This window comes from Chanos chanos, chromosome 10 (assembly GCF_902362185.1).
Source record: "Chanos chanos chromosome 10, fChaCha1.1, whole genome shotgun sequence".
Taxonomy (NCBI): Eukaryota; Metazoa; Chordata; class Actinopteri; order Gonorynchiformes; family Chanidae; genus Chanos; species Chanos chanos.
The window spans coordinates 19,469,450-19,681,442 of NC_044504.1; the positions used below are offsets into that span (position 1 = coordinate 19,469,450).

Sequence of the window (211,993 nt, forward strand, 5' to 3'; positions counted from 1 at the left end):
CCCCTGTTGAAGGGAAAGCATGGGGAACACATCTGCAATTTACAGAGTGGTTACACAAGTTTGATTTGCTTATAATCCAAGTCACATGAAAAGCTTATAAACTTAGTCTTATGTAAAGCAGTTAAAGGTGTGTCTCCCATGGCCCACAGTCACACCTAGATTAACAAACAAGGATATCAGTTCTATAGTGAAACGTGATCTTAGTCCCGGAGGGAATAACACACAAAGGGGGACAGAGAGTCAAATGACACAAGTACAATACCTTCATCAGTACCATCCATGATGGACACACTATCCTTTCTATGGAGAAATGGAGACTCATCAAACACCTCTCTGACCTGGAGAAGAACAAATGTTTCAGAGAGTTTAAAAAAAAAAAAATCTCTCAACTACTTTGGGTTAAGAAAGATTGCTTTCTGATATTTGACTTTTCCAACTTTTCTAATCGTATGTAGAACTTCTAAATGGCAAACAAATATTTAATGCCCTAGCTAATGTATCATGTTATTGACAAAAGTGGGGAGTGTCAATACAGGGCTATAACAGTCACCTCTGTTAACAAACTCAGCACGCTGAGCATGCAAACTCAGCACGTACCTTAAGGTGTTCTTTTCAATGACTGTGTAGCTGAACCAGTTATCAGTGGTTGATAAGCAAACAGATACCAAATTCAGTTACCTGCATCTGCTTACTACATAACACTGAAATGTGGAATTGTTTGCCAGCTCCAGGCTCGATGAAATATATCATCTCACCCAATATAACAGCAGTCAACATGAGGCATGGTGATTACAACTGCGCAGGTGGAAATTTCAAAGCATTTGCGTCTATTTTTAGGAGCTTGCTCCACAGCTTTAAAGAACAATATGCAGTGGCTGACAGATCTAGTTCTGCTACAGTCTGACACATAACATTCACAGTAGTTTGACCTTGTTCAGCAGGTGAGTGGCCTTCTCTCCAGGCAGTAGGCGGAGCCCAGCTGTGGCTCTGAGGACCAGGGGTGTGCTGCCCCACTGTGGGGCAGGAATAGCATTCTTAGCCACTTCCAGCAGATTCTTGACCCCTGCTTTACTCTACACACAACACAGCACAGACCCAGTAAGATACAGCTCATTCCACCCTCAACCAAATAAGGTTAACACATATGCAGAAAAAACTCAAAACATAAAACATAAAAAATGGTTGGAAAAATATTCAAACTAACTCATTCTCTGGGACTCTGAAAAACGCTGTGAGATAATAAAAAGCTGGGTTGGTTACGTTACCCTCTCAGGTTCATCAGCGTATGCCGAGAGCCCAGGTTTTATAGCTTCGAATGTTTCATGTGCTAATTTAGGAGCCTCTGTAAAGAAGAAAATAAAACTCATTGTCACAGAAGCAATACAATATCAAGCAAACGTATGAGGAGATAAGGCAAGGTTTAGATGTTTAATATGAGATAAATCATAGCTGAATAATACGAAAACAAACTGTAAAAACTGTAAATGTGACAGTACTCTAGTGTTCTGAAAGTTGAAACTACCACAAACTGTGGTATAGGGGATAAGTCCAAGTTTATCGTAATCATATTATAACAGATGCAAACAAACACTTTGGCCAAAAATACATTAAAACCATATTCTTTAGTGACCTCTCTTTCTTTCATCAGGCTTAGCTGTAGTATACACGTGTGTGCCAAATAGCAAAAGGCTTAGAGAAATATTAACATAAATGGCAGGTGCTTGACGTCCATTATAATATGACAATCATAGGTTTAACAATAAAGCCAAAGCAGCACTTAAGTGATTTAGCTTAATGGTCCTAACTGAACCACTGGCTAAAGCTATAGCAGAACTTTCTGCTCTGCTGCTTTGGATAATGTAAGTCTGTTCAGAACTACTGAAATTTCATTGTGCTGTAACTTAATCATCGGCTAAATAATTGCTTCCCAACAAGCTCACGTAATTCTGGTCCTCAGATGATTGCCAGCGAAGCGTTGAAGAACCACTAAACACGATAGAACAAACCACTGACAAAATTCTGTTTGTTACTGAATGTTGCCGCGAGCAGTCAAAACTGTGAAAAGACAATGTGCAGGACTATGTGCTGTTCTGAATGACAAAGAACATGATTACCTCATTTGACTCATCAAATAAGTCAAATTAAACCCAACAGATGAATTTCAGTTGAAACCATCCTAAAAGGCAATGAACTGAAACCAACTGAACATGGCAAAAATAGCAAGCTATATCTTTATGAACTTCCTTAAGTCTCTTTCCTTTTAGCATTAACCTGACACCAGCCAAACGACGGTACATACATACCCTTGGGATCATGCTGAAACTGGAAGATATGGACCCTGGTCCCAGTACTCCCAGCATCAAACATAATGCCATATCGAAAATGTTCCTCGCTGACATGAGCTGAGGTCTTGCTCCTGTCTGCTTGGTAGTGATAATGGTTTGTAGACTTGGCCGTTGCTGTCCTCTTGTCATCAAAGTGTTGTTTCACATAAGTCAAGTAAACAACAAGGCAACCCACAAACAAGAAGATGATGGCTAGCTTTGGCACCCTCATAGCTGCAGACATGAGAGCACTATGTGGGTATGTTCACGTTTTAAAGACACTCTTCCCTGTGGTCGGACTTTTACCTGCCAAAACAAACAGATGGTGGCCAGAGGCAATGAGAATTTCAAGCAGAGCTAAAAGAGATCTTTTGATACATTGGATACTTGTACTCTCCAGAGTGAAGTACCACATGTACAGAATGAATTAACAATCTTTTGTATAATCTTCAGTAATTTTAGGACTAACAAGGGTTGATGCTGGCAGATAGGACAGACACATTTTTTCTTTTTTTTTCCCCCTTGTTAATCTATGCAGTCTCTAAGGTAAATACAGCAATGTTATGTCAGTTACTTTCAAGAACTCCGTCCTACAGATCTTATAGAAACTAACAACAACAGGTTATTTCATTCCCTCTTTTGTCAAGACAAAATAACAAGCTTCACATACATAAAGAATACATAAAGGAACCCATTCGGTAACATACTGACTAATGGCTAATCGGAAGCTGTTGGCTGCTCAGGTCAGCGGCAGGTAAACTGGCTATGCTTATGCGACGAGCTTAACTATAATGTGTAGACAACTGAACGTGTTAATAGGAATAATATACCTATGTTTATTAAGATCATGTCCCTTGTTTGGATTCCACTCGTTATTCCTATATCCTAGATTTACTTCGAAGGATGTCCATGGCAAATTATTTCCTTTAAGAATCCGCCTCTTTCCGAGTGAAAAGTCTATACGTGTCTCTGTTTGATTACGTCGGTAGACGGAGGTACAACAGTGATGACGCACAAAGAGGACGTACACGCCCGAGTCAAAAATTCTGGCTAATTATGTTGGTTTGAGATTAACAACTCCCTGAAATTTGAAATACATGATGATTATGATGCTGCTGCTGCTGCTGCTGCTGCTGCTGCTGATGATGATTATTATTATTATTATAGTAATGAAAAATAATGTTCAACACCTACTATGTCCATGTTAATCAGTCTAGTTAAGGTTAGTTAGACTATGTCTATGTTAATCAGTCTACTGAGGGTTAGTTAGACGATGCAGATATACCAAAGCTAAGCATACTTGAGCATACCACCCACTTAACATAGACATGTACTACACACACAACTACAAATATCATAGTCACTACACACAACATTTATATACACTAAGCATATGTAGGCTATGCACAATCACCTCTATCAACACCATGACTAATGCAAGTAGTATCCAAAGCTATCTCCCTAAATAAGCCTATTGATAGCAACACCCTGAAGCCAGCTGAAACATGCCCATCCAGTATTATGGCATTCTTTAACTTTTTGTTCACGAATTAAAACTTTTCTTCTCGAATGCTTGTTAATCTCTGATGCAAGACACCACCTACGCCTCCTTTAGAATTTGAATTTAAAAAAAGTCAAATTTATATTATTTGTTATGTATTTTAAGCATTATAATTATAAACTCAGAGTGATAGTATAAAGTGAAAAGTTGCTGTTCACAAAGACAGTTAAAAAATGAACCTCAATTGGAGAAACCTTGTTAAATTACACTTCATTAATAGTGAATGTAACAGACTATACCAGCTGTGTTTAGGAGGAAGGATATTGCTGTACTCTGAAGACCACACACATATTTTAAGTGCTTGTTATGTAAGTATAGTGTTCCTTTTACTGTAAATACCTATACAAACATCTATTAAGCATCTTTGCTCTCCTTTCCATATTTTATACAACACACACACACACACACACACACCAAATGTGCCGTACAATGCATTCTAAACTCTGAAATCAACAGGTCCTAATTTCATTTGGGGAAGTTTTGAGGTTCAGTAGTCCATGATTTTCGAACATCTTTCCCTCTCTTTTTCAAAGAATGAAGAGCCAATTACAAACACATTGTCCGGTCAATATGGCAGCAGCTGCTCTGTCTCCACTCAACTCGTGTCAGAAGTGTTTTACCTCCCTTTCCAACAGCTCCCAGTTTTGTTAAAGATTACCAGGCTGAGGCAGCAGGCCCCTTGTGGCTCTCTGCTCATTACCTCAATTAACGATCATTAGGCGTGATATATGGGGCAATCTGTTTTCTTATGGATGGCTTTCTCATACAAGACGTGACGCCGAGTGCACACCCCATTTACCCACACAAGTAAACATATATCAGCCAAATGAATGACCCATATTGAGGGGCCCTAGTGGCACAAAAAAAGGGGAGGGAATGGAGATGGTTGTGCAGATATCCAATTAAAGTTCCTTATGCACTCTGTCTGCCAGCACACAGTGCATTTTGAAAGGACCATATGCTCACAGTTGGGTTTTGTGTGTGTGTGCATGTGTGTGCGTGTGTGTGTGTGTGTTTGTGCCTGTGTGTGCATGTGTGTGTGTGTGTGTGCGTGTGTGTGTGTGTCCACGCGTGCCTATGTGTGTGTTTGTGTATTTCAGTGCGTATGTTTGTGTGTATGTGTCTATCTGGGGCAAAGAGCTCAAAAGGGCAGACTACCCACCATGGAGACCTTTCTCTGTTATCAAAGATCAATGTGGCAGCGTGGAGGAGGGGCAGAGGGAGCCATCCCATCAAACTGTTGCACTCTTGGGGAAGGGATCACATCTCTGACCCCCTCCACAAATGCATGCACACATGAATAAGTCCATTGTAGCACTACCAGTCATTACAGATGCACATCAACAGTTGCAGCCCAAAAAAACCACACCCCCAATACAAGTCTGAATATGTGACCCACAACAAGCATTGTTCAGCACATTAATTAGGTAAGTGGCAGTTTGCAGGTTGCAAAGTGATTTTAAGAGAGCAGGAGAATAGAGAAAATAATAAAAAATAAACAGTGGTGTTTGTAGTTGCTGTAAAAGGTCAAGGTTTGCTTTGATGCAAACATGGACGTTATTTTTTTAATGGAACAATACAACAGTATGCAAATGTTATCTTTGTGCTTATTTTTGTGCTTTTCATTTATATTTTAGAGATATTGCACCCTTGTTGATGATTAAAATCACATTCAAAATTATAGTTTAAGCAAGGCTATTTCCTGCTGTTCCATATTCTAGTCTATATGAGTAGTTTAATCTGTAAACCCTTAATAGCTTTTTACTAGTTAATGGGTCAGACAACACGCTTAATGGTCCCATAATCTTTCTCTTCCAAAGCAAACACTTTAACAATTGCAGTGATGCCAACAAAAGAACACTGAGTGGATCTTACGCCGTGTAGAGATTTACATACCAATGACATTTAGAGCAATTACATCAGATTATTAAAAAACACTTTCCACAGCAAGATTACAATCCAACTAAACTATGAAGTGAGGCAGAAATAACTATAGAAAGATACTGATAAACCCTCTCTGGCCTGTATTCATTGGCTTTGTACTTACATTCACATACATCATGCTTAAGAGATGAGAATGCTTTTGAAAATAGTTTAGTTACTGGGAATTTGTCCATAGATGTACTTAAGATGGTAGCCTATCTGCATTTCTTAAGCATGAACAGCTGTGTCATTGTATGCGATTACATGTTGCAAAGAATGGAATTCTGAGAATTTTAGACAGATCAGAATCACATTTTTAGATTTATAAAATTAATTTCTTGGACTCCCACCAGAACAAAATAGAACTGTATTAAACTCAGTGTTGGGGTCATGAGACCTCAGGCCTTTTCTCTGGCTTTTCATGCCAGTCATTGTAATAAGCGTGAAGTTCAGTACTGGTAGGCCTGATTTTATTGTTTTTTGTTGTTGTTGTTGTTGTTGTTGTTGTTGGTTTTGGTTTTTAAATCAAACCATATCATTAATCTCTAGCTATGTCTAAATTCTAAATTTGGTCACTCTGGTGTTGTTCATTTCCAGGATTATGGGTAATGTGCTTGACTTTTTACTAAACCTAAACACAAGTTATTCAATCATGGGAAGCACTTAAACTAAATAGGTGAGGGTTCTTGGTTTTCTATCACGAGAACATGCTATCTGACCATTCCTGTTTTCTTTAATAGCTTGTTTCCTATGTGCTGTCAGATTAAACCCTACATGTACTATACACCCTAAATAATAAGAAAAAACTCTCTAAGCTCTTCCAAAGCACAAAACAATTGCTTAATCCTGGTTTTATTGGTTATTCTAAATATACAGAACCTCAGAAAACATCCAGACCCGCATAGCCGTATTTCATGGGGACAGTAGATGAAATGACATTAGATTGACTCTGGGAGAATTAGTTATTGTTCCTTATTATCACAGTGTTTTTTCAAGTAACATCACAGGAATTTCCCAGAAAATCCCATTGAACACGCATTTTAATTTCATTTCAGCAGCTTAATCGTGTAGAAGGCAACATAAATAATCCAATGAGATTAAGCAGTTTATTTTTCTTTGCAGTGACTTTTGGATGAGCCAGAAGAAAGACTCTGACTGTGCTCTGTTTGACTGTTGGCTGCAGGTCCAGGTGCATATATATGCTCAAAGAACATAAATGAGAAAAAAAACCTAAAGAATTTATAGACAAAGTGTGTCTGCATATTCTCATTTCCCGCTTAATAATTTTGTGTATGATTTATTCTCATATATGTACAAGGTATTGTGCGAATCTAAGCAGTAGATAATAACTTACTTTGAGAAATTAGAGGTAGTTCTGTCCAGATGTCTATCTCTCTTCTAATCCATAGGGAAACCCTGACTTAAGAGATGAAAGTGGAATCTTCTATTAATTATTATTCTAATGTACTTAGACTGAATTATATCCCTTTAAATCTCTCAAATTATTTCTTATTAATCCTTCTTAAAGAATCACGTGGATCAGATATGTGCGTGTGTGTATATGTATACAAACACACACACACACACACACTCACACACACAGACATATATACATTTTCTCTGACTGACACTGTAGAATACTCTACATACTGTCCGACACACAGACTTGTACATTTGCTTTTCTCTACATACAACTACCAGTGCTTAAATGATTACCATTTTGTCTAGTAGGTATTATCTGATATAATATTTTACAGCTGCCAGATGCTGATATAAAAACACTCAGTCATAGATCATAGAAAATTATAGCATGGCTCATGTTCATGCGAGTGGTGTTAGGGTAAACTTCAAAGTGATGGCTTTCAAAAAAAGCTTATTTGTAAGCCATGTTGGGCCCCAAAATACAAGAATTAGCTATACACATAAACACAATTAACTAAACAAACATTTTCACCCTGATATATATTTTGTTCTATTTAAACTGTATCTGGAACAGGGTCAGATTTTTACTACAGAAAAAAAGGCAAAAAAACAAATAAGCAACTAAATTTATTTCTGCAGAGCCACTGCATTTTAAACAGGGAGAGATCCTTAACTGACCTTTGTCGGTACAGCCATCAGATTTAAAATCACCCTGTCTGGACTATAGAACACTGTTTCTTTTATGATCAATTGCATTAGCTGGTTTCAATCCTATTTTCATTTAATACATGGTACCTTTTTTAGATGGAAAATGAAAGGATAAGAGGGTAATACCTAGCTGATTCATTATATAATGTTTTAAAGGAGGGCAGATGAGGGAAAATATAATAATATTAATGGAATAATTTAATGCAATTTACTTTACTTAATGTGCTCTGCTTGGTCAAGCTAATCTGGAAGAATTGTTAGGCAAATAAAAATGAGGAGGAATCCCAGCTAGAGCTAATCCCTCTGGTCATTGTTCTTTCCGAATCATTTTATCTGATGTGTAGATTACGATGTTTTCTGTGTTCATTGGAGGATGTTTGTGCGTGTCCGAACACTTGGAGTATCACAAAAATTTCACTGCATCAGTAGGCTACAAACTGAATGAAAAGGATACAGAGAAACCAACAGCAACTTGTTAAATTATTGCAACAGAGCAATCTAAATCATTTCTGAAATAAAATAATTTCACACTATACATGTTATAAAATGAATATATCTCAGAGCCTCCACTACAGTCTCTGCCACAGTACCGTAGGTACACAGGTACATGTTCTGGGATTATTTTACCAGAGTTAAACTCTGGGAATATGTCATCAAAATGCTGTCTAAGTTTATTAGAACTGATTTAAAGTTGGATCCACACATCTGTTCATGTTAAATGATTATTCTTCATTTCAGCTCACTCTATACAACAAAGCATAGCTTTACTGCTACCAAATAAAGCTATCCTCCAAGCAGATAAACTAGATACCAAACCCGATACCAACTTCAGTGGTTTCTGGATTGGATCCTTACAGAACCTTGCTATTGTATAAGATTTTTATTCAATTAATTTTATTCCTTGTTGATAAATAATATGACTTACCAATATTATATACTTGCATGATTTCTGTGAAAACACTATGCTCTGCCTACTTTATTTTTTTTCATTTTTTAATATTTATTTTTCTCCCATATGCCTTGTATATTTAGTTATATATCTTCACATTCTTTGTTTAAAAAACAACAGTAAAATATAATAATGGTATAGCGGCAACAACAACAACAATAATGATAGTCATTATCATCATCATTTCATCCAAATTCTTTGCAGTGTGACCTGTGTGTGGTTGCCCAGACTGATTTTTGGTAGTCTCTAGTCTGTGCCTTCACTCTCCAGTCTTCTGGTAATGTTCCAAATGGCGTTACTGCTTCACCATTTGCAGGTTTTCCATGAAACTGTTCGCCACGTTCGATTTATTGTTTGGCTCCGATTGGGCACAACGTGAATGAAGTAGCAAGAATTTATGAAATCGAACCACTAGAACTGCTGCTTTTGTTACTTGTCGGGAGTGCACACTGAATATGAAGCCTGGTTTCGATGTGTCGGAATAGAAATCCACATCTGGATAACAGATGATATTCTATTAATGGAACAACACGGAAGGGAAAATTACGTCCGGAATTGTTTCAGATTCTATGTTATTACAAGTGTTATTACACCAGTCAAACTCTTTGATTTCAGTACCTTGCTCGTTTTGTTTATTAATTACTTGCTACTACGCCTTGCAATAGTGTCGTACAACGAATATTTTAATGGAATTTACACATGTAGCAGCTATGATTATCAGCGGTTTACGCGTGTTGCGTCGTAGGCTATATCAATTTAAACTACGTTTGTTCATTCCATTTTAACGTGTACCCATGGAACTCTGAAAGCTGGGGATTTGCCGTCGTGTAAGCCCATACAACAAGAAGGAAAATGAAAACAAATTATGGTGTGGTATTAGCAATAAAATTATGAGGATTACCGTTTCTTTGTCATAGAATTAAAGGGCAACGGCAGGGCGGATGACTGATGCTCTGTTTTCACAATCCCCCTCACACGCGCTGCGAAACTCCTACCGAAACAAATCAAGGATGCTTGGCAGCGTAAAGGCCAACGCAAGCGCATCAATCAGAACTCCCCAAGTTTAATCACAAGTATTAAAAAACATATTTCAGGATTATCGTGATCACCCTTTAAATAAAATATCCCAACTTAGATTAAGCCTGTCACAATTTCACCATCCTTTTCATATCAGGGGATGGACAATACTTTTAATATAGCTTTCACTGGAAAAGCTGTTTCAATCAGATTTGAGAGAGATGGGCTCTGAATTTGTCGAGCACGTTTTCAGATATAAATGTCTCGTTGTAGTGAATCATAGGTCTTCTGGAGGGGCCTGGGAGGAGGGGGGGGGCGGCAAACTGTGAGGCTTGCAAGGAATTTTTCTTGACAGTTTTCGACCTTAAAGCATTAATGTGCCTCACTCTTAAGATTTTGTCACCATAGGGAGTCATCATTCATGATTGCTCTTCAAATTTGGAGGCATTTAATATCCGGATAACCTGTTAATTTCATTGGTTTTTTTTTTTTGTTTTTTGTTTTTTTGTTTTTGCTAACATTACATGATTAGAGTAACAACAGAGGAAATCAAATCACTTAATGTATTACTGCAGATAAATGAATTGGGCCAGTCACTCACCCATCCCACCTCCTAAACAAATGACTCTTGATATTTGCTTTTAATTCAAGCAATCTAGTACAAGACTCATTAACATGGCCATAGATTAACTCATTGGAGGTTATCTGCCTCTTAATGCTTTTTCAATGAGAGTTAATCTGTTTTAACTCTGATTTTAGGCCTATATTGAGATAAGCAGCAAAATTAAGGGATGGCTTCATAAATAAGATTCCTCCTCAATATGGATGTTTCTGTTATTTTTCAAATATCTATGTTGGCAAAATAATTTTAGACACGGCTATTTAATAGCAGTGTTGCTTTCTCTTTATGCACTTCACTCTTTTTGTCTGTTACCTGATGTCCTTAAATACGACCACTAGGATTCCAGCACCTTTTAATAAACATCACTGCTTCACTCAAATCCCTTCTCTCTGGTACTACGCTGCCTCCAGTTACAAGTACACCTTAACAATCTCCCAGACACTACTGGAAAGGTTGTTTATTCATACACAGAGTATAGCTAAACTGATCATTCTTTTTAAATATGAAGCAACTCATGGACCTCATTTCACTCACTGACTCTGCATTTAACCCATCCTAACACCAGTGAGTACACACACACACTAGAGCAGTGAGCACACATACACACAATGAGCTAGGAGCACTGGGCAGCCACCAGTGCCCACATGTTATGCAGAGCAACAGGCTCAGATTAACCCCTATAGGAATGTTCAACTCAAATCCATATCGTTGAACAGGGTTGTGGAGATCAGCACCAGGGCTTGTGTTTTGTCACATTGTCTATGACAATGTATAACCTTGTTTTATACGTCAGTGTGTTGTCTGGAAAGTAGTGAAACATCTGTTAAAAAGAAATCCGGACTCACTGTCTAACCTAGCATCCAATTACTCTACCCCTGTTACAGTGTAGCCAGATATTGCATCTGCAACTCTCAGTCATTCTTTGAATATACTATTTGTCATTTCTTTGACTGTTCTATTTTGCACCACTACATTTATCAATTCAGTATGTAACAGTTCAAATTCTGACACCAGATAATTGTAGATGCCAAAATCCAAAATCCCCCGCCACTTTCAAATTTAGCATCTGTGTATCATAGCAACAGCCAGCGTAATGCGGAACTTTCCTGTCACCATTCCTTTAATACCCTTTACATCTTCGACTTCAGATTCAGCGTGGGGTCATGCCACCTCCGGAAGTTTCAGATGACACCATGAGAGTGGGATACATCAGAGAAGGAAAGGAGGAGGGGTATAGGATACTGGTAGATGGCATCATTGAATTTTGCCTGGAGAACCTGCAGCTTAATGTCAACAGATAGAAGGACCTTCTGGTGGACTGGCAGAAGGGCAACATCATCATTATTTCACCACCATTACCAGAACCTGTTTCCATACAGGGAGGGGATGTGGAGATAGTGCACCCTTACAAGTACCTGGGGGTCCACATCAATGACAGGCTGGCCTGGGTGGACAACATTTATGGACACAGGACAAAGTAGACTGTTCTAACTGAGGAGACTCGGGTCCTTTGGCAAGTGCAGCAAATTGTTTTCACATGTTCTAACAGTCCACTGTGGCCAGTGTGAGCTTCTTTGCTGCAGTGTGTTGGGCAGGCAGCATCAAAGCAAATGAGCTTATGAAGAAGCTCTATGGTTGGCATGAGCCTTGACTCTGTGGAGGTCAACTCCTGGAACAACTCCTGGACAATGGCTCCCACCCTCTTAACAGGGGAGCTGGTACACCTGAGGAAATTTAAACTAAGACCAGACTAAGACCAGACTAAGACCCAGACTTACCAATTGACTGTACAACACAGAATGTATCTGACACTCCTTTGTGCAAGCTGCCATCCACCTCTACAACACCCTCCACAATGATCTGAAACTCACCCTGCAGTGTGGGTGATGGGAACTGTCCACCACTGCTCCACAAACTCTTGTAGTATTTTATAACATACACTCACAGCAGTTTGCAGTATGTTTTCCTCTCTGATTCTCATACTGTTCCCTGTAGCCTAAACATATTCATTTTCTATAGACTGCTTTTCTTCATTACTGTGAGTATTGCAGACCACATCAGCAATCACTCTACAAATTTTATGTTATTGGCACCACTAGTCTACACATCCATGTACATTTAGTTCCGCTTTAGTTCCAGCTTGTATAGCTGGACTGTTTTCCAACAACTAGTGGTTATTTTATTGTTATTGTACTATTATTTATTTTGTATCTTTTATTTTTTCCCCTTATCTATAAAAAAGTTTTCTGTTGGCCAATTAAAGAGAACAAATCTAGAATCACAACAGATTGTTCTTTAGGGGGGTAAATACAGAAATGGCCTTATCACCATCACCCCCACCCGGGCATCTGCTGATGAGCAGACCTGCTTGTCATTGAGCATATGCATGAAATTAGCTGCAGAGCAACTGTTTCACCCCAGGGCAGAGAGAGGGCAGAGGAGAGGACCTGGCCTCTCCTGGTTGGCCTGTCTCAGCATTGCACGCACCATTGCATTCTCACATGCTCAGTGTCCACTGTACAGCTGCCAGCAAAGACAAACTGGGAACAATCATTAGTGTTAGTCTACAGAAACAAGCCGAACATGAACATCTGTGATATCTTCTGAAGTTGACAAAGTGCAGGTACCAATCTGCTAGAGATGTTGATGAATCATGTCTTCCACTTGTGTGTAGTACCAATGTTCCTTCCAGAGGTGAGATATTATTATGTTTGCAAACAAGATCACTGGACTCATTTTAACATCATGTCACAACATTTTACAACAGAGGGTTTTGTCTCAAATGTTTCTGTTATGCTTGAGCTTTGTCTTGTGTACAGATTTCAGAAAGACAGTCACACTTCAAAAAACTCATAAGAAGCAACAGGCACCAATGAAGTCAGCCTTCAGCACACAGTTCGCAAAATGTTAAATTTGGCTCTTATTACGAGAGAGTTAAATTCATTGTCTTTTACTGTGAATTAATGTTTGCATTTTTAAACCGATTTTCTTCTTATTTTCCTTTTCCCCCTCTTTTCCAATCTGTTCTTAGCCTCATTTGCTCTAATCCTGCCGTAACAGTTGGCAGGGCTGGGTGAGGCAGGCACACGCCCATAAGACATCTCTTGGGTGGTAATGGGGAACATTAGTGCTCTTTGCACTTTACCCTCCTTGTCACTGGTAGCTGGTTTGATGGGCCACAATGAATGGATTATATTTAGTAGCGTTCATGTGCAAAAATTAACCACCAGTGTTGTATCAACTGTTTTTATCATTATTACAAAAAACAATGATCATTCATTCTAGGAGCAGCAAGCACAACATTTTTGAATCACAAATAGTTACAGTTTAAAGAACATGATATATGGCTTCTTTGCACTATTTACTGCTTTACTCTGATTAAATTAAATTAAATTAAATTAAATTAATTAAATTAACTGTTTAACATTGCAAAAAACAAAGAGGAGCATCCAAAAGCTCTTTCAGATAGACGGCTATGATGTGGCTCCCGCTGACCTCGAGGTAACAATTACTTTACGGTCCTGTGGTGGTAGAGCTGGGAAGTCTGGTTCTCTGGCCTTGGGGAGAGTGGTGGTTTCCACAGCCTGTCTACCTACTGTCTCTGTCCCTGCCCCTGTATTAACAGATTGGGGCCAGATTGCACATGAGGGGAATGAGTCTTCAGTCGTGGAGGGGGTCAGTGGAGAATGGGGGCTCCACACGGCAAGTTTAATCATCAGATGTTAACACATGACATCTACTGGCAGGGTACATGCGCCACGGGGCCTGTGCCAGGCTGCCAAGCACTGTATTCCTCCAAATTATACCAAGGAATCGTTTTATTCCTTGATATTCCTCACTGTTTCTTACCACTAATTGTGACCACCACAGTCACTCCCTATAAGCCCTTTGGCAGTCTTGACCATATCCTTCAGTAGATACAGGTATGAGTGGGGGGAAAAGTTAATGAATCCTGCAGTGAACCATGGGGCTAAATCATCATGACCTCATCACTCAAATGAGCTCCATACTTGTTTTAGGACCAGTCAGAAGATCTTTGCATGATAACAGTAAGCATGAGGCTATATGGTTTGAGGGTTTCGCTCTAACTTGATGAAGCCTGAGCAAAAGTTAAAAAAAAATGTAATAATCCATCAGATTGCACTTTCTGCTCCTCTCCACCCCAGACATGGACCATATGCCTGATACCATATGTGATTTTTTTTATATCAGGAAAAAAGGGGCAATAGTCTTTTTCTTATTAATCCCCAGAGCAGTTTAATATCACAGTTATTGTTCAAATCAAAGACAGATTTTGTTTTCATTTTTTCTCTGTAATACTCTTATGATTTTTCCCTATCACTTTCATCAAAGTCCTTCCCTGGTTAAAACAAGACTTCACAGTGAAGGGGGAGGGGTTAGAGGTATTTCTGAACATTTCTGCATTGTGTCCTTCCAGTGTGAACAACTATCTGTCTTTTCTTCATTTTCCTTTAAATAAACCTCAAGTCTCGGAAAAATATTAAATTTTAAATAAGTGAAATATTTTGTTAATATATCTAAAATATTGCAAGTTAATATTTTGGTAATATGTGTATGTTGTTTTGTTGTCTTTGTTGTCCATCTCCTCTACCCATGAGTAATTTTTTAAATATTTATCAGCTAAATGTTCTCACTTATTGTTGTTGGGAAGATTCTGTCTGATCTTGTGTTAGACTGTAAGACTAAGCTGTGCAGCTGCAAGGGGCAATATCTTAAACTGTGCTGTTTACACCCACAAATAGGCTTTTCATGCAGCCTCTGAGTGAGCAGTGTATTGGCACACACAGTTCAGTGAGTGTGCCTTTTATGCTTGTGTTGGCTCATGTTGGCTGGTGACGGTTGGCAGTCTGGCCAAGTTTGAACATTCCCCGGCTGGAGTCTCCTTAATGAGTCTCCCCATTACTGACTTGATGATTCCTGACTAATTAGCACACTTTGAGGATATAGGGGAGTGAAAGAGAGAGAGAGCAATCACTTTTTAACAATTTAAGTCATTCAGACAGGCCTGTGGTGAAGGGAAGAATAGTGGTATTGTGAGGTGAGTTAAGTGGAGTGGACAGACCCAATTCTTATGTCAGGGGAGGTTGGAGTTGGTGGACCTCCTGACTGGAGCCTAAGAATAATCAAGCCAGCGAGTAGCTGGTTAACTGCTCCCTCTCTCTGTCTTTCTCTCTGTCTTTCTCTCTCTCTCTCTCTCTCTCTCTCTCTCTCTCTCTCTCTCTCTCTCTCCCTCTCCCTCTCTCTCTCTCTCTCCCTCTCTCTCTCTCTCGTGCTCCAACACACCAGTCAGATAACGTGAAACAGGTGGATTACAACTGTTGATTCAAGCTGAAGTAGCCTGAAATAACATAGAGTGTGATGAGTCCATCATCTGTTCAGGCGTGATTAATGTCCATGACTGTCACTGTTATGAATCACAATAACAGTGCCTTGTCCTCCCTCCACACTGGACACACCACTAGAAAGACCTGTAGTCAGAGAGATTGAAAAGGATCTTGCTTTATATCTGCAGGAGAGAGTGTGAGTGAAAGTTCAGTGACCTTGGAACCTAAGGAGGCCAAGGGTCAGAGGATTAAGAATGTGATCAATACAATCTATTTTGCCCCTATGTGAAACGGATAGTCCACCAAAAATGATCTCAGATGTATTTGGTGCCATGATGAGATCAACTCCAACAATATCCTTAGATATTGAAGACTAACAGTCTTAAATCGTTTGTTAATATTACTTGGTAACTATGTGGGTACAATGTTTTTATTTTGTCTTTGCCTTGCTAGTGTTTATGGTTTCATGAGTAACTCACAATACAGTCAATTAATATACAAAGAGAGAAATTATATAACAAATCTCAGTGCAATCATATCTTAATGTTATCAGTGACACTGCATGTGGCTCAGCTGAATTAAAACATTTAACTACCATTAGGAATGAATTGGAGATTTTAACACAATGTGTCAATAAAACGGACACGGTTTGCTTCACCCAGAGTATTAACATTTAATTGTAAACTTTCATGCCTAATGCAGTCTGACAGTGCTTGTCGTTATGTGGTTAATGTTTGTGACAGATTTCCAAGTGTGTCTTGCTGTGGGTTGGCCTCACTTCATGATGAGAAAGTCTTTCTCCCCCTTTTAGGAGACAGTACTCAGACTTCAGGAGATCATTAGTGGCCTTGCCTAATTTACAAAACTTTAATCCCAGTCCATAGAGTTGTTTACATGGGTGAATTAGGTTAATCTACCAGGGTGGGACGGGGAGCTATTTGCATAAATGTGCATTTTTGAATAATTAGTGGGACAGAGTGTGGCGCTTGATTTACAGAAGGGCGACGCGTGGCCAGACTATTGTTGTCCTTATCTTACATAAACAATAGACCAGCACAACAATTAACAACAAACCCAACAGGGTCTGGTGTTTAGAAGTCTTTGTTGGAGCTGACCCTGGGCATAATCGGTGTCTGGGTTTAGAATTATATGGGTGCAATTACTGCTATCGCTTACATTGCTTTTCTGCTCCAAACTGTAATGCAGAGTGTGTAAATTACAAAACAGTTGCGGCACCATCTGCCAAACTGCAATTGCCACTTTTTATGCTAGCGTTCGTGACCCATTGAAATTTTGCTCAGCATCGAAGGTTTTGATTTGAAGATTGTTCAGACAAAGTACAAGCAACAACCCCAAAACCAGGAGAAAATCTATTGTATTTAGAGATATTGCCTGAACACTGGAGCAAATGGTTAGAAAACTTGCAATGTCTCAGATTTTCACTGAGCTACGTACAGACATGATATACTGGCACTGCAAAGGATGAGACTTCCCTCTCTCCCTCTAAAGCTTAAACAGCTCAAAAGCTGCACATAAATGGAACCAACTGGTTGCCTCAGTGATGTCCTCTAATATGGAATAAAAGAGTTTAATTAATGCTGGATTCTGGGGGCCAGGCGGGCTCTTGAGTGGCTTTGTCTGTATTCTCAGGAGAGCCAGTAACTGACCATGTCCTAACGTCTCACACACACTCTTTGACTCCTCCATGTGTCATCACACAGCTTTGAATGTTTAGAGCTGTGAAAATGATTACAGGAGTTTATAGCTCAGCAGGGTGTCATTTGATTTCCAGCGGGTTGTTCACAAAACCCTGAGCTGAGCAAATGCAAAAACTCTTCATGTGCTCACAAAAAGACAGAGCCACAGCTAAGGGATTCCATGTGACATCACAGCAGCGGCCACATGATTTTGGCAGGGCATCTTGCTGTAAAAATAAAAAAGTAAATAAATAAATAAAAAGCAACAAAACATTAGCTTCTGAACTGATCTCCTTTTTTTCTGCTTTTTTAAACTAAAGACGTTTCGAATTACTGCAAATAAATGATACAGGGAGCTGATAAGTCATAAACAGAATCAGTTCTGAGAAAAACATAACATAAATATCAGTCTCGGAGAACATTTTTAGCTAGTTACCTTATTTGATTTGATCAATGCAACCACCATTCAGCTGGTTTAATATGAATGATATTGTCTTTCTTCAATTCCACTCAGCGTTGCTTCTTCCCAGAGGATATGAAACGTTCACAGAATTTTTGAGTGGCTTTGGTGCTGGGTTAAGAAGTGACATTGTGAGATAATGAGTATAATCAGAAGGTCTGAAAATCCCTGCACTTCATTTGCTCCTGTAAGCTTCCATTTTCTATTTTATTTATTAATTTCATTGACATTCAAGCACTGAGTGGAATTAAATATCCCGGTCCAAAGCAGGGACAATTCATTATGACAGTGAAATAGACAAAACAAAACAAAGGGGAAAAAAGTAGAGATGAAAAGATCATAGTGAATAACTAAACCCTGACAGACATCTGTGCCTTAGGATAAGCAGTCAGTTGAACTAAGAATCCAAAACCTAATCTCAACATACATTATTTACCTCCCCGGTCAACGAATCCTTTGCGTTGTATAATTGCAGTCCACAACATTATAACATAAGTTCCAAAAGCGATCAGCAGCTTACTGTTTACCCCCATTCTGACCCCAATAACAAAATCAGAACATTGAATAAGTTGAGATTTTAGCACACAAATGATGTTAAGCCTGTTCCTCTTTAATATTGCAAACTGATTATTTGATTTTCTTTCCCGCTGAAGAGCCGCAAGCTCACAAGAATTTGCATAACTGCCTCAGTGTTCCCATGAGATTATATAAAAGATTGCATTTGAACGCGAATGGGCAAAAATCAGATTATCACTATAAAGGGACAATTCATTTTACACAAATGTAATGTGAACAAGATTTGGTTGGAATTTGGGTTAGCTACTGTTGAAAAGTTATCTGTTGGTTGTATTTTATGGAATAAGGGATTGGCCAACAGAGAGAAATTTAAGTGCTTTTCTTGTTATCTCCATGTTGATTCTTATCGACTTTGTTTCCTAGACATTAAGAGCGTCCTGCTGTTCCTGGCCATGGAATTGTGGAAGACAAGTAAAGAGTGTTCAGGAAAGACATGTCTCAGCATGGCTCCAGAGGTCCCACTGACAGAACAAGGAGATGATGTTGGGTGTGAGGAAACAGTGGTGGCTGAGCCTTAGATCTCTCTGTTTGTGCTGGGTGTTAAGTGGTGGCGTGTCACGTTCTCTACGATTACAAATCTGCTTCAGTCTTAGTAGATAGGATAAAACATCTGGATAGTGGTGGGTACAGCTGTTTTCCCAACACATGCAAGTACCCTCAGACCCCAGTGGTATTTTACATGCACAGGCATACACAGATGCAAGTACGCACACACTCCCGTTTGGCAAGGCATTCAGTCTTGAAAATCTGCCAGATGCCTGCCAAGTATTAACTTGAGGTACCACTCCATGAGGAGTGAAAGAAAAATATGACACCAGGATCTTCAGTGATGCTTTTCCAGGACTCAGGGCCTTGGGCATTTATTAGATTTACCCTGGGAATACATTTTGAGTAATGTTTTCAATACTGCGGTTATTCCTTGACTTAATTCTGGATTTGACTTTAGTTCTGGGGTGAAAAGAGCTGCAGAGCACAATACCAGAGAACACACATATGAGTGTGAGTTACCAGTCAGGTGAATAATTATCGTTGCTGACCCTGTTTCAGTTTTATAGCAATGTTTTGTGAGCAGAAAGCTTAGGAATATAGTTAGTTATGTTTGGATGTGTACTGAGGCTATTGTATAATGTATAATGTAAAACTAATCTCTTTTTTGTATTACTTCATCCCAATAAATGTTCTGGTAACGACTGCAGCATTTTGTTGCTGCTGTTGCTGCTGTTGTTGTTGTTGTTGTTGTTGTTGTTGTTTTACCCAGTTCCCTTTGCAACATCACCCACAAGGTTACGTATGGTTCCTGTGGCTTTTTATAGGCCAGAATTGTCACAAGCAGGAAAGCAGGTTTTTTTGTAGTCTTTTTCAATGACTGCAGCCTGGGGCGACACATCAGGGAGTGCTCCAATGCCCAGTGGCTGGATCCTGTACAGAATTAGGGCACGTGGCCTGTCTATTAGTCAAACAACCACCATGTGCCTGGGGATCGGCAGAGAAAATTAGAGCAAAAAGTGATTTTTTGATGTTACGCTCTTTAAGAGATTAATAGTCTTGGCAGTGGAGAATCAGATGGAAATCTTCTCGGGGAAAATAATGAGCAGAGAAACATTTACTGATTAGTTTAATCCCAGATAATCCTATCTGATGACACCATGAAACCCAGCCTTGTAATCTGGCCTTTAAAATAATATTTTCTTCACTGAGTGTAGAGGAAGCACACTTTGCAGGGAAATCGTGTGTTCTTCATCCATCCCAAATGACAGAGTTTATCAAAATTTAGAGACGCTTCATTAGTGTTAATGTTCTTGCTAATCTTGTTGACGCTCAACTGTTCAAGCAAAGTGACACTGCTGAAGAAATGACAAGCTGTGATTAACTCATCCTGGTTTTGAAAGTAAATGTCTAGATTAAAAAACATACAGGACACAATAAAAATGGTTGTTTATTTAGCAACAGATGTAAACAGTCTATTTTGTTTTTAAAGAAATAGTTGTCATTTGACCTTTGAGTCTAAAAGTAAACACATTGTAGATCACACAACATCATTAGATAATGATAAGTAAGAGGTGAAGGAACAACATGATGATGATGATTGTTGTTGTTATTATTAGTAGTAGTAGATGTATCAGTATTAGTATAAATGTCTCAGCTGCCATAAATAAAACATGACATTTTAGGTTTGGATTCTAATGATCTTCCTTCATAGTGTTTGTATGAATGGGACATCTGTGGCATACTATGTTGGAGGGACTGGGGCAGACTAATATCTCACACATAGAACGTGCTTCGTGACCATTCTCTTCTCTTGTAAGGATATTTTTAATTCAAGGGATATTATCAAATGTTGAGGCTATTCCTATACCTTTAAATTATTTAAAATGTTTAAAAACTCTTTTTTCTTTGGCTGCACTTTTTAGACTGAACACTGCAAAATTTTCCTGTGAGTTCAAATTTGTTGCAGTGTGTACATTCTGTATAGAGATGCGTAAAATACACATTGAAATAGTAGAACATGTATTTTCATAGTTCATTGCTTGATATTTTTTCTATCACACTTATAGTCGTGGCATTCATATTTTTCTGAGTATTTATGAGCTGGCTATGAATAACTATTTAAAGAACCCACTTAACAACTTGGAATCAGCCCTAATGGACGCTTGCCCTAAAAGCAGATTTCAGAGAGCTCTTTAGTGAAGTGATAGATTATTGAGAGGGTAAACGAATTTAATGTAGGCTATTTCGTTTAATTATCTTGTGTAAGACGATTTCTCAAATTGCTTTTTATATTAGAGGTCAAGATGATACCTTCGTTTTTAATCAAAACTTATTTGGAACGTGTTTAATATGTCCATTTTCCTTCCATTTGTGCACCTGTGGTGACACCCCCCATTCAAATCTGGCGAGATTATCGAACGTTGCTTTTAATTTTACGAATTACTGTAACGCACAGGCGCTTCATGGTGCACCGGTATTAAATTTAGCTGGGGAACTAAAGCTGCTTCTATGATCACGCCAAACAATTACGGTTTTACCCTAATATCTTTTCAGTCAGAAACTGTGTGGAAGGTCGGATTACGAACTCTTATTACTACAGATTTTTCCTAGGTTAGTTTGGTTTGAGCGAAAGTGTACGGGAAGAAGTGAAGAAGTGCCAGTCGCATAATTATGTGATAGATAGATACATAGATCTACATAGAAAGACAGATAGATGCATGCACGCGCATGTGTGTATGTGTGTGTCTGTATGCAACAGGCTACTTATGAAGATGACTATTCAAATGCCAGACATTTCCAATGAAAACGTAAAAATGTAATTATTCTATTTTTTCTTTTGGGTGGCCTACCGATAATACAATGACAAATATTTCTAAAGCAAAGGACACGCACTCCAGTTCCTCGAACATGTAGCAAGTAACATTTTCACAGCATGAATGCTTTATTATTATTTGCTTTAAATGAGAAGTTTTGGTTACTAACGCATTTTGCGCATAATTACCGGCCTTTTTCCAATTTAAATAAATTTGACTCAGTAAGAAGAAAAGCACAGAGGCCATGTAATTTTATTTACTGTTAACGAAAGTTACTGTTTTGTTAATCCTGAAGAGATTTAGCCCTTTCTTTAATAACGTAACGTCCCTCTTGTAATTATCTTTATCAAGCGCTGTGTCTAATCCTGAAGTGGACCAGAGAAGGGTGGAATCAGTCTACAGTTGTATAAGATGATGGTTAATCGTTTGGGTAAACAGATGAAGAGGACAGAAATGACGTGTTTTCTTTGCTTGCGGATAAGGAGAGATCGTAATGTCGCAACGCTGTTCTAGTCGTGTTGACAAATTAAGTTATACCCTTGTAATATAAGGAAGCCTGTCTGTCTAGGATTTTTTGTTCACTCTTCACTTAGTTATTTTTCACATAGATAATTTATAGATATTTTTACTGATGGGAACTTCAGTCCCTTTGTTTGTGCATCTATCTATCTATCTATCTATCTATCTATCTATCTATCTATCTATCTATCTATCTATCTATCTATCTATAGGCATATATATATAAATATTTATATATATATATATATATAATGAAATTCAAATGATTTTATACTGTGAACACCTTAGCACTTAGAACAATCCATTTCCGTGCCATAATATCACATGCCAGTGTGAGATCTGCACAAGTAGAATAAAATATCGGGACATAATTTTTTAGCAGCGAGATTGTAATACTCCAGGTTTTACAGAGAATTTCGAAGCATATTTTTTTCTTCTCAGCTTTGTTAGCACATTCTGATAGCAAGTGCCCATTTAGTAACATATTTTTCTTGGAATTCCTTAAAATAATTACTGTCTTAAATGAAGGTCGTCCATTAAGTGACCTCTACTTTCTTACTTTTAAAGACACGAAACTGTCGACAGGCAGTATCTCCACGTTCAGTCAATATAGCCTACAGTAAGTGAAATCTGTCATCAAGGGGAAAAAACTACTTAGGACCAATTCAGACAGGGGAAAATCCTCATCGGATTTAAAGCAAAATTGGTGGCAATTAATCCCTTGGAATTGAAAACGGGAAACGCCTCCTCCAGGTTGACTTATCTGCCGTTGTATCTGATTGGACCCTCATGTTATCTGGGGATATGACAGGGGGATAAATTGCCCTGCTGGCTCGCGCTCCCGCCTTATCCGTTATTCGAGAGAAAGAGAAAGTACAGGGTTGACAGATGACGAGTATGACGGGACGAGACGAGGCAGCCGACGAGAAGCCTAAAGTCAAGCTTTTAACCCCATCTTTTGGAATCGACAAATCACGCCTGAATGGCTCTGGATTCCGATCCAAAGGTTTCGCCATTACAGACCTACTGGGTCTGGAAACGGATCTTCAGCCTCATCAGTCCGGATCTGGAGTTGGTGGCAACAGTGATGGACAGAGTGCGGGGATTGGGGGATTCTCTTTTGCTGGGGGGTCTTTACCTCTCGGTTTGGGTTTTCTGTGCAGTTTAGCGGCACAACAACCTCCTGGAGCCCCGTGTTTTCTACCAAGCCACATTCCTCTTCTCCAGTCCAGGACAGAGAATCATTTTATGCAGAATTTGGAGCAGCAACGAGACGCCTATTCGGGTACATATAATTTTGTTTTGCGTATCCATCGGTTTCTTGCACTACCCGAAACATAACGGAGTTGTCCACGGGAGCCACTTTTACTGAGTGCTGAACTCACTGGCAGCGCAGTCTTTTCAGTAGGCTATATAAAGACAAGATTTATAAATCGTTAACTTCATCCCAATGAGTTGGATAAGGGGTGGTTACATTTAGGACATAAAATTTAGGGATTGACAACTACTGAAATTTCGATTTACCCAAATGACTCTGAAGATCGTCTATAACCCAGAGCATCTCAGTTCCACTGCGCTCTAAACATGGGATTTAGAACTGGTTTTCGGCTGTTATTGTTATTGATATTATTACTGTCTTGTACTTGAGTTGGTAATGTCCTTTGACCCACATAATTACGCGGAGATTTTGATATTTTATTTTAAAATATCTATTATTTTTTATAACTAACAAAGATGTGCGTAATAATAACTAATACCAGTTCAAATCTTAAATTCATTGATAATTTCTTTCAGATGATGACTGTCTCTCCGGAGACCGTAACGATGGAAAAAACTCAGGGAACTCACAGAAGAGGAAGAAAAGAAGACACAGGTATTGCAATTACGCAAATACTTCATTTCCTTTGGGTTCAGCAATGAGTAAAAAGAAACTAGTTAGCCAATATTTTAATCGCGGCCAAAATATATTACCTTCAATTTCCAGGACTGTGTTCACCTCCCATCAGTTGGAGGAGCTCGAGAAAGCCTTTCAAGAAGCGCACTATCCAGATGTGTATGCCAGGGAAATGTTGGCGATGAAGACGGAATTACCCGAGGATAGAATACAGGTGAGTGGACCATCGCCTCTGCATCCACACACACACAGTAAAACGTGGCAAACTTACACATCTGAATGATTCTGAGACAATGAGTAGAATTTAGTTGTTTTCTGTTTTATTGGAATTTATGTTATGCACATATAAAATCCACTTATCAAATTTGCATTTTATCCAGGTTTGGTTCCAGAATCGTCGAGCCAAATGGAGGAAGCGGGAGAAATGCTGGGGACGCAGCACCGTGATGGCAGAATACGGACTGTACGGTGCCATGGTTCGACACTCCATCCCGCTGCCCGAATCCATCATCAACTCGGCAAAGAACGGCATGATGGGCTCCTGTGCTCCCTGGCTTCTAGGTGAGCCAGCAGGTTGTGTGAATTTATTAATTATAAATAACTCAGTTATGTTTTTCATCACTTGAAAACATAACTGGGATGTTTTGTGCATCATTTTTTATTATTCGTTATAGACTCGATATTCGTATCTAAATAGGACATTACATGTATTACCATGAAAATTTCTTTCATTTTAATTATCTGCTTAAATTTGTTAGAGGGAGATTTAGACATAATAAACATTTTACTATACTTCTTTCACAACCTAATAGCATTTTCTTCTCGCATGTCTTTTGTACAGGAATGCACAAAAAATCAGTAGAAATAGCGAAGAAGTCCTCAGGCACGCCCGAATCCGTGCAATCAGATTCATATCCCGAGGACTATAATAAAGGGAAGGATAGCGACATTGTCTGGCCAAACCGTGCTAGCGCTGTGGACGACTCAGAAGAAATGGCGATCGATCTGTCCAGCACATCAAAACAAGAGAACAGAAGCACTTTGAAGTCCTCATTAGCCCGTAATGACATTAACAGTGATTCTGACAATGACAGCTAGATGCTGGAGTTTTTTTGTTTTTTTTTCTTGTCGAGTGATGGACAGTATTACGGAGTTTTTGCATACAAAGACAGGGATTTTTCATTTATGTAAACTCTGTACAACCGTCCAATCAACTTGTCAAAGGTGTATTTGTCCCACAACCTTCGATTGTTATTATTTTAAGTTTTATAAGTTGATTTGTTTGAGTATTGTAAACTATTTATGTGATGCGTGAAAAATACACAAAAAGCTTACCTAAGCTTAACCTTTGTGATTGGTTTTGAAAAAGCAACTTAAGTTCCCTGGAGAGATACATGTTATTTTGAAAGTTATTTTGTAAATGATAGGAAATACTCTCTATTTCGTGAGGATAAACTGAACTCTGAATACCACTCTCGTCTACTTCAGTCCACTACAGTGTGTAGCAGGAAGAAAAAAGCCATGTATCAACCCACTTTTGGAGATTCTTATATTTCTTCTATTTGAATCAGAGAGAGGTGACATATTGGACTTCGGTCCGAGATTTGCTCTGTCTTGAAGCACTTTACTTGTGTTGATGCTGAATGTCATAAGAGGTCAATGTCTTCAAGAGAACAATGTGAACAGCAAGGTCAACTACTCCATATCGTAACAAATAAAAGATATTTTATGATATTAATAAAGTGTTTCACCTGATTTATTTTTCACCATTATCGCATCATTTTTGCAGAGAGCGACATGCCAAGCAATGCAAATTTTACCTCTTAAGCAATAGCAGCCCTTTGATAGACAGACAGATAGATAAATAGATAGATAGATAGATAGATAGGTAGATAGATAGATAGATAGATAGATAGATAGATAGATAGATAGATAGATAGATAGATAGATAGATAGATAGATAGATAGATAGATTGTTTGACAGGTGTGGGAGGGTTGTGTGTACATATATCTACACATAGATATACATATACATATACATATAGACATACATAGATATAGATCACTGACTACACAATTTCCTTCGCTATCCTGAAAATCGAAAAATCAGCATGGACCTGCGACCGTTTTCCCTATGCTGCATTATTTAAATAGACAATGAAGTTTGGCACGATGTCATACAGTGAACATTTTAAAACAAAAATGCGATCGATAATCAATAAGTTTGTAAACTCAGCTGTGTCGAAAATAGGCAAAATAATTTAATCTCATTGCACTTCACGACAGTATTAAAGCAGGTATGGTGTTATTTACAAATGGTGAGTTATTGCCTAAAGCTGTCATTTTGTAACCAAAATACAATTATTTGACACTTCAGCAAATAATTATCATGATGCTTACATTCACTCTCCATGAAAGTCAAATATCAGTCACCTTAAAAGTCAGATAGTGATGTTACAAATTTGCACCTCTGAATCGTACCAGATAAAGGCAGATGCAACCAAGTTGAAATAGGCCTACACACACACACACACACACATATTTATATGTGTGTGTGTGTGAGAGAGAGAGAGAGAGAGAGAGAGAGAGAGTGTGTGTGTGTGTGTGTGTGGACCCCACCACAATAATCCATCACCATGTTAGGAGGCAGTCCATAGACAAGTAGGTGAATGCCTATTAGACAGGTAGGTGAATTCCTATTAAACTCTAATAATGGGAAATTGCCATTGTGTTAAATTTTACTGTCTTTTTCTTAATAGTAACTGATGTTGAATGTGTTTTAAATGTGAGAGATGCTGTGGCCCCTGGGGAAGCATAGGTAATATTTTATTGCACAATGTCATATGATGACTTTCAGAGAGAGAGAGCAGGAGAGCCAGGACTAAGTCCAGAGAGGCAGCGTACCACAGACTGATGTCTTGTTTAATGGGGTCAGGTTTTAAAATCTGTCAGTAGCCTAAATTTGTATTGTTCCCTAATGCTTGGTGAGATTTATTTCCATCAAGCTCTGCTTAAGCTAACTAACCACAGCAGAACTAACTTTTCTCCTAATTTTCTAAATTAAGTGAATATTTAGAGAAAAATTCTTTTGTCTGAGCTAAAAACCTGTAGCAAGTCAACCCATTGTGTGCTCTGCAAGGGACAGACTTGTTTAGCCAAAACATTGCAGGTAAAATAGGGGATGATTTCCTCTTTATACCACTATATACCACTATTTGAAAGCCACACATCATAGAAAATGTGCCCTCAACAAGAAACATTGAGTGTTTCATGGTGTGATCTTGTGGTTGTGCATTTGTTTGCTGTATTGTCTGTGAGGTTGGTTGATGATTAATGTAATGAACAGTAGTTGTAATCTATCCAGTGTTTTGAACATGAAAATTTAGTCATCACTAATAAAAACTAAAGCACAAGTGCTGGGGGCCCTTTTACTGAAGACTTGACAAGTCTCATTTGATAAGCTTTGATCATTTTTGGGGCTTAAATAGCTTTAAAATTCCATCACAAATCACCTTACTTTTCTCACATGTGCACAAATTACTTACTAACTTCACTAATATTCTGCCATTTTCATACACTGTAGAGGCACCAAAGCCAGTTCGTTTTATTGCTGAAACAGAATCCTGTAAATACAGACTCTGAATAAAGCTTATCCCTGAGGACGCAGGTGTCCTTTTCTCTACACCAGGCCATACATGCTTAGACACAACAGGGCAGGATAGTAACAGAAGAGAAAGGACAGATAAAACAGATGGAGACAACTTGGATCTGTTGAAGGACGGGATGTTTAACTTACATATTCTGTGGAGTAAACTTTGCTAACCGTAATCGCCTAATGTCGCACAAGCAAATTCATGCAGGGCAGAAACCACACAGCTACGGTTTCATGCGGTTGGCTCACCTGACCAGACGCAGGTAGACTCATCTAGGAAAGAAGCCGTTCGTCTGCACCACATGCAGAAAATGTTTCTGACAGACTTGCATAGGTTCATACACAGGGGAGAGAGAACCATTCTCTGTGTTGTCTGTGGAAAGACTTTTGTGTATGAAAAAGTGCATGTGTACACCCACAGTGTGCCAAGACCTGATGGAGACATAAGCCTGAGAGCTGTGAGGACTGTGGGACACAGTTTCAGTTTGTAATCTACCTGAACATTCACAGAGCTGTGCAGACCGGAGAGAAACCCTCCAGCTGTAGGGTACATGGGAAAAGATTCTGGCTTTTATGTTATGTGAATAACCGCCAGACAGTCCATACAGGAGAGAAACTGTGCATCTGTGAAAAATGTGGAAAGAGATTTGGCATCAGAGCAAACCTGGGCAGACATATGGAACTACGCACAGGTATCAAATTCTCTAACTGCACTACATATGGGAAGTGATTTCAGCATCACTCCAACCTGAAAAGTCATCAGAGAATTCATAAAAAAAGGCAGTTATTGGGGGACAGTAGCCTTGAAAGGTTAGCTGATATCTAATCAATACATTGCCAATAGTGATGATCAGTAACAGATGGTTCTTCAGCATGGGCTGCTGCTTCACTGTGACTCAGCTGAAACTTCTAAATAATTACACTGACCTGAGAACAGACAAATTACACTATATTCTCACAGTAGTTTTTTTTTTTTACTATTTGGAGGATTCTTGTGTCCCACTCATGTCCAGTAAAGGAACGATCGAATTTATATTTTAATAAAATTTAAGAATTAAACAGTCTTTGCATGATTTATGTTGTGTTGACAATAGTTTTATTAATGTATATACTGTACCCTGCTGTATTTAACAATGTCTTTACACTACCCTCCTGCAGATTCCACTGGAATCTACCAAAATGCAGCCAGTTGAAATGTCCATTGCTGACAAGGAAAAAAATGTGTTTTTAATAGGTCACTGGGAGGCATTAGACACACTGTCTTGTTTACTATAGGCACTTTTGATGGCTTTATGGGCTATTAAATGTACAAAACACAATGACCATTGCCCTACATGGTTCCTGGCTCTTGTAATGCTTGCTAATGTCTCGCTATTTTTATTGTTTAGATGATTCTGTAAACCCTGTGGAATTATCATATATAATTCCCACTTAATAAGAACTCAAATCATGTAATTGCTCTCTGGCATTTCCATGTTTTTCTTTAGTGCCCCCATTGCCCTTTGTGCTTAATCTAATTTTATTTAGAGATTATAGTGTTTACAATTTCAACTGATATTTCAGTTTAAGTCCACTAAGTCACTGTGGGTACCTAGATACCTTGTTTTCCTTTCAGATCACAATTGAACATCAGTAATGATAATTGTCCTTCTAACACTGATCATCGCAGTATTCATATTTCATATGTACTGTGTTTTTTTTAAATATCTGTGCTTATGGATTTGTACACACATACACATATCAGTTGCCAAAAATCATAAACTATTCATTCATTTATTTTTCAAATAGCACATAAAATGCATTCATTTGCTTCTATACTGCACATGAATAGAATAATTAATTCAGTCATTTTCAGTTAATTTTGAAAAGGAACACATTGATACCTAGATCACATTATGTTAGTAATTGTTTTTGTCATAAGCAGGAGTTTTAAGAAAAAGCGATTAGCATGAAAGAGGAGAGGAAAACAGGGATTAACAACACTACGGTCCGAGACACTGCTCCAAACGAGACACATTAAATCTATTAAAACATCATCAATCACAATTCAGCTCACAAATCCTGTTCAGACTTACAAACCCCTTTGCAAAATAACAATTATATGATGGCCCTATTTTAAGGTATTATACAGTAGATGAAAGAACAAGTAATCCTGTCTATTGTTGGAATTGTCCATTAACAGGAAGCAATATTAAGTAACCTTATTTTTTGTGTGATTGAAAATAGTATTAAGTGATAGTTGCCCAGTGTTTTTTTCTGCACAGCAGGTAGCTTGGTAGTCACTGTTGTCACTAATTACTTTATGTCTCTGCACAAAAAAAAATGTAACAATAAAGCAGATAATTTTGGAAGAAATAATTTAATATTGTTATATGATGTACCGCCAAATGTTATGTTAGCGCAGTGTTTTATACATATATCAGAAGCATAGCAATATTGCCATTTTGTACCATTATGAACACAACAATAATAACTGTATTGTTATTATTGAAACAGTTAATTGATAAGTTATATGCTTGGACTTCTAAAAGATACCTCTTATGGCTTAACTTCTAATACTCAGTTCTTCTGTTATTCAGTAAGGTACCACGATGGTACTCAATCAATCCTGTAGGGTAAAAATGAACAATGCTACATGTTTTGTTGAATGTTGTTTTACTGTGTAAAAGATATACATCTCTTTTCCTTTGTATTCTTCATGTTTCTACATTCTACGGTGAAACATTGGACACAGTAATGATTTAAACTGTCATGTCGATCTAATGGAGTATTTCTCTGTGCCTCTACCAATTTCTCATCCATCATTTTTTTTAAGAAAATCGAGTGCAGCGTTTAAGTTAAATTAAATATTGTGGCATTGGATCGAAACATTTGAGCCTTCATAGGAAATATTAGTGAAATGATTCATGAAAACATGTTCAGACACGAAGAAATGTAACTACATAATACCAGTATCTCTGGCCCTTTCCCAATTATCCTTACATAACCTACCTAAGCAATTTTTCTATCTCTGTATCGAATCCCGTTTTTGCTTTAGCGTCCACTAGTCGTCAGCACTACTCTAATTGTGTCACAAGAGCCACAAGAGGGAACTCGAACGTGGCAAAGGTATTTTAACCCTCGAGTGGCGCAATTGATCTCCCAGGTTTGGGGAAGCATGGAAGGAGAAGCTACCAGTCTTAGTCTTAGTAAAGACAAATTCAATCAGTTTTGCAAATTAATGTTATATTAGTGAATAATAATTACTCAAAACTGTTAGCTCTAAACTTGTGGCTTACATCAAAAGTTTACCAACAGTGACAGAACGGCAATTACTTTTTTCTCGATCTGTTCAGAAAAGGGGGAGAGGGTGTCGATGTGCTATGCTCGCAATCAGCTAGACCACTAAAGTGAAATTGATTGTAGCGCATTGGATGGACTGTCAAACTACGAAAAACAGCTGTTGCGCAAAATGTGAAGCAAGACCCACTTACACATCACTAGCGAAGACAAATGACGAACTTTTGTCTGAGTCACTTTTATCCTCAGTTTGTTCCCACCCTCTGCCTGTACCACCTGGGGAAACTTGAGAGTAGGCGAATGTATTGCAGATTGTATGGGGACTCAACATGGCTGCGCGTCGAAATAAATGTTTGCTGAATTTGTTGAGCAGAGGGACGATATCCTTTCGACATGACAAAATCCAGCAAAAGAACCTCTTGTACACTCAACAGAAAAGCGCTCAGTGTAGACGCACAGCAGCCAGCATCAGTACGGCGAAAACAGTTTTAACGCCTCACTTGAGCTCTCATCTCGCTGGACGGTCTTACAAAGACTTGTATGATACATCAGTGAATGATCCCGACACATTTTGGGGCTCGATAGCGAAAGAAAGGTTGACGTGGACCCGACAATTTGATCAAGTGAAGGACTGTAATCTTTCAAGCGGAAAAATTAACTGGTTCCTCGGAGGACAGCTAAATGTGTCTGGTAAAAAAGTTATACACTATTCAGTCGACTGGAGTTCTACGTTAGTTACGTAACTTACATTTGAAACAACCTCGCCTTGCAAACCCCATTTACAATAGTTAGTGTCTCTGAAGTATTTTCTTTGTGCTTTTTACAAGGGGAATATTAATAATAGTCTATCCCTTATTGCGTATTTGAGTGAGCTGTTTAACATTGACATAAGACTCTTTTTGAAGATGTGCACTGTGGCAAACAATAGCTTAATGCTAAAATATAGTCTTGATGTAATTAACAGTTAACTGTTTGGATGTCCACGTCGCGAGGCACCCGGAGAGAGTTGCTCTAATTTGGGAGCGGGATGAACCTGCCACAGAAGTGAAGGTCACCTACAGGTATGTGCATGCAAAACCTTATGCAGTTTCATTACCTCTGTCATCTATGAAACGTGGAGTGTCTAGTCTATCAAATAAAATCGCGTGTAATCATGCTCGTAGCAGCGTTTGCAAAGCATATGGTTTAAGTTGACACATTTAGATAAACTTAAAAAAGTGAGGAATTCAGTTGTCCTTTATAGTTGGCTGTGTACTGTTAAGTTTATGAGGAGAGCAGATGTTTTGACTTGACATGTTACAAAGTTACACTGTTCATATGGCCTAAACAATGTGCAACTCAAAAGAGGTGTGGTGGCCATTTGACGAAAACATTAATATGCAGTGTGGCTGCTTTGTGTGTTTGTAAGTCTGTATCTGTTTAGTCAGTTTTGTGCTTTGAATCATACATTGTTATGGTTGTTACAGTTCCATTGTTAAAGAGAGAACACCTAAGGTCTGGTGTCTTTTGCTGAGAAAGGTGCTTACGCTTTACAGCAAGTCACCAAAACTGCTCATTAACTTTTGATGGTGGGAGCTGTAAGATACTTCCTGAAGCGTACTGTGTAAACAGGAAAAGATGTGCTGTCGCTTTAAAGAAGTGAGAAACCGAAAGCTCTCCCTGGTGTCTGCAGTGGTTCTGCACTGGGCTTCAGCTACATTTTTAATTGTATCAAGACTATACAGTTGGTCTATTGTTAATGTTTGTGTCAGGGGTTTTCAGTGTCAGTTACTTTCTCTCACACCCAAAACTGTGCAAAAGCGTCTGTGTAATGTCAATAGAAACCTCACAGACTTCCAAATCTGTGTCACAAATGTACTCTGATGGGCTGACTTTAACATCTGTGAACATTGTATCTCAGTCTTACATGATACCATAAATAGTATTAACACCCATATTTGCAGGGAAACAGACAACATATGTACATACATGTGTCCAGGAGAAATTATTTCCATATGCATGGTTCTTGATGTAGACCAATTATTCTTATTACTAATATTCTTACAGAGTTCCTTTTGTCTTTCAGAACAGTCTGTGAGTGTTTTAAATATGTAAGATCATATGAGGATCTATCACATATAAGAACCTGATCAATCAAACTGGTCTTTAGGGAGCTGCTTGAGACTACTTGTCGCCTTGCCAATACCTTGAAGAGCCATGGCATTCAGAAGGGCGATAGAGTGGCCATCTACATGCCAGTTTCACCCATTGCGGTGGCTGCTATGCTGGCGTGTGCCCGCATTGGTGCTGTGCACACAGTCGTCTTTGCTGGCTTCAGCTCTGAGGCTTTGGCAGGGAGGATCCAAGATGGTGAGTTAAGAGTTACCCTACAGAACTTGCAAGTAAATTTGGTACTGCTGAGTAATATTGGCTGATTTGGGTGAGCATATTTACAGTAACATTTTCAGTTGTAGTATGAGTGAGTGTAGACATTAATATAGTCATTAGTTTGTTCATTAATGCATTTGCCTAGTATGACTCAGCTCATGTATTTGCCTGCAGTAAATAAACTGACCATGGGATAAAAGTTGTTACACTACTTTTGAGACCACTAGACAATGATGTAGATTTAAAAAACCCACTAAAACAAGTTATACAAGGGTTGGTACATCCCAGAAATATGTTAAAAAGTTTTTCTCCTTGCTTGGAAGAAAGATCGGCATTGAAGTAGAAGAGCCCTCTCTGTTTTTCTCTGAATATGGTCACTGTTACGAAACAACGCAGTGTCTAGATTACATCACAACTTCCCAGAAGTGAGTTGGCCTAAGTGTAGGACAGTACTCCTCTGATCATATATTTCAAAATGATTTTTCTGGTCTTGATCTGCAATTCCTCCCTAACATATGGTGATATTATGACTACTTGTGTCGTGTTGTGTAGACAGTTTAGATTTGATCAGTAGGAACATTGAAAAATAAGACCTTCCCCAATTTTTCTGTATTACTCTGAACAGGAGAGTTTTAAATTTTACTGGGGAAATCTTAAGGGGACAAAGGTGTAAATAAACTAAAAGGAAAGCAGCGCAGGGAAATGGGCCTTCTTTTTACATCTGCCTCTAGAATTTCTGTGTGTAGACTGGTGCTTCTAGGTACTCAAAGTTCTGAGGAATAATAAAGGAAGAAATGGAACCATTACGTTTTTTAAACATTACATTTTTATGAATGTTTTGGGAATTGTCTTTGGAACTGGCTTGAGACTACCAGAACTGCTTCCTTCCTCCTGCTCCAATCGCTTTCCATGTAATGTCCAACTACTCCACCCCCTTGGCCCCACCACATAATGGCTTTGGGTATTTCCAGGATTTTCACGTGCCCCTTGATTTTCCAGTGTGTTGATATTTTGTACACACTGACTTCTGCTGAACCGTAAACATTGTACTTAGAGTTCTTATCCAAACAGCGGAGAAGAAGCTGTAATAGAGCCACTGTAGTATCATTTGACCTTCAGACCAAATTTTACCAGGCCTGATAAAATGAAATATGTAAATTATAAGACAGAAATTTTATCCTGATGAAGTAAAATATTAAGTATTAAATGGTAGGTGTGCCTGATTCAAACATTATAGAGAGGAATCATGTATTGTGTTGCAAAATTCTCGGTGACAGCTCTGCTGGAGAAATTCTGTGGTCTTCCTTTGTGATTACGTAAAACTGTGCTTTCCATGACTCCTGTCTGGAACCAAACAGAACAGATGTTGCACATTAAACAGCACATGCTATTTGTATTTGGCATAATACAGTATGATAAGAACCAGTGCACTGAAGAAGATCAAAAAGAACTGAGCAAAAAAGGAACTGCAGAGGATAAAGGAAGTAGAAGTATTAAAGGCACAGTAAGCAAAATACTGAACCGTAAAAACACTACTTTGCTGACAAGGAAGTGGAGCAGTTTTTTTGCTATTCACAGGTTTTTTTATGCTCAAAGAAATAGCAATATTTTTAAAAAATGGCTTAATTGTTTTTTTTGCCGAGTATCAGTAATGAATGTAGTAAATAGTGAAATGCTCTTTTAAGTGGTTTGAAAGACAGTAGCTGTTATCTGTCAGAAAAAATAGCCATATTAACCCATATAAAACATATCTCCTTTTGTCTAAATGATGCATTTTAAATCATACTCTAAAACATAATGTAATGTATCAACAGGCAGATTCCTCTTTGGCTGAGGTCCATGTGAAACAGTGTTAAATTTAGCATACACTGTCACACTGTGCACATGTGCCAAACAATTCAGAGTGTTTCAGCTATGCTGAAATGTGTCTCTGGATGATATGTTCTCTCTGTCTGTGGTCTTCCCCGTTTAAATCTTTCACCTTGTTCTGCAGCTCAATGCAAGGCTGTAATTACATGCAACCAGGGTGTGAGAGGCGGTCGGCTCATTAATCTGAAGTCTACAGTGGACACGGCAGTGCAGAGTTGTCCATCTGTTCAGCATGTGTTTGTCGCACAGAGGACCAATAACAGTGTGCCAATGGGCAAACATGACATTCCACTTGAAGAGGTGATTCTATGACTCCAGTTCAAGCTTCTTAGAAACTGGTTACACTAGTATGTTTCAGTTGCATTTATTTATAATAAGAATGTCAAAAGTCATTTTTACTCTTTTACATTTTTACATTCTTACTTTACATTCGTACAGTCACTCAATACAAACACTGAGTCTTGCAATCAGTGTATGTATCAAGGTCTCTATTGTTGAAACAGTTATATTTACCAGAGCTCCATTCAGTTAAACCCTCCTGTCTCTCTCTCTCTTTCTCTGGCGTAGGCTATGGAAAAGGAAAGTGCAGAGTGTGCCCCAGAGCCTATGGGTAGTGAGGAGATGTTGTTTTTGCTCTACACGTCTGGTAGTACAGGCAAACCCAAAGGCGTCGTCCACACCCAGGCTGGATACCTGCTGTATGCATCCCTCACACACCAGGTACTGCTGGCTTACTCTCAGACTCTCTCTGCTTACTCAGTATCATGGATTGTTGATATTGGGTATCAAACATAACAAAATAAACCACTTTGGCTGTGGTTGAAGTTCTGGACAAAAACAATTATCTGTTCCCTGTATCAGGGGGCTTTAGGTTAATACAGATCTGGCCTCAGTTTGGAAAACCCCAAAGTGTACAGTAATCTGATTAAGGCATGGAACGATTCGAAAATTGCTCTTATAGCAGAGATGTGTAATTGGTGTCATGGAAGTATAAAATTACCTTGAGCATATGCTGACAAGGTGGGTGAATAACTTAGATTATACAGTAAAAGATTAGAGTGCACAATCACGACCTATTGATCTATGCAGTTGCCGTGGAAAAGAAAGCCCTGAAACGTTCCCTGCTGTACACTAGCAATGTCTGATCAATTATGATGTAACTGCCTAGGCAACCACAGCCAGATTGATTTCTGGCTTAAAAGGGAAGCATCCCATAGTCAGTACAAACCTGTTTGTGTCGGGCACATGTTGTCCTTGGCTGTTATTTCAGGGCAGATGGAGAGTTTGGGCATGGGTTTGGTGAGGACAAGGCAACAATGATGGTAACAATCAATGGTAAAATATGGCTTTGAGTTTGTATGAGATAGAGAGCTAATTTTTAAGCAGCTTAGCAGTTCAGAGATGCCTAAACAGATGCTGGCTTGGTTCCCCATCGGCGCTCTGCTTGTTTGGAATCAAATAACAAACAAAGCTGCTTTAATTCAACACACCGCCCCCCTGAAAACACTCTGGGCTTCCTGGTCCAGTGCCAGAGAGACCTGTAGCTTATTTTAACACACAGCGTAACAGTTTCGCTCCGTGTGGAACATGAAGGCATTATGGTAGTATAATGTTGGTTCAAAATGTGGCTGGAGGAAAGCGAGAGAGAAAGAAAGGTAATTAATTATTGAATTTCCTGGGCATAGCATACAATTGTAAAAAGTTTTTGGTTTTGTTTCTGTATTTCATAGTGTGGTCAAGGTTACATATCAGTAGTCTCTAATCTGTCTGTCTCCTGAGTTTTATTTGAGAAACTGACTTACAACTTTTTGTGTTTACTTTGAATAACTTTGAAATTCTGTGAAACCTGTTATTCATTCCCTTGCACAACCTTTCTCCTCTCTCTCCCATTCTTTTCTTTCAGTATGTGTTTGACTACAGAGCAGGAGACGTATTTGGCTGTGTGGCTGATATCGGCTGGATAACTGGACACAGTTACGTAGTTTATGGCCCTCTGGCCAATGGAGCAACCACGGTGCTGTTTGAGAGCATGCCTGTATACCCTGACCCAGGTGAGATATTGCTGTAGAGGAGAAAAAGACTAGAACGCCCAATAAAAAGGTTTTACAATTCATACCTGAGTCTTAAAACCCTGCTCAGTACAGACCATTTGATAACACAAAGTTAGCAGCCTTTGCCAATGTGTTCCTTTAAATTTAATAAATGTGTTCCTCATTTATAACACAGTAACATAGAGTTATACTTTATTTATTGTATTAAATATTTATTTAACCAGGGAAGACTCAAAGCAAACCACTTTCTCTTTTACAAGGACGTCCTGTCAGAGAGAGGATGTGGGGGTACTGACAGGGCACTGTTTTATAAATTATCCAGAAAAGCTTATTCGGTTAAATGTCTTTTGGGGAGATTTTGACTAGGAAATGAAGAGCATCAGAGCATTAGCATTAGAAATGAAAGGCATTACAGCATTAGTATTTTGCTGTAGTTGCTGGAGGTCATTGAATGTCTCTTGCCTTATCCAGCTGGAGATATTATATACCCCTTTATCAGTTTGCTGGATCCCCATCTTATCCAATGCTGATAGCTGTAAACCTTGATGTTCTGTTGGTCTCTGGTCAGCTGAGTAAATATGCTTGTAATAGCAGTGTTTCAGAAGTGTGTATGAAGCACTTTTTAATCTCTGTTTGAGGTACAGTTTAAGTTTTGATTCAGCTCAATAGCGTTACGTCACAGCAGGATATAGCTGTGTATTAAAGCGAATGTCAATTGTGACTCAACCAAAGGAAATAAAAAAAATGCTTAAACTACACCAAGTATTATCAAAGTTGTTAAAAGTTGTGATCACAATATCTGTTGACATATTAACTTAGATTATTAATGTAATCAGGTTTTATTAGCATAATGAAACAGGGAATGTTCCACTGGGTGGAAGAGTTTCCACTCCTTTGTCCTGCCACAAATTCATGAAATTTCTTTTGAGTGGAGCAGTATAGCAGAACACCACTCATTGTCTGTCAAAAACTGAACTCAAACTGAACTTGGTACACCTATCCTAAGACAGGATGGGTTGCATGTCTCCAGAAAATGTCTAGGACCTTTTCTAATTTAATTTTCGTCATGGTAGATTTTAAGGACTTGTTTAAAGTGAAAAACCTAAAGTACATGGTTTATCACTGTTGCTGCTGACATCAAAATAAAACAAATTCAACATTCAGCATCTTTTTATCATTACCATTTGTTTGTGTGTGTTTGTGTCTGTGCAGGCCGGTACTGGGAAACAGTAGAGAGACTGAGGATAAACCAGTTCTATGGGGCACCAACTGCCATCCGCCTGTTACTAAAATATGATGAAAACTGGGTAAAGAAATATGACAGGTCTTCCCTCAAGACCTTGGGCTCAGGTACCAAAGTTATCCAGTTTGTACCAGTTAAACAAAATGTGGAGTTCCATAAAACAGAATTTTACCAAGACTGTCAAGCTGTAAGAGTACTCACTGAAGCTATCGTTTTCTGCCCTGTTTTTTATTCTCAGTTGAATTTGTTCCTGGCTGCTGGAGCTTGGATTTAAATTGAATGAAAGCCACACTTGTGTGTAGTTATTCAGTCAGATGATGAGAGCCCATTGAGTCCACCTTTGTGTGGCAACTGAGAAACTTTTAAGGGCTTTTAATGAGGCTGAACCTCAGAGATTAGGGTGTAAAAACAAAACAAATCAAAAGCAGTGAAAAGCCTGACCTTATGCCAGGGCAACTGGGACTCTCAATTAGCAATGCCTTTGTAAGCCTCTAAACAGAGAGGAAGAAAGAAAGAGAGAGGGGGAGAGAGAGAGAGAGAGAGAGAGAGAGAGAGTGAAAGAAAGAGAGAGAGAGAAAGAGAGGCCTCATTGAGACAGCCCATGAGTGCCCATCACCCTCTTCCAAAATATAGTGTGTCAGTATCTGACTAAATGTATTCAAGCAGTATTGTATTTTTTTTAAACCCTATGATTTGCTCACTGTTTGTGTCTAAATTGAGGTAATATGCACTTACAGTACTCTGTGTGGTTTTGGCTTTACAGTGGGAGAGCCCATCAATCATGAGGCGTGGGAGTGGTTTCACAATGTCGTGGGAGATGGGCGGTGCCCTCTGGTGGATACTTGGTGGCAAACAGGTAAAGAACATGTTCTTTTGAAACACTTTCATCGGCACCGATCATAATCCCTAGATAAGTGGGACTTGAGAAATGCATCAGATACAATTTATCTTGAAAGAGTATGACTACCTTAAGACTTGAATCTGATTTTCAAACTATTAATGGTATTTGCTAAACTGTTGAATTATACCATGTGTTCAGTGAAATAACAGAAAAACAAATTTGTTCTGAGTAAAACCATACAAGCAAATGAGATAATACATGCCTTAGTAGTTGGTGTGTTACTGTAAAATCACAAAAACAAGCACACAAACAAACAAGTTGATTACTCCAAGTAAACACCAGTCTAAACAAACATCACATAAAAGGACATATGTGGGAAAACGTGGCATTTTCATGCCTCTGCCTTTTAGACCTTGTTATAGTTGCTTTGTCAGATGATCTGTGCAATAATTCTGTCTGATTCTCTGTTTATCAGTGGATTAGCTCTAATTTGAGATTAGTACTCAGAACATCTGCATCCTCTAGTGCAAATAAATTAAAATAATCCCGGCACCCAACACTCCTGCTGGGCGTAGACTCTTGAAGATGGTTTGGGCATTAGGGAATTTGGATTTGGGTGGCCTAATTCCTCAGTAAAAACACTTTCTGGGGGTTTCTCCTTCAGCATATGCTCAAAGGAGTCAGGGTGGGGGAGGGGCATGATGGTTGACACGCTTGTGATTTGAGAATCAACCTGATATGTAGGGACCAGCATTTTCTGACTGCTCACAACAGTGTTTGATTTGCATCACTTACATTTAGGGCATTTTGACGACAAAACAAGTGCTCTTGTTTAGTTTTTTCATATTTTTTTGTTCTTTTGTATTTATTAGGAAAGCATTGTTGTCAGTGGAAAAGACTTTATTCTGGTAGAATCTAAATTAATTTTGTTTGATCGTTTTACTGAAATACTCATCACATTTTATTTATCTTCATATTCATATTCACAGAGACCGGGGGTGTGTGCATTGCCCCTCGTCCAGCCGAGGAGGGGGCGGAAATTCGGCCTGCCATGGCCATGAGACCCTTCTTTGGTATCCAGCCTGCTTTACTGGGGGAGAAGGTAACTTTCCAAATCCCCCTCTCCAAGCACCAGTATCTCACTAAATACTGACCCAATGAATTACTGACAGCCACTGGATGGTCATTATGTCACCTGTACATATAAAATAGGTTCTGGTGATCCCTTAAATCAGATTGGGTAGAAACATAATCTAGAGACTTATGAGCACAGTAGTTTTCACATTCAAGTAAAAAGAGAGATGCCAAGGTGAGGTGAAACTGTTTTGCAGTGTTTTCACGTTATGAAAACGTATCTCTCCGCCTGAGATGAAGCCAATGATTTGTCATCCCTCACCTGTGTTTGGACTGTGCCAAAGAGCACAGATTATCTTTGATATCTTGATTGGGCCATGAACTATTAACCTAGAGTTCTTATGGGGTCTTTACGGATAAAGGGGCAAGGGTGCTAAATTGGTTTAACACTGTATGTGTTTAGAGGGTAGGTGGGTGGTAAGGGAATCAAGGAGACTTTATTAAACTAGGACAGATAATCAGTTGCCGAGAGGAATGCCATCCATATGTCAGCTCGTGCCAACTGTCAAAGGCCCCCCTGTCGTTGAGTCTGACCTTGTCTTTGGCTGGGAGGAGATTAGTGTACAATGAGGCACTGGATCAGACGTCTCATCCCTCAGTTTGTGATTACTCACGCAGCTCACTGCTGGAGATGAAAGAAATGAAATTTTCCTGTTAAAATTTTTAAGTAGCTTTGTCCAAAACCCTGACGTTGATTTTAAATTAAATGCTCACCTGGTGGTATTAAGATTTTTTTAGTAGTCCGTGTGGCCCATTTATTTATTTATATGAACAGACATGGCTCTTATCTCCATTATAGAATATGCATAGTTTGAATGAGGTTAGAAGTTGGTTTCTCACTGTCCAGTTAGTTAGTGAATCTATGTTCTTTATTTCTTAAATGTTTAACATTTTTATCTTAAAAGCAGCAGTGCTCTGGTTTGCTTTTGCTGCAAAACTCTGTTGCAAAAAGTGGTATTTGTCACTGACTGTAGGTGTAGAATTACAGACTTTTTTGTGACACGTAATGATAACACTGTTTATGACTGTCAAACAGTACTCTTGTCCTGAGTGACTCTGGGTTTCATGAGGTCACCAGGTCATTAGATACAGGGCAATGCCTTGTCGCTGTTTATCAAGACAATAATTCCTTGAACATCTGAGAGGTACCTACAGACTAATCTCATTGATTGAGTTTAAGGTGGTATGTTGTGCAAACCTTCCCTGTGAGTTGGACCTAGTTTATGTGAATGAAAGTCTTCTATAGTGAGCACCCACCATTTATCAGAAGGAAGTTTCTTGTTCATAACCATAGTACTTTGAACCCTTACTTCGGCCATTAAACGCCATAAAAGCTGTTAAACGTCACAAAAATGCAATTTGGACTCTGTCCAGTTCATCCAAGAAAATCTTTACAACCCCCCCCTCCCTGAACCGATCAACTGTGTTACTAAATACATGAACCACCAGCAGTAGCAGAGAGAAATATGGGAATTCAGGCGAAGAGTTCAGTGTGTTCTGTCAGAGCGTAGTCAGTCTTAATCTCAGCTTCTTGGAAGTACCATTCAATTCACAGTTTGTTTGTTTTTTCAGGCTTGACCTGAATTGACCCCAAACTGAATCTCCCCATCCCCCCAGTGTCCTCAGCTATGTGGTTAAAACTAGCCTGACCTCTGCTTAACAGATTTAGCAGGCTTTTGAGAGTGAGGTGACTACTCAGCCCAATCCTTGGGCCCCTTTCTCCTGTCAGCTTTCTCAGCTCTTTGGAATAATTTTTGTGAATATCTCCAACATGGTTCTTTACACTAGTTTTATACTGTTTAATGTATATGTGGGAAACAGTTAGTTTAGCTAAGACAAGGCGCTCAGGTATTCCTTACATGCTCATAATGATCTGAATTTTCTTTCTCATGTCTTCAATGACACTACATTTCACTTATTTCACTTACTACACTTAAAGAAGAGTTGCCACTTAAGAATGAATAAACTAAGCAACTTCTTTGGCAGCTTTATAAACCTTGCCTTTGCTGCCAACAGGGGCAGATCATAACTGGAAACGATGCAAGTGGAGCTCTGTGTATCAGTCAGCCGTGGCCTGGCATGGCCAGGACTATATTTGGAGATCATGAGAGATTTGTGGATGCATACTTCAAACCTTATCCTGGTGAGCCCTGGAATGTTTTTGGTTTCACTCTCTCTCTTTTTCTGGTAGTTAGAATAGTTCTTGTTGAGTTCTCTCTAAAAACTCACAACAGCAGCTAACATAGAGGTGCAGTTAGTAAGATGATCAACAGTAAACTATAGTCAGATGTTGTTTTTTTGTGTTTGAGCAATGCCAAGTGAAACGTGTGCAGAGGAATCTGCAGACTGTCTACAAATAAATGCTATAAATACTATGAGACCACTTATTTGCATCAAACTACAGGGCTTTTACTCTCTCCATGTAGTCCCACCCAGTCTCTGACCAAAGACATGGACTAAAGGAGAGTGCAAAGGTATTCCAAACCTTGATGCTGCTATTAACATTTAAAAGTAATTAACACCTGCTTTGTCTGTGTGTGACCTTATCTCAAAATTGTTAATAAATCTGCTGTAAAAATTAAGTAAATTAAATGAAGAAATGCAAAGTTTAATAGTACATGCAAAACCGCAAAATCCAGTGAAATGAGACTTTCACTTGAAGATGAGCTTCTATCACCCAAGAAATTCCATTGGTTGCTTTGACACTGAGTCAATAGAACTCTGTAATTATTTTAAGATAAAACAAAAGATACCAAATAAAGACAAAAGACTAAAATATTTACCGGTATGTGTGAACAGCACATGACATTCACAAGCTTCAGGGGTAAACAGAACACACTAAAACAATACATTCTGCCCCCTGATGGTTAAATGTGTGACAAACTCTTCCCTCATGCATCTCTGTCTCTCCATGTGACTCACTGTCTGAATATACTGTACACGCATTGTTTTTTATTCGTGGTAAAGAATCAAATTCTGCATATCAAATAATAGTGGCTGTTAACAATCAGGTACTTCATCTTTTTTGCTGGAATAATACTGTATGATGCGCATTTCATTATACTGTGTCATCAAAGTTTAATGTTTTAATTCTATTTTGATTGCAGGAATTAATGCATTGTGAGTAGTTAACACACATCCTTGCTTTCTAGGTTATTATTTCACTGGGGATGGGGCGTACCGTTCTCCTGAGGGTTATTACCAGATTACTGGCAGGATGGATGATGTCATCAATATCAGCGGGCACCGTCTGGGCACTGCTGAGATTGAGGATGCCCTGGTTCGTATCACACATGTGTATACATGGATGCATAGCTAAGTATTGACACTGCATTGTGAATTTGTGTATTTTTACTGCTTGTCCTCTCAACTGCAGGATGAACATCCAAGTGTTCCAGAAACTGCTGTGATTGGCATTCCACATGATATCAAAGGGGAGGGTAAGAACAAACATATACTCACCTCTCTCTGTCCATCTGCATGTCTAGTCTAGTTGTCTACTTGTCTTATCTCTTGTATCTGATTATTTATGAAGTATGTATTTATATCGCTTTTGCTTTATTTCTTTGTGAGAAAAGACTAGATTCACTATGCCTGAATCTGGATGACTGTCAATAAAAATCAAATGGATGCCTCTTTTTCCATATGTAGCAGATAATAAGCTCATACTAATCAGTATCAGTGAAGGAGCTGTGAGTTGTTTCTGCATTAGCATTGTTACTGTAACTCAGAACATGAATGGGAAAAAGACACTCTGTTATGTTGCATTACAAATTAAACTTGTCATTTGGCTTCGTTTTTAACATCTTTACTCTGATGACATAACATTATTGTCACAATAAAACAGGTTTTAGATGGCCTTTCGGCCTTGGGTTTATGCACCTGGATCATAATCTCTGAGTCTTTTTAGCGCTCAGTCTTTGCCCTAACTACGTTCGTGACCTTCTTCCTAAACGGGGGCAATAGTTTTCCCAAGAATGTTTTATTTGACTGAGTTAATGATTCATTTCACAAAGAAATGATCTGGATGCTTTTTCCACAAATAATTTACGCATGATAAAGAGGCTGGCAGGATAAGAAGAAGACGTAAATAGCCTTAGACTGAAATTATCCAACACAGTGGCCAACTTTGGTCAAACAGCACCACCGTGTGACAGTAGTGTGAATAACAGAACAAAATCGCTCTGAAGTCACAGGGACAGGGGATTTTTTATTATTTACTTAAAACTGACTATGATCAACTTGCACAACAAGAAAGCAAGCATCTTTTCAAGTTATTAGGTGCACAAGTAATATGCTTAAAGGGTACTTATTTGATTATTTTGTTGTTTTGTTTTCATTCTGAAGCTTCTATTGTTAATTTTTATTGTATCTTTTCCTCAACAGTTCCATTTGCCTTTGTGGTTTTGAAAGACAGTGGTGCTGAGAAGCAGCAAGTCATTCTTGAAGAGCTGCAAAAGCTAGTGGCTTCAAAGATAGCCAAATATGCTGTTCCTGATCACTTCTTGGTAAGACGCTGAAGGATTAATTGGGACAGTGATATTGCAGAGACAACTCTGGAATCCCAATTTAAAATGAAAATAGTGGAGTTATTGTTCTCCTCTGAATGACAGAATGTGCTTACGTATTTGTGGCTGTTTAAATATTCATTTTCATTTTTGCATTTGTGAATATCTGATCTGCATAATTGCCAGTGTGATTACCTGAGGTAAAATTGACTCACTAAAAACATGAAAGATGAGTTAATAACCTTATTCTGGGGAAAAGATGAACAGATGAAACAGGTGTTGCTGTTAAGATTGTAGTTTTCTTCGAGTGTTAGTGTGTGAACTGGAGCACCTAAGTTTTGTTTCTCTTCTTTCTCTGAGATTGTAAAGCGACTACCCAAGACAAGGTCAGGAAAGATCATGAGACGTATCCTGCGCAAAATTGCAATGGAGCAGACAGAGAACCTGGGAGATGTGTCCACTCTGGATGACCCCAGTGTCGTCACAGAGGTCATTCAGGCCTACAAACAACAGAAGGTCCAGGCATCAAAGTAAAAGACTGTGATGGTAGAGGGAAGAAGTGCCCAGTGGTCACATGACCAGGATCAGGCTGAAGTGTACTTACCCTCTGTATACTGAGATTTTGACTGTAATAATTTTGTAACATAATGTGTTCAGTTTGACCACTCTTAAGAACCTTTTGTTTTTATAAGGGAGAAAATTCCGTTAATATGCTACAATATGAGATATGCTTATCTTAACAAATGACTTTACCTTGATCTGTGCCCTTGGAGGACCTGCTTTATGAATCTTGCCTTCAAAAATCAGTAAATGTCTACCAGGGAAGTGTTAGCAAAAGATGTTAATTGTTAGCTATCACTGCCACACTCGGCAGTAAACTGAAGTTCTCTCTCTCTCTGATGAGATTTCAATCTGTTATGCACATTACAATGGTCATTATGATGTGTAATGAATCACAAACATATGGAAGGTTTCTGTATTTACAATAGTACATGCCATTTGTTAACATGGTGACCATTGTTTAGCTGTCTAATGACGATCCACTTTATATGAGAAGTGCCATTTATCTTTGAGCAGATTTATTTTTTGCTAAAGAAAAAAACCAGTTTGTTCAAGCATTGATTGGAACACCTGTGTGAAATGATAAGTAGGTGTTGAGAAGTGTTTGAACATGCTGACATTTAATGTGAAAGAAAAATTTGTCAGTATTCAAATATTTTTTTCAGTTTTAGAGCCATTTGTGCCCGTATGTACTCAGTATGACAGACTACATGTAAGTTATACAAATGCCATTATTATTGCACAGAGAGGTGAAGACTAGAAAATGTAGCCATAAACTAATTTTGAATAAAAGTGCAATCTAATTTTAATTAGCAAAGCTAATCTGCTGTGAACAGTGTAATTGTCCTATACAAATCAGTTTACTTCTTGACAAACTGCTATACTTACATGTTTATATGAATCCATATTCTCATGTGCACCTGTGCAACTGAAATGATTTGAATAAAAACACAAATGTATATATATATGGATGTTTCAATTTCCTGGGGGGCGGGCAGTAAATGAATATATAAGTAAAACCACATATCTCTGATTTTAAATCAGATGTGTAATAGATATATTAATATGTAATATCAAATGTATCCAACATGCCAAGAATATATGTTACATACTTGATTGTGATAATATGCTTAAAAATAACCCTTGTGAGTATTTCAAGTGTTGTAAAGACGGGGTTTTGGTATTTTTAGATCCTGTCCTGTAGGCGGCGGTGTATGTGCCATTACCAAATCGTCGACCTCCCAAGGAACAAAAAAGCAGAAACGCTTCTGGTTATTTACGGAAGTATCAGGTGGCTTACAGATTGACTGAGCAAACTCCTGAATTTCTATCAAATTTCACGTTGTCACTTGGGCACCTGGAGAGAATGTCCAACAGTGAATCATTTCAGAGTCAGATTGCTTCAATTATGGAGATGCTCGTGCACTCGGCAGTTATAGAGATTAACACGTTTATCGGCGAGCGCACAGCTGCTCCAGATGGAGCATCATGTAACGACGATAATACAGTAAGTACCTAACGAGAGGTTGTTTTTCTGTGTTGGATTGATTATCAAGGGAAGTCGTTATATTTGGTGTATATTTTTAAACTCCATGATACCCGCGACAAAATCGTTTTGGAATTAACAGCATTCTGCAATGGAAAGGACTGCACTGTTATAAAACTTAGCCAATGATGTGACATAAAGAAAACTTGGAACGTATACAATAGTTCTTAAATTTTCAGTCCGTGAATCAACATACCTCAAGAATGAGAGATGCAGTGAAATTAAATAAACTGGTTAAATGCACAGTGAGAAAGGCTGAAGTCGATGAAAACTCGCTAATGTGACCATGTGTTTTTGAACAGCAACCACTGTCTTCAATTCTTGAGAGATTATCGAAGCAGGCTGCAGATAAGATTCTCATCCTTATGGAGGAGGGAACAGCATTGCTGAGTATGGAAATTACAGACTGTAAGAAAGAGATTCATACTCTAAGAAAAAGTTTGCTGCCAGTGGAGAATGACCAGATGACAATGAGACAAATATCAAAGAAAGGAAGACAAGAGAGCTCTGTGCAGAAGTTGTGCCTCTCTCAAGTAGAGGAACTCAGTGGAACACAGCCTGGTAGGAAGTCAAAGTTTTGCAGTGTTCACTTGAAGTTCTCATGTGTGTACCTTGATTGCTGTCTGTGTTCCATGTTACTGACAGTTGAGTGAACATTTTTTTACTGATCCCACTTGTCATTTGTACAGTTAAGGAGCCAATTGGCTGTGTATATGAAGAACATAAAGACAGGGACTTTGTTTCGATCTTTGAGGACTGGAACAGTAAGGTGAGCTTCCACTACAGTTATGGTAACTTATAATAAAGAATGTATGACCCTATAATTTTCCCAAGAATTACTTTTGTAGAAAAAGAAATTATATGGAATATTCTTTGATATTCTCTCTATGCACCTGTATTTATTCTTGAAGTTTGAAACATGAAATGGATCATGTTCTGATTTTCCCTGCTATTGATAGTGTGCAGATGTGAAGGAATCGACGTGTGAACTGATCACTGTGGGACAGGACCCTCCTCAGGCTTATGGTATTGTTTGTGGTACAACACTGAAACACTTGTCCAAACATAAACTTTACATGCAAACGAAAGAAGTTGTCAGTTGTGCTCTGTGACCTTAGAATGTTGGCTTTGTGTTGTTGAAATTTCTTCTGTTTCTTTTTCTAGGCACAAATTTTAGTTCTGATGTTGTTCATTTGGATTCTGTAGGACTGGACACAGTTAGTGAGGAGTGTGATGCACTCAACACCACTGCCCAAGAACAAGAGGAAGAGGCCTCAGAAGTCTCTACCACAGATTCAACCTCAGACACTGGAGTGAAGTCCAATGTCCAAACCCGGAGGAGATCCCGCTCAATTGCTATATCTTGGAACAAGAGAAAAGGAGCAGTAAAAGGCAAAAAACCCTTCATTTGCTCTGTCTGTGGGAAAAATTTTGGGCGACAAAGCAATCTAAAAGCGCACCAGTTGGTTCATTCTGGTGAAAAGCCATTTAAATGCTCCCAGTGTGGGAAAGGCTTCACAGCAAAATGTAGCCTCAATGTGCACCAGTTGGTCGTGCACAAGGGTGAAAAACGGTTTAAATGCACGTACTGTGGGAAGATTTTTGGCACCCTAAGCCATCTCAGAGAGCATCAGGTGGTTTACAAAGGACAGGTTATACCAAAATGTACTATATGTGGGAAGAGCTTCCCTGCAAAGTGTAGCCTTAAATCACACAGAATGACTGTACACAAAGGTGAGAAAAGATTCTCTTGTGCAGAGTGTGGGAAAGTGTTTTCAAAGCCAAAAGACTTAAAAACACATCAGGTTGTTCATACTGGGGAAAGACCTTTCAGCTGTAACACTTGTGGAAAATCTTTCACTGCAAGACGTAGTCTAAACGTACATATGCTGACGGTCCACAAAGGAGAGAGACCGTTCAGGTGTGATATCTGTGGCAATACCTTTAGTCAGAAGAGTGGACTAAAGACTCATCAGAGAGTTCACACAGGAGAGAGACCCTACACATGTGACAAGTGTGACAAAAGCTTCAGCATGAAAAGTGCACTAAATATGCACCAAATCGTTCACACTGGTGAAAAAGCGTTTAGCTGCGAGATTTGCGGCAAGTGTTTCAGTCTTGCCCCTAACCTACACAGGCACCAGAGAATTCACATTGGGCTCAAAGCCTTTAACTGTGAGGTTTGTCAGAAGAGTTTCTCACAAGCCAGTCATCTAAAGGTCCACCAGCACATCCACACGGGTGAGAAAGCCTGCATCTGTGACACCTGTGGGAAAAGCTTCAACCAGAAGAATGCTCTGAAGATTCATCAGAGAATACACAGCGGAGAAAGGCCGTTCCACTGCTCTATTTGTGGGAAAAGTTTCCGATCCCCACACTACCTCAAAAGACACAACATGATTCACACTGGAGAGAAACCATATTCCTGTGAAGAATGTGGTAAAAATTTCCTCACTGCTAATAATCTCAAATGTCATAAGCAGGTACACAAAGGTACAAAGCCTTTCACTTGTGAAATATGTGGTCAGAGTTATAGCTCCCTGAGTTATTTCAACGTCCATCGACTCATTCACATAGAAGGGAAGAAATTTACCTGTGCTCTGTGCAGCAAAACTTTCACCAAGCAAAGCAGCCTGGACCTCCACCAGCGTACACACACTGGGGAGAAACCTCACTGCTGTGATGTGTGTGGAAAGAGTTTTAGCTTTCTTCAGAACCTCACTAGGCATTTGCGAGTCCACACTGGGGAAAAACCATTTTCCTGTACTGTGTGCGGAAAGAGTTTCAGCCAACCCAACAACCTTAAAGCTCACTTGCATGTGCACTCGGGAGTGAAGCTGCATAGCTGTGGTTAATGTGGAGAGACTTTCTCCTATCTGAGAAGTATGAAGGAACACGAATGTGTCACTGGTTGACCACTGGTCTGCACTCAGCCAAAACGGTGTCATCATCTTAAAATTCCTGCTCCTGTACTTCCTTATCTAATCCATCATGCAAGGTTTTTTTTTTGCTTATCATTTCACTGATTGTGTAAACAAATAAATAAACTTCTCTGATGCACTTAGTTACAGGTGCCTACATGTGAAACAGTTTTTAATTTGTATAAGAGGTTTCAGCTCTCCCTTTCATCTTTGTCTAATGATGAACGTTCACTTCAGAAAATACACCAGTGAGCCAAAACACTATGACCACCTACCTAATATGCTGTTGGTCCTCTGTGTGCTGCCAAAACAGCGCCGAACCGCCGAGGCATGGCCTCTACAAGACCCCTGAAGGAATCCTGTGGTATCTGGCATCAAAACATTAGCAGTAGATCCTTCAGGTCCTGTTCATGGCAGTGGTACTCCCTGATGGCAGCGGCCTCTTTCAACAGGATAATGCGCCCTGCCGCACTGCACACTTTGTTCGGGAATGGTTTGAGGAACATGATGAAGTGTTCAAGGTATTGCCCTGGCCTCCAGATTCTCCAGATCTCAATCCAATTGAGCGTCTGTGAGATATGCTGGACCGACAAGTCTTAACTGTGGCGGCTCCACCTTACAACCTACAGGGCTTGAAGGATCTGCTGTTAAAGTTGTGGTGCCAGATACCATGGTCTTGTAGGGTCCATGCCTCCGCAGTTCGGCCCTGTTTTGGCAGCACACAGAGGACCAACAGCTTATTAGGCAGGTGGTCATAGTGTTTTGGCTCATTAGTGTGTACTTTTGTATGATAAAATGTGTACCAAAGACATGTAGAAGATTAGCAGGAAAATATCCTGATAAATAAAATGAAGTGATGATTAGAGGTGGTTATGCAAGGGAAATGTCAAGTTTTGGGTCTTGTTATTAGCTGCTGTCATGAAATAAACTTGAGCTTTGAGCTTGGATTACATGTGGCCTACACATATACATCTTCTCACTAATTTTGTTCCAGATAAGCAAAGTTAATTGTGCTGTCTGCATCACCTGATAAACATTGTCTGAAAGTCTGAAATTTGACAAAAATGAGTGCATATTACTTTGCTAAGACTAGATTCTACTTTTGGTAGAGGTTAACAAATAAGATGCATATGGATTATATATACATATATATGCTTAAATTACATTAGATGGTTTATAATTTATATTTATCCCCATTTTAATATGTTTGTTCATTTTCAAGCCATTTGTGATGGTTATGATAATCGAGGAGACTTTTCTTGTGAAATTCTGTAATGATGAAGGCGGAAGTGTGGTGGCGTAGCAGTGGTTGCATGCTAGGTTCGGTATGATGACCATTCTTCACGGGGAAAAGACACAGCGGTGGAAATAAATACCGGCTCTTTAACCCAACGATAGTTACCTGTCGAGGGTAGTGGTAACATAACTAACAGAACGATCCATTTCTCACGAGATATCTCACCGAGACATTTTCTTACTATGATACTTAACACCGGATAATGGAGGTAAGAGTATGAAATTTTGTAAGGTGTTGTCTAGATGCGGTAAAGCTGACCGGTAATATCTAACTAAATGGGGAAGCTACCGACTGAATGATCGGTGTTAGCTGGATGTCTGTTTTCAGTTGTGGATAGGTAATTGGCTAACAGTGTGTATGATACAGGTAAGCTAACATCACTGTGTCGCAGGATCTGGGTAACCGTTTTCGTTTTGTATCGCCTGTGAGCAGAAATCGCGTGTAAATGAGATTAGGCACGTAGATCTCGACAGTCTTATTTACGTTCTGGATCAAGGCTTTGTGTGGTTTGTTGACGGCAGAGGTCTTCCTCTTCTCGAACGTTATCGTGATTGAAGAATTTTATATTGGGAGATTTTTACCTTGCCTGCTGAGGTCATCCTTACCCAAACTTTTGACAGCTTGATGTCAGTTTTATTTGTTGACAGACACAGTCTTGCTCATTTGTCACAACCTTTCGCATTATGGCATACCGCTGGACCTTTCAGTCTTGTGATTTCTCTGCGGTTGGTTCAAGACAGTAGTTGAATAATAGTTAATTATTGCCTAAAATAGTCCTTACAGGAAAACTCGTTTCTGTCAACAACGTGACAAAAACTTTTTTTTTTATTTCCACACAGAAGCTCAAAGTGTGTAGAGCTCTGCGTGAGTGTAACAGATACTGACTTCACTTCAGGCAGTGTGCAGTCTATAGAGACATCTCGCATTACTGTTTGTCTGCTCATGATGGAGCGCAGCTATGTCTGTCTGGACAGTCGTTGAATTTATAGCGGCTATGATAACCAAACTTAATATGTTTCGGTGTTGAGTAGTCTGTAAATGCATTATAGGCTACAGGTTTTATTTGTTTTATGTTAAATCTTACGAGACTCCTTGGTGGAAGCTGGTCTGCTGTGATGTGTTGGAGTTTCAACGTCATGTTTATCAGTGAGTACAAAGAGGCTGGATTAGATTCCTGGATCGGTTTACTCTCACCAACGGGCGACTCCCAGCAAAGCTTAGAGGAGGAAGTTATTTCAACTCATTTTCCCAGTTGTTGAAAGCAATACATATCGTTTTTTTCGATTACGGACCAGCCGTTATTGCTTATCCCCTCTCAGTAAATCGCACAGGATTCTCAGTACGCGATTTTAAGGCAACCACAGGAGACATTGCGATTATAAGGTGTATTTCAACATGTAGAGCTGTTGCATGTAGTCACTTGTTTTGCATGTGAGCTGTGTCATTGGGAAGTGATTCATACTCAGGAAAATGTGCAACTCAAACCTTAATCTCACAATCTAAAGTTGTTTTTTTGCTTGCTTGTTTTTTTTATTTTGTTTCCATCTTTACGTGGTAGAAATTTAGGGGCTGGTTGGGATGTGACCTAATTACTTACCGCATCTCTCAGTCCTTACGGTGAAGGTGCCTATGGTGTCACCTCCATCCATCTGAGTTCACTTTTATCCAGCCATGATCAATGCTGGGTTTTGCTTAACTATGTCCTCCTCAACAAATAGGAATCCTTGCCTCTGTCACTCTTTGTAATACGATATGTGCAGATGCTACATCTCTTTTGTCAGCTTTATTTGCTATGAAGCCAAAATAAATGATTGCAGTAATGATATCATTTCTCATTTGCTAAAAATATATCTGCATTTACCTCATTAGGCCTGTGGTCAACCATTTACTACCCTTCAAACTCGGGTATCTCAGCGGGACTATGATATAACTGTTGGGATTTGCCTATAGTTCTTTTCCTACTTGACCACTACGCTCTGAGAGATTGACATAATGTTGTTCCTCATGATTCTCTATCTCTTTACAGTAGGGAAGAGAAAATGACTCTTAGATTGAGAGAGGCACACTCATTTCAGACAGCAGTGTGATACAGTCCAGAACCGCTATTAAACACTGTCAGCCTTACAAAGCATATCCCGTTGTGCCTTTTGAAACGACACACTTGTCCTGTGGGGCCAGAGTGATCTGAATGATGTTACATATTCCAGCAGTTGTCATAATAATTATTATGATTGTCATGGCTGTTGTCAAATGTTTGAGAGCGGTTTGGCCTGACCTTTTCCATGTGTGGGCAGAGATTTTCTGTTGGGTTGTCATATGGTGTTAATGTCATCTTATTATAGAGCAAATGGGTAAATGAACCACGTCTCTCTGACATGTCCTATCTTAGGTGCTTAATTTGGAAATGGCCATTGATTGTAAATAATAAAGGTGCAAACTTTTCTCATCAGATTGCTTACTAATCTCATCCTGTGCCAAGGAGTTATGGACTTAGTGTTCCTGTTTTGATAGTGTCGAGTCAGTCATACTCAAAAGCTCTGTAAGGACTTGCAGCCTGCAGGAACTCAATGGATTATTAAAGCAGATGAGGAGGCTACGCAAGTTCAGTATGCCGCTTCTCATGCGCTGCCCTAAAATAAACTAGAAAAGCTAAAATACCATATCTGTAGGAAATTTTTGATTGAAATCAGTATTGATGATAGGTCTGTGTAGGCTTGACCCTAATAATTATTATCACTGATATTTATCAGGGTTAAATCTTTTAATGTGACAAAGGATTTTATAAATCTGAGTTTGACAAATGAAGAGCTCATCGGTCAAACTTACTGAAAAATGTTTTGCAGTTTGATCTTGTGTTGAGCTTCTGACACATTTAGCATTCACTCTCTCTCTCTCTCTCTCTCTCTCTCTCAATTTTCCCTTAGGTGTGTGTGTATGAGGCTTCCAGTGAGAGTTAACACCATGGAGCCTGACATCATCCACTTGTACTCCTCCACGCCACCTCCCTTGGATGAGGGCACAGAGGAAGACGACGATGAGTTTGGGGAGTTTGGGGGTTTTGGGGAGGAGATGTCGTCCAGCTTTAGCTTTGCTGAGTTTGAAGCCCCCATTGATTGCAGCCAGTCCCGAACTGCAAACGTCTCACCCCCAGACCTTTATACTATATCTGAGACCCCATGCTGCGTCTCTTTACCAGGGAAATCAGTCAGTGCTGAAGATGGGCGAGAGCCACCAGATGAGTCCTTGTCCAGTGATCTCTTTGTAGGTTCTGGGACTTTGGCTGTTCAACCTGAGGTTAGCAGCAGCTGTGTAAATGGAGATTTGGCAGTTGCCGAGGTCATTGCAAATGGTTTCACACTAACAGGCCCAGAAGAGGGCCCCTCTAGGCTTGTGTCTGACCACACCTGTGTCTGTGAACATCCAAGGATTGTGGATTCCTCTGTGCTCCATGATACACAGCTCAGAGACACATCTGAGCACATGGGTGACACAGATGAAGATAAAGGCCTGAGCAATGGGTTCAGTGATCCGCATATAGACTCAGAGCAGGAAGGAGATAGTATAACACAGTCCCACTGCACAGAGACTGTGAACTCAGGGTCTAGAAAAGTGGCAACAGGAGTGGACCAGAAGTCCACTTTACAGCAAAGAGACTCTGAGGTCTTCCTTGGATATCAGGATGTTCACTCTAAGCCTGAAACCCACACAGACCTTCCAAAGGCCCCAGCTTCTGAGGAGGTTGGGACAGGAGAACTGGGAATTCTGGATGATAGAGTGCCAACTCCTGCCTGTAGCCCTCCAGGAGGGAGAGAGTCTCCTGATCCCAACAGGTCGTCCATCAGTGAAGAGTTTGCTTCTTTTTGTGAGGCCGTGTCCCCAAACAGATTAGAGAGTTTGGCGGACTACGGAGAGCTTGGTGGACTCTCAGAGGGATTCGTGGCTGTAGTGTCTGTAGTCTCTCAAGCAGAGCCTGATGAGGACTTTGGGGAATTCGGAGAGCCAGTCTCATCCTCAGGTCAGGGGTTTGCAGACTTCAGCCAGACTGAGTCCGTCACACAGGAGGGATTTGCCGACTTTGTCACAGCACCTTCTGGAATCTCCACGTCCTCAGATGAGGGAGAGTTTGTGGACACTGACACCTTGAAGGACTGCAAGGAGAGAGAACTGGAGGAAGAGGAAGTGGAGCAACTTGCAGAGGAACCTGTGGATGAAGTGGACGAGTTTTCAGACTTTCCAGCTAGTGATAGTTTTGCAGACTTTAGGTCAGCTCCATTCGGAGGGGTTACTGATGAGGGTGCTGAGGAGAGGTGGGCTGCATTTGAGGTTGATGGGCAAGAGTTAGCAGCGCAAGACTCCTGGGCCACGTTTGGAGAGGAACAGAGCATGAGCCTGTCAGTGGAGGAACAAGAGAGATGGCAGGCGGGCATGTCAGTTATGGCCCCTCCCAGCGAGAGCCCCCAGTCTGCCAGAAGAGACAGTGTGACAGTAAGTCATGTTCTTAACCCCAACTTTCTTCCTGAGTTGTTGTTTGCTCTATATTCATGAAATGCATAAACACTGACATTGCATGGAGAGATTCTCTTCATCTTCTTCAACGGTATTCAAACTACCAGTATATACGTCTATATTTGTTTCCTAGAAACTTCTGTGTATCAGTTTGTCATTGTCAAATGCTAGACTGTTTTGTTCTCTCTTTGTATGCCATTTATTTTTGTGATGTGTGTGTGTGTGGGGGCGTGTGTTTATATGGGCATGGTTTGTGTGGGCACAGTTTGTTGAATAAACCTTTGCTATCTCATCATGTCAGTGAGATGTTGTCCTGGTCTCTCTCCCTCTCTCTCTCTTTTTCTCTTCTCCTTGCCCTTCCTCTTTGAGCTGCTCTTCTCTGCTTATCACAGCACTCCAACTCTGTGCAGAGCAAATGATTCCTCAGTGCTGTCTGAAATATTATACAGAGATAATGTTGTTTGCTGTACAGTGTAATATAAATTACAGTTGAATGGAAGACCGAGAGTGAATGAGTGTTGAGAAACAATGTGTTAGAGAAACAGTGATAAGACCAAGTTCCTTCCCACTGTTAGAGGTAATTATTAAAAACCAAGCTGTAAATGGTGTGAATGCTTCCGCTTCTGTTATCCAGATATAGTTCCCCTCTTCATGCTCAACATGCAGTACTTAGCCTGTGAAATCATATTTTTAGTGTAAGCTGTTGAAATGCCTCCTATTAGATTGTTCAGGCTAAACTAGTTCACAGGAAACACTGACAGGAGGCTGTGTATACTGTATCCATGACATTGACCTAAAGGGTAGTGAATAGAGTGCGTTTATTCTCTGCAAAGATTATTTTGTATGTTTCTGTGTTCAGCAGGAGGGTGGCAACAACACACAGCATAGTGGTTATATCGTGTAAGCTGTCTTTTGTTTGGTAATGTAAAATGATAAATTAATATCCATGAATTACATTTACATTTACTTTTCTCCAAAATGACTTACAAAAGAGCTCAGCAAATAGGCTTAAATTAATGTCTCGGTACACAAAAACTAGTGCCAAGAGCTTCTCCAAGGGTCATGTAGAGCTCTTAAGTGCTTTAAGTCGTAATTTTTTTTACTAAGGAGTACACTTTTTTAAATGCACTCATTGCACCTAAAATACAGACAAGTAAAGTAAAGTTAGTAGTTAAGAGGTCAGAAAGATTTTAAAGAAATGACTTTTAGGTGTTGAATGTGCTCAGTGTATCTGAGTATCTGAGGAAGAGAGGCAGCTTATTCCACTATTTTGGAGCTGGGTGTGAAAGTTTGTAACCCTAGGCATTGAAGCAGACCTGAGCGGGTGCACCAGGGTGCAAAGTTTGATTGTAGATTGGATGTAAACAGGTAGAAATCCACTGGTCGCTCTCAAGGCATAAGTGAAGGTCTTAAGCCTAATACAGGCAGCAGAAGGCACCCATTGGAAGGGGAGGAAGAGAGGAGTAATGTGAACATTTTGGCAGGTGAAAAACTAGAGAGCTTTGTGTAGTAGTTCTGTGTGAGTAATGACCAATGCCTGGACTAGGAGCTGTGCTGCATGTGCTGACAAGAATGGCCTGATCTTCTCAATGTTATAGCGAGCGTATCTGCATGACTGCAGTGATGTGGTTAGTGAACACCAGATTGACATCTACCATGACTCCAAGGTTGTTTGGGGGAGGGTCTCACTGTCAATGAATGTATCTAGATAGAGATACTGGGAGCATGAATACTGGTCGCCAGGTTTTTTTTTTTTTTTTTACAAATGCGAGGACAAGAGATGGCTTTTTTAGTAGTGGAGTCACCCTGGGCTGTTTAAAAGCTGATGGGAGTGTTCCAGGTAGAAATGATGAGGTGATGATGTGTCGTAATGAAGTAAGAGTTCAGGGGAAGAGGAGAGGAGGAGAATGGGTGAGGGGGACAGCTGGCGAAGTCATCAGCTGTCAGGAATGATGGAGGGGGAGGGAGAAGAGGGTTAAGAAGAGTGGATGTATTAAATTATTTGTTTTAGTGGATGCTATATTAGGTTACTTCTTTGACTGACCCCTGTATATGTTGATGTGCCATAATAGAGGCTTTTATTCTGAATATGAAGGCCTGTTGTGTTTTATTTGGCTTGTCCTGTGATGTGGTTCAGTGTCATTTCCGTGCCCAGAGCTTTCACTGTTTTGGGTTTCATGTTTCCGCTCTCTGTCATACCTCTGTTTTTAACACTGTTACTGAAAAAGAAGATGACGGTGTAATTTCCCTGTTTTATTCAGTGTCAGAACAGGATTGTTAAGACATCTTAGAGATGATTTACAGAAGTATGACTGTAGAATACTCAAATGTATAACTGAATAAAATGTTGTGTCCACTATCCTGTGCTGACTCTTATGGCTGCTTTGCTGATTAAATCTCCCTTTCTCCTTCTCCCACTATCTCTCTCAGGCAACACTGAGTGACGGGCTGCGGCGGCTTTTCCTTGCCAGTTTCCCTGAGGTCATCACAGTCCCGGCAGTCAGTGAGATGAAAGAGGAGATTGGCTCTCTCAGGACTCTACTGGACACACAGCAGTTGCAGCTCGAGCAAAGGGACCAGGGCTGCTCCACTGCCCACTGGTCAGATTCTCCTCTGTACATACTGTTGATACCGTTGTAGTCTGGTCAGTCATTCGATTTTTTAAAACTAAAGGGTGAATACAAAGGGAATGAGGACAAAGCTGAACAAACACAGTGTTACTTGTTAATGAGCAATATGCTCATAAAAAGATGAGCAGTCATCTACAGGACTAGACATATACGCTGTAGAGATAATCAGTGATGGAAGAATTAGGGGATAGGTGAAGAAAAGATGCAGAGGAAAAGGGAGAAAATAGAAAATGGAAGAAGGAGAGGTGGATAGCAGAGGAAAAGCAAGAAAGGAACAACAGGGAGAGAGAACGGATATAGCGTGGAGATGAGGAGTGTATCTTTGTGTGTGGCTGACTGAGCATTGAGGCCACGGGCAGACAGGGGCTGTGATGAGCACTTACTCGTGTCATAGCGTGCTTGGTCCTCCGGAGTCACGGGAGCATGGTCTTGACACTTGCATTGATGGACCCGAATGTTCAGCGCTGTGCTTAAAAACTTCTGACTATGGCTGAACAGTGACAGTGTTACAAACAAACAAGAATAGTGCTTTTCTCTGGCCAGGTCTCATGGATGTGGGTGGGATACAATTTCAGTGAGAGGGATTTCTTTGAAACTTCTTTTTTTTTTTTTTTTTTTTTTTAACTGTGTTGATTAAACAGTCAGCTGTATAATCTCTGCAGTTTGGGATTCTCAAATGGAAAGGTTTACTGGGGGGAAAAGTGCAGAAATTTACCATTTTCAGGGCAAAAGAATGACCTGTTACCAACATGTATGTATGTACAAGCTAAGGCTCAAATACCGGTATCTTTGTGACATAGTTGTTTTTAGCTGACAGTATTGACGAAGTAGTTTGCTTTATGCAGGGACAGATCTGCAAAGGAACTTGCTCTGCAGGCAGGGGATTGGCTGCGTCAAATCAGCCTTAAACCAGACTGTATTTTGTCAATTTGACATTTTCATGCATCGTTTCAGGGAGCCACAGGAGATGTGGTGGCACCTGCAGGACATCCACAGTGCTTTTGGCCTGAAGTTTCAGTGGGGTGGTTCCCATAGTAACAGGGCACTGCTGAACTGCCTGGGTGTAGACACAAGGAATATTGTGAGTTCATCTTTCTCTTCTCTTCTGATGCAAGTTGTGCGGCGGGTAGGTGGGTTCTCTTGTCACCTTACAGCCAGTGTGAAAAGCACTTAGTGACTCAGGATTTGTTTGTCCTCCACAGCTGTTCACCGGACAGAAGAAACAGCCTGTAATAGTCCCCATGTTTGCTTCTGGCCTAGTGAGTGAACTGTTCGAAATGTTTACTTAATCAGTACTTTTATTCTACAGAGGTTTAAAATGAACGCACAGCTTTTTCACTTTCTCAGCTTTTTCAACTCAGAGTTAAGCTGTGCTCCAGATTTTTTTCTTTTGTCTTATGTGTTTTCTCTGTCTCTCAGGGTATGCTACAGCCCACCAAAGAAACTGTGAAACTCTCACAAGCACAGATATCATCTGTACCAGCATTTAGTAGCACTTCACAATCTACACAGGTAACGTGACCTTAGATTTGTACACATTTTGAATTTTACAGTATGCTTGGGCAGCCAGTGGTTTGATACTTAGAAATAAAAACAGAAACACTGGTATTGGGCCTTATTAATGAGAAACTGTTATGTTCGGAAAAAAGTGCCAATAAGGAAAATTCTGCTTGTAATGCCATCTCCTGGCCCTTTGCTCCTCAACCAAGTGGAGCTCCTGTTTCACCTGTATTTACTCCTCTTCTCCGGCAGGGGGAGCCATCGGCCATTCAGTTAGACTGTATTAGCAGTGGCCTTATGAACCCATTGGATGGTACGTCCCTGCGGCGCACTGCCTCTGCCAGGACTGGAGCTAAGAGCACTCGCCACTCCAGACAAAGCTCATACTCCTAGTGCCCTCGTTCTCTTCTTTCTCTCAATCAGTCGACAGTAGCCCTCTGTATATCTTTTTCTCTTCCTCCTTTTTTGGTATCCTTTTTCCCTTTTTCTGCTTCATTGTCACTTCTTTTCATTAATTTAGTTCACCTCTCCTCATAAATTGCTGCTCTATATGTGGGGAGTCATCAGTCTCTTTTATAGTGTCTGTTTCTCTCACCTTCTCTTCTACTTTCTCTTTCATATTTCTTTCCTGTTATTTCAGCTTCATTTCATCCATGTATTTGCACTGTGATAGAGCCAGGCTCTCTCTATCTCTCTCTTTTGCTGTCTATATGCCATTTCCTCATACGAGGACAAAGATGCACTACCTCATTTGACAAATATGCAGTCAGAGCAGTTAATTTCCCATATATTTTTTATGCAAAATTTCAAACAACCGCAACAGCACAACTACTCAGACTAGGCAAAGAGCCTGACCTGCAAACTCACTAACCTACTCCCACAAGTCCCTAGGCAGTTTCCTTTTTGGTCTTACCTCAGGTTCTAACAAAAAAAAAAAATTTCAATCTTTTCCACTTTCATCGGTGGTCTAACAAAGGCAGTTGTGGTAAAGCCAATGAGGGGTTTGATCCACTTATAAGGGAAAGCCTGGGTTCTCTCTCTTTATTGATTCTTTTGTTCAACTGCTCTTCTGTCTATGTAATACGTCTGTGTGTTAATCAGTCTTGTTCTAAATGAAGGACAGGTGTCCTATTCTAAAAAAAAAAACAAAAAAACCTGTCACCAAAAAAAAAAAGAAACATCACTGTGTCCAATCTCTTCGTAACATTCAAACGTTCAATTTCATTTTGTGGCAGTTTATTTTCTGAAATGTTTACCCAATCAAGTGCATCTCAATTGGATTGCAATAAGTATGTTGTTACTAAAGACCTTTGTAAATATATGAATAAATGTATTATTATATTCTGTCCATACCGAACAATTATGACTTTTTCACTCTTTTCCCCCTGAAATTGACTGACACAATCCTGCTGCTGAAAAAAAAAAAAAGCTCTCCTTTTCCCCTTCTGCATCTCTGCACTGTCTTCTGTCACATTACAAGGGCATCCTGTATTTCCTCAGCTTGTTTTTTTTAATGGCTGTATAGTTTTTCTAGACTATATAGTTGCGCCTCCCCAGTCACTGATGTTGATCATCTCAATACCACTAATTAAGCACTAGTGATATCTGCATAGATTGTCTTGTGTTCAGCTCCAGTCTGATTCTTTAGAACCACTAACAACGTCCACACTTCTGAAAGGTTTTATCGGCATATATAGGAAGTGTGTGGAAAGTGCATCCCTAATTGATGCTTGTTAATCCCTTTGTTGCCCTTTCCTGTTCCCTCTGCTTCTGCTCTGATTCACAAGCACTCGACACTGTCTGTCAGCTCAACCTTGATTTTTTTGGGCCAGTGGAGGATTTTGGTGTAGATATCACCATTCCACTACCAGGTCAGCGTGCATATGCACACATACACACACACACATGCACACACATGCTTATCCTTCCTAACACAGAGCAACTATGGTTCAGTTCAGAGTTTGGCATTCTCAACTTTGACCCTCAGAACGTTCTCAACTAGTCTTAAGCTCAAGATGTCTTTGGTCTATTCAAACAGTAAACAGAATCCCAGCTGGCTACAGAACTCAAACAGTCCAGAAATCTGGTGGGGATCAGGTGGTTACCTGGTTATCCCTGAAAGCCCATCATAGCTTTTGGTGTGCATCAGTGAGATTTTCCCCACCTGATCTCAGAAATGTCTAGTTAGATTTTGAAAATGGGATAAATCGGAATACAAACAATGTTTAGTGTAATTAAACAGATACATTGTGGTTAATATCATTCTGAAAGAATTAAAATACTTCTTTGAATATAGGAAGAGACAACAACTACACATTTGACCTCGTAAAGATGGTGTTTCTACATGTTGGAGGCATTGCAGTCTGTCATCTCACAGAATTCAAATAAGACAAATATTGACACATAAGAGTCTATTAAGTTTAATCCTGTTGACTGTAAATGATACAGTCTAAATTTTACTCCCAAGGTAGAAACTGTAGAGCCACAAAACTACATCACGGTCCCACTGCCAGTGCCATAGAGGAGTGGAGTGGAGTGGAGTGGTTGTGGTGCTGTGAAGCATGCCTTGATTTGCTGTGTGTTTTGCACTCATCCTCTCTGGAAGCTAATCCTATACCTCTACATCTGACACTCTCTACCTTCAGGTGCATAGCAAAGTTTACGGTTTTCTTGGAGAGCCTTAGTTTCTACTTTCTACTACTAGAAGGAGAAAAAATCCACCCTGGTCATATCATACCTAGGAGGCCATTTATTTGAAGCTCAAAAGTCACCTTCTGTTTTTCCTCCTGTGTTTTTGTCCCTGTGTTGCTTGCTCTAAACCTCTTCTTTTGACCTTTTTCAAATCCTTATGGAATACAGTGTCACAATACTGGAAGTAATAACATGTGCTGGTTTTGTTACATCTATGCCAAAACAATTCAAAGCTGACTGACACATGATTTGAAGGAATCTGTTTGTCTTAAATGAGGCTGCAGTCCCTTGCTTGCTTTCTTCACTTCTTCTCTGGACATTCTCTTCTTGCTTTGTAAGTATTTCTCGCCTTCTCTTTATCCATCTGCTCTGGGAAAGAGAGAACAAAGTGCTTTGAAGATCTTAAGTCTAGGGTGGGTTTACCTGACCTGTTTTCATCTCTAAGGTCAAGTAACACACAGGAGTGTATGACACAGTTTTGTCTTGTAAATAATGCATTCTGTGTGAAGGTTTGATCGTGTTAAATTGTGTTATCATACTTGCAATATCTTGAATAATCTTTGCCAATGATTTCATACGGGTGGTAACTTCTGATTGTGTGTGTGTGTGTGTGTGTGTGTGTGTGTGTGTTTGTGACCTGATCTTCCAGTTTTTAAATGTTTCACACTCTTGCTTGAGAGAGTTTTGATGTTGTTTTATTTTTCTGTAGTATCCCACAACTGAAGACTCACAGTCTCCCTCTCTCTGTCTCTCACTCTGTCTCTTCTTAGGTGTAGATCCAGAGTTGTATGAACTGACCACTGCTAAAATAGAAAGCAGCAACACTGGCAGCAACATAGCCAGTGCCTTCACACGCCTTATGGCCTCCATGGAGAAATCCAGTACAGCAACCAAGTCAGTAACGTAAACAGGGTTCCTACACATTTTCCTTTTCGAAATTCCATACTTTTTCAGACTCAAATTTCCAGACTTCTCAGTAGATTTTTTAGACCATATCTGACATCCGAGTACAAATGGCTAGATGTTTATTATGTTAATAAATGGTTTTAAAATCCAACTCTTAACATTTATGTTACATCCTGACTATGTATGCTATTACTGTATGTTGCCATACGATTGTAGCTAGGTACTGTAGCTCATACAAATCAATTAACACCAAACCCAGACAAGTTCAATGCACAGCATTTTATTCAAGCTGCAATACTAAAACAGTGCAATTTTATTCAGTTTTTATCATGTAAATTTAAAGAACTGTATACCAGGGGGTATGACACACCAATTTATGCCCAAATGTTCAGAGAGAGGACCAGGGAGGTGTCCTGAGCTCCATAGCCTGGTATAGTAAATAAGAGAGAAATTCATGTTTTAGGTTACCAGGGGACCGGAGGCCGAAATTTAGATTTTTGTATTTACTTCTCCATAGCAGGGGCTATGAGAGATTAATTTACCCCTAGGCAATGAGGGAGAAGCCCAGGGAGCTCCCCTGAGCTCCAGAGCCTGAAATGTTGGTTTATTTCTGATTTAGGAGTATCTTAGTAATTTGGATTACCAGGGGGCCAGAGAAATTTGTCTAATACCTCTTTTCCACCAGGACAATGCCTGTGCCAAGCCAGTTCTGTCTTGGTGCCTTTTGAGAACTGGTCTGCATTTCCACAGGTTTGAGAACTGAATGTTACATAGCGAAAGGGTAATTTCCGTGGGGAAAAAATCGTGGGGGACAGAACGCATCTGCTTTGCTTACTTTTTATAAATTTATTTTTACACTAGGCTTCCACATAGCAAAACACCTCTAGACAGCAAATTTCGCCCCCAGAGTGAAAAGTGGTAGGGCGAAATTCACGAAAAAAGGAAGCCTGTCACCTAGCTCAAAAGTTCGAGTCCTTAAATGAAGCTGCAGTGGTCTATTTGCCCCAACCAGAACCGTTTAACAAATGGTTGCCCATACATCTCTTAATTATACATGTTTTCATCATAAATGTAGCTTTATCCTCCACCATCTTGGTCAGACCTTTTTGTTACTCCCGCATCTCTAGAGAATGTCACATACCAAACACATCACACGCTGAACTGATTGGTTCTCACATAATTCCCATTTGCATAGCCACTGACGTCAGTGGTTCCAACTTTTGGACAAGCAATTTTGAGGAGCCGTCTTTTTTCGCTGAAAATGCGTGGAACCGGTTCTAGATTAGGCACCAGAACTGGCACCACGTCGGTGGAAAAGGGCTATAGGTCCCTTTTGCTGGGCTTTTGGCTGTGCTGGCTGCCTGCTCCAAATGCCATGAAAACATTATTTTTAGAAATTTTCTATTTTAGAGACAGAATAGGGGCAATAGTCTGGAAACACAAATATTTTTCCGAACTCCCCTCCCTTTTTTTCCATACTTATCCAGACCTGGAAATTATTAAAATCAAATTCCGTACTTTTCCATACTGTGTAGGAACCCTGTGTAAACCTGGAGACACTCACATGTGGGGGAGCCAGAGCTTCTCCTAAAGTCAGTGTCTCTAACCTGTGAGTGAGTGAGTGAGAGAGAGAGGGACCGTTACCATCGTTCATTTTTTTTTTTTTATCTAGAACAGTTTTTGCAAATAAACCACACTTACCTTCTAAACTGCTTTTATTGCCTCCTGGCATTTAAGCTGTTGTTATCGTTTGTTTAAAGCAGGTGATTAATTTCCTTTTGTATTCTCTTCATAGGAAACCCAGCAGTGATGAACACTTAAGTGAAGAAGCGTCGAAAGTGATATCTCACCTGCCAGACCTGTCATTCATGCGGGCCAAAGTCCTCATGTTTCCCAGCACGCTCACTCCTCTCACTGCCCCCGGCACCACACAGGAGTGACCTCTGAGCTCGTCATAACAATCTCGACCTCTGAACTTGTCATAACAATCTCGACCTCTGTCTCTGCATCTCTCTGTTCATTTGTCCTTCTCCTTCTTCTTTGTTCTGTCTTGTTTGATTTGATTTTGTGTTGCCTGCTTGTATTGTAAATAGGTTTGTATAGGTTTCTTTCCTTTTGCACTCAAGCAGAGATTCAAACAAGCACTATAGCTGATTGCTTGGATTGCTTAACTGTGATAGCAGCAGTGTCTTTCTAAGGTACTGCGTTTGAACAATTTGAATTTTTTTAATTCATCAGCGTTCACATTCTGTAAAGAAAATGAAGGAGCAAACTGCTTGAACCAGGTATGCTTTCAAATATAAAAGAGACAAAAGGAAGCCCACATGCTGGCCCCAGCTAGTATAGTGATAGGCTAAAATGGACAATGGTTTTACAGGGAAATTTTCTTACATACCTACCTAAAAATTGTTAAAGTGATGTTCTTCAGTTTGTACATCAGTTCACAAAAGGTTTTCAGTACATTCCATGATTTCTGTTTTCAATTCATTCAAGGATTTCCAGACAATTCCAACCTGAGTCCCGTCATGTCTTTTTCACTGACTTGCCACCACTGTGTCACAAATCATTAGACAGTTTTTGTCAGTGGAGGTTCTTTAAAACTTTACCAGCTGACTTTCATACACTTATTTTGCCCTTAACTAAGAATTAACATGTTTTTCACATTCACTCTCAGTCACCAACATGTGGCTATTAGCACAACACAGCTTTTCAATTTGAATTAAATAGTTGTGAAAATCTAATCCAGTAAAAGTCTTCCTATTTTTGATTTTCTTTGAGCGTTGGGACATTAGGATCATGTATATTCAAATGAGGTGCTGTGTGAGTTAAGAAAATCCTTACATTCACTCTCAGAATATTATTCTGTGTTTGTCTGATGGTTTGTTTTTGTTTTGTTTGTTGAGTGCATTTCCCTCAAACACCACAATATTTAATATCTGCCTAGTATAATGGCTTATTATTCATCCGAGGAGTTAGGAAGTGAGAATTTGCACAAATAATTTACTACTTGAAACCATGTGAACTGTGAAATCCTATTCGGTTTCCCAGTTTTTCTTAATTGCCTTGCTGGATTTTAGTGGAGTGTTGTTGTTGTTTTTTTTTTTATTTTACAGTAAAGATGTTTTATTGTGAGACTTTTTTTGCATTCTATTTTTCAGTTTGGTCTGGACCCTACTTAATCTTTGTTTAAGAAGAAACTCATTGTAGTTAGCATATTCAGTAACATATTCCATATTTTTTCTTTATTAATTTCTTTATTAATTTGCTCATACCACTGACAGACTAGGTAGAAATTCAGCTGCAAATGATTTAGGGACCAAAATTTTCTTGATGTCTTAACCCTGAAATCTGTTGTTTAAACCTTGTTATTTTGTTCTTTTATGTTGTCATATCACTGTTTAATATTTTAAAGAGGCTTTTGCACAGTGTAACGATGAAATGGATGTAAACATTATTCACTGAAGCAATAGAAATGTGCCTTGTAAAATGTCTAGGAGAATTCCTATGGAAAAAATATAGTCCTGAAGAACCTTTGATAAGGTTTTTATTCTTTGACTGTGCTTTCTTTGTGTGTAAATTCTTTTTGTTTTCTTAGAATGAAAAAATATATTCAAAAATGTACAAATACCTGTTCTTCTTCTTTTTCATTTTTTGCATAAATCCTCCTGTGGAATGCTGACGTATCAGTGCTAATCCACGTCGCCTTATCTGCTATCCTATTGCCACTGCCTGTGGTTGTCCCTTTATCATTATAATGAATAAGGCGTGATGGGCAAGTATAACTGTGTTCACCTCACAGCATCCCCCCCCCCCCCCCCTCCGTGCCTTCAGGCAATCACTGATGTCATAGTTCCTTCATTCTTCCTTTACTGTGTAACCTGTTGGCATTATTATAGATCCCACTGGAATTCTGTGCAGCATACCACAGCCAGCATAGCCACCTGTCTCCATTTCCTGTTCTGTTCATTTGTATGCATAATTTAGCCTCCCATTTCCCACCCCATAGCCTTATAAGACTTCAAAGATAAATTCAGTCTCCTCCTGCCATAGCTTACCTTGGAACTTGCTATAGTTTTTGTGCTCGACCAGGATGTGGGGGTGTGGAGACACTAAAGAAGATTGTGAAAAATGCAGACAAATGACATCTAATTTAATGTACTCTTGGGGCAGATTACAGAAGCACTCGTCAGGTGAAATGAGCAACCCATCCTCATTGCAGGTGCAAATCTTGGGGAAAATTGTACTTACTACAGCGGCTCATTTTTAATGGACTAGATTAGTACAAACAATAAAGTGCGTTTCAGAGTAAGGATATAATGTATTTGGAATTTCATTTCACGATAAATTTCAATGCTTTGAAAGATGATGACAACCGCTCAAATTGATGAACTTGCTGCTACCTTGCTTAAGAGTACCAGAAGTGTAGAATGCAACCTTAAAATGAGAACAGGCCTTTAAGTGAAGGCTGACACTCGATACTGTGAGTGAAGTGGCCGGCGCGAGATGATACCACATTGAAACGCACATTGTAACATTAAAATGAGGCAGGCAATTTGACGAGCACGTTTTTGTTTTGTTTTTGTTGTTGTTGTTGTTGTTTTTTAACAAAAACAAAACCTATTGACTAGCCGTACTACTAAGCTAGTCAGTGGGTTTTACCGGAGGAATAAGAGTGGTGATCAGCTCATTAACAATGTGTAATGAATAGGCCTAATGTATAAACTCTGCGCTCCTGCGACCAGCGTCAGTGGTTCGGTACTGAATGTGTTAATATGCGCCTTGCTTGTACCGACGGGTTGCAGGGCACTTCGCCGGTCTTTCATCCCGCGACCATGGCAGCGGACAATGTCGAGGAGTGTACTCTTCACGCACCACTCGAGAGCACGGAGATGCACGAGCGGGTAAGCTTGTCTTTAGTGCTTTTAATAATTCGCAAACGAAATACAAACTGCGTTGGTGTACTTCTGTAATGCAGCATCGCAAGAGGTACTGCAGTTTAATTTGCATAGGTAATGAGAGATGCCAGTTCATCTTTGAAGGTGGTTCATTTGCACAAGATTAGAGACTGTCCATAAACGGTTAAGATTACAATCGTACATTGCTTACTTTGTGACACAGAGGTTAGACGCAGGAGGCGGATTGGCAGGGCACTGCGGCGTTTCCCATGACGCAGTAGGTTTTGAAAATGTCGACATAAAGCATCTGGCGCATGGGGGCTGGCTCCTATAAAGGCTGTGTGTTTCTGCAGCCGACGTGTGACAGGCGAGTCGCTTTAGGCGCTAGTGTTTTGGCCAGAACGTATTGTCACTGAACAGCTGGTCTGTTCAAAAATTTTGCCCGTTTCTGAAAACATCCTCGGACACAAGAGTTGTCAGCCTCGCAGGTAATTTTTCTTTTTACTTTACTGCATCTTACTGACTGCACGAGAGGTGATTTACTAGACATGCAGCAATATCTAACGTAAAGCAGACATCTGTAATGCAGGGGTATTACTGTATCAATAGTTTGTAAGTCCTCATTAGGTTAATGTTGCATATGAAGCGAGCCCAGTCGGGTCAGCGCAAAGGTACGACTGAAATCAAAATAAGACTGTTCTGTGGACCAACTGAGTCTTCTCTGAAAGAAATCAGAGCTCAGTGAAAAGACTCAGTTGATGCCGAACCAGTTTTTCGACTCAAAAGCACGCTTTTGAAACGGAACGGCCAGCTGATTGTTCACATGTTGTTTGTGTCTATTGTACTGTTTCATTAATGTAAACTTCTTTGTCATTTTTGGCACAGGTTGACTTTTTGCCTTGTTTTACAGAGAATACCTGTGATTTGTTTTATCAAACGAATGAGACATGATGCCCTCATAGAAGTAGGAACTGATATTCATCCAGACCTTAAAATACGCAATCCTTATAGCCTATATATATATATATATATATATATATATAGGCTATAAGCATGTATATATATATATATAGCATATATATATATATATATATATATATATATATATATATATATATATATATATATATATATATGCTATATATTTTTTTCTCGAAGACTCCTGAGATCTAAACCTCTCCATTTCCAATCATCTAACCAACAAATACAAACGATATGAATGTCTAAATGATATGTTGTTGATAGATTGGAATTTTGCCATCCACAGTATAATTTGTAAGACGTTGATGTCACTTTTAATCTTACGGGTTCGTGGATCCTGGATTAAGTTAGTGAATCTGAAAGGAGGCAGTGAAAATCGACAAGGATTAGGGATTATGCTCCATATGACCTAGATAATAGTTTGTCGGACGTCAGTTGTACGCGAGACTTTTTACTTTGCGATACATGGGCAAATAAATGTTTCACTGATTGCGAGATTGAAAATTGCCGACTTTTTGCAGACTGTGCATCATTATAAAACAATTTAGAAGAAAGTAACTGTAACTGCGTTGCGTGGCTTTGTAATGAGCGGACGACCAGTTAACACAGTTAGGCTTGTGTTATGAGATTACTTCTGTCTCATCATTGGTAACCCTCTGATAGCTCCGGTCTCACACACCCTGTCGTGGCTGTGCTGGGTCTACTCTTCTGTTTCCTTTCCTCCTCTTCCCTCAACACCATTACTGTAACTTCACTAAAACATCGCTTAGATAGCTTCTCTTGGATAAGTTGTGTCTCTTTGTAAGTAATAATTCATACTCAAGTAAGAATGTATCATTCAAGTATAAGCCTACTGAAGTTAGCAAGGATATTGTCACTGCCTGTCATTAGTTTGTGTCTAGCCTAGAAGTTGTATTTTTGTGTTCCCTCTAAGACCCAAGTTATTTAGCAATAGATTTGGCCTGTAAACGCACTTCTGCCATAAGATGATAAGATCTTGTGCCTTAAGAGAATTTATTTGCCATAGACTTTGACAGGATCCCACTGAAGCTATGTTTAAAATGCAGTTAGTATTTTTGAAACTGATCCTTTTGGCTAGTTTATGATGTTATTGCTAATTGTTGAATGCCAGCCAAGTAGATCAAGATCCTTAGGTAGCGCATCAGCTGTAGGAACAAATATGTTCTATGAGGACAACACATTCTATTCTATTCTATTCTGTTCTATTCTATTCTATTCTATTCTATTCTATTCTACCCTTAATTTGAACTGCTCTCTCTCTCTCTTTCTTTGTCATTCTTAGTTGGCAGAGGGCAAAATGATGAAGAGTGACTTAGAGGCACCCTCTTCCCCCGGAGCAGCAATCAGATGCAGGGATGTGTGTCGGTCATATGGGAAACTGAAGGTGCTGAGTAACCTCAACTTGACTGTGCCTCAGGGCCAGATGTGAGTTGTTCTTTTTCTCTCTGTCTTAACCCGAGGCTGCGTCTGCAAAACCAGCCACGGACTCTGTCTATCTCGCCTTCACATAAGCAACTGAAGAAAACAACATGCACACACACTTACTCACCTGTCATGTATGTAACACAGCTTGCACACACAGTACTCACATTTTTCTCATCGCATTCCAGCCTACTGCTTAGCTGGGCTCGGTATCAGCTACGTGCCGATACTCACCGTGAGTGGAGGACTTGACAGTTTGAGAGATTTTTAGCACTGACAAAAAAAAGTAATGGTTAAGCAAAACTGATGTGACTTGTGTGTGTTAAAATTATGTTTTGAGTAGGCGGATCATTTTTTTCTCATTACTAACAAGAGAGATCACTGTCAGGTCAAATGCTCTTTGTCCAGAAAGTAGCACAATGTTTGCTTTATACTGAACACTTTGAGCATGTGCAAGATGTTGTGGCACAGCTGTCCTTGGTTACAACTTTCATTCATTTCAGTTTTCAAGACCAGCTTTTACAATAGCTTATCTGTGTTTACCTCTGATCTCTCATTAACTGTCTACACTATTTACAAAAAAACACATTCATTATATCATAGCTGATATTGCTAAGTATTGTTTCTGTGTTGTTAAATGTCAATTTGGGTCATTGTGTTTCCTTGTCTTTTAGTTATGGACTATTGGGACCAAGTGGTTGTGGGAAGACCACACTTTTGAAATGCATCGTGGGTACACTGAAGATCTCTCGCGGGCACATCACAGTGTTGGGCAAGCCCCCGGCCTTTCCAGGTCACGAGGTTCCAGGAAGAATGGTGGGCTACATGCCACAGGTAAGCAGAGATGTCATCACACACACACACACACACACACACACACACACACAAACACTCACACACACAGAGTCTTTGACTAATATCTGAGCAGCCTCTTAAGATATCAGGTTCATATATAAATATGAACCAAATCACATTCATGTCAAGTAAAACAGGAAGCCCTGGAGCACAGGAGGAGGTGAGTTATTCAGTGCCTGGTCTTTTAGCATCAGCTAGCTCCCTTAAAGGGAGTAAAGTCCCCATGTTCTACAGTCAAGTGTTTGAAGTTTAACCCACGACGCCAGTGTTGTATCATTGGGTTTCCTTTACTTAAGCATGATTTATGAGGTGCCTCTCACTGATACTGAAAAACAAACAATTTTTGTGTGTCCAAATGGGGACATAACATACAGTGTGAAAAAACAGGTAACTCCAGCATAAAGTTTTAAGGCTACCTGTGACAGAGACAAATTTATTAATTTAGAGTTCCCCTTTTAATAGTATTTTTCATGGAACGTTTATATTGCTCTAGTCCAACTGAACTTTTTAAATGGGTTATTGAAAAACTAAGATATTTTTCTGTGAATCCAGTTCCTCTTTGTACATAAATGTCACTATCCTAGTGACTGATTGAAATGAAAAGCTAGTAACTGAATGAGTCTAATCTTGACATCTCAGGACCTGGCGCTGTACAACGAGTTCACCATCAGTGATACCATGTGGTTTTTTGGCCGGATCCATGGGCTGTCATCTAAAGAGACACAGGACAGGATGAACTTTCTCATTGATTTCCTAGACCTGCCGCAAAAAACCAGCCTCGTCCGAAATCTGAGGTGAGGCGTTCATTTTCACGCGTGCCAAGTCGTTGGTCAGCCCTACTGTACGTGCAGCTTTTTCAGAAAAATGATGACATTGCATCATCATCTGTATGACAAAGGAATCCTGTGCACTTCTGTTTACCATTGTTGTCATTTGTCAAATGCTACTTGGTATTGAAAGTGATAATAAGTTCAGCCTGTTTTTCTAGGGGCTTGATTTTGTAATATCTCAGTTGACGTGATGGTGATTTTCTGATGAAGCGATAGTGAGATTGCAGTAATTTTCCCCATACTGCCGGTGACATATTCGCATTCTTTCACTATGATCACTTCAGCAAAACCTTATACAGACTTATAAATAGGGAGAGAGAGGAAAACGAACAAAGAGAGCAACACAAGTGACCTAGTTTGCTGGGAAAGTTAATTGTGCTGTGATATGGCAGAGTTTCATTAAGAACCCGTGCCAACTGACACAACAAATCTGGCAATGTTCAGCTCTCCTCATTCTTCCAGTGCCTACCATGTACCAAGGGGCCTCCTCATGTGTATGCCTCAATGTAAGCCACGATAGAACATCATCACTTGGGTTTGGAACCCTGTTTAGAGTAGAGGAGAATGGGCCAGTGTTTTCATGACAAAAACAGTCCACTCATCCACTGCACCCTACTTTTTTTTTGTTTTGTTGTTTGATGATCCAGTGATGTCACTGGCTACCTTGGTGACTGTTTTGTAACCATCTGCTAACACTTAGTTTGTTTCCCCAGAGACGTCAAATGCTTAGATGCCCAGCAAGTTTTGAACAAAGAAGTCCTGTCATTATACTGTGTCATTTTGGTGGCAGAGGTGTCTCAATAGTTTTTCCAGAAAACTTGAGAAGTTCAAAGCTGCTTAATTTCAGCACTAAATACACTTATTATGATAAGGAATTTTGGTCTGTAAACTATAAGTAGACTTGGTTCTCGATTGGATTTCAGCTGTCATTCGAGTTCTGCAGCACATAAAACTCAACCAATGAAGCCAGGGATGGGTTATATTTATTAATACACATAAGCATAAATGGCAGCTTAGTTCTCATTATGCATGTGAGTAAAAACCCAGACTATCAGAGTAGTATGCAAACAAAAATATATACGCAACAAGCAACAGACTTTATCGTTAGCTACAATACGCTTCTCCTACCAAATACGTGAACAGAAAAAAGTGTTGTAAATCCACCAGTTCCCAGTACATTTATCTGGGACACATTTAGTATGAGTGTGTCAGATCAGCTAGGTGAGTAGTTTGTCTTTCACATAGTGTAAAAAATGTCAGGCATGAAGGCCTCAGTCAGGCAGGGGGAGCGTGGCTTGTTGTCTCAGTGCTGGCAAGGTGTAGTCTGTCAGGTTCTTTTCTTTTCTTAACTGCTCAGAACATGTGAATGGGTGAATGTGAAGTGGATGGGATTGAACTTTAGTCAGAAGTAAACCCTAGTTGATTGTTGTTGGTAAATTGATGGGTTTTTTTTTATCTTTTTCAGTGGGGGCCAAAAGCGGAGGGTGTCGCTAGGGGCTGCTCTGCTCCAGAACCCACGCCTGCTGATTTTAGATGAGCCCACTGTGGGGGTGGACCCTGTCCTGCGAGCAAAGTATGAATCTCCTCTTTCTTTCTTTTTCTTTCTTTCTTTCTTTCTTTCTTTCTTTCTTTCTTTCTTTCTTCCTGTCTCTCCTCCATTCTTTCTTTCTCTCCCTCTCACCCCTCCTACCTCTCTCTCTCTTTACCTTTTTTGAACTTGTGTTACATTGGGTAAACTGAGTGCGAATACCGGCACTACCAGTCTCTATCCTTACTGACACATGAACCCTGCTCCACATTTTGGAGGCATTACATAGAGGAACTTTCCAGACATCTTTTCAACTTCTGCTTGACCTCTGTCAAGTCCCATCAGTTCCAGCCCTACAACTACGGTGCACACTGAACCTGTTTTCTGTATGCAGCCGATCTAAGTAAATGCTCCTTTAAACAGTACACTTTCACCGAATTTCTCTATCCTCCTGCTGAATTCTCAACCATTAGTTTTTAATCCTCTTGTGTTAGTTGACTGCTTGATTACAAAACAGACTATTCAGACAAGGCTCACAAACACACAACCTACAGTTAAATAATATTTCTATATTCTGCAGCTTTGCCGTTGTTTTCACACTTAAACTTTCAATTTTTCGCAGGATATGGCAACATCTGGTAGATATAGTGAGAGGTGGCCAAGTGTCTGTTATTATCACTACACATTACATTGAAGAGGCCAGGCAAGCCAATATGGTAAGGTTCCATATCCCACAATTAGCTTGCTTCTGACTGATATTGCTGTGTTTCATGTGAAAAAAGGAACTCCAAAGTTGCCACATCAGCTTTATCTTGAGGTTCAGCCACGGTCTCTCTCAGAAACAGAGAACAATACCTCCTTTGATTGGTCAAATGCTTTGTGACATTTGAGAGGGGGTTGGGGGGGATTTGTTCTGTGAATACTGTGATATGAACCTGTATCAGACCAGTCTAGACCAAGCACTTTAGACAGGAATGCCCAAAATCTTAGAAAGTGAGAGTTGACCAGGTTAACTTAACTACAAAACTAATATGATACCTATTTATTATATATGTATTTATATTATAAATAACATACATATATGTGATGAATAGATGTCATATTAGATCATTAGTTTGGAGATTGGTGTCTTCAGCCATCTGTCTTCTGTTTCATCTGTATTCAAGCCAGTGGTGCTATTTTAACCACATTCTCTTATTCACTCCACCCTGATTAGAGGTTCCAGTAATTAGCCTTGAGGCTGAAAAAGGCTTTTCCAGTGACTACTCATTTACAGATTAGTAAAAAGCCTTTTACTGGCTCCTGGATTGTGGTTCAAAAGAGGCTTTGTTTATTATGATTACATAATTGGCTGGAAGCAGGTTTTGATAAAGATACATTGAAAGTTTGTGTACAGAGCTGATAATGTTCTGTCGTAAGTATCGTCATGTAGTTTAACTTATTTCACTGAATGACACGCAGTTGTTTTCATAATTGTTCTCAAGGCCACATGATCAGCATTGTTTACTCCCCTACCATGTCCCTAAACATGTGATTGAACTAAGTAACTTACCTTCTAGGTAAACATCACTTGCCTAGACATGCACATTACTGTACATGCACATATGACAAACTCTCTATACATGACATCTTTCTATGTTTTCTAGCAAATGTTTAGGGGGCAGGTGTGTTTTCAAAGGTGTACGAAATGATCATTGACTCACATGTCTGTTTGTACAGACTACATTTTTGACTGTTCCAACACCCACGGATCACTATCTTGTATCTTACAAACGTGAACAGAAACGTGAACATCATCATTTGTCTCTCTCTCTGACTCTCTGACCATGAAAAATGAACATTGTTACAGATGTTTTTATTGCAGTGAGTCAAACCTCACGTGGTTCACGTGCAATGTTAGCCCACAGCTAGAGAGATTCCATACAACACAGGTGATGACCTAAATTCCACATTTGTACGTGAAGACATGAAGCAGAGGCATTTGAAAGATGTATTGGCTGACAGTATGTCCAAAAATGATGTGTTTGTTATGGTTGTACTTGCACTGTTGACATCTGTTTTTAATTGCAAATGCAATGTAACTACACACTAAACTTCTGAATGCTAGCTATGCATTGGTGTTTCTTTATCTGGAGATTATGGCTGCAGTATGAAAGGTGTAAAGCTGAACTACCCAAGCTAAGTATTGCTTGTGTATGCATTGTATGTAGTGCTTAGTAGTAGTGTGTGTATGTATATTGCGCTGATCCTGATGATGGACACCCCTCCCTCTCTCTCTCTCCCCTCCCTCTCCCCTTCCCTCTCTCTCTCTCTCTCTCTCTGTCTCTCTGTCTGTCTGCAGGTTGGCCTGATGAGAAATGGCAGGCTGTTGGCTGAGGCCCCCCCAGAGGCTGTGATGAAGCAGCACAATGCAGCGGTATGCATAGCACACTCTAAAACCTCACACACAACACACTGAAACATACATACTGCACATACAGAACTGCATCAGACCTGGAGTTTCTCTTCACTAGGACTGTAACCATGACTCAGATTGACTCAGGATGCAAGAGCAGGGCAGACTTTGATTCAAGACATGAAGCAGAACCAAATCACAGAGGAAGGCAAAGTTTGGTGCATGAGTGTCGGACTAACATAAACAAGACAGGAAATCAAAAACAATAAACAGACTGAGATCAGAACACAGGAACCAGAATATTACCAGATAGGAGTAACACAGCACAGAAGACGCAATGGAAAATGAGAGACTACGCAGAGAAATCACAGAACAAGGGAGTATTTCTGTGTATCAGTAATGAGTTCATGAGTGAGTCCACGAGTAAAACCGATTATCTGAACATGGGCATGAGGAACCAGTGGTTAGTAAGTTGGTGAAGCTAAACACTGATAAACCCAATCAGAGGGAGATAGAGGCGAGGGTGTGACGAGGACAAGGACAATTTCACAAGCTTTACTTGTGTTGGAGTCATTCACGAGGAGAATTAGAATGTAAGGGAGTAACTGCCTGAATTAAGTCACCATTCAAAGATTGAAAACCATAATGATCTTGTTCTCAATGGAAGATAAATGGTGTGGTTATTCTCTATATACACAGTTAGTTAATTGATTGGCCTCTGCCCTCAGAAGCATAGTGGAATCACGCAGAGCCTACGCCAGACCTACAGCATAGATTCGACGCAGAAGTATAATTTAGCCTAGGCTCCACGTAGAGCCTACGCAGAAGTATAAATGCCTCAAGGCTTCTTATCATAAAACATAAACAGAGTAGTTTTTTAAAGATGTCTTTAGTGCAACATTGCCAGACTACCAAAACCGAATATTGGATTTTCTTATCAAATTTCCAGAAGGTGGTGTCTTGTGTTTGAATTTAACAGTTCTGTTCGCATGTGTTTCAGACTCTGGAAGCTGCGTTCCTGCAGCTGTGTGAGGACTGGGATCAGGGGACATCCAAAAATGGTGGCAGCCCAAAGGGTCATCTGATGGATAGCAGCCCCTCTCCGGACAGGTGGAGAGATGAGAGCCAAGAGCCCATACTGCCAATAGCAAAAAGCTCTCCAGCCACAGAGGAAGTGCCAAAGTACAAAGGTTACAATGCTAATGGATTTAACGCATTTTACACACTACACTGCACTTTGGATTCATACTACTGTTAACTGATGTTAAATGAACAGTGTAGAGTGTGCTGATTTTGTGTGTTAATGTGCGTGTGTGTGTGTATGTGTGTGTGTATGTGTGTGTGTGTGTGTGTGTGTGTGTATGTGTGTGTGTGTGTGTGTGTGTGTGTGTGTGTGTATGTGTGTGTGTGTGTGTGTGTGTGTGTGTTTGTGTGTTTAATGTGTGTGCATCTTTTTGTGACTCTGCAGTGGACTGGAAGGTGAGAGCAAGACATATTGTGCCAAAATGGAGGAATATCATGGCCCTTATGATAAAGACAATGGTGCGGATGAGGAGAATGCCTGGGTGAGGATGATGATGCTGTTCCTAAAGAGACTAATGTAACCTTTTGAATATCTTTTGAGTCTTTACAGTAAAACCCCATTTTCTCTCTCTCTTTCTCTCTCTCTCTCTCTCTCTCTCTCTCTCTCTCTCTATGTCTCTCTCTCTCACTTTCTCACTCACTCTCTCTCTCTGTGTGTCTCTGTACAGGTCACTCTGTTTCCAGTTTCTTTTGCCTGTGATCCAGATTTGTCTGATGTGTCTGTGTATTGGTGGGGACCCAAAGGGGGTTGAGGTGGCTATCGTCAACAATGAGACCAGCCCAACCTCCTACAGCCACTCCCTCCTCTCCTTCCTGGACAACTCCAGCATCCGTCAGGTATTTGGCTTTCTGTCTCACTCTGCCTTTTAATCTTTCACCTTCTCTTTTCCTCTCTCTCTTGCCTGCTCTCTCAGGCGAAACAGAGTCCTTTTACTGGGGCTGTATGGTGCATTATGATAAACACAGAGACAGCGTGTTTCTAGGGTAACTTAGGGTATCCATTTGTTGCCTGCAAATTTGTAATTTTAGATGTTACTTCTTGCTAGGTTCAAGTTTAACTGACTGTTAAGACTGTTTGAAAGTAGGCTACGTCTAAATAGGATGTCACATACGCACATATCTGACTTTTAGTTAGAGATCTACTTTTATCTCTAGTGTCTGAGAGTCTGAGAGCAAACCATGAAGGTTTCACTTCTGCCCTCTAAAAAGAGGTGTTGCTATTTTAACAGTTTAAGCAGATTTTTAGAAACTCATAAGAGGAAGCGAGTTTTGTTTGCTACATGCAGGTGGTGGTCAGAGTAAAACGTGAAAAACATTTTCAGTTTGCCTCTGAACAAAGCCAGCATTATTGCTAGATATTTTCATAGTTAAATATTCAGACTAAATAATGCCACAGTGTACACTGATTACAATGGTTCCATTGTTGCTGGATTATTATGTATATTCCATGGATTTCATACAACTCCACCGTATACATTTTTAGATGAGCAGCAAGTGTTGAAAGAGTCATGATTATAATGTGAGTCATGATAATAATTTATTACATATGTTGAAATAGAGAATAAGAAAGATTTTTGGTCTTAATTTTTGTCTTAGGTCAATTTGTCTCACGCAGAAGCATTTACAGGGATCCACAATGGAGACTATTGGGGTGTCGTTGGGTTCGGCCAAAACTTTACCAGCTACCTAACCAAACGGTGAGCCCAAATGCATCATCACCTCAGAGCCTATATAAACCTTTAACTTGTAAACGAAACACTCAAATTCATCAAAATTCATTCCCCATTATCCAACACAAATAGCCTAGTTTAGTCAAACTGTTATGTGACAGTGAAATGTTTGACGTTGTGCCACTGCAAGGAAAAAATGATGGTGCATCTTTTTTTTTTCTATGTCACAATGCAGTCTTACCAAAACATGAATCATTTCTTTTTACTGTAATAACTTTCATGGGTAAAAGTGGCTTTCCTCTGACTCCAGGGTTAAGTTCACGGCAGTGTTTATTGCTCGAAATAACATTACTAAACAAGTTCATTGTCAAACTTTTTTTTGTTGTTGTTTGTTTGGGGTTTTTTTTTTTTTTGTTTTTTTGTTATGGGGAATGTCCCTTTCAGATACTTTTGCTCCACCTCATAGTTACAGTCTGAGGACATATCTGACGTCATAGGGTATACCTCAGCCTGTCATTACCTTGGCCTGTCTTCACCGCCTAGAGTTTTCCCACCGCACTAAAATAATTGAGGAGTGTTGTAAACAGGAGAGCCCATCATGTGGTGGTGACTGTAGCATAGGGTGGAGAAGGTGAGAAGTGTCATAGCTCTAGGTGTGATTCACCACTCTGCAGGAGTGGAAAGTCTGGTCTGGCTTGTCATTATTCAGAATGGTGCTGGGGCAGCTAGCCCAGTTCATTAGCACACCCATTAAAGGAACATCAAACACTGCTTTATACTGGACCTCCCCAATACCTATGGTCTTCACAAAATTCACACAAAGGTTTTGTAATGATATTATTGGTAAAACATTGTGCCGTTGTATTTCTGCTTGCATAGAAGTATGGCTGGATGTTGTACTATTTAGTACATTACAGCTATGTTGGCCTACACATTAACATGTAGTTATATAAAAACAAATATCAGAGCCCTCTTACCAAAAGTGTGCCTTAAACATTTCTAGAGCTGTATGGTATGTTTCAACACATTCTGAGGGCAGTGTTTTTACCTAAGATGTAAACTATAAGACTAATCTTGGATCAGAAACACTGTGGTTCATCACATCCCAAAACAAGTAAACTAAGATCATGAAATATGTATAGGTTGTAGTCTTGAAAAAACAGTGGTTATGTTTCATTGGATAAGATCCTGAGGAACAGGTACTCAGACTGTAGCTTTCTCAGGGTGAGGAGAGTATGATGTTCATGTAACACTGTCATTTCTGCTCTAATACAGAATGCTACAGCCCAGAGTGTCCAGGGACGTGGTGGAAGGTGGTTCTGTCCATGTCTGGCTGGACCTGACAAGTAAGTTAAGTTCAATTACCAAATGAAATACACTGCAGTGTCAGTACCTTTTCCACCCCGTTCTTCTCCAGAAAGGGCCACAGAGAAGACATCCTGTTGTTCCATCTCTAGACAAACATTCCTGATTCAGCGAATAATAGTAATGAAGAGCCTCTTAAAAGAAGGGCTCAGTAGGTTGGAGTAAGACTGGATCCTATGGGAGTGTAGCATTCTGAGAGAGTAATTGACTCCACTGTTACTCGTGCATGAAAGTCACCAAAAGGTGGCACTGTATCACTCCTCTTGATTATGGAACATGATGTTTTTTGATCTGCTGAAAATGTAGTTTTCATATTTTGAAAATGTGTTATGTTTCTTTTCAGATCGACAGATTGCAATAATGCTGCAGAAAAAGCTTCATGAAGCTTTTGAGGTACGAACTTTTACCTCCTTTATCTGTTTTCATATTAGCACAGTCATCACTGTAATGAAATTCCAAGTACATTACCAAAATATCTAAAGCATCTCATATCATAGTACAGTGGCTAACGCCAGATTAATGAGAAAGATAATACATTAAAACCCTTTTGCCATTTTGGTACATTCTGTAATGAAATTCCAATGTTTCCGTTTTAGGCTTTTGTTCAGAACAAAATGGGAACTCTGTCTTATATGGTCTCCCTGCCTATCAAGGTAAGTGTATTGCTGCCTATCCTGAAGCCTGCAAGTCAGTCACGTTGACCTCTAGTGTTAACCTAGCTTTAACTAAGCCTAGCCTGATCTGATCAAAACAAGTCTGTGTGTGTTAATGTCAGTGAAAGCTTTTCATATGAGCTGTAATAAGGCAATGTAAACATATAAGCAGAATGTCATTTATTTAATGTTGGCACTATAGGTTCGAACTGTCATGTCGGTGGTTTAAAAAAAACTTGTGAAGTTTGAAGTTTGCCTCGCCTTCTGTTTATTTTTTTTTTTTTCACTGCCCACTCTATGGACTGTTCCACTCTCTTGTAGTTTGAGGATCCCATTTACGGCAGTAAGAACACAGATTTCACCACGTTTGTGACACCGGGGGCTGTTTTAAGGTACAGTTTTATTCACGGTCCCAATGAAATCCTGAAATAACCAGTTATCCAGTGCTAAATTAATTACTTCTCTCCCTCATTCCTTCTGTCTCTCTCTCTCTTTCAGCATCACATTCTACCTGGCTGTAGGCCTGACTGCTCTGTCCTTTGTGCTGGAGAGAAAAGAGGGACTGCTGGACAGATGCTGGGTAGCAGGTGAAAGAGAGAGAGCTTAGCATACATTATTATAAAAACTTAATTAAGAACAGTATACTAAGTGCAAGCAACACTTGTCCACTGTATCTCAGTATATGCCATTTTGTACTTAAGACATATAATTGATATTATAAAGAAATTAGGTCAGAGTTCTCCTGTACAAGAGATGTAAATGGATGAGTGGAGTGTCCATAATACACCACTAGAGGGAGTGTGTAACTCACATTGCACTAATGAGCAATTACAATGCAACTCTGGCTAAAAACAGTAATGAAAAAAAATAAAATTTTCTATTGCTAACATGCTTGGCTTTGATGCCAAAATTCCTTGAAAGCAGACATTTGACATTTCATCTAACTCAAAGTTCTTTTTTCTAATTCTTTATGATTTATGGTGGAAATGGCCCTTGTTCGAGAAGAATAAAATAAGTTTAAGCATGTTATAAAAGTGTTATAGAGGACTTAAGATGGAAAACAAAGCTAATCTGCTTGTCGTTTGGTGTGTCCTGCAGGGGTCAGCTCTCTGGAGACCATGCTAGCCCATCTCTTCTCTCAACTGTTTGTCATCAGTGTTCAAATCATCCTCCTACTACTGTTCATCCTGCTTGTTTTCAAAGTATGCCCACTTCTCTTTCACACACACACACACACACCCTGACACACTCCAAAAAAAGCTACAGATCGAACAAGCTGTGGGGAATATTTATTTGTGTGTGTGTGTGTGTGTGTGTGTGTGTGTGTGGGAGGGTAGGTGGGTCAATGGGTGGGTGGATGTTGGGGGGAGGGGGGTTTAAGACAACTACTCCCCTGCACAACATGGTTACTGTGGCAGCCATGGCATTCTCTGTAGTTCTCTCTGTAACGAGCTTAAAAGAGTACAGAGCCCATTCGTCATAAATCATTCAGCTTTCTCATCTCATGTTCATGGCTGGCCTATCAATCTCTTCGTCTGTCTCCCTTTCTCTGATTGGTTAAAGTGTAGTGACTGACAGGTAGAGTTTAGTCTCTTTGCCAGCCAGGTTTTGGCCTGATGGTGGTTTATCCATAGCAGAGGTCAATATGAGGACAAACAAGCTGAGTGGAAATTTTGGGAATCAAATTGCATTGATTCTCAATAAACACGTGGCACTGGTCAGAACAGAGAGGTGGCATTTGTCTCACATCGATTTGTCACAGAAGGTGAAAGCAGAACATTATTCAGCTGGTTATCCCAAAGAGAGGAGCACCCAAAGCTAATAAATCTCTTGCTCTTTTCTGGGTTGATGGTATCCAAGGACCTGTGTGTATTCACCACAGCGACCAACTGATTGCTGTGGTAACAGTGCTGGGCCACTAAGTCTATTTTTAAGCAGTGTCCGTGGCAATAGTGAAACAAACGGGAATGCTATCCTGTGGAATATCTCTTAACTGAATGGGGTCATCGATGGCATCCTAGTATGGGTACATGGGGGCACAAACACATACCCAAACACTTATGCACAGCACTTGTACACATGCTTGTAATGCTTTTGTTTTTTCTCAGCAAGAAAGATACATGTGGCCAGTTCCCACTCTGCACTCAATAAGTGAAAGAAAATCAATAATACATGAATAAATTATTAGTATTATTATCGTTATTGTTGTTGCTAGTGTTGTTATACTTTTTTATGAATAACAAATTAAATGAAAGTCTTTTTTATCCCCTACCCTTTATTCCCTCTCTCTCTCTCTCTCTGTCCCTCTCTTTCTCTCTCACACACACACACACACACACACACACACACACACACACTTTGTATATCTCTCTCTCCTTCTCACAGGTACCTAATGAAGGCTCTCTAGCACTGGTCATATCTCTGATAGTTCTTCAGGGCATCACTGGCATCTCTTTTGGTCTGGTCATCTCTTCGGCCATTGACGATGAGCAGTCTGCCAATCAGGCTGCCCTTGGCATCTTCTACCCTAACCTCATCATTAGTGGTGCGTTTTCTGTACTTACAGAGGAATCACAAGCATTAAGAGTTGTTAACATTACCTTATACACCCCTGTTTCTTCATGAGAATGGTATAGCCCAGAAAGCTTGATAAGAAAAATATATCTAGTGGGTCCATTCATTTGATGGAGCACATAGAGAGAGATTATTGAGATTGGGCCAGAGGAGGAAATGCACTAAAAGAGTGGTAATTAGGAGAAATAGAAAAGGAAGTTATGAAGTTTTGAAGAATCTGCTCTAATGAGGCTCTGAACAAACTCACTCAGTGGATTAGTCATATGGATACCTTTTAGGTGTCATTGACGCACATGCTCGGTTCTACTCACATTCACTTACTCTCGCACTCAGCACACACGGCCACACAAATACACACACACACAGTTTATTTTTCCTATTTTGACACACACACACTCTCTCTCCACATCCTCACAGGTGTCATCTGGCCCGTGGAGTGTATCCCATACCCACTGCGCTACCTAAGCCTGGTCCTGCCCCAGACCTATGCCTCAGAGGCCCTCCGCTGCATCATGTACAGAGGTATATTTACACACACACACACACACACACACACACACACACACACACACACACACACAAGCCTTTATTCATATCCTGCTGGGGACTTCCCATTGACTCCCATTATCCTGTAACTAAAGAATACTAACCTATCCCTAACCCTAGCCCTAACCTTAAGCAAAGAAATGTTTTGACACTTTTTGTTTTATCAATAACAACAATATAGTTTAGAAAAATGTTGTTCACCTAGTGGGGACTAGCATTTTGGTCCCCACAAGGCAATTTGATCAGATGCATGCTATCTTACTAGGGACTTTTGGTCCTCAGAAAGGTACAAATACATGATATACACACATATGCACATGCGCACACACACACACACACACACACACACCCTTATTCAACCCAGACTCCCTAAACTGATCAATACATACACAGACAGACTTTTTCACACACAGTCATGTTCATGAGGTTATATAAGCCCAGCCACCGATCAGATAACAAAGATGTTGTCATCGTTGATGGCATGGCAGCGTGCAGTTGGCTGCCATTGTCAGCAGTTATACAATTCAGCGAACCAGACACAATGTCCAGATCACTGTGCTATTGCACATCCTCCGTAAGTCTTCTCGCATTACTGCAGACTCAGGATATCCAACTCGAGTGGGATCAACAGCCAGTAGCTCTCTCCTTTCAATTATTCACAGGTCCATCTCAGCAGACTGCCGTTCCTAAATTAATCAGATATTTTAGGCTGTTTTATCTGCAGGATACTATAATCAGTAACAGGTGCATGAACGAGACTCACTGTCTCCAAGACAAGAGTCACAAGGCTGGCAAGAGGTCTTCTGAAAGTCTCCAGAGGATGTGTACGTTAGGGTGAATGTGCATGTGATACAAATAGCATTAAAGATGACCTGGTAACCTGAGCTTAGAGGATCATTGAGTTAAGGACAAAAGCCATAGTGGTGGTAAGCTGGATGGGTTTTGGACTTGCTCAGAACTGTGTTTCTCACTAATGACTTCACTGGAGACTTCAATCTTTAATTTAAGAGTCAGATTAGTCTTCTAGCTCTTTTACTGGGGTGTGTTTGTTTAGCTTAGGTATCATGCTTTTGTAATTTTATGTAATCTCTTTCGTTATAAAAGATTCCCTGTTGAAGATGTTAACTGGTGATGGTGCTTCTGTTTGTTTGTTTGTTTTTTTAATAGGATGGGACCTCTCTCGAATGATGGTGTGGAGAGGCTTTGCTGTCACTCTGGGATGGAACACATTCTTCCTCATCCTGGCCACGGTCATCCTCAAACTGAGGACGTGAGAGTATTCAGTGAGGGAAGATACCTCTGGTCGGGGCAAGGGGCACCAGGCAAGACTCAGGCTCAGCTGAAGGGCCTAGGCCTCTCTCTCTCACTCTTTGTGTCACAGCCCTCTCACTTTTTGTGATAGATTGTGTCTCTGAAATGGAAGAAAGATTCTTGTGTTTGCCAATGGAAGCCCCATTCTCGTCTACCTCCCTTTTTGCGAGCCGACAGTGGCTGGGCAGTGAAGAAGTCCCTTTTCCAGGGACCAAAAAAACCAACATCAACTCAGGGTTTGTCATGACCAGCCAAGAAAACTCTCTTTGTCTTTTACCATAACCATTCTATAAGTGCTCTTGTCATGTTGTTGTGTAATGTTATAAAACATATGCAGTGAATGATCTTTTATGACTTCAGCCAGAGCAAGACATATGATTTTAAAGAATGAGAAGAAAATGAGAAAATATGTGTTTTCTTTTGTGTTTTCCATGAGCACAGGGAGTTCATGTTGTTTATGTGCTGTGCTCTTCACCAGAAGTCGTGACCTTTCTATGGCCAATGGGTGCTCTGAACTCTTGGTGTGGTTTGTTTACGTGCTGAGTAAGTTAAGGGTGCTTTCTATCTGTGTCATAGTTATCTATAAGCCTGCTATATCCCATTATAAAGGAGAATTGTTGGTTACATTTGCATTGCAAGAGGACACCATGGGGCTTTGCTATGATCCATTTTCATAGCGTCTTCCTCATGCTGGACAGAGGAAGCATTGCACAAAGCTGTTACCCAAGATGCCCTTCAAATGGACTGTCCTCTGCACTCTGCTGTTAATCATTATTATAATTAATTGGAGTCATTGTGTCTGTGTGGTGGTCTTCACTGGGGTGAGCAGTACTTCTCCTTTAGGACTGCAACATTCTTTTGCTTCAGACTAATATAAACAAACTTTAGCTGAACAAGGTCCAGAGGCACAATGGAATAATATATTCAGATGTGTCAGATTATCATTGGAATAAAATCCTAGATTGTGGTCTCCCAGGAGAGTTCCTTGGCCAGTCCAGATGTTTATTTAGAAGTTGCTGCTTATGTTGCTCTTATAATGATCTGCTGTTGAAAGCTGGAGTGCCATGAAGAAATTCAGAAGAATTGAAGGAGCTGTGTTTACATTAATCTGGCCTCATTTAGGTTAGATCCTGAGATTATTTTGAGCCAAAATGACAAACATGCATTTTGTGTTGATTTGTTTAAATATTACCATTTTGTTGAGTTGAAGTATGAAATCACGCCAAGCAAAATAACAATAGCAGAAAATTAGTTTTCAGTTTCAATATATATCAAAACGCAAAATATATTCCAGCACATTTTTTAAATATTTGCTGCTATGGAAGGTAGAAGTAGCTACAGAACTTTTACAGTGCTGTGTATGATGAAGGAATTATACTGAAAATAAAAAAAGAGACAAAATGTTTTAAACCATGTCAACAATCCTTGTTATATTTTAACAGTTGGACAATTAGGAAAGACTTGTAAGGAACTTTGGGTGTATTCTAAAAAAAAAAATGGACTTGATTCATTCTTATTTTTCCATGTTTACTGTACCTTTACCTCCTGATTCAGACAGCCCTTGCGTTTTTTAATCTCTTTTCAGTTGCATTCGCCAATTCTTTTTCATAAGGGACAACTACATCTGTTTCTGTTTTCTTAAGTTCGTTTCACAATACAATATAGTATTACTGTAACACCACCATGTCTGTTCTTTTCATACTTTTTTCCTGAAACTTCCTGTATCTCAGCTTTGATCGTATTCTGTGTAATATTATCCATAATGTCTGATTTCTCCTCAGCCTTCCAGTACCCAAGAAAAGTGGTTGGTGGATGTCCTTTTAATACGTTATAGGGAGTTGGATGGTATTTGGGTTGATTATTACAGCAGCTTGTAATGTATGTCATTTTGGGGTTATTTTGTCAGCTTTGACTGTGGTCAGGATCCCCATCTACTACCTCTTGGAATGTTCCTAAAATGGTCTGTTCTTCCTTGTTAATGACAAGTCTGCTCTATGTAAACAGATATACAGTGAAATATATGTCTTTTTTTAAAGCAATAAATCATTTTGAATAATATATCTATATGTGGATTTACATATTTCATATTAGAACATTGATCTACAAACTATGACTCCAGAGCTCATAGTATTATATCAACAACATGTTTTGTTATGACAAACTTGACAGTGCCATGCATGCTTGTTCTCAGTATCGTTCTCAAATGACATTCAGTCATTTACCTTATGTTCTCATTTAGAGCAACTTACAATTTTTTCTACATCAGACATTGTTACTATGGTACCATATCCTCTATCTTGCATCATGTAATACTTTTTGTCTCTGCTTTGTGAATGTTCCAGGATAACCAAATTCCCCTTTGCCTACAACAACTTGCCGATTTCTCCATACATTAATTGTTGTCACAGTGTCTCCTCTCTGGCACAACCTAGCTCTCTGTCTCTCCAATGTTCTCCCTGCTCTCTCATCTTCAACCCATTAGTGCTGCCATTTACATATCAAACATCAGTGTTTTCAGAGAGAGAGAGAATGCTTTTCAAATACAATGTTTACTTTAGGGTGCTCAAACACGGGTCCAACCTCAGCCACTGTGATAATACATTTGGCAGAAATTATTTAAGCGGTAAGCAGCTCATTGTGGGCCCGAGCTCATCATGTTTGATGTGCTGTAAATGACCATAGGCCATGAGCTGTTTACCAGAGGGCCACCAATTAGGCCTTATGATATGGAGATCAAGAAGATGTTGACTGCTGAGAGGAGAGCACCTCTCAAAATCTGTATTTAGAAAATAACTAAATGTAGATTATCACTTCTAACAGTATACATGTAGCCAGAAAGTTTGACAAATTATTAGTTGTTGTCCATTATTTAAGCGTGACATTCAGTTTGTTTCAGAAAGACATTTATCCTAACAACTGGAAATCTACGCACTCTGATGCATTAGCCTTGTTCTTTAATGAAGTAGCAGTGTAATTGCACCCAGAGTAATCCCATTTAGTCATTTCTTCAGATCACACTGAGTTGGGCAAATGTTTTAGTCATTTACATCATGTAGTCTGTGAACGACACTGGTAAATTAATCCCTGTACTGAATTTGTAACATTTAACATTTACATGTCATGTAACTTTTTTTTTCACAATATTGCCAGTTATTACACAATACATATATGGTGATTGTCCTAATAATTAAATACACCTGTGCATTTGCATTTAAGGTGCAAGTGAAGTTCAAAAATCAAAGGGATTCACATTTAACACACTTACACTTATTAATGAATAATCCACATAATTATAATTTGGCACCACTTCCTATAGCTTTGGCCATGTAAACCCACTGTTTAGATCTAACAGCCTCAGGTTTTCTGGAGCAAGGGCAAAGATGTTGAGACAGAGAAATTAAGTTAGATTTAGTATAGAGAGTACCAGAAACCTCAGAACTTCTCCTCAGATAGCTTATGTTCTCCACTGCTGTAAGCTGGAGAGGTACTTGATGACAGCTATGAATTACAGTATCTGCCCACACAATTACATGCAACAAGTCTGTGAATACTAAGCTGTCTTACACTTTTATGAAAGCCAGAGCCAGAGCAGAGGTGGAAAAAGATAGGCTAGCAATGCCAGAAGAGGACATTTCACAACATCTTGTGAGAAAATTTGATTTGTGTGCTATATTTCCCACTCTGATCTTCCCTGTTTCACCTTTGAACTAAGCCACAAAAAAGAAGTAAAAGTCAAATAAAGTTTACTAAAACTGAGGTTATTTTTTGCCTGGTTTATCTGACATTACACTTGGTTTGCAAGGCTGACCAGAGACTGGAGTCAGAGTTTGGACAAGGCAACAGGTTGAACAAAATACACTTGTGCTACGGGTAAAGAATAAACCACACTGCAAACATAGTGACCTTACATAAGCAGACACTCAGCATGCACACATGCATATAAAACATGTATGAACTTTTGCCCTTTGTCATCTCTTATGCTCTGTTCAGGGGGGTATTCCAAGTATGTGATTTAGTGACTAACCTGGATAAGTTAACTCAGAGTAAGTAGTAAACCTCCTAACAGAAGAGCCCTACTGCTTTGTTTTGCTAGGAGAATGAAGCCATAGGGCTCTTCTGTTAGGAGGCTTACTACTTACTCTGAGTTAACTTATCTACGTTAGTCACATACTTGGAATACCCCCCGGGTTTATCATACTCTAAACATTCTGTAAACATATCTGTGCACATGGCTACAGTGACCATGACAGTGTGACAACAGTGTATTGCCTGGCCCCCAAATACAAGACAGTTTGAGAATGAAATGTAATATTTGTTACAGCATGAAAAAAAATACCCATTTCTTTACCTCATAATTCCATGATTCTGTTTCTTTTCCTTGGTCCTCCTTGGCCTCACTAGCCTGAACACATGATGGCAGTTGCTATATTATGAGGTTTTATACAACAACAACATAAACTCTTAATTGCATCCCTTAAAAGAACAACTGTCCCTCTGTGAAACAGAATCATTATATTACAGAAAATAAGAGAGCTCTCCTTCTCTATTTGGTTAAAGAGCAGATATAAGTATATAGAATGAATTAGACTGCAAGACTGTTGCAAAACAAATACCGGGGAGTGAAACCCTTAAGAATTCAATATGATGAAACAGAGTGTCTCTAGATTCCATTTCCTATTGTGAAGAATAGATCATTATATTGGTGTGTTCTCACAGACGTGTGAGGGAGAAGGGATCATCCGTCTTAACCAGAATTACATGCTAGTGTTTGTGATCTCAAAGAGAGGTGTGTCTGTTCTAGTGAGGGCAGCTGAACTTTGGTAATGTCACTTGGAGGTGTTGAGGCTATGGCAACATAAACAGATGCAGGATACTTGATAAGAAAGGTCAAGGTTTGACTCATGGGTGAGTGTGTGTGTGTGTGTGTGTGTGTGTGTGTGTGTGTGTGTGTGTGTGTGTGTGTGTGTGTGTTTGCGTCTTGCGTGAGAGAGACAGAGAGACAAAGATCTCTGCACTGACCCATACGAACAACACATTTCTGTTTGTCAGTATACTGTTTTGTTTGTCATATATCCTAATATATGAATATGACAACTCACATAAACAAATAAACAAAACTAACTAAACCCCTATGAATACCAATTAGTCTACTGAAAATCTCCATTTGTTTTATGTCCTCGAAAATATAGGAGATTACGTGAGCCATGCACTAAGGCATTCTGCAAGGCTGTGAACCACAGCTCCCTGTTCTAATAACAGTAACGGTAGCAAAAATTCACATCTCTCTGTCTGACACATTCTACAACTGAGTCATCTCATAAGAGTGCTAACAGTCATACCAATGTTGTGATCTCCTGTTTTCGAGTAAAACCTGAGTGATTGAGAGTCAAAGCTTAAAGGAGGTATTATATAAGCTGTTGTTGGACACATTTTAGGTTGTTTTGTAGGTGTGAGGAGATTGTGTGTGTGTGTGTGTGTGTGTGTGTGTGTGTGTGTGTGTGTGTGTGTGTGTGTGTGTGTGTGCGTTTGCGCCCACGCTCCAATGGGATTAGAAGATCTCTTAACTGACCCCTCAGTCTGTGTTTGATCACCCTGACCAATAACTGTAATTAAAGTTTTACTTGATTAGTAAATGACCCTTTTGATGTTTTCAGGTTTATGCAAAGAAAGTTGTATTACACTTAGGGGATCTACACCAATGAGCTTGTCACAGAACTGAAGGAAAGGACATGCAGCTGCAAACATGACGATTACCTCCTGAGCTTTGCATTTTTCCCTTTGAGATAAAACCAACAAGTCACATTGAACATTCTCAACAGTTCAGTCCTACAGTGGGTGCCATGGTGAAGGGGAATCCCTGAACATTATTGCCTACTTTGCAGCTCTGTGTCACATGTGTTCTGATTATCAATAAAGGTACAACTCTACACAGTAGGCCTATATCTGAAAGGTGCAACTCTACACAGTAGGCCTATATTTGGTTTTAAGTCCTAATAATATCAGAAGCTAATCATACTATGAACAAAAACTAATCGAAACTAATGTGATTTGCGCATTGAGAATCAGCCGCAAGATTTGAAGCGAATGGGATGTGACCAGAAAAACAGATGACTTGTGCTAAAAGCCATTATGTATCTTAGTCTAGCTCACAGTCTCATTTCAAAACTTAAAGATTTAGAGGCTCATCACTTTAAAAACTTTCATTCAGTTTAAAGGAATACCAGGCAATACCATGCAAAACATTTGTCACTGCTTTAATCAGCCTGTCGTTCGCTTGACATATATAAACCTGTTCAGTTCTAATCCGCCACTCTCTTAAACTACATTGTCCATGATGCCTTTCGCAGTGATTTATGACGCGGCAGTTTTTTTTCTTTCTCCAGCCACTACAACACAAGACTACACATTCTGTTTATATTCAGACTGCTGGTGAAGATACAGACAACCACACGTCTAAAAATTTAGTTCTACAGTAGAAATTGTTAACTCCAAGGAATCCAAATATAGCTGAAAGAGCTATACAATTTTACGCGTTTTTTTACTGTTTATAGTGCAAAACGTTTTAAGAAGTCTCCAGACCTGCCTTTGTTAGCAAGTTAGCCAGTTAACGACATTCACCAGCCCGCAAGCTTGCTGGGTTAGCAAAAGAGTGAGCTAACACCAGTCTTACTGAATAGTTTATTGTTTTCAACAGCTAACTCCGCTAACTGGGTTGCCCAGCCAGCTCGCTGAATACTCACAGTTCCGTTTCCAGAAGGAGGTCAGACAAGAGAAAGAAGAATCACGACACAGTATAAGAAGGTAATAAACCATTGGTTTTGTTTAGAACTGAATCACCTGTATTGCTTGTCTTACCTACGAATTTCCCTCAGAGTAGCTTGGCAGTATTATCACTCCATTGTTTCACTCTCGATTTCACTCTCGGTATGTACCTTTATATGTTGACAGTATTTATCCTGTGTTATGATATGTTGGTCAAGTATTCGTACATGTCAAGTTTAAAATGTATCGATCACAAACCAGCGGGCTGACATTGTGTCGCTAGGATAGTTTTAGAACCAAGCTGGCTAGTTAGCAGTCAAGAGTGACCTGGCTGCACCCCATCTAGTGTTTTACATTATGTACATTTATTTTAATTGTTTGTACATGTTTGTCATCACACTAGCTCACTTTATGTGTATAAATTTAGATGCGTTTGTTATCGTCTGTGGTTTGTAATCTGAACAGGGCTTTTATGCTACACAGTGAACTCCCTCAAGACAAAGACAGCACTGTTGTGTTGTCTTTGAAACGACAATTTGAGTGCTTGTATGTTGTCATAAAACAAACACTATTTTTGCAAATATCATTCTGTTCGCCAGTTCGCTGGGCACTTTGCCATAGACACGAGCACTGGTAACAACCCCTTTTGTTCTTCAGTAACTAAAAATTTTATGCGAGTTGGGCATAGAGTTTGTTGATATAATGGTAATACGCCTTACAATGAAGCTTGCTCCAGGTCATGTTGTTTGATTGCTTTGTAGTAGACCGTTCCGTAGTTGTTCCGTTGATTTAAAAAGCATAAAGTAATTTGCATAGTCAGAACGCGTCATCCGGGCTGAGCATCTGGCTAGGCAAGTATTGCCTTTGTCCTTTGGTGACATGATGATTTGAATCACTTTTGTTGACACCCCAACCGCCGGCTATTAACCGCCCAGTGAATTTCGCTTTGTGAACAGCACTATAATGCCTAGAATCTTTGTATTAACGCTTATTTTCTACTGTAGATTCATACTTACCTTTTTCCAATCTATCCAGTGGCCATGAAAGTCACTCCCTGATAGCCTATGCTCAAACACCTTTGTCATCACTGGAGTCTCCATGTGATTTGATTGCGTTTTAGGAAGTTATTTACAATTTCCCCTCCTAACCGGGGTTTTCGTCTCACATTGTTTTTGAGTTATACAGAATCTGTGATAATTGTCTCCTGAATAAGATAGGCTACTGCTTCTCATAATTTTTCCTTTTTATTTTTTTTTCCAGTTTGACTGGTTCTTGTTATTGGTTTAAATTTGGCAGAGTTCTAATGTTCCAGACATCTTGCTGACGTCCTCAGTAAAAGTCAAAGCTTTTTCTATGTGGCTTTTCTTCCCTTTTGACACACAGAACAATTCAGGTGTTATCACGATCTTTAAGTCGCTATGACAGTATTCTTGGGGCCATACAATAGATTTTGGCTTTTCATTTTAGTATTTTTAAGTAGCCATATCCATTTATCTATCTGCCAACTTTTGTTGTTCACACTTTGCTCAAAGGTTTAAGGCAAGAGAATGTGTAGTTTAATATCGGTGTCATCTTCTCTTTCAGTGCTATTAGAAAATCAGGGTGAATAGTGTTAAATAGAGATGTGGTTGATGTAGCTGAGAGCCAAACTACTGTTGGTGTATCAAAGCTCTCGCCACAGGCAAACCCAACGAAGCAGCACTCAGCAGTTCACCATCAGCACAGAAACCAGACACTTACACAATCCAGTATGATATCAGATAACTGCAAGTTTATCTGCTGGTTTAATGGATGGACTTGGTTGAGTTATCTCTCTTCCTCCACTCTGGGCCAAGCCTTCCTGCTCTCACAGTGTTCATTAGTGCTTCATCACAGGCATGATCTATGTACCCCCCCCCCCCCCCCCCCCTTAATTGTTGTCTCTATGCTCTTTTTATGCTGGACCTTAGTGATTGAGTCTACCATTTTCTGTATGCTCACAGCCTGTGTCCTGCCTTGTGGTCCACCGCAGCTGAGGAAAACAAACAGAAAGGGTGCATGAGAGGTGTGTAATGTTCTTCACCTTTGCTTGTCACTATTCAAGCATGATATAGGCCTAGCCATTAAAAGGTAACAGATGGTGAAATATATGGTGCTGTGGAAGTCCGGGAAGGTACTGTTGTGGGTTGGGTTGTTGTTCAGGAGCCGTTGAGGGGAAGCCCTGTGTTCTATGTTGGTGAACATGATGAAAATTTGGAGGATTTTGTTTATTTTGAAAGTAGGTCAGACGCTGGGTACATCAGCTGCCGTTTTTACTGGTGCAGGAAAAAGAGGCGTTTAAAACAAGCTTTTTTTTTTCCAATGCTGGTTCAGTTTAGGTCTGATAGTAGTTCTCTCTTTCTCTGTCTCTTTCGTTGTCTCTCTCGGTCTCTTTGCCACATACATTTAGTCACATAAATGTATGAAGTGATTTTGTTTTCAGTACAGACAAAAGTCGAGGTGGGAGACATACTTTTTTTTACAAGTTATAAGAAACTTTGAGACTAGCTATGTGATCAATATCTGTAGCCAGTGTCGTTTCATCTCGGTGTCAAAAAGCTCTTTGTATCGTGTTTATAGTTCCTTCACTTTCAGTAAACTACAGTCACTTGTGACCTGAAGGTAGTGTACAGTGTAGGTGATTATGAGCTTGTCTGAATATTTTTAAATCTGAACATGATGGTGGGAAAAATCCAGTGCTTGGGAAATAGAAGTCACAGCACTTTGCTGGATTGTGATATCTTTGTCCCTGAGCTTGTAGCAGCTCTGCACACTAAAGGTCATCCTTTTCACCAGAAGTTTAATGTGTAGGCTCAGGTATTTACACCTAAAAGTAACTTAACCACTTTGCAAATAACATCCCTCTGTGGATTTTCCTTCCTGCCACCTCGTGGAGAGAACTTTTCAACTTTAAGGCACTAACAGCCTTTTTCTTAATAGCTGTCAGGCTCATTGTTGGAAAAGGTTTTGTGTGTGTGTGTGTGTGTGTGTGTGTTTCTGTAGATAACGTGTGGGGCCAACTTACTTCTGCTTGCGGTGCACTTTCTCTCAGCATGGGTAGCTTAGAAAAAAAGACGGGTCTCTGAAACATGAAACCAGTCATGTGAACGAAAGGGCACCACAGCCCTTGCTCTGCTTCAGTGCGATCCATATCCTGGTCCACATTTCCTTTTCCTGTGTGGACCGATCTGGCATCCCCTTTATCCCCTGGCTGCGGTCAGCAGGAGCAAGTGTTGTCTGATTGTGTGCAAATCCACAGTTCACATAATTAGCCTTTGCCCTGAGAACACTTGACCCTAGTTTTGGAATCAGACCTTTGTCTGGGCTGATCCAAGCTTTGTCATTGAGCCTTCTCTGCTCTTCCACCCAGTCATCCAGTATATATTCTCCTCTTGTTGTTCATTACCACATTATACAGCATAGCCCACACCCCCCACCCAAAAAAAACACACAGCAAAACAAAAAAGTACACACACACATATGCGCGCCCACACACACACACACACACACACACACACACACACACGCACGCACCATCACCTCCTGTAGCCTGAGGAGATACAGACATTACATCATGTGACAGTCTGCCTGGTTTGTGGGTCAGTGTGGTAGTTTTAGGGAAAGCTGCCATTGTACACTCTTTCCGGAAGTTGTGTGCGAGTACAGGGTTTGGGGGTCCGTACTGAAAGCATGAATGCAGACTGTGGCTGTTTGTTTCTCTCCCCTACTGCTGTTCTGTGTTCATGTCACTGAATAATTAAACAGCTTCGGAAATTCAAGCCCCACCCCACCTCTTTTTTTTCACCATCTGTCAGCCGTTCATACCCAGTAATAGAGCTGAATGCTTTAGCTCTCGGAGGTAGCAGTGGCTATGGCTTACTAGGCCTGTTTTGTCTGAATTGCAATGGTATGGTGAAATTACATGCTCAAAAATGTCATTTTAATTTTGAATTTAAGCCCTCTGTCAATGGTAAGCTATTTTCTATGTATCATTGATGGTACTGTTCATTCATTCATGTTCATGACTCAGTACATTTTTTCTGTTACATAGTCAAACACAATGTCATCATTTAGCATTCATTCTCTGTAGTCCATACCACTCCCCTCTCAACTATTGTGTTGTGAAGGTTTCTGTTTTTTTGCAGATTTAAACTTGGTTCCCTGTGGGACATTTCGGCGCTAAATTGGCTTACCTTGTGACATTAATTTACTGTTAGTGGAGAACCAGCTGTGGGACTGTTTCAGCCCCTCTACTCCACAGTGAGAATCACTCCCTCTTTAGGGTGGAGGACTCATGTGTAATCAGAGCCAGATGGACGGGTTGTGTCTGCGTGTGTGTGTGTGTGTGTGTGTGTGTGTTCATGTGTGTGTGTCTCCGTCTGTGTGTGCGCTCTCATGCTTTGATACACAACCCACCTTCCCTCTCCTCACACACACACACACATGCACACACACACACAGACACACACACACACACACACACATATATATATATATATATATATATATATATATATATATCAGACCAGAAATGGGCTGACTTAGAGTGTCTAAAGGGTGTGGCGAGATAGGAATCAGGCCAGATTCAAACGTGTATCGCAAAGTCAGCTGATTCCTTGTAGCCTGACATATAGAGTATCTAACATCACTATGGTTCTCTATAGTTCTGTGCCTAAGGGTTAGCCTTGCACCCTGAATTGAATAGTTATATCGTTAATTCCCTCTCTTTCTCTTAAACAAACACTCCAGAGTTCAACGCTGGCTCAATAAATGGAGACTGAGTTCGGTTCCAGAAAGCTTTTGTTCCTCAAAGAGTGCCTAGAGCTAATTAGTGGTGGCTGGGAGCCCTGTGTGAACGTCTAGGCCTGAGCCTGTGTGTTTAGGCTGTCCAGGCTATGTTTTTCCTGAAGGACCCAAACAGGGCCCACGGGGATTAAACAGCCAAAGGGAGCAAAGGAGGGGCAATAAAACTACCCCCAGAAATCTTAAGAGTGTATAAGCGTGCCATCCCCCTCCTCACCTCATGCTGTGGTCAGAGAGGGCGTGTGGAGGGTAACTGTGCCCTAAAGATATGACCAGATGAGAGCAGACCAAGCTTATTGCCCTGGGAAGAGTGCCATTTGTCTCTGGGCTCACAGTTGTTCTTGCATTTTGTTTGTTTGTTTTTAACTTTTTTTTTTTTTACTTTGCCTTTTCTCTTTTCTCACAGGAACGGAACATCATTCCATTACTTTTAAAGAGACATTTAGGTAAATAAATAAAAAGTTTATAAATTCAAGTGGAGGCTTTTTTCTGGAACACTGGTTAGTTCAGAATGATTTGTTTAACTCGAAATGACTGATGTTTACCTCTAATCTGATCTCTCATGCGCCCCCCCCTCTTTCTTAACATCCTGTGAAAAATGATTGCTCATTTCTGTATATCTTACTTGTTGCATAAGCTGAATACTGTGACAGGTTGAAAGTTGTGGGATATTAGACGCAGTGTGAGTTTCACTTGTGATCTCTGAGGCCAGCACAATTTGCATTCGCCCTCTCAATACAGGCCAGTGCCTGGTTTGACTGAGCTTCATGACAATTTTGCATCAAACCCCTGAGCTCTTGGTATTTTCACCTACTGGTATATCCATCTTGGTTCAGCTTCTCCTCTTGCTTGCTTTCCTGGGGAGGCCTCGGTGAGCCTAGAGTTTCTGACTGGGTGACAAGAACATGTGATCTGGGCTCTCTGTAGTCACAGATTAGCCCTGGAAGTACGAATTGCTGAGGAGGAATCTAAGAGAAAGTTTTGACACCGTGTCGTAGATTATATCAGGTTTTTTTTTTATTAGACATAAGACTTTCGTGTAAATTCAGACTTCAAGGGTTATGCACCTCCGAGGAACACGGTGGTTAGTGAAAGACGCAGTTAAAGGGTACTCGTTCTGCCCAGCTGATGTGATACTTAGATAAACAGGAAATAGGCTGGCTGCTCCTTTTCTTGTGTAACTGTTCTCCTCTTGTTAGCAGTACAAGTATTTTGTTGACACGCACTTTTGAATTCTCATATTATGTTAAGCTGAGAGCCATAAAGAAGCAAAGAAATTTGCTTAGCTCAGATTCAAAGTAGAATTTTTCTCTTTAAGCTTGACATTTTTACAAGCTTATGTGCAATTGATGTGATGTTATTTAGAGGTCCTGTACTCTCTCCACATCTGATAAGATCTCGTAGTGTCTCTTATTTATATGTGTATATTTATATACTTTGAGCCAAATATTTGTGTCACTCTACTTAAAAACCAGTGTGGTTAACAGTGCATTTCACTTCCTGCTTTTAGTATGAATATGTAGTTCATTATGCACTCATGATCAGTGACCTCACTCACTGATGTTTGCCTTGTGTAGTGGATGTACAGGTTCACAGTAATGAAACCTAACCAGTCTCACTTGATTGAATGGGCAATGACACCTCTGTGGTCTGCAGCGTTACTCCTTGAATGTGCAATATTGAGGTTATATGTGTGTGAGAGAGACAGAGAGAGAGACAGAGAGAGAGACAGAGAGAGAGACAGAGAGAGAGACAGAGAGAGAGACAGAGAGAGAGACAGAGAGAGAGACAGAGAGAGGAAAGTGTAAAAAAAAAAAAAAAACCTAGCTCATACATATGGTTATAGTTCTAATGCTGTCACCAGACAGGGAGATAGGCTTTCTCTCAGTTCAGAACAGATCTCTCTCTCTCTCTCTCACACACTCACTTACATACTTTAGTTTTCCCCTGATCTGTAGCCTCCCAGGGCAGTTAAGCCAGGATCAAAGCTCCTGCTTAGAGAAGTTTGAACAGGAAGTTCCCCAGTCCCCCACACCCACAGAAACTTTGCCTGGGTCTCTGTGTCTCTGACTAAAACAAATACATGTCTAGCCAACCTCAGGAGATGAACAAGGTAATGTGCACCACAGTGTACTCTTCCCTCTTCCTTTTTCTATCTGTCTCATCCATCTCTCTTTCTTTTTCTATTACGGACAGTCTGGAAAATGACTGCTCTCTAAGATGATTGGAATGTTATTTTCTCATTTCTGACCCTCTCCACGTCACTCAGTCATATTTCACATTACTCATCGTAGTACAACATGAAAGAAAGGAGAGAGGCAACCGCCAGGCAGAGGAACAACACGCATATCGAATTGTTGACCTCGTTTTTTTTGGGTTTTTTTCCTACCACGCCTTTCTCGAGCTGACACCCAAATCGATTCCGCCAGCGTCGTGCACCGATCCACATTGCATGCAAAACAATCCATCTGCTCTCATCCCTCCGTGCAACCAAACCCACTCATGACCAGATCAAGGTCACTCTTCACCAGCCATGTTAAACACTACCTCAGTGCTCTGGGGATGTTGTCAGTATTGTTTATGGCTCAGCGCACTGGCATAGACAGGATCACTGGACATGTTCTCTAGCATTGTTCTGTTCCTGTATAATAAAAGTTCCTGCATACTGTCTCCTCAGTGTGCCAGTTAGCAGCCCAGTCAGCTAAACCATGACAATCATCTGGAGGGTGGAAACCCACATGAATTTTTTTTTTCCCCTCCACTCACTGTTTGTGAATCCACACATAGCCAAATGGCTCCCGGATCCACGTGGCTTCAGTTCTCTGGTGGTACATCCCTCTCGTCTTTGCTTAGCAGCTGTGTATAAGGCTCAAGCTTTGCGCTCAGGGACTTGGTATCGCTGCAGCTGCTGAGGTTTTAGTGACTGTGGTGGTGGCTTGACACAGACGGTGTGTGGCACACGTTTCTCCTCAGGAACAGATGCCAACACAGGGTACAGATGTGGGTTTTGTACTCTTTTTCACCCTTGGTGGATCTAGACTTCTCATTTAAGACTTCCTTTGCCATGAACCAATTTTAGTATGAGAAGATCAAGCTGATCTAACTCCTTCATCTTGGTGGGTGCTTTTTAAACATCATGAAAGCAGTTTTTTCTTTTAAGGTGACAATAAGTCAAGTTCTAATTGACAGCAAGGCACTACTAAAACTTGGAATTTGCAATTTAATAAAAACTTTAATTGACTTTTTTTTTTTTTTTTTTAAATCACAGGCATGGCGTGGCCTTGAAGGTTATTTTTTGAAGGTCTTGCCTTTTGTGGTTTTGCCTGAAGGAGCTTTGATATCCTTGGGTTAAGATTCCATTCCTCTTACCGCGGTATGTGTACTGATTTATGTAGTTTTGTCAAACTTGAAAACTCTTTGAGTTGGATTTTTCTCCCTTTTTTTTTGCCTGTCTTGCTTTGTATATTTGACTGATTACTCAGTCACTGAATATACTCAGCCCTTCCCATATTCGTTCAAGGGAACAGACTGATGTGAACTTTACTTTTTTGCCAAGAATCACACCCTTTCCCCCTTATGCTGACTAGCAGCATTAAACGTAAGGAACTCTGAGCCAAGGGTCTGTATTCTCTTTCTCTCTCAGGCGGAAGCAACACAAAAGCCTGCTTGTCCGGGGGAAGCTAGGTTTCTACAAAGGTCCTCTTCTCCTCTCTGCATGGGTGGGTCAGGAGTGCCCACAGACCCACCTTCTTCACTGCATGACTTAAAACGTCCAGTCAATCCAGTCATTTCTTCCCTGAGAAGTTGATTCTCCAGGAAGATGATAAATGCGGTTTTGACTTTTTTGTTTTGCTCATAGTTGTACCCAAACTGAAGACAGATATTGAGTGCCTTATGTTAAACAGTACCACATTCTCAAGTACTGTGATTCCATGCTGCTGGGCAGGGCACTGATTTGAACGGTTATGGCCTTTAAGAGACATGGCTTTTAGCTCAGTCCTGTCGAAACAAAGGCCTTATACTGTGTTGACACTCGAGTATAGCCATGTTTTTGTGCTCAATCCCTGATTTTACTTCGATGTAGATAATAAATAATGAATATTAATTAATGCGTAGAACATATATTGATTTGACTCTGCAGCGGTAATACCAGGGAGCGTGGTTGCCAGTCCCTTGTTCTTGCTGAGAGTGGACAGCAGACAATATTGTGGTACCTGTGAATGGCTGTCATTGTGAGAGTGCAGTGGATGGGGAGCGGAGAGACTGAGGCCTCTGATATGGTTTCTCTTGTTTCACATGAGCTCATGCCCTCAAGTGATCCACTTACACAACACACGAGCGGCAGTTCTCAGCCTGTTTGTGTTTTTTCCCTCACCTTGGTGGAATCTGACAAGAACACACATTGGTATTTCCAATCTCTGGCAGAGGAATGAGGACTGTATCATTTCATTACACTCTAAAGGACAGCCTCTCTTTTTCTCTTTCCCCCTCTTTGAGGTGAATGTACTGTACTTCTGTAGAAACAGCATGGATAGACTTGCATTGAACAGTGTGGATAGACTTGCATTGAACAGCGTGGATAGACTTGCATTGAACAGCGTGGATAGACTTGCATTGAGTGTGAGAATTAATGGAAGAGACTGTCATGGAAGCTGAGGTCATTTCATTTAGCTGAACATCTCCCATTATCTGGACATTTAAATGATGCGTTTGCATTCAGCCATTTGAGCTGCCAATTCAGACCAGAGAGATGTGTTTGTTTGTGTGTGTGTGTGTTATAAAGCCATCTATCAGGATACTGTGAAGAGAAATACAACCCATCCTGGGCCTGGGAACCAGATCGTTTTAATTCCATAAAGAGGTTGTCTGGCTCTGACGCCATAGATTCTCAGAAGGGGATGGGAGTGCCATGCAGCTGTTGGCACAGGCTGGCATACTAAGGAACAGAATAGCACAGCTGGCACGTTACCACGGCAACCCTGGCCGACAGCTAATCCAATCCGTCCTTGGTCTGAGTCCATTTGTGGAAGGGAAAAGTAAGCCAACCTAGTGGATGTTACTCAGACTTAAGCCCAGACACACCAGTAATACGAACTGGTGTTCACAGTAGACATGTAGCATGTTCATTACTCATACTTGAGCTTAGTGCAAGATAAATTCCCATCTAATCAGGACTCAGATGAGTAATTATGAGGCGACAGTTTTTCTGTCAGTTGTTGGGAGTTGAACTGAAAGTAAACGTAAGCAAGTTTCGCTCCTTTATGAGCCAGAAGAAATGTTTGTGATTCCATAAAAATGAGTCTAGTGTTCTAAAAATAGAATGGAGAGTCTTGACCAGTTTGGTTGTATTCAGCTGATAAAGTAAGTGGAGTTTTTCCCCACGGAAAGACGAGGCATGTTGTGGCTCGCATTCCTGTCACAACTCCAGCATCTGGTGCGTGGATTTTAAAAAAGAGTCTTATTTGATGTTTGTCAGGCCTGTCTTGCTCCTCCCTGTAGATTAGAGGACAACACACCGTAACTTGGTTGCATTTGTGACAAGGAACGAGTGGATGAAAAGTCTAGAAGGAGACTAGGAGGGAGGGGTTGAAGGAGGAGTAGAAAACAAGCCTGTTTTTGGAGAAAAAATATTTCAGAACATATGTAAGCCCGATAGAAACAGCCGGGGAGAAGCTCGACTGCCCTGCCCAAAGTACCAACTGAGTTCTGTCCGCCCTGTGTTCGCGCGCGCGCGCGTGTGTGTGTGTGTGTGTGTGTAAGCCAAACTAGGAGGCGTGACTGTTTATGCTTTTACAATAGATGGGTGTAGTTTAACGTTCATGAAAAGTGTCTTCTGCGTATTCTCTCAGCTCTGTGAATGTTTTGTGTTTTTAAAACAAAAAATTATAAGCTTTCAGATAACCATCAGTCGACTCAACTGTAAGCACAATGCAAAAACACACTCATAGAAATTCAGATCCTTTAAAGAATCAATTTAGACAGTGGATGAGAATTAGTTGCTAAGTAAACAGTGTGTAAGGAAAAAACAAGTTCAGCTCTTTTCCTTTCTTTCATTCGTTTTCTTGTAGAAAGTCATGAGAATGGAGGGATGTGGTCGAAGTTCTTCATCTGCGGCTGCTTAGATAGCGCTGATGATCTTTGATGTGAAAATCAGTCTGAAACCACAAAGCCGCTTTCTCTCATAGAATGTAGCCTTTTCTTTTTCTTTCATATAGCCGTGTTTATGCACATAGTTTTTGGTTTCATCTTCCTTTAATAACGTGCGTTCTGTTTAAAGAAGTGTGAGAGTTTGTAACAACGGTTGTTTTAGGCTGTTTCAAAAGCTCCCGAACACTGACAACCTGTCTGATTATTTTTTGTGTAATGTAAAACCAGTTGTGAAAGTACAAGCTGTATAGACAAGGCATCAGCTTCACAGCAGCTTGTGTTGGGCCGAACCCTTGTTCTAGCACTTTCTGCTCTGTCAGTTGTTGGAGGATTTGGTTTGACTGTTGGCTTAGATCACCAGAGAAGGTCTAACAGCATGCACAGCAGGGTGCACAGTCATGTGTTGGTTATTTATTGATCTAATGTCAGGTGACTCATCTGGGTGACCCTCTCAGCACTAGAGAGAGAGAGAGAGATCTAGAACAGGGCATGAATATTTACACATTCAGGCTTTCCTCCATTCCTTTGACTAAACAGTCGTGAATTGGTTTCAGAGCGTATTGTGAAACCTTTTTCTGTCTGTTTTTATACCTTTCTCCTCTGAAGTTTGAGTATCGTTCTTGTGTCTTTTGCGGAGCAAAATGTGCCTGTGTGGAAATTTCACTGACACTGAAGTTTCTATTGCCTCAAGACTATCTCCACTGGCCCAGTCATTCAGAGTGGGTGGATGGGCCTGTGTATGGAAACAGTGCAATGATATGATTTCTAAGAACAGGATGACCGTGGCACTGTTTTTATTAGCCACACTGGAACCCTCTAGCTTATGATCACTCTTGACGACTTCCTCAAGTCACACGCTCCCAGACACGCACAGGCAACCACACAGGCTCTGCCGGGGGACTGACAACATCAGTAGAATTGGAGGAGTTTTTGAATTGTTACCGAAATATTCTCGTGCCTCTGTCCAGGAGAGTAGAGATCATCATTTAGCTTTGACTGAATTAATCCAGAAATCAGGTATGTAACTGGTGTTTCTGGAATCTGTGAAATAATGTTTGTGTTTGGCAGTATAGTCGATAATGTAAGGGGGTGTTTTTTTTTTTTTTTCATTTTTGTTTATTACTATGCTGTAAAACAATCTTCCAGACAGAGCTTTAGGAATCAGTTTAGGCAGAATTCTTGTGTGACATCATAATGTGCTTGAACAGTTCATTGTTAAATCTTGGTTAGCTCTCACACTTGGAGATTCAAGTAACCTGCTCTGAGGAAGTATAGTGCGTTCATCATTCTCATGTTTGTGTTTTATTTTCTGTGCATTTGTATGTTTTTTCCGTATATTGGTGTGTCTTTCCGCATGTTTGTATGTTTTCCTGTATGTGAGGCTTTGTCCGTGATTGATTGTCAGGGCACTTGTGCTGTATAAGAGGAGCTGTAAATATGGTTTGTGAGTTCTGGACCTGTAGGGGAGCCAGGAGCTTTTTTAGTATTGCATGTCAACAAATCTTTCATCAAAGTGGCTTCTAAGAGCCTTGAAGAGGCCACAGTGATTGTGTTTGGTTAGATTAATCGTCCTACCACTGTATGCTGTTGCTGTGCACTGTTTTATTGGTTGATGGATTCTGAGATTAATGGTTAGATTTGGCGCTGTCTGCTTTGGTGTTCCCTGTACTTTGTCTTTATGCTGCACATGCTTAGAGCAGTAATGGTTAATTAAGTTGTAATACAGTACGGTCACTCATTGAGGTCTACTCAAGGAAAGTATGTCCGGATGAAAGCGTGGGCACTAGGGCTCTGTTCTCATGTGGTGTTGGAAAGTCTGGTTGTGAACTAGTTTCAGTGTAGACCAGTTTCATGGAAAGCTCTCATTAAACTGTAGAGTCCCTCCTCCACTCTAAATTGCTTATATCCCAGATGCATCGCTCTACTGTCAGCGTACATACACATACAGACAGTGGGATGAGTGTGGCAGCAGGCTGAAACGGGAGTACCAGGCCAGGGCAGCCCAGAGGGGGAGGGGTGGGAAAAGGGGAACAGGAAGTATGTGAGGATGAAGGAAGAAAAAGGAGGGGTACGTGGCCACAAATACTCATTCATCTGACTCAGCACACCTAACAGACAGAGAGAGAGAGAGAAAAGAAGACAAGAAGAGAGGTGTCGGAGGACTTATGTTAATTATGCCCTGATACATTGCCTTATAGCTCATAATGATTTTTGAAGCACTCATACCTGCAGTACACATCGTGCACACACACACACACACACACACACACACACACACAGACACACACACACACACACACGTGTACAGTAATGTCTGTCTCATTGTGTGTCAGGGGGAGTATGACTGCCTTCCTCACAGAGCTGTCTCCCAGGGGAAGGGACCTGCATTCCTCAGGCTGTGCTAGTGTATGGCCAGGCTGGGCAAGTGTGTAGAGGCACTGTTGTCGAGGCGATGATAGCTATGGGGTCAGCTCAGGCCGCTTTTCGTCTGCCACAGATGATACATATCTGTTTATTCCAACAAGTGTGAGAGAACTGCATGCTTCAGGGATTTCACTGGAATTTTGCTTGACCATCAGAACCAGTTCTACAATAGCTCTGTGGCTGCATGTGAATCATTTCTCAGAAACAATGATCTATGATAAGCTTTAGCCTTGCACAATCTTAATAAATACAGGCATGTTGCCTCTAGGCTAGCTGATCTTAGATCAACACTTGTGTCAGCGTAACCCTTTTTTAAAACTTAGTGGAAAATTATGAATTGTTTCCTAGTCCTTACACGTATTTAATTGTCTGAGCTGATATTAAATGATCTCTCAAATGACACAGTTGGTTTAGTTGCAGGAGTTATTTATTTATTTTTTTTGTAATGAAACAGTAATGTGCGTAGCACTGTCGTGTTTTCATTTGTCACTAGCTGAGACACTTCTCTCCAGGCTGTTCTTTCTAGAAGTCCTCCCTGCCTCACACCGCTGTGCTTTGAATCTTCCACTCTCAGACATCCAGAGGGCCAATAAAAAGACCCGTCTGCCAGCTGGTGGCTACAGTACCGCCTCGCTCCGCTCTGTGCATCAGTGCTGTCTGATATGGCAGGCCTTGGTGATTGACTCCATGTGGAGAGCTGAGTGCTTTCTGAAGCTGATTAGTGATCAGTCCCCTTGTGGAGTCAAACCCTTATAAATGCTTTTGCTGTCCTCAATGCTAACTTTGGACCATGGAGAGTGTGTAATATACAAACTACAGACTGATGTTTTTGGAATTCATAAGATTTTGTGGAATTGAAGTAGAGATTAATGGTGGGTTTTAAATTGTAACCAGTTTCAGTGATATGAATGGATTTGGATTTGTATGTGTGGTAGGGGTGTGCGTGATGTGGACCTAGCCTGTACCCTTTCTCCTCATTGATCCTGCTGTGTGTTGAGTGGATAGCTGATGATGGAGCATATGGTGTGGGGCTTTTTAATGTGTCTTCTTAACAAAGACCAGCACTAAGGCTGTCAGGCAGCCAAGTAGTAAGCCTTCCCCAACCCTCAGCGTCCGTCTTTCCTAAATCTCTGCTCTTAGACCTGGGTCTGGCCGCTGGCTCCCAGGTTCAGCCACAGAACTCCATTTCCCATCCCTTATTTATGGCAGGGAAGTGGGGCCGTTTTTACAACAGGTCCCGAGCGGCACATTGGGGCTTGTAGGAACATTTTGTTTCAGAGGAAGTTATGGAGGAGATTCCAGAGGAAGGGAGTGTGTGTAAATTCCCAGTCTTGGGATCTCTCCCCCTCGCCTACACTCCGTCTCATTGCCTCTCGTATCCACGTTGACCTGCAGGGACCGTGAGCTGCAGTGTGGGTTTCCCTCCCCCCTCCACGACAGCGGGTCTGTGGATGTTTGACTCACTGTGAGTGTTTCAATTGCTAAATGGGCTGTACCTGCAGTCTGTCTCTGCAGTCGTGCCAGTATCACAATCTTTTGGAAATTATTTAGAGTGATAAAGATCTTATCTATTCTTTATCTGTTCCATTAGATCACTTTCATTCTGAATGAATGTTTTTTGTTCTTCATTTTTGAACAGTTGACTTACACTCTTTAGAGAGCTCTTTGTGTGTCTTTGGATCCTATTAAATTCAGCTGTAGTTAAATTGTACAGTAAACTGTAGTTTTCTAGCAGAGGGTCCATAAGGTTGAGTGTTATGCAGGCGTTGTGTTGTTGGAGGGAGGGGTGCAGTGGTAATGTTGACTAATTTCCTTTGTCAGATAAGCTGATGGAGTGTCAGGGAGCCCTGTCTGCAGAGCTAACTTCAGTAACAAGGCTCAGAACAAAGGCCTGCATATAACACTCACTGGTTAGAATGCCAGATCACCAACCTGCCTCTCTGATGTCTTGTTTTTGCTTGTTTGCGTGTATACATTGCCTAGTGAGATTGTGTAATAGTGGCTTTTGCATCGACTTCAGAAGTATATGATAAACTCATACTCTCAATTAAGCTGCTTCAGATAGTCTTTTTTTTTATCAAGGAGGATGGATGATTCAGTTGTACTGCTGTTGTATTGCCGTTTACGCAAAACACAAGACAAAGCACAGAGCTGCTTAACAGATGCTTGCACTGAAACTGGAAATTCACTTTTAAACATGGTGTGGCCCTTTCTGGTTCACAAATTATGAGAAATAATGCCGTTTTTCTTGTCCTGTATGACGCTGAAAGCTACTCATATCAGTTCTGTCCATCATACAGAAGACAAGGCAATTACAGTGTTGCTAATGTAATATCTCTGTCTCCTGCCTCTCCCTCTCCCTTTCTCCCTCCCTCTCTCCCTTCCTCCCTCCCTCTTCAGGGTTGGTGAAGCAAGCAGCAGTGGAGATGATGATGATGATGCTGATGACGATGAAGAGACGCAGCTGAGAGCAGGCGTTTGTGTATATGTGTGTGTGTGTGTGTGTGTGTGAGAGAGAGAGAGCGTGAGTGAGTGTGTAATTCTGTAGCGGCGGGAGCTCTCCCACCCTCCACAGTCGTGCCCATGTTCTCCCCCGACCAGGAAAACATCTCCACAGCCTCCACCAAAGTGCCAGTCAAGTATGGAGAGCTCATTGTACTGGGGTAAGGAGACTACAGTGTTCTCATTCTCTTTTGACCTTTCCACTGTTACCCTTGACCACACCACTGTAAACTTTGACCACACTGCTGTAAACTTTGACCAGGTTGCCTGGTTAATAAGGTCTCAGTTAATTCCAGTGTTAAATTGGCACGTGTGTCAGCGGATGTGTGTCTATGTGCGTGTGCATGTGTTTGTGTCTGTGTGGTTGTGCGTGTGTGCATGAAGCTCTGTGTGCATGTTTGAGTCTGAATATACGTGTGTGTTAGGTCAAATACCTGTGTTTATTTGTGTGTGTTTTTTTGTTGCCTGTCAGCATAACCTTCACAAAAGATGGTTTGTTGGGTCTGTTTTTTTTATCACACAATGGAGTCCTCATTCAAAGGAGTGCTTGAGGCTAGAAGAATGAATATTGCATGTTAAATACACATACGAAAACAGACCTGTAACCAAGCAGACTTTATTCTGTGGTCCTTTCATTGTATTACAAAGGAACATCAACATATTGTGCTGATGTGTTGGCAGCATGAGGGCACGCTTGAGTGTTGTTCTGGTCGTTTTAGAAGCCTGCTCATCCTACATTGTGGTGACAGGTCTTATTTGTGTAATTTAAGCCTTTTATTAAGCATTAATCTTACTGAGGCAACAATTTTGGTACATTAGTATAATGCTTAAATCGTGTTGTGAAGACATAAATATTATAGTAATGAGGCAGAAAGAAGTTAGATGACTTTATTGTGGTGAGGTGTGTGCCATTGTGGAACAGTTTCTGTCACATTGTGGGAATAATTTGTGTAACTCAAAGGTTTCAATGTAATTATGTTCATAATACCATAATGGTGATACATTGTGATGTGTTTTATAATACAGTGTCTCTGTTGTAGGAAGTTTGTGTATGTATTCTGACTGTGCTATGAGGACATTAGCATAGACTGCTCTGTCTGACCTCCTCTCTAGTTAGTGTGGGCCAGTGAATGAGTTCATTCTGCTGTGTGTAAATCAGAGAGAGAGACTGGGCTGCTGACCCGCACACACCTACCCCCCTGTGTTATGAACCCATTCACACACAAACTTTTACCCACTCTCTCAGCCTTTTTCTGTCTCCCTTCTTCTGTCTCACTGTCCTCAGGGAAGAAGCAGTGCCTCCCTTCCACCATCTAAACCCTTACGTTGCACAAGCCTGGTCTATTGCCCCCCCCCCCCCGTCCCCCCAAAATCTCCCCCCTCTTGACGTTCCTCCCAGCAACAGCTGACAAAGAAAGACTTCCTTTATCTGCCTCTGCCTGTGGGCCTGTTGATTCCTAAGTCCTTCACACACAGCTAATGCAGACATGGAAGTGCTATCAAGACACCGCAGAAATTCCCTCCGCACACTCACTCACTTTTTTTGTTGTTTGAATAATATCCTTTGATTTATCATTATATGATTTATATATATATGTGTGTGTGTGTGTGTGTGTGTGTGTGTGTGTGTATATATATATTTTTTTTTTTTTTTTCCTCCCTTTCCGGCCTTCGTTGCATGGAAAGTTTTAGGGCTAACATGTTAGTAACTTTCCATACTTGAACCACAGAAGAGTCATTTGGTGGAGCATATGGTGGAAAAGTCCAAATCTGAGATGCTTTGAATGGAGGATTGTTCAGGCGAAAATTGTGTTTTTACATTGGCATGTTTTGTAACATTGCAATGTTAATGACTTAATTTGCAGGAATGTGAACACTAGATGTTTGTTTACTGGGGATGGTACATTGGTGTGGGGTGTTAGAAACTTTGCAAGGAATGTGGCCAATGACGTCTGTCGCAATGTTTTCACTAAACTCGTGTCAATTCACTCCAAGACCTCATTTAATAAAGCTCTTTGGAGTCCTTTGACTCTAGCATTTAAGTGTAGTGAAACTATCATTATTAATCTCACTACATTTAAGATGTGGCCTGTTTTTTCTGTGGTGCCCACATACACATATGTGGTTTTAGAGGTAGGGTATTGGTGCAAGCTGAGTATAGTGAGAGTGTGCAGGTGTTAGTAATGTTGTTTATTAACTGTGTATAGCATTCATGTTGGAAGAACATGAATGGTCTTAACATTCATGAACATTTCAGTTTTGCGCTTGCAAACCAGACAAGGAATGTTGTTCTGCTCAGTTTCCTGGGTGGCACAGGGGTGAGGGAGAAAAAACATTACATGCTGGACAGTATAACCAAACTGGAACGTGTGTGTGTGTGTGTGTGTCTATGGAAGATGCAGCTGTAACATGGCCTACAGAAGCTACACTAATTAGGACTGTGACATCCCATCAGTATTGCCAGTCACATTATCCCATCCGTCCATCAACTGCCTGTTCAGTCTGAGCCCTGAGTCTGCCACGCAGACGCCTTTAGCCCTTCACTATGGTTACCTTTCTTACTCTTTACTACTGCCGCTTCACTCTGTTGGACTGGTTACTACTCGGGGCCTCACCATGGTAACCACACAGCAGGACAAGGGAGAGAGAATGTGAGTGTATGTCCTGCTGAGAAGACCCCTGCTCTCTCTCCACTACTCTGTCTCCTAAGAATCAGCACGGTCATGGATGCTACTGTGTAGAAAAATCAGCCCTGGCTTCATATTAATGTGATGAAGGATGCACCTTGATTGCAGTTGAAAGATAGTGAAACGATATTGAGGTTGTGGATTGAAGAGTGCAGTAGATGTAGAATCTGTTTATATGAGAGCTGGTCTGAATGCTTAACTATCTGCTGATCTGCTCATCTGATTGGCGTTGATTGTGTACCATGACCACGCCTCTCACTTTAAGCCAGCGTACAGGAGTTGCAGTTAGAAACTACCACAGACCTCTTCGGTGTTGTTGTCCAGCTTTGATCCCAGACGATAAAGAGCTTGTCATCAATCTTAAGCCTTTTCTGCTCTTTTTCGTGAGAAGCATTCCAAGAGAAAAGAAAAATGTAATAGTCTTTTTTCTCTTTTTTTTACCTTAAATAGTAAAGATGTACTAGAGATTTGCTATTTAATGTGTTGACTGTACTGTTTCTGTGCTTGGATTGACTGCTGACTGTAGTGGTGTGGTGGTGTGGAGGTGGATTGACTGCTGACTGTAGTGGTGTGGAGGTGGATTGACTGCTGACTGTAGTGGTGTGGAGGTGGATTGACTGCTGACTGTCGTGCTGTGGAGGTGGATTGACTGCTGACTGTAGTGGTGTGGAGGTGGATTGACTGCTGACTGTCGTGCTGTGGAGGTGGATTGACTGCTGACTGTAGTGGTGTGGTGTGGAGGTGGATTGACTGCTGACTGTCGTGCTGTGGAGGTGGATTGACTGCTGACTAGTGGTGTGGTGTGGAGGTGGATTGACTGCTGACTGTAGTGGTGTGGTGGTGTGGAGGTGGATTGACTGCTGACTGTAGTGGTGTGGTGTGGAGGTGGATTGACTGCCGACTGTCGTGCTGTGGAGGTGGATTGACTGCTGACTGTAGTGGTGTGGTGTGGAGGTGGATTGACTGCTGACTGTCGTGCTGTGGAGGTGGATTGACTGCTGACTGTAGTGGTGTGGTGTGGAGGTGGATTGACTGCTGACTGTAGTGGTGTGGTGGTGTGGAGGTGGATTGACTGCTGACTGTCGTGCTGTGGAGGTGGATTGACTGCTGACTGTAGTGGTGTGGTGTGGAGGTGGATTGACTGCTGACTGTAGTGGTGTGGTGTGGAGGTGGATTGACTGCTGACTGTAGTGGTGTGGAGGTGGATTGACTGCTGACTGTAGTGGTGTGGTGTGGAGGTGGATTGACTGCTGACTGTCGTGCTGTGGAGGTGGATTGACTGCTGACTGTAGTGGTGTGGAGGTGGATTGATTGACTGCTGACTGTAGTGGTGTGGTGTGGAGGTGGATTGACTGCTGACTGTAGTGGTGTGGAGGTGGATTGACTGCTGACTGTAGTGGTGTGGAGGTGGATTGACTGCTGACTGTAGTGGTGTGGAGGTGGATTGACTGCTGACTGTAGTGGTGTGGAGGTGGATTGATTGACTGCTGACTGTAGTGGTGTGGAGGTGGATTGATTGACTGCTGACTGTAGTGGTGTGGAGGTGCTGTTACACTAATGCTCTGATTCTGGTCTACAGGTACAACGGCTCTTTGCCTAATGGGGACAGAGGCAGACGCAAAAGCCGCTTTGCCCTCTGCAAGAGGCCCAAGGCCAACGGAGTGAAACCTAGCACAGTACATGTCGCCTGCACCCCACAGGCAGCTAAGGTAACCAAACTCTCTCTCTCTTGCGCGCACACACAGACATAAATGCGTTATTCAAGCCAATAGAGGCTTAGACAAGCAGCATTTGTGAGGTGTTTTTATGGGACCATTCAATCATTCTCAAACCTCAATGTCCACATTTTATCAATGAACACGCGGTGGAGAGCCTAGCCAGTATATGAGCTCCCCTTGATGACGTTTAAATGTTTCCAAATTAGTAGCTTGAGCTAAAATGCAAAAACACCCTGGAAAAGTGAATACTTCCATTCTAGGCCTATGATTTGATGGAAGACTGGGCTTTTCCTCTCTAAAAATAATACAGAAAACTCAAGTAATGACAGAAAGGCAGGAAATCTTACAGACACGTTTTACACCGTCAGGTGCGGCCTTCTCCACCTCTTGTCTAGGGTGCTGGAGTTTAGGGCCAGTGTTTTCAGCATACACCTTTTTATAAGATTGTCTAAGGCTGTGCACTGATTGAGAACAGGTACAGGAAAAAGTGGTGCAGGGGAATACGCAAATGGGCGTGATACAGAGGTTCAGCAATCACGTCCCACAGCCTGCACTTTTCTATTCACACATCTGGACACAGTTGAGTATGAATGACTCCTCTGTGGCTATCTCCTCCCTTTGTAACCACAACAGCCCTGAAATCCCTTTAAATTCACTCTCAGCCCTGACCAGCTGCCTTCCATTGTGTTTCAGAGCTTCACTCTTACTGTTGTCCTGGGTCTTGGCACCAGAAGGGCTGGGCTTGGGGAGACGTTATGTGGCTGTCTAGTTTAACTAGGAGGGGTTCAGTATTGTTTATTTTTAAGAGCATAATGGGTTTGAATCTAAGTCAATTTGGTTTCCTCTATTTTTGTCCTTCTCTCTCACATCATGTTCTTATCTTTTTTTTTTTTCTTTCCCTCCAGGCCATAAGCAACAAGGACCAGCATAGTATCTCCTACACGCTGTCTCGAGCTCAGACGGTGGTGGTGGAGTACACCCATGACAGCAATACAGACATGTTCCAGGTACCGCTGCTGCCTTTGCTTTGTTTAAGAGCTGTAAACCAAACCTGAGATATACACAGGGAAATCCAGTTTCCATGCCAGTCTTCCATAGACTACAGTGGAAAGTTTACACAAAAAAGTTACTTAGGTGTGCACATTTTTAAGTCAGATGCTAGTCATGCAAAAAAAAAAAGTAGACAGTTTGCTCTCTTGGTTTTGTAGTAGGCCTGTTTTGAGATTGTACTGCAGGCTTTTGTAGCGGGCAGGCTATTGTCATTTTCTTTTAATGGTTTGGAGGGGCTTCAAAAAAAACAAAAAGAGAAAGAGAGAGAGAGAGAAAACTTATTGATGACTTTGTGTGCCCCATTCCAATGTCTATGCCTTTCATGTCTTGCACAGCATTCTGTATGTAGGCTCTAGTGCTTGGCACTTCATATATTATCATGGCCTTTCCTTTGGGCAAGTGCCCGTATTTAAAAATCATTACAAAGCCGCTAACACTAATCACTTGGGTGGGGGAAACCAGATTCTCTCTCTCTCTCTCTCTCTCTCCCTCCCTCCATCCCTCCCCCTGTGTTGCCTTCTACCTGTCCTTTATCAGTGCAGAGTGATACCAGTCACTGAACTCAGAGCTCAATTATCTTATTATTCTGCTTCCACGCAGAAGTAATTGCCACAATAAATCTGTACTTCCCTCCATCCATCCTCCTCTCATCGCCACTGTTCTCCTCCTTTCACACCTCATTCTCATTCTGCTCACTGCTGTATTGACCTGGGCAGGCTGTGCTCTGCTCCAGGCCTGCACACACAGCATTCTAACCAGCTCTTTATCACCCACAGTCCCATTAGTCTGGACCAGAAGACCATCCCCACACCTCAGTCTACCCTGACTTAAGCTTGTTGCTATTCAGAGAGTGCAAAGAATGACTGCCTGTATCTTGTACTTAATACTTATACAGAGAGAAGAGTAGATTTTTAACATGTATGAAGGGCTTAGGTGTTACCCAGAATTCAAAGTGAGAGTAAGGGCTTTTTTTTTTCTTTCTTTCTTTCTTTCTTTCTTTCTTTCTTTCTTTTTTTACTTTCAGGATGATTTTAATGTTAATTGCCAAGAATAAGACAGGAACAAAGTACTCTCTCTCTTCCTCTTCCTCTTCCTCTTTCTCTTGCGCTCTCTCTCTCTCTCTCCTCCTCTCTTTCCCCCACTCTCTTCCCTCTCTCAAACACTAATGGACACTGTATATGCTTCAGATGTTTAGCTGAACCTGTTATAAGCAGTTCACTCTGCTCAGAGTGGCTAAACATAAGACCTTAACAGATAGAGTCTAGTTAACAAAGTGTCTCTCTCTCCTCCTGCTCTCAGATTGGCCGTTCTACAGAGAGCCCAATAGACTTTGTGGTGACGGACACGGTGCCTGGCAGCCAGAGTAACTCAGACACGCAGTCGGTGCAGAGCACCATCTCCCGCTTCGCCTGCCGCATCATGTGCCAGCGCAGCCCGCCCTACACCGCACGCATCTATGCAGCCGGCTTTGACTCCTCCAAAAACATCTTCCTCGGGGTAAGACTAGTAGCACATGGTTCTTAAAATAGCAGTGAAACCGGGGAGGGTGGACCGAGATGTGTTTCAGTGGGAAAGTGATTGTGGTCAGGATCCTAGCTGTGGTTAATGGAAAGGTCAGATCATCATCATACTTGCCGTAAAAACTAGTGATGTGACCTGAATGCTCATTGCATTGGAACGTGCAACTGTTTTTAAGGTGTTCAACTGAACTGATGTGTGATGGCTATCGCTAAAGCAAGACATCTTAGTAAAAATCATAACATACTGGCCAGTCCAGATTAATCAGGCTTCATTAGTATGCTTTGGACATCTTCAAAGTATTCTTTTGAGGAATATGTCTTGTAGTCCATTTATCTTGATCTCCTTTCTGCTGTCTCTCTGTCTATCTCTCTCTCTCTCTTTCTGTCTCTCAGGAGAAAGCAGCCAAATGGAGGACATCAGACGGACAGATGGATGGACTGACGACTAATGGTGTTCTGGTCATGCACCCTCGCCACGGCTTCACTGAGGACTCCAAACCTGGTGTGTGGAGAGAGATCTCCGTCTGCGGCAACGTCTTCACTCTGAGAGAGACGCGCTCGGCACAACAGCGTGGCAAAATGGTGAGTGCCCATCACCTCTGCCCTGTCTGACTGCTCAAAGAGCTAAAGACTGTGGGCACTAGCCTGTCCATAGCCTACAGTTATCCTCCTTACACTGCATTCCTGTTTTAAAGGAGTTTTTTGTATACCATTTCTTTATTTTCTGTTTTTATGTCTTCTTTTTAATTAATGTAACTTCATTCTCAGTTTTGGCTAAACTTGATCTGTTTTGGATGTGGTTGGATGCGGTTTTGAACTCAACCACCATTCACTCCACATCAGATGGTTTTGCATTGTGTCCTTTGGACCTGTTGCCATGCAACGCTGTCACTGTTGCGACAGCGCACACACGTGACGGGGATCTCTTGGAGTGTGTGTAATGTGATGCCGTAAGACTATCCATTGCTGATCCGTTAAGTGCGTCAACACAAAGAACCAATGAGGGCTCTTACGCTCAAAGCAGCAGCATCCAGTTAGCAGCGCTGTATCTGCTCCGTCCAGAAGCTTTGGTGTTTGACAGCTGCCCAGTAAAACATTGCTGACTGGTGACTGTGGTGGTAGCACTTTGCTTGTGTTGGCTGTAAACAGTATTTGATAGAAGCCCTTTGGGGAGTTACGTAGGACGTTGTCCACTGAGGGATGAACCAGAGGTTGAGCTGTAGAGAGAACATGAACAGAGACCGTAAATGTTTGGCAGGCATATCTGTCTTTCACACACACGCACAAGCACAAGCGCACACACACACACACACACACACACACACACACACACACACACACAGCTCAAATCAAAGCTCTCCCGGGCTCCCAGGCGCCATATTAATCTCCCTGATCACAGACAGAACAAACACTGCTCCTGTCCCTGTCCCTCTCCTGATGGGACCACAGCTTAAGCCAAACATTGGCTAAACGTTTGCCAGCCGTTCTCAGCAAGGTCTCTACATGAGGGTCTCGTTATTTACGCCGAGCAGAGAGAACTGATTAAACTCTTACCCCTCACGTGTTAATCGCATGAATAGGCAGCGATGAATTAACTAATGCTTACTGCAGGCTACCTCTGTAAATGCTTACTGCAGGCCACCCCTGTAAATGCCAAAGGCTCTCTTGCCTTATTACACAGAACACCTATCAGTCGCCTCAAAGCAGCGGAAAGCTTATCAGGTGAGGCCAAGGATCTCCGCTTTAACCGTGTATGCAGTAATGGAATTAGGCAGTTGAAACTGCATGACTGATTTGAAATGTAGATGGGTCATAATTGCCAGTCTGTATAAGCTCGAAATGTCCTGTGGAAGTTCTGCCATTTTTTTTCGCTAGAAGAACTGGCTTACTTTTTAAAACATTTAACATTTCTCCATCAAACATATTTTCCTGTTATACAGGTACTTTCATTGACCGTGATGGAATCTCATTTAGTTGTGAAATGAATTTGCATAAAGATTTCAGTTGGTAGGGGATTGGTCTGTTGGACAGAGGGGAGCAGTGGGGTTGAATGTGTGGAGTGGGAGCTCTGCTCTGGATGACGACAGGAAAGGCAGTGCTGTATAGCATGACTCCTCTACTGCTCTGTCCTTTTCACCCTTCAGGGGCACACAGATATATGCTGATGGTTTCACATTTCTCTTTCATGTCTACAGACACGTACACCCGCACGCGCACACCCACACACATATTTATACATATATATATATATATATATATGTGTGTGTGTATATATATATATATATATATATATACACACACACACACACACACACACATTTTTACATAACCAAGCAATTTTACATTAATTTGGCTTGGCATGTAAACACATGCAGCCACATACTGAAGCCTTAAGCTCCCTTTGTCCTCTCTCCATTCTCAATCTCAACATCCTACACCCATTCTCTCTCTCCGTCTCTCTGTCTCTCTCTGTCTTTCTCTCTCTCTCTCTCTCTCTCTCTCTCTCTCTTTCTTTCTCTCTCTCTCTCTCTCTCTCTCTCTCTCTCTGGTTCCCCTTCATTTCACCTCCTCCTGCATCTAATCTTTATGTACGCACATATGCCACTTATAGGAGTGTCATTTTCACCTGCCCTTTACCAGAGGGCCTTACGTTGGACTATTGAGAAACAACCCCACTGTATTATAAGCAGAAGTCTCTCTCTCTGTGATGAATGATGTTCTGTGCTGTAATTAAGCTGTGTAGGGACAGGGGAGGAGTCTGTCTGGTGTGTTAATTCTCCCCTGTGTTCCTTTCTCTGTGTGAGGGCGTTAGGATAGCCCAGCTAACACTGTCTGTCTGCTCTCTGAGGGAGCTGGCAGCTTGTGTACAGTGTATGGGAATCATCTGTGGTTAACTGAGAATGTCTGTGTCTGTGTCAGTGTGTGTGATGGTTTCCTGGCTCTAGTGATGGTATTCTCTGTCTCAGAGGTCAACACTCTGACTAATATGTCCAGTGAGAGTAGCTTGTTGTTTGCTGAGTGTGTGTGAATGTGCATATGTGTGTGTGCGTGTTTGTGTGTGGGAGAGAGAAACAGGTGTCTGCTGTGTGTTTTTCTGGATTGTCTTGTGTTTGCCCTTTGAGAGGCTAACAACAGGATGAAACGCATTACCACCCAGAGCAGAGAGTGAAATTCATTTGTCTCTGTAAGGAAACTTCTCTGGGCTGTGTTCAGTGGCTGTTTTGATTGTGAGACCACACACAGACACCCAGACACACAATGTCTGGTAATGTAGCAACAGGCTGTGAACACACACTGGACCTGAATGAAGATGTTGTTTTTCTTTTTTCAATACGGTATGTGATGGTCCATGTTTGATATGAAAAACATATGGTTTGTAGAGTTGTGGGGGCTTAATTAAAAGAAAATCGCTATGCACCTGTTCTCTTGTTCATGCTCATGGAACACACTCCTTTTCAAGTTCGCCATTTCTCCCTCTCTCCCTCCCTCTCTTTCTCTCTCTCTCTCTCTCTCTCTCTCTCTCTCTCTCTCTCTCTCTCTCTGTCTCTCTTTCTCTATCTCTCTATCCCGCCCCTCCTCCTTTACCTTGCTCTACGAACCGTTTTCTGGTGACGTCTTTCTGTATATCCAACTTTGGGTGTCTCTCAGGCCTGGCTCTGTTAGAGATGTAGTGACAGAGGCATGTCTTAAACGAATCTAATAAAACAAGTTGGGATATCCTGCCACCTACTGGAACCTTTCATTCATTACAGAACCCAAGCCTGTATCAAGCGTCAAGTCTGTCTCCTGATTTGCTTTTTTTATACATAGATAGACATAGTCTGAGCTGCTCCTCCATTCCTCACAGCTCTGTAAATGAACATGTCTCTCTCTTTCTTTCTCCCTCCTTTTTCCTGTCTTCCTTTAGGTGGAGAATGAGACGCAGGAACTGGTGGACGGTTCTCTTATCGATTTGTGCGGGGCGACGCTGTTGTGGCGGACGGCCGAGGGTCTTGCACGAACCCCCACCGTCAAACACCTGGAGGCTCTGAGACAGGAGCTGAACGCTGCACGGCCCCAGTGCCCAGTGGGCTTCAACACGCTGGCCTTCCCCAGCATGCGGAGAAAGGAGGTGGTGGACGAGAAACAGCCCTGGGTCTACCTGAACTGCGGCCACGTTCACGGTTACCACAACTGGGGCAACCGCGATTCGGAGCGGGACGGGCGGGAGCGAGAGTGCCCCATGTGTCGGGCACGGGGGCCGTACGTGCCCCTGTGGCTGGGCTGCGAGGCCGGATTTTACCTGGACGCCGCCCCACCCACGCACGCCTTTAGTCCCTGTGGCCATGTGTGCTCAGAGAAGACTGTGGCTTACTGGAGCCAGATTCCTCTGCCCCACGGCACACACACCTTCCACGCCGCCTGTCCCTTCTGTGCCCAGCAGCTGAGCGGAGAGCAAGGCTACATCAGACTCATTTTCCAGGGCCCTGTGGATTAGAGAAGCCTCCACCAAAACCCTCCATGTCACTGTTCCCTGTTCTTACCACCCCCTCATCCCAAACCAGCCCCATCCTCCGTCTCTGAGATCTGCTATGTGTATCAGACTCGTGAGACGCGCTCTCTCTCTCTGTCTCTCTCTCTCTCTCTCTCTCCCTCTCGCTCTCTCTCTCTCCCTCTCGCTCTCTCTCTCTCTCTGTCTCTCTCTCTCTCTCTCTCCCTCTCGCTCTCTCTCCCTCTTGCTCTCTCTCTGTCTCTCTCTCTCTCTCTCTCTCTCTCTCTCTCTCGCTCTCTCTCTCGCTCTTTCTCTCTCCTCCGGTTTGATCGTATGTTTCTTCTTACAATGAGCTTTTTTTTTCCTGGACTCTCAGACCTATTTTTGGTTTCCTCTGATTTTTTAAAGTGACCTTTCAAGTGATTTTTTTTCTTACCCAGAATGAAAAATAAACAAAGAGTATATATTTTCATGTGAAACAAAAATATGGAGGAAAAAAAAGGATCCTAAAAAAAAAAATGTTTGGACACTCATTTTGAAAGGCCTTGTTGGATGAAAAATTTTGCTTGTTTGTTTGGAAATACAAACAGTGTTTATTTGCTAACATGCAATGGCATTCAGTTCTACTCAACTCCCGTGATGCAATACTTACGAATATGTAAATGTGTCTGCAGCTTACCGTTATGGACAAAGAGACTGTTAAGACAAAAAAGATCGTTGTCATGTTTCAGTAAAGCGAACTACATTAGTTTATAGAGAGCCGTTAAATCTTTTCCTCATAAATCAAATATAACTTGTTAATAGTTTTATTTAAAAATCAATAACCATGTTAATCAATTATAAAATTTATTAGTGTGTTCTGAGGAGTTAAAGTTTGATTGTTTGTTTGTTTTTTAAACTTTTTCTCCCTCTCTTCCTGTGACACATTTGATGAGACTCAGCTTTTCATTGTACTTATGTAGCTTTGGGTAGTTGTCCCTCTGTGCTTTTCTGTCCAATAGTGTGCTCTGGTTTTTTGTAACAAGTTTGTGTTGGTACACTGAATATCTTACTTGTCATTGCCATAACTTCACTCATAGCAATAGAAACAGGATTAATAGCAACTTTACTCTCATACAGTTCAGAAAGCTCCAAAAAGCCTAGAGGCCTTCTCTGACAGTCCTCTCTCCCTTTAAGCAAAGGCCAAAATAATAGCCCCTGCTGATCGTCTGTGTGTGAGTGTGTGTGTGTGAAAGTGTGTGTGTGAGTGTGTGTATAATGGCCTCTTGCTTGGTTCCTCTCAGGCCCCAGAGTCAGTATTGTCCTGCTGACACTTCCGTAGTCTGGTTAAGCTCAGCACATGCTGCCGTTTCTGACCCGTTTCTGAATATTGATGCGACGGAGACAGTCACAGACAGCTGTGCTCTGTGAAGCCCATGCTCAGGGCTCTCGCTAATTTGGACAAGTTTATTTCCCACCTAAGTTTTCATACAGTTTGAAGTTTGAAGAACTTACACCCTTAACCCAGTGACTCTATCCCCAATCCCTTTCCACCCTGTGTTTAGATGATTACAGCCCTTTTTCCAGGTTTGGAAGATGTGAGTGTTTTGAGTCCTGGAGTTTGAATGATTTGAAATGTTATCGTTGTGAATGGATGATCTGAACCCTTTGGTTTGGATTGTTTGATCTCTTATTTTAGTGTTTGGGTCATGAGAGCTGCAGTCACTGACTGGATCTCTTAGGCCTTAAACTTCACTCACTCCACTACATAGTACTTACATCACATAAAAACATTATTTATCTTAGGTATTACAAAGTGTTGTCAAGTATCCTTGTTAAATCTTGGATGTGAGTAGTATCTATATTTAAGTTTCTTTGCTAATTGCAGTTTGCTTTTCATCTGTCAATCACTGTCTGTCGCTTTATCACTGTGGTGGGAATATCCGTTATGTCACCAAACTTGGATTCCTTTGTTTCATTCCAACACACCATGTGTGTGTGTGTGTGTGTGTGTGTGTGTGAGTGTGGAGTAGATTTGTGTTCTATTAAACACACGGAATATATCTTATTGTATGTGAATGTATGGAGTGAACATACAGTTGTATGTACAGTATAAATATGTGTCATACAGATGTCTGAGCGTGCGTGCGTGCGTGTGTGTGCGCGCTCCTGTGAGTGTAAAACCCTGTGTATGTAACTGTACGGGTGTCCCAGAGGGTTATCATTCACTGTACTGAATGTGATGCAGAGGCCTGGTGCAGCATAACTCACCTCAGGGAGAAAGCCCCGCTCTTGCCGCCTGACCTGCATTCAACTTCCCCCAAAAAGAACAGAGCAGACTTTGTAAAGCCCCGCTTCTGATCTCTTTCTCTCTTTCTCTTTCTCTTTCTCTTTCTCTTTCTCTTTCTCTCTCTCTCTCTTTCTCTCTCTCTCTCTCTCTCTCTCTCTCTCTCTCTCTTTCTCCACTTCTTTTTCTTTGTTGACTGTCAACCAGTATTAAATGTATCTAAGCTGAACTGTGGGCCCACTGTGGGTACCCTGTGTTTCTCTCTGAGTGGAGGAACGTGTGAGAAAGGGCTTCTCTCTCATTATATGTTGGGCTAACCAGTTTGCATGGTTCTTATCCACTATGGCATCTCCTCCACATCTTTGTCCGTGTGTTTGGGAGTTTCCTAATGCTTGGAGAATGTTTCTGATCTACCGTTTTTTGTACCAACTTTAAACAATAAAGTTTAAAAAAAAAATCATGCTTTCTGTCTGGATCTGTCAAAAAGTCATCCATTTTTGTTTGATTTTCTTCAGTTGCATTTAACTGATGACTTGGTGCTTAGCATTAAAGAACTGATGGGAAATGCAGCCATCCATCTTCCACCACTCATGGTATGAATAAGGCCACATTAGGAAGTTAGAATGACCTGATTTAGCTTTTAATGTCAAATACACAGCCTCAGAATACTGTATTTTATAACATCAGTATCCCATAACCTCACAGCCGAATGAGGGAACATTTTTGTCTTCTTATGGATCACTGTGTCACAGGCTAAAATGATAGCTGTACAGATTTTCCTGGAGACTGCTATGTACTTCCTGTGCCACAGGGTGGCGATATGACAAGAGAGGTTTTCAAGGTCTTTTCATTCCAGCTTTTATGATTCCAGGGAAAGGGTTCGGGATGGGGGCTGTCATTTGCTCTGAAGTTTTAGTGTGGCCAATAGTTTGTTGACAGAACTTGAACACATTCGTCCATTATGTGTCGTTTCTATATTGTACCTTTTGGTGTATAATGGAAATTTACAGTCATTTATTTAAAATTGTTCACTGGATCCCTTGGCTCTGGTAGATCACCTTCTTAAAAGTTTGTGTGTTGTCAAAATAATGTGCTGTGTTTATTACACCAAGTAAGAATAAAGAGGCATAAATTGAAATCTATGAGGCATAACCTCTTCCCGGACAGTTTGGACTTAGTCATTCCTTAGCTGGGTGTGGGGGACTTGGCAGACAGAGCTTGCTGATTCAGTCCAGGAAGGGCAGATTTTATCTGGTTTTAAAACCTGCCTGGAGCTTCGCTCTCTCTCTAACTTTTTGATTGCTTGAAGTGGTTCTTATACAGGTGGAATATCAAATGGCAATGGCAGAATTGTCTTGGGTTTAACCACATGAGTGTTTTATAGGTTAACAATACAATTATTTGCAGCAATCCAGATATGCAAATGATAAAAATGTCTATCACAAGAAACTCTTGTGAAATTTCCTTTGTTGTTTGCTTTGTCTTGAATCTCTATAACTACAATGAATGAATGAGGTTGATCGGAAAAATTAAAGGCCCCTGTGTTTTTAGCATGAGAGGGAACATGTAAACACTTTGCGTTAGTAGTTCTTTTGTACATCAGTGAACTCCCGTGACCCTAATTGGGATAAGCAGCTTAGATAATGAGTGAGTGAGAAATAGTTAAAATATCATCATTCCTTAAATTCCATTTCTGTTACATTCGTAAATCAGTCTCATCTACGACTGACACCGTCGGAAAAAATAAATAAAACAGAAACAGTGATACAATCGTGTGTGATCATCTTCGGCTCTCAAAATTATTCTTTAATTAGTGTTGTTTTCAACACTCCCCTCTTTTCCCCCCTGTCTCATTTTTCATTCTACATGTTATCTAGGCTGTGTGGGAAAGCTGATTTGCTTCAGAATTTTTCAAATGAGTTCCAGAAACTTCCAAGAGATGTCTAAATGAGCAGCTCCCTCTCAAGTCTCTGACATTCCTGTTTGATTGCTCCAATCACTTGATAATATTTGCATCTGGTTTCCTTTTTGCTTGTCTTAGATGTTAGCGGTCAGAAAGAGGCAGATGAGTTTTTTTCCCTGTGAATATCGGTTGGAAAGACTTAGCAGAACTTTGCTAACATTTCAGTTCTAATGGGTTTCCTGGGGCTGGTCCTGGACATACAATGCTCAACCATTTGCACATTTTGTGATTATTTATGCATTTTGTTGAAGTTTGAATGTATGTTGTTCATGGCTGAAAACACAGGGCTCCACAGAAGCATACAAGCTTGCTCTTCACATCCTGAAGTCTAAAACAAAGAGAAGGTAAAAGTTAAGGGAACATTTGAGAATGGTGTGACAGACATCAGAGCAGGTCTTTTTGAAATAGACTGACCAAGGAGTTGAAATGAAGAATACTGGCATCCTCTCGTGCTATTGCTGATGGACTGTTAGTGAACATCAGAGTTCTTTACACTGGCATTATTAAACAGCCCCTAAAAATTCCTCCACTTTTAATAAACCTGAAATCCTTTTGTGTCTTTCCAAAGCCGTTAGTGTTCTCACTACCAGATGGAGTGCAGATTCTCTATCTGCCTTTCTTTTGTACTAATCTCTACGGAATGAGGGAACCTAACCATAATTGACTTTACCGCTTGCATACAGACAAAGTGAAAAGTAAAAGTGTGTGTGGGGGGTGGACTCATCTCCTGCAGGGCCTGAATAGTGGGGGTCTGCCATCCATCTCTGAAGCACTTTATTTGACTGCAAGGTCATAGAACACAATACCTCCAGCTGCCTATTTCTCTTCCTTTGTCTGGCCACCGTGAAGGCCACAGAATCTTCTGCTGCAACCACTGGTAATAAAGAGTGACAATGGATCCTTTAGGAGAGGTGTTAACAAAGACCAATTTTGATATCTTTTTTTCACCTTGATCAAGTCTGATCAACACAAGCAAGTTCTTCATCACCACCACCACCTATCCTTTGTCACTTCACTGGTCATCATCAAACTGAAGTTCTTTGATGCATGTCTGAATCCACAGTAACTATGCAGGTAGTATCTATGGTATCTGGTATATCTGGTATGGTATCAAGTACCAACAATGTCTGTAGTCTCAGAAGTCAGCAACTCCTAAAATGCTTGAAAATCTTCTTCATGTGAACTGTCAGTCTGATTAAAATTTGGCATTCACAGGTTGAAACTACATAGCCGTCTTAAAATTGCTTATTGCTGAAGAAAACAGTGCATGATTTGCATTCCAGTCACATAACGGGAAGTTACTGCAGGAAGTGAAGCCCTGTAGTCTGAAAACACTGTCTAATTTACATGATACCAGAAACATATTTGTCATTTGTCCCTGTGAAAGCAGGAATGTAACTGTCATTTAGTCTGTCACCACCATGGGGCAAAATGCCACATTAGTTAAACATTGCTACAGAGCTTGTAAAAGCTCAGCCTATACAATTTCTGCTTGAAGCTATATTTGTCCTTTGTCTTTGACTGCTTTTGAAATATATGATTAATTACAGTATGACTGTTCGCTGTGCAAATGTTTAACAAGTATGGGAGGGGAGAATTTGTTTGAGCTAACACAAGATGGTGAAATAACCTCAGCAGAACACTGTCGTTTCAGTCACTATGGGACTGTGGTGTAAATAACGTAGAGGAGGCCAGTCTCCTGTAACAAGGCCACACTTGTCCTATGGAGTGCTGCTGAGGGAACGTGACTCTTCTATGTAAAACTCAAAAGATTTTTAGATTAGATTGGGCCGAGATTAGATTACATTGGACCTTTGACATTGTGCCAATACTCTGTCTGAGAAGGCTGGTACACATTGGTTGGTATATGTGCCTCGGGGTCTTACGGTGCTGGATTTCACAGAGGTGTCAGTGTGGTATCTGAGCGGCTGAAGAAATACACCTGCTCACGGGGTAAAAATCAGCCTGTAGCTTAACAATGACATGAGGGCAAAAACAAACTAGACTCAAGACATAGATGAGGAATTAAATCATAGAATAGCATGATATCATACATCTGCTTATGTCTTGCCATTTTTTGATGTTAATCTTCAGTGCAGCTACCTTTATCATACCTTCCATTTAGTGAATTTTATTAATATGTGTGGGTGCACACATACATCAGATTGATTACATATTCATCAGCTAGAATCCATGGATTAAATTCCTTAGCACCACATTATCCCTGAAGTACCGTGAAGAAATATCTTCCAGAAGTACTGCTTGCATGAACCTTGAGATGCTAACCTTCAAACTCCCTTTGATAAACCTAATTTACATGTTCCACATTTACTGGCTTCAATCTGGCAACATACTGCAAGTAATGCTGATACATGGGCCAAAAAAAAAACCTATGTATCCAGTTTAGGACAACATATAAAATTCATCCTGAAATACAGGCTTAAGTCCTTGATGTAAAGACCTTGAAATAGCTCAGGAAAACAACTGCAAAGCCTTTGCCTCCCACTGCGGTGTTTGAAGGCCGTGGAGTTGATGTGTAAGCCCACTAATCATGAGCAAACGTGTGTTGCTTGCAGCACACAGCACTGGCTCTACTCAGGTCATAAACACTCAGGAGTTAAACGACTCGGTGCCTCCGCACCACCCTGTCACAGGAACATAATTGCCTCTTGCCTGAGGAGAATTCAGAAATACATTGAGCAGTCTCCTTATGAATAAATCTACTGCAGCCGCAAAATTTCAGTGAGACAAAGTGCATATCTGAGTACACTCTTCTAACTTTGGCAAACAAACATGAGTGTGTGGATTGACTTGCTTAACAGTATCTTCTGGGTGCAACCACAGCTCATCATGAAGCAAACATATGACTATCTTGTCTGAAAGACCAAATCTGAAAGATCTTAATCATTGTGGAAAGCTAAGAGGGCCAAAATCATATTAACAAATTAACACACTGTGAGACAACACAATACAAATCTATAAAATTTAGTGTGAAACTGTCTACCTTTTAAAAAGGTAACAATACAACAGTTAAATTAGTGTTGCCTGTGCACTACCTGGTGTCCTGTAAATTACCATCAGGTCAAATACAATGTAAAAATATTTACAAGGTTCAGTACAATATGAACTCATTCACCTCTCGGTTTCTATACATGAAACCACATTCCTGTGGCAGAAGTAACACAAAGAGATAGACAGAGAGACAAGGTGTTTGAATCCATATTGCACTTTATTCAGTTCCAAGGACAGAGCGAGAATCCAGACGAAGCTGGAGAAATGTGCAGCTGAAACTGTCACGGTTGTGACGGAAAACACTTATTGCTCTCCCACTCCTCGTCCTCATTCACAACTTCTCACATTTCATGAGTCAGTGCCTGGCAGGGTCATGTCGTGATCACAGTCCAAGAGACAATACTGCTGTGTCTGGGTGGAATGACTGTGAGGTGTTTTCTGTGGATGTTGTACATATACTTCATAGAGATGTCTGAGGCTCATTTCACAATGTGAAAATGAAAACAAACAATAAGAGTTTGTATTGTTTTTCATTTCTATTTAAAAAATATACAAATATGATGTTCATCTGGCATTGCATGTGGTGGCATCTTATGCTGATATTAAGGTATGACCTTTCGAGAGAAATGAATAAATGTCAATTTGTTACCTAATCTGCAAATTCAATATTTGTTTAACAAGTGGCTAATGAAGGGTGTGCACGGTTTTTCAATGTAACAAACTTGGTTGTTTGTGATCATCTTTATTCACTCTTATTTTATAAAATAATAAAATGGAATATGGTTCGGGGCTTGGTCCATGAGGGGGAAGGGGAACAAACATTATCTTGTGTGTCTTTTTGGTAAAATCCTTTTCTTTGAATTTTGTGATTAAGTAAGAAGTGCTGGTTGTATCCCCCTCAATTGGTTACAGTTCACAGTGGGTGAGACACCATGGAAATGTGTCCAAATCACAAAATCAAAGGTTTTCAGTGGTCCAGGATGCGCAGGTTGCCAGACACTATCTTATTCTCCAACATTGAGCCAGCTGGAATGTCGATTCTGTCTCCATGATTGGCAATAATAATAACTGTTCCCTGAGAAAAGAGAGGCATCGAATAAGAGCATAAAACAAATGAATGTGCACAAAACACATCCACCCACAAACATGTCAGCACCCTGTTACTACAGCACCTCTCAGTTAACTTCACATATGAACTAGTTGTAGTTTTAATTCATTTGTTTTAACTTACATAAGAGTGGAGAGGCCTAGCCACAGACTAGTCTCTATCAGCTTTGTCTGAACCATTCTTGCAAATGCACAAGAACTTGACAAGGTAACACTAATATGGAAATAATCACATGTTGCCCTCTGTTTCGCTGATGTATTAGGCAATTAAAAATCCATTCAACTAACCAAGAGGATGGCAATAGGGAGGCAATACGGAACTATCTAAAATTAAGGCAACGTACTGCAGTAAAGGAAGTTGGCCGAAAAAAAAGCCGGTAAATTCTCTGAAGGAAAGTGCGGTCAGGACAGGAGGTGAGAAATTTTAGGGGTTACCTTTAGAGAGACGTGTTTTCCAAATGTGACATCACCAGACACTGTCAGGTGATCCAGCTCCAGCATGTCTGGGATGCTCTCAAAGCGTGTCAGATACTCCTGAACCTGTGTGGGGAGAAAAAAAAAAACCCACACCAACAACAGTGAGAACCAGCACAGCATTTTATACATTCTTACATGTAAAATGCTAATAAAAAGGTTAGTGGAAACACCTAAATTTGCTTTAGAAGTGTATTTGGACAAAGTATATTCCATTAAGAAGGACATATAATATATTGATTTTTGAAAAAGAAGGTGGTGTGAATGTCACAGAGACTCAGAAGCAGGGGTGGGGCTGTGTGTGAGAAAGAAGAGAAAGAGAGTTTGAGCGGGAAAGAGACACATACAGACAGAGCAAAAGAAAAAAGCACTTATGAAGGCCGAGTGTTAGTGTGTGTGTGTGTGTGTGTGTGTGTGTGTGTGTGTGCGTGTGTTGATGTGAGAAAGAGGGGGAATTTAAACAATGCGATATATGAGTCATCTCCTTCACACGTCGTTTAAAAGTATTAACGGTGTCTGCAGCCAGACAGCCTCAAAGCTCATCAAACCATTACTGTAGGTCAGAGGAGAGGGGGAAAAAAGCTAAATATACAGAGAGAGACGGCATGCTCCTGCCTGAGCCGACGACAGATAATGCTCATTCCGGACTCCTCATTATAACCGCGAGCAAAAACAGAAACTGAGCAGATAAATCATGTTCTTCAGCAATAGTAGCCTACTGCTACAAAACGACTTAAGGTTAAGGTTAAGGCTGAAGCAGATCCTCCCTTGCATGTATAAGAGACTGCAGTGTATTTTAACTGCAGGCAGTCTGCCTGTCAAGAGCACTGCCTCACTGAGCACCACTGCCTTCTGCTCTGACAGCAGTGCAGTGGAAGGGACAGGATGTGCTGATTGTGCCGTAGCTCAACATGAGTGTGTGCAGAATTAAGTCGCTGTGGATGTACTCCTGAAAATAACTTTATCAATCTGCTAAAGCCTCCTAAGAATCCACGTGCACTGGGCATATGTATTAAATCCAAATGAAGATATGAACACTAAATGAGGGGGTGAAATATAAATATTCAGTGAATAACAGGAGCACCGATGGGAATACTAAATTGATGCCTGCTAAAGCAGCTCTCCTGGTCCTTATCTTCATAACCTGTATATTATAAATTATAAAGCAGGGGCCTTCAATAAAATAAAATACTCTAGACATGAAGAAAGAAATCCAAGGAGGGGGAAAATGCTTTGTCTCCTGAAGGAATTTGCAGTTAGAAAAGTTGCTTTTTCTTGTACAGAGGGACAGAAAACATTTCATGCTCTGTCTGAATCTGTCACAAATTATACAGTTCTTCTGTCACAAAGGGGACCACTGAGTCCCACTGGAGTGAGAAAATGACATCCCAGTGTCTTAATGAGTTTGGCCTACATACAGGAGCTTGCTCTGCCTCAGTGGAGTTAGACTTCACAGAGCTAAGTTAAACTAAGCTGTAATGAACTGGGGCTGCCTCAACATGGAATGTTCTGGCACTATTTCTCTTGCTTTATTTTTAAGTGGTTATATACAAATGGCAAATGGAAATGGGACTGGAAATGACTGGGTCTTATTTTTTGATTTACACAACAACCACGTAATTACTTTGCAATTTATCACAGGGTTCAAACATTTCAAAAGAAAATCAATAAATTTCACTTACTTAATTTACTCTTACACCTCTTACCTTGTGACAAGGTTACCACATAGCTGATGCACTGCACCACACCAATACAAACAGTTGTGAATAGTTCAACTGAATGCAGGCATGTTTAAAAAATGAAGCAACCATTGGTATCTTGCCCTTACTGAGGCCCAAGCCACAATATATCATAATGAGCTGCTTACTTTGGTGAAGGAGCTGCCCAGTTTGACATGAGGAGTGGTGGGGAACTCTCTCTTTTGGCTCATGGTGAGTGATCCAGCCTCCAGGCTGTACAGATTGGACATGACCAGCAGCAGGTCAGAGGTGGTCTTCACAGGCAAGAAGCGACTTCGTGGCACGTTGATGCCCAGGGCGTTGTCGAAGCTATGGATGGCGGCACCCACCGCTGTCTCCAGCTGAATCACATTGAGCCCTCCATCTAATGTCTGTCAGTAGAATGAAAATGATGTAGGTTATATTCTCAGACCACTCAGACCATCTCTTTCTTTCTTTTTGAAAATTTAAATTTGAATATTTGAAATGAATCTTAAACGAAAGGGTTGCATGTGCAAAAGTAAGAACAGAATAAAGTTCAGCAGCCCTGAGTTAACTAAGTTCTGACTCAAGGTTATGATAAAACCTGAGGATATGCAAGACCTCCAGGCATAACAACACATTTTGTGATTGTGTGGTATGTGGAAAGAAAGCCTTTCTATGGCTTCAAACATATTCCATAAAACCAGCCTGTTTCACTTAACACCTCAAGGGTAAACTATGCCTACAGTGAGCATACCTAATGAAACGCTCTATCAAAGACAATCTGTAATATAAACATATTCTACAGAGACACATAAAGGGATGTGGGGACAATCAAAGGACAAGGAATTTGGCACTTGCCTACTGTACCGGGGATGGACGACTAATCAAGTCAAGTTCTACCTTTGCTTCAACTACCTCAGTACACATGCACACACACACACACACACTCACACACACTCACACACATACCCTACTGATCCTTTCTCAAGGTTACCTTCATGTATGTGGTCACCTGAGGAAAAACTGTGGAGAAAATGGTACACCACAACTATTTTTTTCTCTGTTCAACAACCATTTTAGCCACGGTTTAGTGAAAAGTATACTGTGTGGCCCAGTGAATACATTAAAGGTATTCTATATCCGAAATTCTCCATAAGAGAGACACTTATTTAATTAGATGTGGCTCTAGGTCCTTATCTAAGCATAGTAAAACAACCAATCATTACTGAGAAAACTAGAGCAGCTGCAAAACAAGCATTTTTCTAAATGAAAATCAAACAGCAAGAGCATCAAAATAGTACAAAGGCAGTGGGTTTCACAAAGCCACTATCATTCATTACAAGATTGGTGGCAGATGTGATACTGCAGTGGAATCAGATGGGTCTTGACTGACTAAAGCCTATTTCTCAGTATGTAAATGTCCCCTATGTCTTGCCACTGAAATGCGTTAATGTAAAAGAGAGAGAGAGGGGAAGAGAGAGAGAGAGAATATGTTCTTGTATGAGAAAGGAAGAGAGAGGCAGCTCTGTTGCTGTACACCAGCTTCCGAGGTCAGTGAGCGACCACAGTAGAATTTCTGTTATCAGTCAGAGAGAGAATGTCCCCCAGCAACCACTGCAACAGAGCATGTCCTTGGGGTCAGGCAGTAAATGCATGCTAAAACCGTGTTTCAAAAATGACCTTTTCTTCACCTCTCCACTTCCAATCCTTTTTTGATTATTTGCCAACATCAAAAAACAGAGGGTGTGTTCTCTAACATCAGTTCTGCCCTTTGCGCAGTCATTTCTACACAAGATTTACACGGTGGTCTCTAATACTCAGGGAAATTATTTCCAAGGCCAGAGTAAAGAAACATAAGCATTTCGTGACAAGAGACTCCTATTTACCACAGAGGTAAAATGAGCATTTTACATGAAGAAAAACTTTCTGGTAAGTCACTTCCTGTAGTTTGAGTTACAATTCATTTGCCAATAGTGTCTTCTATAATCAGAACACCATATCGCTGAGTACGTTAAAATTTAATCTGTCTGTCATATTTACTGAGCTGTTCATATCCTGCTCAGGGACACTGCACTTAACTGTTCACCATGTCATTCTTTACCTTGGGGTTGACTATGATCTCCATGTCCAGGGCGTTTTGTTCCTGCAGCCTCTTAATGGCTGCCAGGGACATCCACAGGTTATTGGTGTTGAAGATCTTAAACTTGCTGACTGACTTAAACTCATCCACATGGGCCTTGGGCACTTGGGCAATCTCCAGTAATCTGAGCTTGCCGTCATACTGGATCAGTGTGCCACCCTAAAGTGGTTAAACAAGGGTAAACACAAATTTTCATGAGTAAATGAGTTATTTGAAGGGCTGATTAGAAATGATCTTTTAAGACAAACATCCTCTAAAGAACCTGATTACCATCACAGAGAGGCCATGTTTCAATGGTGTATCCTTCTATGCCCTGTTTATTTAAGGCATGATACAACAGGATTCTCAAAATACATTATTTTGACTATGCTTTTTGCAGTGGAACAAGAGAGACTCCACACAAGAGGAAAACTCACTTTCACATCAGCCCGAGTTTTGTCTGTGACCTCCATGACAAACTCACATCGTTTGCCATTGGGTTGGCTGACGAGATGATTGAGAATATACAGGTCCACAGTGGCACCCAAGTTGTCGATATTGGACACAAAAATGTACTCTTTCCCCTCAGCAATCAGTTGGTCCAGCAAACCTGAGTTATAGAAGCTGGCGTAGATGTCTCCGTGACCAGGAGGATACCACACATCTGCATTTTCCCCTGTCATACCCAAATCCTTTGCCACTGGCAGCAGGGACTCTTTGTTAATCCTCGGATACCTAGAGGAGAAAGGGAGAAAGGATGTGGAAAGGACTGATAAAGCGCTCAAGGACATAAGAGAACATTTCTAAAGATGGGCTGTAGTGTGTTGAAGGCTGACTACACTCATCCTACATGAAGTGGAGCCTATCAAGAAAGTAGGACCAACTATAACTAAAAAAGACTTTTTAAAGCCTATCGTAATATTCACAGACATCTTTATACCAAAATGTGTGGAAGGAAACTGTGCACAGAAACACTCCAAAGCTATTATCAGAAAATAAAGTTGGAGAAAGAACAAGAGAAACAGAAAAATTGAATAATTTGTTACTGACAGCTTTAACTGGGCCAGGTGAGCAAATGTGACATGTTCACTAATGATTATGGAATTGTGCAGCATAACTGTCAAAAGGTGCTGTACACAAGGATGAAGTAAGTCAGGTAAGTGATGCTGGTCCGGGAATGGCCAGAAGCCACACACACATCTTAGGCACAAAATTGGATGTATGCAGGGATTCGAAGACTAGACAGGATTTATCCCCAGGGAGAAGGAAAAAATAAAGGATGCAAACCTTGAGTTCACGGGTAAAAAATCTGCAGTGCAAAATTCTTATGGGCTTTCACAACACCCATGAAAACTTCTCACATGCAATGGGAGGGGTAGATACTCTTATGTTTTGGCTGCCTGTCTTCAGGACTGCACTACTCAAACATTCCTTTGGACGACTGTACCTTTGACAATTCCACTACACACTCTTAACGGCCCTCCTGCATTGACCACACACCACCTCCTACACCAACCATGCCTCCAACCGAAAGTCAGTTTACTGAGAGTTGTTTCTTTTCAATATGCTAGCTGCAATACAGAAGAGTTTTATTGTATCTCACAGGCTTGTGTTGTTTGGCTTTGAGATGAATTCCTGCTCAGAGTCACTGAACATCCCACTTACAGGTAAAGCAACTGTAAAACACCCCTCTTTTGGCTCAGACTCATGCAGTGCCTACGCAAACGTTTTAAGTCAAACACAAACATTCTCAGGGATTTTTATACAACATGCCTAATGTGAAAGTTATTTGTATACTTGGATTAACTCGATTTTGGAACTGAGTGAATTTAGAATTTCTTATTGTGAGCCTAGACGTTATATGATTGATATTTTCCTAAAAGCTTGAACTCCCAGGGCCAGAACACAGAGTATGACAACGCTGAAAAGAGACTTCTAAATATCTCTGATGGGCCCCAAAGACTGCATGCTGAAGCTCACCAATGATATATTATGCCCTGCCAAACAGATTAGAACCATTTTCCTTGAATCCTCATGATTCTTCTACATGTTAGTTCCCTTTATCTATACCCTCATGAGGCAAACCTCATTGGGAGTCTCAATGAATAAATAGGTTCAAATTAGTAAAGAACATTTAAAAGCCTCCTTTTGCATTTCCATCTTGCTTGTGGACCATGGGTGGGAATGTTTAAAGCCAGTTAAAATAATACTCCACTTATATTGCAAAGGAAGTATGGTACCGCTTAAACAGATAAATCAAGGGTTAGTGGAAGTTTCAGTGCCTTAAGAAGGAAACCAGATCAGTGGGGTAGATGTAGATTAGAAGTGTGTTTTTGATGCAGTTTCTAATACAGTCTTATACCTGCTCTGGTTGAAGGTATGAATCTTCACTCCGTGGTGTGTGTATTTTTGCAGGATCTTCTTGGTGTCCTCGTCTGTGTTGAAAGAGTTCATGAGGACCAGCGGAACATCAGTGTTGTACGTCTTGTTCAAATGCTTAGATGAAGGATGAAGGAAAGATAAAATATATAAAACAATATTATTTTAGTGACATAAAGTTATACTAGTAATTAAAGTAATAGTGACCCTTTGAACTATTGAATTTCCACAGCTTTGTTTGCAGATTGCGCTGTATGCACTCTGCTGTCTGTTACTGATCATATGTTGTTTCCTTTTTGATTTTACTTTTGACCATCTAGTGTGACTATCCTATTTAAACAAAGGTTAAAATAAAACACACACACACACAGAAGTCTTTTGTGGAGGTATTTACAGGTTTCTGTGCTGTAGCTGTAAAACTTGGGTAAGGCCTTTGGACAAATGCAGTCACACCTGTGTTATTAAGTATTTATATGTCTTGCTTCTCGTAATTGTAACAATCTATTTCCTTGCTCCCCAGTGATCAAGGACTCTGAACTGTTGTCATGACATAAAGTGTGTGGTGAATACTTGCACTAGAGTTAAAAGGCAAAAGAACCTGAGAATTACTTTCACCACCAAGGTTAATGATTTCTAAATACCATGTTTGCCACTCAATCATGATCTCCCTTACTCTCAAATATCACAGCCAGTATCAGACCTGATGCAACTCACAGGATAGATTTCGACACTTTCCTGGAGGGGAACTTAGTTTATTCAGCATGAGTAACTAAGGAGCTTTATTGCATAAATTTGGGTGACATCAATTCTTGGTCACAGGACTTTCACTTGAGTCTGACACTCAAACAGACGAGCCAGTCTCTACATGAAGAGAGAGTCAGTTATCCAATTTACTGCCTTATAAATGGTATTCATTCACTTTGGGGGTAATTCAATCTGATCACCCAGGTAAAGAGCTATTTGTAAGGCCATCAGTGAGCCAGACACAAGGCTAAGTGTGCTGAGCTCTGATGTCCCACAAGGGCCAAACTTCAACCCCTCCCCGTTTCTGTACGACAGAACACAGACAGCTCTGTCTGCCTTCTCTTCACTGCCCAGTTCTCTCTCTCTGGCTCTCTCTCTCTCTGTTTCAGTCTCTCTCTTTACTTATCCACTCTAACTGACAAATGGTACAGAAACTTCAGAAACAGGAAATTCTTGTTTGGTACATGCTAAGGGTTGGATGTTCGAATCATATTTTCCTTCTAATAAATGAATAATGTATGTCACATTCAATCTATTTTGTCAGTGCAAAACTTCAGTAGAAGAGTTTGTGTTCTTTTGGGCCTATGGGCCGATATTTCTCTCAGAAAGTCGTAAGTGGACACTTCATAAAAGAGAAACACAACAAAAAGCAGTTCTGAGAGACAGAAAAAAAGAAAGCTCCCTGGAACAAAACGTTGTGAGTTTTGAAAATACTACTGAACGGTTCTGTACTACTATTATGTGACTCTTAAATTCTTCTTTGTGTGCTCATGTACACTTCAGGTTTATTCAGTTGTATTTAGTCACATATTATTTTGATCTATTGTTATCCAGCTGTCATTCACAGCAATGCACTCTGTTGCATTTGGATACGCTATGCTTACTTATCTTGTTATCCTGTTCTGTGCCTTACCTCTATCTGCTGAACAGTCAAGTCCAGGAAAGTGTTCTCATTGCGGACACTAATCAGGCTCTTGGGGCCTTTGCAGCCCATGCTGGTTCCCAGACCTCCATTCAACTTCACCACCACTAGTTTATTGAGACTGTCTGCTATACTGTCTGGAAGGCCTCTGGCTTTGATTTTCTCATATGGCTGAATCTGTGGAGGAGAGGAAGAGGAGGATGAGGGAAAAAGCAAAAGAACAGGCAATCATTTCTTAAACAACTCCAATTACCTAATGATCTGTGATTTATTTATATTTATGTAGTAGTTTATAAAACTAAGGAATGCTGAAAAAAAACCCTCCTGATAAAACAAACGCTGAAGAATTACCATAGTAATACTGTTTTTTTTTAAATTGGACGTTATTGTCTCTCATACAAAGCATTCTTGAGATTAAAAATGATGAAAAATAATTGTAACTACACAATAGGTATCAATTGCAATAATTCAAGGACATGTTAATCATAGTTATCACTTGTTCAGCAACTAAGGGCTAGAAAAAGAGGTCCCTTCAAATGAAAACATACCCGTAGACCAATACCAAGGTAGTCTAAACAATGTAGTCTAAATTAAATATTGAATGTATGGTTAAGAGAAATCATCATCAGTTCTTCTTTACACAATTTGAGTATGCAAACATATACTTCCCCATTTACTTCCATACAACCCATTGTACGCAATGCCTGGTCTTGTCATGTCTTGTTATGTCAGCCTGTCTGTCTGTCTGTCCGTCCACCTGCTTGGTTTTGTCATGTACCATCATGGCCTGTGATGTCAGTCTGTTTGTCCGTCTGTCTGTCTGCCTGCTTGGTCTTGTCATGTCTTTTCATGCTTGTGTCTTTATGTGCCTCTCTGTCCTTTTGCTTGTTGTTATTATGTCTCACCATTCCTCTATCTGTAGGTCTGTCTGTCCGTTCAGAAATTATCGGGGTGGGTGGGTTGCAGAGCGACTTCCCTGAGGGTACTAAATGTGCACAAAATAAATAAATAAAGTTGTCGTCCGAAGGGGGGGGGGGGGGGGGGGGGGGGTGGGTGGTGGAGGGCCAAAAAAAACCCAAAACAATTTAAGTACGCAAACAGCAGATTTTAACCTCTCATAAAAGCAATACCCAAGCCAAGACAAACAGAATCTGGGTGACAAACCAATGACTAAACTCAAAAGGCCATAACTTTCAAATTCCATCCAGATGTGTCTGGGGTTTTGTTTTGAGTTAGCACCCACTGAGTGGGTGAGGGTTTGAGAAACTGCATGCAAGTTTGTACATGGGTATGAGGAAATCAGGGGAAACCAGTTGTCCCCGTCCTGCCGTAGTTTCCTTCCGTAGTATCCAAATTCTGTATCTTGGAAGTCAATGGGAGCTGTCTTCAGAGCATTGTGTTAATAATCACCTTAAGATGATCTATGCTCTTTCTTCCTTTCACTTTGGGTTGAGTTACGAGAACAACATACAACTAGCTATCCTCTGTTAGTCATATATCTCTCCTCAGCATGACTTTAGAAAGACTATACAGTGAGCAGATGGAGCACTGAGGTAAGTGCTGGGAGGTGGAGGAGAGCTGGAGTGTAAGCAGAAAAGAGAGTCATTTGTGCAAACTGGCAGGAGGGCTCCTTCCATCTCTCATTCCTCCCCAGCAGGCTTTGAGGTTGTGCAGCCATGTGGACAGATGTGGTCCAAATGAGAAGAGAGCTCACTCCCTCTCTCTCTGGAGGTTACTGAAGATGAGTCAGTGGATGACCAGCCAACTGGGCTCAGGGGCGTAAGCCCATACACACACAGACACACTAAAACTCATGGTGTGTAAAAAGAGACAGGGTGTAACCTTGACTTCCTTTCTGACATCATGAAAACCATTAGGTCACCATCTGATGTAGTCTTCAGAGAGGGGGGGGGACGCGTAGGAGTAATGAATTTTTTGTTTTAGGAGCTTGGGGTCTTTTTTTAATGTTGGGATTTTTATGGGTGGTTGAGCAGTATAGTAGAGATCCAAGTAAACTCTTAGCATATCATATCTTTCCAAATCTTTTTGTTGGTAAATCAAAAAATGTAAATACCTAGACCTAATTAGAATGGTTAATTAGACTGAAAAAAAAAGTCTTCACTGAAGCACACAGGTCAGATATGAGAATGAGACATTTTCATATTACATTCAATGCACTGTTGAAAGGAGCCACTCTAAACACACAGATAGTGGGCCGACATTATGGTGGATGTTTGATGAGACCAAAGTGTGGGTCCCTATAATGTCAGCTCCGTTAAAATGTTTGTATTAGTCTTACTGTTTAAGACACACAATAAGAACTGCTGACCCTTAGAAGAACATTATAACAGGAGACGGAGTGGATGGCTTGTCTAAGACCATCACTGTTTTACTGCTCTCTGAGAAAGAGAGAGAGAGAGAGAGATAAAGCAGACAAATGTAATATCCTGTCTCCAGGTGCGTAGGCATAGCAGGGATCAGATTTGTTCTCTTTTAATCCAAGAAAGGCTCTGATGGGAGGAGAAGGTGGGGGGCGAGTGGGGGTGGGGCCTGGCACAGAGGAACAGCACAGAGTGGAGCGTTGCCAGCATGCCTATCTACCTTGCCTGCAGCATATATGTGACCAGCCAATCCCCTGTATCCAACATCCCTGGTGGTGAGCAAGTGGCTCTCTGAGGGAGATCTGAAACAGAATTTTCCAGTTCTGGAGCCATCAAACCATAGAGATCTAACCATACGTTAGAGGCAGAACCACATGCTGTGCTTGGTGCACAGCTAGGGTAATCCTTTTTGAAACAAGAGCACAGACATGCACACACACTCATACAGACACACATATCAACGTCACTGTCAGTAGTCTGTCATGGACAATTCCTCCTGGGCGCTGAAATCAATGTTACTGCTTATTAAACAGTCCATCTATAACCATATTAGCACATGAGGTACAAATCAAATGGAGAAGAATCAGAAAGACATTGTGCTACATTCACTAGTGAAATATGCTGAAGTTTGACTCTCAAAAGACATAAATGGTTAACGATAGGAACTTGACCCATAATCTCACAATAATCTGAAAGTAAACTTCTGTGTAACAAACACACAGGTGAACAAAAAACTCAAAGACCTTTTTGAGTTCACTCATATTGTGGGCAAGATTTCTTTTTTAAAAGAACTTATCCACCTGTCAGGTAGACACAAAAGCTATACATTAAAATCTTTATGTATCTTTAAACTGCCCCATCAGATCAAATCAGAAAAAAATAACAGAAAGATTAAGAACACTTAGAGGAGATTGTCAGACAGTTTTTTGAAGATAGGGTTTAAAGGTAGAGTTTTTAGAAGATTACATCAACTTATATCTGTAGTCATTCCCTTTCAGAAACTAACTCTGAACTTAGTTAGCTGCTGGCTTAAATGGATTACATGCATTCATGTGCCACGGGCCAATCCAATCAACAGACAGCATGATATTCTTTATTAGTGTGTGTCTTGGAGAATGTTAACCTACTGTAAGAGAACCTTAACCTGTTGAAGGGAGTACAGAAAACATTCAGTAATATCTTGTACTCCAAAATCCATGACCAGATTTGAAGTCTATGGATAATGGGGGAACTGATTTGTCCTTTTATAGAAAAACTCCAACCATCAATAATATGCGCTTGAGCCAAAAGGGCAAAGAAAATGAAAATGGTGAACCATGGGAGTGTATTTTCTTTGCAGAGAGAGGGCAATCCTCTGTTGAGCTGTAGACCAATCTCTGACACACAGCACGTAAGAGATTTATTTAATTATAGAAGGTGTCTGCTCTGCTGAACAGAGGCTTGGCTGACTATAGAGGTTTATGCACAGAATGTACACTTTTTGGGAACTTGTGCTTGGACAAAGCTACAGACCATATCTGGATACCTGAGATCTGAAAGTGAGTCTTCTTTGTCTTAGCTGGTTAAGACTCTAGATTACAGAACTGTTGCTGTGAAGCAGAAGTTCCAATTCAACCCTGAAGACAGTTATACAATACCCATGTCCTGTCTCTGATATCCAAGAGAGTCCCCACCCTATGGTCTTGTTGGAGAGACAGACTCACTCTGTGAGAACAGAGTCTGAGTTATAAAAACTGCACAGCCCTTTGCTGCCCACTTTCGCTCTCATGTACAATGGACCTAATGTCTGGCAGTAGGCCAAGTGCTGGAGAGAAGATGAGCTTCTCTAGTTGGGCCCCTTGAGCACACACACTGATAGCACACCACACAACTGTGTCCAATTACTACAAGACCTGTATCAAATGAACTCACAGTGAAGTGGGGAGCTGCACATTCCAACCTTGCTAGCCAGCAATAAGCCCATTAGAACCTTAGGCTCACATGCATACCACAAGGATCTTGCAGACACACTAGTGCCTCTCTCTTTCTCTCTCTCTCTCTCTCTCTCTCTCTCTCTCCCTTTCTCTCTCTCTCTCCGTCTGTCTCATCCTTGCTCTCACCCTATGTCATCTGCTCACTAACTCTCCCTCTACTATGATGGTATGCTTTCTCTCAGCTTTCCCTCAGGTTCAACTCCAATATATGGTTGAAAAATTATGCTAAATATAAACATCAGGAAAGGCAGTGTGATTTCCACCTCCTGACTTAATTGGAGGGGAAACAAAACAAGCTTTGTATGGTGGAGCAGAGAACTAGCTGGGCCAAAAAACACTCAAAAGGCAGTCCTGTGAGAGGGGCAGTGAAGCTTTTCCAAAAGGAGGCTCTTCCAAAAGGGAGACTACAGCCAATTTCAGTCTCAGAGTCAATCCATGATTTACTGCCAATAGTATTTTGAACAACACTCTGTGTGACATGTCTTTCCAGGCATGACCATGAATCCATACAAGACGTAACCAACTTGCCTCAGAAATGTAAATTAAGAAATTATGAAGTCAAAAAGAAAGTGACTGTTTGCTTCCTTATTTATCAGGATATACTTCCTCACTTTGACAAACAACCCTGGGGGTTGGTGTACTGGCTTCCATGTCATTTAGAGATACAGCTTACTTGTACACCTCTCCTTTTATGACTCTTAAACTAAAAAAGGCGTAAATGCTTCCTCTGTCTACTACAGTATTGAGTCCTGATGGAAGACCTTTCTCTGTCACACCAAATCAAGCAGTATTAGCCACCTACTTCCCTGCACATTTTAACCAAGCTAGTTATCAGAAATATCAGCATTTATGTTTCACCCATAAAAAGCAATGGTCCTAAACATGTTCCTCCCCTGCATAGCTTTGTTTCAGTCCTTTGTTATGACATGACGATTAGTTTTACAGTAGAATCAGGAGAGCTAGTGCTGGGCAGAAACAAAGCAGAAACCCCTGAGGAGCAGGCTGAGAATGACTGCTTTAAAAGTTTGTGTCGTTGTCACTTCTGAAACAATCCTGAACGAACAGGGAGCAGGTTATTTATATATCTGATATGAGTGCAGTTGTACTGTTAATGAGTCGATGCTCTGGTCTTTCTCTATTCAAATGTGTTATACTTTCAGTGAAAGCACTGTTTTGAAGAGCCAATGGTCCAGAGAAATTTATACGGTGTTTAATGAGTGGCAGCTATTCTCAAAACCATTTTTAAAAATAACATTGCCTTTTCACTGATTACCTAGGGACATGGCTTGGAAAGACTAAAGAGCTCGACTATTTATTTGCCATTTTGGGCTACTATTATAGCAGAGAACTGCTGGAGCTGTAAACACTTCTCCACCATATTAGGTAGAGTAGCAGGCTGCTAGTAAAAAAAAAAACCCAACATAAATAAGTCAAGTGCCTCTTTAGAGATGGTTCTTACAGAGCTTTAAAAGTCGTACCAGCACAAAATGGCATGGTCACCTCATGGTTCTGTGACCTCAATTGGGGCCAGAGATTCTGACTGAAGGTGACAACGATAAGATGGATCTTCTTCACATGACAGTTCAGGCCACATGTACAGAGCTATGCACCGCTGTCCCTCCCAGAGGTGTGTTTGAAATTCTTTGTGTTACTATCAGCACTGCTATCAGAGTTCTTTATTTAGATCTCAACAAATGCTGGTTTAAATGGGAGTGCAGAAACACTAGAACTGCCTTCACTCATTCATTGTTGCTGGTGGGCAGCAATTGAAGGTGACAATTCTTACTTTGCAATATTACATGCTTATTACATGTCTCACTAATTGTGAGATTAAAAATTGCACACCCTCCCCATACCCCTCTTCCTACACCCCAGGTGCAGCTACACATCTAGAGAGTGATTTGCAACAGTCAAAAAGCCCTCCACCTTCACGCACAGCAATGACGGGTGGTCAAAGCACCATCCTCACCCGTTCAGTCATGGGCTGACAAGTCAATTACTACTCGGGCCAGATTCCTCAGAGGACAGTACCAACAAACGGTGCCACGATTGGAATTACATAGTCCTCTACTCACGTACAAATCATTTACAGTAAAAAAAATCCAACTCAGCACATTATCAAACAATTTTGTGTTTTAACGTACAACGAACCCGTAGCCATAGATGCGGCCGGTACACTGCTTTGATATGTAAGGACAGCAAGTACCGTTCTCGCAAGTTCTAAATTCATCCATAACGCAATTCATCCATTGAATTGTGAGCACAACTTAGAATTCTAAAACATTTAAATAAATTACAATTCATTAACGATTACAGTCATTACACACGGTCTGGTTTGTTCATTAGTCTTTCATAATATTCAGAACTTCGCTGTAAGGTTTACGACAAAATGTCTTATTGTCGCAAGAATTCCGTGGACAAACTGATGTGTTACAGGCTGTAGAAAGACCAAAATGTGCTGTGGCCACAGGGGTATAGTTTTTTAGGAGGCTGGCAGCTACACAAACCCTTGTATCTCACGTTTCATGATGGCTTTATCTGTATACCCTATATTCTTCCCATCACCTTATCATTTTTTAAAATTAAGCAATTCATTTAAAAATTACGGATTTTGCCGCATGAGGCGGTTGGAGTATTTCATCAGAGTGACCAAGGTGAAGCAACTAAATGAATGAATTTGTGTCATGAATGAATTCAATGAATTTGTACTAATATTGCTTCAAATCATATAAAAGTTTACATGACAAAAACACAAGGATATTGATATTAAATTAAAAAATGATGATCACCTGCTCTCCTAAATTTAGTGGGAATATCAGTCTCATTCACATTAAATGAACAGATTGAACTATGGACCTGTTGTTAATTGAATGAATTGTGTGAAAGGTGTCTGAATGGCCCTACAGTTTTCCTTCCAGACAATTCTACTTTCTCCAAATCAGGTGAAACAATATTAAAAAAAATGCCCTCACATATAAACTAGGCCCTGTGAACAGGCATACCTTTTTGCCTAGTCTCCACACACTGGTATCACTGCCCTTTACCCAGAGTCTTTGTTTAATGACCAAAATGTATTACATTCAGGTTAAATATAAATCCAGCGAAGCGAGCAGATGTTGCTGATCTCTTAAAATCACTTTGAACTTAGATGTGTGAGTACATCTGCCCTAGAAGACAACGTATATTGTTAAATGGAGTTCACTTCAGGGTCAAATGATGTTTTCCTCCCATATAACATCTTCAGTACGCTATCTTTCCCCAAAGAAGGTATTCCATATTTACATGTAGCAGCATTATACTGATCTCAAATGAAGCTGCACTGCTACATTAGCTCATAGGTTTTGCTAATCTCTAAACTCAGCAATAAATCTGCAACATTACTCCTTGTGTAACATTCAAGATTCCTTTTCACCTTGACCATGACTTAATACAACCAAATTAGTCATGTAGTGACTTAAACCTCCTGCTGAGGAGGCTTTTTAAGTTCAGCAGGATAAAGTTCACCACACACCCATGTTCTATATTAGGAAATATGTTTGAATTGTAATAACACACATACTGTTTTACACTATGCGTACGTAAGTGGTTCACAGATGCTCACTGGAAGCTACTTCCCCATCACTGTCCACATTTATTACCAATATTTGATCTTCAAAGTGGCCGCATGACTCAGAACATCTTTAATCAAATGAATGACTCATGTCAATTTACTGTTAACCACGTCAGTACTGTGTCTTGTAATCTTAATCACTCTTCACATACATAAAAGTCAAACATTTACTTGAATATATCAGCACTGTCACTCAAAAACACTATGGCCAACAATCAAACACACCAAAGAGAATGTCAGATATGCTAAACTGCAGAAATGATCTGATTCATTGCTCTTGAATGTGTTGTTAACCTCTATAGCAAAATCTATTCCCTAGTGGTAGCAAAATCTATTCCCTGAAGGGCTTGTGCCTGCACAAACTTTTGTTGCAATTTTTATTGTTCATTGATTCATGGCAATAACCTATTAGCTTGAAAAAAAAACCCCAAAACAAAACAGTACCCTATTCTGCTTTCCGTGGCCTCTAAAGTGCAGGTGTTCATACTTTCCATTTCTGGACTGTTCTCTTCACACATTCATTCTCTCATTTCCCTTCCTCGCAACTGACATATCTGGCAGCAGAATCAGGAGCTGTGTATGAGTGTGTGTTTTTGGCTGAGGCTAAAAGGGTTTCGTAATGCTCTCTGGTCAAGTGGAAGGTTTTCAGACTTCACTTCTAATATGTGATAGCCCTCACTCTCTCTCTCTCTCTCTCTCTCCCCTTTTTCTTTACCTTACCCCTACATACTCACAGACACATCTCATTACGCAAACAGTCCACAGGATTCATAAGAAACAAATTTTGAATGGTTCCTCTGAGACCAGCATCCATTATCTCAGTTCTTCATTTCCGCCTGTCATCTGCATTATTACTTTCCCCGTTGACACAGATCTCTCCTTCATTTCAGATTACTATTCATTAAGAGAAAACAGTGGGCATTTTTTAATAATGCTCATAACCTGGAGCTAAGTTACTACCCACACAGAGGGGATATCAAGTAAACATCGTGAGCAAACATTGAATCCCTTACGCCATGCCTGGTGTCAATCATACTGCTTAGAAAACTAATGCATCTACATACACAGTAGCACACAAACACTGAGCTTTTAACTGGAAAGCTTTTGCTGGGTATGTAAAGAAATGCAGAGGGTAAAATGGGCCTAAATGTTGATCTTTTATTTTCAATTTCACATTTCAAGGCTTTGTGAACATCCATTTCTTTGGAATAAGGTCAATTTACCGAGTCCTCTGGAGGTCTGTGGATTTTCGACCATTCCACTGAGGGGCCTTTCACTTGCAGGAATCTGTGGAAAAGCTTCTTAAAGCCCTCAAAGTCCTTTTCGGGTACCTGCAGAAGATATTCAAACAATTTAAATTAAGACTTTTTTGTCACTCCATAGACATAATATGGATAGTGTGAATGGGGCCAAATATGATTATGGTGTCTCTTAAAGTTTGGCTAAGACACCTTTGATGAGTTCACAGTCTCAGTTCTTGACGTCTTATTCATGATTATTACCCAACTTTCTTGTCTTTCCCAGATTTTATGCCCATCCATTTACTAAGCATATTAAATAACCCAATCAAAAAAAAAAGGGATAATCCTCTTTTCGTGCACTCCCATTATTAAGGCGCTTACACGGCTCCTTTTGACTTTTCCAGTAATTACCATAATGTTGCAACAGTGTTCTGAGTTACAGCCAGCCCTGCTGGGAAACTCATATCATTCAGTTCTCCTCCTAACAACTGATCCCTGAAACATGGCTAGAGACAACATAGCAGATAAATGTCAGGCCTGTTTGGAGAAAGGGAGTGGCCAGAGAGTGACGCATCTGTTCATAAACATGCTAAACACATCTGGAAAACCTAATTACCAACATATTGGTAGTTGCGGGCTCCTTGTAGAGAAATGGACTTGGTGTGGGTGGTTTGATTAAGAGGCATTTTGACAAGTGAGAAATCCTAAGTAAAAGAGGAGGAGACGGGGTGAAATAAAACAGCAGGATAGGGAGAACAGTTTGACTGTGTGTGTGTGTGTGTGTGTGTGTGTGTGTGTGTGTGTGTGTGAGTGTGTGTGAACACACATACACGCCTGTCTGTGTGGGAAAGGGGAAAGAGAGAGAGAGAAAAAAAGAAAGATAGATAGAAAGAAAGAAAGAAAGAAAGAAAGAAAGAAAGAAAGAGACAAAAAACAGAAAGATAAATGGAGGACAGAGAGATTTACAGAAAAGCAGAAAAGGAGAGCCAGATGGGATCAGGAAGGGCACAAAGGAAGATAGAGTAAGACTGCGACAGAAAAAAAAAGCAACTGTGAGCGGAGAACTGCGTGTGTAGAAAGACAGAGGGAAGACAACACAGAGAGACAGAGGAAATGAGAGAAACGACATGATACAGAGATAAGGAGCAGAGAGAGTCAGAGTTACAAAGGCAGATCATGCGAGTCTCATCACTGCGCTAACTGGATGGTGGTGTATGTTTTGGGAGATCTCTCTCGCCTCTGACACCTCATTCATCAATCCCAGTGCAGTGTGGAGGCTGGATGAGGAGCAGGGGAGGACAGAGATGGAGAGCAGCATTTGTTTGTCTCTCTGTGACTAAGGGGTTGGTAAGCCAGTCTTGCTTTCAACAAATCACACACAAACTGATGCCAATCTCCAGTGCTGTTTCTAAAACGTCCTATTTACTGTACATTATGTGCCACTCTCTCATGTTTGCTTTTCATTTCAACACAAGACTTTTCTTCATATTTAAATCAATTATTGATCGAGAAAACGAAGCTTGAATACAACAGGACATTCTGGTTTGGCTGGATTTTCCAAAAATGATGTAACCCAGTCAGTAAACAATCAACAGGCCCAAGAATCTTTTCTTTTGATAGGTGGTTTCACCATGTGTTAGAGCTGAAGCTGCTCACCCCTGCCTCGGCTCCTGTGGCAGTGCTCAGGAGCTTTTTCAGTTCGGCATCCATGGAGCTCTCCAGCTGTTGCCTCATCACTTCCTGAAACTCTGTCATACTGTTACTTGGTATGCCCTTGCTAAGACCTACATAGAAACAGAGGGATTCGGTTAGGTGTTATGATACGGTTGTAGGAGCTGTTAATATGACAAGATGCAATGATTTGAAACATTATCTGTGAACGCTGATGAAGACAGCGGCGTCAGACACAGTTTGGGACATTTTTTAAACACGTCACAGGTGCTGAGATGCATCACTGTAGGTGTTTGAAATGCAATCAGGTGGTCTGATAAGAACAGCAAAGAGGAAAACTTTGAACCCAAGAATACTGTGCTTGTACCCCGTTAGAGCTCATGTTCAAAGAAAACAAACAAACTCTCAGTGTTTTGAGGATATTTCCTAGTCTTATCCTGAGAACTTTTGGTTATCAAGATGGAGAAAGCAACAGTGTTCAATGACAAATGTATAAAGGATATGTGACAGCAGTGAGAAATTAAAATTAAAAGAACAGGAGATAATAAAAACCTTTTTAAAATTTTGCAAAAAATTATATCCATCTACATCACGCTCATTAGAAGGGTGTGGCTCTTTAACACCTGTGCTGAATTTATTATCCTGAGTGAATGAACACACGTCTTAAGGGCAGATGAGGAAATTAGTTATTCAATGTACCAGATTACATCTAAAGTGAAAAGGAGGACAGAGATAATATTTATTACAAGTACTTTTCTGAGTACTTTTCTCATGCTTTCATTTGACTTTGTATTTCATCATGAACTGAAAATGAGCAATGTTGGAAACAGAAACACAGGAGTCTAAATGGCATAAGGGTGTAGATCTCTCTGAACCCATGTAGCCATCCCTCTTTTTCCATTTTTCCCCCTGCAGCTCTTACTCAAAGCACTATGAACCCAACATAGACTCTCATTTTTATGAATAAAGCACAGAGTACAAACCCTGTACAGATCTAATGAAGGACATCTCATTCATCTTAATGTAGCACTAGTGTACAATGGATAGTCATTCAGATGACCCTCAGCTATTTACAGCCTCCTCATGAACAGGGTCTGCCAAAACCCTCCAGAAGGTTACTGCCAAAAGGGGTTGTTTCAGAGAATTGTTTTCAAAGAATCCACTGACTGACTAAAGAATAATCATTATACATCACCTACAGGTATTTAATACCAGATAATGCAGATGTATGAAATATATGTACAATTAAGGCTCATGCAAAACATTTAAAAACACAGTCACACAACAGCTGCATGGGATTTGAGTCAGATTTTTGATGACCCAGAAGCAGAAACTGGAATGGTATGTATGTGCAGATGTTACATTCATAGCCAAGTCTGTGTGGAGTTAATTTACACATGCAGACCAACAAACTGAATCCATGGGATAACTGACCCTGACTGACATGTATGTAAACCCCAGTCTTTTGCAATTATACTCTTCTAGGAATCCAAATGGTTTTATTTAACCAATTCTTTGTTTAAAATGAAAGCTTCAGAACATTTATTTTATTGAATAAAATTTCAAGTCAATAGTTAATAGTGAATGCTGACTATTTGCAGGAGGACCTTAACTGTCAGCCAGGTAAAGGCCTTAAGACGTAGACTACATAAAACCATGACATGAACATGGGCATCTAGCGACGCAATGGTTCCATTCACTCGAGGGCAAAAACAAGCCCCTAACGATCAATCTGGAAGCACTGGCTGAATCAACCCTGATTATTATCATTAAACAGTTTCTAAAATACCAAGAGCAGTTTGCGTAAACTGCTTTGGGCAAGAATTAACATTTAAACTAAACTACAGAACGGACCCGTTTCAGTGTCACTCTAATTAGACGACTGAATATTGTACTCTTGTGTATATACGACCGTTATCCGTGGAAACCATACTTACCTACAACGAAAAGCGACATATTCTTATGCATGGAGAGGATTAAATCCACTAGTGAAACCGTATCGGAAAAGAATAATGCAGACCACTACTGAGCGTGTATCCTCATCTGGTTTCAGTTGACGCGGACATAAGTTAATCAATGTTCCTTTTAAAGTTCCATTTTTATAAGTAAGCCATGGTTGAAACTCATAATGTAAACCAGTCAATACATTCGTCCGATCAATTCATGCTCAGCTTTAATTGTGAGAGAAGTACAACTTGCAAGACCTCTTAACATATATCCTCCCACCATCGTATTGAGTGCGAAGGTTGAGTAACGAACCGACCTTTAATCGCATATACTTGGTCACTGAGAACAACTGTTAATGAAACCACACAGAATGTCTGAGCTATATCGAGCATCTCCTCATAGAAAAAAATAGTTTATAGGTTTCGGCACGGCCCCAAATTGCTGATAACATTCCACGTCACATTGCCATGGCAGGCTCCGAGTTCCCTTCAAGCTGTTGCCTCGCCCCCATGTTCTCAATTCATGTGAATGATTTACGAACATTCGAAAGTCTTAATAGATTCCAAATGGTTTTGCGCTCTTATCTTTCATCAGCGGGACGAATTGTGTTTGAAATCGCAGACCTACAAGATGCGAAAATGCCAAATGACGCATTTCGACCGTTTCAACATGAATTATATATATTAATAACGGCCCGCAATGATCTAGACACCTTTAATTCTAAATTCGCTTTTCGGCACACTGATCTATTATGTCACGCGGCAACATTCGAAGACAAATATAATTCGTTCGGCGAAAAAAATGGTTACTGTTCATCAGTATGAAGAGTAACTGTTCGTCACGTACCATTTCAGACGTGCTTTTTATTGAATATAGGTCGTAGCAGAGAATTACATGGTGATGCAGTTGGATATACTAGTAAATCTTATGTTCCGTACGCTAAGAGTGCTGTTGGTAAGAATGTTGATACCCCAGTCCCAACGAAAGTGTCCATGAACCTTACCTCAATTCTCACTTTTCAGCAGCCTCAAGATACTGCAGACAGCGCAGTCAACTGCGGAAGTGTTCCGAGCAGTTCACAGGCATCGGTAGTATTATACGCACAACGCATAGTAAAACGTTTGATATTTGTGATATTCTTTTAATGTTGATAAATGATTAAAAAATAATTGCGAATATTATAATGTATCCACAGTATTATTGTTTATAGCCGTGTTGATTTTATAATAACATATATGCGCTAAACATCTGTATTATGTGGATTTCTCTGAGAAACAGATATCGTGCCGTTATTGCGTGTTTAACCACCATTCATAAGGTTGAGTGTCTTATAGTAACGTGTCAGTACATAACTTAAACTGATCAACTGATGAAAATACTTTATATCATTAACATGGCACAAAGTCAAATATGTCAATATCATCCAGATCCATTATCCACATATTCCAAGCAGCCTGCTGATTCAAAGGAGGGAGGAGCATAAGTGTTTGTGGCGGCCAATGAAAACGCCACTCTTTGCGAGGTTCTCTCTCATGTCACTTTGCCACGTCTGTGTCATTTACGGCTTACGGACTACACTTTCAGTATCGATCTCAAGATGCTCTTGTCAGTCAGTAACAGTTGAAGACAGAGTATGCAAGAATTCAGACCATAACCCAAAAATACAGAATGAAACTGACAAAAAAAATGTGCTTGCTTTTCTTGAGAGCATACTCGACCAAATTCCTGAGCTTGAAATGTGATACTATGTTTTTTGGTAACATTACGGCTAATATAATGTAGGTTCATAGTTTGTTATCAATACTGCTCTCCAAAGATAGGGCACTGTCTGTGTTTGAAAGATTATACATGGATAATTTTTAGTCATTTTATTAAGTAGTTAAATAGTATTTGATTATTTGCCATGATGATATACAGTGGATGAATGAGGTGGTCAGTCAGGGATCTGCTTTAAGGCTGTCTGAAGAGACAGCTCAGTAAACTTCCTTAGTTTCAATGTTTGCTGAATGGCACATTTAAGTGAGGCACATGAGGTCTAAAACAACCTCAGTTAATCATTTCAGCTCAATTATACTAACAATGCCTCATCACCACTGTCACTATGACATGCTTTGTCCTTGAAAAGTGTGAACAGATATAGTTGTTATAGTATACTTGTTTCAGAGATAAGTATGCAGTTGAAAAACCACAATACTAAAACTGCTCCATTACAAAGATCCCCACCAAAGGGAAAATTGTTTTCTTTATTTGTAAGTGGCTACTGCCCTCATGAGGATATCTTTTGTAACTGCTGTCTCAGTTAAGTTTCAAAGGCACACAACTCAGGCCTTCAAGTCCACAAATCCATCTGGGCTTTGGTTCCAATAACCACTAAATATTTTGGTTGGCTGAAGTACATATGTATCACTTTTGAGGATAAAACTTCTGGAGTGGGTGAATTATTTCTGCAAAAATTAATTCAAGTAGATCACAAAATTTTCAGTATAAGAATACATTTCTTTCTCTGGTTTTATTGTTGGTCTCAACAATTAACTTTTACAGTAATTGTACAGCTAGTGCAATAGCTACTACTGGAGAGTTACAGTGAGTTACTAAAAATGAACTTTTGAATATATGTAACAGGTGAAATGTAACTGGAGATGCTTGACAATGACACACACACACACACAGGGAGCTTTACGCAGTGCTTCACAGACGGGAGTCTGGAAGGTTGTGGATATCTGAGTGCTTGGTTGATTGTTGGAGCTCTAGTCAAACTGCCAGGAAGGAAATGGCAGTGTCCCTTTCCTCCACCAACTCAGCAGCAGTGGCCTCCATTTTGGCTCGGGAAAAGTCATTGATTTCCAGCCCCTCCACAATCTTCCAGGTCTTGTTCTACAAAAATAAAAAAAGGATAGTATTACGTGTTGATCATGTGCCTTGGCAAACAGGTGTATAGAAAAGAAAAGAAAAGAGACTAATGCCAGGGTGCCTTACTTTGATTGTGACAGGGAATGAGTAGATGAGGTCATCAGGTACGCCATAGGAATTCCCAGAGGAGTACACACCCATGGAAACAAACTCTCCCTGAAAAAAGTAAATATTAAAGAATTGTAGTGCAAACCCTTCGTCTGTTTCTATGTTAAAAGCTTTTGTAAAGGCTCAGTTGAGTGGTGAGTACTTGTGCTGACCTCTGCAGTTCCTGTCCAGATGTCCCTCATATGGTCACAGATGGCCTTGGCAGCTGACATGGCGCTGGACAGTTTTCTGGCTTTAATGACCGCAGCTCCACGCTGCTGCACTGTCTGAGTGCAGTAAAGTAACGGTGGAGAGAGAGAGAGAAAAACACATCAAGAAAGAAAGAAAGACAGAGTACAACACAGAACCTACGATGGACATTGCTCAAACAGATTTACTTTTTATGGATACTATGTGACAACACCTGCTCTGTATTGCCACTATGTCAATGTAATTAGCCTGAACTCACAGAGATAAAGTCTCCTTTCAGCCAGGTGTCATCTTTCACGACATCAAAGGCCGGCTTGTCCTCGCCCTTAACGCTGACCTTGCAGTGATGGACATCGGGGTACTGGGTGGAGGAGTGGTTGCCCCAGATAATCACGTTCCTCACGTTATCAGCAGGAATGCCACAACGCATTGCCACCTAGTGGACATGTAAAGCCATAGCATGTATACATTATTAAGTGGTCCATTATCAACTTAATCCTTGGTTTGACCACAAGTAAACAATTTATAAATTAACTAAAATTCTCCAAGATCTTCTTTCAACAAGAACTGGATTCTTTTCTTGAGAGTGCCTCTTAAAAACTGCAGGACTCAAAGCCTGAACTGTTTTTCATGTTACTCAAAAATGTTTATGTCCATGAAAAGTGACGGAATGAGCCACACACACCTGAGAACGGGCTCTGTTGTGGTCCAGACGAGTCAGGCAGGAGAAGTTCTCTTTAGGAATGGAGGGGGCAGACTTAGCAGTGATCAGACAGTTGGTATTAGCAGGGTTACCGACGACCAGTACCTATGAGCAATGGAAAGGTCCGAAATTTAAACACAGCCGAATGGCAGGGAAAAAACATCACAGTGCTTTAAATCTGTTTAAAACCCTCCAAATAAACCTGCAGAAGTGACTGTAGGAAACCGGTGGACTGACATTTAAGTATCTAGATTTCAGTCCAATTTTTATGTGAGGTAATATCCCATATTAGTGAAGACAGAAGAAACTAGATTCTTAGAACTGAATCACAACCAATGAAGCCTCTGCTCAAACTCGTTGGCATAACGAAAAAGGAGCAGAGGCTATTTTGTTTCTGTGAGCATAATATTGGTCTTTGGTTTTTAAGCTGTTTATGACACATGTAGAGAGTGGAAACCAACAAACCCCAATTATCACATTCACTTTCTCAGATATACTCCTTGGCTTAGTTATTAACTGCTGATATGTGACAACACAACGCCGAGCTGATATGAGAAAACTGTTTACTCTGTTAGAGTTAGGCTATGCTAAAAATGCAAATAACACACAGCAACTAATGAGGTCGTCAATGTAACAGCAAATCAACAATATAACTGAATACTGAAAAACTTCACAGTCGTAAGGAGCTTCACAATCAAGTGTGCATCCCAAAGAGAGAAACATACCTTGACTGTTTTCTTGGCGTACTTATCCAGTGCAGCACCCTGGGACTTGAAGATGGCGACGTTGGCCTTCAGGAGATCCTTCCTCTCCATTCCCTCTTTCCTGGGCATTGAGCCCACGAGAATGGCAGCATCCAGGTCCTTAAAGGCCACCTCCTCCTTGTCTGTTGGAACAACCTCTGAAAGGCAATCCATCAAGCACAAAAAAATAAATAAATAAACTTTCAAATTTCAGTGTATGAGGAAGGACCACAGCTTTAGTTTTCCTAGATAGCTGCAACAAAACTATGCTATACAACAGATATTTAACACACTAAAGCCAATAAATATTCATTCAAATACATCATATAATAACTCACTGAAACACATTACTACAGACTGTTTCAACTCAAGCAAAAGATGGAGGAATTTATGATAGGGCACAGAATATTCAGAGAAACCAATTTTAACTTTATCTATTAGTAATAGTGCATCCACATCCTGAAGGGTTTTCAGAGATGGGATGACAATGGGACTGATCAGAGAGGTCCAGGCTGACACTGTGCCTCTCAGCTGTCTTTGTCTCTAACATGAGGCAGTGAGTACAGTGAGCTGAGGCTCAGTGGGCCTCTGACCATTGAAGGTCCCAAACAAAGATGAGAAAGTATCACTGTCATGGTGACAACATACCAGGACACAATAGTATTACAACAGGAGCCTCACACTGTGGGCCACAAATGAAACTACACTGAATTACAATGAGCTGAAAACTATACCCGTCAGAAACCTAAGGTGTCATTTAAGGGGCTACACTGCACATTCCTTAACCATCCCAGCTCTTGTTGCGAACATCGATTCAATCAGCACCACTTTGGTTTACAATGTTGGTGTTTGTATGTATGTGTGTCAAACTGTAAACCAGGCTGACCTCTCAGAAGTGGGAGTGCGCAGTCCTGCAACTCCATGACAACCCCATCCAGCACAGGCAGCATTGGAGTGATGTCCAGCAGGAGGAGGATAAGAGGCTGTAGTTGGACAAAACAGACAATCATTAAAGGAGACCACAAACAAATGTGTACGTCAGGATATACGCACATCTTTCTTTTTAAAGAACACATCAAAATAATAATCTGGATGATAAGGACTTTGTTACCCTTTGCATGATGTCCAAAAATGCATCTTTTCCTGGAACACACCCAGTTGTATTATATGTAGCTGAGCATTACAACAGCTCCTAACAGGATAAGCGGAGATGTTACATAAGCCAGAGTCTGCCTCACCTGATCTTTGCCAAAGACATCTCCCTTAGCAATGCTGTACAGCAGAGAATAGGCAATCTGCCCAGCGGCACCGGTCACCAAAACTCTGATAGGGTCAGCCTGAAACAGAAAGATAGATCCGTCACCAATTTAACGAAAGTGACACTGACCGAACCTTTATCAACAGTTAAACTCAAAAAGAGGACTTCTCAAGAAAGAGAGCTCACGAGGCAAACCACGTTACATTTTAAAAATAGGGCAGTCATCTCAGGCTGTTGCAGTGACGTAGTGTGCGGGGTATTTTTAAACTGGTCGGTCAACCTTGCAGTTCATTCACTCTCCCTTTTCCATTCACACGATTGCTATGAGAGATACATTTATAATACGCCGAACAATGTAAAGGACAGTCTATCTAATAACACAAAGTTACCCGACCGTGGAAAAGGCATGCAATATCTTACATCAACAGGACGTATAAAGAGGGACATCTAAACCTAAACGACGTTTCTATGTAGTAAAACTATTGATGCCAATGTACTCTTAAGTTAGCGTGACAAGAACAAGGCCATGGTTTTATCCGATAACAACGTAAAGGAGACATCTGCCAGAAATTGCAAGAGTCCAGTTGAAATTTCTCTGCGAGCTACCATTAACTGAACACGATTTATCAATTTATGACATCTTAGCGATTGAGCCTTAAAGATCAGCATTATTGAAACATGAAAATGTCTCAACCAACACTGCAACATTTGTTAACATTTTAATTTTTTCTTTTAATAAGAAAAACTGATCAGCAACCAAATGATGCAAGCTCTTCCCCACCGGTAAACTAGCATGCAACCAACAGGATTTACTTGTCATAAACTGCGCAGTGTAACCTACCCGAACACCGACTATGCAGGATTAGATGGCAACGCAAAATAACCCACACATGAGACAAGAAATAACTCCAATTATGCATTCAATAGTAATGCATAAAAACAGTGCTGAAAGCTACGATAAAACTTCAGTTACCATTGTCTGTGCTTTGTCTGCAACAGTTGCTCTCCCACTTCTAATGGTACTCGGAGGTCACCTCTACTTATTGTACTAACGCTAGTCACAAGGGAGGAACGAAATTAATGTTGCACCTCCGCCAGATGTAATGGGAATTGTAGTCATATACGCTTATTTGGTCCTGGCACCACTTGAATACCTCAAATACATTGTCCACAATGCCTGTCGGGCGCCATCACGGTAAGAGCCCAAACACCCACATCCACTTTTGACGTCATAGAATTTCTCGAAGTGATAGAAATTTGTATGACAAAATAAAAACCCACAAATATGCCTGCGATTACGTTTTGTGGTGTGTGGTATATATGATGCGCAAGAGCACTGAGAAAAAAGTGAAAAAAACACGACAAGAGTCGTTGTTGGTAACCACCAATTTCAAGAAAATTGTGCCTTAGCTAAGTTAAAGTTAATATTTAAATTAAATTAACTTAAATGCTAGCATGCTAGCTAGCGACAACTAGATAACTAACTTTTATTTGTTCCATAAAGTTATAACTATGCTTGAATAAAAATAAGAGGGTTTTGACAATGCCACGGAACCAAAAGAACTACCCGGAAGATATCAGTAAAAACCGTAATGTTTAGGGTAGGTTGCACAGGAAAAGTTGGTAGTTAAATTAGTTAGATTCACATCGGTTGCCTAGAGACGGAACAGAAAATCCCGTATCTCCTGCAGCAGGACATAAAATAAGTTTTGCAGGACACGTATGGGTGTATTGGTAGAATGGATTTTTAGCTGTCAGTGTCGTTCTTTGTGGTAGACTTTTCCGATGAATGATTGCTCTCACCCATTTCATTTCAGTATTTTTACAAATCTCAAAGATCCCACACCCTGAAGTTGTTATCGACGTTTACACATCTATGAACACAAGGGAGGTTTTACATTCTAGTCGATAAGGTAAGTTGATCGATTAACGGCATATGACAGCGCTGTGTATTAATGCACCTGAGAGATCATCTTGATCGGCTCGTTTATTGCATTTGCTTGTACATCTGGCTACTTGAGACTATTTTCCTGTGTGGTTTCACCTGCAGATTGTAATTTGTCTCAACCACCAGCTTGAGAATGACTTGTTTCTTTTTTTTAATGGCACTAATAACTTTTAATAACTGTAAGATTTTTTTTTCATTTGCCATTATTTAATTCAAGAACATCAAACTGACTACCCCCCCCCCCCCCCTCCCACACACACACACACACACACACACACACACACTCACCCTTTATTTATTTAATTTCTCTGCATTAGAAAATGGTCAATACCGCTTACATGTCTTGGGAATGCAAGTCAGTACCTACCTAGACTTACTTCATTCTTACAAAATATAGCTATTATAACTATTAAAATACTGATTATGCCGATGATTCTGTATTTGTAACTTCCAGTGCTCTGGATTATTAGACGGCCTGTCATAACTTTCTCCACTGTTGTCATCGTGACTGGAACCCCGTGTGAGCCCAGGAGATAGCTGATCCCACAGCTGCATTTTGTATGAGCTCATTACAGACTCATTACACCAGTCTAACAAAAGAGCACCAGATTTAGTTACCCCTCATCTCCCCCACCGTGTCTTCACTTAAAGAGAGATCTCCACATTCACAGAGTAGGCCTACTTCAAAATAATGGATGGTTGTATACATTACAGGCTCCACAGATGGCTAAAATGACCGGACATGTTTACCAAATTTTTCTTTGTCCTTTGATTTTTTTTTTTTTTGGTCATATGTTGTCACATTATTGTCACTGTCTATTTGGTTTGTATAGTGGTTAGCAGCTCTGGAGTAGGAGTTTGATTTCTGTGTGAAATTCTCTATGCTCTGTTTGTGGAATATGGGTTGTGGTGCTGGTCAAGGATCTTTGTGTGCTGTTTAAATATAAATTGAGGCTGTATTGTGTTTCAACTAGAGAAGAAACAAACAATAAATGCACATTTATACAGAGCCATGTCCTCTTTTCTCTTCACATAAGTTCCATTGCCTTGTAGCTTGTAGCTATAGTATGCATATCACTAGTTAATGATCATTAAATGACTATATTAGAGATTTACTGATGCTTTGAAACACTTTAGTTGTGCATAAGCTATTTAAGGTGATTTGATATCCTTTAGCATGCAGGTAGAGATAGGTCTATGTTCATTAGATTGTAATAAAAAAAAAATACAAACTGTCCTCCTAAGACAAAAGATCACCCCAATGTATATATACTTATGCACCAGTGACATAACTAATTTCATTTTGAATGTTTAGATTGTTGTCATATCAAATATCACTTTACAGATATTGAAACAATCATCTGAGCAAAGTTTTCTTTAATTTGCCACCACTATCTGTTGACCTCCTGTGTCTCCAAGTCTCAGTTCATTTTTAGAGAGTGTAAAGCAGCAAATCGTACTCAGTTATGCTTCCTTTTGTGTGAAGCTTTTTTTTTTTAGTCATTCAAAATAAAAAGGTGTTTGACAACGCAATATCTAAATTAAGAGGTTGAATAGGTAGTGCTTCTGCAAGGTCAGAGAGGAAAGTTAATTGCGTGTTTTTTTCCAAGTCATTTTGTTAGTCTTTTTGATCTTGAAAATCTTGGTGGCCTGACAGAACATTACACTTTAATGGAACAAAGTGGAAACAATGCCCCTGCTGTATGCCTATTAATTTTTGGCTTTGTAATCAGCTATCATTAAACACATTACGTTGAGTGGTCTATGAATAATCTAGGACACTCATTTCTCTCTTATCCAATAAATAGTACACTGAGGAATAATGGCTCATTACTATGTTGAGGACATGGAGTTTACATTTGAAACTTTTGTCCAGTTGGACTAAGTACTTAAGCTGTTGACTTTTCACTTAATGTTTTAAGGGAGCTCATCTTTAAAAAAAAAAAAAAGAGGAAAAAAAATCAATCAATTTCAAGGTGGTTTTAAATACTGTGAACTCAGTATTCTTTGTCACTGTCAGCTTTCTACAGTGCACTGCTTTGTTAAGACTTTGTACATTAGCAAGCCTTTGACATATGCAAGTCACTGGTGTTTATTTTTGTCTCACATTCATACGCACCCTGTTGACATGTGAGGATTATACATACTTTCTATGTAAAAAGGAAATCAAAACAAAACCCCAAAGACAACGGTAGGGCTGATAACATCTGGTGCCAGTTCTCGCTGTGACCTGATCCATGTGCATTCATTGTGAAAACAGCAGTACTGTGTGTGTGTGTGCGCATGTGCGCGCGCATGTGTATGTTCATGCGTGTGTGTATGTGTGGAGTGGTGGGGGGGTGGGGGGGGCTACAGCCCAGGAAATGCAATCAAGACTTTGATACTTGAGGCTGCCATGTGAAAATCTTGAGAACTGTGTGACAGGGTGTGTGTGTGTGTAGATGTGGAGAGAGCAGATCAACAAACTTCCACAGTGTCAGCCCACTAACACTCGCCTCTGGTTCACCACCGCATATACCCACATGAACGCAGAGATAACCTGTTGTCTGAGCCTGTGCAAGATGCTAGATTGCTCATCGCTCGCATCTGTTTCACAACCCAGATTCAGCCACCTTTATTGCAAGCTATGGTTTCACGCAGTAGAGATACATCTGTGAACCACACCAGTATTATCAATTATCTGTCATCCACTATCCAAAGCCATCATAATGATGTTGTGTTGGATCCCCTGAAAGGAAGGGTGGAATCAGGGAATGTGCTGTAGACATCTGACCCGATGACCTCATTTATCAGGCAGATCTGTGATGTTTTGACTCCAGTCAGAATGTACATAGCAGTGGATCTGCAGGAAAAACAGCACTAGCAATGACCTCGTGAGGTCTTTAATCAAGTGATTTTGACTGGTACAGTCCATGGTTTAGAAGTAAATGAGCAAATGGCTTGATTCTGAACATTAGAGAGGATTTCTTTGTGAGTGGTGGATGTATTTAACGCAATTAGGATTAAGTTTACTCTGGAGGCCTTGTCTTTGCTGGTCCCTATTTGTATAGAGTTTGTGGTACTACCGAATATTTGTACAGCAATGCACTGTGAGGCTGTGGCAGTCACAGAATCCTATAAGGGAATGCAATAAACACCCAACTGTTTTGCAAATATGATGTTTTATTGAATATGCAGCATTATATTGAATAAGCTGTATGTGTAAAAGCATTCAGGATGTCTTGATAGCCTTTGATTTTGGTACATCTGAGTTGAACTGTCATCAGCTTGGCAAAATTTGACAGCTGCTCCCCCTCCACATAGCACACAGACAGACAGACACACACACACACTTTGCTCTAGGCTACCACTCTGTGCTGTCAGTCCGTCTGCCTGCAGTGTTTCTTTAAGCAAATGGTGCATGAAATACATTTTTGAAATCAAAGCACTATAATATTGATGTCTCTAATATGACTGACTAGATAATGTCCCATTTCCTCCAAAACACCCTGTATCAAAAGATCTTTTTTAAAAGCACCACAATAAGATTACCTGACCTTGAATTACCCACTTAAAAAGTGCTCTGATGAGTGCTCATCTATAATTTTCTGATGGCTGTCTGTGCACCTTGGAGTACAGGGTGATATTGCAGGGTGAGAGGAAAACAGGATGCAGTGTCTGCTATGGCCAGCAGAGGGCACTGGAGGGTAACTCATCACACTCCATGGTCATGTTGAGCCGTATCTGTCTTTTTTTTTTTTTTTTTGTCTCTCCAACATTAAGGAACAGCAAAAATCATGTGACAGAGTCGTTTGAAACTGCAGCTGTGAAGAGCAGCACCTCTTGTCGGGGTCGAATGTGTTTTGTATTTGTTTGTTTGTTTGTGTTTTGTGTTGATGACCTCTTAACTACCCAGTACACCACTGTGTTTCATTAATTCAAATCCCTCCAACTGGACACCGGTTTAGACCTGGCTTCCACACACCTCTGCACAGCAATAAAAGAGAGACCGGGGCAGTCGGCCTCCAAGCCAGGGCCTGCTGCTGGAGACTTTGGAGTTCTGTGGTTGCCATTTGTTTGTGATTGTGAAGAATGCCCTCCCCCCAAACCCCCTCCACACTGTGCATGGGGATTATGGCACCACTTTCACGGCCTAGGGTCGCTGTGCAGATGCTCACTCGGATAGCGTTGCCATGCTGACGGTTCCCTTGTCTGGGCTGATTGGGTAGTTATGGCCACCAATAAGGCTGTGTATACATGTGGGAGGGGACAAGGAGCTTTGATCCAATGTCATGCATCAGGAGCCCACAAAAATTTTGGATTCAACACAGCTGTCACACATGCCATGTAAACACATTAGTACTAGTGGAGAGATATAAGCACATACCTTCTTTATCTCCTTCTTTGTCTTTCTTTGAGGTAAGTTGGCTGCTGTGTTGGCTGTGTTAAAATAGTTTGCATCAATGCAGGACACGCTGACCTAAGGTGTCTCAAAGACATTCCGTTAGATACTTCCACGTGTGAAAGTCAGATTCTTAACAACAGTGATGAAAGAATGCACATCAGTGTAGTTGCATTTCAGTATGGTTCATGCCTCTAAGTACTGATTAAATTAAATTTCAAGCTGTAATTGCCTCTTTATTTGTTCGGAGAGTCTTGTATCAGCCTACATTAGAATTGCTACCTTCTGAAGCATAGAGACTGGACTAAAAGAAGTCAGCTTCTAACACATCATATCCTGCTCTCACTTTTATACATTTTCATTAAGGTTCCGTATAGCCTGTGTGATGTTCTGGATGTTTCTGTAGTGTGTGCTCAATGGTTTGTAACAGTGCAAGGTGAAGGGTAACAAGCCATCAAGATGGTCCACAGCTGACGTGAAATTGAAACAAAAGTTAAATCCTACAATGGCTTCTGTTTTAATTTGTGTCAGTGTGTAAGAGTAGATGCTGAATGCCAGATGATTAAGCAAATTTACAGATGGGTTTCATGGCAGAAGAGGACAAATCAATTGGAGAACATGCCAGACAGTTAACATGTGTTACAGAAATGGTATTGACTGGGCCTGATTGGCAGGGAGGTTTATGTAACGTGAAACTGTAACCCTTTGAGTCATTTTAATACTTTAACTGCCAGTGAATATTAAACTATTGGACCTGTCCCCTTCAGGCCACCAGTGGAGAAAGGCGATACAGGATCTGACAAGACAGGACTTGACACAGCGATGCACTTCCCTACCATTGTCCCGGTTGACCTGGGGAAATCAGCTTGCATTTGAAGATTCTCTTTCCTTTACAGACAGAGAAAGGAGACGTGTATCTGAGAATCCCGGGGTCAAATGAAGCACCAGGTACATGAAGAGGAAAGAGGGTGGGGGTGGTATGGAGTCATGGCGGGGGTGGTGAATATGAGAGAAGGTAAAGATTTTGGGGAGAAAAGGGCCTCTTTTTCAGAGTGCTGAAATCATTGTGCTTGTTGATGAGGATTGGATGGGAAGTTTGCACGCATGGTTGAGCACTCAGCCTGGCTGTCAAATGGAAGGAGTCCAGGTGTTTGAGAACTTGGCATTAGTGCTCAGCCCGCACTACCTCCTGCAAACCGTGACAGCTTCTCTTACACTCACAGAGCATGGCAAGGGGTCAAAGGTCCTACAGAAAAATCTGACCCCTTTTCAAAATTGAAAATAACTTGAGTTGTGCTCTGATAGAAGTGTCATCTCATCTCACTTTGCAGATCGTAGATGAGTTTGGTCCGTTATCATAGGGTAACATATGGCCTTCAGAACCGCTCGAGTTCTTTTGTCTTGCATCTGGCATGGTATGTGGATGTTTGGCATTTGTTTGATTTGTTAGCAGCCATACACTTCGCAAAGTTACTGAATGAATGCACCCCTTCAGTTGTATGATTTCTGATGGCTTCATGTCTCTCTCTCTCTCTCTCTCTCTCTCTCTCTCTCTCTGTCTCTCTCTCTCTTGTGGGGTCTTATGATTCGTCATAAAGTATGAAGGGTCTAACCAGGTTCCATTCCTCCAGATGTCACCCCAAAGAATGGAAAAGTGAGGCCAGATGTCCTCTGTGCAACAGCCGCTGTGTCACCAAGCACTTTATTTTTTTTTTTGCCGAGTGACAGAATGTCATTTTTTTTTCTGACAGGATCCTGCAGAGACGAGGTAATGAGGCGCTGTGAAGTCTAGAACATTCTCCTGACCTTTCTGTGCCTCACAGCTTTGCTGGGTCTCCTCCTTCAACACACATCCGTCAAAGGCCATGCTGAAATACCCTTCATGGGGAGGCATTGGCAGCGACATTAAAGATAGTAAATCCAACAACAAAAACAAAGACACAGGCACAGTGACAGTCCTCAACCTGGCCGTGACAGTGGACACTTTGACAGAAAGCCTCTGGACTTGGAAGTTTTTTGTGAGTCTTTTGAGGCCTTTTGGTATTTATGAAACAAATTCTTGTCACCAAAGGGAGCACGGGCAAATACGACACCAACCTCGATATGAAAGTCAGGGAGCTCAGAGGTCTTGTCATTAAAGAAAACAAAAAAGAATTCCTAACCCTCTGAATTGTGACTGGTCATTATACCCTCTCTGTTTGTCTTTCTGCTCTGTGACTCTGGGTAAATACCTGCTTAAAAGGCGATTCCTCTATGTTCTTGCCTTGGTACCTCTCTCTTCCCCATTACTCTCTAATGACGTTTACAGATGTGCTTAGAGTTCCTCGCTCTGCTCCCAAGTCTTGTGCTATTACCGCCAGTGTTTGCCTCTCTGCTAATAGACATCATATTATGCTCCAGCTTTTTGGGCCATAAAAATTGAATCAAACTAACAGTGAATTTAAGGAACAGAGCACAAGAATACACAGAGGCATGTCGATCGGTTTGAGGTCTTTATTTAACTGAAGAACGGGGTGAAAAGTGGGTATCTGGGGGCCTGGCCAGGATGTGTGAGAGTGGTTGGCAGTGTTGCCCACAGAGGAGGGGAGGACTTGGTGGAGCAAGAGTATCAGACAGAGACAGAGGAGGTCAGTCTGTAGGTAGTGCTCCATTTTGGGGAGAACGAATGGTGTGGCAGCCCCACGCTGTCCGGGGTGCTGAAGACAGTATTCTGACAGTTGTTTGTCCTGAAAGCAGAGTCAGCAGTGGCCGCCAAATCTCAAGTCAGTCACACCCACAGAACTGCCCATGGGTCTTATAGCTTTGACTGACGTTGTATATGGGCTTGTGTTGGGCTGCAGCCCTCATTCTTCAGCACTGTTAAATGTTTATACTGTGGTAGGTGTGAAGTGTGGGCAGAGGCAAGCCAGGCGCAAACAGGAGGGAGGGAGGGAGTTGACGCTATGCTACGCCACGCAGCCTTGAGCAGATAAGATGGCTGGTGGCGATGGGCTTTGTGCTGCTGTGTGTGCCGTGTCAGGGCTGGAGGAACATGGCAGAGAGTCAGAGAGGGGGCTAATCCGGCCTGGCTGCTGCTGCTGCACGCGCTCTCCTCCTCTTCTCTCCTCTTCTCCCTCCTGTCTTCCCTCCCTCCCTCCGTCCCTCCCTCCTTCCCTCCCTCCTCTCCACCCAGCCAGACAGAATGAGGATCCGCAGGCCCCAGCAGCTCTCCCTCAAACTCAACATTACCTCATTACTGCCTTCAAAAACACTCAAACAGCTGTCTAGATATGGACTTTTTATTATCAACACAAAGATCGTGTCCAGTGAGCATGGTGGCCACTGGAGCCTATCTGAATTGTTCCGGTTGTTTTCCCTTGTCTTGTTTCTCAGTTACCTAAGGCAAACGGACTAGAAGGACCCTGTTTTTGTCTAGGTCTCTCTTCATAGATCCTGTAAAAGGTCTTTCTTTAGCAAGTCTTTCTGCTTTTTTTTTTTTTTAGTTCTTCTGTCACACAAAAGGTGTCCTGTTCATATTCGCTGTATATCTCCAGGGCCTATCCTCCGTACACTCTTCTTTTCCTTCACCTGAACTTTTCAACTCTTCCACTCTGTACGGCCTCCCTTTTTTCTTGTTCTGTGACAACAATTGCGGGAGATTCCTCCCTTGCAACTTTTTCGAAACTCCTTTCTTTTTCTCACCCCTCCCTTCAAGGCTCTGTTTGACTGCCAGACTTGCCCCACAGCCACATCACTCAGAGAGGCCTACCTCATTTTTTTCTACTGATTGACGCCCCTCACACACACACACACACACACACACACACACACACACACACACAGAGTACCTGTCACCTCAAATCAATGGTATTGCCTGTAGTACATTTTGTTTGGCTGCCTGCTTATCATACTCCTTTCTCTGACTGCCTAACTGTGAATGGCAGACTTTCACGGTTTGAGGCACATTGAATCTATGTGTGTGTGTGTGTGTGTGTGAGTGTGTGTTTGGAGACTGTTTCAGGCTGTGCCTGGCGCCACACTGTCCTCTCTGTGTCTTCAAGAGCAGCACTGAGTCATATGCCATGGCTTCCACACTCAAGTGTATTGTCCGTCCTTTGAAAGATACCTGACTATTTCTCTCTCTCTCTCTCTCGCTCTCTCTCACTCTTTCTTTCACTCTGACATACTTTTTACCCCACCCACTTTCCTCTCTGTTCTTTTGAGTGGTATTCTGTTGAAGGACCACAACATCACAACCTATCTTTTAGAAATGGGAGGGGGACAGGGATGAGAGGATTGGAATCATAGATACAGAATTAGCATCCTACAAATCAGGATCCGGTGTGAGAAAGAGGATTTTAAGAACCTACTGGATTTTCAGTCAGAAATGTCCAGAAATGACAGGAATGCATTTAATGACGGGAAAGATACCACGTAAATTCGGACATGCGAGTATCATCTGTACAGATGGTGTCCTGTGTTACTTGGAACTCCAGACGAATTTCTGGGCTCTATTAGTCCCTCATCATTTATTGTGCTCATTCATTGTGCTCCTGAAACAATACTGAAACATTTGGTGAGATTTCATGCACCAAACTAAACGCTACGAAGAATGTGTATTAGTGGTCCAGGATAATATTATCATCTTTTGAAAGAACCCTTTTACATCCCTCCAGTCTTACCATGTATAACATTTGCCTTATATTTTGTCACAGGTTAAGAGACTTCACACCCTCCACTGAGATATCTTTCTATTTCAACAGGGCTCTTCTCTCCTCCTTTGTTTTAGTAATCATAACCATCTGTTCAGAGAGTTTAGCCCATCAGGCCCAAGCCTGTCACCTCTCTCAGCATTTGAGGCGTTATCATTTGCTTGTGGAGATGTCTTACACTTCCTCTCTGACCTTCACACCCTTAACGTGTATCTCCTCTCCTTTATCTTCTACCTCACAGGGGTCATGGACATCCTCTAGTGTCCTGGGATGCTCCCGTGTGAGCTGTGCAAACTGTCTGTGGTGTTCGCATATGTATGCTTGACGTGCCTCCTCTTGTCTTACTCCATTGTTTTTGTATTTGTTGTATTCTTAATCTTACTTGACTGTGCCCTTTGAGGACAGAGATAAGAAGGGTTTTTTTTTCTATTTGCCTTTTCTGGAGTTTGTCCGTTTTTTTGTTTTTTTTTCTAACTTCAGTACCTTCAGCTAGAGATACCGCAGTGTAGCTTGGTGCGACTGGAGATGAGGTCCGCACCTGGTTGCAATTTACTTCACATCTACAAACGAATGGATATTCTGCTGCTCAACCTCAAACACGGCATACCTCAACTGTCTGTTTCTTGGCACTGTTATGCTGTTTGTTGTGTTTTGATGATTATGCCGAGAACCTGCCCGGCGACGGGAGGATAGAGTAAAAAAGAAGGGAGCGCAATGGAGGAGTAATTAAAATGGTTGTGTGATAGGCGGCTAAGTCTACAGTCAGTCTCCTGTGGCAGGTCTTTAGCCCTGTAATTTCACATGTCACTCTGCGTCTGATGTGACAGCCTCACCTATGACTCTTGACAAGGTTGAGCTCACTTAGACAACCTACCCTCAGGGTCAGGAGGTGTTGGGGGAGGGGCTGTTTCAACTTCATGTGTCTGCGATTGCCACTCTGATAGTGAAAGAAAATATCAAGAGGAGACATGTCTGCCCCCTTTTTTCAGTGTTTGCTTACCTTGAGTCATCCCTTGAACCCAGCGGCTGTCCCCCGCCGTTTGACCCTGAACGCAGACTTACAGAGGTGAGGCCTAAGCTCATTCTTGGAGAGAAAAAGGACACTTCTCAGTCTTGAAGCATTCTTTAAAGGTAACCAGTGCATGCACTGTATGTTAACTCAACCTCTTCATGTCATGGCACATTACATTATTCAATTTGTCCCATATTCTTGCAATTCAATGAGTTTCCTACCACTTTAACTGAGTAAAATGGGAAAAGAAGAAAATTACAGTTACTTGATTGCAAGAATTCAAGTGGAAGAGAAATGGTTTTGAGGGCAATTAACAATGAAGGGCAGTCATAAAGGTGGAGTTAAAATGAGAGTCCAATAAACGAGGGATGATAAATTTAATCTGCTCTGATTAAATAAGAGAGAGCTGCCACATCTCCTCGGGTTCGTCCGCCGGGCTCGCTGGTGAGATTGTGCTGATGAACTGCTCGTCTCCCCAGCTGGAATACTAATGGCTGCTGAACACTCGAGACAGCAGGACAGATAAGGCCTTAATAAAGAGTCTTTCTCCCAAGGCTTTAATTATATTACCTTTAAAATCTTAGCTGGACCTTAAGGCCAAAAAGCTGCTCGTCCTTGTTGTAAAACAGTTCCAGTTTTAATGTTTTATTACAAGTACTCCTGTAAGACAAATCAAGACTAGGACATTCATGTATGTGGATATTTCTCATTTTACTATGCTAACCTAAAGCCAAATTCTATGTTTAAAGACGGTTAACATTAATAATGGATTTATAGTGCAAGAATTGTCAAGATCAGGAGCGTCTAGTTATTGTGTCTTGAAGGTTAAAATCCTGGAAGGGCTGAGACATGTTACCCTATAATCTGAGCGACAAATCTCTTGAGAGTTTTTTGCCTCATTTCCCTTAATAAATGAGAGAGTGCTTCCCAGCCATCTTTTCAGAGAAATAACATTCTCCCCCTGAGTTCTCACAAGGAGCAAGGAGGTTAGCCAACCCAACTAAGCACATTTCAGCTCCCTCAACCTGACTTGAAAGAGGAGACAACTGTTCTTTTTTCATTCTTTGAAACTAAATTCGGTTCTTTACCCATGTGAGAGAGCAGAAGGCGCTCCCAACCCATCCCACCATCAGTGTTTGGACAGGTGGATGCAAACACTAACCTGAGGGGTGTCAGGTATGGCCAGTGGTGGTGGCAAAGGGGGTGGGGCATGCCCCAGGGTCAGGGATTAAAATTAGTTTGACAGGTGTTCAGGGCAACAGAAGCTCTGTGATGTTTCTGAGCGCCTCTGTCCATAGCTCTCAGCTAAAACACAACATCAGGCCTCTTATTAAACTCTTGCACTCTACTGAAACACATGAAAATTGCCCATAAACTCAGGAGTGTGAACCCAGGGGATAGGGGCGGTCCTGACTGAGGGTTCAGGGCTGTTTGTTTGTTGTTAGGTTGAGGGAGTGACGTTTCAAGAGTAAAGTCACAAATAAACAAGGATTTTTTTTTCAGGGTTAGACTTTGAAATACCCGCTGTTGTAAAGTGAACTCATCTCAGGTTTCTTCTCCCTAATTTAAGACAACGACGAGCCACTCTCCAGTTTCTCATGCGTTCTCTACGGCCTAGCGTCTTAGAATTTCAAAAGAAAACAAATCCATATTTGTTTTCCTGTTTTATGTTGTTTTTCACAGACAATCTTTGCGGTGTCAGAGCAATTACTCATCCATTTACAAATCTGTTTTGGGAAGCGCCCAACGTACCACTGTGACAAGCCTTTGAGATATCTTTTTGAGACGCTGAGCCAAGAGGAAATATGCTCATCATCTTTATGCAAGTCCTTCTCAGCGAATCTGAAACCTCTCTCCACGAGAGATCAAAGAGTCCGTTTCTACAGCCAAAAACGAACCTTGAGCCAACAGCTCTCAAAATACAGGTCGGCTCACTAAACGGGCTGACTGACGTCAGACTCCTCTAACACTCTGTGGCTCCAGAGCCTTGTGCTTTAACAATCTACTTACGCCACGCCCCGTGGTCCCTGACACGTGAAGGGAGGCAAAACAGGCTTGTCAGGTGCAGATGACTACTTGTCAGAATTTTCAAAGGAGCACTTGAGTGTTTTTCAGACAAAGAAGTAATTACACTTTTTTTCCCCCCTTCATCTCCTTGCTTCGGGATGAGCTGTATCAAAGAGGTGACCTTGGCACAGAGAAGTGGGAACATGTGTGGCATGCATGCACACATCCCCGATTCACATTTTTAGTTTTTGGATAAACAGTTACACACTTGCAGAACTAGGTAAATAATCGCTCCTGTCACACACGTTTTCACAGTTGTGAAGAGCTCTCCAGTCTTAAAGAGTCTCCAGAATGCCCGAGCTGTCCACAGACTTGTGTTTGTTCCAGGCAACGAGCACCCACTCAGACACTGTCCCCATCGGTAAACACAGTTCTCCCTCATTCACGCGCACACGGAGACACAAACACATGCATGACAAAAAAGCCCATTAGTGCATGCAAGTGTGCGGCCACTTCAGGCGATCGTTTGTGCTGTGGGAGCGATACTGTAGCATCTGCTGCCCCTCACCCTGGGACGTGCCCACTGACATTGGAGGACAGGCGAGCTGGGGTTAGATGAATGGAATGACTTAGAGGACGCTGAAAAAACACCTTTGCTGCCAAAACGAAGGGGTGAATGCTAATGATTTGTTTAGCGCCTTGCTAATTTACCATTCCGTTGTCCTTACATCTCGATTTTGGAGAAAACAAAGAAAGTAACGTTGATGTCTCGCTGAGTTACGATGGTTAATTTCCTCTAACACTTTACCTTACTCTCACAAATATCAGAAGTATTACTTGTGCCTTCTCCATCACTTTGCTCTCCATGATGTTATCAAAAGTCTGTCACATATTTACACACATAACAAGGTCATCATTTTTTCTTCCTCAGCTGACTGGACACCTCCAAAACTGAATTGGATATCCTCTCTTGTCAGGAGAAATTGGGCTGCCTTCAAAGAGAGGGTGGAAAAGCTGACTTCCTCTAAAAGCTGGTTAGAAGATGAAAGAATCCTCTTATGTCAGTAAACTTGTTTAGCAGCAGTGCTGGGGACAGCGTTTTCCCTCTGTGCTTGGTTTATCGTCATTTTATTTTTGTCATGAGGACTTTTTGGGGTGAATTTTTTTTTTTTCCCTCTCTCAAGCAAGTCCAGTCCCAGAGATAAGACATGGCACCCTCAGCGCTAACCCTCTGATATGGCTGCAAAAGGCTTTCCCTTCAATTTAACACATTTTGATTTACTTTAATTTTAACTAGCATCAGCTCTCTGGAAAAAGGATAGCAGGGAGGATAGAGGATATTGCAGTACTTCATTTTTTGTCTAGGTGCCCGATTAGTGCAGTTGCATCTCTCTCTCTCTCTCTCTTTCTCTCTCTCACTCTCTTTTCATATTTCTCTGTCTACCTTTTTTGGGTGGGTGTTTCTGTATGTTGCCTATTCTTTGTTTCATCTATTCACATTCTCCGCTCTCTGTTTCCACTGTCAGACCTGGAGATTTTTCATCTCACTGATGTGCCTCTGTGGTTCTTTGAGGCGACACAGTATTCAAGTCCTCCCCTAATAGATAGGCATTCATTTGGATAGGAGGAATAAGCAGGGAGCTGATAATGTCATGAAAGGAGGGGATTTTGCCAGCGACGACGCCTTTTGATAGTGACATGTTGTAATGCCCTCTGCTGAGTGGAGTATTTGAGAGCAGAAATCAAGCCTTTGCAAACTGTCTACCTGTATGTGTGTGTGTGTGTGTGTGTGTGTGTGTGCACGTGTGTTTGTCTTTGTCTGAGGTTTGGTCTGGAGACTATTAGGACCGACTTTTTTTTGTAAACCAAGGTGGAGCACAGATAGAGCTGCATTCACCTTGTTTGTGTGTGTAGAGGTGGCTCCACTACCCACTGACACTTGGCAGAGGGGTCTGACCACCCAGGAGGAGACAGCAGGCGAAAGCATGGAGGTGACAGGCAGGATAGTGACAGAGAGAGAGAGAGAGAGAGAGAGAGAGAAAGGAAGACAGGGCCAGGGCTCATTCTGTTGGCACAGTCGGTACAGGACAGTTTTAAAATGTGTGTCTGTATGTGTCAGAGTCTTTCAGAAGGTAATTGTGAGCTCTTGAGGTAATTGTATGTCTCTGTGTGAGTGTGTGATGTTTGAGGTGTTGAGATCCAAATTGCGAATGTCTGTCTACGCTCTTCGTTTGAGCTTAATTGAGGCGAGCGTTCTGCTCTATAATGAATATTCCTCCCTCCCTCCACCGCCCCTGCTTAACAACACCCCCCACCCCCCCAAGGGCACTTGTACTAGTGCAGCACAGCACGCTCTAGCTTCTGCAAGATGGATATCTGTTTTGTTTTGTTATGTCTGCCCTTTCTCTTCCATCACTCTTTCTTTCGTTCTTCCCCTCTTGTTTCTGCAGACTCAGGTTTCTCTTCCTCAATCAGATGTCGTTCTGCTTGGCTGAGCTGCACTTGTGGTCCTCCAGGAGCACCCTGCATGTCAAAGGTAATTAATCTGCCCATCCACTTAATCTGTGTTTCTTTTTCTCTCTCTCTTTCTCATTTCTGCACCAGCAGTGCACTGAGGCTCTTTTAACCATTCAGCTAGTTGTAAAGTGCAATAATTGACATTTCAAGTGTACCAGAGCAAATTGAACAGGCTTCATCTTAGATGGCCTGTTTTGTTCTTCTTGTTGTTGTTGTGTATGTGTTTTTTGTTTTTGGGGGGGGGGGTTTGGGGGGGGGGGGGATGGGTTGTTTTTGCTTTTTTGCCTTGTCATACAGCATAGCTAAATTGACCTTCCAGTACTGAACAACATGTTTGATTACTTTGAGGAATTGAGAGTGTTAGCTATGTCAAAAGCATGTCCAATGTTCAAATGTCACTTTACAACAAATCTGAATACATGTTTAACATATTAAGGTGTATTAGTATTAGCTAGATTTCAGTTTTTCACACTCACACCAATTTTTATGGTTTGGGCTACTTTCATCGTCCTGCAGTGCTTGGAAAAAATGTAACTTTTTTAAGGAGTGTGTGTGTGTGTGTGTGTGTGTATGTGTGTGTGTGTGTGTGTGTGTGTAATATGTATTGGTATCTTTCAAAAGTCCCCAGTAAGATAGCATAATCTGACAGAACTGCCTGGTGGGGATCAAAATGCCGGTCCCCACTAGGAGAACAACATTTTTCTAAACTATATTGTTATTGATAAAACAAAAAGAGTCAAAACATTTCTTTGGTTAATGTTAGGGTTAGGGATAGGTTAGTATTCTTTAGTTACAGGATAATGGGAGTCAGTGGGAAGTCCCCAATAGGATATGAATACAAACGTGTGTGTGTGTCTGTGCCCACGCGCACGCACATTCATTTGCATATTTGTGTGTGTATGCGTGCACTTCAGAGAGATAGAGCTGGGTGTGTCTGTTCATCACGTCTCTTTGCTTTGTTACTGAACACTCACCAAAGCAAAGCCTGTGGACAGCCTGACCAGTCTTACATATCAGGTATCCGGAGGTATAAAGGTTCACACTATTTATTGCTTGGTTTTAACCTTGGTTTTTGGGCCATGGTTCATTTTGTATCACTGTTCGGGTAGAAAGAAAATTAACCAACACACAACTTATGTTTTTTCTTTATTTTTAACACAGAAGAACAAGAACAATCTTCAGTACCTTTTATTTTAAAGTTCTTCTTTTAGAAAATGAGCATAAGAAAACTGAACTTGAACTACAGTTATTTTAAGGGTCTTCTTTATGACAATTAGTGGGAGAAATCTAAGCATTGCTATATTTTAGTGTTTTTCATCAAGAAAGTGAATGCAAGATTTCTCTTGTCGTAAACGACGGCAAAACATTTGCAGTATGAACGAAGCAGGATGACCCTCAATTTCGGAACTGTCTTCGGGACAAAACGATGACCGACTGCTCTGACCTTTATGAGATCAAGTTCGGCTACTTCGATGTAAGAAAGACAAGTTCCTGCCTTGAGAAGCCCAGAGATTAGATCTACTTTATTTGTTTATGCGCATTCTAATATAACTTGTATTATTTATGGTAAGAGCAATGATATGATATGTTTTATTGCTATTTAAAATGGTTATTTGATCGACATGGTCATTTAAGCCATTGTAAACGTCCGCTCCGTTAGTCCATAGATGTTGTCGCGTGCAAAAGAAACTGCGCGTCGACTTCAAATGATGAATAATGTTACTCTCAATCATGAAAACACAAACAGTGTGGAATTTTCTCCTGTCCTCCTCTATGAAGAATATGTATTCTCTGTAATCTGGCATCATGTTCGGGGAAAAGAACTTCACTTGCAGGAGCTGAGGTGAAAAAAAAAAATCTGTGGTTCACCACACACAAACTGTGAACCCAACCAAGGACTATAGAACCGCGGTTTTCAGTTTTGCTACAAAACCGTAATACCCTCACTGCTATCTGTTCATCTCTTCTTTGAGAATCCCTCCTTCTCCTCCTTTATTTTCACATTCCCTGACTCTTTCCATCTCTCCTTTCACAGTCTGGTAAGCATTTTGTGGAAGATACTATGATTTTTATTTATTTATTTATTTTTTTCAGAGAAGGTTGCAAACAGCATGCACCTGTAGGGTGTTTGTTTTATTTGTGTGTTTGATTATTTATTTGTTGCTATCTTTGAGAATGGTAAGGAAGAGATTCCGGTGATGAGGAACAAGGTGAAGAAGGCCTTGGACCATGAAGAACCAGGATGAAGATGTGACTGCGCTTATATTCTGCTTGACTGAGAAATGTCAATAAATCACACTTTCAGTTGTCCCTGTCCTTAGAATTACAATGTCACATTTGTTCCCAAGTTTGACGGTTAGCATTTTGTTGTGTGAGAATGCATACATGTGCGTAGCGGTGGGTACATACAAAATTGTGTTTGTGTATGTGTGACTACTATGTGTCCAGCATCCTAGATCATATGTGTGTGTGTGTGTGTGTGTGTGAGAGTCCATACCATATCTGAACCTCTCCAGATATAATGTTACTCGGCCCTGGGACCTAGAAAAGTGAGTGATGGGAAAGGAGGAAAAAAAAGCGATGCGCCGTGAAAATCCCCTCGTGTGTTTGTCCTCCAGTAATAACACCTATGAAAGGGTAATCTCAGCAGTTTGCCAGGGGAGGAGGGGGTGGGAAAGGGGGGTGTGGGGGGTTGCAGGAGCTGGGCAGAGGGAGGACTGTCCCAGGGGCGGAGGGGTTGGACTGGTCTTTATTAATACCCCAACTCAACCCCCACCTCCCCAGCATCTACCCACCCTCTTGCCCTCCTTCATCCCCAACCCATCGCCAGACAGACACACACACACACACACACTCACTCTTATCTCTGACTGGGAGCAGGCAGATGGCACTGGACACAGGCAGATAATGATTGTTTATCCTGCGGTGCGAAATTGCTGATCTGTCCACTTCTGACAGTACACTGCTCATTTCTCTCTCTCTCTCTCTCTCTCTCTCTCTCTCCCCTCTATCTCTCTCCCTTCTCTCTCCACAGATACAGATATTGGCACATACCAGTTCTATGATAAAGGAGAACCAGGTAAATATACATTCATAAGATTACAACGTTCAAGATTTCAAAGATGACCTTCTCCTCTAAATGACTATTGTGCTGTGTGAATGGTCCCCCCTTTCTCTCTGTCTCTGTCTCTCTCTCTCTCTTTCTCTCTCTCTCTCTCTCTCTCTCTCTCTCTCTCTCTTTCTCCCTAACTCTCTGCCAAGACAGTTGCTCATAGCCAGTGTGTACAGTCTCAGAGATCCCCCTGAGGGCCTCTCATAGCTCAGGGCCAAAACTCTGAGTCAGTCACGAGTCAAATCTCCTCTCCTATTAGGATCTCTGTGATCAGGCATTCATCAGCCTGTGGTGAACACTTAGATATGTCTGAAGACCCTCTCCTTCAAATAAATTAAAGCAGTGACCTTAGAGAATTACAGCTATAAAAAAGTTAGTACAAGAGTAGTTTTGATTATTTAATTGACCTATCATAATGTCACACTCTATTGTGGATTCTCCTGTGATTGAAGGATGGGCTGGTCTAGACGGTGATGATGCCGTATGTCACATGACCACTGTAGAGATGTGAGAGGGAGGAGAGTGTCAGGTTTTAGACATGAAGAGCTGATCTGAGACCACCTGTTTCTTCTGTAAACACGACCTAAAACCTTACAACCTAATAGACCACACTGAAACCAGACAATTATATAAGGGCAGTCATATAAGAGAAAAGTCTTTATACTTGTGCTAGTTTGTGTGACCGAGGCCATCCAGAGTCCTAGAGAGGAAGTCTTTTAGACAATATTATGTCTTTTTCCAAAATAACCTCAACTTCATCAAGTTTTAATAGTGACGTTCTATCTCTTTTATACATTTCATTTGTTTGTGTGGTCAGGTGTTTTTTTCTTTCTTTTTTTTTTTTTGCAAGATGCGTTAATAATTTTGAGGAAATTTTTAAAAAAAAACACAAAAAAAAACCCTTTGTTGTTCTTCTCCTGATTCTTTAAACCCAACTCTCTTTAGACAGAAAGAAAAAAAAGCAGAAGAAAGGAATGCTTGTTCTGTTTTTTTTTTTCTCCAACAATGACTGTTTATTTTCTGAGAGATTAGAGAATTAAGCCTCTGTACATAACTACGCTCAGGGATTTTGTTTGTGTCATTAAGGGACCAGACTCCCTATTAGAATATACTTCTGTTTGCTTTTGCATACCTCCACAATGAACAGGTCTGAAAGGGCAACTTCAATGGTCCCAAACACCACCAAGTCTCCAGCTGGTAATTGCAGTGATTATGTTCTCAGACTCCCATCATTTTTTTTCAACCAGATTGAAATGAAAGTCATATTTATGCACCATTATTGCAATTCAGGTAGTCATTTATTTTCGCCCTTGTCGGACAGTGAAATGATTCTCGTTTTTGTGCTGTTGTTTTATCTTTGTGATGGGAGGTGTTTTGAATGTCTCTCTGACCATCACTATCATTTTCAGAAGTGAGAAAGACAGAGTGAAAAAATTAATATATGATTACAAAGCTTATGCAAAGACAAAGATTACTGCTTGCTAGATGTTTTCCAAACAACTGATTCATGTAGGTATGTTATTTGATAGATATGTTCTTCAACCAGAAAGACTCATAAAACTAATTTTACGATATGTTAAACTGAGGAAATCAGAAAGATCTGTATATTAGTTTGCTTTGGGCTTGACTCGTTGCTTATTCCAAATACATGTTGTATTACCATATTGTAATCATTGATAAACACTGGCAACTAAGCAACATACAAGCAAGTGCTATTCTAGAAATCTCTTCCATGCACACTGAGGATTATGTGTTGAGAATCAAATATCTGTTGTGTGTTATTCCTTGAAGGTTGTCTTGATTACTGAAGAGACAGTCCATATATCAACCTGATGTGTTGGTACTACGTGGTGGGGGAGTGTTTCTGCACCTCCTGTACGGCTCCCTTTCCTTGACTGCTTAAATAACAGGGTCTGTTCACTGACGCAGGACCTGCTGCTGTTACTCTGGTGTTCCTTTTAATTCAGTCTATATTGAAGATGATGTTCTCATTCTAAAATCCTGTTTACAGAAGTATCATTTGATAACAGTGTTAAAGGAAGAAACGACAGTGAGAGGGGTGGAGAAAGAGGTACCATGAGAAAAAGGTGGAAAAAGCTGACTGACTGACTGACTGACTGACTGACTGACTGACTGACTGGTGTAATTAAACACATTAAAAGAGTCTTTCTGTTTGACGTACTCCCCATAGTGAGTAGAATATTAGCATTTTTTCTTTTGTGAGACAAATTTGTCGTTTTCTTGAATTTACGGTATTGTATGTGTTATTTCTCAGGTTTAACCTGTTTGCTGTGGAGCATTGTATACTATGTTTTGCGTTTGTTTTGTGTGTGGCTACAAGTATACAGCGTTGACATGTGTATCCGTGTCTGTGGATGTAGACAGATGGGGGTGAGTTTGTGTACATATCTGCACGTATGTCTGATATATGTCACAGCACTGTGGATGTTGCTCTGTCTCCAGCAGAGGGAGTTCCAGGCTTACAGTAAATGGTTCTGAGGCCTTTATCCCATAGCAGGTGCCTGTGGCTGGTCTGTGTGGCAGCCGGTCCCTGGCTATATCATAATGTCCCTTTATCTGATTAAGAGCAGTAATCCTGGAAGTGTCCTGCACTGCCAGAGCTCCCCAAAGCCAGCCGAGCTTCCTGCTGCGCTGGGCCGGAGGAGGAGGAGGCCCAGGCTGGGCAGCTCTGGTGCAGGGTGGGGCCACAGTGTTGACAGAGCTCCAGGCCTCACCTTTCTCTCACTTTGTCTCAATTTCTTTCTGTCTCTTGCTCTCTCTCTCTCTCTCTCTCTCTCTCTCACTCATTCTCTCTCTCCCTACACGCAAGCCTGTGACTGGTCCACCATATGCCTGGAGCACCCTGGGGGCTGACTGACTCAGAGTGTCTGAGAGTGCAAATAGTCTCACAAGATGTCTTGCTCTAACACTTGCACAGATCCACAGCATATGGGGAGTCCTGAAAAGCAGAAATGTTTGTTCTTATTGTAATTATTTTCTTTCCGTACACTAGGCCCTTCAGATCACCACTACTTCACTGAGAAGCAGCAGTTTCTGGAGAGTGAGTATAAGTTAAACTCTCTTTACATATTTCACACTTTTGCGTGGGCTTAAAACTCATTTAACCCAAAGCCAAAACTGGACCAGACGTACAAACACACATATACATTGAAGGTTAATAAATTAAGATGAGATCATCTTGGCCCTCCTGTGATGACAACCACAGATAGCTTCAACTTATCTGTTCAACTTATCTCTAAGGCACATGTGAAGAATAGTATTTTTTATTAATATTCAATGCATTATCCCATTGAAGTTGTCTTTTGAACATTAATTTAGGAGTTTAAATTGAGTTTCACATGGAAACGCAAAGAGTAGATGAGCTGTTACAGGTTATGTGGAGGTTGTAGAAGACGCCAGTGTGGATTGTCCCTCGTGCTTCTCACTCAGGGCTGTGTCATTTTGAACCTGCCCCCATTGTTCCTCTATTAGGGCCCTAATACAAGTATGGCCATCTTCCAGAAATAACTCCCAGTCACTCAGCCTGCTGCTGGAGTGGCCCCAGTCGCCCAGGAGGGGAATGCAAACACCCTTATCAGGAGACAAACACACAGCCCCCATGTCCCCCCACCTCCACCTCCACCACCACCTCTTCTCCTTCATTTACATTCATTTATTTACTCGCTTACGCACTGGCAAAAGGGTGGAGGGAGAGGAGGGAGGCATTTCTTAATGGTTTAAAAAAAACTGATTGGATTTGATTGTGGCATCCTATGAAAAAAACAGGCTTCCTTCTCCCATCACTATTAATGTTAATGTATATGCACACAGCCAGAACTCAACCGAGAATTCAATTAACTTTTTTCTCTCTCTCTCACTCCGTTTCCACTGGAGGGAAGCGAGGAAAGGGGACCTTATGGGAAATTAAAGAGGTTTTGTGCTTGTGGAACGAGCCATTTTTCAAATGGAGTGTTGAGTGTGCTATGGTAACTTTGAGGGATTTTTTTTTCTCCTCCAGTGGTTCTGATAACTTTACAAGAGAACATGGAACGTAACTCTAATTTTAAACTTGTTTTAAGGTTATTAGTTAATATTCTCTCCTTATATGCATCAATGATTACTGCATGAAAGAATATGAAAATCTGGCATTTTTTGGTAGCATTTATTTCTAGGGCTCTTGCTTGTGTTAGTGGCCCTGAAGGCAGGTGTCAGCAATGTTGTTGGGTCTATGTTTGCAGACACCTGGTTGCTTCCTCATATGTTTAGACTTCTTGCTGGTGATTACTCTCTCTCTCTCTTTCTCTCTCAGTGCTTTGTTAATTTGTCATTTAGCTGGAAACACATTTGATACATTTGAAGACTACATCAGGAGTATATTTCATGTTCCAGCATTTGCAGTGTCTTTGTTCCTATATATCTTTGTGTGTGTGTGTGTGTTTGTGTGTGTGTGTGTGTGTGGTTCTGATGAAAGCAGTGAAATCTAGTGAACATAAAAACTAAATAAAAACAAAATCTTCAAAGCATCATGTAAAATCATTGTAAAGTCAACTTCACCCTCTCTGTTTTTCGACTTGCAAGGTTCTTCACCGTGTTGCTCGGGTCACATGACCTCTACCCTTTCTGCTCCTGTTTCAGGTCGCGGTTACCCATGGTCCCTCAGGAACCACCGACCGGAGAAGCTCCGGGATGCCCTGAAGGAGCTGGAGGTATCCGCTTTAAATTTCTCTTTCTTAACGAGCAGATTGATAACAAATAGCAGCATTCTCTTTCTTTTTTTTTTTCCTCAAGAAATCCCCCCTCTTTGCCTTCTATCAGCACCTCTCTATGGGTCCCTCTCTGTCATCAGTCTAGATATTTGAAGGGGGATCAGGGCCTCAGCAGGGCTGCAGGTTAGCCTACACTCCCTGCCCAGGCTACACAGAGCTAGCTTTGTTAAGCGTGGCCCTGGCTAATATCTCCAACCTGCCTGTTCTGAAACTGGAAACATCCTCAAATCCTACCAACCACTACAGCTTTCTACTCCGCTCACAAACCCCTCAAACAGCACTCCAGATGAATGACTGACCTCTCTCCCTCTCTCTCAGGAACTGCTGCAGACTGGCCCATTTGTGTGCTCCAGATGGAGGAACAAACAGTTGTGTCAGGTAACATGCCAGTGCATGTGCATATCCTTTAAGTCTGAGCAGAGGTAAATCAGGCACCATTTTATTCTCTTATACTGCCCAGAAGAGGAACCAGGGAGGTCTCCACCAGAGAGAGTCTCAGTACTCAGCACCACCTTGTATCATACTGTTCCACTCCACAGCATGCTCTGGATTGTCAGCACCACATAATTTACTGAACATGTTTTACCAGTGAGGAATATGGTGCTTTGCCTTCATAGTTTAATGTCAGCTTGTCTAGACATATAGGGGTCACTGTTCACTTCATTGTCCTGGAGACCCCAGACCCCATCACTACTTTGATGACCTCTGGAGGGTGGAAAAGCAGTACTGTAGATAGCTTGATGCTTTGGCACTCAGCATTTGACTTTGGCTGTTTAAAAGGAGAGCGAGAGACCAGACTCTTCCTGCTGTCTGATGGACTTCTGCTGCTCTACAATTGTCTCAAGTGATGTTAACTGCTCCACTGCAGCAGCAGATTGAAGTCAGTGACCTGTAGCAGACCACCTGGTCAATGTGACACTTCCTCAGTGATGGTAGTGGTTGACTCTCTGGCTGGAGTTTTATCACCCAATGCAATTCTGCTCAGGACACCGTGGTCACTCCCATTCTGCACCATTAACCACTGGGCCTGTACGTCAGTGCTCTATAGCATCACACCACAAGGTGTCTAAATTAGGAAAATGAATATTCATGACCGTGTGTGGGTGTGTGTGCATGTGAATGCTTTCTTTCTTCATCTCTAACCTCTGTCTGTCCGTGTTTAGAGATACCAGTGTGTTTGTGTATGTTCCTAGCGTGTATATGAGTGCATGTCCTTGCTCCATATGTATGTACAGGAGTTTTGAATCTTTATGAGCTCTTCTTTCACAGGTCCTGACATTACACACAACGCTGTCCTCTCACTTTCTGTTCTTTTCTGTTTTCTTTTGGGGTTTTTTTTCTCTCTTTTTGTGACACGTGTGTGTATGTGTGTGTCTAGATGCTGCTAAGCTCAGGGGTGCTGGTGACCCTTCACCTGGGCGGAGCTCAGGTAGAGCGTGTATCCATTGACAAGGCCCTGGTGGGGCGTCTACCCACCGACACCATCAGCCATGGTGAGTAATTACAGCACGCCACTCACTCTCCCAGCAAGCCACAGTGCCCACACTGCCACAGGTAATTGACAGTAAATCCTTTGTCCCACCGTCTTCCGTTTACTCCCAAAGGAAGTGGTAGACGCAGGTTCCCTTTCTTTTTTTTTTCCTTGCCTCCACTCCTGAGTATCAGGAGACTGTGTGATAGGTTCCTCTGCTGAGAGGTTGGTTTGATGGGGGAAAAACGGACATTGTCCCCAAAATCTGCTAATTATTTTAATATCAATTATTGTTCGTAGCTCGGCTTCCCTTTTCTGGTCTCCAGACACCTGAGAAAAGCTAGCTCTGCTGCCCTGCTCCACCCACCAGCCAGCTCCCCTGTGGGGTCTCCTTTCAGGGCCACAGAGGCACTAATTACCAGAGTAATTGTCAGAGATGGGACGCCAGGGGGGTTTCTCACATCTGTCACTTGTTCAATTAGTTTCACAGAGGCAGACTAACAAACCTGTGCTAGCCAGTGCTGGGTGACTTTTCTTCGATGGCCACTGTGAAAAGGCTGTTAGACAAGACAGACCATGTTTAGGTGCTGAGTAGACACACATCACGTTGTGTTCTATGTCCACGTCAGCGACAAAGTTTTAACTTGTCTGATTCATACCAGTTTTTCTTTTAGGTATGACTGAATAGTATGTTAATCTGTTTTGCTGTTATGTCACTTACTGCTGTCATTGAACTGTAAGGCCACATAGCACTCATGGCATTCCTCACCCATTAATCTGTTGTAAGTGATTTCTCATTCTATTTAATATTTGTCAATGCTTTAAATGTACTTCTGATAAGCCCTTTAGACCTGCAGTGTCAACATGGTGCTGAGTAGATGACATTAAATGGATTTCTAAAGCTGCTTTCATGGGCCTGTTGAGTAATCCTGATCAACCACCTGTTTCTCATATGGGCCAAGTGCTCTTTCTCATGGTGAATGGTTAATTTAGGATTTGGTCATGGATTACATAGGAATCCCTCTGCTTTAATTCGGCTGAGATCACTAAACATACAAGTATGTGCTCATCGTTTTTAGTAATCTGTTAAAAGCACAGCTGCTTATTTATCTATTTATTTATTTTTTTACAGAAAGAATAATGATGATATTAATGAAAGTAGATTACAACAATATGTCTCTAATATTGCACATTTGGCATGGAACACATAATATCACAATTCCAAAGAATCTAAAGAACTTTTAAACTTCTCCAACAGTTTGAAGTACTACTTTATTCTCTGTTTACAGTAGCACTTGACTCCAAAAATGTCAGTTGTTGTGGAAATTAACACTGTCTTTTCATGCAGCTGTATGTGTTGATACATAATTATGGCACAAACATTGCATATTCAGTTTCTAATTACTGTTGAGGTTTAAAATCTGGGCTACAACATTCTCTCAGGCAAAAGCAACATCTCTGAATGGCGCATATTAATTTTTCTCCCTTCACTGTTTAATTGGTTTCATAAACAGATTAATTTTTAGCAAGGGGGCTTAATTGCTAATCACCATACACTTAGCTCGCGAACAGTTTAGCTGGATCAAGTGCAATTCCTTGTCTTCAGCATGCAAGCACCTTCGCCTACAGGCAGAGTGTCTCATAGTAAAGCAGAGTGAAACCTTTCTGCATCATTCCTGTCTCTTAGTCCTCTCATTCCTCCCTTAGAGGTGTCTAGTCAGACTCTAATGTTACAGGAAGACAAGAGAGACAGGGGAGAACTCAGAAATGGATTAATATTAAGCAATGAAGGAATTATTTGGTTGAGTAAGGGCCGAACATCCTCCTATCTGTCATTATAATGTAAAGCAAGATGCTCCTGATCAGCTTTTTGTTTATACAGTTTTTACTGTTATATGTGTTAGAACTGCAGTGCACAGTGAACAAAGTGTAAAAGACTGGAATACAAAAACTGTGAGTTTTGAGTTGGTTTTGAGGTTTCAGACTAAAAAGTTTATCAGATCACTACCTTTTGCCATGGACCAGTGAATTACTGGTTATGGTGTCCACTAACAATTATGACATTACTCATGACATTTAGGAACACACACACACACACACACACATGCTGACAAATTAATACACAATATTAACTGAAAAATTTTGAACACTTTGGCATTTTTTGGAGAATACCCACAAATGTTAAACAAGAAACAATGAAATTACCTTAAAGCATGGTAACGGGTAAGGATGCTGTGAGAATGACAATGTCACATGTATGTTTTATGCTCTGATGTGCTCTGAAGGTCATGACCTGCAGTTTCTGTGTTCCTCTGTCTGTCAGCTGTTATCACAGACCAGTTTCTGCTCCTCTCATTGGTGGAGAAGAATCAAGTGTGCCAGGTCTACCTGAACAGGAAGAGCCCGGGCTCTCCTGAGCCAGACCAACGGCTGGAGAAACTCTCTCCCTCTGAGCTAAAGGTAAACCACAAGTAACTCTTCAGTGTGCACATTCACCATCACAATATTGTTGTTGAGTGGGCAAGGGGAGGGAGGCCCTGCATCATAGCCAGTCCTCACAATTAAAACCACTTAATGATTTAAGATGAGCTCTCTCTAGCTAGCTTTTTGCTGTAATTATGAGTGAACTAACCTTGGCTACCAGTACCTCTGGGAGGCATGAAACAATAATTATAGAGCACCTTTCTCTAGTATTCTCCTTGGGGCTAGCTGGAAACTAAACAATGCTTCCTAATGAATCCAAATCACCTGTTTGTGTGCAGTGGGAGAATCCTAATGTCTAATTTGATCTGCTTGTATTTTGTGAGGGAAACGTGCTTAGATACACTGGAAACCATTGTCAGTTCCTCCTACTTGTCGACATGTCTTGACTGAAACTGTTATAAATGATCATAAACTATCAATCAGTTTAGTACACATATTAAGAATGTGACACATGGTTAATCTTATGTAATGTTTTTTTCCTCTCTAGATAAATAATCAGACATTTTGGCATGTAAAGTTTCAAATTTTTTGTTGATTGACTAAAACTAAACAAAATAAAATTTTAATGAGAGCTAGTGACATAGTTAACGCAAAGCAATACTGCAGTGAGTGTACTCTGTGTGTGTTATTTTTAAAAGTATTTCATAATGCAGTGTGCCAGAGAGTAGCTTACTGCTTCATTTAAGGGTGGGGACCTGGTAGATAGCAAATTCAGGGAGAGAGAGACCTGCATATAGCTAGGTGTTGGGGAGAGCACCATAATTGCTGGGATTTCTTTCACTCTTTAACACGCTTGGAGCTCATTCTGAACAGGGAGACGGGAAAGGTTGGAGGGTGGGGTCAAGCCTATTCCGCTCCAGGGAAAAACAGAGGTGATCATCCTCTTCCTTGCTGTCGTGCTCCCCCCTTCCCTAACTCCAAAAAATTTGGGCCATAGATGGAATTCAAAGCAGAGGAGCTTTTGATTCATTTTGAAAGCATTAACCCCATTTTAATGGCCAGAGCCAAGCAGTGAGATCACAATTTGGGATGAGTCTGATTTATGGCGCTAAATACAATACATAAATGCATCGGGCCCTTAACACCCACTGCACTCTGGCATTATCGCATTACTGTCAGCCTTTTGTGGCGGCGCAGACGGGAATATGAAAGCAATCTACCCTGTAGTGCGGCTGGCTCCAGAAGCCTGCGCCTGATAAGGGGACCCCCTGGCCTCGGCTAGTGTTTGGTCCAGTAGGCTAAGCTTTGAGGCTAATCCTCCAGAAAGTGGTTTGATTATTGCTGACCAGCAAACACCAGTGAGATGGCAAGTTGTTGGGGAGGGGAAGAAAAGGAAGATATATGGTGTTCTTTAATTTAGAGTTGCCTTTTTTTATTTGTTTTTGTTGATTTTACTGCTGCGCGAGCACCGCAAGCCATTTCGTTTGATCTGCTTGAATCAAAAAGACATTCTTCCTCTGTGCAGTCGACGTTTCTCCATTGATGGCACACATCTTGTGCTTGGTGGTGGTTGAAGGTGCCATAAGCAAGCAGTAATGTAATGTGCAATGGTGAGATACAACTGTTGAGGACTTCATTGTGTTGTGACAAATGCAGATACAGGCTCTGGAATAGGTTGTATGGAAATAGATCTCATTACTGGTGGTGAATCAGCACTGTATAAAGCCCAGGTCACATCACAGCAGCATTCACTCCAAATACTACATTTCTGACCTCCTTTATCCTAATGGGAGACATTCCTAAGTGTTATTGTCGTGCCTCTTTTGACTCCAATGACTCATGATGATATGTGCACCTTGAGAATGAATTATTTGCCAGTAGTAGGTTTTATGTGTAAATATGCCCACTGAAAAAAAAGAGTATTCAGTGAAGGGTATTCAAATGAATAATTGAAATGAAAACAGCCTCAAACAAAAACGAGAAGCTCTAAATAAAAACAAAAACAAAGATCCAGGTTCATTCGAGAAACAGCATGTTGGGCTTATTATAACGAATGGGTAATTTCTCTGTGCTTTATAGGTCATGCATGCTTGCTCTTTTTCTTTCCTGTGTTAAGATCTCCAGTGTGGATCTGCAGGGCAGTGCTGCTGGTGGCGGTGGTGGTGGGGGTCATCGGGTGGGGCGACGCATGGGCCTGAGTCGGGCCCAGGACCTGGCCATTTGCTGGTGGCCAGAGGTTAATGAGGAAGCCTGGCCTTGGTCGCCTATCCCCAGCCAACAAGAACGTGCCAACTTGGTGCTGCTGGCCTGCTTACCCGCCCCAGGTCTTAAGGTAAAAACCACGCTCCCAGAATCCTCCTGAGGGGTGGAAAACCCCCGTTTGGACTGAAGCTGATGAAATTCAGAGAGAGATGCCCCAAAATAAATGTAATCTTGCTGGTCGATTAATAAATAGGGCATAACGTGTTAAATAATGGAGGGATTTTTAATGATATTGTGGTGTTGCTCTGGTGATCAGGGTTGGAGGCGGTTTTTCTCTCTCCCAGCCTCCCTTTCGTGTTTTCCTTATTTCAGGCTTTTCAATACTATATGTCCTCTGCTCGCTTTTAGCAACAACGCTTTTTTGAAACAGCTACATTTAGCTCTGTGCTATATATGGCTTAGCACTAGTTGGCGGTTTGAAGTGCCGTTGGTAATGGATGATAGTACATTTCGCGCGTTCTCAATACTGGTGATGGTGCTTTGATCGCAGCGCTCTGTCGCGGTTGCTGACACCTAAGCATTAAACTAGGAGTGACCTCTTCCACAGCGACACGCATCCCCTCTCCTTCCATAGCGCGCGCTGATGAGTTTGGGGACGGTGCATTAGATGTCTCAAGGGTGGCGTTTAATTGGACCTCTTTTTTGCGATACGAAGGAAAGGGGGGTGCACTAAGCCGTGATTTGGGCACGGGCATCTGCGGAATCCCTGCCATCGCGCTGCTCACTGAAAGCCCCATTCGTTGGTCTTGAACGCAGGGCCCGGTAATGTGCCGCTGAATGCGGAGCAACCTAAATTACCGAGCAAGGGCTTAAGCTCGCTAGCAAACGCTGCGCTTCTATTTTTTTAAACATATGCAAAATATTCTGCAGCGTGGCGAGAAGCGTTACCAATTGCATATGCACGTTACGAAAAACAAACACAGGCATAGGAGAGTGAAAAAAATGAAATAAATAAACAAACAAATGGGAATGGCGTACGTTCCGTCTGTTTGGAATGCACACTGGATTTATCTCAGTCGTTCACCTAGTTTTTTTCTCTCTCTCCCCCTTCTCTCTTTTTTACGCTTAAAGAACATTAAAGTCCCCGTGCCTGCATCGTTTCTAATTAAAGTGTTTGTTGTCATTTTCAGATCCGTGGTGTGAAATTAAGCTAGCAGTTTATGTAAGACCCACAGAGCAAATCAAACACTCGGCTCATCAGAAAGGCAGAGACTTCAATCACTTCAAGCTCATATATATGTTCCTTTTGTTAAGTTTGCTATCTGCATGCTAAGCCAATTTTCTACTTAGTCTTCGGCATTTAAAAGTGTGATTTATTTCCCTATGTGGTCTTAATTCTTACCCCTCGCTGATAAGCGGAGCCAAGGCGCACAGGAAAATATATACACCCGTTTGTGCAAGCGTTTAACATTTTTAATGATTTCCAGTTCCTGGAATTTAATAATCTCATTGAAAACAGCAGCAGATTCACACTTATTTAAAAATAAAATACTAGTTTGGGAGAGGGACTGTTGTTGGTTTTGTTGTTGTTTATTGAGACCTGCATTCTGCTATCGCTTTCCTTGCACTTGCTTTGTTAGTTGTTTGATCAGCAACTTGCCTATTATTATTATTATTATTGTTATTATTATTATCTAAATGTAGAAAATCATAGTAGTTTTTATTGCAGCATGTTCAATTTTTTAAACAACTTTCTTTGTGTTGAAGTTTAGGGGTAAAATGAAATTCTGTTGTTGAGCTTTGACAGAAATACATAGTGTTTTGTTTTGTTTTGTTTTGTTTTGTTTTGTTTTGTTTTGTTTTGTTTTGTTTTGTTTTGGTCTGGTCTGGTTTGGTTTTCTTTCTTTCTTTCTTTCTTTCTTTCTTTCTTTCTTTCTTTCTGTCTTCCATCAAATTGAACACAAACTTGCACAAACTTGACATCCTAAAGGTTCACAAAACCTTTCTTTTCTCTTTTTACATTTTGTTTTTGTTGATTTTTAGGGGTTTTTTTCTGCTAAGGTGGCATTCAGTTTTTACTTTGAAGGAGCCAGATAACTCCCGCCAACACAAACCGCGTCAGTGAGAAATTCTGACTAGTGTCTATGCAGTGTCACTCTACACCTCAATCAGAACACCAAAAAGTTATTCGGGATTTCCACCACTACATCATCATCATTTTCATGATTATTATCATCATCATCATCATCATCATCGTCATCTCTCTCTCTCTCTCCCTTGCTGGCTCACTCACTCACTCTCTGCTCTCTGAGCTGGAAAATTGGCTCAAAAAGGGGCACTGCTGTGAACAAGGCCTGGTGCTCAGCTGGACGATGCTGGGTTTATCTTTCATGCCTTTGAAAAAAGTCCAGAGAAGAAAGAAGAAGAATGAAGAAGAATAGTTTTGACCAGCCACTGAAACCAATAACTAGAAGAGACCCACTTACCATGGATACTTCTCTCTCTTTCTCTCTCTCTCTCTCTCTGTCTTTCTGTGTTTGTGTGTGTTTTTGTGGGCCTGAGAGTGTGGGCATGACTGAGGTGCTCAGAGATGCAGTTTGCTGCTGCTTCACCTTGTGAAATTGAATCTCTCATTGTTTTGTGAAACAGCTGGGAGGATTTGGTGGCGTTGTCTCAGTGCAGGTCTTAAGAAGGATCACCCTGTGAAGATGCTAAAGCGCTTTTCAGCTGGGGTTAAAGGCACTCCAAATGGCCTACAGTGCTGATGCCATCCCCCGTCACTCAACGACTTCTCCTTTGCTCTCCTGTTTTGTTTATGTTTTTTTTTTGTTTGGCCTTCACTAAGGCAAAGAGCTTTGTGGAAATGCTCTCTTTCTCTCCCTCTCTCCCTCTCTCAGTGCATCTCTCCGCCTTCAGAAAGATTCCTCTCTTAGCTCCAGCCTCAGCTTGAAAGCTAGGTCACCCCTACCCACTGTGTCTTGTGCCATCATCTGTCTCTGTTATGTATATATGTATATGTGTGTGTGTGTGTGTGTGTGTGTGTGTGTGTGTGTGTGTGTGTGTAAATATGTGCGTGTACACCTGTGACAGGGCCAGTGCCTGTTTGCAGGGCAGGGGTGGGGCGGGCCAGCTGCAGACAGACCCACTGAACAGAGGCCCGTTAGGGTGAGGCAGGTGTGTCTCAGCGGGTCCTGCTACTGTGGAGGCCTGGCAATGTTCTGGATCCTTCCTGTGTGCTTTCAGCACCTCCCCCTATTCCCCCTCAAGCTTCCTCATGCTCCCCCCCCAACTCAAAAAACCCCACACACCCCCTGGGGGGCAGCAGGAGCCGGCCCTGGGGATTATGACTGGGGAGAAAGAAGGAAAAAAACCCCCTCATCATCTGTTTCCTCACATAGACCATAGGCAACCTGCTTAACTCCCCTTTCTGGCATTTGCCGACAAAAAGCCCAGCTTTGCGCCTGGCAGCCAGTGCCCAGTTCTGTCTACATGGCGAAATGAATGATGCTCATTACTAGAGGCAGCCATACCCCCTGAATGCTTTTTTACGATAGGGAATCTCTTTTTATGCTCTGTGTGTGTGTGTGTGTGTGTGTGTGTGTGTGCGTGTGTGTGTGTGCACGCGCATGTGTGTGTGTTTGTGTACGTGTGTGTGTGTGTGTGGTGTGTGGAGAGGTTAAATCTCCAAACACATTTATAGAACGAGTCATTGTAGTCGTGGAAGGCTCTGATATCTTTTGCTGTGATGCCTGACTGGCTGTTTGTGTTGGGCCGATTTGTGTATGAATATGCTGAATGTGAGCTTTTCACGTGTCTAAAGCTGCATCTCTGATACCACAACACACACCGCTCTTGTAGGACAAATCTTTATTTCTTATATGCATCTGTTTTTCAGATATTGTCCATTATATCTGTTTCTGAAATTGTACCTCCCTATTTCTGATCCTTCACTTGATAAAGACCAAAACAAAAAGTTTAGATATAATTTCACACAGGTTTTGAAGAGGTATATGCTTTAGTAGAACAGCCTTTAGCTCATTAATGAGTTGGCAATGAAGTTTTTTAAGCCTCCATTAAGCAGACACATAAAACAATAGAGATTTACAGCATGTGCCTTTTTTTTCTTTTTTACACTGAGGACAGGCAGGAAATATGTAGCAATGATAATACATTTAAAATGAATTGGATTTCCTGTGTACACTTTCCTGCTAATTTGGCTGTTTGTTAGTTGTATCCAGGCATAAAATGGTAACACTGCATTTGTGCGGGCCAATGCCAGTTTTCTGTGGGGCTCTCAGTTGGGGTAGCAGGGCATTGACATTACTCTTTCTCCGTCTCTCAGTGTCTCTCTCTGTCTCTCTGTCTCTGTGTCTATTTCTCTTTGCCTCCAGGTGCTGAGCTCTATTCGCACAAACGGTAAACCTCTAGACTGTTGTTTCAGCCTGACTCAGTCCTACCAGGTCCTCACAGTGGAGGTGTGTGAGGAGGCCCATGACAGGAGAGCCCAGAACTGTGTGTATGAGTGTGCCCGGGGCCGGCTCCAGCGCCTGTCCGTCATCGCCCTGCCGCTCCCCTCCCGACCGGTCTGCTGCGCCCGTGACCCCTCAGAACAGCAGCTTGCCCTGGGTTTGCAGGACTCGTCTGTGGTGCTGTTTGACATCCAACACGGACTCTCTCTCCATGCCCTGTGTCCCATGCTTCCCTCTCTGCTGGCTTGGCACCCCACCGCAGCCCTGCTGATGGTGGGGAGCAGCCAGGGCGAACTGCAGGTTTTTGACATGGGTCTCTCGCCCCTTCGCCTGCAGCTGGTGGCAGAGGAACCGGCCTCAGCCCCCGGCGCCACCCTGCAGCTCACACAGCACCTGTCCATCTCTGGGGGCCTGGTCGGGATGCAGTGGGCTTTCTCTCCGCTCTCTCAGGGAGGTGAGGGCCTGGAGGTACGTGACCTGCTCCTGCTCAGCTTCCATGGTGGTCCACTGGCAGCACTGAGACTCAGACTGGGTGAGTATGTGTGTGTGTATGTCTGTGTGTGAGAGAGACAGTACAGGGGAGAGTATTGGGGATTGTAGATTCAGGGATTCTAAAAAAGGTTTTCAAAATGTTATTTGCAAACCCAACAATGATTTTTCCCACCAAAACAAACAACCAAAAAAGGGTTTTACAGAGAATTGCAAAAATTTTATAGATTACAGTAAGTTTGTTTCTTTATGAGGTGAGGTGCAGTCTAACATCACAGATAAAATGTTTGTATAAATGTGATACTTGGACATTCACACTTTTCAGTCTAATTTGGCGGTGACACAATCAGGAAGGCAGGGAAAGAAGTTTCTTCCACAGAGGTCACTCAGTAAATGCCCTGGGACAAATGCCTCTTGGTGCATTGTGGGCGGTATTTTTCCGATAAATCGTGTACAGTGACTGTGTGTCCCTCAGGGACTCAGATAAAGTTTGCCAATCAAACCTGCACAGCCGTTCCATCTTTAATTTGGACTTTGGAGGAAGATGAGACGTAGTGCAGCTCAGCTGAAGTTTTGGAGAGGGAGTCGGAGAGGAGAGGAGGAATTGAAGAATAGAGAAGGTGGGGGGGGGGGGGGGTGGTAACAACAATAGTCCCTGTTCCTCTGATCAGGTGCCAAGGTTTTGATGACGGAAGTAAACATACATCTTTTCTTTCTTCCTTTTTATTTATTTATTTATTTATTTATTTATTTTTTCAAAAAATGATAATTCTGAGCGACGCGTGTGTCCTGTTTGTTTGCATGAATGTTGCGTGTTTGTTTAGCATGCTCTTTTATTTATTGACTTGCTGTATTTCATTAGGACTGCTACATGATAGAGTTGGACGCGGTGAGGAAGAAAGCCTTGGCATTCCTCCAGCTTTCCAGAGGAAACCTCTTTCTCTTTCCCCCTCCCTCTTTCTTTTTCTCTTCCTCCGTGAGTTATCTCATCTGGGCACCCGTTCAGTGGAGTTGCTCTGGTTTGCTGAGTGGATATTGGAGGGCAGCTGGGTACCACAAACGGAGGAGACAGAAAGCTAATTTGTGCACACAGTAATTAGAGAGAGAAGAGAATTACATTGGGTTACATTATTTTGTCATCAGGATTGCATCATTCTGGATGTTTCTGTTTTCTCCATGTTTTTTATTAGAATTTAACAATAAATGCTTTGAGATTTTTTTTTCCTCAAATATTTTTCAGCTGTCTCCTTTTCTAGGTGTATGCTCATACAGGGAACTTTGACTCAATTTCATAATATGCCGTACTCTCACCAGACAAGAGACTCTAAGCAAAACTATATCTTTCTTTCCTTCACAACAAAATCTACATTTTGTTTTCAGGGGGAGGGTATTCATGTTCTCTAGACAACATTTCGTAATATATTAAGAGGCTAATTCACAGGTAGAGGATAGGCTTTGACAATCAGTGTCACTTTTCTCTCTTTTTTGACTAATATGGGCCTGACTTGGGATCAGAGCCGGGTTGACTTGGGTTTGAGTGAGCCTTTTTATTAGCCTTGTGTTTGTGTCACATAAGTAGACAGGGGGTTGGAGTTGTGGTGTGTTAATCCCCTCTTTCTCACTTCTACTCCATTTTTGCCATCTCCAAAGAGACTTAACAGAGAACAGACGGTGACGCATGGCACTATTTTTTCCCCCTCTCTCTCTCTCTTCCCCTCCCTCTGTCTCTCTCTCTCTCTCTCTCTCTCTCTCTCTCTCTCTCTCTCTCTCCCTCTATCTCTCTCTCTTTCTCCCTCGGAAACGCTGAGCTCAGCTGATGCATTAGCCACATTAGTGGGCTCTTTAGGGGATTTATGCCGGTCTGCTTCGCTAATTGCCAGCTTGTAATTTTAATTGGCCGCTCCCAACCCTCGCTCTTTTAAATCAATTAGACAATAAGGTGGCTGTCACTTTAAAACCCCAAAAAATGTCCACCCAGATGCCGTCCTCTGCAAGGGAAGGTCACACACATCTCTGAATAGGGGACAGCATTAGGTTTTGTGACGGAGGAGTCCAGGCCTTAGAGAAAAAAACAAGGATAAGAGTCCAAGCTTGTGTAATTCAGTCTAAGCAGCATGTACAAGGCTAACTGGAATCATTAATAAACAAAAAGCCTTCTGATTTGTTTTATTCATATAGAACTTGTTCAGTCCTCTGTGTGTGTGTGTGTGTGTGTGTGTGTGTGTGTGTGTGCCTGAGTGTGATCTTTATTATTACTGTTGTGAGTCTTTTTTTTTTGTTGTTTTCTCATTTTGGGAGCATTGGCTTTAGCTCCTGTGGAGGAATGAGCAAGGTTAAGCGGCACTCGGATTGATAATGCTTTTCTGCCCGGGGTGATTCAATACCAGCGGATTAGTGGACTCCTGAATAATTAAGTGGGCTCTTTTTGTGCGCACGCGGACAGCAGAGGTGTCGGCTGCCTCAGGTGATTACTGCTCATTGTGATCCCAGACACTCCTTCTCTGGCCTCCTGTCCACTTTAGTCATGGAAATTTAACAACACAGTAGAGGACAGGAAAGCGAGAGAGAGAGAGAGAGAGAGAGAGAGGAGGCCATGAAGGAACAGTAGGCATACAAGAGGAGAGGCCTGGTTTAGAGTGTAAAGAACAGAGGTGTGAAAGAGAGAGGAGCGAAGAGGAGAAGAGAGGAGCTGTTTCAGTAATGTTTAAATTCATTATCATACACGCTGACCATCTAGGCTACATCAATGGATACGTGTATTGACTCAATTTACTCAGTGTACATTCACGTTAACACACTTCCTCGCGACAGGCAGGGGGTGAATCAGTAAAGAGAGCTGATCGATCTGAATGTCAATGACAATCTAGCTGTGCAGTGCCTTTAAAGATCTTCTGCCACTTACTTAACTGGTAATGTGTTGTCACGGTGCTATCTGAGTTAGGAGCTGTTTCTCTTCATCCTTTTAAGATAGAGTCCGTGGTGCTGTATGAATGAACACATTGAACATAGGGCACATTCACAATCCTCACTACTGTATCCAGTCAGATGTCTGGGATTATGCCTCCCTCCTTGTTTTGAAAAGTGAAAACGTATTGTCCAGAAATTGCAGCTGATAAACTGAACTGAACATCTGAAGAGTTTTGACTCTCGTCGCTATGCTTTTGATGAGGGTTAAGCCTAGACCTGGACTAAATTCCAGTCATTCAGAATTAAATTGAAACTAGAACTAAACCTTGTCCTTGTCAGTGAAACTAAGCAGTCTGTGAATTGTTTGTACTCATCTTGTGTAAACTGTAAACTATATGCTCTCTCTTACTTGTCAACAAAAAGTAAAGCCATGGTGTTAACTCTCAGTGGTCATTAAAAATCCCTGAACACTTGATGTGAAAAGCAGGGGAATTAGGCCTGGGTTTCCTGTCTAAAGTCACACACTCTAGGTTCTGTACACTCTCTGTCTCAGCCTCTGTTTTGGCCCTAGTCCCAGTAACTGAATGATTGTCTCCTCACCTTTACATCTGATGTGTCATCCCGTGGATGGGTGATGGGTGCTACACTTTGGTCATAGTTGGGTTGTGTTGTCCTCCTTCCCTTGTAAAAATTATTGGATTTGGGACAGTCAGTGCAATCCAAAACCAGTTCATATTTATCATCATTCCTGTTATTAGAATTTAGATTTACTAAAGCATTTAGCATGGTTCATTTAATAGACAATCAATTTATTATGTCAAGTTATTTTAGTTGTTGGCCTTTCCAATGCCAGTAACATTTCCAGTGAATAGCACTCATGAGAAACACCCCTACCAATCCCTTGTATTTGTTGCATTTATGTTTTTGCACAACATTTGCATACACAAATACCCTATATGTTAATCTGTCTGTGTATAGTTATAGTGGCTTACAGGAGTCTGTCGATGGATTGGTGGACAGACCTAATATCTCTCTTGTCTTGTTTATTCAGGAGCTCTGAGTGGGAGTCAGCTGGGCCCTGTGGAGCTGGTGCACCATCGGCTGCGCTGTGGGGAGGTAGATGAGGCACTGGGAATACTGGGAGCCATGGACTGGGGTATGAAGGGAACCGAATGCTACAGAGTGTTGATCTCTATCACTGACTATCTGCTTCGACTGCCACTGGATCCTGACACAGAAGGTGTGACCCCTGTTCTCTCTCTCTCTCTCTCTCCCTGATTCCCTACCGTTCTTCAGCTGTGGACTGGCTTTGGATCCTTGTATTCATTGACTTACAAGCCCCTTGAACAAATACAGTTATCAGAGTCAAGCAAATTGGTTAGCCATGCAGAGACTGTCGACCTTTTACATCTGGTTTATGTGTCTCAATAGTTCTGATGTTCTCTGTGTGAGAATTGAAATTTGAGCGTGCTGGCATACTGACTGTGTGTATGTGACCTGTATAATTAGATGTAGATTCAGTATAATGTTCTGTGTGGGTGTGTGTGCGCCTGTGTCATTAGTAAAGTTGATTTCATCATGTTGCTTCAGCCCAGCTGGAGGCTGCACTGGGGATGTTCTATGCCCCTTCCAAAGCCCTGACTGACACAGTTATACTGGAGTACAGAGACCCCATTAGCAGATACGCCCGCCGCTTCTTCCATCACCTACTCAGGTGAGCCCCTCACACGCACATGTACACACGCACACGTACACACACACACACACACACACACACACATACACACGCATACGTACACACACACACACACACACACGCACACACACACACACGTACACACACGCACACACACACACACACGCACACACACACACACACGCACACACACACACACAAATATTCATCAAATTTTCGTTTGCTTACTTACACAAACATGCATGTATGCACACACATACATATCCACAAAATCACCTTTATTCATTCAAGTACACTAACTCTTACTGACACCCACACACGCACACACACATATCTGTCTATCTATCTATCTATCTATCTATCTATCTATCTATCTATCTATCTATCTATCTATCTATCTATCTATCTATCTATCTATCTATCTATCTATCTATCTATCTATCTATATATAGATATATATAGATATAGATATAGATATAGCTATAGCTATAGCTATATATACACACAGACACACACACTGTATGTATATGTACATGCTTATATATACATGTACACATAATTAGTTATACATCATTTATGTACACGCAGTCACACAAACCTATTCACATACTCTCTCTCTCTCTCTCTCTCTCTCTCTCCCTCTCTCTCACTCTTCCTCTCTCTCACACTCACACACATACACACACACACACACTCAAAAGTTATAGGGTTTTTAGTAACCCTGTAACTTTTGAAAGACCAACACTACTTACAGACTAAAACTTAAGTACAACAGGCTGTGCAGTTGAGAGCTGACATTGTCCACTAATACCCATAATCCTTTAGTCGTTTGTTTCTATTCTTTCAGACATGAGCGATTTGAAAAGGCATTCCTGCTTGCCGTGGACATAGGAGCACGAGACCTGTTTATGGTGAGCGTGCAACGTGCATTTCACCAACACCCATAGGCCTGGACTCACTGTGGCCTCAGACTAGTTAGCATTCACTTCACTGCAGATTATAACTGGCGATTATGACCTGCGGTTATTTTAGTTTATCTTAGCTCTTAGCGCCAGTGCAAAACCTCTCCACTGTTGCAATAACAAGGGCTAGGATGACAGAGCAACAGTTACCAAAGGAAGGGAGGCAAAAAAAGGAGGAGTGGGGGTCTGTCTTTCATAGCTCTCGTGGCCAGTACACTGTCTTTTCTTTTCCCTCCTTTTTCTCATTCTTTTTAAAAGGTCTTGTGTATGTGACCCCTTTCACTGGGCCCCTAGCACTCTAGAGTTTTCCAGCACCACCCTGCCCATTAAAGCTCACACCGGGTTTTCTCTGCCCCCCCCCCCCCACCCCTCACCCCCCCACACATTCACACTGATAGCACTGGTTCCAATTCATTCCCCTCTAAGTGCTGCCGCTCACAGCACCAATTGAAAAGGTGGAGCTGAAGCTGTAGACCTTGAAAGAGCAGAGAAGAGAGAGAGAAAGAGGGAGAGTATGAGGGAGAGAATTCACAAAAAAAGAACTGCTACGTCAGTCTGGGAAACGGGCAGAGAGAGAAATCCAAAAAAAGAGAGAGAGAGAGAGGGGACTGGAAAGAGGGTAAAAAAAAAACAAAACAAGAGAAAGTAAAAAAAAAAAAGGGGGAGACAAATTATGAATGCTCCCACAGTTACTTTCTTTCTTTTTTTGGAATGACAAAGAGAGCAACGAATGGGAACTGAAGGCATTGACGTTTCACCTCGCGGGTCTCCTCCCTCCTGTTTAATTAGCTACAGAAGTTAAATTAACCTGCCTGCTGGAGAGAAGAGGGACTGAGGGCCTCTGCATGGAAGACCCCCTTGTTCCATGTGATCTCTCCCCCCTCAGTCTTCAGCCCCACTGGGACCCTGGAAGAAGTGCCCAGTGGTGCCCAGCCCTCTGGTCTTCATTGTTTTCTTTTCAGACCTGCATTGTTTCCTACAATGGAAGTCTGAAAGAATTTTTTTGTAAAAATCTTTTGTAAAATGAGGCACTTTGGTCTTGAGTGAAATTAAAGGGGGCTGGAGTTAAGGACGGAGGGGGTGTCGGGGTGAAGGGGGAGGGGTTACCCTTTCGCACGACTGTTTTGCATAATGGTGAGATTCTATAGTTCTAATTACTCTTTGATGGCAAGCCGATAATGTATCCAATTAGGTCATTTGTCAGCTACCAATGGGTTGGAGTTTTTTTTTGATGTGGTGTTTAATTAAATCAAAATTTCCAATTGCTGAATGAGATGCTGGCTTTGTTCTTTAATGGGGCTCGTGTGTTCCATATTCTCTCCCTCATTTAGCTGCAGACATAGGAAGGAGCATGTGGGGACGGCGGTAATATCTCTGATTAGACATTGGCTGAGCCAGGCTGTAGAACACGGGATCACACATCACTCGTATTAGCCCATTGTTGTGCTGAAATGATTAATTAATGGTATTAAAATGTTAAGTCCCTTACACATATCTGATAAACGTGTTGCTCAAACAGTGCTTGGATTACAGGTGTGTGCCTGAATTGTGTGTGTGTGTGTGTGTGTGTGTGTGTATGTTTGTGTTGAGTGTTTCAGTGTGTCTGTGTACTTGGAGGTTCTGCTGCACTGATAGTCAGTTGCTTTTTCTGGGTTCACTCCACTAGGTTATGTTAATTTTTCCCTGCTTTTTGAGGTAACCCAAATATCAGATGACATCATCCACAGCTTGTCATTATGTGGATATACATGCAGTTCCCTCCCAAAATAACGGTAAAAAGCAGGTTTATCGAGAGAGTTAGCCCTTGCTTTTTTAGCCCTTAAAGCTCTTAAATAAATAAGATTAGTGCATATCCTGTGTCGTGTTTGAGCGTCTGTGAATAAGAGGTGTAATATCTGATGGTTTATGTGCAGTATTATTGTTATCCCCTCTTAGTTATCTGGATTCTCTCGCTCTCTCTCTTTCTCTCTCTCTCTGGCTCAGGGGGCATTATATGCTGTTGAGCTGAAATAAAGCATCACAGGTCCACAAATCCAGAGCAGATACCAAATGTTTTATGTTTTGGCACTCTCTCTACTCTATTTCTGTCTCTCATTCTTTCTCTCTCTCTCTCTTTCTTTCTCTCTCTCTCTCTCTCTCTCGCTCTCTCTCCCTCTCTCTCTCTCTCTCTCTCTCACTCTTGCTCTCTCTCTTACTTTTGAATATTTACCTATAGAATTTCTGCACATTAAAAATGACAGAGGGGCCCTCCATAATAGATGTTGTCGTCATGAAGGGACCATGTTTTTATCCAAGCTAGGAACACTACAAACCAATAGTTAATCTAATCACCAAATGATATATTGTCCAAATGATATATTGTGTAGAATTTGTTTTTGGTTGTTTGGAAATCTCTCTCTTTCTCTGCCAGTGCCCTCTCTCTTTGAACCTCTGATCATTTCTCTGTGTGTAGAAGCTTAAAAGCAGGATGACAATGTGGGCATTAAGAAGCCGTTGGCCTCTCGGCTGGGTGTCGGCATTAGGCAGCTTTGCATTGTAGACCAGGCCTCTCTGATGTTGCTGGTGCAGAAGGATTTCTTAAGTTGGATCAGACAGAGCTGGGACACGAACGAGGTGCTCGTTACTAGGGTGTTCTTTCTCTGGTGGCTGGACCTTTCAGCCAGAAAGTTCTTATCCATGGGCTAAACCTGAGCTAACCAGGGAGGAGGTTAGTTTGTCCTGGTCATCTCTCTGGATGATGATGACGCTAATGACAAATCAGATGACTGGATTTGATTAGCAGTGGAATTACAGACACGCAGACAGCATGCGGCTGGGCGTGACTGTCTGATCAGACCACAGATACCAAGGATAACTTTCCTTTGGCCAAAGTTCATACCGTAGACATTCACCTCACACCTGCAGAGTGTCATTCACAATCTCCTTTGTTAAGTTATCTTCTGTGAGACGCTCCTTCCCACGTTTCACATTACCATTAAAGTGTGACATTTGTATCCAGTCACAGACTAAATTGTGCTCAACAGTCTCATATATATATATATATATATATATATATATATGTGTGTGTGTGTGTGTGTGTGTGTGTGTGTGTGTGTATATATATATATGTATAGTATTGCATTTATGGAGATGAAAAGGATTTAAAATGGCACACATTCAGCCCAGCTGCTGGTAATGGGGCTGCTAAAGGCCTATCCCACCATAGAGATGGGTCAGTTTGGTTTCTGAAAGGTGAGCGATTCTCCCGTGTTTTTCAAACTGTCAGATAAGATCCACGGAGAGTTCAGATTAGGGGAGGGGACCTGACTGCATTTTGAAAGTTTGAGAAGCATTTCATCCAGTATTCTCTGATGTCAGCTTCAAACAGGTTACTTTATCTTTTTTTCCTCAGAAAAAAAAAAACTGGACTATTGTCATCGGAGCTGAGATTCATTTTAGATTAAACTCTTATTTTGCTTTACCTTCAAAGGACATCCATTATGTGGCTGTAGATAAGGGGGAATTGGTACTGGCAGACGTGGCGAAGAAGAAGGCTAATGAAATCGATGCAGAGTCGGTAACATCTGGCTCAGGTAAGAGAATAACACTGTCATTACAATTTTAAAAAATCGATATAGAAAAAAATCATGATATGAAATATTCTAATACTTGCCTTAAAGCTGTGTGTAACACCTCACTTTAACATAAACCACATTTTTGTGCTGTTGCACAAGAGTGTGCCTCTCCAAATCAAAGTCCCAAAAAAAGAAAAAAAAAAATCTGCTCTTGTCAGTTTGTTCATCTCTTCTGTCCTCAGTGGCTTCTGACCCAGAACCACAGAGCTCAAATACCAGAAGGAATTTGGACACATTCCTTATTTACCAATCCTTCTCAGGGCAGTGAGAGACTGGTTTTTCCTCTTCATGGTGGTATGAGAAGAACAGGGCACAGAACACAGCACATTCAGTGCAGGTTGGATTCAGTCAAACTTGGAGCTCTAAAGAGAAGTTTTAACCGAACGCGACATGAATTTATGAAAAGTCATTGGCAGGAGGCGAATGGGCGGAGTTGCTCGTGGCGAAACTGCAACGTGAAATGAGTGAAATGAGCGTTAGCTTGAGTTAAAAAATGTTCAATTCAATCAAAAATTTCGCCAGGCGAAAGCCAGTAATCTTCAAGTAGGGCCGTACTTTCCTGTACTTTCAGGGATCATTTCTACAGCTTCAAGTAGGGCTAGAAGCCACGCCCCCTTCCCAGAAATCTCTTCAGTCAAGATGGAGGACAAGCTGATCGTGTGTAATCTGACTGGTGTAATCAAAAATGCTTGCTGTGACGTGGTGCGAAATTCGCTTGTTCATTTTTCGGGCAAGCAATCAAACCTGCGCAAGGAAAGCGAAGTGAGATTTTGCTTCACTCTCAGTTAAACCGCAGCCTAAGGTGGCCATCACACACCTCACTCAAGGAGATTGTCTTCTATGAGTCATATTACAGTATTCTGTGATAGGTTTTGTCCATTACTAGACAGAAATTAGTCATTTGAATATGGGCGGCAGATTTTTAAATTTAGAAATTTGGAGTTGAATGTTTAGTGTTGTAGAGTAGTACATAATAGTTTGCTGGCTTCTCTACATGAGCGGCCTTCAGAAATAATAAATAAAAAATAGCCTTTTCTTTTTTTTCTAATGACATCCGAGCTAAAATTCTCTGGGCCCACGGGGCATGGGGAAATTTAAATAAGTGTAGGATGGGAGCAGATGAAGGAGTGTGATGGTGAGTCCTTAACTCTGTGCTTTAAATTTGGGCGGAGGTTGTTACATGCATTATACGCAGACATTGGCTAACAGGCCTCCAGATGAGACCAGAGCAACTGCTCATGCAGAGGTCAGAACCTGGGGCGCTGTGTGTGCATGTGTGTGTGCACATAGCCTCTCTCTCTCCACTCATAAGCCTCTTAATTACGTCCTTGATGATTTCCCTGTTCCCTGTTTCACCTGGAGCCTATCCTTGGACGGAAGGGCTAAAGAAACCAAGCGAGGGAAGGGGAAAAAAGGAGGTGTGAAGATGAAGGGAGGAGAGAGTGGATGGGGGAAATGAAGGAAGGTCTACTTGGGAGCACTTTGCAGATGTTAATAGTTAAAATGTTGCAATTATATGTGATTGCCCATGCGTTTAGTTTTCTCTTTTTTTTTCTGTAACAGGTGATACCATCTCTCCCCCTCCTCCTCCTCCTCAAGGTCTGTTTAGCCATCTCTGGCATTCACGTCTCACCCGAATGCTTTAGTGTTCCTATCGATGAGCTTGCTCTCTGATAGATGCTGGATGAGAACCAGTCCGGATTAGTGTGACTCGTGTTGGACGGAGAATGTTTATGAGAGGAACAGAGCCCAGGTCATAAATAGAGAATGAGCGATGGCATTGTGAAGGGACTGTTTATATGGCCAAGGTGTCTTGTTTACACTCTTAGCCAACCTCAGGTAGGGGCAGCATCCTAACCTGTCGGACAGGAGGGTAGCTTAAGGACGAAGACATATTCACAATATACCCATGAAATCCAACACTGGTACACAAACTGTACATACGCATCACACATGAGCAGACGTCTATCTGGACATGCCCCAAAACATGGACTGCATGTATGTGTTTGCATAAATATGTTACATGTACTATTCATTTTCCATGACAGATGTTTTTAAAAATGCGGTATTTATTTTGTGGTCGTCCCTTAATGAAAAATGTAGGTATCAGTTTCACAGCTCTTGCTGGATTGTCATTCTTGCAGGAGGCAGAAGAAAATGGGAGAAGCAGCCGTATCAGCCAACAGATTTTCATTTGTTACGCCTTCCCCTCACCCTTCATTTTATCTTAAGTTGTGATTCTTTTTAAAAGTTTATCGGTACTCCTTCCTTTCTTCAGGTTGCTATTAGTGCCTATTTCTGTCTCTCTCTCTCTTTCTCCCTCTGTCAGCTCTGAGCACAGATTGACACTGCTTTTGAAGGTATTGTACGGGTTCACTTTTAAATGTCTGTCTGACAAGTGTGTTGATTTGGTTAGATACTCTATTGTGCAAAGGGACTGAGGGAAGAATTTAAGAGAGAGAGAGAACTCCTTTGAGGACGTTTTGCCACGAGGAACAGCTCGTACATGCTGGTTCTGCTGTCTCCTCTTACAATGGCTGATATGGCTCCAGGGCTGCCAGTGTTCAACTAAAGTGGAGGAGCTTTATCTCCTCTCAATCCAAGAGTCTTTCTCCTCCGTCTTTTCTCCAAAGGCAAAGCCTGTTAACTTCAGCGTTACAGGAAAAACATGCTTCTGCTTGTCTCTCTGTGCTCTCTCTCTCTTTCTCTCTCTCTCTCTCTCTCACTTACTCAATTGCTCGTTCGCTCACACAATCCCACTGTGTGTACATTCTGAGTTTGTTCCATTGTCAGCAGATGTTTAAACTGACTGTGTGTTTTGTACTTCATGTGTTTCAGATGAACTGCAGGCTGTGTTTGGAAGAAGGACTGCAGTCTATGACAGACACACAGACAAAACATGGGACAAACAGGCTGAGAGCAAACCTCTCACATGGAGCACTGAGGGAAGGAGTCAAGCCCCAACACACAGGATCTCACAGGACGGCCTGCCATCACGGTGTGTTTCTGCGTGTGTGTGTGTGTGTGTGTGTTTCTTTTGGCTTTGTGTGAAAAACTTGCCCAACATTTGGGTGTATTTCTGTGGTGTAATGAGTAATGCACTACTACATAGTTTTAGCTGTTAAGACATGTAATGATGTCTACCTGTCAGGTTATCACATAGGTCAATGTCAAAGCAGAGACATTTTGTTAGGTTAGGATGTATCTTAACAATGCCATCGGTCTAAGGGATTTGTAGACATTTTTAAGTCAATCTGTGCCCATTTGGAGAATCCCCTCAGCCTAGTGTGTCCTGGGTGGAGTGAGTCAAGCCTGTTTATGAGGACACACTTCAGACAAACCGAGAGTGTGTGTGACTGAGCACCCCAGCCAAATACAAGCAAACCCTTGCCTCAGTTCAAGAAGGGTAGTGATGAGGGAGTATGGTTTACAGTTTCCCCCAAGTAGCACATCGAGTATTTATGTGGATTTGTGTTTATTAGATAAAAAATGGACTTGTTCGCTTTCATCCACAGACACTTTTCATGGCTATTTGACTGCAGAAACTGCCAACACTGTGGCAACTCCATCTTCCTCCCTAAGCTCTCGAGATCTATCTCAAATCTCCTTCCCCCTGCCTCTTAGTATCAGCCAATTTAAACAGGCATGGCCCAAAGAGGATGGACAGAGCTTAAGCTGTTTTTAAAAACATAAAATATAAGAGGGTTATGGCAATTTGGCAGCCAAAACCCCGGTTTACAGGTCCTCACCGCATTACTGACTGCATGGAAGAAAGCTGATCAAGATGCTCTCACACAGATAATGCCAGCTGAAAGAGCAAAAGGAAATTCAATCCCTTTCTGTTTTCTCTTTTCTGGTTTTTTTTTGTTTTGTTTTTTTTCTGGACAATTTTTTTTTTATTTGATTTGACCAGCCTTAATGTGGTCTCAGATGAAGTTTCATTGTTCCTTATGCTTAGCCAATAAGGCTTAGAGAGAGAAAACATGCCTGAGTGTTTCTGAGACACTCTGTTTGGCGCAGAGAACGCTGGAGAGAGGCGTAGCCGGCCGGTAGCATCTTTGTAATGACAACAGCGCACATGTGACAAATCCATGCTGCAGCGGGAGAGAGGAGACAAGAGGCAATAAATAAATAAATAAATAAATAAATAAATGAATAATTTGGGAAACATTCCAGCATTTCCCATGTCCTAATACAACACATCTTCTATTTTTCCCTATACATCCTTTCCTCTTTCTTCCCCCTCTTCCTTCAGTTCAGAGCCGTCGTTTGGCATTTTCATTTGATTCAGCGGTCCAGTACAGTGGCACACTCCTTGTCAATGCGGGATGTATCATAAATAAGCCGCTTCTCCCTTCTACAAGAATGCGGCATCCTTGTAACCGCTCTGTCTACGTGAATAGGAAACGATGCACTCAAAGCATTCAAAGCCACCATTTCCAATCAGTCAATAGAGTGAGAAGCCCACAGTGGAATGCCTCTCCTCACAGACTGATAAGATTCACAGGGCCTCTACAGCAGCAGGCTCTTCACTCTACCTTCATGTCTGTGTGCTTCACCCTGTGCTCACTGAGGATGCATAATAGGCATTTGGAAGCCTAAACGCTCAGTCGGTAAAGAACGCCTTACCGTTGTGATTGATTGAATGAATGAATGTACTTTTGGCTTTGGTGAATTGTAAGTTTCAGTGTAAATTATAAAAAACGTGTTCAGTCAGCGCTCTTTATCTCAGATTACAGGCTTAGGTATACGTGTGTTAATGGACACTAATCAGATAATTCTTGTGTGTTTCCTCTTCAGCACTGCTGCTGGAAGAAGGCAGGTGAATAGAGAAGTGAATGATGTACTCTCAGAGACCCTGAGCAATGATCACACCTGGCCGTGTAAACAGACAGGTATGTGTAGGTGTCTGTGGGAAGGGTGTGTAAATACATGCTTGTGCCTATACGCTCGTGTGTGTGTGTGTGTGTGTGTGTATGCGTCTGGGTGTGGGTGTGGGTGTGTCTACACAGCCCTGTAAACATACTGTGTACATAACATTCGGTCCTCACGCTAAAAACATGCCCTTGTTTTACATGTGGCCCACTTTTATCATAGCAACACTAACAAGTTCACATGGTATTTGCTAATCATATTTAAAACATTTTTATTGTCCACAAAATGATTTTGTTAATTCTGTACAAGCACAATCCAACATAAAGCTGCTTTAAAGTAAGCATGCGTGCGTGTGTGGTGTGTGTGTGTGTGTGTGTGTGTGTGTGTGTGTGTGTGTGTGCACGTGTGTGTGTGTGCACGTGTGTGTGTGTGTGCACGTGTGTGTGTGTGCACGTGTGTGTGTGTGTGCACGTGTGTGTGTGTGTGCAGTGTGTGCAATGTGTTGCCGCTTATTAATGAATTGCATTGTTTCTTACAGAAATAAACTTTACGGACAAAGATGATCAGGTAATAATCTGTTGAACTATTTTTGTGTTTTCTTTATGTTTTATGCAAATAATAATAGGGCTCTTCTTTACCATTGAAACGGCGATCTTTGAAGGGTTTTTTTTTTTTTTTTTTTTACAAAAACCTGCCACACTTATTTAAAATCATTAGGCATTACATCTGTAAAACAAAGATGTTTTCATAAATCCTAATTGTTTTAAATGTGACAGTGAGGTGTGGTGTGATGAGAGTGAGTACCAGCCCAGTAAACATTGGCAACATTTTAAAGACTTTTTCCCCCACTTTTTGCAGCTGGCTGAAGATCCTGAGACACTCAAAGTTATTCATCTGGGCCTAGTTTGATTACAGACATAAATGTAAAATGTTTTTAATACTACTGTGTTGATGCACAAAGCCATTTGTAACACATTACATCATTATAACAAATAACAGAAATAGCTGTTGTTTAAGTTCCATTATCAGACTCACGTGCTTTAGGGGTATATAAATGATGCATACTAATACACACATACACACACACACACACACACACACACACACACACACACATACACATATTGATGTCTGGAAAAATTATGTCCCAGCATTGTTTAACTAGCTTAACGTTCAAGCAACTTTTCTTGTTCACTCTTGAATGTTCTTTCATGAAATGTTAATTAAACATATATTTTTACCATATGTTGTGTTTATGTTTTTTTCTGCCTTTCCATCAGCCTTATTTCTTGAAATGTTGTCAGTATTGCAATTATTTGCAACAATCCCTGTAATAGGATTTCACATTCTAAAGAGCTCCCTTCACTCTTTTCACTCAGTTAATCTAAATGGATATCTGTCTAATTCGGCTTCCTTGGCCCTTTTTATTTGTCAGGCGCTTTTATTTCGAGATATAATTACATTCATGAGGTCCCGGAAATACATCTGAATCCAACTGCTATTTAAAAAAAAAAACATTTCTCAAACACAAGGGGTAAAAGTAAATACAGTAGACGCTCTAAATGGAGTGGAGGTATTTTGTTTTTCGGTCACCTATCTGAGGCGATGTTACATATGTAGTTTGTAGTGAGGTGTTTCTTCACCTTTTTGCTTTGTGAGAGATTACAGGCAGGAGTTATTCACAGTCAGAGCCAACACACGTCTTTAAAGAAGTGGAGCCATTTTCCTGAACAGCAGCCATAGCCGTGTCAAAACTGTCGACAGTCTGTACTTGGGATTAATCTGACAGCACCCAGCCACCCATAATCCTCTACTGTATCGTAATCTATTTACTTTGCATTCTAAGAGGATTTTCATAAAAATATACAAGGAGTGATGCTGGAAATCGACAGAAGATCAGGAAGGGTGCCTTTTTTGTGTTGGGTTTTTATGTTTGTTTTTGTTGCCCATTTTTTGAGAGAGAAATCAGTTTATGACGCTTTGTGACGTATAATGCAAAGCAAAGGTGATGAACAGAATATATTACACGTGTTTGATGGTTTGTTCATCTAAACATACAGTGGTCTGTATCACTGGATAACTGGTGACCTTTCATTATGGTGACACATTATTGGATGTTGGTCAAGAGTACAGCTTTGACAGAGAAGAGAACTGTGCCTTGTGGTGTGTGTGTGTGTGTGTGTTTTCTAATTCTTATGTTCTTATGTCTGCTACATTTAATAGACATGTTGAAAGATTTAGAGAACAAAGCTGTAACTGATGTAATTAGTTGTCATTCTTTTCCAAAATAACAGACGTATCAGCCGATCTAAAACTATGTGTAAAAAAAAACCCTGAAAAGATGTTAATGTTTCGGTTTGTGTTGCTCCACCCATGGATCTGGCTGAGGCATCGGTTATAAGGCAATCAAAAATTGGCCAGGTACTCAGCAACATTTATTATCAAGAAGAGTTAGGCATTCTTAAATTATCTGTAGATGAAATAAAATTCTCTCCCAACTTTGCAAATCATGACTGGAGTCTGCACTACTCTGCAACACATAAGTCCACCATTGCTTGAGTTTCTAAATATTTATGAATAAATCTTTGTGTAACTCTGCTATTATAACTCAGTAGTTAAATGTTCTGTGAGCCGTGCATCTTTTTTTTAAACTAGAGATTTTCCACTTGTCATTATAAAGCCATATATGTTCACATCCTTTCTTATGTGGCTTTGTGCTCCAAATGAGAAATGAATAACGAGGAGGTCTAATGCATGAAATCATTTGATGATTTCTTCCAAATGCACCATTGTTACATCAAAGGCAGTGTGTCTTTACTTTTAGCAATTGCTTGTGGAAATGACTAAATCTTTATATGGACTGCTATCTGTCTTAAAGCTATCGAGTTACAATTTAATAAAAAAAAAAGGTACAAAAGCAGCATAGGAAGTAGGAATGCAGGAAGTAGGACCACAAATTCAGAAGATAAACTGGCATAAAATAAATCCACCTATTTACACTTCCAAGCTTCCAACTCAATACTGGAGAAGTCACCTAGCTTAAAACAGGAGAATGTGATGGACTCTACCAGTGTGGTCTATCATTAGTCATGGTTGTGTATTTTACAATTACTGTTTTGTCTCATAGATCCATATGTTTTACAAAATTTGTGTAGAGTTTTTGGATGTTTTTTCTGTGATCTTTGACTTCTGTTGGTTTCCTCTATAATTAACTCTTCAGGGGAAAATGCATGAGCTGCCATATATCAGTTAGAAGTACAGTTTGTAAATCTAACCTTCGAAATCTTAAATATCAAATTAAAAAGGTCTTTTGCTGGTGGACAATTTTAACTGCTATACTGAGTCCTGGAGTTCTAAATTACCTCAGCGGTAACGTTGATTGTCCATATCTACAGTTGCAAGATATTTTAGATGTAGTTTTAGTTGGTTTTCTAACATGTAATATTTTTGTGCTGGTATGTTTGCATACTTAGTACTTGTGTTGGCTGCCAACTGATTATTTTCAATGCAATGTTTTCTTTCGTAGTTAAGATTGGCATTTGAACACAAATTTCTGTCATCAGCAGATATGGTCAATAAGAAGAACATTTTCAAACATTACTTGAGACCCCCCATGTAAGTGTGAAAGATTGACAGCCTACTGATGTATCTTTAGATCAGTTGGTGGAGAACACAGAGTGGTGTGATGGACACCTTATAAATGCCTTCAGCCTTATGTACATATAACAAAATGAACAAACAATATGGCCTCATTGGCGTAAAATATTACCTACTGTTTGGTGGAGTGTTTTAATCTCGACACAGAGAGAGAGTGTTAATAAAATTTGAAAAATTTTTGACATCATAAGGCCGATGTTGGTGTTAGGCTTTCTAACCCATATTATTTCTTTGGATAAATAAATTGAGGTTTTTTTATGAGGTATTTCTAACACCTGTGGATTTTGGAACATTTTAGTAACATTATAAGCGTGTAGCATGTACAAATTTATCACTGTATTTTCCTATAGAGTCAAAATAAATGCAAATTGCATTGTTTCACTGATTTGCTGGCATGCCGTTATATATTTAACTACACATGAATTAGACACTATGAAGCAAAACATTTCAAATCATGTCAAAAACATGTAAAGTAACCCTCCCTATCAAAGAGTAAGCATACGCATGGTTCATTCACAAGTAGGTCAGTTCTATCGTTGTGACTAAAATTATTTTTACAAACTGAGTAAAAAAAGAGAAGTTTTAATATTATTAGAAGATCAAAAATATGTGACTGACTTCTGTACAGCCTCTTTTCAGTCAGTGTCACTTTGTGTCCTCTTTTTCAGACACTCAGCACAGGACGTTTACTTCAGCTGGCCTTGCCATGCTGTTTAAAAGGAGATGTAGAGTTTAGTCTCTGTCGCTCTTTAGATACAGGCTGCTATCCATCCATCTTAGCCTAGTCTGGTTTCAAACACTGTGAGATATAGATCACACCTACACATGCTAAGAGGAAAGGACACAGAGAGTTCATTTCCTGAACAGTCTGAGTAAGCAGAATGCTAAATGGTTTTCATTCCCGAACTTTAGGCCTAATAGATTAACAGCTCATGGAGACCAATGCTATTTCTGTCTATCAAAATGTTGAGCCATCCTTTTTCTTATTATAGGTAAATGGGCAAACCTAAACCCAAGTCACTTGTTTAAAAAAAAAAAGAAGAAGACAAATTGTTCTGTATGGCATAATTACAGTAATTGAATTACCTTTCAAAGCTGGTAGTATTGGGTTGCATTGCATTCCTGTGCTGCATTACAATAACAGAATGCAGAAATTCAAAAACAAAGCACAGTTCTAGGTAGAGTCTGTTGTTCCAGTTTTGTTAAAGCAGTGTTGAGTGCTGTGGTTAGGATGAAACCGTAACTGTCAAGTCCTCTCCACACTTAAACACAAATATGGTTTGAAATAAATCCCTAAGTTACTTTGGGCTTCCTCAGCGATTCACAAACACTGCAAAGGCTGCAGTCAGCGCGCTGAGCACTGTGGCAGCAGGAGCTGCAGCAATAGCACATCTCTGCATCTCAGCAAACTGCCATAGCTCACCATCTCTCTCATTCTCATTTAATGACTTTGGCTGCTAATCTCTCTCAAAGATTTCCCATGTAATGTGTGCAGCGCACAGCAGTGTGGTGGTGTAGTGGAGCACTCCCTCACATTCTTTCCTGTGAACAACCTGTCAACAGAGAGCAAAGATTTGTTTGCCACATAGCACATAGAAGAGGTTAGGATTATCTTAAATATGCAGCCCAAAAACATTGAAAATGGTGCGAGTGTTAGTATTCAAAATGAGCTTTTTTTTCCCTTCTTTGTATACGTCACCATTAACAAGGTGTCCCATATTTAATTTTGTTTTGTCGATCATTTGATAGATATCTGCTTTCTAGACGTTTTTAGAGTCTCGCTTGAAATGTAAAATCTGACATAGAATCTCCCTTTTTGTCAATATTTTGTGAATGAATTGAGAAGTAGCAAAAATGAAGGTGTGATAATAAATCTAAAAGCTGAAGACTGTGATAGCCTGTAACTTTAAGGGTAGATATAGTTTAGCCATTTAGCCATTTTAGAGACACACGTTAGGCATAGAATTAAATGTTGTAAGACCTTTGCATCTCTATCAATGTGTTTTTGTTTAATATACAGGGATAACAATTGAACTCTTATTACAGTGCCATGTTTTGATGCATTAGGGTACAATCGAGAAGTTGCAAAATTAAAGAGGGAAAGAAGGAAAAAAGGCAAGTACAGGCCTGGACAGCGAGAGCAAATACAGCCACAGCAGATTTCTGTCGAGAGCAAATTGCTTTGACTAACTTTAAAAAACCGTCTGTGACAAGTATCTGCGCTTGGTTGATGCCTTAAACATAACGTAGTATATTGCTCAAAAAATTACTGAATAAGCAAACTCTATAGGCATATACAATTTAAATATTTAAATTAAATTTCAATTTTCTGTTTAACTGGTAGAACAGACGAAGAAATAATGTTGAAACCCATTTTTCAGAGGACGAGAAATCAAACGTGGCTTGAGACAATTTGATATGCCTGTGTTTTACTTTCTGCTTACTCATTTGTAGGTAATCTAAGTGGAAAAGTCGTAGTCTGTATGGGCCTCTTATTTTTATTTTTTCCGAAAAAAAGATAAGTGCATAAGCCGTACTCGACGTTTACGCTTCTAGGTTTAGTTTTAAGTCTGAATTTTTAGATTTAAACGCAGAGGTCCCGAATCTTTATTTTGTTATACTTGATAAAATTACTACAGAGCGAAATTTATTCAGATATTTGGACTTTTGTAAGCATTTGAAACTACTTGGTTTGGTCAAATTAAAAACGCGTATTTATAGGCCGTCTCAACAAAAAGCTTACTGGAATGTCAGATGCATTAAATGTCCTCCCACGACCAATACTTTATTTTTAAACTGAAGCTGTATTACCAAGAGGCTATCGCATGAACCGTAGTCGTCATCGTCTTACCTTAGCCAATATAATCAAACCCATTCCTCTCTTTCCACGAAAGTAAATTAAATCTTTATTTCAACAACCTCAGATTCTCGTAAATATGCTTTTAAAATCAGGCTACAGTCTGCGTACAGGCTATGTATGAGTCATGGTCAGCATGAAATTTCCAGCATTTTATAAAAAACTAAAGCGTGGGAAATAAGATTTTTGTTTTGTTCGTTCTCTCTCCAGCACTGCCGGTCTTCAAAGTCAGGCAGGTGCTCCACGTGGGGGTGTGTCTTCTAAATTCCTTAAATTATTCCCCAGATTGGTCGCAAATGTTTGTTTGATGCAAATTTTTCAAATCCATTCATGTTTATGTGGCGCGGAGCTAGGGCTGCCCACTGTCAGTGCCCACCGTGTCTCAATACTAGCACAGCAAAGTAAACATGTTTAATGTTGTCTTGGGCGACTTATTTATTCAGCTGGTACATATTAATAAT

At 41.0% G+C, this 211,993-nt stretch overlaps 10 protein-coding genes across 11 annotated transcripts in view; 7 read left to right on the forward strand and 3 right to left on the reverse strand.

Annotated features, from left to right (window-relative positions):
• Positions 1 to 3,250, reverse strand: part of entpd6 (ectonucleoside triphosphate diphosphohydrolase 6) — an 8,924-nt gene extending 5,674 nt beyond the window's left edge. The window contains exons 1-5 of the mRNA XM_030786789.1: positions 3,155 to 3,250; positions 2,304 to 2,630; positions 1,266 to 1,342; positions 930 to 1,073; positions 263 to 338 (exon numbers count right to left, since the gene is read on the reverse strand). Coding sequence (XP_030642649.1) covers positions 263 to 338; positions 930 to 1,073; positions 1,266 to 1,342; positions 2,304 to 2,568 — 562 coding nt within the window. The 5' untranslated portion in view covers positions 2,569 to 2,630; positions 3,155 to 3,250. The remainder of the gene's footprint in view (positions 1 to 262; positions 339 to 929; positions 1,074 to 1,265; positions 1,343 to 2,303; positions 2,631 to 3,154) is intronic.
• A 20,072-nt stretch (positions 3,251 to 23,322) lies between these two features.
• On the forward strand, positions 23,323 to 25,417 carry vsx1 (visual system homeobox 1 homolog, chx10-like). The gene is made up of 5 exons (XM_030787164.1): positions 23,323 to 23,710; positions 24,220 to 24,298; positions 24,410 to 24,533; positions 24,700 to 24,880; positions 25,161 to 25,417. Exons 1-5 carry the CDS (start codon positions 23,323 to 23,325, stop codon positions 25,415 to 25,417), a joined length of 1,029 nt encoding a protein of 342 aa, XP_030643024.1.
• A 6,162-nt stretch (positions 25,418 to 31,579) lies between these two features.
• Positions 31,580 to 45,797, forward strand: acss1 (acyl-CoA synthetase short chain family member 1). The gene is made up of 14 exons (XM_030787446.1): positions 31,580 to 31,940; positions 32,215 to 32,311; positions 33,400 to 33,599; positions 35,611 to 35,786; positions 36,054 to 36,206; positions 37,390 to 37,537; positions 38,750 to 38,887; positions 39,544 to 39,636; positions 40,611 to 40,723; positions 42,772 to 42,898; positions 43,908 to 44,035; positions 44,132 to 44,195; positions 45,142 to 45,263; positions 45,624 to 45,797. The coding sequence occupies exons 1-14, from the start codon at positions 31,580 to 31,582 to the stop codon at positions 45,795 to 45,797; spliced, it is 2,094 nt and encodes a 697-aa protein (XP_030643306.1).
• A 3,425-nt stretch (positions 45,798 to 49,222) lies between these two features.
• LOC115823399 (zinc finger protein 235-like) lies at positions 49,223 to 50,225 on the forward strand. The gene has a single exon (XM_030787447.1). It carries the CDS (start codon positions 49,257 to 49,259, stop codon positions 50,223 to 50,225), a length of 969 nt encoding a protein of 322 aa, XP_030643307.1. The 5' UTR covers positions 49,223 to 49,256.
• A 1,497-nt stretch (positions 50,226 to 51,722) lies between these two features.
• Positions 51,723 to 65,761, forward strand: aftphb (aftiphilin b). Its single transcript, XM_030787448.1, has 9 exons — positions 51,723 to 51,796; positions 54,513 to 56,073; positions 58,525 to 58,694; positions 59,679 to 59,805; positions 59,927 to 59,983; positions 60,144 to 60,236; positions 60,477 to 60,537; positions 63,686 to 63,809; positions 65,617 to 65,761. Exons 2-9 carry the CDS (start codon positions 54,550 to 54,552, stop codon positions 65,759 to 65,761), a joined length of 2,301 nt encoding a protein of 766 aa, XP_030643308.1. The 5' UTR covers positions 51,723 to 51,796; positions 54,513 to 54,549.
• A 5,245-nt stretch (positions 65,762 to 71,006) lies between these two features.
• Positions 71,007 to 85,913, forward strand: abch1 (ATP-binding cassette, sub-family H, member 1). The gene is made up of 19 exons (XM_030787153.1): positions 71,007 to 71,143; positions 71,815 to 71,974; positions 72,635 to 72,789; positions 74,291 to 74,398; positions 74,976 to 75,069; positions 76,695 to 76,769; positions 77,749 to 77,938; positions 78,217 to 78,313; positions 78,500 to 78,668; positions 79,428 to 79,528; positions 80,777 to 80,847; positions 81,210 to 81,259; positions 81,463 to 81,519; positions 81,841 to 81,911; positions 82,018 to 82,106; positions 82,618 to 82,721; positions 83,905 to 84,064; positions 84,511 to 84,615; positions 85,807 to 85,913. Exons 1-19 carry the CDS (start codon positions 71,016 to 71,018, stop codon positions 85,911 to 85,913), a joined length of 2,091 nt encoding a protein of 696 aa, XP_030643013.1. The 5' UTR covers positions 71,007 to 71,015.
• A 6,486-nt stretch (positions 85,914 to 92,399) lies between these two features.
• Positions 92,400 to 120,210, forward strand: peli1b (pellino E3 ubiquitin protein ligase 1b). The gene is made up of 7 exons (XM_030786177.1): positions 92,400 to 92,751; positions 108,505 to 108,767; positions 112,873 to 113,002; positions 113,917 to 114,018; positions 115,361 to 115,558; positions 115,975 to 116,163; positions 119,489 to 120,210. The coding sequence occupies exons 2-7, from the start codon at positions 108,688 to 108,690 to the stop codon at positions 120,056 to 120,058; spliced, it is 1,269 nt and encodes a 422-aa protein (XP_030642037.1). The 5' UTR covers positions 92,400 to 92,751; positions 108,505 to 108,687; the 3' UTR covers positions 120,059 to 120,210.
• Positions 120,211 to 127,497: 7,287 nt separating this feature from the next.
• Positions 127,498 to 150,624, reverse strand: ugp2b (UDP-glucose pyrophosphorylase 2b). Of its 2 annotated transcripts, none has more exons than XM_030786234.1 (10): positions 150,568 to 150,624; positions 147,603 to 147,730; positions 145,929 to 146,036; positions 136,733 to 136,918; positions 135,059 to 135,192; positions 133,134 to 133,431; positions 132,679 to 132,876; positions 130,742 to 130,984; positions 128,836 to 128,940; positions 127,498 to 128,368 (listed from the first exon to the last, which is right to left on the reverse strand). In XM_030786234.1, exons 2-10 carry the CDS (start codon positions 147,699 to 147,701, stop codon positions 128,261 to 128,263), a joined length of 1,479 nt encoding a protein of 492 aa, XP_030642094.1. In that variant the 5' UTR covers positions 147,702 to 147,730; positions 150,568 to 150,624; the 3' UTR covers positions 127,498 to 128,260. The 2 variants fall into 2 exon arrangements, with proteins under 2 accessions (XP_030642094.1, XP_030642093.1); XM_030786233.1 differs by lacking the exon at positions 150,568 to 150,624 and adding an exon at positions 149,555 to 149,924.
• A 1,495-nt stretch (positions 150,625 to 152,119) lies between these two features.
• mdh1ab (malate dehydrogenase 1Ab, NAD (soluble)) lies at positions 152,120 to 156,479 on the reverse strand. Its single transcript, XM_030786206.1, has 9 exons — positions 156,449 to 156,479; positions 155,456 to 155,554; positions 155,104 to 155,200; positions 154,200 to 154,375; positions 153,457 to 153,579; positions 153,031 to 153,207; positions 152,735 to 152,848; positions 152,541 to 152,630; positions 152,120 to 152,438 (listed from the first exon to the last, which is right to left on the reverse strand). The coding sequence occupies exons 1-9, from the start codon at positions 156,449 to 156,451 to the stop codon at positions 152,316 to 152,318; spliced, it is 1,002 nt and encodes a 333-aa protein (XP_030642066.1). The 5' UTR covers positions 156,452 to 156,479; the 3' UTR covers positions 152,120 to 152,315.
• A 15,510-nt stretch (positions 156,480 to 171,989) lies between these two features.
• wdpcp (WD repeat containing planar cell polarity effector) lies at positions 171,990 to 205,163 on the forward strand. The gene is made up of 17 exons (XM_030787449.1): positions 171,990 to 172,050; positions 175,066 to 175,110; positions 175,307 to 175,309; positions 178,157 to 178,204; positions 179,779 to 179,849; positions 180,228 to 180,287; positions 181,288 to 181,402; positions 183,704 to 183,840; positions 185,921 to 186,136; positions 190,398 to 191,007; positions 194,923 to 195,111; positions 195,462 to 195,585; positions 196,415 to 196,478; positions 199,999 to 200,101; positions 202,982 to 203,141; positions 204,944 to 205,038; positions 205,156 to 205,163. Exons 1-17 carry the CDS (start codon positions 171,990 to 171,992, stop codon positions 205,161 to 205,163), a joined length of 2,109 nt encoding a protein of 702 aa, XP_030643309.1.
• Positions 205,164 to 211,993: the final 6,830 nt, after the last annotated feature.

Excerpts from the sequence above, each read along its gene's own strand:
- peli1b (XM_030786177.1), top strand. The coding sequence starts at position 108,688 with ATGTTCTCCCCCGACCAGGAAAACATCTCCACAGCCTCCACCAAAGTG. Across the intron at positions 113,003-113,916 it reads GCACCCCACAGGCAGCTAAG|GCCATAAGCAACAAGGACCA; the intron begins GTAACCAAACTC and ends CTTTCCCTCCAG. Across the intron at positions 116,164-119,488 it reads CACAACAGCGTGGCAAAATG|GTGGAGAATGAGACGCAGGA; the intron begins GTGAGTGCCCAT and ends GTCTTCCTTTAG.
- ugp2b (XM_030786233.1), bottom strand. The coding sequence starts at position 149,585 with ATGCATAAGAATATGTCGCTTTTCGTTGTAG. Across the intron at positions 136,919-145,928 it reads ACAGACCTCCAGAGGACTCG|ATTCAGCCATATGAGAAAAT; the intron begins GTAAATTGACCT and ends TCTCCTCCACAG. Across the intron at positions 130,985-132,678 it reads AGATCATAGTCAACCCCAAG|ACATTAGATGGAGGGCTCAA; the intron begins GTAAAGAATGAC and ends TTCTACTGACAG.
- abch1 (XM_030787153.1), top strand. The coding sequence starts at position 71,016 with ATGATGAAGAGTGACTTAGAGGCACCCTCTTCCCCCGGAGCAGCAATC. Across the intron at positions 72,790-74,290 it reads AGCCTCGTCCGAAATCTGAG|TGGGGGCCAAAAGCGGAGGG; the intron begins GTGAGGCGTTCA and ends TATCTTTTTCAG. Across the intron at positions 78,314-78,499 it reads CGGATGAGGAGAATGCCTGG|GTCACTCTGTTTCCAGTTTC; the intron begins GTGAGGATGATG and ends GTCTCTGTACAG.
- acss1 (XM_030787446.1), top strand. The coding sequence starts at position 31,580 with ATGGCTGCGCGTCGAAATAAATGTTTGCTGAATTTGTTGAGCAGAGGG. Across the intron at positions 37,538-38,749 it reads GCCTGTATACCCTGACCCAG|GCCGGTACTGGGAAACAGTA; the intron begins GTGAGATATTGC and ends GTGTCTGTGCAG. Across the intron at positions 44,196-45,141 it reads ACATGATATCAAAGGGGAGG|TTCCATTTGCCTTTGTGGTT; the intron begins GTAAGAACAAAC and ends TTTCCTCAACAG.
- aftphb (XM_030787448.1), top strand. The coding sequence starts at position 54,550 with ATGGAGCCTGACATCATCCACTTGTACTCCTCCACGCCACCTCCCTTG. Across the intron at positions 60,237-60,476 it reads GCACTTCACAATCTACACAG|GGGGAGCCATCGGCCATTCA; the intron begins GTAACGTGACCT and ends CTTCTCCGGCAG. Across the intron at positions 60,538-63,685 it reads CCTTATGAACCCATTGGATG|GTGTAGATCCAGAGTTGTAT; the intron begins GTACGTCCCTGC and ends GTCTCTTCTTAG.
- LOC115823399 (XM_030787447.1), top strand. The coding sequence starts at position 49,257 with ATGCTGACGGTCCACAAAGGAGAGAGACCGTTCAGGTGTGATATCTGT.
- wdpcp (XM_030787449.1), top strand. The coding sequence starts at position 171,990 with ATGTCGTTCTGCTTGGCTGAGCTGCACTTGTGGTCCTCCAGGAGCACC. Across the intron at positions 172,051-175,065 it reads GAGCACCCTGCATGTCAAAG|ATACAGATATTGGCACATAC; the intron begins GTAATTAATCTG and ends CTCTCTCCACAG. Across the intron at positions 191,008-194,922 it reads AGCACTGAGACTCAGACTGG|GAGCTCTGAGTGGGAGTCAG; the intron begins GTGAGTATGTGT and ends TTGTTTATTCAG.
- vsx1 (XM_030787164.1), top strand. The coding sequence starts at position 23,323 with ATGACGGGACGAGACGAGGCAGCCGACGAGAAGCCTAAAGTCAAGCTT. Across the intron at positions 23,711-24,219 it reads GCAACGAGACGCCTATTCGG|ATGATGACTGTCTCTCCGGA; the intron begins GTACATATAATT and ends AATTTCTTTCAG. Across the intron at positions 24,881-25,160 it reads CTGTGCTCCCTGGCTTCTAG|GAATGCACAAAAAATCAGTA; the intron begins GTGAGCCAGCAG and ends TCTTTTGTACAG.
- mdh1ab (XM_030786206.1), bottom strand. Across the intron at positions 155,201-155,455 it reads ATGTCTTTGGCAAAGATCAG|CCTCTTATCCTCCTCCTGCT; the intron begins GTGAGGCAGACT and ends GTCCAACTACAG. Across the intron at positions 153,580-154,199 it reads ACGCCAAGAAAACAGTCAAG|GTACTGGTCGTCGGTAACCC; the intron begins GTATGTTTCTCT and ends CATTGCTCATAG.